Source organism: Podarcis bocagei, assembly GCF_964188305.1.
Source record: "Podarcis bocagei genome assembly, chromosome: 13".
NCBI lineage: Eukaryota > Metazoa > Chordata > Lepidosauria > Squamata > Lacertidae > Podarcis > Podarcis bocagei.
In genome coordinates this window covers 37,400,021-37,626,872 of record NC_138138.1, presented here as the reverse complement: position 1 = coordinate 37,626,872, position 226,852 = coordinate 37,400,021, and the positions used below count along the sequence as shown (strand labels likewise).

The 226,852-nt window shown below is 46.9% G+C and overlaps 7 protein-coding genes and 1 long non-coding RNA gene across 37 annotated transcripts; 5 read left to right on the top strand and 3 right to left on the bottom strand.

Annotated features, from left to right (window-relative positions):
• Nucleotides 1-2,471: 2,471 nt before the first annotated feature.
• Nucleotides 2,472-21,311, bottom strand: KMT5C (lysine methyltransferase 5C). 5 transcript variants are annotated; one of them, XM_081167121.1, is made up of 10 exons: nt 20,711-21,112; nt 12,969-13,226; nt 11,364-11,510; nt 11,040-11,205; nt 10,390-10,499; nt 9,276-9,439; nt 6,780-6,799; nt 5,998-6,134; nt 5,279-5,463; nt 2,472-3,679 (listed from the first exon to the last, which is right to left on the bottom strand). In XM_081167121.1, exons 3-10 carry the CDS (start codon nt 11,471-11,473, stop codon nt 2,838-2,840), a joined length of 1,734 nt encoding a protein of 577 aa, XP_081023247.1. In that variant the 5' UTR covers nt 11,474-11,510; nt 12,969-13,226; nt 20,711-21,112; the 3' UTR covers nt 2,472-2,837. The 5 variants fall into 5 exon arrangements, with proteins under 5 accessions (XP_081023247.1, XP_081023248.1, XP_081023250.1 ...); XM_081167122.1 differs by having other exon boundaries at nt 12,969-13,074; XM_081167124.1 differs by lacking the exons at nt 12,969-13,226; nt 20,711-21,112 and adding an exon at nt 21,119-21,311.
• A 10-nt stretch (nt 21,312-21,321) lies between these two features.
• Nucleotides 21,322-38,926, top strand: TMEM150B (transmembrane protein 150B). Of its 3 annotated transcripts, none has more exons than XM_081167158.1 (8): nt 21,322-23,838; nt 28,985-29,108; nt 31,035-31,112; nt 33,487-33,546; nt 34,209-34,276; nt 35,627-35,754; nt 36,095-36,272; nt 37,395-38,926. In XM_081167158.1, exons 2-8 carry the CDS (start codon nt 28,993-28,995, stop codon nt 37,592-37,594), a joined length of 828 nt encoding a protein of 275 aa, XP_081023284.1. In that variant the 5' UTR covers nt 21,322-23,838; nt 28,985-28,992; the 3' UTR covers nt 37,595-38,926. The 3 variants fall into 3 exon arrangements, with proteins under 3 accessions (XP_081023284.1, XP_081023285.1, XP_081023286.1); XM_081167159.1 differs by lacking the exon at nt 21,322-23,838 and adding an exon at nt 28,473-28,532; XM_081167160.1 differs by lacking the exons at nt 21,322-23,838; nt 28,985-29,108 and adding an exon at nt 30,261-30,372.
• Nucleotides 38,927-40,354: 1,428 nt separating this feature from the next.
• BRSK1 (BR serine/threonine kinase 1) lies at nt 40,355-98,179 on the bottom strand. Of its 11 annotated transcripts, none has more exons than XM_081167098.1 (21): nt 97,962-98,179; nt 95,061-95,185; nt 91,120-91,626; nt 76,455-76,549; nt 73,819-73,904; nt 66,866-67,006; nt 65,307-65,423; nt 62,844-62,877; nt 60,093-60,161; nt 59,263-59,409; nt 57,870-57,901; nt 56,937-57,101; nt 55,491-55,588; nt 54,475-54,625; nt 53,779-53,839; nt 51,019-51,442; nt 49,849-49,897; nt 48,633-48,756; nt 47,816-47,996; nt 44,455-44,544; nt 40,355-43,199 (listed from the first exon to the last, which is right to left on the bottom strand). In XM_081167098.1, exons 3-21 carry the CDS (start codon nt 91,235-91,237, stop codon nt 43,015-43,017), a joined length of 2,367 nt encoding a protein of 788 aa, XP_081023224.1. In that variant the 5' UTR covers nt 91,238-91,626; nt 95,061-95,185; nt 97,962-98,179; the 3' UTR covers nt 40,355-43,014. The 11 variants fall into 11 exon arrangements, with proteins under 11 accessions (XP_081023224.1, XP_081023229.1, XP_081023227.1 ...); XM_081167103.1 differs by having other exon boundaries at nt 51,019-51,226; nt 97,962-98,177; XM_081167101.1 differs by lacking the exon at nt 95,061-95,185.
• Nucleotides 98,180-101,763: 3,584 nt separating this feature from the next.
• On the top strand, nt 101,764-115,827 carry HSPBP1 (HSPA (Hsp70) binding protein 1). 2 transcript variants are annotated; one of them, XM_081167150.1, is made up of 8 exons: nt 101,764-101,896; nt 104,114-104,283; nt 105,632-105,848; nt 106,841-107,065; nt 107,728-107,883; nt 108,595-108,691; nt 109,696-109,807; nt 114,951-115,827. In XM_081167150.1, the coding sequence occupies exons 2-8, from the start codon at nt 104,155-104,157 to the stop codon at nt 115,026-115,028; spliced, it is 1,014 nt and encodes a 337-aa protein (XP_081023276.1). In that variant the 5' UTR covers nt 101,764-101,896; nt 104,114-104,154; the 3' UTR covers nt 115,029-115,827. The 2 variants fall into 2 exon arrangements, with proteins under 2 accessions (XP_081023276.1, XP_081023275.1); XM_081167149.1 differs by having other exon boundaries at nt 101,768-101,887.
• On the bottom strand, nt 114,903-117,576 carry LOC308571565. Its single transcript, XR_014001522.1, has 2 exons — nt 116,272-117,576; nt 114,903-115,175 (listed from the first exon to the last, which is right to left on the bottom strand). It is a non-coding gene; the product is annotated as an uncharacterized lncRNA (long non-coding RNA).
• A 2,712-nt stretch (nt 117,577-120,288) lies between these two features.
• On the top strand, nt 120,289-169,592 carry PPP6R1 (protein phosphatase 6 regulatory subunit 1; the record flags this gene model as incomplete). 10 transcript variants are annotated; one of them, XM_081167090.1, is made up of 25 exons in its annotated part: nt 120,338-120,442; nt 140,544-140,609; nt 141,571-141,803; nt 143,382-143,568; nt 145,322-145,459; nt 146,300-146,365; nt 147,840-147,952; nt 148,696-148,809; nt 149,402-149,567; nt 150,037-150,189; nt 150,791-150,934; nt 151,408-151,472; nt 152,270-152,385; nt 154,362-154,447; nt 154,964-155,053; nt 155,723-155,820; nt 157,010-157,033; nt 157,919-157,976; nt 158,074-158,222; nt 160,632-160,783; nt 161,419-161,593; nt 162,604-162,686; nt 164,271-164,367; nt 166,437-166,562; nt 166,921-169,592. In XM_081167090.1, exons 3-25 carry the CDS (start codon nt 141,577-141,579, stop codon nt 166,922-166,924), a joined length of 2,631 nt encoding a protein of 876 aa, XP_081023216.1. In that variant the 5' UTR covers nt 120,338-120,442; nt 140,544-140,609; nt 141,571-141,576. The 10 variants fall into 10 exon arrangements, with proteins under 10 accessions (XP_081023220.1, XP_081023218.1, XP_081023219.1 ...); XM_081167094.1 differs by lacking the exon at nt 140,544-140,609 and having other exon boundaries at nt 120,289-120,442; nt 147,843-147,952; XM_081167092.1 differs by lacking the exon at nt 140,544-140,609 and having other exon boundaries at nt 120,289-120,442; nt 160,635-160,783.
• A 973-nt stretch (nt 169,593-170,565) lies between these two features.
• Nucleotides 170,566-176,557, top strand: TMEM86B (transmembrane protein 86B). Of its 2 annotated transcripts, none has more exons than XM_081168735.1 (3): nt 170,566-170,682; nt 173,306-173,553; nt 175,673-176,557. In XM_081168735.1, exons 1-3 carry the CDS (start codon nt 170,651-170,653, stop codon nt 176,071-176,073), a joined length of 681 nt encoding a protein of 226 aa, XP_081024861.1. In that variant the 5' UTR covers nt 170,566-170,650; the 3' UTR covers nt 176,074-176,557. The 2 variants fall into 2 exon arrangements, with proteins under 2 accessions (XP_081024861.1, XP_081024860.1); XM_081168734.1 differs by having other exon boundaries at nt 173,301-173,553.
• Nucleotides 176,558-177,663: 1,106 nt separating this feature from the next.
• On the top strand, nt 177,664-209,597 carry PTPRH (protein tyrosine phosphatase receptor type H). Of its 3 annotated transcripts, none has more exons than XM_081168299.1 (19): nt 177,664-178,570; nt 184,361-184,397; nt 185,819-185,869; nt 187,952-188,164; nt 189,360-189,608; nt 192,620-192,871; nt 193,714-193,992; nt 195,035-195,310; nt 196,855-197,118; nt 198,344-198,425; nt 200,057-200,104; nt 200,285-200,375; nt 201,905-201,995; nt 202,780-202,856; nt 204,003-204,137; nt 205,205-205,327; nt 207,065-207,225; nt 207,577-207,712; nt 208,349-209,597. In XM_081168299.1, exons 1-19 carry the CDS (start codon nt 178,520-178,522, stop codon nt 208,484-208,486), a joined length of 2,754 nt encoding a protein of 917 aa, XP_081024425.1. In that variant the 5' UTR covers nt 177,664-178,519; the 3' UTR covers nt 208,487-209,597. The 3 variants fall into 3 exon arrangements, with proteins under 3 accessions (XP_081024425.1, XP_081024427.1, XP_081024426.1); XM_081168301.1 differs by having other exon boundaries at nt 207,582-207,712; nt 208,349-208,487; XM_081168300.1 differs by lacking the exon at nt 200,057-200,104.
• Nucleotides 209,598-226,852: the final 17,255 nt, after the last annotated feature.

The following is a 226,852-nucleotide window of genomic DNA, read 5'->3' as shown; positions in this document are numbered from 1 at the left end:
GGTAGTATGTTCTGATGAAGCATACACTTTCTCCAAACAAGAGGATTACTATCTTTGGGTCAAGACTATTGGCACAGAATCACATATCAGCACAAAATGAGCACCATAAACCACATAACTTGCACCACAAGTCACTGTACCTAAACAATTAAAGATAAGGGTAAGGATAATGATAATAATTTATTAGCTGCCCATCTGACTGAGTTGCCTTCAGATGTCTCCTAAAAGTCAGATAGTTGTTTATTTCCTTGACATGTAACAGGAGGGCGTTCCACAGGGTGGGCGTGACTACTGAGAAGGCAGGTAGTTACTGGGATTGTTTGTCCACAACAAACAAAACTGGTATTAAACAACTAAAGAAGTAATGGGGGGAAATGTCTGAAATATGTATTCACATACATAAAGTAGAACTGAAGAGAGCAGGAAAAGATGTGCAATTTCAGCTGTATATCAACTGTTTTAATGAGCAACACACTATTAGTGTGCTTTGACAGACCGACACTTTTCAGCTCTACTTTGTATATACATATGTGAAGTTCAAGTTGAGTGGAATAGAGAATGTGCACAAAGGCAACTTTGCAGATTAATATGAATGATGGTGGAAACAGATCAAATTACCAGCATAAAGGGGATATATGAAAGAAAGTGTTGTTTATGTTACCTAGTTGTGCAAGTTTCTCTTATGTTTTTGTTTATTTAACAAAATTATCATGCCTTCACATGAATATGCAGTTGCAAGTATCTACCAACATTCTCCACAACACAGATAATGGACTCCCTCTCAGATCCATTAATGAAAATGCTCATGACTGAAGGTCTGTGGATTTTCAGCCTTTTTGTTGTGAAGGAAAATACCCTTCTCCACAGCTAAGTCCTCACACTCACACAACCAAGTTCAAAATATTATCCCTGCACTATAAATACAATTTCCTTATTGTGACAGAATGAGCAGCTACAGCTCCTTCTAGCTGCAGTTGTGCTTTTGAAACTCTTACCTACAAATGCCTAAATATCACTTTTTTAAAAAAAATCAGTACTGGTACTTGGCAGAACTATTAAAAACAGAAGGTCTGGATTATAATATATATCCAACACAGATACCAAGCAAAACTCAAGAAGCAGCTCTAAAAACAGATTTCTCTGTTTCAGAACTCAAAAACTCATCCAGAAGACAGATGCTATCCACAGTTAGAAGGAACTCTCACCAAATTAAAAGGATTTACTCCCAAGTGTGCATAGAATTGCAGCCTTAAACAGCAGTGGCTCACAGATGCACACCTGTCTCTTTCAGAAGCTATATGGAGAAGGCATTAAGACTGAAATGCACCAAATTGAAAACAAAACTGACGAAGAAGGGAGAAAAGAGAAAGTTAAAGCAGGTCCTGCTGATTCCTGGCTATGGATTTTTCCAAAGTCAACACCACAAATCTCGCTATGAAAATGGCTGCAAAATGAAGCAAGCATTCTCCGAAAAAGACTGGCTGCAATACAGCCCACCTGTTGGCTTCTCATCTTCAGCTAATCTTCAACTAGATTTCTAAGTACCCCGCTGAATGTTGCTCAGAAAGAGGCTGGAAATCCCAAGAACTGCCAGACAGGGCCACAGGTCAAAAATACAGATGATCTATTTACTGTACTGCAATGACATTTGAACTGAACCCAGCCACTACTACATGAGTAAGAACCATTTATCCAGTCCAAGCCAGCACCTCACAGAAGGAAGGTCCTTTATCACAATGCCCCTGAGCCAAGGAATCCTCTGATCGGAGCTAGGAAAGTTCAATTATTTCATTCTCTACCATTTGACTACAGTGTGAAATATTTGCATAAAATTATCAAACTCACTGGTATTCTAAAAAACCATTTAACCTCAGCCATATCTAAGTATAAAAACATGAAATACCTTAAAGGTCAGTAACAGTGTAAAAAGCCCCAGTACACATTCATTGAAAAGCCCCAGCAGGGAGGAGAGACAAGACAGACCTAATACAAAAGCAGCTTTAAAAACTAGAAAAGTGGATGTATTGTAACAGTAGGCACCTAAAAAGCAGTTTGTGGGAGGGGGTAGAAAGTGAGAAAGAGGAGAGAAGAAAGAGTAATTCCCTAGATAAACTTGTTTAAGCAAACAGCAGTCATCAGGCTAAATGGGCTGAATAGGCATGGGTTGCATGCGCATGTGCACTTCTGGTTGCTGGTTTTCTTACAAAGAATTAAAGAGGCTTCCCTGATCAGATGTAGGCTTCCTTTACCCACCAGTCATTTCACTCTCACCAGCCTCACAACCTCCTTAGGGGCAACAAAAGCAAAAGCACCATGTGTGTCTGTAGTTCCATGATTGAACTGCTACAAACTAGAGCATTGGGATACTTGGAGTCAAAAGGTGAAAGGAGCCTGGGAGAAAGCAAGCGGAGTTCCACGGTAAGATGACAGGAACAGTCAATCCCAGACATCCATGCAGCCTGCTATATGGCTTAAGTTTCAGGGGTAATGGATCAAGGTTTGGCCTGGTTGTGGAGGGTGCTTCTAAAAAGGAAAGTGAGAGTACAAGTGTGATGGAGGGAGCACCCCGGAAAGAGGAAAAACGGAAAGTAAATCTGCTTTAGAACGAGAGGAAATGGAACACAGGATGGTGTTGTTAGCACAGATATATCCTTGAGCCCTTTGTGAGCATCACAACAGAACAAAAGCGATGGTTTCTCACCCCCATACAAGGTGATTGGGACAAAGATGAAAAAGTCAACAGATGCTTTCAGGCAAATTCTGGTTGGTGGGTTTTGCCCTGGCTTATCAAGGATCAAGCTTCCGCAAGCAGCTGAGGGAGCTGGAGACCAGCCAGATCAAGATAACTCCTCACAGGAGTTGGAGGCCACTTCAAGGTTGATGGAGCCGTGGCTTACGACCAGTCGAAACCGCTTGGGTGGCACAAAAGGGGGAAAGGAAACAATTTGCTTTGGGGGATGCTGCTCCTCTGTCGGCTCCTCCTTCCCCTTGTCTGGTGGGGGCTGCTGCCAGTACTGCCTGCCTCTAAAGAGGGGGGTCTCCAAGCGGACATGAGCATACTGGGAAAGTTTGGGGTCTACTGCTGATAGTGAGACTTGGGGTTTGGGCAAATCCCAAGTTTGGCGTCGGGTCATGCTCCTTGTTCTGCATAAGACCTGGCCGGAGGAGGAAGAGCCTGTAGAGCCAAGGATCTCTTGGTACCCTGAGTATAGTTCCCCAGATCCTGATCCATGAGACCCCATGATCTCAGCGGGGTTCTTCACATCTCCTGTGTAGTGCTCCTCAGCCCCCTGGCTAAGCTCCCCGTTGCTGCTATGTGGTTCTCTCTCACCAATCCCACGCACCGCTTCTCTGCGCGAGCCTTCCCAGTGCAAGGGAACTCTCTTGCCAAGATTCACCACCAAGTCGCTCTGGTCTGCCCAGCTCGGGCTCTCAGGTCTATTGTACGTCCTTGTGAAGAAGAAGCTTTGCTGGGTCTCAAAGTGGCTGCTCTTCCTGCGCGAAGAGCGGCGGAGATGTGATGCAGGGAACATGGAAGGAGGGCAGCGTTGCAGATGCACCAGTGGCTGCTTACTGAGCTTGCAGCTACGTGCTGTGCAGCCCAAGCAGTTGTGCAGGGGGATACATAAAGGCTTTAGTATCCTCAGGTACCAACGAAAGGCGGATCTGCGGAGAGCAGCTGGAGGAAGAGAAGGGAGGTCAGCCCTAAGAGCAATGCTCCCCACCACACCATCCATCCCAAGCTGTAACCTATTTAAGCAGTGGTACCACTGGACCCTTTGCCTGAAAAGTACCTTTAAGAGTTAAATTGGACACCTCAGTAGAGGTGATGCTGCAAGTCATATGCACAGTACATGGGTTTGGGCAATACGATACCATCAGCTATCATTACAATAGGGGCCCCCTCTGGAAATGTGACCACTAATTAAAACTAGCTGAAGAGTGAGTGTCACCACTTGTCTCTGCAAAACAAAATCCATGAATTGCAGTTGCTCTGGAACTCTTGTTTTTGAGGGTATATAAACTCTAGGCTTCACATATACTTCTGGTACTACACGGTCACCTTGACTTGCTGAAATCACTCTTGCTGCCTGCACAGAACCCAGGGTCTGACTGTTATCTCCCCATGCTTTTCGTTTGCTGCCTCCCAGGTTCCCTATTTGGTGCAGCTGCTCAATGCTTTTTCAAGTCTCTCCTGGTTCCTGCTTCTCTGGATCCCTGTTTGCTGAAGTAGAGATTCTGGTGCCAGCTGCTCAGAAGTCCCTTTTCAGGGTTCTGGCTTGTCTGTTTGTCCCTTTATTTCCTACCTAATCCAGGAGCTATATGCCCCAGTTCCACTTCTTCAGGATCGTCTACCAAGGCTAGGAAATTTATTTCTTGCTACATATACTATAATCTGGAGATCTTTCCTCTACAAAATGTAGCCTCCACATTTGCTCCCTCTTCCTATCTACAGTGCTGTGTGTGACTGTTTTAGAAGCCACCTCCTGGTACTCCCTGCCCAGTTATGCATTACTGAGACCTGCTCTGACAAGTGGGCCCAGAGAGAAAGAGCAGGCTAGTGCACCTCCAGTTTCTCACTCCTCCTCTTACACCCTGTATCCTTGCTCCTTCTTGTATGTATGTGTGTTAGCTTAGTCATGAATACTTAGCTAATTCTCCCAAACCAAAAAAACTGTGTATATTGTTGCTGAGCTATTCCCCACTGCCAAAATATACACATCATTAGCTGTTCCCCATTGAAGTGTTGCAACTGTATATTTTGATTCTCCGTGTGTGTGTGTGTGTGTGTGTGTGTGTGTGTGTGTGTGTATATATATATATATATATATATATATATATATATATATATATATATATCTCCACACACACACACACACACACACACAATAAGCACCCCATTTAAAAAACCTGTGTGAATGTTTAGTTGCTGGGTAAATCTACTAAGATGCAGTATTGCCACTGTCTAAAGGCCCTAATTCATGAGACTCACAGAACGTGTGGATGTGAAACATGTGTCTACCAAAAAAGATTTATTAACACCACTTCAACTCAGGGGAAAGCGCTACTCTTTTTCCTCACCACACAGATCACTGTAATAGCACTAATTTTTCTTGTGCTGAATTTGATGAGGCATGGGAGGGAGAAAATGGGTGCAAACTAGCAGGCTCATCTCTTTTGCAAGGCTACATTGAGCAGATGCTCAAGCCACATGTTACCTTACAGAACTGCAACCCACAAAATCTTGTTTCAGCAAGTCAACCCTTATACATCTCACCATGTATTTTTGCTTTCCTGCGCCGGGCGTTGCATCCCACTTTCACACTGAGTCGGGCCAGCTTGTATGACGGACGTTTCCACCGCTGTAGACGGCCATCTGTCTCTCTGAGCAGATAGTTATCATTGATTGAGGTAGATTGTGGAGGTGTTTGATTCAGGAGGCGGTAGGCTCCTTCCCCCTTCCTGAAAGAGGAAACAGTTGATAATTGGGTGAGGTGTGTAACTGCACAATAATGGAGCTCTGCATTTACTAAGCAGTTCACTCTGGCTTGTATGTATGTGTATAAATGTACACCCACACCCACACCCTTGAAGCCTGGTTTTACAAGATAACCAACAATAAGAGAAAATCAAGACATAGCAACCATTATAGACTTTTATGGAAGGAGGAAGGAAAAAGGGAAAGGGGACAAATGAGATCATTCACTCCGGATCTCCTGTGGAAGAGTATGTATAATATCCTCCCCCAATCCTTAGGTGCTGCTGTTGCTCTTTAAAAGGTTATGTGACGGCCCAGGAGGAAATAGCTGCCATCCAAACTGTGCTACCTAGCAACCAACCCCAGGAGCGCTCCTATCCCTTGAGGATGGAGCTTCTCTGTACCTGAGCAGTTGGACAGTCTGCAACTCACAGGCACGGTAATAGTATCAAACCACTAGAAATACCACCCATTCCCCAGCTGAGATTCCTTAAGACTTCACTGCCCACAGCCTTCACCTTTCACAAGTGTAGCATTCGCACAACTCATTGTCCTCTCCAAAGAAGCCGTCTCCATAGAAGCATGTGATCTCATCATCTGGCTCAATGTCCCGCAGCACCTTGACGCAGGCAGTGTTCCCATCCATTGGGACAAACTGCAGTACAGAGACAAACAATGTACAAGGGGAAGGAACAGCAGGAAACAGGGAAAAAACCCAGAAATGTAGAGGTTCAGGATGCTCTCCGGGGGTGTGTGGAGGGAGACAACAAGCAGACTCCTCCTCTTTCCTCCCTCTCAGAAATCCCAAGTGACCCAGCTCTTATTTTCACAAGACTCTATTTGCAGACACAGAAATTCCTGACACTGGGCTTCTAGGCACTTCTCAGAAACAGCATGCTAGTATGAAAAGAGGCAAAGAAATTTATTTTTTTCTAGACCTGAACTATGGGGAATGAGGGTCATGCTTCTAGCCTTTATGATGCTGAAGCAATGGCTGAAACTCAGCATCCTGAGAAGCAGTAGAAGAGAAACTGGGTGGGAGAAGCAGTAGGAGAGAAACTGCCAGGACTCAGCAGGGGGAACTTTTGTAAGTCATACAGCTTCCTTCCTCTCCCAAATATTTACAAGGTATTACTTGCTTCCTTTTTCAACCTCTTCCAACATATCCTACACCCAAAGCAAACGCCACAATAATAAATGATTTCTAGGAATGAGTTTGTGTGGCTTGTACCAAATGCGAAGCCTCAGAATTTTAAACAAGGAGTGCCACCTCTACTAGCAATAAGCCAAAATGACTTACCTTACAATTGGGCCTGCAGTCTGAGAGGTTCCACGGTGAGGGACAAATTATATGGGGTGGGGGATAGGCAGTAGTGGAGAGATATTTTCAAAAAAAGCAGAGACAAGTTATAAAGATAGTCCACTTGTTCAGACACTATTTACATTTCAGCAACGGGCTAGAAGAGAAAAAGTATGCTGCTGCTTTTCAACAATGCATCCTGCTTTCTCTCAAAGCAATTACAAGTTGGGGTAAATTATCATTTCACTAATAACCTAACTTCCTTCCAGCCTTCCATCAAGAAATAACATGGCAGCATTCATTAGGTTCCCAGCCAGACACCAATCCATGTACCATTCACACTGAAAGCTGCTTCGCTTCAGGAGGGTGACTGCATCGTGCGCCCTCAAATCATGCCCTGGTAGGTGTGGGGTCTAAACATAGTACCCCAATAAGCGCTCTCACTTTTTTCTGAAGGCAAGCTTCTAAGCTTTCTAGCCTTCTAAGGTTGTGAAGACTAGCTTGATGCTCCTGCTGAAATCCCAAAGCCTCTGGGGAATGGGGAGCTGAACAAAACAGTGTGCTTCAGAGAGGGAGGAGACTTTCAACTGCACTGTGTAGGATTTTTCTTGCCTTCTACAGAGAACTAAATCCAGTTTCAGTGATCACATGATCTTAGTTACCTGAAGTCCAGAAAAGGGTAGGCTTTTCAGCCATTAATAACTCTTGGGGAGGGGAAAGAAGTTTCCATTCAAGGTCACATAAATGGGGTGCTAAAATAAGCAATCTAAAAAACTAATTCTTACTGGCCTTTTCATGAAGGGACCCAACATAGCTCAGTGAAAGTTCCAGGTTCCCTCCCTGGTACCTCCAGCTGGAAGGACCAGGTAGTAGTAGATGGTGGGAAGAACTCTGGAGAACTGTTGTCAGAGTAGACAATGCTGGGACCAATGATCAAATAGTCTGACTGCTATAAGTCAGTTTCCTATGGAATGTACCAACTGATTGCACCCTAGACTTCACTGGAATGACCAATTCCTTCACTTTTCAATTAATTCCAACAAAAAGCCTACCAACTTGAAAGCTAGTTAAAAATACATATAACATCTTAAGCAAACCTGTTCCTACACCCCACTTATCTTAATACTCATTCCCAATCCTCCTTACATTCTTCCTGTACTTGCCAAAATAGACAGAATCCTTAGGAAGTGTATACTAAAAATCAAATTATGAACCAGATTTAGAAAAGGAACCTTTTACAAGCAGCTTGGAATGAGTACTGGAAACTTTATTCGATCCTCTCTATTATGGATTGGTTTCTGGTGGGTCCCACAAGCTGCTAAGATTGAAGTTATTGGTTTTTTTGTTTGCCTTTACAAACTTTATTGAAAAATTTAAAAACAATTATGAAACAAAAAGTGTTGTCGTCCAAGACAAACACATGGAAGCTTGATAAACTCAACTGAAGGAATTGAATATCTGTTCTTTCTGATTTAGGCAGTTAAACGGACACCTTTGAATTCAATATTTTAATTTGCACTATAATGAGATACTCTATGGACATACAGTGGTGCCCCGCAAGACGAATGCCTCGCAAGACGGAAAACCGGCTAGACGAAAGGGTTTTCCGTTTTTGAGCTGCTTCGCAAGACAATTTTACCTATGGGCTTGCTTTGCAAGATGAAAACGTCTTGCGAGTGTTCCGATTTTTTTCCGCTTCCCCCCCTTTTTCTAAGCCGCTAATAGCCTTTTAGCCGCTAATCCACTAAGCCTTTAATAGCCGCTAAGCCTTTAATCGCCGCTAAACTGCTAATAGCGTTAATAGCGCTAATCCGCTAATAGGGTTGCTTCGCAAGACGAAAAAACCGCTAGACGAAGAGACTCGCGGAACTGATTAATTTCTGTACATTGGTTTAATTGTTTTCTTCAGTAAAAGTATTTTTAAAGAACAATTTGTTGCAATTTCATTCCATACTGAAAGGGACTTTCTGGTGTTAATCTGAGACCTGCTATACCTGCACATAAATCACATCCAGCAGTTATGGTATGTTTCATGCATACAAGAAAGCAACTATGATGGATCTAAATGGATGACACTACACCATGTCTGGATTTCTTCCGTAGAAGCTACTTGGACCTTTGCACATTTATTTACTGCTTTCAATAACACTCATGGAGACCTTGGTATTATAATTAGAGTAGCAGAAAAGCAGCCATGTTGCCTAAACAAAATGTAAATCAGCACTGGATGTGTGCAAAAGTTCCCCAAGTAGGGAACTGCTAATACGGCAGGGGTCCTGGTTCCTCATTCCCCCACCCACATCAGATAAGATTATGGTAATTCATAGTCTACATTGTATGCCCACATGAACAGTAAAATTTATGGAAAAACAAAATGCAGAGATGGAGTCAAAGGGCTGTAGGGCACTACATCTCTGGGAGATGCAGAAGTTATGAGAAGATCTATGGAACAACGATTCAGAGGCAGAGCCAGGACCAGCTGCACATTTCACATACCATGATTAATGAAGGCTGCAGGCCCCAGCCATAGCTGGGCACACTGTTTGCGTGTGGAATACATGATGCTGAAGTCATTTTCACCAGTCCGCAGGAGACTCTCGTCTGGCTCTGTTAGCTCTGTAATATAACCCTCCAGGAGCTCCAGTTTGTCATTCTTTTTCCTTATAGGCAGGGAGAAAGACACAAGCATCATAGATTAGCTGTCATGCTCCCCATAAGTGTACAGTAGGTGAGAATGGTGGGCAAATTTAAGTTCACTTTACTGAATATTAGTTCCCTCCCTGCATTATAGATTGGGAATACAGTGGTACCTCTGGTTGCATACTTAATTCGTTCCGGAGGTCCGTTCTTAACCTGAAACTCTTCTTAACCTGAAGCACCACTTTAGCTAATGGGGCCTCCCGCTGCCACACGATTTCTGTTCTCAACCTGAAGCAAAGTTCTTAACCTGAGCTACTATTTCTGGGTTAGCGGAGTCTGTAACCTGAAGCGTATGTAACCTGAAGCATATGTAACCCGAGGTACCACTGTAGGGCCTTTTTGAGAACTTTTTCCCAGAGAATCAACAGCTCATTGAGCCTCCAGAACACCAACAACTTCTGTCCAAGGGGGAGATAGTCATACATGTTACCAACAGTGCAAAACACTGGAAAGTTTCTACAGCCCTGCTTGCATTCTACCTGCATTTTTGTTGTTGTTGCTCTATTTAGTTTACTAAGAGTTTAGGATTTCATTGGATGGAGTGGGGTGCCCCTGGGCTCCTTGCGCTGCACATCTGCTTAAGTCACTTTGACACTTTGTCAGCTGGAGCAACTGCTAGCCAAAAAGATCTTCCTGGTGGTTTTTGGTGCCAGCAGGAAAGCTTTTTATTTTCCCAGGACTTAAAAAAAATGTTTTAATTTAAACTTTTAGAACTGCGTTAAAATACTATTGATATTGCTTGAGGATTTGAGATGGTTTTTATTTTCTGTTGCATTGTTTGTTCTTGTTTTTATGATTTATAAATTGCATTTCAATGTTTTCATCATTACTGTAAGCCATATAAGGTTACATAATACTAGCAAGTAGAAGGGTGTTACATAGAAAGGGTGTCAAACCACCACCACCCTACCATGATTTTGTAGCGACCACACGGGCACCATTTATTTCCAGGGAATACCGGGTACAGCGCTTGATGGCAAAACCACTCTCAGGAAGGAAGATGCGAAGGTAACGAAATATCTGTAGAAAAGAGATAAACAATTGGCTCCTAGTTAGTAATTCTGGCTCCCTGCTTACCCCCTCATCAGAAGTCTAGCCAATGCTTCTCCTAAGAACCAAGGAGTTATCATAGTCTTCCTATCCATCAGCCGGAGCAAAAAAAGGATCTGATGGGGAGTGGGGCATTAGAGAAAGTGCTTCAGAGAAGAACAGACAGCCAAAACTGCCACTCATGTTATTTTTTTAAAATCCACATTTAAAAGGGAAACTGCAACATAAAACTGCTGGAGGGATACATCAAGAATTTCAATGTTATCGCTTGTGGAATGTCTGGACTAATTGACCTAGCAGTGTCAGCAGGTATGTGTCATGAAGAACTATTTTGAGGGTTAGCATTGCTAATTAATGACCTCTGTTGGTGTAAAGGTTCCTGTGAAATACGACCCAAGGGCTCTTTCACATATCTGAAGCAAAAACAATCCCTCCCATGCTCACTTTCAGATTTTGACATCTTTCTCACCCTCCCTCTCCCGAAATAGCAAAGAGGTAAAAGAGTTGTACATGAGTCTTGAAGGCAGCCTCCTGCTGACGGCTTCGCTTCGCAAAGTACTGGCAGGCCCATCCACCTTGCATCAAGGCCTGATATGCCATGTCTAGGTCCTTGCGCTTCCGGAAAGCTTCTACTGCTTCCCGCAAATGGTGCTTTCTTCTGATGCCTGGGAGTGGGCTGAAGGGATAAGAAAGAGAGAGGAGTTGGGTTTGCTTTGAAACATACTGCTTTCCTTATCCCCCTCAATCCCAAGCTTCACCACTCCCCCTCAATTTCTATTTTGCCCTGTGTTGCAAGTGGAATCTTCTTGGGTCTTTGAGACCTTAGGCCCTCACCTTACGTTCATCTTATGGGTCTTAAAGCCGAGGTAGGAGTCGAGAATTAGTGTTGTAGCTAGATCATCAATTTCACATAGCTCCTTGGCAGTCACACGAGTAGAACCCATCTTCCTTCCAGAACCATGCTGTACTCAGCCGTGCTACCTGCAAGAGAGGGGGACAGAGTCAAAGATGCACACACACACAGGAAAGTTGGGGTCAGTGCGTAATTCCCACCCCTAGTTACCAAAATTCAGATTAAAGGTAATGAATTATGTAGAAGCATGTTTTGACCCTAAACCGCATCTGCATTCTCTGAAATCTTTGGTTTCCCTATGCATGTGCATGCAGATCTGCCCACAGGTTTATTTAAATTCACATTATTCTTTTTCCAATATGCTCATGACATTAATATAACATTCTCAGTAACCACTTTTTTTGCTAGGTACTGTAAACTGTAATCATTATAACTGAACTACAAGCTCAGCAAGACTTTATTTACATTTGTAATAAACCACAAAATCAGATTGCGTTTGGCTAATCTTTATTCAACAAAGTGATTAACGAAAACATGTTTTTAATGGACTGGTCTTACTGCAATCATAGTATTTTTTTTACAGAAAAGTCTGCATGTGACACTTATTAAAGCCACCCTATTTAAGTGGGAACTCATATAAGAGACTTGATTAAATCCACCATGCCAGGAATTCTGTCTCCAATCTATTCGATCCAACCTCATATCTCTGTTACCTCCTCACCCCCAAAATCAGCTTTAAAACCTCCTACTCAAATATTTTTACTTTAGAAAGGTTATATTTCTACACAGCCCCTCTTGTAAACACTGAATACTTAACTTTTTCCAATTAAAAAAGCCGACAAAACCATACTACAATAAAATCTATCACCCCAAAAAACCCTGAAATCACTAAACCTCACATACTCTCAAGATACACAAAATGGTTGTATACTACAGTCAACTCTAGAACATCAGTTGTCCAGAACTTTCTGTGGGAATATGCTCCTCATAGCAAGGGTCACTAAATGTATTTAGCCAACATCAATCCAACCTCACAAGAAGGAATATCCAATGGATCTCCCTGGAAAGAGGCATTGTTCACCAGGGGCCTACAGATATTAGCTTGATTTACTAGCCTGACTCATTCCTACCCCAAATCCTCTGGCACATGCAGAGGGCTTAAAGAAGGGAAAGAATTTCCCTCATTTGTGCTTGGGCACAGAGAAATTAGGAAGCTGTGACAGAGTACAGCTGTTTCTTGCTTTCTTGAAACCAGAGCACATTGGATTACTTACAGAAAGGGATGCAAGCTGTTGGGTATCATTCTCTCCAGAGGGCCAGGGACACTGATAAAGGAACACTTGTTCCCAAAGAACAAGAGACCAAAAGAGAAGGGGTTGAACAATGACTGCTAGCTAGGAACTGATGTCAACGTTTTTTCAGCCAACAATTCTGCACAGTTGCTATGTGCCAATATAAAATGCTACTTTTCCATTTAGGATTTTTCCACCAAGGGAACATGCATTGATGCCTTTGTGGGACACTTAACTTCTTTATGTATAAGAAATTTTTCAAACAAAAATAACATGTGAGTTTAAGTCAATCACTAGCTTCCTGGTTGTACATGTGGATCTCCAGAATACAGCTCAGAAAGGAACCTGAGGTCATCTCATTGACTGCCCACTACATGTCGTTTCAGACAGCAGTCATGACCTACATTTAGAAATAGACTATAATCACTTCATTGCTTTGTTCAGGGATACAACTCTCTGCCTTTGAAGAGGCAACTCCCAGGCAGGTCAATGCTGAGCAAAGGTCGGCCAGAGCTACAGTAGAATAGCTACCAAGTCCCATTTGTAGATTTTCTGGAGAGAGAAAATGAGTTAGGTTAATTTGCATCAGAGAATTTCCTGATGCCTTCAAGAATGATCTAATTCAGAATGTTTATTTGCATTTAATAAACAAACTAAAAACTTTAAAATTGGACTTTAATTGTATGGTATTTGCAACTGACATCCATTCATTGTTACTAATGTATACTAATGGGAATTTTTCTGCAATAATAATAATATCAACAACAAAACACTGGAAATTTTTCAGCCCCTCATCACGGATCTCTAAAAAAAGAAAACTTGGACTACCAGATTTATTCTCTCTCTCTCTCTCTCTCTCTCACACACACACATATTTAAGTAAGTACACAAAGATTGATACATTCTAGGAACACATTCCATGTTGTTGTTTAGTTGTTTAGTCGTGTCCGACTCTTCGTGACCCCATGGACCAGAGCACGCCAGGCACTTCTGTCTTCCACTGCCTCCCGCAGTTTAGACAAACTCATGCTGGTAGCTTCGAGAACACTATCCAACCATCTCGTCCTCTGTCGTCCCCTTCTCCTTGTGCCCTCCATCTTTCCCATCATCAGAGTCTTTTCCAGGGAGTCTTCTCTTCTCATGAGGTGGCCAAAGTATTGGAGCCTCAGCTTCAGGATCTGTCCTTCCAGTGAGCACTCAGGGCTGATTTCCTTAAGAATGGATAGGTTTGATCTTCTTGCAGTCCATGGGACTCTCAAGAGTCTCCTCCAGCACCATAATTCAAAAGCATCAATTCTTCGGCGATCAGCCTTCTTTATGGTCCAGCTTTCACTTCCACACATCACTACTGGGAAAACCATGGCTTTAACTATACGGACCTTTGTTGGTAAGGTGATGTCTCTGCTTTTTAGTATGCTGTCTAGGTTTGCCATCGCCTTTCTCCCAAGGAGCAGGCGTCTTTTAATTTTGTGACTGCTGTCACCATCTGCAGTGATCATGGAGCCTAAGAAGGTAAAATCTCTCACTGCCTCCATTTCTTCCCCTTCTATTTGCCAGGAGGTGATGGGACCAGTGGCCATGATCTTCGTTTTTTTGATGTTGAGCTTCAGACCATGTTTTGCGCTCTCCTCTTTCACCCTCAATAAAAGGTTCTTTAATTCCTCCTCACTTTCTGCCATCAAGGTTGTGTCATCTGCATATCTGAGGTTGTTGATATTTCTTCCGGCAATCTTAATTCTGGCTAGGGATTCATCCAGCCCAGCCTTTCGCATGATGAATTCTGCATATAAGTTAAATAAGCTTGGAGATAATATACAGCCTTGTCGTACTCCTTTCCCAATTTTGAACCAATCAGTTGTTCCATATCCAGTTCTAACTGTAGCTTCTTGTCCCACATAGAGATTTCTCAGCAGACAGATGAGGTGATCAGGCACTCCCATTTCCTTAAGAACTTGCCATAGTTTGCTGTGGTCGACACAGTCAAAGGCTTTTGCATAGTCAATGAAGCAGAAGTAGATGTCTTTCTGGAACTCTCTAGCTTTCTCCATAATCCAGGGCATGTTTGCAATTTGGTCTCTGGTTCCTCTGCCTCTTCTAAATCCAGCTTGCACTTCTGGGAGTTCTCGGTCCACATACTGCTTGAGCCTTCCTTGTAGAATTTTAAGCATAACCTTGCTAGCGTGTGAAATGAGTGCAATTGTCCGGTAGTTGGAGCATTCTTTGGCACTGCCCTTCTTTGGGATTGGGATGTAGACTGATCTTCTCCAATCCTCTGGCCACTGCTGAGTTTTCAAATTTGCTGGCATACTGAGTGTAGCACCTTAACAGCATCATCTTTTAAAATTTTAAATAGTTCAGCTGGAATACCATCACTTCCACTGGCCTTGTTATTTGCAGTGCTTTCTAAGGCCCATTTGACTTCACTCTCCAGGATGTCTGGCTCAAGGTCAGCAGCCACACTACCTCGGGTGTACAAGACATCCATATCTTTCTGGTATAATTCCTCTGTGTATTCTTGCCACCTCTTCTTGATGTCTTCTGCTTCTCTTAGGTCCTTACCACTTTTGTCCTTTATTATGGTAATCTTTGTACGAAATGTTCCTTTCATATCTCCAATTTTCTTGAACAGATCTCTGGTTCTTCCCATTCTGTTGTTTTCCTCTATTTCTTTGCATTGCTCGTTTAAGAAGGCCTTCTTGTCTCTCCTTGCTATTTTTTGGAAATCTGCATTCAATTTCCTGTATCTTTCACTATCTCCCTCGCATTTTGCTTGCCTTCTCTCCCCCGCTATTTGTAAGGCCTCGTTGGACAGCCACTTTGCTTTCTTGCATTTCCTTTTCATTGGGATGGTTTTCGTTGCTGCTTCCTGTATAATGTTGCGAGCCTCCATCCATAGTTCTTCAGGCACTCTGTCCACCAGATCTAAATCCTTAAACCTGTTCCTCACTTCCACTGTGTATTCATAAGGGATTTGGTTTAGATTGTATCTTACCGGCCCAGTGGTTTTTCCTACTTTCTTCAGTTTAAGCTTGAATTTTGCTATAAGAAGCTGATGATCTGAGCCACAGTCAGCTCCTGGTCTTGTTTTTGCTGACTGTATAGAGCTTCTCCATCTTTGGCTGCAGAGAATATAGTCAATCTGATTTCGATGCTGCCCATCTGGTGATGTCCATGTGTAGTCGTCTCTTGTGTTGTTGGAAAAGCGTGTTTGTGATGACCAGCTTGTTCTCTTGACAGAACTCTATTAGCCTTTGCCCTGCTTCGTTTTGATCTCCAAGGCCAAACTTGCCAGTTGTTCCTTTTATCTCTTGATTCCCTACTTTAGCATACCAGTCCCCTATAATGAGAAGAACATCCTTCTTTGGTGTCACTTCTATAAGGTCTTGTAAGTCTTCATAGAATTGGTCAATTTCAGTTTCTTCAGCACCAGTAGTTGGTGCATAAACTTGGATTACTGTGATGTTAAAAGGTCTGCCTTGGATTCGTATCGAGATCATTCTATCATTTTTGAGATTACATCCCGGTACAGCTTTCACCACTCTTTTGTTGACTATGAGGGCCACTCCTTTTCTTTTACGGGTTTCTTGCCCACAGTAATAGATATGATAGCCATCTGAACTGAATTCGCCCATTCCTGTCCATTTTAGTTCACTGATGCCCAGGATGTCAATATTTATTCTTGCCATCTCATTTTTGACCACATCCAACTTACCCTGGTTCATGGTTCTTACATTCCAAGTTCCTATGCAATATTTTTCTTTACAGCATTGGACTTTCCTTTCGCTTCCAGGCATATCCACAACTGAGCGTCCTTTCGGCTTTGGCCCAGCCGCTTCATCAGCTCTGGATCTACTTGTACTTGTCCTCCGCTCTTCCCCAGTAGCATGTTGGACGCCTTCCGACCTGAGGGGCTCATCTTCCAGCGTCATAACTTTTATATGCCTGTTGTCTTTGTCCATGGAGTTTTCTTGGCAGGGATACTGGAGTGGCTTGCCGGTTCCTCCTCCAGGTGGATCACGTTTGGTCCAAACTCTCCACTATGACCTGTTCATCTTGGGTGCCCTGCTCGGCATAGTTCATAGCTTCTCTGAGTTATTCAAGCCCCTTCGCCACGGCAAGGCAGTGATCCATGAAGGGGACACATTCCATAGGACATTAAAATTTCTACAATGTAAGAGACACTTCATTCTTGACTCAGGTATTGTACTGTCTCCCAGTGCTTCAGAAAGGTATCCAAAGCAAGAGACGACTATCTGGAAAGCAGGCTTGGAGCTCCATCAACCATGGAATCTAGCTCATAACAGAGGTGAAGGATTGCTCTCAAAGCGCCAAGCAAGCAACTAACAGAGGGTTTCTGAGGTATCCAAGCTTCATCCACCAATCATCTTCTTCTGTGGCGATCACTTGCAGCCAAGTAGGATTGTCTTCCATAAACACGGTTTTAACAATGAGTCCATAAGTGACTGTGGAGGCCAATTCTGGATCCACACGTCCTTCCACAGTGGGGACATTGGTTTCCGGGCAGGAGTTGATCATGGTGTGGATTTGCCAAGCGTGCCTTCCTCTTAGCATGTATCTCCCTTGCATCCTGAGTTTGAGTGTCTTCAAAGCCCATGACACTTTGGGTAAAGGCTGTTCTCCAATTGGAGTGCTCGCAGGAAAGTGTTTCCCAATTGTTGGTGTTTGTACTACATTTTTAAAAATTTGCCTTGAGAGAGTCTTTAAACATGTTTGTTGACCACCAGCATTATGCTTTCCATTTTAAAGTTTGGAATACAGTAGTTGCTTTGGATGATAATCAGGCACCCACACAACATGATCAGTCCAACGAAGTTGATGTTGAAGAATCATTGCTTCAACACTGGTGATCTTTGCTTCTTCCAGTACACTGGTGTTAGTTCGCCTGTCTTCGCAAGTGATGTGTAAAATTTTTCGGACACCACTGATGGAATCTTTCAAGTTGGAGATGGCGTTTATAAGTGGTCCATGTTTCACAAGCATACAGTAAGGTTGGTAGTACAATAGCTTTGTAAACAAGCATTTTGGTTTCCCTGTGAATGTCCCGGTCCTCAAACACTCTGCACTTCAGTAGGGAGAAAGCCACACTCGCAGAGCTCAGGCGATGCTGGATTTCGGCATCAATGTCAGCCCTCGTGGAAAGATAACTGGCTAGGTAGGAGAAGTGATTGACATTTTCCAATGTTACACCATTGAGTTGGATTTGTGGCACTGCAGAGGGGTTATTTTGTACTTGTTGGTGCAGCACTTTGGTTTTTTGGATGTTGAGCGATAGGCCAAGCTTTTCATAAGCTTCTGCGAAGATATTTAGGATGGTTTGGAGGTCATCATCTGAGCATGCACACACTACATTGTCATCAGAATACTAAAGCTCTATGACGGAAGTTACAGTAACCTTACTCTTTGCTTTCAGCCTGCTCAGATTAAAGAGCTTTCCATCTGTTTGATATATGATTTCTACTCCGGTGGGGAGTTTCCCTTCGACTAAGTGTAAGATCATGGCAATGAAAATAATGAACAGAGTTGGGGCGATAACACAACCGTTTAACACCTGATCCCACTGTGAATGGTTCACTTTGAGAGCCATTGTTATCTGTGATTGTTGCTGTCATATTATCATGGAGGAGCTGAATGATGTTCACAAATTTATCTGGGCAGCCAATTTTCAGAAGGACAGTCCACAGGGCATTACGATTTAGTGTCAAAAGCCTTTAGTCAGGTCAATAAACCCCATATACAGGGCTTGGTTTTGCTCTCTGCATTTTTCTTGAAGCTGTCGAGCGGTTAAAATCATGTCCATTGTCCCCATAGAAGGCCGAAAACCATTTTGGGACTCAGGAAGGGTCACCTTGGATATTGTTAAGAGATGGTTTGCTAAGATCCTTGGAAGAATTTTTCCAGCTGCAGCTAATAGAGAGGAGCCTCAATAGTTTCCGCAATCAGTTCTGTCACCTTTTTTAAAGAGATTGATGATTTTGGCATCCCTAAATTCTGCTGGGATCTCTTCTCTCTCCCAGATTTTTTTGATGAGCTTGTGAAGTTGTTGTGCAAGTTCAATTCTACCCATTTTGAAGACTTTGGCAGGTATCCCATCAGGTCACCCACAATTTATTTAACTAAAACTCTAACATTATGGCATATGTATCCATGTTTGTTAACTGATGTGGTTAAACATTTTTTTAAAAAAACAACAACAACCTTAGACTGAGTTTTAGCACACATGAAAAAACTTAAAACAATTCTTATTTCCTGATGAATGGTCTTTGCACTATAAGGTAACTTAAATAGAAAACTATCTTTAGAAAATATTATCCTTCAAAAGCATTTTATTTTAAAAATCCAATTTAAATTTTTTAAAAGCCGATAAAAAAAGATTAGTAACCTAAGTGTCCCCTCATGTGGCTAACCACATAAGCGTATTTACCACACTGATAGGCCCATTCACCTGTAGAGTTAGCACAACAGTACTTCACTGGCTCAGGGCAGTCACTGTGGGCATGACAACTCAAAAAGCCAACAGGCTGCCACACATGGTAACTTTACACACAGAAAGAAGCACCTTGCGCAGACCACTTACATGGGCAGTCAGTGCTAGCATCATGTGTTCTGGCCCCGAAGCCTGATGGGTTGAGGCCAGGTAATTGCCTTGAACTAGGCCAGACAATTTGTCTAACTCAGGGGTCGGCAAGGTTTACCTCGCCTGGGCCGGTTCACTCCAGCGGAGATCCCAGCCTCCGCATTTCCAGCCTCTGCATCTGCGCAGACATGATTTCCGGTGTCTACTTCTGCACAGGTGCAATTTTTGGCGTCTGAGCATGCGTAGACGCGATTTCCGGCACCGCAGAAGCGAGTCCACGCGCCATGCTGGTTTAGCGCAGCGCGCAGGGACTTGCCAAGAAGATGGCTTGGTTCATGGGAGGCTCGTGGGCCAGTTAAATGACCCCCGTGGGCCGCTTGTGGCCCATGGGCGTTAGGTTGCCTACCCCTGGTCTAACTAATACAGCAGAGCTTTCCAAACTGTGTGTTATGACACGTTAAGTGTGTCAGCTGCAGTGTGTAGGTGTGTTGTGCGAACGCTCCCCATCCTCTTCCAGGGGCTGGAAAGGGGTTAGTTTAACCTCTGGTTTGCTAGTAAAACTGAATTGCTGTGTCACAAAATGATGCATGTCTGAAATGTGTGTCACCAACATGAGAAGTGCAGAAAGCTCTGTAATACAGCATTTGTTTATATTTTTAGTCCTCCTTTCAGATTGTAGTTGGCAGGAGAGGAAAAAAGAAGGTGAGTGTCCTAGATATGTGTGAGAAGGCAGGAAAGTAATTAGGGCTGGAAATGGGGAGAGAAAAGGTGTCACAATACAGGGCAAAAGGCAGGGAAATGTGGGGAAGAGGGGTTTCTTCTCAGTGTTTCAGGGAGACTGAAGAAATAAAAAGGAAATAGGGAGCCGAGGATGCTCTCCAGTGTTTCGGTATTCTTAGTTTTTCCTGACAGTGTGTGTGTGTGGCATTTTAGGATGAAAGAGGAGAGGGCACGTGGGGGGGAGGGCATTTTCGTCTCTTTCAGGGAAAAGACTTTTTTTTTTTAAAAAAAAGGAAGACTGGAACTTGGGACAAGACAAGCGTTGGGGCGAGTCCTTTTCGTGCGAGTCTTTGTTTGGGGGGGCCTGTTAAGATTTAGGATTAAAAAGTGAGGTGAGAGAAGGCGAGGCGAGTGCCCGCCCTGACTGCGAGGGAAAAGCCCTCGCTTTTACCTCAGCTTCCCCTCTCCTCACAACCACCTTATCCCCACGCAAAAGGACCCCCCCACCCCACATATTGGGAGGGAATAGGGCTGGGGAGACTCTTTTCCCTCCTCTCACCTCACAGAACCGCCCCCCCCCGGGACGCGCGCGCATCCCTCCCCTTCCAACCGAAGCCCGCGCGCGCGCCAGGCCTCCCCCCAACGGACATTCCTTTCTCTCTCCCCTCCCCCCCCCCCACCGCCGCTCTGATCCCTTTCATTCTTTCTTCCGCTCACCTACCTGCTCGCGCGCTCCTGTTTCTCACTCTCGGCGGCTATCGCTACCGCGACCGCATCACGCCGTGCGCCCTCCCCTTTCCCCGCGCCATTTGCCCCTTTGAAAGCCTGTCACTCCCAGGCCCGGTTCCCGCGACGCGCCGTTGGGCAGCCGGGGCCGTCAATCAAAGCTAGCTCCCGCCTCCCTCCCGTTGTGCGTCCATTGTGCCCCTCGAGCGAAGCCTTGCCTGCCCCGCTTTCCCACCCGCATGTTCAGGGCTTGATTGGCTTAGAGGGAAGTGCCTCTCAAAATCCCTCCCGGGCTCCTATTGGATCGACTAGGCCGGGAAGACTCCCGCCTTTCACGGGAGGGGGCTCGCCCCTCAGCCGATTGGGCGAAGCTGGTATCTGTTAAATGTTGCTCCCGTCTTACAGAGTCGAATGAGGACGCGGCCCGGTTCCCCAGCCCCCTATTGGGAGAATTTGGTGTCTGTCAAATTTTCGTATGTTCCTCCTTCAGTCGCGCCCTTTTGGAAGAACCGCTGCCCAACTCAATGGCCGCTGGAATTCCAGAAACATCTTGCCTTTCCCATTGGATAACTGGATGTCAAATAACTATTGCCGCCCACACCTCACCTGTCTTGTCATTGGCCAAATAAGACGCTTATCAATGCTTCATGCACATTTCCGGCATCCATTGGGCCATTCACTGCTCTTCGCCAGCAATTCTCTGCTTCCTCAGTTTCTATTGGATCTTCGTCACACCAGGGGCAACGGTGCCAGTCGCTGTTTTATTTCGTTTTAATAGCTGCTGGGGAGCGGGGGCACCATGGACTAATGTTCCCTCTACCGTCTCTTATTAAGTATCCTGACATTTGAAATTTCCCGCCAAAATGCTAGCGCTTTCTATTGGTCCGCCTGATCTATTTGCCGTTTTCCCTGTCGAATAGCAAATATTAGTGGTCCGCTTTGCTGTCACTCAGACAACTTCCTCCCAACACGATCGGATCCGTAAAGTTCCGCCTACCCACGGAAGAGAGGCGTACAGAAGAGCTTCCGGTTGCCATGATTTTTTTTGTGCTTTAGCGTGAAGAGGGAGCTCCCCATAGAAATTAATAGAGAAGCCCAGAATTTTTGCACACTGATAAAGTCAAATTCTTGGGATGCACTATACTTAAAGCGTTTTCCCAACTTCCTCCTGCGGATTCCTGAATCGGTCAGGTTCAAGCAGTACACACACAGCCAAGCAAATATAGAAATAAACAGCAGCCAGGAGGCCTGATCTTTATTTGTCTCAACAAAGGTTCAAACCCTCAAAGCATGCAGAGAGAAGAACAAGAACCATGAAGCTTTCAAGTTTTCTAAAGTTTCCCATAAAATATTTAACAGCGTCATAAGAACATCACCAACATGCCATAGAAAGGGGGTGGTGTTAGGCATCTGTGATTTCTGACATGCCCCTGTCAATCATGCATGGTTCAAGTATTCACCTTCACACAAGTCAATGATAATATCTACATACCCTTTTGTCAGGAAGACATCCCTTGACACCTTTGTTCAGGCAGGGTTGCATTCCACATTGGAGATGGGTTTTGTGTCTGGAGTATTGTGTTTCAGGTAACACCTTCCTGGTATCTGTGGCAGGACAGGTGATGTCAGGTTTGGCACCTTAGAGGGGTGCTTGGTGTGTGTGGTGGCTCAGTTGAAGGATTATGGAACGATTTAAGTACTTAACCTGAGGTACCACTGTAGTACCTAGGGTTAAGAACTTTGCTTCAGGATGAGAACAGAAATCGCATAGCAGAAGCAGCGGGAGGCCCCATTAGCTAAAGTGGTACCTCAGGTTAAGAACACTTTCAGGTTAAGAATGGACCTCCAGAACGAATTAAGTTCTTAACCCGAGGTACCACTGTACTGTGTATTACCAGTTCTGGAGTGACTTTCTTCCTGCCGAAATGCATGTATCACACACACATCTAGGTATAACTCACTTCTGCACAGTGCTGCACACCTTCCGGCATTTCACTCTAACAATCTTTAAATAAGGCCTTTAAATAAGACTGTGGGACAAAGATGGAACCAGTGTCAAAAAAAGGGTGGTGAGGGGGAGCGCAGAGCATTCTCCATGATGGTCATGTCCCCTACTCTCCATAGGACAGCCCTTTATTTAGAGGCTGGTCTGGTCCAAGTCTGATTTAAAGGTAAAGAGACACAAGCAGGGAGACCACCTTGAGAGCAGACTAAGCAGGAGCATAGATCACCTGGACCAGTCTTCTCAACTATGGTGTGACATACCTGTTTCAATTGTAGTTCTCTCTTCTAAATCTGCATCTAAATCGGGTCAGCAAACTTTTTCAGCAGGGGGCCGGTCCGCTGTCCCTCAGACCTTGTGGGGGGCCGGACTATATTGGGGAGGGGGATGAACAAATTCCTATGCCCCACAAATAAAACCCAGAGATGCATTTTAAATAAAAGGACACATTCTACTCATGTAAAAACATGTTGATTCCTGGACTGTCCGCGGGTCGGATTTAGAATGCGATTGGGCTGGATCTGGCCCATGGGCCTTAGTTTGCCTACCCATGATCTAAATATACAAATTAACCCACCCCGCTCTCTGAGTGTTAGATGACTCCCCTTTGGGCAATATGTAAGAGGGCAGCCCAACACAGTTCCCTTTGTAGCTTTTCCGGCTCTATGTACAAAGCAGCTGCTATCTGGCAACTTGTATTTAACCACTCAGCTGGTGACAAAGAACTCCATGCATCCTCTTGCAAAGCTAGTTCCCAGAATTCCCTAGGAAGGTGGTTAAACTCCTCTGGGAACTGTAGTTCTTTGAAAGAAATAGGGGGCTCCTGGCGATTTTAGTACCCTGAACAAACCACAGTTCCCATGTTTTTTTTTTTGGGGGGGGGAGAGCCAAGACTGTTTGAAGTCCACCAATCAGTGGTGGCTGGAGCCTGCTGAGACTGGTAGGTCAGAAGGTGGAGAGGTTAACAGCAGGTGGAGCCAGAACCAATAGCAGAAAGGCCCAAGTAATTATAGTTTTGCCTCCAAAACCTCCTTCCTGCTGAATTCTATGAAGGCAGCACTGAGGAGGAGGAAGCTGGAAAGCAGTACCACTCCCTGGGCTGGATGGAAGTAAGAACACAGGTGAGTAGGTGCTGGCCAAGGGCAATTGCCCAAATGGAGAAGCCTCCACTGACTCTGGCCAGGGTAATGCAATGGCAAAATACAATGCATTTCTGGGACATTTTACGCTTGTTTCCAGAAGTAAACAAGAAATGGTAACTGACTAAAGTTTGGGGGTGTTATGGAGACGACAATTTGTAACCATGTTCTAGAAGGGCTACCCTGTAGGTTTACTTATGTGTAATCTGTACCATGAAAAATGCACTTGGGGTAAGTGTCTTACCCCAGAAAACTGGATGAAGGTTTGGCGGTTCAGAAATGCTTTTAACGAAACAAATGACAACTCAGAAGGAAGCCCTGTTGAAATCTGTGGGGCTTACTCAAAGGTAAGTGAATATAACATTTCTGGAAAGGGGACTCATTTGCGAGGAGCTTGCCTTGGCCACAAAAACCTGATCCAGCCACTGCCAGAGACAGCTTTATTAGGAGGATTTTACAGAGCAGTGTTCGGGGGAGAATTAAAAGCTGATGTAAATCAAGGTTACCAGATTTTTTTCAATGAATCCGGGGACACTTTTCAACTTCAATTGATTTTGTATGGGGAAATGGGGACGTCTGGTAACCTTAATGTAAATACAATTTCCAGAGGGCTAGGTGTGTTAGTCTCTTATAGCAAAAGCAACGAAGACTTCAGGCACAAAGCAACAAATTCATTATGGCATCAGCTTTCTTTGACGGCAGTCTACAAAATCAGATGGACAGCCATAGCCTAGCATTTGCTTTTGCATACATAAGGTCCCAGTTTTCAGTATTTGGTATCTCCAAACAGGCCTGGAAATATCTCTGGTTAGATCCTGACCTAGATGGACTCAATATAAGGCAGTTTTCTCCTTTCCTAAAAAAATAGAAAATGTGAGTCTTTTAAGATGCCAAAAGGTGGTTGTTGCTTTAACATAAATACAGTTGCAGACCCCTGACCCCAGGTTATACAGCCATTTGCTTCCTGGGCCATAAAATGCACCGTTCTAGCGATTTGGACTTCTGGTGTGTTGAATGGGGGCAAATGCTCCAGGCCTCAGACATGGAGGGGCCCGCACCTTGAGAAAAACAACACTCTCAAATGAAAGGGGGTCCTCAGCTGACCATTTAGTCCCTAGGCTTCACTCAGTCTTAAAATAAGTCCTGCCCGTGGGTCATAAAATGGGTAATAAAACCAGTTGGCTACAGGCAGTCTTAGACCTGGGCAGTGTCTCAGCAGTACGTGCTGACCTAGTGACTCCAAATTCCTGAAGTGAGGATTCTCAGCAAACGGCTCACCCCCAGGCCCACCCGGACCAGAAGCAATCAGAAAGGTTATACAGTGGTACCTCAGGTTACATACGCTTCAGGTTACAGACGCTTCAGGTTACACACTCCGCTAACCCAGAAATAGTGCTTCAGGTTAAGAACTTTGCTTCAGGATGAGAACAGAAATCGTGCTCCGGCGGCAGCAGGAGGCCCCATTAGCTAAAGTGGTGCTTCAGGTTAAGAACGGACCTCCGGAGCGAATGAAGTACTTTACTCAAGGTACCACTGTACTGCTCAATGGTCCCAGTGGATCCACACCACACATTTAAAGTGCATTCTATGCACACGAAATCTCCCCAAAGAAAGCTGGGAATTGTAGTTTCCTCCTCGCGGGCCAAAAATTCCCAGTACCCTTAAAAAGTAAAGGGACCCCTGACCATTAGGTCCAGTCGTGGCCAACTCTGGGGCTGTGGCGCGCATCTTGCTTTACTGGCTGAGGGAGCCGGCGTACAGCTTCCGGGTCATGTGGCCAGCATGACTAAGCCGCTTCTGGCAAACCAGAGCACCGCACAGAAACGCCGTTTACCTTCCCGCTGGAGCGGTACCTATTTATCTACTTGCACTTTGCTGTGCTTTTGAACTGCTAGGTTGGCAGGAGCAGGGACCGAGCAAGGGGAGCTCACCCCGTTGTGGGGATTTGAACCACCGACCTTCTGATCAGCAAGCCCTAGGCTCTGTGGTTTAGACCACAGCACCACCCGCGTCCCATCCCAGTACCCTTAATGAACCATAATTTTTTTTGGGGGGGGGGGGAGGTCACGATCTTTGAGTGTCCACTGGGTGTACCTTAAATATTGCAGGGTGACATGTTGGTATTAGAACACAAGGCACGTTGCTCTTGCTTTTGCCCTGTTCTTGCTCAAGCAGCAAGGACAGCAAAATGTAGCCCAAAACTCTTTTAAACCAGCCTTTTCCCATCCTGGTGCACTTCAGTAGTCCTTGGATGACATAAGAGCATAAGAAGGGCCTTTGGGAACAGGCGAATGGTCCATATCCTGTCCTCACAGTAGCCTTTGATAGCCCTCTCCTCCGTGATTTTGTCCAATCCTCTCTTAAAGCTATCCAAGTTAGTAGTTATCGCTGCCTCCTGTGGAAGTGAGTTCCATAGTTTAATTATGCGCTGTGTGAAGGTGAAGTGCTTCTCTTCTGCTGCTGCAGGTGAAATGGGGTGTTGGGACTGAGCTCAATGAGGTCAGTGCGCATCTGTGAGATGTGCCCTTCAAGCATTCACACTAAGCGGGGGGGGGGGGGTGGATTCCCACCCGCCCAGCTAATTATTCACTGTGTGAAGAAGTTGGACAATAATAATTTTAATAATAATAATTTATTATTTATATCCCGCCCATCTGGCTGAGTTTTCCCAGCCACTCTGGGCTGCTAGTTCATGATCATTGACCATAGCTGGCAGGGACTGATGGAATTCAAAACATCTCATTCCCTCAATGTTTTTTAAGCAACCTTTTTTTTGGGGGGTGGGGTGGCATTTTAGCTGTTGCTATTGTCAAGACAACTGGGAACCAGAAGGCAGGATGATCTACTGCAAATAATCTCAGTGTATCCCCTGCCTGACCCTGCCTTACACAGCTGTTTGGAGAGGAACATATCGCCTCCTCCAACTGGAACCAGAATTGTGTAGATGTTGCAACTGTCAGATCTTTCTGGCAGAGATGCCCTTTTGCAAGCCTTATTTTTTTATTAAATCGGTGCTCTATGAACCAAGCATTTGTGATCAAAAGTATTTGGTGGTAGGTGCTTCCATCGAGTGGTGAAAGAATGAGCTGCACCTTTACAAATATTACGCCTTTTCTAACAGGAAGGCTACACTGTCTGCTCAACTCTCCGTTTTAGATTTTAAGCTAGTAGAAAGAATTTCCTCCTGGATTTTAAAGTGATTTCTGCCCCCCAAAACTTAAAAGTGTACTTCTTCTCTTGAGAAAACAAAAAGTGGTGTGTTCCTGCTTAAACACAACTTTCACCAGTGTCTGCTATATATCTTTTTCTCCTGTTAAACCTCTTGACGCTAAATTTTACCTGTAAGCCACCTTGAGTCCCTGTCAGGGGAAAAGGCAGGATACACACAAACACATTTAATCTAGAGGACACCAAATTGCCAAAGATTAGGATAAAGTATAGAAACGACCATTTTTACTGTGCTCTTAATTAAGGAGAAATGAGTCTAATCCTGAATAATGTAGCATTAGTGGGGAAGAACTGACAAAAGACACCTCCTAACTCCCAATACAACTTAGAAAAAAACCATTTGCTTCCCTGTTTCGATCGATTCCGCTCCAAACTCTACCCATTTCACAGATTGTTCTTTTGGGCTACAATTGGTGAAACGTCCATAAGTAAACAAACATAGCAAGGCCGGGGTGCGGGGGTGGGGAGTTATCCAGATTCCTTTGTTGCCTTTAGCTTCTTGTCTCTGTCGCTCTCAGCCTCTGTTAACAGAAACTACGTTTGCAATTTTGTCAATTTGCTCAGTGACTCATCTACCCACCTTCTCCGACAACAAAGCAAAAAATGCCCACGTACAGAATCATTCGGCGCATCTTCCATCTCGGCATCGATCCTTGCAAAGGCAGCCTCCCCTGCTGTGTGTCTCTGTTAGGTCTCTCCAACTATTATCTTTCTTTCAGAGGAATCAATCTATACAATTATTATTGTCTTGAGCTAAACATTCAAACTTTCAGTTGGGGGCTGGGGGGGAGAAAACTGCAATCCTTTCCTTCTTCGCTTTGTCTGCCATCATTGAGTTTTTAGTATTTCCACAACTCCAGGAGTACCTTTTTTCAGGCCCGTCTTGTAAATGCCCTTCCCAGAAGGACAGGCAAAAAGTGAGCAGAGAAATGGAGGAAACGCTTACCTTTGTGTAACTGTTCACGTTCCGGCTCTGCTAGTCGTCCCTCCATTCTCAGAGTGGTTTAACAGTCAATTAATCAGTCAATTTACAGGGGCTCTGGGAATGGTAGCTCTGTATGGGGAACAAGGGTCTCCTAACAACTCTCAGCAGCACCCTTAACAAAATTTATTTCCCAGGATGCTTTGGGTGAGGAAGCCATGACTATTTAAAGGGGTATCATAGTGCTTTAAATGTGTGGTGTAAATGTGGCCCAAACCGGGCGTCCTGCTTTCATGGTGGCCAATCAGATGCCTACGAGAGTCATGTGGGCGGGACATGAGCAACTCTCCCACACATGAATCCCAGTGCTGGAGGAATCACATCTAGCCATATGGGTTTTCTGCGGACTGCCATTCAGCAGTAAAACGTGGATATTCCTGCGTTAAAGCGCCAGGACAACAACAACAACAAACCAGGACATGGATCTGGAAAATGCGGACTTGTGCCTAGAAACTGCAAAGCAAATGTAAGTATGGATGAGCCCTTTGCAGATGGCACCAAACTGGGATGGGTAGCTAATGCCACAGAAGACAGAATCTGGATTCAAGATGATCTTAACGGATTGGAGAACTGGGATCCAAACAAGCAAAATGAATTTCAATAGGGAGCTTCTGCATCTAGGCAGAAAGAACTACCTGTCATGGATGCTTGAGATGAGATTCCTGCGTTGCAGAGGGTTGGACTACATGACCCTTGGGGTCCCTTCCAACTCTACAATTCCAATCCCCTTTTAACACTGTCCGGTTCAGCAGCCACCCCTACACCTTACAATAGCAGATTCCACCACTTTTGCATGCAAGGGAACCCTCCCCATGGTGTCACACAAATCACTGTAGCCCACTGTTCACAGGCTAAACAGAGGTTCACTTCACAGGTTATAAAATAGGGCAACCGGCAACTTTTTCTTTTCATCCTCAGGTCATAAAATGCCTTGCGATACCTGCGTGCCCTGGACAGCCTGCCAAGGACTTCCACGAGCCCTCTTCCAGCTTCGTCAGGTCAAGGTCCCTAGAAACTTGCCAAAGAACTTCTCGCAACTCAGGTAAGCTACATCGGCAACAGGTGAACTTACCTTGCAGCCGGCAGACTAATATTAGACACAGCTGCGTTGGTGGCAGCAGAACTTATGCTGCTGCAGCAATAGGTACATCCCAAAACTTTTTACTGCCAGAGGTACAGAACGTGATGCTCTCTTCTCTTATTTCAAGACACCACTTCCAGAATGTTACTCTGGATATGCTGACCTATTCCGGCTCCTGGTAACCTCGCCATAACCCAGCAGTCTTCCTTCCTGGTTCCCACAAATTCACTCCTCTAATCCTATACAGTGGTACCTCAGGTTACATACGCTTCAGGTTACATACGCTTCAGGTTACAGACTCCGCTAACCCAGAAATAGTACCTCGAGTTAAGAACTTTGCTTCAGGATGAGAACAGAAATTGTGCGGTGGCAGTGGGAGGCCCCATTAGCTAAAGTGGTACCTCAGGTTAAGAACAGTTTCAAGTTAAGAACGGACCTCCGGAACAAATTAAGTTCTTAACCCAAGGTACCACTGTACTCCCAGATCTCCTTTCCCTCCCTCTCCCTGCCTGACTACCTTTTTTTTACTGTGCATCCATGATAATTTGTGTTCAGCATGGCAGTTATGCATGATACTGCTTTCAATAATACTTGCACTCGCAGAAGTTTCAGGGAGGGCATACTGCTTCACTTCCTAGCAGCACGCATCCCATAACTTCCTGTTGAAATCCTGCAGCCTTTCAAGACCAATGCAAATGTTCCGCAGTTCTCGTTCTCTCACTTTTGTGGCGCTATAGTGCAAGAGCGTCTCTGCAGGTGGCAATAAATGTGGTAACATTGATGGAGCATCACAACTGATACGGTGGAGCCGTGTGTGTGTGGACAGTCCAGTATTATTCCACCATTGATGCACTATTATTGTGTCACTGGCATGCTTCCAAAGAGATCCACGCCGAAAAATGCCAGTCTGGAGCGATCCCTCGTAAGGAACCCAGTAACAGTCGTTCTCCATTAGAAAAGCACATGTTGCACTGATAAACTGCGTCACGCCGCAGAGTGGTCCCTCTTTCTCCAAGTGCCATCTGTGTGGCAGCAGAATGGCACGCCTTGGGGACAAAAGTCACAGGCAGATAGCGCCCTCACAGTGCCCTTTGCCCCGTCCCAGAGATGGAGTTGGGACAGGTTTATTGGAAGGATCGCTGGCACACTAACCTTGCTACCTGCTAGGGAGAAAGACGTGCTCCTGAGCGAAGAAAAAAGGACGCAGCTAGCAGATAATTTCTGGGTAAGGAATCCCGCGATATTCCTGAAGACTCAGAAGGGAAACAGAAACAAAAAACCTTGATTTTCAAACTCCCTGCTCGGAAGCCCCACAAGGAAGCCCCTGGTTGCTGCTGCGCAGTATAATTTGCAGCAAGGGCTATGCCAGTCTCCAAGTGATGATGTAGCTAGGGTGTTGCTCTGATTTCAGGACATTTCCCCAACTTCCCATGGACTTTTGCTTTAAAATCTTTTGCTTTGATTACTGGCAGGAGCTCAGCCCTGCTGGGTGGTGGCTGAGTGAGGGGCGTGGCGGGGGAAGTTTATTAGTATACCATTAGCAGAAGTCTTTCTAGTGTTGTTGTTTGTTTTAATTCCTGTAGCGCAGAGCAAGGCAGTGAGGAGCAATAAGGCCCCTTGGACGTAGCAGAGTTTTCCAGTTATCAAGGGCTTAGCCAGAGAACCCAGGAATCCTGGCTTGCTGTGACCTAACCTACTTCCCAAACCCCCGAAATTTTAGGATTCAGCCTTGCTGCTCTTTCAAGCCCACCAAGTCACAATGGGTCCCTAGAGTCCAGGGATTTGGTCTCCTCCCCAGGCTTCCTTCAGCTTTATCCCACCTTGTTCCCAAAGAACCCAAGAATCTCAGGCTGTTCTTGATGGTTTCCTTATATTTTTTGCCTTTAGGTCTTCCGCCACCATGTGGCTCTGGGCTCTCCTTCCTGTACTCCTAGCTGTAGGAGGTATTGTCGGCTTCTGGGTTGTGTGAGTAACAATAAGCAAAGCGGAGTGGGTTGACTCTCAGGTGGGATGTGGGGTGTGAGTGTATTTGTGTGCTTGCTTTAAGCCCAGCAGTGATAGAGCTGGATTTTGGGAAATGGGATCATGTCAACTCCAATCTGGTATAGGGAGAGCGTGGCTCAATGGTAAAACATCTGAATTTAAGAAGCTGCCTTATACAGTGGTACCTTGGGTTACATACGCTTCAGGTTACAGACTCCGCTAACCCAGAAATAGTGCTTCAGATTAAGAACTTTGCTTCAGGATGAGAATAGAAATTGTGTTCTGGCGGCGCGGCGGCAGCAGGAGGCCCCATTAGTTAAAGTGGTGCTTCAGGTTAAGAACAGTTTCAGGTTAAGAATGGACCTCCAGAACGATTTAAGTACTTAACCCGAGGTACCACTGTACTGAGTCCATCCAGTGCAGGATTGTCTGCAGTGACTAGCAGTGCTTCTTAAATGTCACCGATGGAGGATCTCTCCCAGCCCTACCTGGAGGCACCGGGGATTGAACCTGGGAACTTCTGCATACGAGGCAGTAGCTTTGTCCCTGAGCTAGGCTTCAGTGTTCCGTCGCTGGCGGGTCCAGGTGAAAGGATCAGGTCACAGGTGATAGAAACGGCCTCTCTTTGAGATCCTGGAGATTTGCCGTCAGTATCTAATACAGATGACGGATAAATAGTTGGGCCTGACGCAAGACAGTTTTCTTGCGTTCTTTTTTGCAATACGAGATAATTACAACCCAGCAAAGTTTTCCCCTGCCTGCAGGTCAAATTCCTAGTGGAAAAGGGGACTTTGTTCAAACAGAGCAGGGTGCCAACGTGGAACTCACCCCTTTAACAGCATTTTGATCTGCAGCAATTGGCAGCGGATTGCAGCTCACCGCAAAGGCGCTTCGCTTGCTGAGATCTGCACGCCAAATACCTATTTTAAAGGGACAAGGGCTTTCTCTTTCCTCTTCTTTTGCAAGCTGGCAACCGTACAGTGACACACACACCTAGCTCGCTAACCTTTCGTGAGCCAGCTTGGTCACCGTATGCAAAGGATCTGGACCTCTGTGGTGGTGCTGTTTTTAAAGTCCTCTATTCGTAACAAATGCCTGCCAACTAGGTTAGCTGGCTCAATTTCATCTGGTGTGCAGGTGTTGCTAAGATCATATGACGAGCCAGTGGTCCATTTAGTCCAACATCCTGTTTTCCCAGGGGCCAAGCAGATGCCCATGGGAAGCAGGGCATCTAGCAGGAGCTGAGCACAAAAACCCTCTCCCCTCCTGTGGCTTCCAGCAGCTGGTATTCAGAAGCATTACTGCCTCTGGCCACAGAGACAGAGCAGAGCTGCCATGGCTAGTAGCCATTGATTTGGCAGCACTTGTACTTTGTGCCACAGGACAAAATGTGCAGAGGTGTAGTTAGGGTGGGCAGCCTTTAATTTCTATTGCGGCACTGCCAGGTCTACTGCTTCCCTCTACTCCCAGGTGCTTGAAGGCTAGCTCCGTAGCTGTCTCTCTCCCTCTGTTTTGCACACTAAAACAGCAACCACCCACAAGCCTCCAGGATTCTCTCTTTGCAAGGAAACTGCCCCATGAACTCTGGGGCACTTTCAGGTGAACTGGGCGTTCGCTCTGATTTGTTTGCAGGGAGATGAGAGGATGTTGGCTATTTAACAAGCACTCATTTGGAGGTTAGATGATGTTGCTTCAAAGGAAGGGACCTCACCCACTTTCCTTATTGCAAAAAGGCCCATCTTTGGGGGGTAGTGGAGCAGGTTTGTTGTGTGACTATAATTGTGCAACCAGAATTTGCCACTTTGGATGAAATCCCACCTTAAAGCAGAGACAGTCTGGAGGCACCGTGTGTGTGTGTGTGTGTGTGTGTGTGTGTGTGTGTGTGTAGTGAGCAATTGTGTAAGCTTTATCATTAAGATAGTTTACCAGGTTTCCCTAACCAATCAGTTATAGTAGAGAAATGCAATACATAATAATAAAGGAAGGAAATTTATTGAGAGGTGGGCTTTGTTTTTACATGTTTGGAATGACAATGTACATGTTTATATTTTAATCTATTCACTGTACAGTACTTTAGAGATTTGTTGTTGTTTTGCTGTCCCTTTTCTCCTTCATATGCCATTTCCCTGCTCCCCCCCCCCCACTTTTCTTTTTTTTTTCTTGACAGGCAAGTTTGTTTGATGAAGAACAATCTTGGCTACAAAGTGTAGTGATATAATATTATTCAAAAATAAAAAAACAGGGACTAAGTGTGTGACAGAGTATACTTTAAACTTATTGGGAAGAATTTGAAAAACAAGCGTTAGTCTGGCAAATCCATCCAATTAATGAGATTCCACCCCCACCCCCTTTTCAGGTATGCCATGGCTGTTGCAAATGGATCTGTAAACATCACAGAAGCTTTTCCATATATCAGGTATGGCTTGACTGGGTTTCTGAGAAAGTCTTCCAACCCCCCCCCCCTCAAAAAAACCCACCCTTCTCTAGCTTCCATCTTTTCAGGAAGTCAAGTTACCGTATTCTCTGTATTGAAGAGAACCCTTTTGAGTGACAGCCTCAAGCCTTGTGGAACAGGCGGGCCATAGCCAACATGATGTTCTCCAGATCTTCCGGTCTACGACTTCCATCAGACCCATCCAAAATGGCTTTGGGGTGTGTGATGGGGAGGATGTGCCACTGTGTCCTTCACTTCAGGCAGCAAGAGGGCCTGGACCAGCCTAGAGAAGAAGGATGGAATATTGCCCCATCCAGGCCTAACTAGACTACCCAGCAATCGGTGTGCATCATTTTCAGCCCTAGGACTCCCCTTTACCCCAAACACACACCTGGAGACCAATTTCTCTCTCTTTTATTTTATACTCTATCCTGTATATGGATGGTAGCAGTGCAGCTGCGCTGTGACCCACTTTGGATGAGGCTGCAATCCAGTTGTGGGTCCCACCACACTAGCTGAGGAGGACAAATGAACTAGGGCTGTTTCTGTGTGCTGAATTGCTTCTATTGGGGGGAGTCTAAGGGGCCAACTTCTAAACTCAGCTGCAATCTGTATGAATTCCCCCCCCCCTTGTCTTCCTCCAGCACATGTGGCTCCTCCCCACCCCAGAGCTGTGTCTTTGGTCAAGTTCTTAATCTAGGAGCTTTTCTAGGTAAGCCCTATCTCTCTTGGTCTCTTTCCTTTTGCTACCATGTGCCTTCAGTGGTCCATATTTAATCAGGGATAGCCCTCACCTTTTAGTTCAGGGGCAGGGAACATTTTCCTGGTCAAGGGCCACATGCCTTTCTGGGCAACCTTCCAGGGGCCACTTGCCAGTGGTGTGTGGGGCCAGGGGCAAAAGTGGGTGGAGCAACTAATGCAAATTTTACCTTTGGTACAGTAGGCTGGTTTCTACAGAGATTCACACACACACGCCTCTCTATGCTCCATCCAAGAGGCATTGTCGGAGTGCAAGGATGCCTCCTAGCAAAAGCACTCAAGGAAGATGCAAAGCCAAGCCTGTGAGGGGCTGGGGAGGGAGTGTGGCCTGAGGAGACTCTTGAGAGTCAGATAGAGATGAGGAGGGTCACGTTTGTCCCCTGAGCCTGAGGTTCATTCCTCTCCCATTTTAATTCTTAGCTCTGGTCAATAACTGTCCATATTTCTGTCTGTGGAGGATGCCCAGTTAGGATGGTGTCGGTGCAGCAGGTGCATGTGTGGAGGGGAACGAATGCCGTGTTAGGGATTCATTGGGGAAGGAGTTGAAAAGAAAACCACCAGGCCTGTAAGCACTTTCAACAAATCTGTGCTGCAACGACACTTCGGAAGATGCACCTTAAACAGGATATTGTAGTCCTGGCAAAGGAGCCAGGTGTTATGTAGTGGTTAAGAGCGGTAGTCTTGCAATCTGGGGAACTGGGTTCGTGTCTCCGCTCCTCCACATGCAGCTGCTGGGTGACCTTGGGCCAGTCACACTTCTTTGAAGTCTCTCAGCCCCACTCACCTCACAGAGTGTTTGTTGTGGGGGAGGAAGGGAAAGGAGAATGTGACGGGTAGTGATAAAGCCAGATATCAAATCCAAACTCTTCTTCTACGATCAAAATAACAGTGGGATTGGAGCAACTGAATCATGAGGAAAGGTTGAGACTTTTTAGTCTAGAAGAAAGGCAAGCGTGGTGGATATGATACAGGTGTACAGAATTATTATCATTGGAAAAAGCGGATTGAGAGATGCTTTCTTCCCTCTCCCAAAGGGTTTTTGAGGATTCAGGGCAGATGAAAGAAAATAAGGTAACTTCTCTCCCAGCACATAGTTGAAATATGAAATTTGCTACCGCAGTATGTAATAATAGGACACCAGTTTGAATGGCTTTAAAAGAATATTAGGCAAATTTATGGAGGGAAAGGCTGTATTCTACTCTAGAGTCTGCCTCTCAGTGACATGTATGGACCATGTGGTGGCTCTGGGACAGCAAATGAAAGGATGGATCTTATCAGCCTCAATAACTGACATCTCTTCCAGGCGCGGTGATCTGCTTTCTGAAATACCAACAGGTGCGGGATTATGGCTGTCGTTCCCGTTTAAATCTAGTTGGGCTCATTTTCGGCCTACTCTGTGCCCTCGGGTCGTCTATTGTGGGCAATTTCCAGGTAAGCTGCTGCAGATGGGGAGGGGGGTTGACAAGCCTTACCAAAAATGAAGAGGAGGAGGTCTCAGTAGGGATGGTCCTTAAATGACAGGGGTGGTCAGAAGAGGCCCACCCATCTCACCTTTGCTGGGGATGCAGAAGATTGTGGGGTATTTGGGGGGGGGTCTAGGATGTTTCCCAAACATCTCTACACACTTTAAAAAGGCGATGGGGACGTGGTTTGTCTTAAAATTGGGGCTTGTGAATTTCATTGAAAAGGATTTCGACGAACTAGAACATGAAATGGCCTTGGTGGGGTGGGATTTTCTCTGTTGATTTTCTCTGTTCTCTTTCCCCTACAGGAAAAAAACCAGATAGAAACCCATTTAGTTGGAGCCTTCTTGGCTTTTGTGGTGGGCATCCTTTATTTCTGGGTCCAAACATTCCTGACCAACCGAGTGAAGCCGAGGCACGGAGGATGGTGGATCGGGCCCCTCAGATTCTCCCTCAGCTTCTGTGGTTCTGCCTTTCTCATTGCCAGTATCCTGAACTAGAGCGTTGTCTTTAAAGATGCAGGAGGGGAAATTGCGGAGTACGCGGAGGGCTTTTATAAGGATCCATAGATCAGCGGCAGAGCATCTGCTTTGCATGCAAAAGGTCCCGGGTTCAAGTCTCTCAGCATCTCCAGGTAGGGCTGGGAGAGATTCCCTGCCTAAAATCCTGGAGAGCTGCTGCCAGACTGTGTAGACATTACTAGCTTGGATGGACCATTGGTCTGACTCAGAATAAGGCAACTTCCTGTGTTCTAAGGGAAGAGGCAGGTATTATCTACATTATTATCAACATGAAGCAGCTTGGGGTTAGTTGATAGATAGTGTGATTGGGAGGTTGAAGGGCACAGTTTCACATCTATTATCTCTTGCACCAAGTTGTTGTTTGGCCTCAAATGGATTTTCTTTGATGTGCTATACAGAACTGGAAACACACTCACTCGTATCCTTAGGGACTGGCTTCAAGTGGTCCCGAAGAATTTATTTTAAAAATGTTCTTAGTATTCATTAGGAGCCCAGGCAGCCCAGAACCTGGGACTTTTCTGAGGCCCGTGCCAGGAGTTGGCATGGCCAGGCAAATGCCCTTAGCCTGGCATGAGGGGACGGAGCAGACACCACTGGCAGCAGTTTGCTAGCTCTGTTGTTGCCTGTTTGTTTGCTCACCCACCCACTGGCCCAAGGGGGACGGCCAAATTGGAAGCAGCAACATCTCCTGCTGTTGTCACTGCTTGCTTGCCAGTTTTCCCTCTCGAGCTGGTAACAGTGGCCGTTAAGGAGGCTGCGGCCTACCAAATGCATCTTGTGAAAGAGTCCTGCCCCACATCCAAAAACAAAGTGGAACTAGGTCTGGCCTCTCCTCAGTCTTGCCTAGGGCTGCATATACACCGTGCATTTAAAGCACATTCTACCCCTTAATAATAATAATAAAAGACCTGGGAACTGTAGTTTAAGGGTGTTGGGAATTGTGGCTCTGTGAAGGGTAAACTATTGTTCCCAGGATTCTGTGGAGGAAGCTACATGCTTTAAATGCATGGTGTGTGTGTGCAACCTATATCTCTTTTGGGAATAACAGATGCACCGGCTCATTTCTCCTTGACTCCTTTAATCCCAGCGATTGTGCTCTTTTTCCTGAAGCTGCATTCTGAGTCGGCCTACTGCGAATGGGCCCTGGCCATGGTCCTCTTCCTTCTCTTTGGGCTCTTTGCCGTGGATTTCTGGCACATGGGGACCTGCTCAGTTCACGTCTATCACCAGCGGGCAGACCAAGCAGCTCAAGACATGCAGACATCAACGCAGACTCTCCCTCTCTGATACCTCCTATGGACATGGGGGGAAGAAGGGGTCTCTGCAAAACTTTCCACACAGTTGGAGTCCTTTTCCAGTGGACCGGATTATGCCCTGCCATGTCCTCTGATGGCGAGTGAAGTAGTTCCCAGCTTTTCTGCTGGGGTGTGGGACTCCCTTGTGGGACTGCCTACAGTCAGGGTTTCTTGGCCATTTTGGAGAGTCTCCCTGACTTGTCACTCATCTCAGACAAATCTCCTTGGTGCTCTTCGTAACATTTAGCCACCGCCTTCTGCTGAGTAGGGGCAGGTCTTTGCCTCCCCTCGCAAAAGGACCCACCAACCATCTCCTTTGCAAACCAGTATTTTAAAAGTGTCCTGTTTTATTTTCTGCATCCTCCCACTGGTGGCTGCAAAATCCCTGCCACTGCCAGTTCTTCATCTTACCCATCTCCACACCGCTGTATATGAAAACCAGTGATCTAGAAGGGTCCTAGGCCCATCTTTGTGTCACGCACACATCAGCACCCGCCATTGGCTGATGTGCCCAGGCCTTGTTTTCTCTGTCGCGTGGATGGGCCTAGTAACTCTTTGCAGCACAGATGGCTGTGAGGAGCCGTTTTCTCCTATGCTTCCCTCCACAGTAATATATGGGAGGGGAAGACAGCGAGACCAAAAAAACCCCCAACTACCTCCTCCACAGCCTGCTTTGGTGCAACGAATCTTGCTGCCACAGTCAACGGTCTGGTCAAACTGTGTGAGTTGCTTAGGCACATATTCTTACACCAGTTTAAACAGTATCCCGACACGGTGGTTGTGTCTTTCAACCACAGCCTCTACACACACACAGATGAATTGTTCGTTTCCGAAGCTGTTGGGTGGGTGGATAAGATGATATTGTGCCAGAAAGACTAGGTCCAGCTCCTTAAAGCTCTCACACACCTCTCCAGTCACTCATGTGTGTGGATCCAGGTTTTTTCATCATGCTCTGGCAGTATCAACAACTGTGTGTGTCCTTCCTCTGATGGAAAAGTGGGCACCTTTGCTCTCCTGTTAGGAAAGGTGTTGTATTATCCTATTATACAGATGAATACTGAAGTCTTGCCTTCCTTTTTTATGTTCCCAATGGAGCATTGCTCAATCCATTCTTCCACAACTGGAAAAGTAGGTCCTTCTAACCTAATGTGAGAAACTCTTTTTAAACAAAAGCAAAAAAACTATTCTTCTTTATCCCTTGCTAGACTCCTGCCTTGAGGTTAAAGTGAACGTTATCCCTACTTTATAGCTACAAACTGAACCTCCAGTCTAATTTCTTTCCTTTCCTAAGAAAGGACAGTTAATAAAGTGGAAGTTCTGGGTAGATAGCCATGGAAGCGCTTATTTATTTGCCCTAAAATCAGAGCTGGCGTGGCAGGCTTAATACAATTCCAGCCAATTTATGTGCGGTGTTTAAATGAGCTGAAGACCACTGGCAAGATTCCTCAGAAGGCTAATGGGACTTGGGGTTGAAAGGGTAGGATTTCTAGATTTGATCTAAAGACACATAGCAGATTCTTGTACTCAAGATGTGCCACAATGGAAGAGAAGACTTGTGTTTCATTGGGAAGCAGCTCAAAATCCAAGGGGAGCTGGAAAAGTGCAAAATTGCCATTTTCTCTCATACACGTGCTCCTACACTCCCATTTTCTCATGCACCATGGTCCACCTGCACGGGCAGCACCCAGTCTGCTGGCCCCTCCTATTGGCTTCAATAAGCATGGCCCAATGGACAGAGAGAAGTCATTCAACAATCCCACCCCTGCTATACATGGGATACACAAAGCCCGTTTGCTCTGGGAACTCTTTCTGATGTTTTCTTTCTGTGTTGCTTCCTGTGCTAGGATTGCCCTTCCCTGAGAACCTTTGCATAGCCTGGGGGCTCCTTTACTTGCATGTTACCAGAACCAAATGGAAGCACCCCCTGCCACTTTGCAGTAACACATGAATCAGGTGCTCCCCTCTCTCCGCCCTGTTTGCACGTAGGTTCATACACACTGACCACCATCTAGCCACTTTTTGGCATACTGTGCGCTAAGCATCCATTCTCTGCCAAATGGACAGCACCTATCCTCGTGTTCCCCACCAGCCACACTTCTGTCCGCATTTATTCACACAACCGGCATGCTCTCATTTATGCAGAGCTCTCATCCCACACTCGCATACCCACAGAGTCCTGAGCCCACTCACAAAACACACTGCAGGCATCATTTCCAGGAGCCACAGTCTCTGTTTACACAACCAGCATCTCCATGCCAATGCGTAAACAGCCAATGTGGAAACCCATCTGATTTGAATAGGCCTGCTGATGGCCCCAGGGATGGCTTCGGCTGTTTACGCATCATTCGTTTAAAGCACATGACTTCCCCCAAAGAATTCTAGGAACTGTCGTTATGGGTGCTGGGAACAGCAGCTCAGGGGGGCAAACTATAGCCCCCAGGATTCTTCGAAGGGAAGCCATGTGATGTAAATGTTTGGTGTTTCACCAACTCTTAACCTCCCTTTTGGGGGATATGTGCGTGTGCAAAGGCCACCTTACCCTTGCACCATCCAGTATCATTCCACATGTGAAAGCCCTGTGAAGATGCACCCTTGACCTAACCAGAGCCATCACCCCTAAAAAACAACAATGGATCCCTTTCTCTTCCCTCTCACAACCCCACCTCATCACCTTCCAGCTGGAAGCCAAAAGGGCCGCAATCCCCCGGAAGCTTGGGCAGAAATAACACGTGGTAAGTCTCAGCAGCAGGGAAACATTTGAGTGACTGTTTGTATTTTTTTCTTCTGAGCAATAATTAGACCCCCAGAGATGAAAGGCTTGGGTGGGGGTGTTGAACAGCCAGAGAGAAGGGTGGGGAGAAGATGGGCTGTGGGGTTGTTGTGTGTGCGCGAAAGATAAGGTTGGATTCACAAAAGGAGAGAGGATGGGCAGATACGGAGGAGGGTGGCGGGGGGAGGTTACATAGTTGTCTCCTGCCCATTTGCACGCCCGCATGCGCCATCACCCACATTCCCCCCCCCCCCAGCTGAGAGGAGAGAGCCGCCCAGAGCAGGATGGGGGGGATGGAGGAGGAATGGATAGGAGCAGGACTGCTTTTTTCAAAATCCACCATCACCACCCTATTGCACTGTCACCCAACCTGGACTCCCTTCGCCCTATCGATGGATGCCCATTGACTCCCAATGTTGCAGCTCCCACCCTCCGCACTCTTGCGAATGCCATTCATGGTCCAGAAAGGAATCCTGCCTCTTGACGCCACTCCAGTTGACGTCCGTATGCCTCCATTAAGGTCCTTGGCCTGTTGACTCTGGGGTCCCTCTGTCTTCTGTCAAGACCGCAGCATGTTCTGAAAGCCTCTCCCCTCCGTCTGCCCCCCCTCCTCATAGTGCCTTGTGCATATGGGTGCCCAGCTTTAGGGAAAAGGAGCGGGGGGGGGGGAGTCATGTACCCACCCGGAGTTCTGGCAGGGTTGCTAAAATTACACGAGACAGAAGCTAGGCCTCAATTATATCCTTGGAAATTTTATAGATGAGCTTTTGAAAATACTGAAAGGGGAGCCTAATGTAGGGTGATAAGCAAAGCAGGAAGAGATAGTAGAGGGTATTCTTTACTCATCTGTGCCCCTCTTTTTTTCTTTTTAGAAACACAGGAGTAGCCCAAATGGCTTTGATAAAATTTCCTGCATAAAACAAGAACATGTATTTGAAAGGAGTGAGAGACATCTATTCAAATCTGATCCTGGTTTGTTCTAGACACCTTTTTCTATTTCGAGCTATGATATTTCTAACGTTGGAAACTGAAGGCTTTCTGGTAGTGTTTGTTTTTTAAGCTAACAAAGTCAGTGCCGCTGCCTATTCCATTCTCTCCTCTGCAGCTCTTGCTGAAGCCTGCTCTCATACTGCGCTGTCTATGAAGGAATCATGAAGATCCTTCCAGCAGTGACTGTAATGAGTGGTTGCATAAGTCTGATACTTTTGTCACTTAGTCGGAATAAAAAGTTAGGGATGGGAATGGAAAATGCAAGCAGTCACACTGTGCCGTAAGCTGTGCTCTGACTTCTTCAGGGGGTACTCGGGGGTATGCAGTACCAGTGCCTCTTTTTGTTATTGTTAAAAAGTGTGGCACTTAATATAACAACTCATGCTGAGTACTGGCACCTATTTTTCTAGAAACAAAGCCCTGGCTATATTTTAAAAACACGAAGAATGGTAATTTGGGAATGTTGACTATTCCTGGTGGGTGAGCAAACACCCCTTTTTTTTAAAAAAGTAGCAATTTGTTAAAAATGGATTGCTGACATTGTCAGAGCTTTCAAAGTTATTTTTGGCTTTAAATGCATTTTTCAAATTGCTCCTTTGTGTAAATTTGCAAAGTTCTCAGTAAACTGCTTTAATAGTTACAACCACACCCACCCACTCCAAAAAATCTTATATATATTCAAAAATTCAGATTTGGGGCGGGGGGGGCATTTTTCAAACTTTGTTTTTTGAACATTGTTTCAATGAATGTTTAAGCTTTACGCCAACTGGCGATAATGCTTTCCTTACTTTAGCGTAATTAAGTTTCTCAGAGAAGGAAAACTAAAAGAGAAGTTGGAACAGAAGGGAAACGTTTTTGACTTTCTCTCCTGCGACAACCAATTTTATTTATCCATTTCATAAAATGTATATTCCGCTTGATTGTTAAAAAACAAACAAACCAACAACCAAAATTCTGCTACTAGTTCTGTCTCCTGATTTTAGTCACTGTCGCCATGAACCTGTGAATACGGGGGGAGGGGGCGTGTACTATTTCTGAGGCCACAGAAGGAAAAGCAGGAGAAAGAGAATGTCTTGTGGAAAGAACCAAAACAGAAATCAGGAGGGAGTCTGTGAAAAGGGCTCAAGTAAATAAAGACACCCAAATTCCCTCCCACTCCCACCCCCAACCAAAAGGATAGGATTAAACCCCCACCCCAAACCCCACCGGCTCCTGCCCGGTTTGCTCCACCTCTTCTTTCCCCCCTCTGTTTGTTTTCTTTTCTTTTTTTCCAGTCCACCATCCTTTCTTTTTGTCTCCATAATTTGTTCTTTTCTTTCCCTTCGGTTCTTTTGTAGATTTGTTTTCTGTTGTTGTTGTTGTTGTTGTTAACTATTTACAAGTTCACAGTATGGGCCGCTCCCAAGATGGCGACTTTCCGCCCCAGGGGGTGGGGTGAGACGGAGTTGTTAAAACTTGGACCAAACCCCCGCCCCGCCCTGCCCCGCCCCTGCCTGCGTCTCTGGTGCAGGGCCTTTTACCCATCCGTCCAGGTTCGTTGGCTCCTCCTGTCCATCTGGAGCGGCTGCCAGCTATTTCCAGGGGCGTGGAGTGGGCTTCCTTTGGCTGCTCTTCCCCCTAGCCGCCCTCAGGCTGCCCCCCTGCCCCAGACGTCACGGCTGCTGTGGAGACGGGGGTGGTGGTTGCTGGACTTGAGTCCCGTTGGACGAGACGAGCTTCTTGTCCTTGGAGCCGCGTCGATGGTGTTCGGACGAGACGTCGGATTCGGAGCGCCGAGACGGTTGGCAGCTGCGGGTTGGAGTGCCTGGCAAGCGGGACTGCTGCCCATTCTTCTCATCTGGAAGCGGAGAGAAGCAAAATCAGGGGAATTTCACAAGCAGACACACACACACACCCTTTGGTCAACTGCTCTGAACAACCAAGATCCAACAGCACCTTTTCTCCTGCTTTCTGTCTCATAGTCACTATGGGCCCCTCCAGACCAGTGCTTAAATATAGGTGTGTTCTGCAACAGGTTCTTTACATAATAATACAGTGGTGCCCCGCAAGACGAATGCCTCGCAAGACGAAAAACCCGCTAGACGAAAGGGTTTTCCGTTTTTCAATGCGCTTCGCAAGACGAATTTCCCTATGGGCTTGCTTCGCAAGACGAAAACGTCTTGCGAGTCTTGTGATTTTTTTTGCTCCTCCCCCTTTTTCTAAGCCGCTAAGCTGCTAATAGCCTTTTAGCCGCTAATCCGCTAAGCCTTTAATAGCCGCTAAACTGCTAATAGCGCTAATCCGCTAATAGGGTTGCTTCGCAAGACGAAAAAACCGCTAGACGAAGAGAATCGCGGAACGGATTATTTTCGTCTTGCGAGGCACCACTGTAGTGCATTAGAGGTGGGTTTCATCTGCTTTAGTTTGCTCTACAAAGCTTAAGAACAGGCATAGGCAAATTCGGCCCTCCAGATGTTTTGAGACTACAACTCCCATCATCCCTGACCGCTGGTCCTGTGAGCTAGGAATGATGGGAGTTGTAGTTCCAAAACATCTGGAGGGCCGAGTTTACCTATGCCTGCTTAAGAATATAGGAAGCAGCTTTAAATCAAGTCACACCACTGCTCAGATCTCCAAGGTTTCAGGCAGGATTCTCTCCCTGGAAATTGAACTTGGGACTTCATGCATGCAAGGCAGATGCTCTAGGGCTGAGCTATGGCCCTTCCCTAATGCTACCATGTCAGTGCTGTCTGGAGGGGCACAAAAATAAACCAGAACGTTTGTGGTATAAAGCGTTATGGGCTTCCAGCAGGAAGTTACCGGAGGTGCTCTAAGTGGAAATGAAGCAGTGTGACCACACCAAAAGTTTTGCAGATACAAGATGCCCCATTCCAAAGAAGTAGCCTTGTTAATGTGCTGCAGCAAACGGTCTAGAGATAAGAGAACAAGATGGGATGCCATGCAGCAGCTGCACCACCAGGACAGGTAATATTTGCACAGGTACAGAAAATGCCTCTTGACAAAAACCAGCATGGGCAAGAGCAGTGGCTAGCACACTGCTCATTGCTAGACTGCATCCATCTAAGATCGAGCAAACCCATTCAAGCACCTACCAGCAAGGGCTTGCACAGAAGGCTGGTCGTGTGTGCTGAGCAGTTGCGCCTGGATTGTTTCCACAACTCGCTTAAACCGGCGGCTAGGACCTAAGAATGAGACATAGGCTATCAGGGTCAGGAAGGAACAGGGGCTCCTCCAAAAGACAAGATTCCAGGAGCAGGACACTGCTAGGGCTACATGATGGGAAGATGCACTCATAAGCAGTGCAGATCCTAAAACCAAGCTCATGCTGAACTCTGTATGGGTGGGTTTAAGACTGTATTAATATTAAAGATATTAAGGCTTTAACGTCTCTGTTTTGTTAGACACCGTACTCAATATATAGTTTTAGAACAAACTGCTTATTTCTGGGATCCAGAACAAACTTGTCTGAAGTGCTATGTGCTGTTTTAAAAACCATTCTCTCTCACACCATCACACACCCCTATCTATAAATACATTAAACACACACACTCATAGTCTACTTGCTTCAGCACTGCAGTATGCCAGTAACAACTGTGAAATAAATGAATTTAGATTCCCAAGTCAGACGCTGGTGCCTTTTTAGACTCTGGGGTAGGTGTTATGTTGTCTCTGGAGAGGTTGGTGTTTGAAGTTCCTGTAAATGAACTCTGATCTTCCCTCCAAGGGAGCTGGGATCCCCTTTCCCACTGTGGGCGTATCTACAGACTCTGAGCTAGTTTAAAAGGTAGCTGTTTCCTGCAAGGCGCTAGTGATCTCTATACTGATACGGAAGGGGGGGCATGTCTTCTTCACCTCCTTCGCTACAATATATCCATTTATTTCCAATTGTCTATGTCAAAAGGGACTAAAATCTATAAAATTCAAAGGAAATCAACGTGCCAATTTGCTCAATTTCTCTAGGACTCCATGACACCTACCCTGTCCTCCATAATCCCTCAAGCAAGGTGTCAAGACCCTAATCCTGTCAAATCACTCTGCCAAGCCTTTCCTCCAGGCAATGCCAGATGGCAGACCATGCATACATGGACCATTGTCTTCTCATCACCGGTACTCAGGATGTGCTTATCTGCGCATATCTCCAGCTCTGCATATTCCCCCCTCCCTCCTCCATATGTTAATCCTGTGTAACCCAACCTCTTCTTAATGTATTCATGATGTAATCTGTGTAACACAACCTCTTCTTAATGTATTCATGATGTAACTGGGATGTATTTTGCACTGTATTCTGGGACATGGAGGGAAGTTTCAAAAGTTCATGTCACCCCTTTCTCACTGTTTAATCTCGCCTTGAACCTGTTGCGCAATAAACTTGGATCTTCTGCAGTTTGCTCCTGTCTCTGGCTGAGCTCATTTTCCTCCGCAGGGACCCGCGGACTTAGTCCGGCGAGCTGGGTGGCAGAGCAGCCTCGCACCCAGATTTTACCATAACAATACAGAGCCCTTTGCCCTCTGGGGTCTGATCTGTCGAGAAGGGTTAAAAACATTGTCAAGTGGGAGCTACCACGAGCAAGAGACATTGTCAAGTTGGAGTTACCACGAGCAGGGGATAAGGGAAATTACAGTTATAAATATGAAGAAGAGCCACGGAAGGGCCATGGAAGTGACTTGAGGGTCTCGGACATAAGGCTACCAGGTTAATGGGCTAGTCTGATGAGAATAAGGACTGACAAAACCTGGAACCAGGAGGAAGGGACGTTGGAAAAAAATTGGATTTGTTTGTACCTTTTTTTATTATTACTAGAATGTTTTATAAAGTTGATGAATGATAGAAAAAATGTTGGAAGAAATTACCTGGCTTTAGCAAAGATGCTTAAAGAGTTATGAAAGAATATTATGATTATAAGAAGCTGGCAAGGTTAAGACTTAAGACTTAAGTTTTAAATTTTAAGGTTTATTCTATTATAGAAAGATAGGATCAAAGTAGTCTAGGGTAATGTAATGACAGAATTTTATGAAACATGGAATGGAAAGGATTTGCTGGGATAATTAATAACTAGGATACAAAGGAAGGGAGGAGGAGGAAGTCTAAGAAAGAAGGCTATGACAGTTAAGGGTCTGAAAACAATGAATTTGTTTTTAAATGTTTTTAAAGGTTAGGGTTTTTTGTATTTTTGCCACCTTTTCGTTTTCTTTTTATTGAACTTTTTTTTCTTTTCTCTTCTTTTTTATACGGTGGGAAGGGGTTTGCTTTTTTCTTTTTCTTTTTACTTTGTTAATTATTTTTCTTTTTTTGTATTTCCTTTTGATTTTACTTTTTGTTTTTTCTTTTGTAATATAGTGAAAACTTTAATAAATATCTTATAAAAAAAAATGAAACTATGAATTCTGCAGGACTCTTTGGGAGAAACCATAAAACTGGTGAAAGCTGATGTAAAATAGTAAGATACTTATGCCCCATGTGAGAATCCCCCATGCATTGTTCATAACCCACTACCAAACATTAAAAACAAAACAAAACCCCACTAGCTCTGTGGGACATCCCTAGAATTCAGCAGCACCATCTCTTGCTTCTGTTGTCAACCCCCAGGAACTGCAAATAAGCAACTGGGAATCAGCTTTAGCTGAATCTTGAAGGCAGAGTTGGCAGCCTCAAAGAAGGGAGGTATCATGTGGAAAGGTAAGTTACAGGGCCCAAAATAATAGCCATTCAGGAGACTTTGCTCATACATTTAAAGCCATGTGTTTGCAATGATAATGGATGTAAGCTGCTTTTCTTAAAACAGTTCTTTCCTGGGGGTCCCAGGGAATCCCGGGAAATGTAAGCCTGTGAGGGGTATGGCCTATCTCTTCTACTAAAACAAGCTGGAAACATCATTTTTCTTTCAATGAATCTAGTGGCTACTATTAAACTTACTCCCAAGTAAATAAAAAAATGTACACATTTCCAAGAGACTGAAAGGTGATTAGGTTTTTGTATCAGAGAGGGAGAAAACTCTCCGCTGCCCCACAAATATCTATTTTTATCAATACTTGTCCAAAGATATACAGAAGCTCATACCCAATACAAAGTATATTTTTATAATACACCAGAATAAAAGAAATGCTTTTGAAACCTAATCTAAAAAAGGAATGGAAGCAAAAAGAAGAAGAAAAAGGAAAAGAAAGTGATAGAGAAGAGAGACAGAGAGGAGAGAGAAGAACTTCTGGTTCTCTATCCTGCAGTTAAATATAGAATTCACTCAAAAACATCCAACTATTCTATTTTCTATAAACCAATTTTTTCCCTATCTTCATATCCAGATATTACAAGTTCATTTTCTCTTTCACACAAAAAGCCAGTAAGAAGTTTTCAGTCCTTAATAAATGCCAATAGTGATTTTTCTCTCATTAAAGGTGTCCAGTAAACACAATTAATCCCCAAGGCCACTCAAAGGAGGATCCTAGGGCACTCACCTGAGATGAGGGTGAAGGTGACCGAGTAGATCCCGCTGTCCTTGTGCGCCTCCCCACCCTCGGAGTAGCTGATGTCGACTTGGAACTTGACGGGTTTCTGGAAGACAGAGGGGCCACCCGACGACTTATATTCGGCCCGGAAGCTTGTTTGGGATACAACGCTGTGACTCAGGCTGGGGATCTGTGAATGTGGTGGAACACAGGAGATGTCAGCTCACAGGCAGCATTGGGCAAAACGGTCCATTTCTATCAAGTTCTCATTTTTCTAGTCTTCACATTTCCACATTGACTTGTGATCATTTTTTATTTTTTTTAAAGTCCTTACGAAAATTCACCAGCATTTTAGTCTGAATTCTTTCTAATATACACCTGCTCATTTCAAATTTTAGCCTAGCATGCACAGTTCTGCAGAGCAACTTCCCCTATTCCCCCCCCCCGTTCTTTTCAATAATGTCTGCATTCCCGCCTTAACACTGTACCCTAAAATATATGCATTTTTGTACACCTTACTTGGTTGGAGAATGGCATTTCAAAATTCGGAGAAGTGTGAATTTTGAAAGTTGACCATGATTTGGTTCACGTATCGATTTGGAAAGTGTGGATTTTGTAAGGCTGCCTTTATAGGCGAATGGAATCTCTAATTTCTCCCCCATCTTTACCCACAAACCACGGATGGAACTCATCCCTTCCCAGGGTCCTGCTAATTCCACTGTGGTTGTCAGTACCCAGTAGGCCTGTCTTACTTGCCTCCATATCCTATTCTTCACAGTCTCCCCAAACTCACACATTCTTCCCTTCCTGGGCCTTCAGCACTCACCGAGAGGAAGGCGTGTACGATATCAGCCTTGATGGAGCTCAGGGGTTTGTCTTTGATGACCACGAAAATTTGTTCCTCTTTGTCTAGGTTGATAAAATTCCCAAACCAGGATTTCTTGGCTAGTCTGAAAGGGGCAAAAGCAGTACAGGAAGGCTGTGACAGCCTGCAAATAAGCACGGCAAAGAAGGAGAGGTGGGAGAGGTGACCACTTGTTGCCACTGAAGCCTGAGCCTGTGGCAACTGCACAACCACAGAAGCACATGTCAGGGACTGGCTGGACGAAGAGGAGAGGTGGGAGGCACCAGCTGGGGAACCCCAAGGGAAACTCCGGAAGAGGAAAACTCAGAGCACAGGGATTGGCGGTGGGACACTGAGGAGAGGCCAGAGGAACAGGATTGGGAGTAGGTGCTGGATGCTGATGGGGCAGCAGGGTTTAGTGAGCAGGAAGAGCCTGTGACAGAGAGCAGTTCAGACTCTGAGGCTGAAGCAGAGGAGGGGAGGGGGCAAGGGGCTGATGAAGAATCCAGGGAGTCTCCCTCTCCTGCTGCAAAAACATGCAGAATAATGAGGAGAGCAGAACAGAGGCCAGACACAGTTTGAGACTGCTTGGGAAACATCCGGGAGAGGAGGAGCCTTAGAAAGGGTGGAAGGCAGGGACCTTCAGTCCTGGCAACTGCTCCAAAGGGACAGACTTTCTGGGAAGTGTTGCTGTGTTCTATGCAGTTTCCTTGAATAAAGAGTTAACGTCACTGGCCACGGAGACCTGCATTCTCCGTGCTGGCCTGTGTCTGACTCCGATGAGTCCACTTGGTGCAGGTGGAGGGTGGGGAGATTTGGATCTCCCCATGCCAACAACCACCCATTTACTGTGGAATTGAATTGCCATCTAGTCAGAAGCTCCCTTGTGCTCTTGGCAAGGAGATGTATCGATTCCCCTGTCCCTTTGCCAGTGGAACCTGCGTGCCTTGCCTGGCTGCCCTGAGCAGTGGAGGAGTGGCCCAGGGAGCATGCACGCTCCCAGCCACTCTAAGCCAGAGTACAGAAGCACCATTTTTGCACACATACCCTGGATCTGGGCCCTTGGCAGGGGCCAAGCTTGCCAACTCCTAGGTACAACCCTACATCCAGTAAGGAACAAAGTTAAAGAACAAGGAGGGAGGGGAAATGAAAGGAAATTTCGTCTCCTTCCTTATTGCCACTGCCTTCTGATACTCACTCAGGGGATGATTCTGGAGTAAGACTGGACATTTCTTCTGGCGTAGGAACTGCAGGGCGAGGAGGAGAAACATGAAATGTAAAACAGGAGTGTGCGTGACCTCCTTCCCACCCACTCCAGTGCTTCAAAGCAAAGCTGCACTTGCTGCTGGATGTTGAGGACAAAAGCAGGGATGGCTAGGCCTTCCACACAGTCTTGCTTGGGCAAGAGCCATAGCTCAGTGGTAGAGCATCTGCTTTGCATGCAGGAGGTCCTGGGTTCAATCCCTGGAATCTCCAGGGAGGGCCAGGAGAGTCTCCCTGCCCAAAATCCTGGAGAGATACTGCCAGTCAGTGTGGGCAGTAAAGCTAGGGGGAATAGTGTTCTGAGTCAGTATGAGGCAGCTTCCCAGGTTCCTATTTCGCATGTTTCCATCCCTCTCTTACATTTGTCTGACATATAATTTATACCATGGATAGAAAATCTCCACCCTACAGGCCAACCTTGGCCTGCCATGGGTTCCAATTTAGCCCAAGAGGCTGTTTCCCTCAAAAAACTGCACCCACCTATCAATCAGGTGACATCATCCCAAGAGGCAGATGACATCAGCTGATGGTTGGGGACTTCATCCTGCCTGGTTCTGTTGCTCAAGCTAGCTTCCCCTGGAATCATAGATCCCTGACTTCGTTATGACATCTGTGGTCCTGCCCGCCTGTCAAAGTTGGCCCATTGGGTGGAGAGATAAAGATCTGGTTTGCTGGACCACAGAGGTTCAGCTTCATGTAAACAATTTGTTGCACAACGGCATTATGCAAACTCCCGCTTCATTCATACGTGGTCGCCCTTTTATTGCTCTCTGAGCTTTTTCCCTTTCATTCTCGATCATCCCCAGTCATAGGCACACATCGGTCCTGATGCAGCTGTGCCCTCTGAAGGCTCCTCTGCCTGCCAGAATTCACTGCTCTTGCACACGCGCAGGAAAGTGCTTTAGATGCTCACTCAGAACATCTCACCCACCGCCTTACAGGGGGCAAAGTTGCCATGCGTTAAGGATGGGTCGCTCACAATCCCTCTTTCAACCCTGCTTTTATATCATGGGTGGCTTGATTTGTCTTTGGCACACACAACCGCTACACCTGCATGCACCTGCGCACACACCCTCCCCAGCAGGGGGCGGGACTGCCCACTCACCTTGTAGTTTCCGGCGGTGAAAGCGCGGGGAGCCCAGGAAGCTGTTCTTGATGGAGTTCAGGCGGGTCTTCCAGGCCACGCCCGCCACGCCCGGGCTGCTGGGCGGCGTCCCTCCGGGGGTGCCGCTGGGGCTCTCTTTGGGCGTGTGCACAGGGGTGCCGAGCGGAGTGGGGAGGGGGCTTCCCCGAGGGGAGGGGTGGGGGGTGACCTGCAGCACAGATTTGGGTGGGGGTTTAGTAGAAGGGAAAAAGCAGCGGGGAGAGGAGGGCGGGTGAGGGGGCGGAGAGTTGGGGGGCAAGGGGAAAGGGGCGGAGCGCCGGCTCTGCAGGGCCCGCTCCCCTGCCGGGCTGCCCTTGGCCGGAAGCGTCTGAGTCTTCGCAGGGGCCGGGGGAGGCGATGGGAGGGAGAAGCTGAAGATGGGGCTCTGGGTGTGGGGAGAAGTGGGGGGGAGGAAGAAAGGTGAGGAGGGGAGAGCCGTGAGATGGGGGGTGAGTAATGGCAGGTGACAGCCCTACAAGCCTGCTCCCAAAGAGAGTCTCGCTCTGTGGCCCAGACAGAACTCGGTGGCGTGACAAATGGCCTGATTTCGTAAGGATCTGCCTGCTCCACGGCAAGCCTACCCTGCATTCTTGGGGAGATATCTATGGCGCCCGAAGACTATGTGTCTCCCTCCAGCCAGCCTGCGCTGCAGCAAACCTGACATCCACTACTCCACCTCCCCTCCATCGCTTCTCCACGGGGCTTTTTTGATGTTATGTCCTCCTCTGCCTGTCTGCCTCCCGGGGAGACCAGCCCTCTGCTTCCTCCTCCCGCAAACAGCCACCCTTTCCTACAGAGCAGCTGCTCCAAGCCCGAAAGTGGCCTTCCACAACCTGGTGCCCTCCAGGTGTTGTTGAACTCCAGCTTCCATCATCCCTGACCACTGGCCAAGCTGGCTGGGACTGATGAGAGAGCCAGAGCTGGCCTGCATCATCATCAACCTTCATTTTCATTTATTTATATGCTGCTTAAGACCCAGGCGGCTCCTAAGCAGCTAACAAAACATATATAACCCCATTTGCACAATGGTTAGAATGCAGCATAATTTTTAAAACACACAAGTAAAATACAGCATAGAACAATCCCATTAAAACATTAAAATATGAATGTGCATGATTGTTTTAACAGAGGAAGACCTTTAAAACAGCCTGGCAGTTGAAACAGGAGGCCCAAGAGATCAAGGGAATGTCTGCATCAGCTGGAAGGCACCAGGGGAAGGCTGCCCTGCCCCTTTCTCACAGGGAACCTGCCCTTCACCCTAGAGGCAGTCAAACCCTAAACAGCCAGCCTACTGCAATTATAAGCTTCCTCTTCTAAGGGTTTCTTCCCCCATTTGCTTCTGTGCACCTTTACTAACTTTGTGGCAGGCTGCAGTTCAAGGGCTGAGGTCTTCGCTGGCATGGAGGTGTCGTGCTGATCAAAGCTGCACCAGCTGGATTTCTGCCTTCTGTGCAGCTAGTAGCAACAAAGAACCTGCCTCCAAACAATAAAGGGCTTTGCCTACTTCCACAACAGCCAACATGCTGCACTGCCAATGCTACCTAGCCTACAGCTTGCTGCTACTTTTAGCCAAACCAACCATGGCATGAAGCACACACAGCAGAACCTCTTACGAATGCCTCCGTTTACTAAATTTCAGGCACAGAGCTCCCTGCCCTGCTCTTCTGGGGCTGCTGTTTGTTACCCCAGGAGAAAAACTGCAATTAGCAGCAAAGGCAAATAATAGCTGCATGCAGGGGAGCGGGGAGATTTAGATCAGGGCTGTGGGGGGAGCAAAGAGTTAAATCCCTTCTTTCCCATACCATGATCCCGATCTCGATTCCGCCCCCCCCCCAGCTGCTATTTAGAAACCAAGCACACACATGGGCAGATCATGTGCTTAATGCCATGCCTAGTTTGGTCCTTTGCCTTCCCTTTGATCACTTCAAACTGGTTTCTCCCCTTGCCTCCAACTTTCCAGATCTAGCTGTGGACCTGCCCACATTTTCAAGGCACCCCACCTCAAACTCTTGTTCCCACAGAACCTTGAGCCCTGTCCCTTTCACCGAACCCTCCCTGCATATACACCATACATTTAAAGCACATAGCTCCCCTCCCCCCCCCAAATCCTGGGAACTGTAACTTACTCCTCGCAGAGCTACGATTTTCAGCACCCTTAATGGACTGTGGTTTCCAAGATTCTGGAAGGGTGTGTGGGTGTGGGTGTGCTTTAAATGTGTGGTGTGTACACAGCCTCAGACCTCTCTCTCTGACATCCCTCATCAAGTCTACACACGTCTTCTCTCCTTTCCTCTTTAAGGTCATTACTATCTTTCACTGACAGAGGCCAGGCATGTTTGAAAGCTAGGTACCAGGTGGCAATTCAACAGGTCCAGCTTTCTCCTGGCATGGGGATGCAACAAGGGGGGAGAGGGGTGCATGGGGGAGTGATATGCACTTGGCTAATTTTCTGCCTGCCATGTATGCAAGCCCCACTGTCAGGAGAACCAGCAATTGACTGAGCACCTCTTCCCTCCCCTCACCAACTTGAACTGAGTGCAAGATGAGATGTGAATGAGGCTGCTGGATCTGCAGATCTGTTTCCAAATCCCAGTCCCTCCAAAACCCACCCCCTCCCTTCCCTATGCCCCACAACATCTTTGCCCACCACCCAATCTTCTGCCCCTAATGTTTGTTTCCCTTCCCCAACACTGTAATTTCTCCAATATCTCAGGTACTCACCCTGGGGCTACTGAGGGGACTGGAGGATAAGCCAGTGGAGGCACCACTTACAGATCGAGACCTGTTGGTTGGGGAGAAATCCATATTGAGGGTTAGTACCGTCTTGGGGGTCAGATGAGACACACAGGAAAAAAGCAGGAGGAGATACACAAAACTGTTTTTGCAGAAACAGCAGTAAGGGGAGCAATGCACGGTGTTTCTGTGCAACACAACCAGCAGGGGCAGCAAAGATCAACAATGCACAAGGGCAATTCTAACAACTGAAGAATGGGACATGAAAGTGTTAATTCTAGATTTTAGAATGTTTTATCGTTTTACTGTTGTTAGCCGCTCTGAGCCCGGCTTTGGCTGGGGAGGGCGGGATATAAATAAAAAAATTTATGATGATGATGATGATGATGATGATGATTATACAAACTCTGTGTTTGCCTCCTTGGCAGAAACTATGTATTAAAAATGAAATGTTAACACAAAGAGCCAAAATAACTGCTCTACATGCAACTACCAGCAAGAGACAGCAAAGTTTTGTTTGTCCAGTAAACATACATTGAATTCCTCCTGCAGCCACTGGATGGCAACCAAACGTTAAAATATTTGCACTTCCCAGTTCCAGGAGCAGAGGAAGCACACACAAAAAAGGTAATGGCGCCCCCTAATGCCAGGCTGCAGAAGTGTCACTGCTAAACACGTACTCACCGCTGGCTATGTTGTGCCATCTCTATGGCCCGCCGGGCCGGAACAGGAGAACCGCCATCGGTGACGCTCAGAACTTCCATGGACTTCCGCTCAGGTCGGCGCTTCCCGTGTCGGTTCAGCATGGGTGAGTCGACTCGCTTCCGAGGAGGGTCTAGAATAAATGGGGGGGGGGGGGAGAGACAGTACTTCAGTACTCGAGAGGAAGAGAGCCACATTTCCAAATACTCTGATGCCACCTCTCTCTTAGAATCATACAACTGTGGAGTTGTAAGGGACCCCAGGGGTCATCCAGTCCAACCCCCTGCAATGCAGGGATCTCAACTCAAGCACCCATGGCAGGTGGCCATCCAATCTCTGCTTTTTCAAACACACACACTGCTTTCACTCGGCCAGGGTCAGAAATTTTTTGGGCGAGGGGGTAATGGTGACGAGAAATGCAGTTCTCAGGGCACCAACAGAAGTCTGCAATGCATTCGGTGACGGGATGCACAAAAATCCAGCTCTCGCTTAGATGTGGTGGCAACAGTGGGATACTTGGGGGAGAATGTCTTCAAGGACTGTGCCCTAGAGTAGTTTAGAGCAGGTGTCGGGAACCTTTGGCCAACCAGATGTTGCTGGACTACAGCTCCCATCAGCCTGAGCAAGCAGGGCCAATGGGTAGGGAGGTGGGAGTTGTAGGTCAGCACCAAAGCCGGAGGGCCAAAGTTTCCTCACACCCAGTTGCATAGGTGACAACACCTGTTCATTGCCTTTCAGATCTTTCCAGGTTCCCCAACACAGACGAAATCCCCAAATGAGACATGGAAAGAGGGAGGGAGTCCTTGGAGGTTGCCTATCAACCCAACAGCATTTTCTCAAGGGCCGTTGTTAAGAAGGGGGCTCCAGGGTGTTCCGAAAATGTCTTTTGGATCCTCCGGCAGAACTGTGTCTGTTGGCATCTCCCTGGGATTCCTGGGAACAAGCCTCCCACTCCCGCACCCTGACAGGTGTTGGGAACGGGCTCCCTGACATCTCACCAACATCGTTGCGCGGAGGCAGATCCTCATCCTCGCAGCTGGGATATCTCTCTTTGCGGTCAAGGAGCAGATAGTAGATCATTTTCTCCTGGTTCTCCCTGAAGTGGAGAGGGGGACAAATTGAGGGAACAGGGTCAGGATGCAGGCAGCAGCTTCCTCCCCACAAACCCAAATATTTATGCTTAACACCCCCCTCCCTGCTGCTTCCTGATTCTTCTGTTTTTCATCAATGCTTTTGCCAAGAACCAAACCTCAGCCCTCCTTCACCTCTCGTAGAACACACCCATGCCACAAACCTATGGGCAGTTTGAGCCAGTGTGCAAAAGCTGTTGCAACTTCTCTCAAAGGACTATGGGAACTGTAGTTTTGCAGGAGTGCTGAGACTTCTCTGTGAGAACAATCCTAGCTTCAGGAACTTCCAGGAAACCTATTCATTCAGCATTCACCCTGATTTGTTTGCAGGGAGGTTAGATAACGTTGCATCAAAGCAAGTGGTGCTCCACCTTTATTGTTTATGTTTGATAAAAAAGTTCTACAGCACCAGTAAACTATGCGTTAGGAAAGCAAGTGTTACTCCACATTGTCTAATGCCTTTTCCTGTCACTTTCCTTCTTGCAGAAAGTCCGATCTCTGTGGGAAGTGGGTTTGTTGCTCAGAACGTCCCAATCAACTATAAACCTGAATTTGCCTGCAAATGATGGAATCTCACCCTCAAACAGCAGCTGTCTGGAAGCCCCCTTCCTCCTATAGCTCCCAATTCCTAGCGGGAAACCTAAGCTGCCTACAACCATTTTACACACCAGTCATAAGCTCTGAAGCACATGAGACCACCATCTTGGTGAGGCAAAGCAGGTCTGGCTTTTGGTCAGTGCCTGGATGGCTGACTCCCTGGGAAACACACGTATCTTACCTTGGGTTCCAAGGAGGAAAGAAAGGTGAGATTCAATAAAATAAATATATAACCTCCCCCAAAGCATTCCTCCACTAGTTCAGTGCTGTTATGTACTGAGTTGAATAGGATCCAAACTGCAGCAGCCTGATTGGTCCTAGAACAATAGGATCCAAATTGAAGCAGTCTGATTGGTCCTAGAACAATAGGATTCAGAATGCAGCAGCCTGATTGGTCCAAGAACAATGCAGCAGTATGATTGGTTGGCAGGAACCACCCAATCATGCTCCAGATATAAGTGAATCCACAACCTGATTGGCTTACAGTAGAATTCCAGAATTAACCAATCATGTACAGCCCATTGTGTAAATAATGTATATAAAGCAGATACTTTGAGGGGACATTCATTCATTCCTCCTCACCACTATGAGCTGAATAAAGAGCATGAAATCACTTTGCGACTCTGAGTATATTTCAAGTGCATCCCCACAGTGCAATGTGCAAAACGTTAGACAGGCTCTCCTTCCCCATTCCTGCCACGTGCCCCAATCTCTCACCCCTCGGTCTGCAGCTCCTGCTTCAACTTATTCTTGTCGCGGAAACAGCCAAGGGAGTGCATGCTCTCCAGCACGTCGGGGTCCAGCTCGCTGACTGACTGAATCCGCCGGATGGCCACCTTCCTAGGAATTGGCTGCTCTGGCTCTGGTTCATTCTTACCTCCCCTGGGAGAAAAGAAGCACAGATCACGTAAGAGGAAAGTAAGGGTGGCTAAAGGCGACTATCAACTTCAGGTTGGCATATGCTAGCCAGCCTGGCTTTATATTTTCATGTCAAATTTTGAGGTTGGGTTTAGGGTTGTCGCTTTTCTTCCCCCCATGCAATTTTTTTTACAATTAATTGTATGTATAACAATTAATACTGTACGTATAACAAGGCACGGCTTTTGTCATGATCCAGGGTCCAGAAAAGAACCTATTTATTACGTATCTATGGAAATACTGTTTCAGGATTCTATTTTGCATCAGCATTTTAGTATTGTTGTAACAGCTTATAGCCAAAAATAAATAAAACAAACGCACTATAATGAATATGACTTTCACTATTCTGGCGCTCATGGATACAAAGCTATGTCTGGACACATTTAAGCTGGAAGCTCAGACATCAATGAGATGGATCCAGGGCAGGGTTCCCCAAACTTGGGTCTCCAGCTGTTTCTGGACTAAAATCCCCATCATCCCTGACTAGCTAGGGATGGTGGGAGTTGTAGTCTGAAAACAGCTGCAGACCCAAGTTTGGAAACCCCTGATCTGGAGGAAGGGTCACAGTTGCCAGGGATGTATTTGACTGAGGAACTATTTATACTCTGCCTATTTCCTGGGTTCAGTTTCTCCATGTGCCCTCCCACCTCACACACACATATCTCCACCCAGCAAAGCCAGAAAATATTGGGACTTGGTGGGAATCAAAGAGAAGGATCTGGAGGTACTCACAAGAACCATGGGTGCTTCTGGATCTGTTCCAGCTAAAGTCGCCACATGGAGGGGGGGAAACAACAACATTAGAAACTTTTTCTCCCTAAATCATCTATAAATGCAATCCTCTACAAGTCTACTCAAAAGAAAGCCTCACTGAGGTTGGCGAGGCTTAGTCCCAGGAAAGTGGATGTCGGAACTGAAGAGCTCCCCATCCAAAACTATGTCATTGCTTCACTTCCAACTAAGGGTGGGCAAATCTACCAGTTTTTGGTTTCTGATTTGTCCAGTCTTAAGTCCACTCCCCACATTTCTGCATCACTTTGCAGGGAGGGGGCAATTTAAAAGCCCTCATGAAAACTCATCATGATGTTAATGGGTGGATGGGAGGTTGCCTGCTCTTGGGAGTCGCACTCCCTCTGAAGGAGCAGGAATGCAGCCTGGGCGTACGCCTAGATCCTTTGCTGTTGCTCGAGACTCAGGTGGCCTCAGTAGCACAGAGTGCCTTCCATCAGCTTCAGGTGGTGGCCCAGCTGTGTCCCTATCTGGACAGGGATAACCTACCTTCTGTCATCTATGCTCTGGTAACCTCCAGGTTAGATTACTGCAGAGCGTTATCTGTAGGGCTTAGAAACTTCAGCTGGTGCAGAATTTGGCCACCAGGTTGCTCACCGTGGCAACATAGTTTAAGCATATAACACCAATCCTAGCCCAACTGCACTGGCTGCCAATTAGTTTCCAGTTCTTATTTTTATTATGTATTATTTTCTCATGTTGTGAACCGCCCTATGATCTTTGGACGAAGTGGGTATACAATTTTGATTAATAATAATAATAATTTATCCTAATATCTACATTTTTGCAAAGCATATTTTCTCTAGTACTTATATTTTCCCTAATATAATGCAATTTGTATGTCACACACACACACACACACACACACACACACACACACACACACACGGATAGTTATACCTCTATATGTCTACTTCTTTTTGTTTCGTTTTGTCTCCATTGTTTTCTGTGTAATTTGTTTGCACAAATGTGTAATTCTGTGAAATTTGTTTGCAAAAATTGAAGTAATGTGTACAAGAATACATGAAAAGTGTGCCTTAGAAAAAGCATTTTTTGGTAAATATTTTTTCAACTACAATTCTGTAAATTTTAAATATATTTGTAAATGTTTATATACACCTTACATTAATATATGCATTTTCCAAATACATTACTCAGCTGCATGAGTGCACTGAAAAATTCAGAGAATTGCGAATTTCAAAAAGATGGCTGTCTCTTGGTTCATACATTGTTTTGGAAAATGCAGATCAGGTGAATTCGCCTTTAAAGGAAAAACGAATCGAATGTCTTCCCCTAACCCTACTTTAACAGCGTTTGCACCGCCGGGATTACTCACACTGAGTCTTTTCTCAGGCTCCACCTCAATCATGCCCCGCAGGAGGTTCTGGCAGTCGGGCGGGATGAAGTGGGGCATATGGAAGATCCCCCGCTTCACCTTCTCAAGCAGCTGGCGTAGGTTGTCGTCGTCAAAGGGTAGCGCTCCCTGCAGGACGAAGGGCGAGAGAACCGACCCCAAAATGAAAGCTCACACAGATTTTTCAGTATTGAGATTTCAAATGCAGAATGGGTTTGTTTTGTTTTGTGCATTTAAATTCAAGTTCTAGATGTTGGGCACTTAGTGCCACCTGTCCCTTCCAGGAGAGGTTCATCAGGCACCCTCGCTTTTGACTTGAAGATCTTGATCTTTTTACACTGGCAAGCCTTTGTAACCATTTCATTTTTATTTTTTGGAATAGTTAATGGTTATCTGTATTGTTTTCAATTGTTGTTTTATGTTTCAGTGTTGTGCTCCACCCCAATACTTTGTGATGTGGCAGCACAGAAATGTGTTTGTAAATAAATAAAGCACATGCAACTCAGAGATGGGAGACCTGTGGCTTTCCGGATGTTGTTGGACTACAACTCCCATCATCTCTGACCATCGGTCGTGCCAGCTGGGGCTGATGGGAGATGAAGTCCAACAATACCTGGAGGTATTCACATCAGTGAATATGTCCATTAGTTTCAACAGGTCTGCTCTGAGTAGGACCAGCATTGGACATAGGTTGCTCTGAGCACAGCGTTGGGCATAGGTTGCTCTTTGTCTCTGCCACAGCGAGGACAACATGGTGGGGGGCAGGCAGGGGGTGTTAAATAGCCTGACAATTTACTGGGGAGCAGCCTTACCACCAGCAGGGCAAAGAGGATGACTCCGCAACTCCACATGTCAGCGCGACGTCCATCGTACTTCTCCCCCTAAGGAGTGAAGAGCAGAGAGATTTGGTGGGGTTGGCAACTCGGGAGGGCAAGGGAAGGACAGGGAAAGCTTGGCTGGGAATGAATGACAGACAATAAAGAAATCAGAGTGGAGAGTGGAAGGCTCGCCCAAGTGTTAAGAACAGGCGGGAAGGGGATATATCTCCATAAGGATGAGAGAACCTTGTCTCTCGCCACCTGCCCCAACTCCTCCTGCCCTCGCTTGGTCCATTACTCAGCAAGCTCTATTGTCTCCTGGCTCCAGTCTATGGCCATCAAGAAGGGATCAAAATTTCCCCATCTTCCAGGACCAGTTGATGTTCCCCTTCCCCAATACCCTCCACAAGCAGTAGTGCCTGCTGCAGTGGAGCAGAGCCACCCTCTCAACATTGGCTTTGCTGCAGCTTATGCAGACAGGGCTGGCATGAGCTGGTGGCACAGCTGGGCTGTGTGAATGACACGCCGAAACAGCCAATCGGGCACTCGCACCAGTGTCTCCCTGCAGCCCTGACCTTGCAGCCGCCCTGACCCAGCCTTGTCCAGGTGAGCTGCACCAGGAGGGTGACTCTGCCCCCCCCCCATAGCCATCTGCCACTGTTCACAAGTGGGTGGTGCTTCTTCCCAGCATCAAAAACATCTTATTTCTGGGGGAAGGAATTCAGTAGATATCCTCCAGGTCACTGAATTTAAATTTCAGATCTAGCAGCTCTGGAATGAAGATTATGCTGCTTTAAGACAGTTGAAGTTTTTCTGAAGAAGCTACCATATTGTACAGAGCAAGGCCTTACTAAAGCAGGGATGGGGAATCTATGGACCTCTATCGTGGGACTACAACTCCCATCAGCCCTGGTCAGCTGGAGAGGGCTGATGGGAGTTGGAGTCCAACCGTGCCTGGAGGCAGGTCGCAGGTTCCCCTTCCCAGCATAAAGGGTGTGAGGGATGAGAGACAAGCAACTACCAGTCACCTCCAATAACACCTGCCCCTGTCCAACCCCACATATAATTAGAGCAGTTGCCAAGTTAAAAAAGGAAAGGTAAATTTATCATATGAATTGTAGGTGATTAATCAATTAATTACTCACTTAAATCTACACAAATGTGAATATAAGTGGGGGGAATCGTTCTACAAAATGGCATACTTTACTCCGTTATTAAATTACACAAGCCTGCATTGTACCAAGCACCATCCTGGATACATGACCTTTCACATATAGGAAGGGGTGTCTCTTTTAAAATGCTGCTTGCTATCTGCAGTTTGTTACATCCTTATAGGAAGAAAAATTGAACTGGGTCCACGCAAATGCTACAACCCTATATACCTTTTTTTCCAACCCGAGGATCGCCTTTCCTTCTTGGCGACCTTCTGGGGGCCACATGCCAGGGCTGGGCAGGGCCAGAGGCAAAAGTGGGCAGACCGAGACATGTGAAATTTGCCTTTCTGCAGAAAGCTATTTTCCACACCCACCTCCCTACCCTCCATCTAGACCAGGGGTCTGCAACCCGCGGCTCCGGAGCCGCATGTGGCTCTTTTACACCTTTGCCGCGGCTCCAGGGCGGATACTAGCGAGGGGAGGAGGCGCATTGTGCGCCCCGACACTCCCCACTGTGGTGGGCGCTGTACTGGCTGTGACGTCGCATGGGGGCGGTGCGTGCGTTAGTCACGCACCGCCCCGACATCACTTTCCCGCCCGCCCGCCCGCTACATTGTAAGGGGCATGTACGGTGGTCACTGCATTGAAAGGGGGCATGTACGCTGGTCACTGTTTTGAAGGGGAGTGAAGAACACACACACACAAAAAGGTAACTTGTTAATTTAACATTTATTTCTATGAGGAGGAGTAATTCTAAGGGGTCAAACAAAGAAATAATAAAAAGTGACAAAAAAGTTATTTTTATAATGACGAGTTTTGCGGCTCCAGTTGTTTTTTCTTCGGAAACGGGTCCAAGTGGCTCTTTTTGTCTTAAAGGTTGCAGACCCCTGATCTAGACAAACAGGAAGCATGACCAGAGCCCAAGGTCAAATTCCAGCCAGGCAAAAACACTTGAGGAGGGTATGGATCATGTCTGGTGAAGGCTGTGGCTCTGGATGGACTGTGGCCTGGGGAGAGCCCTGAGGGCCAGGCAGAGAGGCCTGGAGGGCCACAATTGACCCCCGTCCCTGCTATAAGCTGTGAAGAACTCCCATTCAACTTGATGGGACTTAACCTCTGAGTTGACAAACATAGGATTGTACTGTGAGTTAGTTGCCCATAAGTCCCACTGGAATCAATGGGTGTTAAGTCAATCACCAATACCTTTTCACATTCATTTAAATGGGATGTAAGCGCAACTAGTTTGGTTTGAATTCGACCCACTTCTGAAATCCATTGACTGATTCAACAGAGTCTCCTTTTAAGTCAACCAAAACTGCTCCCCACTTTCTTGTTTTAACGAATTAAGCAACCAACCGTTCAATCCTATACATGCCTACTCAGAAATCAGCCCCACCCAGATCCATGGGGCTTATTCCATGGCAAATGGGTAGAAGATGATGACATACGACTGAGAAGCCGTTACCCCAACCCAAGTGAAGCCTAGGGCCAGGCTTGACAGACCCCCTGTTTTGATCGGCGGGCAAGAGGGAAGGGAAGGAGATGCCATCAAGGCAGGGGAGGGGTGTGGGCACTAGGCCTGAGTCCTTACCTTGATCACCTCAGGACATGCATAGTGAGGAGAACTGCAGCCCAGCATTGGGGGCAGAAAAGAGAAAGACAGAGAGACAGAGGAAGAGTGAAACGCAGGAGAAAGCAAGACCCCCCCCAGGGCCTCGGGTTCAAACAGGCATGTGAAGAGGAACCTGCGGGACTTCTTCCCACCCACCCACAAGCACACTGCCCCCCAAACCTAAGATGTTTTTGTGGAGGGAAAATGCCCCCCCCTTCATTCTTGTCCCACAAGTGCTGGGAGGTTTCAGTTGCCAGGTCCAGGAAGCTGGCCATGAGGAGGCAAGAAGAGAGACTGAGGCAGCGAAGGAGCCTGCACATACATTTAAAGCGCATTTAGCACACATTTGGTAAGGTAAAGGTAAAGGACCCCTGGACAGTTAAGTCCAGTCAAAGGCGACTGTGGGGTTGCGAAGCTCATCTTGCTTTCAGGCCGAGGGAACTGGCGTTTGTCCACAGACAGCTTTCCGGGTCATGTGGCCAGCATGACTAAACCGCTTCTGGCGCAACAGGACACAGTGACGGAAACCAGAGTGCACAGAAATGCTGTTTACCTTCCCGCTGCAGCGGTACCTATTTATATAGGTTTCGAACTGCTAGGTTGGCAGGAGCTGGGACAGAGCAACAGGAGCTCACCCTGTCGCGGGGATTTGAACCGCCGACCTTCTGATCAGCAAGCCCAAAAGGCTCAGTGGTTTAGACCACAGTGTCACACGCATCTCTCTAGTATACATTTAAAGCACGTGAACTAGCACACGTGAAGCACATGGAACAACTCCTCAGCCTTCCTTGGCACTGCCCTCCATTTTCTTCTGGGGAGTGTCATCACATTGACACCATACATTTAATGCTCATTTAAAGCACACAGCTCGCCCCCAAAGAATCCTGGGAACTGTAGTTTGTTAAGAGTGCTAGGAATTGTTGCTCTGTGAAGGGTAAGGAACAGTTCCCAGGATTCTCTGGAGGAGGTCATGTATTTTAAAATTATGGCAGGTATGTAGCCATAGGTGTGCTTTAAATGTGTGCTAAAAGTGCTTTGAATGCATGGTGTTGATGCTGTGATGGTGGAAGTGCTTTGGCTGTGAGAGGGTGGTTTTCTTGGGGAGGGGGGACTGCCTATACATCACACCTGCATTTACAGCAGCTTACAAAAAAGGAAAAAGCAACTTAAAAAAATAAATAATTCAAATAAAATACAGATTATAAACATTCAAAAAACAACTGCAAATTTTATAAAGGGTGTGCAGTCATGTGGCTGCAACTAGGCAATCTCAAAGCATTTCCTCCACTTCCTCCCAGAACGAAATATGTCCCAGCTTTGAGGCTAAAGAGCTGGCAAGCGGAGTTCACTTTTGGGCCAAAAAACCAATCGTGGTATTATTCATGCTATCAGTAGTTACGTGATTTTAAAAAACAACAAAACAAAGCATATTTCAGCTGGGGGAAGTAAATTCAGATTTAGACCGTGACATGAAGACAGCGGGGCCTTAACCACAGCCCCCATCTGGATCAGGCTTTCCCACAGCTGCTATTTGTCCCAAAAGAGATGTTGCCATTGTCACCAAATAGAAGCCAGAGAGGTGCGAGGGCTGATCAGAACTGGAACAGGGTCAGGGCACAGTGTTAAAGCCCCGCTCCCCTGACACCACAGTCCCGACCTGGATCGGGGGTGGGAAGGCAAGCACACAGTGGCTGCTATTTCCTTTTTTAAAAAAAACAACAATTCACAAAATTACAAATTGTGTGACTGACATTACGTTCAGTTTGGACAGTGCTGAACTTGAGAAGCTGCAGTGTGAAAAACCAGAGCCCACATCTGTCTTCTTTTGCTAGCATTTTTTTTTTTTTTTCCAGATTGGCGGCCTTAATGGGAGAGTGACTGGTAGGGCTACCAATCGGGTTTGGGAATCCCAGAGCAGGGGGTGGAGCAAGGGAGAGCTGTAGTGGTGTGGGCCAGACAAAGTGGTGAATTACTATACCTAGGTTCCCTGGGAAGGGTATAAGAGCACAGCACAGGGATAGGTGGGAGGGTCGACCTATGGCAACACAGCCAAGGTGGCACAGCTCATGTCATTCCTTGGATGAGCCCCTTGTGCCACTCTATTATAGGGCTGGCAAATCCCCCAAAAATCCACCCCTCTGCAGGGGTGATTCACATACTATACAGCAGATGTTTCTGATTTCTGGATACTCCAGTGAACCCCGTCATGTGTGAAAAGGAAGCACATTTCTTAAAAAGACACGCACCAGCTTCTCTGGGTTTGCAGACATGTGCTTCCTTCCCACTTCACGTTTTATGGTATTCCCTGCAGGAAACACCTGCGGTGCTTTTGGTGTTCCTGCCAAACAAGGATCAACTGATGCCTGACTCCTCATCCTCGTCTCTTTCGTGGTGTTGTGTGCAACCCTCCAATCAGCCCTCCACACGTAGAGGTTGGCTCACCCACAACTTGTTTCCAGCAGGCTATCTCCGACCTGCAGGGAGGCCATGCCGAAATCTGCAATCCGGATATTGTTCTTCTCATCCAGCAACAAGTTCTCCGGCTTCAAGTCTCGGTGGCTGGGGAGGTCCAAACAAAATGAACGGAGACTGGTCAGCGGGAGACACAAAAGGCACATGCACTCGAAACATCCCTTGCAGTCAAGTAGCTACATCTGGGATTATCCCAGTGAAGGAAATGCGATCAGAATGGACTTGCTTTTCCCCGCCCCTTGAGCAGGTTTTTTAAACACAGGTGTGGCCCAGTGGCCAGGGAATGTGCTGGATTTCAGAGAACCCAAGCTTTCTTTTTGAAACAGGAACAAGTTTCTAGTTGCCATGGCTATGGAAATGGCATTGGGGCTTGCTTGCTTGCTCGCTCAGAATACGAAGTAGCTATCCCAGAGTTGCTACCCTGAGAAATCATCCAAAACACACAATGAACAGCAGGGTGTTTCAGCTAGCCCTCCTTGCTGACTCTCCTGGGTTATTCACAATTCACCATGTTACCCTACTACAGAAACTGTCCTGAGTACTAAGATCAGGGCAAAGTAAGTCAAGAGCTCCTGAAGTGGCCTGAGATTTTTTGTACTTTGCTCACTTCAGCCTCTCCTCAGTGAATCTGAAACTGAAGCTGCAAATTTCAATCAACCTAAGCCTACAATTGTTGCGACGAGAGTTGCCAACTTATCACTGTCTTTGGACCCCTGAACAGCAGCTCAATATGCGAAACAGAGTAGGTAATGGCTTTTCCTTGGTCTGGTTGGGCTGTGCAGAAGGGAAGAGAAACCTAAGGCCCTTCAGGCCTCACTATCTGACCCCTAAGACTCTCTCAGAACCCCACCCCCCTTTCCAGGCTATACCCATCACTGGCCTCTGCTTCATGCCTTTCTCACAAGCTCCTTGAGCTTTGCTAATGCCTCTTGTTTGCCTTGGAGGAAAGACGGAGAGAGAAGTGTAGGCAGAGAGAGAAACCTCTGGCTTTTGAACAGCTGGGACATAACCTACTGGACAAAGGCTAAGACTGGAGTCACAGCCAATGCTCCACCCACTTTTGCCTTTAGCCGCAACCACAACCGGCACAGGGCCCCCAGAAAAGTTGCCCACAAGGCAATGTGGTCCTTAGACTGAAAGAGGTTCCTCACTCTGGTTGTACAGCCACAAAGCACATTTCAGTGGTCCATAAGGTAGTGGAAGATCCAAACACAGTCTCAGCGACTCAGGGATGGGACAGCATGATGGTTATGATGATGATTAAATAAATAGACAGGTAAGCTATTATTTTGATAGCTCAAAGTGGCTTACAAAATGAGGACTTTGAAATAAAGCATCATAGACAGAATACAACACAATCAATACTTACACAATACCAAGGGAACAAAATGCTATGGCAGCAGAAGAAAAATAAACCATAAGAAAAATCATTTCCCCTCTTTCCTGCTGGGAAAAAAAAGAGCTACCTAGCAATATGTGATAACAGCAACAGGCAATGAGCAGCCGAGGAGAAGAGGGAAGATACTCACCATATAGAATAGCTATGGCAGAAATCCAAAGCTGAGACAATTTGTCGGAAAAACTTCCTGGCTTCCTTGGGTGTGAGGCGTCCCTTCTTCACCAAGTAGTCAAAGAGTTCCCCTCCTGAGACATGTTCCAAGACAAGGTATCTGACGCGGAAGGAGGCAGAGGGACCGAGAAGCAGAGAAAATCGGGAAAGAGGTCATGAGAATCCATCGGGCCCCTGTGGAGAACAACCTCACCGAATTCCTTCTAAGCTGGAGCAACTGCAAAGCAGGCTGGGAGAAAAGAAAGCTGAATGCTTTGCCACAGAAGGTGGATGGGAAACCTGGTGCCTTCCAGATGTTGTTGGACTACAACTCACATCACCCCAGACCTTTGGCAATGCCGGCTGCGGCTGATGGGAGTTGGAGTGCCAACATCAAGATGGCGATAGGTTGCCCATCCCTGCTATAGAATGAGCAGTTCAATGTCTCTTCAAGTCACTTTTGGGTAAGATGAATTACCGGCTGTTATGCAATCCCAAAACACTGTGCAGACACCAGCTGTTGTAGCTGTAGAACCCAAAGGAGAGAAGCCACAGCTGTTGCAAACATGACAAAATTGCCTCATGGAAAGCACTTCTCTGAAATAAAAACTGGGCAATGTACAAGTCATGGGTGGTAGCAGCGGCTTCACACTTTGCTTAGTTGCATCTGCACTGAGGAAAGTGTAACCAGCCCCAGGTTCCCAGCCGGCATACTGTGTACAACACCACATGCAGCTAAATACACATGTGTGCAATCTCACACAGGACTGTTGACATTACATTAAGCATGCCATATATTAAACATATGAGTCTCGTTCAGCCCGGACACTGAGGTCCAGCTTCAAGGGCCTTCTGGCGGTTCCCTCCCTGTGAGAAGTGAGGTTACAGGGAACCAGGCAGAGGGCCTTCCCATCAGATGTCAAGGAAATAAACAACTATCTGACTTTTAGAAGACATCTGCAGGCAGAGCTGTTTAGGGAAGCTTTTAATGTTTGATGTTTTATTGTGTTTTTAATAGTCTGTTGGGAGCAGCCAGATGGGTGGGGTATAAATAGTAAATTGTTATTATTATTGTTATTATTATTATAAGTGCTTTCCACGCCATGTCTAAAGTGGTCTTTGGCTCTCAGGACATTACAGCAGTTTGCAACAGCATGAACCTAGGCATTTCTGCTTGGAAGTAAGTCCCTGCAGTGTTCAATGATTCTCACTCTCAATTTTACATCATATGGCGCTCCTAGGCATAATTATTCAGCAATAAGGTCCCATCAGTTCAATGACCTGGTTTGCACAGTATGCCAAACCATGGATTGTTTAGCCTAACTAAGGTTTCTCTGAATATGTCAACCTGGCCCAACAGACTAACCACGTGAAACCATAGTTTATGGTTGACTTTTGGAATCGTGGCTTTTTAAAACTATGGTTTGCTGTTATGTCCAGCCTTCTTAATTGGACTTTGTTTGGCCACCCCGTCCCAGATCCACACCAAGCTCCAAAGGCATTGCTTGGCAAAAAGCAGCTGGAAAACAAACCAAGCTCTGGAGAAACAAGCTATGGTTTGTTTGGCCGTCTGTGAGGCAACTTACAGTTTGTTGAACATGATTAAAACAAACCACGGTTTAGCATTATGTTGGAACTCAGTCCTGAGTAGATGCATTCAAGATTGCCCTGCACCACCACCACTAATATTGCTATTGTTATTAATATTTCTATAACACCATTCACCTGAGTATCACAAGGCAGTATACAATATAAAAACACAAAAATTAATAACAAAAACAATACCCCCCACAATTTAAAAGGCCATAGATTTATTATTATACCTCCCGTCTCCCTACCAAGTAAATTACAGTACATTTCAAGTCCACGTCAACCTAATTCTCAAAGGTTGTAACGGGGAAGCCTAAGGGTACACTGGACAGAAGTGATTTAAAAAACAACAACCAAAAATCTATCTTGAGAGAGCTTGGAAGTTTCTTTACTCTTTCCCCACTTCACACACACAAAATAGTTTTTGCCAATAAAGAAGACCTCTTATTCAGGCACAGATTAAAGTACCGTATTTTGCGCCCCATAAGACGCTCCGGCCCATAAGACGCACCTAGTTTTTTTGGGGGGAAATAAAGGGAAAAAATTATTTTCCCCCCAGGCGCGGGGCTGGGGCAGCCCGAGCTTCCCCCGACCCCAGCCCCCAAACAGGCAGCTCTCTGCAAGCCGTGGGAGCCCAGCGGTGGTTCCCGCTGCTTGAGGAGAGATCCGCGAAGCCTGCACGTGCTGGGATCAGCGCTTGCAGGCTTCGGGATGCCTGCAACTCTCCCCAAGCAGTGGGAACGTTCCCGCTGCTTGGGGAGAGATCCGCGAAGCCTGCACGTGCTGGGATCAGCGCGGGCAGGCTTCGGGATGCCTGCAACTCTCCCCAAGCAGTGGGAACGTTCCCGCTGCTTGGGGAGAGATCCGCGAAGCCTGCGCGTGCTGGGATCAGCGCGCGCAGGCTTCGGGATGCCTGCGACTCTCCCCAAGCAGTGGGAACGTTCCCGCTGCTTGGGGAGAGATCCGCGAAGCCTGCGCGTGCTGGGATCAGCGCTTGCAGGCTTCGGGATGCCGGCAACTCTCCCCAAGCAGTGGGAACGTTCCCGCTGCTTGGGGAGAGATCCGCGAAGCCTGCGCGTGCTGGGATCAGCGCGCGCAGGCTTCGGGATGCCTGCAACTCTCCCCAAGCAGTGGGAACGTTCCCGCTGCTTGGGGAGAGATCCGCGAAGCCTGCACGTGCTGGGATCAGCGCTTGCAGGCTTCGGGATGCCTGCAACTCTCCCCAAGCAGTGGGAACGTTCCCGCTGCTTGGGGAAAGATCCGCGAAGCCTGCACGTGCTGGGATCAGCGCTTGCAGGCTTCGGGATGCCTGCAACTCTCCCCAAGCAGTGGGAACGTTCCCGCTGCTTGGGGAGAGATCCGCGAAGCCTGCACGTGCTGGGATCAGCGCTTGCAGGCTTCGGGATGCCTGCAACTCTCCCCAAGCAGTGGGAACGTTCCCGCTGCTTGGGGAGAGATCCGCGAAGCCTGCACGTGCTGGGATCAGCGCTTGCAGGCTTCGGGATGCCTGCAACTCTCCCCAAGCAGTGGGAACGTTCCCGCTGCTTGGGGAGAGATCCGCGAAGCCTGCGCGTGCTGGGATCAGCGCGCGCAGGCTTCGGGATGCCTGCAACTCTCCCCAAGCAGTGGGAACGTTCCCGCTGCTTGGGGAGAGATCCGCGAAGCCTGCACGTGCTGGGATCAGCGCTTGCAGGCTTCGGGATGCCTGCAACTCTCCCCAAGCAGTGGGAACGTTCCCGCTGCTTGGGGAGAGATCCGTGAAGCCTGCACGTGCTGGGATCAGCGCTTGCAGGCTTCGGGATGCCTGCAACTCTCCCCAAGCAGTGGGAACGTTCCCGCTGCTTGGGGAGAGATCCGCGAAGCCTGCACGTGCTGGGATCAGCGCTTGCAGGCTTCGGGATGCCGGCAACTCTCCCCAAGCAGTGGGAACGTTCCCGCTGCTTGGGGAGAGATCCGCGAAGCCTGCACGTGCTGGGATCAGCGCTTGCAGGCTTCGGGATGCCTGCAACTCTCCCCAAGCAGTGGGAACGTTCCCGCTGCTTGGGGAGAGATCCGCGAAGCCTGCACGTGCTGGGATCAGCGCTTGCAGGCTTCGGGATGCCGGCAACTCTCCCCAAGCAGTGGGAACGTTCCCGCTGCTTGGGGAGAGATCCGCGAAGCCTGCACGTGCTGGGATCAGCGCGCGCAGGCTTCGGGATGCCTGCAACTCTCCCCAAGCAGTGGGAACGTTCCCGCTGCTTGGGGAGAGATCCGCGAAGCCTGCACGTGCTGGGATCAGCGCTTGCAGGCTTCGGGATGCCGGCAACTCTCCCCAAGCAGTGGGAACGTTCCCGCTGCTTGAGGAGAGGTCCGCGAAGCCTGGAGAGCGAGAGGGGTCGGTGCGCACCTACCGCTCTCGCTCTCCAGGCTTCAGCGAAAGCCTGCATTCGCCCCATAAGACGCACCCACATTTCCCCTTCATTTTTGGAGGGGAAAAAGTGCGTCTTATAGGGCGAAAAATACGGTAGTTGCAGGCCCCAAGCACTCTCATAATTGTAGCCCTCCAACACAGACCAAGTGATAGATATTTATGTTATATAGGTCCCATAATCTCTATAAACAAGAGAACACTGCAAGGCTGTCTTTGCTTGCACTACTCTCCATTGAGAATGAGCTTTTGCAAAATAATTAAAAATTAAAAAATGAAAGTCACCTGTGATTTTGCCAGCGAAAGCAGCCTCAAAATTAATATTTAATTTACATTTACTTAAGACGTAATATACCTGTATGTCGAGGAATGATTTCATAAACTGCTAAACCAAACAACCTGCTTTAATTGGATTTTTTGTAGGCCTCAAACTTTTCCATAGGCCCTTGGGAGTTTCGTAGGCCCCAGGCACTGAGGTCTATTTTCCCTAACGGAAAATACCCTACCTATAGGTAAGACACAAAGGGGTTGGAGGGAGGAAGAAGCTGCCCGGAGGAAACATTTTGAATTTCATTTCAAATGGTTCTACAATGCAAAATTATTTCCTCAAGGCAGCAGCCTCTTCCTCCAACCTTTCTCTCTCTCACTCACACAAACACCTCCTCCCATTGTGTCAGCGGGAGGAGGATGACAAAGAGAGCTTATGTGTGGGGATTGCCAGTTGTCTGGCACTGCCTGGTATTCTGGACGGCCCTCTCGCACACGACACACACACACACACACACACACACACACACACACACACACATGTTCACAGAGGCTCTGCCGCTCTGGCGATCTTCACACGCATGCAGCAACACAGCTATCTCCTACCTAGGAAACCACCCCACGGTGCCAAGAATTTCAGAAGCAGATGGGATCGCCAAACACTTTTCTTTTTTAAAAAACGTGTTATTTTACGGATCCCGTCCCTCTGCCTTTAACAGCAGACTTGACACGCAGAAACCAGGCGTCTACTCTCACCTGATCTCCGCAAATAAATGTTTCGGCAGCTAATATTTCTGTCGCACTGAACGTTAAACACACACAAAAATAGTTGGTTTGCTCAGCCTGTGGCTCCCGCCGTGTGTACACACAACATGAAACACAAACCCACGCCTAACCAGCACCTGCCTTGTCGTTTCTTAGCAAACGATGTCGTTTCGATGTGGCTTTCCTCCCCCACCCCCCTGAACCAGCTTCAAATCCAAATGGAGAAAAAGAAGCACCTAGCTGCCAGCAATGCGTCTGTGCAAAAGGGAGTAGTGGGTTTTGTGGAGATGTGAAGGGGGGAGAGGACTGGCGGTGCTTTGGGTTTGAGCGCAGAGAAAGGAGGAGACCAGCTCTGAGCATGACAGAAGCACGAACCGGCTCCACAACCGCACAGGCTATTATTTATCACATGATGGCATCCTGGCTTCCAGTGGCCATATGTATGGCCTGGCGAGCGCACCAAAGTAGGCCCAAAGCCAGAAACGCAGTTGCAGCAAGGGAGGGGAAATCATTGCAGAACAGCCAGAAACATAGACGCCAGCCGCCTAACCACGTTTAAAATTACTTCTCAGGGTCAGACTTCGCATTATTATATTAAGCACGCTCCTTTTAAGAAGTGATTAAGGCCCAGCAGCCCCCTTTCTTAACAACAATGAAAAAAGCTGCTATTTGTCCCTGAAGATGCTATTATGGAGGGGATTTTTGGCAAGGAAGCAGCACAAGGTCAAAGAATTAAGTTCCCTTCCCTGCACCAATGCCCCAATCCTGCTCAGGACCTCTTGCGGCTGCTTTTTTTATTAAGAGAGAGTCGTGGAAGGTCGTAACTGTTTGTTTTTTAAGTTGTTCAACGTTAACATGGCCTCTAGGGAGCAATTCAGTATAACTCTGCCAGCATGCTTTTTCCTCATCTCTCCACAGGTAAAAGGGAAGGAGGCTAAGCATGCAAACACATTTAAAATATGTGACTTCTCCCAAAGATTCCTGGGAACCATAGTTTGATGAGGGTGCTGGGAGCTGTAGTTATGTGAGGGGGGTACTCTACAGTTCCCAGGATTATTTGGGGGAAACCAGTGCTTTTTTCCTTAAAAAAAAATGTTTAGTGGTACTCTCAATTTCCTACTCATATTGAAATACTGCCCCCTCAATGAGGCCAAACTTAGATTCATAAAATATTTAGGGCAGGGGTCAACAAACTTTTTCCACAGAGGGCTGGTCCACTGTCCCTCAGACCTTGGGGGGGGGGGGGCGGACTCTATTTTGAAGGGAAAAAATGAACGAATTCCTATGCCCCACAAATAACCCAGAGGTGCATTTTAAATAAAAGGACACATTCTACTCATGTAAAAACATGCTGACTCCCGGACCGTCTGCAGACCGGATTGAGAAGGCGACTGGGCCAGATCCGGCCCCCAGGCCTTAGTTTGCCCACCCATGGTTTAGGGGTATGCATCCCCCTGCACCCCGCCCCCAGAAAAAAAGCACTGGGGGAAATAATGATCATAACAGCAGCAGCAGCAACCACCACCACTATCCCACTTACCTGGGAGTAAGGCCCATCTAAATCAACCAGGCTTACTCCCAGATTAGGTGTGGTTAGGACTGCAGATTTAGCATGCTTTGTTTTGCTTTTAAGGAAGCAGAATGTTCAGGGAAGAAGTTTAGAATATCCCTGAGGTGGACCAGGATCCCCTGTGGCTGCAACCCTGACTAGAAGGGATCCCCAGAATTTGTCCTGGAAAGAGGATCCTCAGCAGATATATCAACAAAGTACACTACCCACCCACCCCCCATTCAAGCTATGAAGTGACTTGCTCATAGGAAGCTCGGCTCCACTCTGATGGGGACATGTGAACATGGGGGGGGGCTGGGGGGGAGAGGGAGGCCATCTGCAAATAAATACCTACAAATATTTTTTGTTCTCGTAGACATCATGGAGTTTGAGCACATGGGGGTGTTCAATCAGCTTCAGAATGGCAATTTCCCGCTCCACCTAGAAGGGAAGAGGGAGAGAATGCATGTGTGGTTATATACAGGGGGTAAAGAGCAACCTCTTTTGAGCACTGCCCATGTCCTAGCATCTACAGAAGAGGAGCTTCCTCCTGGGTTCTCCGTGAAAGAAGAGAGTTTGAAATAATTTATGAGGTATTATTTGTGCAAGATGCCTGGAGTGGGTTTCCAGCCAGCAGGAGGTCTCAATAAAACAAAATAAAAAATGGACAGTGGTGGATGTGACTCAATAGAAAGTAGAAAGACAAGCCAGGTTGGCTATGTCTAAAGCTCTGTCAGGAACTGTGGGTTATATCCACATCATATGCACATTTAAAGCACATAGGCAGAATTGACATCCGGGGGGAATTTCCAGAAGGCGGAGCTTTGTCCTGGATCTTAGGCAAGTCAATCGAAAAATTGCGTTTTTTAGGCATTGGGGGGGGGGGGGAAGCTCCACAACTTTGGGGTCTGTCTGGTTTTTTCTTTTTGAAATATAGCAACCGTATGGGTGCTGGGAGTTGTAACTCTGTGAGGGGTGAACTACAGTTCCCAGTATTTCTTTTGGGAGGGGGAGCAATGTGCCTTAAATTTATGGCATGGATTCTACAACTTTTGATGTTCAGCACTACAAATATTGACCCAGGAGTCCTTTAAACCAGGCAGTGGCTCACATGGCCACCAAGGCTGCTAGTCTAAGAGAACACCACCCCAAGACCTTTTGATAAAGGGCGGTATATTGAATTGAATAAATAAATAAGTACAGGCCCCTCCAGCCAGGAGTTTGCCATGACAGCCTATGATCCTTCAAGCCTAGGAAGTCAGATGCTGCTGCTGGGCCAACCTGATGCTACTGAGGGATATTTAAGGTGCCTATAGATTGTATTTGCAGGAGGAAGTCAAACATTTTGGGAAATTTATTGTTGTTTAGTCGTTTAGTCGTGTCCGACTCTTCGTGACCCCAAACCTAAATTGGGAAATTTATGTTTGTGCAATCAAAGAGCTCTGTCACCCTGGTGCAACAAATCCACTTAAAATATAATCAGCCTCTTTGCAGTTAGCGAAATGATGCAGAAAGGTATTTATAAGTGTAGAATGAACAAATGATTCATGGGAAGTATAAATGCCCCACAAGCAAGTCAGAATGAATGCTCATTGTCATGTAACCTCTCCACAACCAAATCAGAATAAATGCTAGATTATAATCTAAACTCCACATAAACTTTGTGCAAGCAAATCAAGGCAAATGCTCCATAAATAGGTCAATTGAAGCAGCCTAAAGGCTTGCAGACCTGCTGATTTCTTTCAGCCTGGCAATGTCTTGCAGAGGGAGGCCACCTGGTCCCCCATTTTTACCTCCAGATTTCGGCTCCTAGCCTGTCTGTCTCCAGCTTGCCAGCCTGCCTCTGCTGGGGCACCACCTGATGTTGCCAAACACAGCGCTTCCAATCTTGCATATGCCTCCGAGTGTGCAAAGCCTCCCCTCCCCACCCCACCTGTATATCAGAAGGAGACATGGGACTGTGCCAGCTGCTGAATGTTTCGTTCTGGCCTTGGTGAGTGGCAAGTGAGGGCATACTGAGAAACATCTTCACTGTTCATTTCAAAGCTTCAAGCTCCTTTTCTCCTGCGGTCTGACAAATGGACAGGGGTTTTTCTCCCACGGTCAGACAAGTGGACAGGGGTTTTTGTGTGTGTTCTTTACATATTACAGCCTCCACAGAAAAATTGCTCAAAACTGCTCCATAACATAGCTAATATCACATGGCATGTGGAGCATTTCATCATTCAGGGATTTTCTCCATGTCAGCACAAACTTCAGGAAAGAGGGGGAGAAATCACACCAGCGCGAGGGGGAAATGCTCCAACTAAGCTGATCCGCACCATGTGATTAAACTGCTGCCATGTGGACTAAGTCAAAGTCCTGGACTGAGGCCTAGTATACTGATGAAGGCTGGCGATGCCATCAGCTCATGCTAAACCTTGCAAAGGATGCTGGTCCAGAAACAAGGCAGGCCTTCTGTATCATGTGACATCTGGCAAGATAAGTCTGGAATACGGGAACCGCGTGAGCTCGCCCATTTTTAATCTTGCTTTATTTTCTGTGCTTTCTCAGTTCTCATTTTCAGCCAAGGAATTTAGAGGGTCAATCCTTCAACAGGAGGTACCACTCTGATGACATCCAAATCAAACAAACAACAAACAAGCCCGGCATTTTTTACTAGTTTCTGCATCTTCTTCCTGCTTTCTAACTCACCAATGTCTGCATTTGGCGAGGGTCTGATAGTGTTTTGCACTTCTCTCTGCAGTGAGGTACCTGCTAGTAAATTCATTCCAAGCCATGCTGTGTAGGCTGTGAATGTGTCTGACCACATCTGGCAAGGCAACCTGGGTTGAAATTTCTGTAAAGATGAAGTGCAGGGCCAGAGACTGAGACTCAGCAGGTATTTTATATTTATGTATCTCTCTGGTTTGCACATTCATCTCCACCTGCTTCCATTTTCATTTTTCGCTGCCCTTACACCATTCCCAACAAACAAACCCACATGCTCACCTTCATCAGTACTGACTCCGAAAGCTTTTCCCGGTTCACAATCTTAATCGCCACTTTCTGCCCTGTGATGCAGTGTACGCCCAGCTTCACCAGACCTACGGAAACGAAAAGAAGCGCCAGAGAAGATCTGTCACAATGCAGAATATCGTAACAATGCGAAGAAGGTTAATAATGATATAAGTCAAATTTCCTTCCCACCAAACGTATCCCCTTTAAAGGTGCAAAATATACTTCCTCTGTACAGAGATGGGGGGAACCTGTAGCCCTCAAGGTGTTGCTGGACTACAGTTTCCATCATCCCTGCCCACTGGCCATGTTTGCTGAGGCTGATGGGAGTTGTAGCAACATCTGGAGGGTCACGTATTCCCCACCTCTTGTACAGTGTATCGGGTTATTTTGATCATACACCGTAGGCAGCTTAAGGGCTGCAACGGGGTGGTCCTTTACCTTTTTTTTTAGTGCTTTGGAGTGATTAATGACATGACTAGAGGCTTGCACATACGGACGTGACAGAGGGACCTAAGGCACACTTTCTGTGCACACTTACTGAACACAGTGAGCTTTGTTTACACCTCTGATCTCCCAGCACATTTGCAAACAATGTAAATATTAGAAAGAGACCTTTATGCCACAATCCTAGGTCTGACTGCCTGAAAGTAAGCCTCACTGTGTTCAACTTAAAAGGTAAAGGTAAAGGACTCCGACAGTTACGTCCTGTTGCGAACGACTCTGGGGTTGCGGCGGTCATCTTGCTTTACTGGCTAAGGGAGCCGGTGTTTGTCCGCAGACAGTTTTCCCGGGTCATGTGGCCAGCATGACTAAGTCGCTCCTAGCGAACCAGAGCAGCACACGGAAATGCCATTTACCTTCCCACCGGAGCAGTACCTATTTATCTACTTGCACTTTTTGGCATGCTTTTAAACTGCTAGGTTGGCAGGAGCTGGGACAAAGCAACAGGAGCTCACCCTGTTGCAGGGATTCGAACCGCCGACCTTCCGATCAGCAAGCCCAAGGCTCAGTGGTTTACACCACAGCGCCACTTCCAGGCAAATGCCATATAGGATTACAGCCAAACTCTTCTGCGATCTTATCCAAAGGAAATCAGTGCTTCCCCTGATGGCAGGGAGTGTGTCACAATATCTGTTGCTGATTTGCAAGGAAATGCTGAAATTCTGGTGTCGATGTGTTTCAAGAATACTTTGGAAGACATCGTGCTCCCAATTCACATGGAAGGGACCATGTTCATTATGCTGCTTTCTGTACTCCCCGCTTTCTCAAGGGGTAGCAGGGTTCAGCAGAAGCTCATACAGAGTCAGTTTGCCCTTGCAGGAAACAGAGCTGGACCTTTCTCTGCCCATCAGGCACTCTGACTGTGAAGTATATTCTAAGGATGGGGAGGGGGGGTAATGAATCCACCTGGATCATGGAGAAAGGGGCCATAGCTCAGTGGCAGAGCCACGCTTCACGTACAGGACATCCCAGGTTCAATTCCTGGTATCACCAGTTAAAAAGAACTGGTAGCATTTGCATCATCTCTCTCTCTCTCTCTATTTTGTACAGTATAGTAATATTTTATTATTTTTCCAGAGCGAAAGTTACATTTGTTACTCAACAGTTATATTTCAGCTCAACATTCAACAGACAGCATAAACTCTGGACTATGCTACTAAATACTTATTTTGCAGGAGTTGGGGATATTTTTGTTTTTCTCATTTTTAATTAAATATGCCTGGCAGTGCGCCCTATACATGATGGCAACTATAGAACAGTACCTTTCACCACACAAAAGAGAGACTGAATACCGTCACTATTTCTCAGGTTCCCAGACATAATGAATGGATCCCCAATTAATTCAGATTCCCTGCCTATTCCCTGCCCTTGCAAAAGATGAATCACTGTAAGGACTTCTAAAGAGTGGAGTTCTCAAATAAATCCTATGAATTAGAAGCAGCTGCCCCAAAATTATCCCAGATCAGTGCCTGTCCTACGGCTCCAAAAGACACCTTATGTCTGAAAGGGGCATTGAATGTAATGAGATTACTAAAACTGCTAAAAAATTATTTCACAGACTGGAATCAGTCCACAAGCTGTTGGATAACAGGCTCTGATCTAGCCCACCATTGTGCCCTAACAAAGGATACGCTATACCAGCCTTCCAAATTAGCTCATCAAAATTATTAGCTCACAATAATTTGGCCTAACCCATAAGGTTAGTACAACTTTTTCCCACCTGACTCCCCTCAGATGTTTGGGACTATGTATTCTTCCAGATGATTTATTTATTGAGCATTCACCCTGATTTGCTTGCACCAAGTTTATGTGGAGATTAGATTATAATCCAGTCTTTACTAAGCATTTGTCCCAATCTACTGGCGACATTGTTATACAACAATGAGCACTCATCCTGATTTGCTTGTGTAGAGTTTATATGTCTTCCCATTAGTCATTTGTTCATTCAACATTTCCCCATCACTTTCCTACCTGCAAAAAGTTGGCTACTTTTTAAAAGTGGACTTGTTCTAGGGCAACAGAGTGCTTTAATCTACTTTAATTATGCAAAGCCAACAATTTATTGGTGGGCGCTTGAATCCCTTCTGCAAAATATTGACAGTCTGGAGGCATCCTACGACTGCCATCAACCCCAGTCAGCACAGCTGAAGAAGGCTGGGTTAGGACGGTTTGTTCCCCTTCTAAACAAGACAAATCCCTTTTCAAAGTCAAGTGTCAAAGCAGTCCCTTTCGATAAAATGGATGGCATATACGAGATAAACAAGTGATCATTACAGGGGATTCCATTTAAAAATGCTGCCATCATCCTGCTTCACTTTTGCCCATACTGCCCTGTCCCACAGGAGAAGGAATATGGTGAATTTGAGGAGGGGTAATTTATCCTGGACGACCCTTGTCCATTGCTCAAGGATTACCTCCTGTTTAGCTTGAGCCTGGCATCAGCAACAAGTTCAGTCAATAACGGGCCTTGTAGGGACTTTTTAGACACCTCACCTGGGATCGGCAGATCCCTGAGATAAAGGCCAATGATCGCATGGGTAATTCTGGAGAAAGCAAAATTTTAACTGCCAGCCAAGAGGACTGGTGGTGAGTTTCAAATGGCCCCTGCCCCAGAAGGCCACTTATATACCCACCCCTCTCCCACCTAGGAAATAGGGCTGGATAGAAACACAGGCTGTGTGCCCATTACCTGCTTGAAATGCAGCTCAGTTTGGATTGAAGCTGGTTTTGGGGGAGGATGCATCAAATACAATATTTCAGAAGAAATGACAGGATAGATTTGCATTGTGGCTAACACTGTGTGTACACCACTTCGCAAGACAGCACTGGGAGTGGACTGCATGCAGAATACAGTGGTACCTCGCAAGACGAATGCCTCGCAAGACAAAAAACTCGCTAGACGAAAGGGTTTTTAGTTTTTTGAGCTGCTTCGCAAGACGAATTTCCCTATGGGCTTGCTTCGCAAGACGGAAACGTCTTGCAAGTTTGTTTCCTTTTTCTTAACACCGTTAATACAGTTGCGACTTGACTTCGAGGAGCAACTCATAGAATACGGTGTGGTAGCCTTTTTTGAGGTTTTTAAAGACTTTGGTGATTTTTGAAGCTTTTCCAAAACTTTCCCGACACCGTGCTTCGCAAGACGAAAAAAATCGCAAGACAACAAAACTCGCGGAACGAATTAATTTTGTCTTGCGAGGCACCACTGTATACAGGAGCATGCACAAAACATTGTAAGGCAAGACTCTTCCTCCATTCCCTGCTTCTCTCAGCCCAGGGTCTTAGATCTTGGGGCCAAACTTTGTGTGCTGGGCAAACGCATGTGAAATACATGCTTGCCCTCTTCATAAAGCAAGCAGGAATTGAGGAGGGAGGGAGGCTGCATGCCTGACACAGAAAGAAAGAAGGGAGCAAAAATTCCATCATGCTTCCCTGCCTTACCTTGACACACTCTGCTGCTTTTAAGCATAAGGACATAGAAAGCTGCCTTATACCAAGGGCACTTCTAGACTGTCACTCTTCCTGGGTGGAATTCAATTACCTACCAGCCAATTCAGGCTGCACAATTAAGAGTTGACTGGGAGGTCTTGTGCCAACTAACCCACTTCCCCACAAAAGGACCAGACTTTCTGCCATAAGGAGAGTGACTGGAAAGCATGGGGCGTCATCTAACCACTCCGCAAACAAATAAAAATGCCCATCAGATTGTCAGCAACGTCTGATCTCCCCGCAAACACATCAGGCTGAGTGAAAGGATTTGAGTCGGACGCTTGGTCCACCTCCTGTAGCTCAGTATCGTCTATGTTCACTAGCAAAGGCTCTCCAGAGTTTGAAGCAGGGGACATTCCTAGCGCTTCCTGGAGATGCTGCTGGCATGAATTCCATATTCATAAATATTTTGGGGCCCTTCTGCATGCAGAGTGGATGGTCTAACACCAAGTTTCAGCTGTTCCCTGAACAGCAGTTGTCCCCGTCCGCCCCGCCAGCCCCAGTACCAGAAGTGAGCCAAGCAAGTGAGGGAAGGCTGGAGAGGAAACGGGTTTCTCTGCTCCCTCAGGTGCTCCTTTATGGCATAAAACATAGATCTCACTCCCACCTTATACAGTGGTACCTCAGGTTAAGTACTTAATTCGTTCTGGAGGTCCGTACTTAACCTGAAACTGTTCTTAACCTGAAGCACCACTTTAGCTAATGGGGCCTCCTGCTGCTGCCGCGCCGCCAGAGCCCAATTTCTGTTCTTATCCTGAAGCAAAGTTCTTAACCTGAAGCACTATTTCTGGGTTAGCGGAGTCTGTAACCTGAAGCGTATGTAACCTGAAGTGTATGTAACCCGAGGTACCACTGTATGTGAACAATTCAAAATGCAGTTGACATACACGATTGCCCAGCAAATCTAACTGGGCTCTGGGAGCCAATGGTACCCGTTGTTAGGCCCATACCGCATCACCTTGAGTTCTTTCTTTATTCGTGCCAAAACCTGAGGCCATACATTTGCTCTCTGGTATCAAGAAGTTCAGAGGCCTGGGCAGAATCCTCTATGAATGCTGAATATTTGTAGCAGGCTAAGCTCAGCGGCAGAGAATCGGCTTCAAGTGCATAATGTGTGGAATCCCTGGCATCTCCAGCTAGGGCTGCGAATGTCCCCTGCCTGAAACCTTCGAGAGGTGCTGCCAGTCAGTGTAGACTTGGTATATGCTCCTATGTTAACACCTCTAGAACCCAGGGATTGTGGGCCCCTATGTCAAGAATGAGGACCCTCAGGCCCAGGTGCCAAATGCAGCTCTACAGGCCTGCCCAGGTCACACGCCCCCAATTCTACTTTGCCTCCTCCTTCAGTGTTTTTGCCTGGCTGGAATGCGTCTGTGGACTCTGACAATGCCTCTTGCTTTCCTGGATGGAGGTGATGGGGTCAGGTGTGTCCGTGTGTGTCAGCATCGATTGCTCCACCCACTTTGCCTTTGGCCCCGCCCACCACTGGCCCTCAGCTCTCTCATGACGGCCCTGAACAGAATGCAGCCCTTGGGCTAGGAGAGGTTCCCCTTCTCTGCCATAAGGGCTTTCCCTAGGTGCCGCCCTGCCATGGGGCAGTGTGTGTGCATGTCAGGGAATATATGGGTCAGGCACCTCAGGGGCCAGAGAGCAGAACAGCATGATAAGCAGCCCAGGAATGTGTGGTTTAGGCTTCAGTGCCCTCTTCAGGCCTGACCAGCAAAAAAGGCATACAAATAATAGCCTCCATTTGGCAGGCCACCATGGCCTCAACTACCTCAAAGTGTTGGTGCTGACCTTTAAAGCCCTAAACGGCCTCGGTCCTGTATACCTGAAGGAGCGTCTCCACCTCCACCGTTCTGCCCAGACACCGAGGTCCAGCTCCAAGGGCCTTCTAGCGGTTCCCTCCCTGCAAGAAGTGAGGTTACAGGGAACCAGGCAGAGGGCCTTCTCGGTAGTGGCACCCACCCGGTGGAACGCCCTCCCATCAGATATCAAGGAAATAAACAACTATCTGACTTTTAGAAGACATCTGAAGGCACCCCTGTTTAGGGAAGTTCTTAATGTTTGATGTTTTATTGTGTTTTTAATATTCTTTTGGAAGTTGCGCAGAGTGGCTAGGGAGGCCTGGCCAGATGGGTGGGGTATAAGTAATAAATTATTATTATTATTATTATTATTATTATTATTATTATTATTACCAGGGTTGTACGTCTGTGGCAGCTTCTGGCAAGATCTCGTGAGCTCTTGCAGAGCTCTTGCGAGTTCTGAGAGATCTTGCCAGTAGCCGCCACTGTACAACTAGTGGCGGGCAGGGCACCCCGAAAGAGGACGCCCTGTAGGGTTCCTCTGCTTCAGTCAGCCTCATGGGCGGGGCTGGCCCTGCAGAGGTAGAATCATAGAGTTGGAAGGGACACGAGGGCAATCTCCCTGTAATGCAGGAATCTTTTGCCCAACGTGGGGCTCGATCCCACAACCCCAAGATTCAGAGTCTCATGCTCTACTGCCTGAGGAGCCATCACAGAAGTAAAATATCATCCCCTGCTAATTGCTGTGGATTATGCCACTTAAGAAGGGACACGGGTGGCGCTGTGGGTTAAACCACAGAGCCTAGGACTTGCCAATCAGAAGGTTGGCGGTTCGAATCCCTGCGACGGGGTGAGCTCCCGTGGCTCGGTCCCTGCTCCTGCCAACCTAGCAGTTCAAAAGCACGTCAAAGTACAAGTAGATAAATAGGTACCGCTCTGGCGGGAAGGTAAATGGCGTTTCCGTGCGCTGCTCTGGTTCGCCAGAAGCGGCTTGGTCATGCTGGCCACATGACCCGAAAGCTGTACGCCGGCTCCCTCGGCCAATAAAGGGAGATGAGCGCCGCAACCCCAGAGTCGGCCATGACTGGACCTCATGGTCAGGGGTCCCTTTACCTTTACCTATGCCACTTACAGCAACTGCATGTGGCAGCGTGAGAGTCAGTGTGGTGCAATGGACAGTGTGCTGGATTTAGAACTCAGAAATCCCATGTTCCATGTTCAGCCATGATGAAATTCCCTGGGTGATCCTGGGTCTCTCGCAGGGTGGTTGTGGGGATAAGATAGGTGTGTGAGTGAGGTGGAACTCTGTAGTCTACCCTGAGATCCTTTGAAGTAGGGTGGGATGAAAATATAATAAATATAATACCGTGCCAAACCCACAGCTGCAGAGCCAGCTGGAAAAGTTGGCAACCTGAGCTGAACGCCACTCATTGACTCTACAACAGCTTGCCATCCATTGGTTCTTTGAGTGTATTAGTAAAAGGGACATAACTGCTTCCTGTTTTTTAAGTCCCACTTACTAACAAGGTTGAAAGAAAGCAAAGGCATCCTAAAAAAAACACATTATCATCACCACTGTACCCCCTTCAAAGGCAAAATAGGGACAGTGGTTTACCAGGAGCAAATGTCATAAAAAACACACCATTTTTGGTAAATAAGCTATGGAAGCCTCACAACGATGGCAGGGTCTGTGTGTTTAAAATACAAACTTCCAAAAGGTGCTCTTTCTCTCTCTCTCTCTGACCTTGAAACTCAGCTTCACATTGTGAGAATACAAACTGAGTCATGGAAAAAAAAGAAAGTTAAACCCTCTCACACCCAAATACATTTTTTCAGCCTGTCAGAAAATAAAAAAGAAAATAAAAAAGACACGCACTCTATCTAAGTCGCTAGATCTGGTGTCATAGTGGTGTGGTGCGGCTGTCAAAATAAGCAGACCAGACAAATCACATGCAAGAAGGCTGAAGGAAGAGATTGTCTTTAGCCTAGAGCAGGGCTGGGTGATTTGCGGCCCACCAAGCAGAATGCAGCCCACCAGCCACTGATGGTGGCCTTCTAGGACCTTGATGTCTGCACCCTCCCAACCCCCCATAGCCAGAAGCCAAAAGAATCCTTGCAAATCATCCAGAGTACAGATATGGGTGGTCTGATATGCTCTAAGTTATTTCATTATATCGAACATTATTTACATTTAATTAAACAACAACAACAAGTGCCACGGGCTTGCCTGTTTTTACCCTGCTTGCCTTTGCGCTCTTTGGCCCTGACACTGGAAGGCAGGAGCAAGTTTACTTCTTTCTGGGTAAAACTGGGTAGAATTCTGCCTGCCTGCTTTTCCTTACACCTTCGTAAGTAAAAGGTCTAACTTAAAAAAAGAAAAGAAAGGTGAAAATTCAGGGAGGGAGCTTGGAATATCCCATTGGGGTCAGGCAATCAGGGTTTCACAGCACAGCGGTCAGAGTGTTTGACTAGGACTTGGGGGACCAGGGTTCAAATCCTTAGTGAGCTATGAAGTTCACTGAGTGAACTTGGACCAGTCACTGCCTCTCAGCCTAGCCTACCTCACAGGGTTGTTGTGGAGATCAGGAGAGGGAGAACCATACATGCCATCTTGAGCTCTTTGGAGAAGAAAAGTGTGGTTTGAATGCAATAAGTACATAATAAATAAATAAAATTCTGAGAGACAAAAACAAGGGCATCCTTGCAATGCTCTTGTTTTCAGTTGGTGTGGTACTACTCTGTTCTCTTCCGGTAAGGTTGGCATTTAAGCATTGCCCCAAAAAAGATAGAAAAGCTTGTTATATTATGATCCACAATGGCGGCGGGGGGGGAGGGAAGTCAAAGGGGATTATATGTTTATGTTTTTATTTCACTTGTATATGTAAAATAGAAAATGCAAAAATAAAAATGGTTTTTTAAAAAGGAAAGGAAAAGCATTCTCTGGGAAAAATAGGTCACAAGAGGACACCAATTTGCATATCAAAGATGCAAATATAGAAATGATAACTACAACTTAAATAGAAAAAGAATATCTCAATAACATAACATTAAAAACTGGGCAGGGATGGAAGAGACTGAGTAGCGGGAAGAGAGAAAAAACTACTTGTCTCTGTGAAGAGTTGTGGGTTACATGCACACCATACGTAACTTCCTCCAAAGAATCCCGGGAATTGTAGGGTGCTGGGAATTGCAGTTCTGGAAAGGGGGAAACTACAGTTTCCAGGATTCCTGCAATACTGTGGGCGTGCCTAGTCGGCTGAACAGGTAGCAACGGTTGCTGGAGAAACCTGGTGGCCTGCCCTGCTCTCCCTTCTTATGGCTCTTTCTCTTTAAACCAGCCTTGGACCAGTCAGGCCTTCAAATAGAGGCCTGTCGCCTGAAAGTTCTTCAAACAAAGGAGGGCCTTCTGTAGCGCAGGACACAAGGCCACCCTACGCTTTGGTCAGACCTCACCACTGTGTGGTGTACATTTCTGGGCACCACAGTCTAATGAAGATATGAACAAACTGGAGTGTGTCCAGACCGAGGCCTGGAGATCAAGTCCTATAAGGAACAGGCAATGTAGCTGGGTCTGTTTAGCCTGGAGAAGGGACAACACAGAGCAGGTAGGACAGCCATCTTCAAAGATGTGAAGGATTATCACACAGAGCCAGTGTGGTGTAGTGGTTAGAGTGTCAAACTAAGACCAGGGAGACCAGGGTTCAAATCCCCACTCAGCCATGAAGCTAACTGGGTGACCTCGGATCAGCTACTCCCTCTCAGCCTAACCTACCTCAGAGGGTTGTTGTGAAAATAAAATGGGGTGGAAGAGCCACCTTGGAGAAAAGGCAGAATATGAATGTAATAATTTTAAAAACGAGGCAATAGAACACAGGGCAGGACCCAGATTCAAATTACAAGGAGGGGAGGTTTAATCTATACACTGAAGACGAAAGTATGCACATTAATGCTGTTAACTGTTGGACAGTAGATACCTTTCTTAGAATGGTTTTTAGGCAGAGACGGGGTGGTCGCCTTACAGAGATGCTGAAGCAGCAGGTTTCTTACATTGTCAGGGGTTGGACTAGATAGCCTTTGGGATACCTCCTGGCTCTATGATCCTACCAAAGCTCACTTTGGAAGCCCCAGTCCATCCACGATTACACAGTGCTGAGCTCTTTTCATCGCCAGTGTTATGATGTGCCCATTTATTCTGCAATAGCCCGTCCCTCACTGATTTCAAAGACAAGGAGGATGGTTTAAACTTGACACACTAGGAAGAAAAACCTACTTCACTATGCAGTCAATACTTTGAAATACCTTAGAACTGCAGTGTGAGAAATGGCATTACGTGTGCTCTCTGCGTGAGCCTTTAGTGTGCATGCGCCTGCATTTTTATGCATGCACACTAGAATCACCCACCCCAGAGATTTCATGTCTAGGGACTCACATGACAATTCCTGAAATATGCTAGCAAAATTTGAAAAAGGCACTCACAAAAAGGCAAAAATGTGGACATTAATTTACCTGGGGGGTGGGGATACACAAAAATGACAGCCCCTTGTGAATTGGAATATATGCCGCAAGCTAACCTGCCCCTACATTCTCTGATTCTCCCCCATACGCACCCTGGCCATGCCTTGCTTTGCAGCCCAGCAGAAAAGCCAGAAAATGGACCAAGTCCCACCTCGCTTCCCCCAAATGGGGGGCTATGTTTATTTTACTGGATCACAAGTTGGACAGGCTGAGAAAAGGCAATTGGGCAGGAACAGGTGAGGATATGCAGACCGTTTCTAAATATCTAAGGATGTAAATAGAAGCAGGAGGGGGAAACAATCACCATGTGCACATGATACAACCAAGGTCCCCAATGTGGTGCCCGTGGGCACCATAGCGCCCATAGACAACTCCTCTCGGCACCCACTGTGGCCTGCCTCCTGACCCTCACAATTTTTATTTTGAAAAGTGTTGGGCGGTGGGACGGAGTTTTTCTTTGGTTGGAGGTCTTCTCTCTTTGGAAGGACGGCCTGCTTCCCCCCCCCCCATTTGTTCTTTATCTGGGAGGAAGGGACTTTTAGCATACCCGCCAACATTTCCCAGATGAAAACAGGGACACCTCAAAGCTAATCCTGTTCCGGCCGCCCCAACACATGCATGCTATGACACACTGCTGAAGGCTCCACTCACCCTGCCACATGCTGTGTCTGTGTATTTTGCGGTAGATGCTTATTTAAAAGCCAAAAAAGGTGTTGTTCTTTTGGCTGGAAGTATGTTTGACAAACACGATCGCCTGCAATATGTCATAACAGTTCCAAACATACTTCGGAGGCAGTGAAATGTCACTGGATAGTGCCACCATGTGCGTGTGTGTGCATATACACACACCTGTGCACTATAGACAAGATGCGTCCATAATAAGAACGCAAGAAGAGGCTGCTGGATCAGGCCAATGGCCCGTCGAGTCCAGCATCCTGTTCTGACAGTAGCCAATCAGATGCCACAGGGGAAAAGTGGGACCCGAGCGCAAAGAGTCTTCCCTCCTGTGGTTTCCAGCAAGTGGTACCCAAAAGCCTTACTGCCTCCAAACCATGGGGACAAAGCGTAGCCATCATTGCTGGTGACCACTGATAGCCTTGTCTTCCACCACAAGGAAGAAGTCCACCCATTCACCGTTAACTTCTAGATCTAACACGGCAGCTCAAATCTGAAAAATGAACAATTAACTCAAGCAACACGCACTAACAAAATTCTAACACACTGCCTCCGAAGAAGCAAGAAATTGAACAAGGGCTCATACCAGAAAATATGAGTTGTCTCTAGTAAATAAAGAGAGTTTGATCGTATGGGTTAGTACAACGTTTTGTGCGCTTAGCAACACTGACGGGAGCATTTGCAAATCTGCCACAGAGCGTCATGGTTTAGGACAGAACAGTAGACTGGTCAACTGGGAATCCATAGGGTGGATCCGGCAATTTTATCTGACCTCCGGTGACCCTGTTAAATTGAATCAGAGCTTGGGGTGGGGATTCCCCATGTTTCAATCCTAAATTACAGATATTCCACACGTTAAGAGTTTACATCTCTCTTTGGGTTTGGTTTTGTATCTATAAACTCCAATTCTGCGAACGAAAAGATATATAAAGGGCACCCTTGACCTCTTCTGTAGTACTGTAAGTATACCTAGACCTGACAAGATACATGGGAGGTGAGTCCCACAGCCTTTTAAAAGGTGGGAAGCATAAGGAAAGCAAAAGAGTGAGTAAAGTGATGAGGTTTCCCTCCCCCCATGTCTGTTGATATGTATATGTTTTTATATATTTTTCAACACTCAGTTCTACTTCTTAAGAATAGTAAATAAGCCAAGATTGACATACTTGCCCAAGGCACTCCAGGGCAATGGATCTAGGCAGCTTCAGCCCCACTGAAATCAATAGGACAAGTTAATCTTGGCTAACTTAAGTCCCGTTCATTTAGTCAATGAGACTAAAGTTTAACATCCTGGATCCAACCCACCAGCATCTCAGATTGTTGAGACTATGGACTGACGCGCGGGGAGACAAGCCTACTCTAATTATTCCAGTTGCAGAATTTAAGGTCTCTGATCACTGCTAGTGCAGAATTCTTGCATGACCTGTCCTGTGGGAGAACACTGTTAAGTTGGCCATGGTTATTATCATTTCGCTACTCAGCATCTTCAGGTCTGGGAAACCAAAACTGAACAGGATAGCCAAGGAGGAACAGTTTTTGATTTCTATCTCTGCCACCAACATCCCTTAGATGACCTTGGGCATGTCACTGCTGGTGCCTGGACTTCCGCTGTTTCCTGCCAACTGAGGATTCACATAACCATAATAACACTCCTTCAGAGAAGGAGGAAACGAGATTGCTAGAAATACGGCGGCAAGCAAAATTAGAAGAGCAAGAAAACTCTCGCCTGCCGTAGGAGGCGTCCATTTGTCCTATTGCTCCTGGTCTCCCCTCCTTCTGGGGTCTGGGATGCAGCCAGGCCTCATCCCATCCACCCCCAGCAAGACTCCATCCACCTACCCATTCAGCCTGCGATTCCTGAAATGTCTTTGCGTGAACTGCCTGCCGCCACGGTGCAGAAATGATTATTCAGCAAAATCCCGCCCTCCCTTATCCCCTGCCGCCTCTTCTGTCTCTTTCACCCACCTGCTCCAGATATTTATTATTGTTATGATTCCTTAAAACAACCCCCCCCAAAAAAAACCCACCTCCCAAACATGCACGCACACACACACACAAGCATAGCCCGGCTCCTTCTCTCCCCCCCCCCGTCACCGTGTCTTTTTCTGCCACTGCAGTAATCTTCCCCCTTTCCAAGCCACAATACTCATTCTACACACAGACACACACAAATTGAGAGAGAGAGAGAGGAGAGAAGAGAGAAGAGAGAGGCCTTGTGGTTTGGGTTTTCCTGCATCACTGCAGAGAGATGGATGGTTCTCTCCCCCCCCCCCGCCACCCTGCACTCCTCGCTTCCCATCCTCATCCTTCCATCCAACAACTGACTGCTGCCGAAAAAGAGGAGAAGGAAGCCAAGGAGACGGTTTTTCATATTACCCAGCCTTTAGGCATTTATTCAAGCAATCTCTCTCATAACCAAGCCCCATAATCTAAACCGCACAATCGAATCGGCATCCCTGCAGAGAGTAAAAAAAAAAACAACCACCACTCTTCCATTCATCCAGAGTGCTGCAGCAGGAGAAGATTGGTGTATTGGGGGGGGGGGAGAAATCTATAGGCCTCTCCTATAGATTGCCCCCTCATAAATACAGAGCTTTGGCAAAATAGAGATGGAGCGGGGGAGACAGAGACGGGTGTCTCTCCACTGACCAGACAGGGATTTTTTTTTCGGGAGGGGGGAATTGGAGGTAGGGAATCTGTATGGAATAAATCTGGAGCAGTTGGTTCTTCTTGCTTTCCTCCCTCCCCAGCCAACTTTGGCCATTGCAGCATTATTATTTTTAAGCTACTGCTTCATCCCAAACAGAACTGCTTCAGGCCCCAACCACCAGGGCACAGGCACCTGGGCAGAGGTACTGAAACTAACCCATCCAGAAAATATGGTCGATCCATCGCTGCCCTCGCTGCGTTCCCCTTTCCAAGCTCCATCTGGGCATTTAATGTGCGTTAAAACACACAAACACACCTACCTATCAACTACCACAAAAGCACTGTGATCCTAAGAACCCAACTATCCCCAAACAGCACTTGCTGCTAAGTACAGGGATGGTCACAACCCCTTTCAAAACCTGCCCCTATTTGTTGTTGTTTTTTAAATTTTCACTTCCTTTTCTCCCTTCTTCTATCTGCTACCTCTGTAAAGCAAACTATTTCCCTGCCATGCACAGGGACCCCAAATAAAGTCCAGCAGGGTAAACATTAATGCACTCCTTTGAACTCTTAAAAGACACCTTTTGCCTTCTGGTAGTCTCCAACATTTACTCTCCACTCCCAAATAAAACAGTGTGTAAGAGAGAGAGAGAGAGAGAGAGAGAGAGAGGTGCCCGAACACCCAAAGTGTTGCCCCCTTCTCCTGACAACCTACTAAACCTAGATGCCATTGGCCCCAAACAAGACTCCCCATTTGCTCTCCTCAAATAAACTCCAGGACAGGAAAGAATTCAGCTTTCGCCAACCACCACCACCACTGCGGCCAATTTATTTTCCCCAACAGGAAATGCATCTGCCTTCCCTTTTTCGGATCTCTTTCCCCACCCTTATTCTGCAATGGGACAAACACTTCTGGTCCACACGCGACGCTCTGGGCTCTCCCATCGCACCCATTTCTGTGGCGTTGGGGTTGCCCCTCCTACCCCACCCCCACCTCCAGGAGCAGCAGGGTGCCAAGTACTCACCAGTCTGCCCTTTCCCCAGTGTCTTCTCCAGCCGGTAGGGCCCCACATACTGAGCATGCTGCTGGCTCTGTTGTGGCTGGTAGGGGTGGACCCCACCTGCCTCTTTGCCACCGGACATGGCTTTTGTCTGTCACCCTTCTGAGCAACAATAAGAGACGGGGGATTTGGGGTGGGGTGGGGAGGGGAGGGGAGAGGCACGGCAAGGCAAGGCCCCCCTGATATCCCCCTATAGGGACAATACCGGGGCCGGCATCCTGAAGGATTTAGGGGGAGGGGGATGCTCGCGGCATCAGGGAGGGAAAGGGAGGCGAGAGAAGGATGAAGGATGCTACAGTCCGGGTACCAGCATCATCCAGCTGGTCCAGCCAAGGATGCTGCTGTTGGTGCTGCTGTTGCCGTGGATGAAAGATGCTGGTGGAGAGGCTCTTCTGCTCTGGTCCTTCGCCTCCTCTCACTGCAATCTGAAGGGATCTCTCGAGCTCTCCCCTTACATCAGCATCCGGGCAACTGGGTGACAGACACAATCTGGGTTAACCCTTGGCGGAACAAAGGCAGCGCCTCCTCCCCAGGCAGGAGAAAGGGGTGGGGATTTGGGGGCGGGGTGCGGTGGGGGGAGAAGGGGTCAGCGGGGAGGGGTGCAGCAGCTGGGTGGGAGGGGTTAACTGGGGATAGGACCTCTGTGGCAAGAGGGAAATTGTGTCATTTATCTGCGAGGTTTAGAGGAGGTAGTTTTTCATTTGCTGATGGTGTGTGGCTGCGGTGGGGATATGTTATCTGTGCAAGGTTTTTACACGGTGTGTGTGCGTGCGGGAAGAGGATGCAACTGCGGTTTTGCAGGAGAGAGATGTATGCGATTGAGAGATTATGTGATTTTGGGAGGAAGGTGTGTAAATGCGTGTGTGTGTGTACGAGCGCGCGTGTGCATGAGCAAAGAGGCTTGCACTGTATTAAAAAGGGATCAGGTGTGGCCACATAGGAGAGAGGGAGATAGATTTCCCTCCTTTCTCTTCCTACCTCCAAACAATGAGTATGAGCTCTGACAGCCTGAAAATGCATACCTGTAACTCTGCTCTTGTGAGAGAGTGGTGTAGTTCTAAGCGTGCAGGACACAGAACCTTAGTTTTACCAAAAAAATAATAATTGTGCTTTGTAGCCCCATTTCTCTGGATGGGCATCTGTCTATACCTGTGCAAACAGGCCATGCAATCTCAGGTGGTAGGCCTCTGCTGAGACTTGCTTGTTGGTAATGTCTCCAGGTTTGTGTCTAGAGAGTCCAGCAGCTTTAATATGATGGAGCACACACACACAAACAAACAAACAAACAAACAAACAAACATACAATACTGTAGCAAAACACCTAACGGGAGGGCTCATTGTTCCTGAGACGGAAAAGCTCTCGAGACAGGAGGTGGAACTTTCCTCCCTTTCATGGCAAAGACACAGGTCGTGTGCACAGCATACACTGAAGGCACATGGCTCCCCACAAAGAATACTGGGAACTGTAGTTTGCTAAGGGTGCTGGGCATTGTAGGTCTGTGACAATTCCGAGGATCCTTTAGGGGAAGTCATATGCTTTAAATGCATGGCAGCTATGTAGCCATAGGTGGCTCAAATAGTCTCTAAAAGAGGACACCCCCTCATGGAATCTGAAGCGGTGACTGCCTCACTCTAAACTTTGCCATCGGTGCGCTAATGTGGTGTAATGATAGGGGCGTTGGACCAGGACCTGGGAAACAAGGGTTTGAGACCCATTCAGCTATTGAGTCCCAGTCACTGTGTCTCAGCCTATCCTACCTCACAGGGTTGCTGTGAGGATAAAATGGGGAGAGGAGAATCATGTATGCCACCTCAAGTTCTTTAGAGAAAAAAGGTGGTGTGTGTGTGTGTATTAATTAAAAGTTTAAAATAAAATAAACCCTGATCTGAGCAGAGCTACTGTCTTGATTCAAATTTGCCTGTAATTGGTTTTAAGTGAAGTTTCAGGTGTCTTGTTTTGTCCCTCTTTCAAATGACTGGGCTGGATTAGCACCTCCATCCACAGATCTTTACACACATCAAAGGATCTCTTCTTGCTCTCCTATGGAAGAAATGCTTGATACAGGGATGCAGAGAGTAGATTCAGTAAAGTCTTCAAAGAATAGAATAAGGCTGTGATCCTACACAGCATTACACAAGAGTAAGCTCCACTGAAAACCTTACTTTGGAGTGAACAGTGCACAGCATCTTTGGCGATCACTTGTAGCCGAGTAAGACTGTCTTCCATAAACACGGTTTTAACAATGAGTCCGTAAGTGACTGTGGAGGCCGATTCTGGATCCACACGTCCTTCCACAGTGGGGACATTGGTTTCCGGGCAGGAATTGACCACAGTGTGGATTTGCCAAGCGTGCCTTCCTCTTAGCACGTTTCTCCCTTGCATCCTGAGTTTGAGTGTCTTCAAAGCCCACAACACCTTTGGTACAGGCTGTTCTCCAATTGGAGTGCTCGCAGGAAAGTGTTTCCCAATTGTTGGTGTTTGTATTACATTTTTTAAAATTTGCCTTGAGACAGTCTTTAAACATCTTTTGTTGACCACCAGCATTACGCTTTCCCTTTTAAAGTTTGGAATACAGTAGTTGCTTTGGAAGATGATAATCAGGCATCCGCACAACATCATCAGTCCAACAAAGTTGATGTTGAAGAATCATTGCTTCAACACTGGTGATCTTTGCTTCTTCCAGTACACTGGTGTTAGTTCGCCTGTCTTCCCAAGTGATGTGTAAATTTTTTCGGAGACACCGTTGATGAAATCTTTCAAGTTGGAGATCGCGTTTATAAGTGGTCCATGTTTCACAAGCATACAGTAAGGTTGGTAGTACAATAGCTTTGTAAACAAGCATTTTGGTTTCCCTGCAAATGTCCCGGTCCTCAAACACTCTGCACTTCAGTAGGGAGAAAGTCGCACTCGCAGAGCTCAGGCGATGCTGGATTTTGGCATCAGTGTTGGCCCTTGTGGAAAGATAACTACCCAGATAGGAGAAGTGATTGACATTTTCCAATTTTCCAACATTACACCACTGAGTTGGATTTGTAGCACTGAAGAGGGGTTATTTTGTACTTATTGGTGAAGCACTATGGTTTTTTGGATGTTGGGCGATAGGCCAAGCTTTTCCTAAGCTTCTGCAAAGATACGTAAGCTTCTCCACTGAAAAGCTTACTTCGGAGTGAACAGTGCACAGCATCACACTGTTTGCTTGTTTATATATTAATATGAATGTCCCTTTGCAGTAAGGGTGGAGAGCCTTTTGCAGTCTGAGGGCCACATTCCCTTCTTGGTCACTTTCCAGGGGCCACATGGCAGAGGTGGGTGGGGCCAGGGGCAAAAGCTGGCAGGGCAATGGATGTGAATTTTTCCTTTGTGCAGTAAGCTAGTTTCTACACACAATCCTCTCTTTCTCTGTGTCCAATCATGCAAGAGGCATTATCAGAGTTCAAGAAGCAAGACAATAGGTGGGTGGCTGTCCCTACTAGGGAGACTGAGGCTAGCTTCCTCCAGCAGCTAATTTTAGATGTTGCAAAAAGGCTGCAAATAGTTAGTCATTAAATTTATTGTATTGTCACTTGGGTGGGGCCAAAATTAACTTGGCCAGCCTCAGATAAGATGCATCTCTCGACTTGCAGGGGATGGGGCAGCAGAGAAGTAATTGCTGGCCCCCCCTGCTGCCGCCAAGAAGCAACATTTATTCCGCTGGCTCTGGGTCACAGGTCTCTGCCTTGAGGAGCTTACATTCAATAGTTTGGCACAGCAAAGGAGGAGGTGAGGATAAACAGGGCAAGGATATGCATTCGGTCAAGGGTCAGACTGGAAGTGACCCTCAAGGAATCCTGATAAACCATACCTGCGTGCATTTAATTACAAGCAGACACAGGGAAGAGTGAATGTAGGAACACAGGACACTTACAAATCAGATCACTGATCCATCTTGGACTTCTGCAGACCTTGGGGTTTCTCCAGATCCGCTGGTCCCTTCTTCTTATGTGTGGGGATGCTGCCATTTTGGTTTCATCAGGATCTACCTTTGGAGAACTGATGATTTAGAATTACTTTATATACATCGTTAAGCACCAGGGAAAATATTACTTTTCTACCGAGCCTTTGGGTTTTAATTAACTGTGCCCTCCTTCAGTGGGTGGGGTGTTTTAGTCCTGCCCTTTAAAAATATGATTGAGTTTTAGATTTAGATATGCTGGTTTAAATGTATGCTATTTATTTATTACTGTAAATCGCTGTGAGTGACTTTTGTTCTACTGCATTTTTTAATTAAAAAGTACACAGTGGTACATTAAAACAGAATGATACAAAGCAATATATGGTATGGTGGGGGCAGGGACACCATCTTAAAAAAATCCCATCCCCAAATAACATGGGTATTCTGTGCATATTTTACTGAGTCTTACTCCCAAGCAAATGTGCATAGGATTGCACTAAAACATGTAGCACCAAATAGCAATTTAAAGCAGCATCAGGGTGAAGAGCAAAATAAAGACCCTCAAAAGTCCCATTTAAATAAAGGTGTGGGAGGGAAGAAACAAAAGGGGGAGAAATGATTTATGCCTTTTCAGCAGGCATAAACTGATGTTATGCGTTTGTGGGTGTCAGACACTTATAATCCTAGCAAGTGTTAAAAGCTAATCAAGCCAGGCTAGCTTCCTGATGAGGCGACTGACTGGGTGATGGGCCATTAAGAGAACAAAGGAAAGGGGCTCTGTGCCAGATGACAAATGGATGTGGCCCCTCCTGCGGCTCTTACAATAGTTAGAGGGACAAATCTGAAGTTTTAGGGCAGAGTTTACTGTGATGTGACCTAGAGGAAAAAGCTGATAGCTGGAAAGGCAGAGAGAGAGGGATCCATGCCTGATTTCTGCTAGAATCCAAGGCTGTAGCTATGGGAGAAGCAAGACTGTCTTGGGGTGCTAAATGCTGTGAACCCCTCCATCGCAGGCTCAGATTGTATGTATGTGTAAATAAACCATGCATCATGAAGACACCACAGTCTGCTGTGCCTCATTTCCAAAAGGAAACACAGACCTTGGGTAAATGCCTGGAACCCCTGGAATCTCACAGTGCTCAGAGACTGGGGTGGCCTGCAACCTTGACTTTGTATTTCTGCGCCACTGACATTTTTGTTCCCTTGTTGTTGTTGCTGCTGCTGTTGTGCTGTGATCCAGTTTGCAGTGTTATTTCTTTTAATGGGATATTCTGCCTCCTTTGTTTTCTTTTTATTGCCCGTAACAGGAGTCACCCTGAAGGTCTCCAGACCACGAGGCAGGGCAAAAATGAGTGCAAGGAGGATTGGGATGGAGGGGAAAGCGCAGGGGGTGGCGGCGATACACTCCCATCACTTCTGCATCTCACCTGACCATTGCAATGCTGCCGTTTCAAGCTTAGGAACAAAAGTAGGTGAGGGACGGAAAGATATCGCCAGCAGGACAGGAAGGCAGCGGCTGACATTTCGAAAGAAGATATGATGAACTTTCAAGTTGTCTGCAAGGCAGAAATAATCCTTGCGCGAGCTCTCTGTCTCTCTCTCTCTGCCTCTTTCCTTAGTTGTTCAGTTTGTTTGATTAAATCCAAGTCAGAAATCTAGGCCAGTTTATTTTTATTGGGCGATGTAGGAAGAAGGAACCCCATCCTCTCCCTTGCGTGCAGACGTGAGCATTCCCACACGTTTTCTACAAAACCCAAAAACAGGGTTGTTGTTGCCGCCGGTCCTTGGAATATTTTGGGACCCAAGAAGTAGGGCAGTACCCAATGATGGCTGGTGAATGTGGGCAGGGGTGGGGAGGCAGGACTCTCAGACAAAAGCTCCCTTCCAGCACAGCTATTGTGTGTTGTCAGTCAGTCTTGATTATTACAGCTGCAGATCACTACGATCACAGATCAGCAACACGTGTGCTGTTTTAAATCTGCTGCCTCCAAGCTATGCTATCCACGTTATGTCAGGGTCCCACAAGTCAACCTAACACAACCCTGCAGTCAGAAAGCACAACCTAGGAAACACTGGTTCCATTTCACAGCTGGGGGACATCAAGGCCGGCAGATGATATTTGTTTTCTGTGGTTTAATGATAATCATTTTATTTCTGAATATTGGTAATTTTTTAATAATTTTGTGGATTTCCTTATGTTTTACCTACAGTTTTATTACACGCACCTCTTAGAAAGCTCTTTGATTCTCTCTTTATCTCAAAACCTTGCAAAGAAAAGCCCTGTGAAGAAATTCTAAAGGAGAAAGGAAGTGTAAAGATTATCAGTAAGTATAATTATTGAGCTGTCTTAAGCCTCTTATGTCAATACTCACCCTCTCTGCATCTGTTTCGTTATGTTTTATCGTTAATTTGTGTTTTCAAAAAAGTTAAATAAAGAAATATACGGAAGGAAGCTCCTTGGTTAAGCAGTTTGTATATCTTTCTAAATAATTGTAATTATAGTTATTACTATTCAAGCATGAGATTCTCAGGGTAGGTGGGCAGGCCCAGCTGCAGATTTTGGAGGGCCCAGTGCAGGCTGTCTTCATTCCCCTACCCCTCATTCCCCTACCCCTGACTAATGCCTGCCTCCCCACTTGTAGCAATGGCACTACAACAGCTCCACAGCTCACCTGGCCGCAGCAGCAACAAGATGGCCACTTTATGCACATGAAGGAGGAAATCTATCATCGCCAAGAGAAAAGGACCAACTAGGATAAATATTTGTAGAAAAAATGTACATGTTGACATATGCATAGATGCAAATTTAGAATACACACACACACACACACACACACACACACACACACACAATTAAATAGAAATACAACTCACCATAATGGGGAAGACTGACCCCGTGACTTGTGTTCCAGCTCAGTCTTCTCAGAAGTGATGGTCAACTTCAAGGCTGCTCCTCTCTGTTCTTATCCTTCTTCCTCTTCAAACCAGATTTGGGATTGCGTGGCCCTTCAAGCAGAGCACTCCCCGCTGACTGCCCTTCAAATACAGAACTGCACCCGGAAGAGTAGGACACCTGGTCACCCTAAGAACATGAGATGAGCTTTGCTGGATCTGTCTCAAGGCCCGTCTAGTCCAGAATTCTCTCTTCATGGTGGGATCTATGAGAAGCCCACAAGCGGCGCATAAAGACCTCTCCCACTCTCTCTCTAGGCAGTAAGCGCCACAGTAGACTGGAAGCTAAACGCCTGCTTAGTTCTGACTGGGGCCTGGTGACCGCAAAATCTTATTTCCTACAACGTCGTGCAAAATGGAATACGGTGGCCGCCATTGCGAGCTCACCATGAGAACACTGGCTGCCGCACTGCCAGGACCAACAGCATTCACACCACTGAGGGTCTTGAGCAGTGCCTGAGGATGATGGTGAGGACCCAAGCAAGGCATCAGCCCTGGTGGGCTCTGACAGGATATGTGGTCCCCAATGAGGCAGCAGTATGCTGGGCTTCTGGATGAGGCCCTCTTCCAAATGCTCCTCCAAGAGAGGTTTGGAGGGTAGCGAGAAGAGCCTTTGTGGTCAGGACGTGACCCCTCCATTTTTTTAAATGCTCTCCCCAATGAGGCCCACCTGGCGCCCATCTTACTATGTTTATAGCTCCAGGTAAGACTGTACAGTACAGTGATACCTCAGGTTAAGTACTTAATTTGTTCTGGAGGTCCGTTCTTAACCTGAAACTGTTCTTAACCTGAAGCACCACTTTAGCTAATGGGGCCTCCTGCTGCCGCCCTGCCACCGGAGCATGATTTCTGTTCTCATCCTGAAGCAAAGTTCTTAACCCAAGGTACTATTTCTGGGTTAGCGGAGTCTGTAACCTGAAGTGTATGTAACCCAAGGTACCACTGTATTCTACTCCCAGACAATATCATTATCATTTTTTGCTTTAAATGGCCACTGCAATGCTTTCTGGTTTTCATGGGATGGTGTGGGTTTTACTACTGTAAGCTTCACTGGTTGCTATGGTTATGTTTAAAATTGTGTACAGTGGTACCTTGGTTTACGAACTTAATCCATTCTGGAAGTCCGTTCTTAAACCAAAGTGTTCTTAAACCAAGGCATGCTTTCCCATAGCAGCGGGGGGACTCAATTTACAAATGGAACACACTCAACAGGAAGCGAAACATGTTCTGATTCCAAGGCAAAGTTCACAAACCAAAACACCTACTTCAGCGTTTGCAATGTTCTTAATCCAAGTTGTTCATATACAAAGCTGTTCTTAAACCAAGGTACCACTGTATGCTCCCTACTGCTTGTAAGTCACCTAGATTTATTTGTTTATTTTCTAGAAGGTGTCTAAGAAATTGAGATGATGATGAAGATCTGAATTTTAGTTTGGAGATCTCAGTTGGATAGGATAATGTGCCTATTCTCTATTATTAATGTGCCTATGGGTAACTTACCTCAGTTTCAGGTAAAATAACCTGAAAACCCAGCTAGTTTCTACAGAAGGCTTTACTGTTACAGAGTAATGTATGTCTGCCCTGAGAAACCAAAGGAAAGCAATTCAACCACATCCTTTACTACAGGATCAGAGGTGCCATCTGAGGCAGGATGAGCAGGAGGGTAACACAGCAAAGCTGTCTTACAGTATTTGGAAGAAGCTAAGTCATACACATGGCCTATTGGAAGAGTCAGGGTAAAGTACTACTTTCCCACACAATGCAGTTAAAACTATGGAACTCACTCCCACAAGATGTAGTGACGCCAGCTGTGTACAGTTCATAGCAGAATTGCCTTTACAGTGGTAGCTTGGTTCTCAAACTTAATTCGTTCCGGAAGTCCGTTCTAAAACAAAAGCGTTCCAAAACCAAGGCATGCTTTCACATAGAAAGTAATGCAAAACAGATTAATCCGTTCCAGACTTTTAAAAACAACCCCTAAAACAGCAATTTAACATGAATTTTACTATCTAACAAGACCTTTGATCCATAAAATGAAAGCAATAATCAATGTACTGTACTATAAAATAAGTAAGACAGTACTGTAGATGATACAAATTAAAATTAAATTATAGTCATTGTTTGGGTGGGGAGCTTTTATCCATTTCCGCAGTCACACAATCAATCAGTCCTGAACTGGGTTTCACACAGTCACAAAAATGCAAAAAAAAAAGCAAAAGAAAAAACGCCAAACTTAATCCGTTTGACTTCCGAAATGTTCGAAAACCAAGGCGCAGTTTCTGATTGGAGCAGGCGCCCCAGAAACAATAGCCAACAGCCGCATCGGACGTTCAGCTTCCAAAAAACATTCGGAAACCAGAACACTTACTTCCGGGTTTTTGGCATTTAAGTACCAAGTCGTTTGAGAACCAAGGTACCACTGTATAGCAGAATTGAAACCTATTCTTTCCCTCAAAGAATTATGGGCCCTATAGTTGACTACCCACAGAATTACAATTCCCAGCTGCCCTTAAAAAAAAACTACAGCACCCATAATTATTTGAGGCGGGGAAACGTGCTTTGAATGTGCTTTAAAGCTATCGCATGTAAGCGGCCTTGGGGTGGCTTGAAAGGAGGATTAGGCAAATTCAGAGAGGATAAATTTACTAATGGCTGCTAACCATGATTGGCTACGTTCCATCTCTACTATCGGAGATAGTAAGCCTCTAAATCCCAGATGCTGGGAATCACAAGTGGGGAGAACACACTTTTGCACGCATGTTTCCCTTGTGGGCTTGGCAACTGTGAGAACTGGATGCTGGACTAAATGGGCCTTTGACCTGAACAAGCAGGGCTCTTAAGTCAGCTCCAGATTTAGGGTGGTGCAGGCAGTTCTGCCACACAGGGTGTCAAGCCAAGGGGCTGCAAAATCGAGATCCACAATTGAGAAGATCCATGCTGGAACTCACCACAAATGGCTGCCATGTTCTCTTCTGATGGAAATGGGGCCCACCTGAGAGATGCTAGAACCGAGTTCCAGCGAGGGAAAAAAAGCCCTGGAGAAGATCCACTCGGGGTTGCCAGAGTTTGGTCTTCCTTAGGGCACTGTATTACAGAAGATCCAAAATCACTTCAGGATTTTTTTTTGGGGGGGCAGGCCTTTTATTAGGGGGGCAGAACCTCAGTTTGCTATGTATCTTTATTGATGGGGGGGCAGCTGCCCCTCCCTTCAAAACTTCTGGCTTTCCTGAGCTGATGCTGTATTATTCTAAATCACATGACTGGTCCTCATCCTCCCATTACTTAATATGTCCGAAGAACTGTTGCCTTTTCGGTGGGAGGCCAAGTTAGCTGGGGGCGTGACTGAAAACCCCGGGGGCAACCCCCCCAAAACCCCCCTGGCTAGCCCCCGCGTTTTTGAACAGGCGCGCGTGCACATTTGGGGACCCGCTCTCAGAAAGCGCTTTGCCCATCCATAGTTGTCCAGGTTTCCCTTTTTTAAGGGGAAATCCCCTTATTCCGAATAGGATTCCTCGCAAGAAAAGGGAAAAGTTGGCAGCTATGTGCCTATCCTTTCTCGTTTTTAGGGCGCACAAATTCCCCCGCAGTCGTTTTATGCCGGGGGGGGGGCGGGCAAAAAGCAACAACCCGCCGAGCGACTGACGCTTCGCATCACCGGCGAAAAGCGCTTCCGAGCATTTGAGAGCCGGTTGCGGGATCTCTTCCTCGCGCGATCCCCTCGCTCGGCCGCCAGGGGCCGCCTCGCTTCCCCGGTTCAGAGGACGCTGCTCTCCTCCCTTTCCTCTCCACGTGGTCGCAGATGGCCGCTTCCAGAAGCTGAGCCTGGATCCGCCGCCGCTACCTGCGGGGTGAGAGGGGTGGCGGGGGAAGGGGCGCCTCGGAGGGCAGCGCCAGGGGGCGAAGGGGCGAGCAGGGGGCGGGAGGGAGCAGTTTTGGCTAGAGGAGGGAATGGGCCGCCCTTTGCGGTGGGTGAGGCTTGGAGGAGGGGAGGCAAAAGGGAGGGCGGGGGAGAAGTTTACCGGGGGGGGGGGGAAATGGGGAGATTCTCCCCCTCGCCCCAGACACCTGATTTATTTTTTTTAGAAAAATGAAAAGCAGCTTGGTTACGTGTGGGGAGAAGGTGAGACAAAGACAATAGAGACTTTTAAAAAGACTGGGAACCATGTATGCTGTGTTTACAGAAAGAAGTGGACTCACTAGCAGGGTTTGAGTAAACAATTACAACCAGCAACATAGAAATCAAGCTGTAAAAACTGGAAAATAACAAAGTGGAAGAGGAAATATGAAAACAAGTATGGTATAAAAATGTTAATATAATAACATTCAAGTTTAAGATTGCAATATTAAGAATAAAATAAGCAGGGGAAGCAAACACTCAAAGTACCAGAAAAGGAAGTTGAGGGAAGTCGGGGGGGGGGGAGCCGGGGGCATTTATATTCTATTTTGTTTTTGAGATAATGTTGATTGTGATGATGATAAAATTGTAAAACTTAATTCAAAACTTTTTTTAAAAAAAAAGTGTGGGGAGAAGGTAGGATGGAAACTCTGGGACTGGGCTAGCGGCTTTTGAGCCTTGGCGAGTGGGCTTGCTGGAAGGGGAAGAAGGGTCTGCCAAGGTTCAATCCCTGGATTCTCCTGGCAGGGTTGGGAGAAAGACCCGTGTCTGAAATCCTGGAGGTCTGCTGCCAGTCAGTGTAGACATTGCTGAGTTAGATGGACCGGTGGCCTGACCACTGATACTATACAGTTTCCTGTGTTCCTATGGAAGCATCTGGCTGGTGGAGTAGAGTGACCATCCTTAAGGAAGAGCCCTGTTGGGTCAGGCCAAGGCCCCAACTACACAATACATTTATAGAAGTGTTACATCGCTTTAAAGAGGCTTTGTTTTCTCCAAAAGAATCAAGGGAACTGTACTTTGTTAAGGATGCCGTGAATTGTTAAGAGATCCCCAACCACCTCACAGAACCAACAATTCCTAAAGTGGTCTATCAATCGATTCTTCTTCTATTCTTCTGAGATTCGTTGCTCTGTGAGGGGACTCTGGATGCTAGATATATTCTGTTTTTGGCCTCTCCCAGACCATCTCCCAAGTGATGCAAATGAGCTAGCATCCAGTGGGAGAAAGGTGGTGCGCTATAAACAGTGGGAAATGGAAAGGTGGGGTTATCCCCCCTTGGTATCTTGATGTGGCGTTTACCCTTGCCTCCATCTTTCTCCCTCTGTCTTGACTTTTAGGCTGTGCTTTGAAGGTATTCTGTAAATAAATTCAGAACTGTTTGATTTTTGGCGTGGTCTCGATAACCAAGCCAAAAGTTGTGGCTACCTCTGCCCTTGTTGTGAATCCACCCTTTCTTTTGGGAAAGGATGGCAGGGTACTTGACAGTTTATTGCTGCATGGCCAAATTGCTCCAGGTTCCTTGGCAGACCAGTTTCCAAGCAAGCCCCAGCCTTCTTCAATCTTGGAGCTGGGGAAAGAGAACCCCACAAAACCTCCAGGGCATTATCCAGCCACTTCTGCATTTTCAGGTTTAAATGGAAACCTGGAACTGGAGGGTAGCAGCAGAATTCCCAATGTGAGTCTGGAAATGTGGAAGCCTAAATCCTGTATGTACTAACAGTATGCTCATTCTCCAAGTCTGGATCTTTAGGTGGCCAAAATGGTCCTCTGGGAGGAAGGGCAAGATAGAAATTTAAATAATAACAGACATTAACAGATTTGGAGAAACCCCAAACAAATTTTGGGGTGGGGGGAGGAACCCTAAGTGTGGGGAAACCTCAAAAGCAGCCCATTGAGAGGACTGAACATGCTTAGTGCCATGAAATGCTGGCTGATTTTTGGGTGCGTAGGGACTGAATGGCGTACCCTGGCTGGAACCCTGAACGGGAGCACTCCACGCTGCAAAACTTCGTTGCAGGTCCCATTTATCAGTATAGTAATGGTGTTTGCAAAAAAGTAGAGCTGGAGCCAAGACATACCTGGTAAGTGTCTTGGCAGGATGAACTTGGGCAGGTAGGCTGACCCCCTGCTTTCTCAGGCATGCTTGTTTCTCATTCTCTCTCCTTTTTCTTTAAAGCTTTGTGAATTGCCTACTGACTGGAACGGCATTCCCCAACCATGGCTGAAGGAGGTGCCGGTGGGAACCAGCCACCTCGCGAACCGCCCCGCAACCTCCAGGGCTTGCTGCAGATGGCGGTCACTGCAGGGAACGCTGAACCTGCCCCGATGGAGCCCATGTCTGATGAGGTGTGTGGCTTGGCTTTTATAGGAGGGGTGGTGGTGAGGTCAAATGGTTGTTAGATCTGGGGAGTGAGTTTGAGGAAGGTGCTGTCCTGCGATCCTGGTGCGTTACAGCTAGTGTTGATTGTGGAAGCTAATACCAAGATTATCTAGCAAGGTGCAGAGCAGGTTGGATCAGAAGCAGCCTAGGAGCTATTATCCAAATATTTTCCCTGCATTGCCATTGCATTACTAAGTTCCTGCAACTAATGCTTTGAAGCTAGAAATAAAAACCATACAAATCTCAAATATGTATAATAATATATATATAGTAAAGGTAAAGGCCATGAGGTCCAGTCGTGACCGACTCCGGGGTTGCGGTGCTCATCTCACTTTATAGGCCGAGGGAGCCAGCGTACAGCTTCCGGGTCACATGGCCAGCATGACTAAGCCGCTTCTGGCGAACCAGAGCAGCACACGGAAACTCTGTTTACCTTCCTGCTGGAGCGGTACCTATTTATCTACTTGCACTTTGACGTGCTTTTGAACTGCTAGGTGGGCAGGAGCAGAGACCGAGCAATGGGAGCTCACCCCGTCGCGGGGATTCGAACCGCCGACCTTCTGATCAGCAAGTCCTAGGCTCTGTGGTTTAACCCACAGCGCCCCCGCATCCCTATATATATATATATATAATATAATTTGCAAAAAGTGTTTGTGTATTCATACATAGACACACTGTCCATTCCTGGCCTTAACCATTGCACCATGCAACATGGAATTAGCTTGGGGCTAGGAAAAAAAGATCTCAAGCTGGCCTGCTCCTGGCCTCTAACAGCAGCGCTTAGCATTCACAAATCACCAGCTGACGTTTGGAGGGGCATGGAGATAAGACAGCATTGCCTGCCTGTCAAAGCGCTGTTGAAACCAGTTTGAGGAACCAGGAGCCCTGTCAGCTATTGCTGTATAATAGCTTCCAACATCTGTGCCCATTGGCTATGCCAGCTGGGGCTGATGGGAATTGGAGTCCATCAATGTCTGGAGGGTCACAGGGTCACTGTAGAGATACAGTTTGGCTCCTATCTAAAGTTGGCAGCTCCAAGAGGAGTTGATAACAGTGGCGAGGACCCAAAAGCCAATTTTCTAAGCACAATTTTCCCTAACTCAGTGGTGTATGCAGGGAACTAGACTGGCAGGTGCTGAAAAGCAAGACTCTTCTAGGAGAGAGGTTGTGTCTAATATGGGGGCTAGGAGATAAAATTTAGGTTATTTCTGGGGGAAGGAGTGAGCTTTTGGCAGGAAGAGGAAGGCCACATGTGTATGAAATTCCCAATATGTTTCCTATTCATTCACCTCTGTTCCCTATGCCACTCTGCAGCGGAGACAGTGGTTGCAGGAGGCGATGGTCGAGGCCTTCCGGGGGCAAGTGGACGAGGTGGAACAGATGAAGGAATGTCTGAGGCTGCTGGAGCCATCAACCCCCGGAGCAGAACGTGGAGGGGAGAGTTCAGAGGAAGCGCATTCAGACCTTGAGAACAGAGAAAGTGCCTTGGACCTTCTGGCAGAGCTGTGTGAAAACTTGGACAATGCTGCAGGTATAGAAAAGGCCCCATTCCTCTGTGTGTGTGTGTGTGTGTGTGTGTGTGCGCGCGCGCACACACAAGGGAGAAAGAGAGAGTGCAAGAGAGTGGGGAAGAGGGTACCTTGAGTAATTTGGCGTGGAAACACTAGGAAATTGAGATTCAGCTAAGATCTAAGAAGTGAAAAATGTCCTTCGGGGCATATTAGAGGTGGCAAGATTATTCTCTTAATTTCCAAGGCTCTTAACAACATGGGTCCAGGATACGTTAAGGATCTGATTCACTGAGGGCTTCAGGAGGGTCACGGTTTGAGGGTCCCTCGTGGCTGGGATGCCAGAAACCATGCATTAATATTGCAGGCCCCATTCTGTAGAGAGTCAGTTGAGATCAGACAGGCCTGTTCTTCCTTGACTATCCAGCACCCGGCAAATATCTTTTTATTTCAGCAGGGCTTTTAAGTAAACATTCTGATTTTTAAAATATAAACAGATTTTATCTTTACTGTATCTTTCTAAACTCTTACTGTACACTGCCTAGAGATTAATAATAATACTAATATTTATACCCTTACCATCTGGCTGTGCTTCCCCAGTCACCCTGGGTGGCTTCCAGCAAAATACAAAAGCGTAATAAAACGCAAAACATGAAAAATTCCTGATACAGGGCTGCCTTTAGATGTCTTCTAAAAGTTGTATAGTTCTTTATCTCCTTGTCATCTGTTGGGAGGGTGTCCCACAGGGAGGGCACCACTATTTATGATTATGGTGTTAAGCGGTATATATAAATGGTTGAAAGAAATAAAATTAAAGAGTAAATTTCACCCAGCGGTTCCTAATGTGGTGGGTGTTCTACACAGAAAACCCAAGATTATACGGTGGAAAGTAGTTACCCTTTGTAACCCCAGTGAGCCACAGCTAAGTCATAGTGCTGGGTGGGTGGGTTTGCAAGATATCCTACCATTCTGTTGGGCTGCCTGCTTTCCGTTGACCCCTTTGCTGTCCTTCCAGACTTCTGCAAACTGGAGGGCATGCGGCTGTTAGCACACCGGTACCTGGAGCACGAGGAGCAGGAGCTGCGTTGGCGGGCTGCTCACCTGGTGGGCACCTGTGCCCAGAACGTGCCCAAGGTGCAGGAGCAGGCCCTGGCGCTGGGTTGCATGAGGAAGCTGCTGAAGCTGCTGGACCACGATCCCAGCGAGGCCGTCCGGATCAAGGCGCTGTTTGCCATCTCCTGTAAGTGCGGGGATGTTCTGACCTGTTGGAAAGGGTGAATTGATTAGTCCTGCAGCAATACAACTGCCTGCATTTTCTGTTCAGCTGAGTAAACTGTGGTTTGAATTTTCCATTCAGGGTAAACCGTGGTTTGAGTGACCAAGCATTGAGGTGGGAGGATTAAATGCACACTCCCCTCAAATGGTTCGTCTGGTCAGATACAGGACCTTCCCACCCCATATGATAGCTTTCCCCTTGGGAAAGACAAATGCAGTTTGTCCATCTCACTTCTGATCCAGCCGTCTGAGATAGCAAAGCCCTTACATTAGCAATGTGCTCAGCGTTTTATTATGTTACCAGATAAATGAGCCAAAGCAGCGGAGGGAAGCTCTGGCCCTTCAGACTACAGTTCCCATCAGTCCTCACTGTTGGCCATGCTGTCTGTGGCTCATGGGAGATGGAGTCAGGGGGACAAGGAGGCAGCTTCCTCACCTCTGAGTCAAGCCACCATTTCAGGCTTGGGAGCTTAATGAGCTGAGGGTTTCCCCACATGTGAATGGAAATCATATTAATGGGGCCTCACTGACTTTTGTGAACTGCATTTTGCTAATGAACCCAATCTCTCTCTCTCTCTCCCTCCCTCTCTCCCCCCCCCTTCTCTCTGCCCCTTGTTGCATTGCCAGGTTTGGTAAGAGCCCAGGAAGCGGGCCTTCAGCAGTTCCTACGTCTTGATGGCTTCTCAGTCCTCATGAGGGCCATGCAAAGCAATGTGCAGAAGCTGAAGGTGAAATCTGCCTTTCTCCTACAGAACCTCCTCATAAACCACCCAGAGCAGAAAGGTAATAATATAATACAATCATATAATCATAATCATAATTCATTATTTATACCCCATCCATATGGCTGGGTTTCCCTAGCCACTCTGAGCGGCTTACAGCATTTCTAAAAACATAATAAAAACATCAAGCATTAAAAACCTCCCAATACAGGATTGCCTTCAGATGTCTTCTAAAAGTCAGATAGTTGCTTATTTCCTTGACATCTGATAGGAGGGCGTTCCACAGGGCGGGCGCCACTACCGAGAAGGCCCTCTGCCTGGTTCCCTGTAACCTCACTTCTCGCAAGGAACTGCCAGAAGGCCCTCGGAGCTGGACCTCAGTGTCCGGGCTGAACGATGGCGGTGGAGACACTCCTTCAGGTATACTGGGCCAAGGCTGTTTAGGGCTTTAAAGGTCAGCACCAACACTTTGAATTGTGCTCAGAAACGTCGTGAGGAGAACTTTAGAAGGATGGCTTGAAGAGCTGTTGCTTGGTTTGTGAAATGGTTGTGGCTGCACGCAGTGGACATGCCCATCTCCCACCAATCTTGGGCTGTCCCCAAAGTAGGCCTTCATCAAGCCCACTTGGCTGAAGGAGGCTGACAATGATGCATTTCAGAAGCCCCACATTGGCAGGGACTGTGATACTGCCCACCTAGGTAGTATGGTGTCAGCATGTTCCTGCAAGTAGACGTATCTCTCCTCAGCTTTTCCACCCCTTTCTCTCCACAGAGGCTCTCTGTTCCATGGGGATGGTCCAGCAGCTGGTGGCCCTGATCCGGTCTGAACACAGCACTTTCCATGAACACGTCTTGGGAGCCTTGTGCAGGTATCGAGGGGACTGGGCTGCAGAGAATGAGAGCCAGGATCTGGGGGGGATTTCTGACTGATCTATTGAGGGCTACTGGCATGCTTGGCACTGGTGTCATTGAGTTATTTGGGAAGGAGAGCTTTGTTTCTTGTTATAGGCTAGAGGTATGAAGTGAGTTGGGGACAAGGGTGGTGCTGTGGGTAAAACCTCAGCGCCTAGGACTTGCCGATCGCATGGTCGGCAGTTCGAATCCCCGCGGCGGGGTGCGCTCCCGTCGTTCGGTCCCAGCGCCTGCCAACCTAGCAGTTCGAAAGCACCCTCGGGTGCAAGTAGATAAATAGGTACTGCTTTCTAGCGGGAAGGTAAATGGCGTTTCCGTGTGCTGCGCTGGTGCTGGCTCGCCAGAGCAGCTTTGTCATGCTGACCACGTGACCCGGAAGTGTCTCCGGACAGCCTATAGAGTGAGATGAGCGCACAAACCTAGAGTCTGTCATGACTGGCCCGTACGGGCAGGGGTACCTTTACCTTTACCTTTATGAAGTGAGTTATACAAGCCTGAGCGTTCTCCAGTCTAGTTCTTATAGAGGGTGTAGACGTGAGCTTAGGCTGAACTGCTTCAGACTACAGGACTTTCCCTGTCACTCCTTCTGTTGGCGGACTCAAACCAGTGCGTGCCGGCAGCGGCACAGCCAAAAGTGGGTCTACTAAGAAACAAGTGGGGAAGCATCAGCATGCTGGGGGAAGCATGTGAGATTTGCAGAAATTAAAAGAGGAGGAAAACCTTTGAAGAAATGAAACTTAATAGGGCAAAGAAACAGCAGCAAAACAGTCTAATCAGGACTGAGCATGCTCAGTAGCTATGAGATGTTGGGTGTCACTTGGAAAGGAAAAGTGTGGGGGATGAAATGGAGTGGCCTGATGGAGGGGCTGGCAGGCAGGCAGGCAGGATATGTGAAGAGGAATCCACAACATTCACAGGTCTCACTTGCTCACCTCTAATCTCCCATTCCTTCCCTTTCAAGCCTGGTAACAGATTTTCCTCAGGGTGTGCGGGAGTGTCAAGAGCCGGATTTGGCCCTCGAGGAGCTCTTAAAGGAGCGGTGCCAGCTACTGAAGGATCAGGAGGAGTTCCAGGTAGGCAGAAATAAATGGGTTCCTTTCCCTCCCTTTCCCACCAATCTGTGGCATGAACTTGGTGCGAATGTCTGGACTGCCAGTGAGTTTTTCCAACGGGGAAACTCGAATTCCCTGTTTAAAATAAATGATTCTGCTGCCACAGTTTTCCAGCTTCCTGAATATGTTTTATGGGGTGAAGAAGGGCAGGGCTGAGCATGATAGCTGTTTCAAGCTTTATTCTTCCAACATTGGTTAGGAACTCCCAGCCAAAGGCTCTGATCAGGCCCTGCAGGGGTCCTAATTTGGCCCACAAGGCTGTTCCTCCACAAACAACCACCAGCTGTGGGTCAGGTACAGACATGGCTGCAAAAATGGGAGCTTAAAATCATACTCCTGATTGTTTCTTGGCAAACGAACCTTGCTGATCAGCACTGACAAACCGCCACTTTGGAGTTTTATTCATACACAGGTGTGGCCACAATTCAAAAAGTGCCTGCAAACTGACCTTTTCTCTCTGCAAACTGCCTTCCTGGTCTGTATAAGAAAAACGTTGGTTTGTAGGCATCCAAACCACACCTGCAAATAAGTGGGAGGTGGGAGCCAGCACCCGTTGAAGTTGTCACCTGCCGTAATAACGATGACAGGTGAGCAATCGCCCGTGAGGGGTGAGGATTTGGCCCGCCAGCCAGATCCAGGCCCTCATCCTGACACTGCAGCAATGGAGGCTGGAACATTTACTTTAAAGTGGGTGGGGAAGGAAGGCTGAGAAAGGAAAAGCCAGGTTTTTGCAAAGTGAAATTCCACAATAGCCTGGAATTATGAAACCCTATGACGGGTCAGCAAGCTTTTTCAGGGTCCACCATCCCTCAGACCATGTGGGGGGGCCAGACTATATTTTCTGGGGGGGAAATGAATGAATTCCTGTGCCCCACAAATAACTCAGAGATGCATTTTAAATAAAAGCATACATTCTACTCCTGCAACAACATGCTGATTCCCGGACCATCCGCGGGCTGGATTGAGAAGGCAATTGGGCCAGATTTGGCCCCCGGGCCTTAGGTTGCCTACCCCTGCCCTATGCATTCCCGCCACCTCCTTTGCCTAGGTGGCAGTGTGTCGCTCTCTTCGCTCTACTTTGCTGGGCACTAGAGGGCACTAGGCATCTTTTTTAAAAGGCCAACTTTCTGAAGCTTGCAGTGCGGCTATTCCCATTTAAGTGCATTTCTGGAGACGGTTTGCAGCACGTAGAGCTTATAATAATAATAATTTATTATTTATACCCTGCCCGTCTGGGTGGGTTTCCCCAGCTTCACCCAATAATAGCACAATGCAGAAACAGCTTAAGAAGGAAGTTTGGGGTTCTCTGCCGTTCGGGGCCCCAGAATCCAGCCATCGCTGCCCCAACCCATCTGCGAGAGAGTAAGCCAACTGAGGCTGGCCCTGTGATATATAAGAGGCATGTTTGCTCCCAGCCCCCCCCCCCCAGTGGTGAGAGGAAGAAGCAGCCTCCTATTGCTGAAGCGGCAGATTTATTTAGAGGTTGGGGTAAAGTCCCATTTCTGTTCATTTCTGTTCTTTCTGGTACTAAATCAGCCTCGTGTTTAATAACCCAGCCAGGTGGGTGAGGTATAAATAATCATTGTTTTTATTAATATTAGCACTAGCACTGCAGCCAGAAGAATTTACTTGCTTATTTTATTTATTTTTATCAGCTTGCCCAGTGCCCAGGAAGCAGTTTACAACACATCCATTAAGCAGCATTAAAGCGCTTGACATCTGACAGTGACACACAGAAATGGGAGCTTGAGCTACACGTCAGAAAAGGCCTCTGTAAGGAGGGTCTTAAGGAAGTGTGGTTGCACAGTAGCAAAAAAGCAAGGCGTTCCACAACTGAAGAACACACACACACACACACACACACACACACACACACACACACACATATTCTTTTCCTTTATTTTTTTATTTTTAGTTTCAAAGTTTAAGAAAGAAAAAAGAGTTTTTTATATACAAACACACACACACTTATTTTCACAAAACCATAGTCCATGTCAGTACCTTTATGGGGTTCCCTTCACCCCTCTCTTGGCTTCCAAAATTCATCTTCCTTTTTTAACTGCATCTGATTACATTGATCCAAATTATTATACTTCATTTTTATCCTTTGTTATTTTAAATTACAAGTTCTATGTCAATCCTGCTAACGTTTTTAGATTCGTACAGTGTTCTTTAATATATTCTATAAAGTTATGCCATTCTCTATTAAATTTGTTATCTTCTTGGTGCCTGATGTTCCCGGTCAGCCTTGCCATCTCTGCATAGTCCATCATTTTCATTATCCGTTCTTCTTTCGATGGGGCTCTCTCTTCTTTCCATCCCTCGGCATATAATATTCTTGCTGCTCTCGTCGCATACATAAACAGTACTTTCTTACCCTTCGGTAATTCTTCTCCTATTATATCTAATAAAAAGGCCTCTGTTTTTTTTTATAAGTTATTTTAAGCATTTTCTTAGTTCATTATAAATCATTTCCCAGTAGGCCTTGCCTGTTTTTACAAGTCCGCAACATATGGTGAAATGTACCTTCTTTAACTTTACACTTCCAACATATGTTGGTTGTATTCTTATACATTTTCGCTAGTCTTGTAGGAGTCAAATACCATCTATACATCATTTTCATATAATTATAATAATTTATTATTTATACCCCGTCCATCTGGCTGAGTTCGCCCAGTACAGCATTAAATATTAAAAACTTCCCTAAACAGGGCTGCCTTCAGATGTCTTTTAAAGATAGGATAGCGCTTATTTCCTTCACATCTGAAGGGAGGGTGTTCCACAGGGTGGGCGCCACTCCCGAGAAGGCCCTCTTTCTGGTTCCCTGTAACCTCACTTCTCGCAATGAGGGAACCGCCAGAAGGCCCTCGGTGCTGGATCTCAGTGTCCGGGATGAACGGTGGGGATGGAGACGCTCCTTCAGGTATAAAAGGACCGAGGCCGTTTAGGGCTTTAAAGGTCAGCACCAAAACTTTGAATTGTGCTCGGAAACATACTGGGAGCCAATGCAGATCTCTCAGGACCGGTGTTATGTGGTCCCCGCGGCCACTCCCAGTCACCAGTCTAGCTGCCGCATTCTGGATTAATTGCAGTTTCCGGGTCACCTTCAAAGGTAGAATTCTCTTTTAACGTACAGCAAGCTGTAACACACACTCTTCCAGTGCAAGCAGTATGGAACTTTTACCATAGAGATACCAAGGATAGAGTGACGTCACTTGGCCCCCATTGAGAATCGCGGGCGGATGGTGGCTTTCTATTTGAATACAGGCTGCACATGGAAGACTCTAGGCTGTCTCTGAGGTTCTCTGTCTGCTGCTCAAGGAAGTGGGGAGAGGGGCGGAACTTGAGTTGGCTTCCTTGCCACAGATCCTGGAACCGTGCCATTCATTTCCGAGTGCGGTTGTGTCACAACGCCATCTCCCCCGCCCCCAAGTCCTCTTCTTTAGCTTGATTTGAGGGTGGGGGTCGGACGGACATCTTGCTTCTGTTTCATGTCGTCTTGTGTTTATTCTCAACAGACAAGTTCCCACCCCTGCTGTTAGCCAGCGACAGTTTTCCCTGAACGTAGCAATTAGGCTGTGCCGAGCTTGATAATTAAACAATTGGCATAATGGAGTAAGTGTTGGGGATGGGGAACAACCTCACTGTGCCATTAAATTATTTTTAAAATAATAATAAAAAAATCCTAACACCTGCCCCCCCCCTTTTCCCTGTTCAGCTCCAAAAAAAAATCTCCATGTTGAGGTGAGAAAGCTTTGAGACTGAGAATACATTCCTATCCACAGGAAGCTGTATGGGCTGTAGTCTCAAGCCAAGGAAGATGGTTTTGGTGGCCCATAAGCAAGGCTGAGCAGAAGCATGAGCCGCAATAAGCCCCGTTAATTGTAGGCAGAATGGTCAACATACATCATTTTATTTGCATGTCGCCTTTCAGTAGTTAAGGCCTTGCTCAAGGCGGCTTACGTCGTGAACAAATTCTCTAAAATAGTCACAAACAATAAAACCCTTCAAAAAGTACACAGCCAAATGGAACAACTTCCTCGTTAAATCATAAGATCTAAAAAATAAAGATACAAAAAAAATCAGTAACAGCAACAAAGGACCCCAATGGAAAAAAACATCAACCCTAAACAATACCCCGACCCAAGAGTTTGTTCTGCAGCCTCAACCTTTGCAGCTGGAGTCAGTCCAGGTCCTGCCTTCCCAGGCCAGGTGGAAAGTGGCCTGCAAGGCAAAGGAGCAGGTCTTCCAGGACTCACAGCCAAGATGGTCCAGCTCCTATTTAGCCGTACCATTTCAGACTGGGGGTAGGGCTGTGTGTTGTTGCCTATTAGAATAGTCCCTTATAAAATAAGATGCGGGGGGGGGGGAGTAAAAATATTCACCCTGCACTTGGCATTTATTTACTTATTTATATGTTGGCTGTGTTTATTTCCTGCCTTTCTTCTCCAATGAGTTCAAGATGTGGTAGTTCTGCCTTCCATTTCATCTTCTCAACAGCCCTGTGGTGTTGGTTAGGCTGAGAAAAATTGACTAGCCCGAGGTCACCCAGTGAGATTCATGGCTGAGTGGGCATTTGGACCCCTCGGTCTCTAGGTCCTTGTCTGACACTCTAACCAGCGGTAGGCAACCTAAGGCCCATGGGCCACAAGCAGCCCACGGGGGTCATTTAACCGGCTCACGAGCCGCCCCCAAACCGAGCCGCTCGTTCAGGGAGCCCCCCGTGCGCTATGCTAAACTGCTGTGGGGAGTCACTTCCGCAGCACCCGAAATTGTGTCCACACAGACACCGGAAATCGCGGGCACGCGTGCTCAAGTGCACACACAATCCGGCCCACGGAGGGATCTCCGCTGGAGTGAACCAGCCCAGACGAGGTAAACCTTGCCGACCCCTGCAGTCTAACCACTACACCACACTGTCAAGGAGAAAGCCAGCTGTGTCGTGATTTCATTGCCACCACACGCTTTATTTGCAGTTGGTCAGACTTTCCACTGCCCGCCCAAGTTCAAGGCAAACACTTAAAGAACCGAAAGCCCGTTAAAGAAGGAGCAGAGCTTGCCTCTCTTCCCTTCCTTTATTTTTTATTTCATTTTGTTTTTAAAGGAGGAGCTGGATTTCTGTGAGGCCCTGCTGCGCCTTTGCTTCCACGGTCAGCCTGATGATAACAGCATGGACCGGTAACTTGGCTTCCCAGAAGAACCCTTGACGCTGTTGGATGTTCATGCTTGCACTTGGAAGCTGTCTCAATTGGAGAGGCTTGGTGGAAACGCCTGTGTTTATCCTCCCATTCACTGATCCGGCAACAGGCTCCAGTAACAGAAGATCTCTCTGAAATGAGATACATGGCTTGTTAAGCCTCACGATCAGCAGGAAGACACTTTCATAAGCCGTTGCTGCGTAACTTCCTCTCCGTAGTTCTGCAGAAGCATTCATCTGCTAATCTACCTTCCCAGCCACACCCAGGCAGTTCTACCTTCATTAGCCATAGTTTTGAGATGGCTCTTGAGATCTCCTTTTTAATTGAGGGAAAACTAATCCCATTTCCTGTTCTCCGCTGCTTGTTATTAGGGAAAAGATGCTTAGTCAGGCGAGAAGGCTTGAGTGCCTTTTGGAAAGTAGATGATCAAGAATTGCCTTCTTTCTTCCGCAGCATATGGGAACTGGCTATTCTACAAACCTACTCTGGGTTGCATATTTGGGGAGCATTTGTTCAAAAGGGGCGGTGGTTTTGGTGTATCTGGCTGCAAAGGACCTGTAACTCTACCCATTTTTTAAAAGTTGCTGATAAAGATGGGAAAAGCTTGTCCCAGCTGAAGAATTTCTCGGGGGTGATTGTGGGGGGAGCTTTAAAAAAAATGCTTGTGACAACTCGAAATGTATTGCAAACAGCTTGAATCTCCCACAACTCTGCTGTTGCTGTGTTCACTATTCAGCATTTTTTTATTTAAAAAAAAAAACAAGTTTCTGTTTCGGGTGCTAAGACTGTCACGTTTTTGTTTTTCCTACTAGCAAATGCCTTTAAAAAGTTGAAAATGATGTCTCCATTTCAAAGAAGAAGAAAAGGTGGCAGATCTTTCAGTTTAGGGGTTAACAACAAGAAGCCCCTTACTCAAAATTGGCCTTCTGAATATCACCAGCTTGTTCCCCACCTCCAGCTGTAATCACAGGAGCAGGAAAGATATTGAATTTGCCTCAATATGAGCCACCCCAAATATTGGCTGCACCCCTAAAATGCAATATATTAAGTCACAGCTTCTCATAAGAGAATAATATTATAGGCTGCACTCTGGTTTTTAATACCAGCAGGTGGGGGGGAAGCATAGCCTAAATAAATACACCACTAGTACAGCATGTACGTAGATGGGATACAGGAGTGGGAAAGCTTAGCAGTCTTACTTTATAAATGGGGAAGGAACTAACCTACCATTCTCCTTAAAGCTGCCCTCCCACAAAGCTAGGTACCAACTAGGTTCTTGCGAGTGACAGGATTATGAAGAGCTGCAAAAGAGTGGCCAGGATCCAAAGGGTGTCCTCAGTGTCTTTCCCCCATTATTATTTGCAATGCTAGTTGGTTGTGCCATGTCACAAATAGCTTACAGGACTCTCCTTGTCTCCTCGGTTGCCGGCAACTGTGATAGCTCAAGTCAGTAGAGCACGAGACGTTTAATCTCAGGGTCCCATGTTGGGCAAAAGATTTCTGTACCAAGTGGGTTTGACTAGGTGACTCTTATGGTCCCTTCTAACTCTACAATTCTGTTATTCTAAGATTACACGGGAACGGGCTGTAATCCACATAACTAGTCCCCGGCATATCCAGGTAGGGCTGAGAAAGATCCCTGCCTGAAATCTATAAGTAGATGGGTCAGATGGTCTGACTTGATATAAGGCAGCTCCCTACTTCCTAATTTCTAACAGAGCAATGTGCTTATTTCCACACCAGTCCTCTGCAAAAGTACATGGTTAGCATTTTACAAAGGGCAGACTGAGAATGGGGGCAGGTATAAGCCTAGCCACACTTACCAAACCTATGGCTAAAATGGCACTTGAGCTCTGGGCTGAGATTGAAACTGGGCTGATATAAGATAAATGTGGTGTATTAATTTATTTGAACACATCTTTACTTTGAAATCAGTCCCATGGATTTGTACTTCAAAGTGGTATCATATACGCCATGTCCACATGCTATTATTATTTAGTTAGGTTGCTGGTGGTTTAATACAAAAAAAAAAAAGTCTACAAGTGACGTTAAGAGGCGTAGCATTATAAACAGGTGATGATGATACATTAAGATAAACCCTTGCAAAACTCATTAAAGAGATCCAGCTGTGATCCTATGTACTGAGAGCTAACTCCATTCTCTTGAGAGTGAATCCTTAGGTAGTCAAAATGGTATTGTCTATGCACAAGTCTGGGAGGAGTATTAGCAGGCTTGGAGGAACCGCAAGTTTTGCAGAAGTACAGCAAATACTTTAAAAGGGGAAACCCCTAGGCTAAGAGCGTGGGAGCCCCAAAGCCACTCAGTGAGGACTCTGCCGGGAATGTTAGCTGATGGAGCAGATGGAAAACCACGTGAGAGAGGGAATGGAATGAAGTATCCTGTTAGAAGATCTGTTTGGCTGGCGCCCTGAGCAGCAGTTCTTCACACTGAAACATCCTTACAGGTGGAACAGCTGGTTTATAAAAATAATTTATGCCCTGATTTAAAAGGACTTCCCAAGGTGGCTTGCAGTCATTGAAAGAATACAACTACCTTTAAAACAGATACAAACAAACAGGAGAGACCCGAACCAAATGCTTAAAGGTAAAGGTACCCCTGCCCGTACGGGCCAGTCGTGTCCGACTCTAGGGTTGTGCGCTCATCTCACTTAAGAGGCCGGGAGCCAGCGCTGTCCGCAGACACTTCCGGGTCACGTGGCCAGCGTGACGAAGCTGCTCTGGCGAGCCGGCACCAGCGCAGCACACGGAAACGCCATTTACCTTCCCACTATAAAGCGGTACCTATTTATCTACTTGCACTTAGGGGTGCTTTCGAACTGCTAGGTGGGCAGGAGCTGGGACCAAAGGATGGGAGCTCACCCCACCATGGGGATTCGAACCGCCGACCATACGATCGGCAAGTCCTAGGCACTGAGGTTTTACCCACAGCGCCACCCACAAACAGGAGAGACCCGAACCAAATGCTTAGCAAATTTTAAAAGTTAATTCACTTGAAAAGTATAGCTGAAGGAGCCAACTGGGTCTTTCTAGTTGAGTGCTTCCACTGAGGACGCCGTGCCCTGTGTTTCACTTCCAAAGACAACAGGACACAGTGAAGAATGGGATAATGAACACAGCCTGTTGATGTACACTTGTATGCCATTAGGCATGCCATCAGGTATCCTGGTCTCAAACCACTTAGGACAGCAATGGGCAACCTGTGGCCCTCAATGTGTTATTGGACCACAACTCCCACCCTGGGACTTTAGGGTGAAGTGTGTGTGATAAATTGCCATCGTCGCCATCTCCCAACATCCCTGACCATTGGCCTTGCTGGCTGGGGCAGGTGGGAGTTGGGAGTCCATAGCTTCTGGGAGGCCACAGATTCCCCATCCCTTTATCAGCAGCAACAAGCTCACTCTAACTGAGCCAGTACTTGTTCACACAGCACATAATTAGAACGATGGAATTCACTTCCCACAGGATGTAGTTAGGCCACCAATTCGAAAGGCTTTAAATGATGATTAGACAAATTGATGGAGGATTAGGCTTGCAGTGGCTACTAGCCCCAGTGGCCACATCCTACCTTTGCTGTCAGAGACAGGATGCTACTGAAAGCCAGCTGCTGGCAATTGGAAGGGGGGGGGGGAATTGCTGTTGTGCTCTGGTCCTTTTTGTAAATGGCTTCCCACAGGCATTGGGTTGGCCACCGTGAGAACAGAGTGCCGGACTAGATGCCCCTTTGGTCTGATCCAGCAGAGCTCCAATGTTTGCTTATGTTCCCAGCTGAAATCGCCCAAATGTCTCAACAATAGCAAATCCTGAGGAATGACACCCTAACCTCGACAGTTCACAACACCCAGCCCCCCCATGCAATTTAGGATAATACTCATAGCTGTCAACTTACAGATTTGAAAATAAGGGACCAGCAGCCTTGGAAAATAAGGGACCGGCAGCCTTGAAAATAAGGGACCAGCAGCCTTGAAAATAAGGGACCTGCAGCCTCACCTGTTCCAGGCACTCCAGTCTTCCCGTCCTCCTGCAGTCTGGTCAAACTCATGCTGGGTAGCTTCGAGAACACCAGAGGTTCAACTGAATAGAATCTGAATCACATGCACCACAAGGCCTATGCAGCCTCAACTTAAGATGGCTCCCTGGCCTGGCTTTGCACTGCAAAGTTTGCAGCAGCACGTGCAACAAAATGGCGTCCAGCATTCAAAAAACTCCTCAGCTTGCATTAACTAGCCACACACAAGGCATGCAAGCTCCACCCCCCAGTCGTTCTTAGACTTCTTATTGGGTGAGCAACACAGCCAAGCAACTCAGTTGGAGCCTCCCTCCTCCCTGGCCGGCAGGGAGGGAGGGAGAGGAGCTGCTTCCTTTGAAATTTAAGGGACGTCCTTCAATAAGGGACAGCAGCGGGACATGGCACTGGAATAAGGGACTGTCCCTTCAAATAAGGGACACTTGACAGCTATGATAATACTTTGCAGCATAAAACAATAGAAATACTTAACTGACTAGTCATGGCGGTTCTGCCGCCGCCTCCCCTAACAAAAGTCCTGCCCCCCTCTAACAAAATTCCTGGCTGCTGCTTCTTTGGCGATCACTTGTAGCCGAGTAAGATTGTCTTCCATAAACACGGTTTTATCAATGAGTCCGTAAGTGACTGTGGAGAGCAATTCTGGATCCACACGTCCTTCCACAGTGGGGCATTGGTTTCCGGGCGGGAGCTGATAATCCAGAGAAGTGTATGCCATAATAATTGTGAGGGTCACAATTATTATGGTGCCACAAACCAGCTGATTTGTCTGCAAGAATCTGAAAGTGTGCCTACAAAACGTTTCAACGAAAATTCCAGTACAAAATCGTTGAGAAGAAACAAAATGAACAGGGGGGGGGATACACAGAAGGGGCAGGAAGTAAAATAGAGGCCAGCAAGAGTAAGGTGGCAATTTCACTTGGGGAACAGAAGTATCGAAAGGAGCAGGACAACTGTCGTAAGTAAATGAGGCGAGGGAGCGTGACGCATGCGCAGGTGCGCCTCCCTCTTCCCTCCATTGACAAACGGGAGGGGCGGGGGAGCCCGAAGGAGGAGGAGGAGCTTAAGTTGGAGGACAGGGGCGGAGCTACAGAGCTCGCGGAGGAGGATCGGCAAGAGAACGCCGAGTTGAGGAGAGGGGAGGGGCTAAGCGGAAGGAGGAGGAAACAGCAGGTCGGCCGCTGGAGGCGCGCGCGGGGGATTGTGGGATTGCGGCGGTGAAGGCAAAAAAAAAAAAAAAAAAAAACACAGAAAGAAAAAAAAGAAAAGAAAAGAAAGTGAAGAGCGGCTGAAGCGAGCAAAAGAGGCTCCTCTCCCGCGGGCGAAAAAGGAGCAGGAAGGAGGGGGCTCGAGCCCGGTGAGAGCGGTTGACGGAGGGGCGGGGGAGAAAAACGGGGGGGGGGGGAGGCGGAGAGAGACGGCGGGGGCGGGAGTGTGCTATATATATATAGGTATGTATATACATATACATAAATATATATGTGTCTGTACTGTCTGTGTGTGAGGGAGAAGGGAGCGGTGTGGGAAGGAAGCTGCCGCCATTTTAGAGCTCCCTAAGGGAGACCCTCCCCCTGTTATACTTCACACCCACTCCGTGTTCCCCCTCGCACGCCCATAGTTGATTTTTTAATCCTTTCCTCTGCCCCTCGTATTTCCTCCCGAGGCCCACCTCTTTCTCCGTGTCAGGTAACGAGCCTCCTTCCCTCCCTCCTTCCTTCCTTCCCACCCCGCCTCCCTCCCTCCGACTCGGCGGCTTCATCTCTGTCTCCCCCCGTCTCCCCCCGCAGCCTCTTCTCTACACTCCCATCCTCTTAAAAGTCTATTTACTGTCTTTGGAAACAGCAGCAGCGAGACAGTTTATCTGCTATAGTTGCTATTCAAGAGGAGAGAAGGCTCTCTCTCAGCTGCCCCCCAAAAAACATAACAAACACGTTTTGTTGCAACCTGCAAAAGTTCAGGGAAGCCAACCTTTCAAAACCCGTTTGATGGGAACTGGGAACCCAGAAAACTGAAGTGGAAGTGCTTTTCTTTTGTAAAAACTTGAGTCATGTTTGCTAGCTGGTCAGACTGATAAACAGGTGTTTTATCTCCTTCTTGAAAGGTGCAGGCCCTGGTTTTTCTTGCCTTTCTTGAGGACAGAGAATTGTATGCAGCTGGGTTAGTGATTTTTCTAAGGCGTGTTAGTGATGGTGCACAAATGCACACACAGTTTTCTTTATTTTGACTTGCTATTCTTTCTTGCTATTCAGGGTTTGATTAGCTTGGAGGGAAAGAATTCAGGGCCCTAGGTTTTCAGTCCTCACCCCAGGTGTGCTTTTCTCACAATACCTAACTCCTTCTATCCACTTCTCCCTCGTCACCCCACTAGCTATAAACCATGTCTTTTATTTAATACTGAAACGTCCACAGGTACTATGTTTGTTTATTTCTTCTAATGCTATACAAAATAATTGCTACTCTGTACTTCACTCCTCATGATTGCTGACATGAATTAGAAATGCTACATGTTCTTAAATTGCAAACAGAAGCTTCACCCTTGTTATATAACACTCGGTAACCTTCCTGCTGTGTACAGAAGGGTGGTTAAAGTGTGTTAATGGATAAACTTAGTTCTGATAACTGAGTACACATGGACCACTAACGCCTCCCTGCTGACATTGAATGGCCCTAAGGGCTATGACCCTAGGTTCCCTTTTACAGAGATGTCCTGGAAAAGCTTGATCTCTCAACCTCTTTCCATCCACAATTGTGTGACTGTTTCGTACTGTTCACTGAGGGCTCCTGATTGTTTCCCCACACTGTATTCCCTTCTTTGCCAAGCTTTTATTTTCCTGGTAAGCTGTAAAAACATGGCTTGTCATTTTTGCTGTGTTTCTGTGGTTTGTAATCTGGTGCTGTGTTTGGTGAGTCAGAGGAATAATGGTTCCACATCTCTCTTGAAGGCAGGAGCTGACCTCTCTGATGGTCTTGGGATTCTGTGACTCCCTTCACAGTAACTTTCATTTTGTGCAGGATAGGGAACTGGCTGTCTTTGAATATGTTTGCTACTTTAGGTGGGAGTTGCCTCATGTTTTTCAGGTCTGTGGAGAAAATGCATTGTTGGTTTAATTTACTGCATTAACCTTTAGATGGCTTCACCTGGAGATGTGGAGCATGTTAACAAGTTGAAAAAGCAGATGAACTTTATTTTATGTTAAAATACTGGCTGAGTGGCATTTGGGGGATCAATAAATTTGATTCTGGCTTTCCTTTCACATAGCTGTTTTCCTTGTTGAGCCTTCTGGATATGTGAATCCTGTTTAGAAAGGTTCCCTATTTATTTGGAGGAAAATCCATATATTTTTTGTTACTTTAAATGTGGGCAGGTGCCTACTTCTTGGGACCTTTCTAAACAGGAAACTGGAATGGGCTCCACTTTCTCTTCTGACTTATTTTTGTCTTTTAATTCATGGTCCTTGTCACAGTTTCTGTGGACCTGATATTCTCTTGGTCTCTGTTCATTCTGTCAATAAAATAAATGAAACTATAAAGTGCTGATTCATGAAAGTGAGCTTGCAAGACTGCTGGTGTATTGACCAAGGAAAGACTGCTAAGTGAATTACAGTCATTGCAGCATCATGTCTGTGCATCTGTCCATATCCTAAAGTAAATGAAAGACACTCAGCTTGGTTCTGGAATGGGGTGGTTGCTCACTGGGAAATGATGTGAAGTTAGAATTGTGGAGAGAGGAGGAGTTATACTTGGGTAACTGTAGAAAAGGCCTCATAGTTTGTGAATAGTGAATATTGGTTTGAATTGTTGGAGATGCAGCTCAGGCAAGTAAGAACTGGGACAGAATGCTTCAGAACCTACAGCCATTTCCACTGCTACTGTGGCATCAGGATTAAATAGCAAGGAAATGTGATGGCATTGTTATGTGCTTATCTTACCTTGACTTTTGAGTGGTGGTGGAGAAAAGGATTGTGATCAAATGGCATTTTTGCATTACCCCACCAGCGGTAGCCCCATCAGTTTCTTAGTCAAGCAAATGCACCAGCTGTCAGAAACTCTGTTACTGAAAACCAATGTGGTGTAGTGGTTAAAGTGTTGGACTAAGACCTGGGAGAGCACTCAGCCATGAAGCTCACTGGGTGGCGAGTCACTGTCTCTCAGCCTAACTCAGGCATAGGCAAACTTGGCCCTCCAGATGTTTTGGGACTACAGTTCGCATCATCTCTGACCACTGGTTCTGTTAGCTAGGGATGATGGGAGTTGTAGTTCCAAAACCTCTGGAGGGCTTAGTTTGCCTATGCCTGGCCTAACCTATCTCACAGGGTTGTTATGAGGATAAACTGGGAAGATGTATGCCACCATGAGCTTGGGGGGAGTTGGCATATAAATGTAGTTATAATAGTTATTATTATAATAATAAAAATTGCTATTGTAGTAAGTCATTGCAGCAGCGCATAATCCGAAAAGTAGAGATGCTAGTTTAATCTTGTGGCAATATAGAGCTGAAATGGTAAGCAGGTTAAGCATGCGTAGAATCAACTCCAGGTATTGGGGAGACGTGTGACTTTTGCCTACTGTGTTATGTGATGTGCATGCATTGTTGAATCTAGTCTTACAGTACAACCCTGTACATGTTTACTCAGAAGTGAATCTAATTGTGTTCAGTGGTGTTTTCCTGCATGTAGGATTTCAGCATAAATTAGTTGAACTTAGCTGTCCTTGAAATCAGTCGTCAAGTCAGTAATAATTTAAGTTCCACAAAAATAAATAAATGGAACTGAAGTATGGTTAAATTAGCCTGGATACTACCCACTGGATATAGAGTATAGCCTTTCACATGAATTTGCACATTGTCATTATGTTGGATTTTCTTTTTTGTTAAAATACATATGTTTAACTGACTTAATGATTGCACCTATTTTGGGATACTCCTGAGCTGAAAGTTTGCATTTCTAATGCACAGAACAGGATCACTTAATTGGGAAGTGCATCCAAGGAGTCTGGTGGGGGGTGCTGTGAAGCAAGGGGAACCTTTATAGCTTGTATGGTGTTTGGATCTGACTTCAACTAAAAGTTACACTATGAAGTGTTGGGTGAGTAATAATATTTTGCTTTCACCTTGTACCTTGCTCTCATCCTCTGGCTGTTTCCCTACTTTAGGGCAGAGTCTGGAAGGATTGGTCAGGTGTGTATGTATTTGTGTGTTTTGTTTCATTTCTCTGTTTTTATTTGGCTGCTGTCCATTCATAAGATCAAAATATGCAGAAGGTCTATGACAGTGGTGTCCCCTTTCCATTGATCTGTCTGCTATTAAAGGCAAAAGGGGATTCCACCCATCTGTCTCTGTGCCTTGGTTAAACTTGGGAACACGTCAACCTTTTTCTTACTTTACCTGGGGGAGTTCAATATCTCAGAGCTGCTGGTGGTTGTTTTTTAAGCCTACCACAAGAGATCAAAATCCACAGCTAGGCATGGTTAAATGTAGGAGATGTACAGCTGCAGCTTGTCTTGACAGCTTTGGCAGAAGAGATATAAAGCTAATCCTGCTGCTACAATCAGCACATAAGGAAGTAATTGAAATAAGAGACTTCAAATTCGAACAAAGCGTTTCTTTTAGTACCTTTTGACAGACAGCCTGGGATTTGAAATCCTTATTTATTTCCCACAGCAGGACTGATCTGGGGCAGGAGTAATGTATACTTCTATGCTCAGTCAGCAGTAGGGACCAAGGCTTGTTGCACACAGGCCAGATATGAGAGATTGTGCCACAGTAAATTAGCTGTTGTTTTGACAAATGCCACCTTTTGCTAAGCTTTGATGGAGTTGTGGTGTAAGGAGGTGCCCATTCAATATACACCCCCCCCCGATCATTGCGAGAAAAGTTCTGTGGATCTCTTTAGGACAGTGGGAATGGGTTGACTTGGGTCTTGTTTATACAATCAATATACCATGGATGTTATCCTAGGGTGGTTCTCCTGAGATATATACCCTGCCTACACAAGTAAGGGATCTTGGGTCTTTCAGGAACATACCTTCACTAAATATTTTGGACCACCCATGGGGCACTGCGGTCCTCTTTGACATTTTTTTTATGGTCACCTTAAAAAGTGATGGATAACTGTGACATGACAAATGTGTGTCATACAGGAGCACTCAATGAGAAGCCACAGTTGTTTTGCTTGGTGGAAAAACAGGGTTTGCCCTGCTTAATTTTGGTATCTTCCCACAATGAAATAACAGTGTAGTTCACTTGTACGATGGTGACCCGCCCTTCACCCTAAGGTCCCAGAGTGGATTACAACATTTATAAAATTAAGAACAACTTAATGACCACAAAAATAAGGTGAGTCCTGAAACTATACTCCTCAAGTGTCAAAAGCCAGGGTATAGAGGTGTATCTTCAGCCATCACTGGAAACTCTGTAATGAAGGTGCCACCTATGTGGGAAGGGAGTTCTACAACTTAGGGGCTGCCACAGATGATGCAATTAGCTCTTCCCTACCAAAGAACCACTGTGCTATGGCAGCTAGAATTCTTGCTTCTCTGTCTGACTTCTGGCAGCAGTAGCACTACACTTCGTATCATTGGTGGTGGGAATGCAGTACAGATCTGGCTATAAAGCATGGGTTGTTATGCCTGTGGCCCTCCAGACATTGCTGAAAACAGTCAAATACCCACCAACCCCAGCCAACATGGCCCAATGGTCAAGAACAATAGGAGTTGTAGTCCAACAACATCTGGATTGCCACAGGTTCCCCAGCCCTGCTGTAAAGGATAGGATTGTAGGAGGAAGGAAGGGAAGGCAGGGATTGAGAGGTGGGCCATTCCGTTTTGCGCTTCATCTAGTTGCCCAAGGTAAAATGGTCAACAGTTTTACTACTATCACTGTTGCCGATACTACTACTGTACTACAAATATAATCATGATATTTATTAGACTGGTCAGTTGCTTGCTACTCCAGTGTCTCCAGCTGATGTACAACACATTAAAAAACTAAATAGAAATGAATAGAGAAATGCATAACGCCATAAAAAACAAAGCAAACAAATACTTAAGAGATGATCCTATTAAATGAAAAACCTCTCTTCAGGTTGCATAAGAATTAGGAATTTGGAAAGAACTTGGAGGATGACTTCAAAATGGGCAATGAAAGAATCTACATAATTTTTAAATGATCAGAAGGCCTTGATGTGTTGAGAATGAGTGTTTGTGCGTGTATATGTACAGCCTGTAATTGAACAGATATCAATACTTGCATTTTACCAGAAATATACTGTGCTAAAATGTAATAGCTGAGGTTCATAATAACTGGAGAGTAAATACTCCAATTGCAAATAATCACAGCAACCCGGGGGAAGCTTAAGAACTGCCTCCATACAACCAGGCAGGGGAATATTTTAAAAATTGGTGTAGAACCAGTTCTCATATTTTGAGGCCACCCACATCCACAAAAGGTTAACATAGGCATGAGTATGCAGTATAAATTTGTGGGCTAGACACTTTAACCTTGTTTCAAAGGCTATCTTGCTTCCTCCTGAGTGTAGTTTTCAGGTTTCTTGATTGCTAGTTCGGGGGCAAGTAATGGTCAATAAATTTCTGTAGTTAGCTTTCTCAGCACCATTGGTCGTTCCTGACAGCATGCATTGCATAGTATGTGTTGCGTATTCTTGGTTAATTCAGAGGTGACTCCCATCAAGTAGGTGTCTTAGAACAGATCCTAGAGTGCTCCGCACCAGGCCGATGATTTTGTGGAAAATGCACAAGAATTTCTTGGAAGGCTAGTTGATGTGGAAAGGTTTCTCAAAGATAGGAAGTTTGAAAGCTGTTGCTCTAGCACAGGAGTAGCCAGTGTGGTGCTCTTTGAATGTTTCATCAGCCCCAGTCAGTATGGACAATGATAAGAGGTGGTGGGGTTTGGAGACATCAGCATCTGGAGGGTACCACATCGACTATCCTCTGCATCTGCTTGGTACTGTGGACAGCTCTGTAGGTGGAAAAGTGGGGCAGAGACCAGACAGGGCTGTCTTAAGCATATCTGGCACCATGGTGCAAAGCTCCCTCCGGCGGCCCCCCCCCCATTTCCCAGAGTTTTGTAGGGAGGACGGCGCTGCTGGCAGGGCTGGAGGAGGCGGGCAGAGGCTGGACATGGCACCTCCCAGCTCAGCTGGCTGCTTTGTGCCGCGGTGGCCATGGTAGACGGAGGCTCCGGGCACGGTGCTGCTTCATCGCACCATGGCAGAGGTGGGCAAGGGCAGTGAGCTGATGCAGGGAGGCGCCGCGTCCGGCCTCCGTCTCTTCCCTGGTGCCCTCCAGAACTTGGCGCCCTGGTGCCTCACACCACTAGCCTCTATAGCAGCCTTTCTCAACTTGTGGGTCCCCAGATGCTGTTGAACTACAACTCCCATCACCCCTAGCTAGCAAGGCCAGAGACACCCTGAGACCAGAACAGGTTCTGTGTCCTTGTATTGTATATACTGTGGTGAAAGTAGCTCTTCCAAATCGAGTTTACAATATGGCAGTAGTTAGCTGAACCTAGTGTTTCCCTAAGTAGGGGATCCTGACCTGGGTTCAGTGAGCCAGTTGCTTATGGAATCAAAAGAACCTTGGCTTCAGTTTTGACTAGCTTCAGTTGGCTAGCAGATTTTTAGACCTTGTGATTAAATGGTTTCAGTGCAACACCATTTCTTGGTGTGGGCCTTATCATTTCAGAAGCCTCTTCTTTTTGTGGATTTTGCCTTAACAGCTCCCTTATATCACTTTGGACTCTTAACATCTTTTTTTAAAAAAAGTTTCTGGCCTGGATAAATTGGTAGAAATCATGATTAAAGCTGGAATTATTAAACATGTAAAAGAACAAGACATGCTGAGGGATTTCTGCAAAGGAAAGTTCTGCCGTGTCAACTTTCTGGAGTTCTTTGAGTGTCAGTAAGCATGTAGACAGGGATAATTTGGTGCCTACATGTTCTGCTTTTGGATCTCTTGAAAGGATCTAGTTTGCTACTGTTGTCCTGGACCTGGATGAATACCGGGTCTGATACAGCATCGCTTCTCTTATGTCCTCAAGATATATTTTTAATTAGGCTCTTTATTAAAAAATGGCCCTACTCTTGTTTCCTTCTCACATGGAGCTCCAAATCCGACTTGTCCTTCCCAACCCACCATGCCATCTTGTGCTCACCAGCCCATGCCAACATTCCTTTATAGCTTACTGGTTCTCAGAAGGGATCCCAACATAGAATCATAGAAATGTAGAGTTGGAAGGGAGCCAAAAGGTAATCCAGTTCAAACCCCTGCAATGTCAGAATCTGAAGGAAGCATTTATTCTTACTCATTCACTTATTTTATATATATGTGCCATCACTGCAAATGAAGAAAAGCCTAAAAATGTAAGAGGTAGGTCTACCAAAAGACTTGGAAAACAGAAAGAAATAATTTGTGTTTGCTTCCTTTTGTCCAGGAGGTAGGGCATGTCTCTGTAACCTTAATTACTTTTCTTCCCCCTGCCCCACATACAGAAATTGCACTTCTCTTTTCACTGTTGCTGTGAGACACTCCAATTATTGCCAAACCCAGTACTTGACAATCTGAATCAGAAAATCTAACCTGGATCTCTCCCCTACTCACCTAGTCATAAATTTAGAATGTGGAATTCAGGTTTTCTGATTATGGAATTTGGCAAGCATGTTGAGTTTTTATCGGTTTTTTAAGGCAGTTTGTGGTCTTGGGTCTAGTGCTGTATACATATTTCAACATGCTTGTGCATGCATACAGTTTGAGTAAGAGTGTGTGGCATAGCCGGACTGAAACGGATAGGGTGTGCTGGGGAGGACACACTAAAAAAAGCACTGCAGCATTTCAGAGTTCCTGACTGACAATGGCTATACAGTTGTACCTTGGAAGTCAAACGGAATCCGTTCCGGAAGTCCGTTTGACTTCCAAAACATTTCCGAAACCAAAGCGCGGCTTCAGATTGGCTGCAGGAAGCTCCTGCAGCCAATCGGAGGCCACACTGGATGTTTGGCTTCCAAAAATTGTTCAAAAACCAAAACACTTCCAGGAGTTGATTTGTTCAGGAGCCAAGGTGTTTGAGATCCAAGGTACGACTGTAGTGGCATGATAAAGCTGTCTTGGGTCTCCTGCGTGGGTGTTCAATGCAGTCTTTCAAAAACACACCCATCCCTTCTCTCAGCAAGTTTCCCATTGGCTCTGGGTATCCTTCCCTCTAGGAAAGCCTTAACTATAACTGCTGGGGGGCAAGAGTTCCTGCTGGGGGTGGCTATATCTATCACACTCCAGAGTGTAGGTTCTCTGGAGTTGACAGGCGTTTGTTCATACTGAAGTTCATAAATCAAGACTAGGTAATAGAGTGGGTTTAGGATGGGTAATGTAATAACAGGCGGGTGGGGTTCAACCAGGGATTGAGGGTCATCTCTCGGCTAGTGAATGATGATGAGCAAAATAGTCTCCATGACTGTGGAAATGATCTGAGGTATTGTGAGGTGACTGCTAGCAGAGAGCAAGACCTCTTGATCCTAGTAGAGGAAGCACATGGCCTAACGCTTTGCCAATAGTGAAACTGGAGGCTTGTAAAAGAGACCACCTTCTGCTATACTGTGACACGGGTCATGTGTGTTGAAAAATGTTGCCCTGTATACTTTTAACAGGCAGTCCTGCCCAACCTTACTTTTTTGTGAGTATTTAAATTCTGCCTTGTTTGCAAATGCCTCAATAAGGCTAACAAAATAAAGATAAAGCATAATAACAGAAGTGGAAGATTAGAGAAAGATAATAATAAAAGCAATAATTCATTTAAAACAGTCAAGCAACCAAAGGAGGCTCAATTATCTTAAACAGCAATCAAATACAATTAAAAGCTTGGGAGAATAGGGTGGACTTCGCTTGGCCCCTAAGAGGTGGTAAAGAAGGAGCTAGGTGAATATTCTTAGGGAGGGAGTTCCATAATTTGCTACTGAGAAGGCCTTCTTTCAGTTGCCACATTGTGTGGCATAATTGGGCCAGCTTACTCTTTCATAACCAGTGGAGTTCTGCCTATTTGAAATACTCTTGGTTCTCATAAATTTTTACTTCCCTCTCAATCCATTAGTAGAGAGTAGTCTCTGCATGCACAGGTTATCCCTTTTGGCTCCTTTAGGCTGAATACTTTCTTTAGTATTTGCCCTTTCTCCCATTTCCCCTGAAGTTCTGGTCAGCATCTCCTGTGTCTTTTAAATCACAGGCCCAAGCTGTAATCCAGGGCTGTGGGATCTCTGGCCCACCAGACAACAACACACACCCCACCTGCCCCATCAGCTCCAGGCAGCATGACCAATGATCAGAGATGATGGGAGTGATCTGGAGAACCACGTATTCCCCACTTGTGCTCTAGCCCTCTATCCATGGTTAGGCATTAGACACTGACTAAGCCTTGCAATTTGCCCAACTCTGTGTTGTCTTTTTCAATTTCCTAGCACACCTATCTACTGTCCCTATTCATTCTGCGCAAGCCCTAATTCTTGGCATGCTTTAGCGATGATCGTTAACTGCTTGTGACACCGTGGCTGATGCTTGCTTGAGTTTCTGGTGAATTTGAGACCCAACACAAGCCTCTCTTCCACCTCAGCTGAACCCTGATGACTCTGCTTCTATGGCCATTCAAGCTGGCTTTTTAGCCTGCCACTTACAAAGGTTTACAAAGGGCTCATTAAGGAATTGTGACCAGTTGGCCAAGCGTTAGTGGAGTTGTGCAAGTGACCTTGGCTGATCCCGCTAACTGAGGGTGGGGCCAGAAAATCATCTAGGCTGAACTCTGGCGCAATGAGCAAGTTTGAGAATGAGAAAGTAAATAAGTGTCCTGGAAATATTAATGCCATTTTTGTGTACATCATAGGGCATGTGCCAGTGCACAAATGAGAAATGCAAGAAACGGTTTTGGAGTATAACGGAAGAAAAAAATTAAGAAATTTGAATCACTGAGCTGTGGGTGTGTATATGTGTAGTGTGAATGCGCTAAATTAAAACCTGTATAACAAATAGTTCCTTGCTGAAAGCCATAATCTTCTTGTTTCCCATCAGTAAGATAGGGCTCTTTGTCTTCTGGTATTCATATAACCTGATTTTGGTAGCGATTCCTGGCAATTTCAGCCTTTTTATTTTAATAAAGCGGTTTCTAGTCCTAATGGCCAGGGAAGACTTTTGACAACACGCAGGGGATGTGATCCTCTCTGTTGTTTGGCAGATAGTTTATTCCTGTGTGGCTGTGTCCCCTCCCATGGCCTCCAGTCAGATTTCCCCTCCCATGCCACTCCTCATACCACTTACTACTGCTCTTCATTTAAAAACAAAATATTAGGTTCAGAATAAAGCATACAAATGGAGCACTGTGAGCTAACTTGGCAAAGAAGTTATTTTTAAAAAAATTGTGTGTGCAACTTACTTTTGATTCTAGTAAGTAAGTAAGTAAGTAAGTATTTTTTTATTTATACCCCGCCCTCCCCAGCCAAGACCGGGCTAACATCAAATACATTAAAACACAATCAAACAATTGATTAAAATATAGCTTAAAAATTAGAATCAGGATAAAATTAAATGATTGCCCATGAATTACAACCATAGTGGTCGGGAACTTCAAGTATTCATCAGGGCCAGCTATCCAGGTTGGTCCCACATGAGCCAATAAAAGGGCCAAAGAGGTAACTTACAGGGTCCCATAGAGGGGGGGGGGTCAAACTGGGCCCGGATAGAAGGCCAGGCAGAACAACTCCGTTTTGCAGTCCCTGCGGAAAGATGTCCCGCAGGGCCCTGGTCTCCTGCGATAGCGTGTTCCACCAGGCTGGGGCCAAAGCCGAAAAGGCCTTGGCCCTGGCTGAGGCCAGTTTAACCACCTTGAGGCCCGGGACCTCCAAGATATTATTATTTGCGGACCATACTACCAGTTGGGATAGTTGTGTACCTGGTATGAGCAGTCCTAACAGCAGCAATCACACTCTTCGGGTGGTTGTACTGATGAGAAGAGAACTATAAGGAATGCCCTTGCCCTGCCTTTTAATGATATAGCCAGGTAGATAAATCTAAACACATGCTGTAATGTGGTGGTTTTCTTTTTAAAAATGGGAAGTTAGAATGTGGGTTTGACAAATCTCATCACTTGGCCCAGGAACCTGTCATGTGGGGTTAGAATCCCTTTTGATCAAACCCTGAGTTTGCTCCCCAATAAGTTGCCTGGAAAATTAGCAGCAGGTTGTTCTTGGCAACCAAATCTTTAGCCAAGTGTCTTTGTTTGAAGTATTGCTACCAAATACCACAAAGACCTGTTTGTTAACTGTAATCTACTTATATCAGTACCATACGGGCCTTCTGCCAAGGTTGGTCTCAAGAAGCAAGTGTATTTTGTGGAATCGCAGCAACCTTCTGGAGAGGAAGAGATGCCACCTTCAATTTTATTAATGGTTTTGTGGTGATTGTAACACGTTTGCAAGTCATCTCAGAAATTATGCATTGCAAGGTGAAATGTAAAATATTTTAAATAGCCAGTTTTCTCTTACCTTGATATTGGTAAGCTGAATAAGGACAGGGATGAATTGTGGACATATAAACATCTTTAGGCAAGTGTCATTATCTGTTTAATTATCATCAGAAGCTCAAAAAAAAAGCAGGGATATGAAAATGCCTCTCAAGAATTGTTCCTCCTGTTGAAATCTAGTCCTTAATGTTTATCTTTACGAACTCTCTAGCCTGTTACCCTGCAAAAAAATGTAGCACTTGGAACAGGGGCATGAATGTGGAGTGACTGAGCCTTTATTTAGAATCATACAGAGCACAGCTTAGGTATTACTTAACTGAAAAATGCCAGTAGAACAAACAGTGCTTCTGTGCCACTATGGGAGAAGACTTTGTGTCGTAGTTCACCGCATTTTTCTTTGTTGTCAGAACCAGGGGGGGGGGGGATAATTTTTAACCTGTTCCAAGGCACGTCCAGTTTCAAGGATCAAGTTAAAATCGTATTTCTGTTGTTCAACCAAGCTGAAGTTCTGACAGAGCTGCACATATTTGCAGTGGCCACTCAGAACTTTGGGGTGGGGTGGGGTGGGATTGCTGTGGTTTTAATCTGGTAAACTGTGGTACGATATACAAAGAATAGTTTATACCGTTCTTATAAATTTGAAAGGGAAAGCTTCTTGATTCAGTATTCTGAATTCTGCAGCTCTGGCCCTGAGCCACATGCAACTTGCTCATATACCCCACAACAGTTAGGCCTGAAAACAGTCTCTCCCATCAGTTCCAACGGAAAGCTGTTTTCAAGCCTAATTGCAATATATGTGGGAGTTACATCTAGGGAGGGAAGGAACAACCCTTCCTGTGTGCTGAGTCCCATTAGCTCCAGCAGGAGGCTGTTTTCAGACCTAAGTACCAAATCAGGAAGTGATCTTCAAAACTTTTTTGGGGGGGTTGAGAATGTTGGGGTGTCCCCTCCCTGAGTATTTTGCATTGGCCCTGCCCATCACTGGCCCCTGGAAGGCTAGCTATGAGGGGGATAGTTCCCCACCCCTGTTGTAAAAGTTACACATACTGTTCCTTATCTTACTGCTGCTGATTTGTTTTATTATACTGATAAGTTAAATAGTATTTTGCAGTCATCATGGTTAAGAGATTTTTATTTAAAAGACCACCATTACTAAAATAAAACAAAATGTCCAGGGCTGTATAAAAAAAGCGTAGAGACATTAAAAGATAAGGATCAGTTTTTGAAATAAAGCTTTAATAGTCAGCGAAAACAAAACAAAAAAACCACCACCCCAAAATCTCTTTGGATACAGCCTTGGAATCGACTTGTTCCAGTCCACCAAGAAGATGGCTGTTAGCTTGTTTTAATTTGAAATCTGGTAAAGTTACTGGGATGGCTGTCTCAAGAGTTCCATTCCTCTTTTATTGGTCTCTCACAAAAAGGTACAGTTGCTGAATCTAACCTTGCATGCCTGACCTGATTTGGTTTCTCAAGGTTTGGCACAGCTACTAAAGGTATAGAGCCAGTTATTCCTTAATCTTGCAGCACTGTCTGGTTCTTGCTACTCTATTCCTGAGCATGACAAGCTGAAGTGTGTTTCCATACCCTGAGGGTGGGATTGTTTTTCCATTTTTCAGCACAAGAGAATGCAGGATTAAATGGACTGCTTCAGGGAGATTTTAAAACCAGAAAACAAAATGCAGAAAAGGACTGAATTGCTTCCCTGTATTGGTTACGAACTTTCAATGTTTGTGTGTGGAGGGGGGGGGGATAAGCCCTTCCTCCCATCGCTTCCCATTACATTATGTCATAATCTAAACAAGGTAGATAGTGGGTTGGATCCAGACTGCTAGCTGCAGCTGGATCCCATTGAGGTCAGTAGGAACCAAGGTACACATGGCTAATTTTTTCACATTGATTCAAATGGAACTTTAGTATGACTTGCTTTAGTTGGGATACAGCCCCATGGTAAAGCAGTAGTCTAAGTAAGAGCACAGGTTTACAAGTCCATAATAATGTTGGCCAATACACCGTCTCACATATATTTCAGGCTACTGATTTGCCATGAACTATAAAAATGTTGGTTGCAAGGAAAAAGTATAGGTATATAAGGAGAATTTCTGGACTCCAAGATCCAGGTTTGGAGTAGGTACTTTTTGGTGAAAGAACCCCAGCTGAGATTTAAAATCACAAAATATGCAGCAGCAAAGCATGGAAATATAGCCTGTTAACCTTTAAAATATGATCTTGTGTGTTCCAAAACTTCCCTCTTCCCCAGCATAGAAAAAGACCACACATTTGGTAAGTTAAAAATTGTTTACTTACAAATTCTCTAAAGGACAGATTAATGTGCTTCTCCATACAGCATTCAGAAAAATTACACTGACCGTAAAGCTTGATTTCATTCCAAAGTGGTTAAAGTTCCTTAATTATTGGTATAGTAACTCAAAAGTGGTTTGTGAGAGCCATGCGGTCTGAACTGGAACAACCAGCTCAGACCTCATATGCTGAGTTCATCAGTTGGACTGAAGGGGAGCAAAGGCTTGATTACCTAGTTCCTCCCAAGGTGAGCTAAGCCTGACAGGCCAGCTTACTCTATGGTCAATCCATTCATGCATGAATTAGACTTAAGCATGTTGGTTATATAGGGCTGTGCTATCTCTGGTATTGGAAGACATTCTCTGCTGCCAGTCTTAGTAGATAGTAGTGGGCTGGAAGACATTGCTAGATATCCTTATATATTCCAGCATGGTTCTGAATTCCTTATTGGCTTTTGCTTTGTCCTCTCAGCATTCAGCTATGGTTCAGCTTCCTTAACTATGGTTTGTCAAGATGCCTGAATTCAGTAAGAAGCATGGATCATGTACACCTAATTCCTATTCTTAATAGCTGGCTTCTGATATTGGGATTTCTCAGGTGTAATGACTGAATGGCCAAATCATTCCATATGAGCTTTGTATTTACATGGTCCCCTTTTCCCTTCACTACCCCCCATCACATGTGTGGGTTCTTTCCCTGACTACTTGGTTCATGCAAACTGTAGCTTGCAAAACATTTCCACTGAATGGGCAAACTATGGTTCACCACAAACTATGGTTCACCACCTTCAAACCACAAATATGAACCAGGATTTTGTGGTGAGTGGGGAGAATCAGAATGTGTGAGGAGGACAGGATAAAGGAGGCATCTGGCCCCAAGGCTGAGAACTGGTAGCTAAACTGACTTTGTTTCTACCTCTGAACCATCCCAGTGTGAGAAACAAGCTGGTAGGAACAGGGTTTAAGCATGTCTTCTCCTTGCTTCTGGCTCAATTCAGACATGGTGCCAAATCAGAGTGTATAAGGGGAGGAAGCAGTTTACAATCCTAAGGACGGCCAAGCCGTGGCTTGGTGTTACATGAGAACTGGCTCATTGTTGTCTTAAAAAACACACACACAACCCTGACTTTTGTACCTGATCAAGTTCTCCTGCAAATAATCCCAGCTGTGTCCTCTCCTGCTGGGAATTTTCAGGACAGACCATCCCTTTGTTTTCAGAGGTCCATCTAAGACAGTAATATATTTGGCCAGTAAAGACAAATATGCAAGTCTAAGATAACCCAGAAAAGTGCAGGTTTTTTTCTTAAAGCAAAATCTTTTCTCTGGCCAATTTCTTTCTTCTATTCATGCTGCTGCAGAGGTCTTCCTTGCTACACTTGTGTGTGTGTTTAAGAATAGTGGAAGAAAACTGCCCCCAGTCTTCCAGATTTTTGTTCTCCTTCCCTCATTTGCCACAGCTGAGAGGAAGATGAGAGAACCTCCCCACCAACCTGAACTTCTAAACGCAGGACCTTAAATGCTGCTCACAAGTAGCAAAGTCTTTTTCATGCCTTGTTAAACAGGTACTGTGTTAATTGGATTACAAATTGACTGACCTTATTGGAGGAATGGGCCTATAAATGTGCAAGCAGCATAGCCGTCAACGTTTCCCGATTTTTAATGGATATTCCCTTATTCCGAATAGGATTCCTCGCAAGAAAACGGAAAAGTTGACAGCTATGGCAAGCAGCCAAAGTAAGAGGGGAAAATCATCAAGATGTAAGAATATTTTCAGCCTGGAGATATAAAGGAAGGTAGATTGGAAGGAGCCATGCCATCTTCAATAACATCTTTGCAGAACCTATTACAGGAGGCAATGCAACATTAGCAGAGCTTGGAGATACTTAGCAAGTTTTCAAAGTTAAAAAGTCAATTTGGGTCAAGGTTGATGGTTCCGTGGGCAGACCCAATTATGCTAGTACTTTACTAGTACCCTAGTAAAGTAGCAAAAGTGATTCTGCAACAGGTGTCCGGGGGTGGGGAAGTTTTCTCTCTCATAATCGCTTGAGACCTGAATTGCATAAAATGTAGCTTAATCTTTTGCTCTTCTGTTAAGCACATGCTTTTAATCTTCTCTCTTGGCTTGGCTCAGAGGAGATTTCTCTTGCAAATCACTAGGGATTTTCCAAAATAGTTAAATCTTTTTTCTTTCTTTCTTTCTTTCTTTCTTTTGCACAAAGATGTGGGGTTTTGTTTTTGTTTTTTTACTTTTTCTTCAGTTTTCAAGCAAGTCTGATGAAGAGAGGAATTAAGAGGGCAAATCTCCTGTTTGTTAAATTACAACAAGGCTGACGTACAAGCTGCTTTCCCCTTGTGTTTAGGGGAGCCTCTTTGCTATTTCCCTGAGCGAGTGGAGTCAGGCTGCGCCTTCTGGAGCTATTGCATGACAGATAGTGGGAGATTCCCTTTCATTCAAGGCCCTGGGCAATTGCATTAAAGGCGCTTCTCAAACTGCCTGATTAGGCACCGCTGGAGCAAAGAGCTGCTTGGCAACATAAAGAGCACTGTTGAATCAGACCAAAGGCCTAACTTGTTCCAGCCTCCTGGGTGTCATGGTTTGTGTATGTGCATCTCCCCCGCCTTTGATAATAAGAAAGAAAATAGCTAATGTATCGAAGCCTGGGGTCCTAAAAACTCGATGCTGGTGCCTAGTTATTGAAAATACTTGCATGTGGTGCGTGCCTCCCACTTGAGACAGGGCTCGTTTCTTCAAATTCAGTGCTGAATGCCAAGAACCTGAAATGATTCCCCCCCCCCCTCCATTCTTGCCTTCCACTCTAAACAGGATTGGGAAAATTCCAGGTGCTTACATGTTGGGACAGATGCTTAAAATATGTGGCAGGGCTTGCCCACCCATGCCCTTCACAGCCAGCCTTGCTATATGGACAATAGGCATATAGTTAAGCTGAGGGCTACGCTTCACAAATGCGTATGGCAGTTGTGAGGGGGATGCGCCTGCATTGGTTGGTGCATGTCCCTTAAAATGTTTGACATCAGTGGCCTAATCCAGGGGGTCAGCAAGGTTTACCTCACCTGGGCCGGTTCAATCCAGTGGAGATCCCTCTGTGGGCTACATTGCGCAAGCATATGCACCTGTGATTTCCGGCATCTGCGCAGACGCGATTTCTGGTGCCGCAGAAGCGAGTCACTGCGCTGCGCCGGTTTAGTGGAGCACGTGGGGACTCGCCAAGCAGGCGGCTCGGCTCGGGGGCCTGTTAAATGACCTCCGTGAGCCGCTTGTGGCCCATGGGCCTTAGGTTGCAGACCTCTGGCCTAATCTTTTCCTGGTGTCACGGTCCGGTTCATGGGCAATCAAAGTACCGGCAGGGGATGTCAGGACCGGGGGCAAGATGGTGGGGTGGGAGCAGGAATGGGGGTCCAGGAGTCCGAGGGTCAGAAAGCCAGGAATCAAGAAGCCAGGGGTCTGAGGATCAAGAAGCAAGGCAAGGAACGTGTTGCTGTGGCAAAGAGCCAAAGGGAAAATGCTGTCCTTATATCCCTTCCTGGCTCTTGCCACCAGGTGTTGTGAATTACTAATCGGCCTCGCCTTGCCTCTTCAGAACAAACTTAGGAAGGCCCCAGTCCTGCAAAGTCCTATTTGTCTCAGGGCCTGGCTCCTGCATGCACACCTGACACCTGGGCTAAAGGTGGCATTTGTCAAAGAATGGCTGGGATCTGATAGGTTTGAATAAGAAGTGCTAAAGTTCTGTCAGCTCTAGCACTCTCTTAGCTGGTAAGCTCACAAGCAAGGCAAGGTGGTAACAGTGCTATCCCTTGTGAGGGGTTGTCCTCCTCAGACACTGTGAGAACTAGGAATTTGCTTTTTTGAAGGAGAGAGCTGGAACCAGAGACTGGGTCTTGTTTGAAATGCCACATGCTGTACAGCGCTGTGACTTGAATGTAACCGATAACACAAATGGTGTGGAGCGAACCATGGGGACTGAACTCTGGTTTAATGGTTGGTGGGTTGCTTTGGGAACTTAATTGAGTCTTGTGTTATTGTGTCTTGTGTATATTTATAAAAACACCTAAAATCTCCCAAGTGTTTTTATATTCTGTTGGAGATTGTGTGCATATATGCGCACAATCTGCCTTGGAATTCTGATACAAGGGGTTACATAAATGTGTTAAACAAATAACCAACCTACCTCACATGGTTGTTGCAAGGGTAAATGAGTTGTGGGTAGTTAAGTCAATTCACAGACTTTTTTGTGACCTGCTTCTGAGCCTAGGTTTTGTAAAATAAAGGGCTGAACCTCACAACGCCTGCCTCCACCTTTCTCCTCTCTTTGCCCCCTCCCTCTCCGCCCATGTGTGTTGGCAGCTTGTGCGGAACACCAGTCTCTCTGAGTTGATCTGAGGACTGCGGTCAGAGCCAGGCAGCCTGTGCTGCTATATTGCAAAAGCCTTGTGTCAAGGTTGCTTGGAAACCGACTGAAAACTTTTGGCCTTTGCAGTTGTGGTGGCAACAGGGTTGAAAAGGGAAGCGGGGCGTCTCCAAGTTACTATTTGTTTCTCTCTGGTTTTTCCCCTCCCTCGCTGATGATACAGAGAATCTTTTTGCCGCTTTGGATTGCAGCTGTAGTTAGGGAAACCTGCAAAACATGCATGAGAAACGATGGCACTGAAGATAGTGTCATTTGTGCGCTCATGAGATCATTATTGCTGTTCTTGTATGTTAGTTACTTCACAATATGACTACTACCCTTTTGGCTTTTGCTTGTAATCCATATTTGGCCGAAAGCATGTATTGAAAAGGGGTGGTGAAACCAGCCCATCTGCTTCTCTTCAGTCACTCTGTCATGCTCCCAGTCATCATGGGTTTGAAGCAGAAATTCTCCAACTACAGGACAGGTTGAAGTTCCAGTCAGAGCTAGGATGCTGAGGAAGGTAGTGCCTTCCTCCTTATCAGTCAAGACCTTGTTAGATTTTTGGCACCTGTAAAATCCCATGATGGCTGGTTAAGAATGGGTTTCAGAAAGAGTTTCTGCTTTCTTCATCAGACTCCAGAAAGAGTCTGAGAGAGCCTGTTTAATTTTTCTTCCACTGCCAGCAAAGAGCTAGCTACCCCAATCTACTGATTTCTGCATGTTCACTTGTAGAGCATACCCAAAGCAAAAACAATAAGGAATGCAGCAGATGCAAGAGACCAGTTTGTTAGTCCTAGTATAAATTCTGATTCAATTAGTCTTCAACGGGAGATTGAAAAAATAAAAGGAATACCTCTTATTTCTTGGAGCTTCTGAGGTGTTAGGCTCTCAGGAGCCACCAACTGGTCAGCTGTAGTTGGACTCAGAAGATCATTGGCTCTTTTTAGAGCTGGTCCGCTAAGAAATGGCAATAGGCATGAGTTATTTCTTTTTCTTTGGGTCTCCTGGTGAACAGTGAATTGCCTGACATATTTACAGTATTATGCTACTTGCATGAATACATTTGTCACATTCACCTGTAGAAGAGATGATTTCCTGGGGGAGGGAAGTTTGCATAAATTTAGAAGGGGTGTCCAGAAAGCTCATAGTTAAGGAATAGTTAGTCTGCTCTGAATGACCAACACCAGCCACACTCAAGTTCTTCCCCCTTGTTTTGTTATTTTGCTAATTGTTTTCTAGATCACCACCCTTCCCACCAGACTTGGCCTTACTGGACACTTAGCATCTTAGCTGGGAAATGCTCAGGTTACAACTCCCTCTGCATCTGCTATTCCTTTTTTCTTCTCACTGGCACACCCACAGTCACACAAAGCTCCAGCTTAATTTGTGGCCTCAATGGAGTCCTCTACATTCCTCCATTCCTACTCGGCTTGCCTTTAATGAATTCTGTTGGATGGCTTATCAGCTCTTAGATCTTGGCCGTTTTGCTTTACCTTCCTCTGAACTCATTTCTATTAGTACTTATTTCAACATCTGCTTTTCCTTTTGTAGTGAGGTGTGCTAGTTTGAGCCAAATGTTCTCACCCCTAAATTGGCGGTGGCCAACATGGTGCCCCCCCAGATGCTCCCACTATCCTTGGCAATTGGCCATGCTGACTTGAGCTGCTAGGAGTTGGACTCCCAAAAGCATGGATGGCACTACTACGCTGACATGCTCAACCTGGCTGAACCTCAGGATGTGCTGGCTCCACCCCAGTCCACCTTCTTCCTTGTTTCTCTTGTATCTAGCACAAGTCAAGTCTGCAGCCTTTATCACTGAGCCACCCAGTCTACCTTGTTCTGTTTATACCTGTCCCATTGATTTTCCCATGATGTCCTTATCCTCTCAGTTATTGCTGTTCCCTTCCTGCGAATAATGGCTGTCTCTGTGAGTTTTCAGTTGGAAACAGTTTTATGCTAGGCTCTGATCCACACCTTTTGTGCAAGGATTGTTTCGAATTAAGAAGATGCAGTTGCAGGGCCTTTTTTCCAGCAGGAACTTGCTGAAACTCTGGTGGGCACCATTGTCATTATAAGAGAAAAAGGGAGGTGTCCGTGGTGAGTTCCAGCACAACTTTTTTTAGAAAAATAGTACGGGACAGTTGTATGCATGATTACTTTAGGAGACTTGCACTTGCTAGCTTGGGATGCATGTGCTTATCTCCCATCCCATTGTTGGTTGGTTGGTTTTCAATTGGCCCCTCTGTTCATTTTCCATCCTCCGCAGCAAGCCATGTTCTGGAAGTTTGACCTCCACACGACCTCTCATATTGACACCCTCTTGGAGCGTGGCAACGTGACCCTTTTTGAACTTCTGGATGAAGAGGATGTGCTACAGGAATGCAAGGTGGTCAACCGCAAGCTGGTGGACTTCCTGGTTCAGCCTGAGCACATGGAAGCGCTGGTCACCTGCGTGACAGAGGAGCCCCCTGGGGATGTGGATGAGAGAGTACGATACAAGTAAGTTGTTTTGGAAGGGGGAACTGGATGAAAATGGAGCTTCTCTTATTTGTTTGTTTGATATGTCCAGAACAAAGAAGAAATGTGCCATGTTCATTTTTCCTCTCTTGGTTCTTTATTGATTCAGCTGCCCATGGGAGCGGGGTGGTAGAAAACTGCATGGTTGCTGCTTTTTAATTTTTTTAAAATGGGAAAAGTCAAGGCATCAGCTTTATTGAGATACCATGCTAAACTATAAATCCAAGGGATATCTGAATTGACAAACCACAATTTGCAGCAAGTTGGGAAACCATGATTGGAAACCATAGTTTCTTCTAACTGTGGTTTGGTGTGATTTAACAAAGTGTAGTTACAAGCTGCTGCTCCATCTCCAAAGGCCACGGCATGGTGAGTTGTGAGTTGTGAGCATATGGGAAATTGGAGCAGAGGAGCAGCTCTGAATGATGGATTGCCTGTGCATTCTGAAGCACAAACTATGGTTTGGCATTGGGTGGGCATATAACTCCAGGCTTCATAAACCATGGTTTCTCGTGCCAGAAGCAAGCATAGGGCCTGGGCACTAGCTCTGGCTTGGAGTTCCTGCTTAGCGTTGAGCCACAGTTCCTATTCTGAACATGAGGGAGAATTCTGTTTTAAAACAAATTGGGCTCTCTGCACTGAAGCTGACCTACAAGGCGTCTGGCAAGCGAGGAGTGTGCAGACTTTATGTTTGTTCCTAGATTAATAAACCATTGCTTATAAAGCCTGGAATGTTGTTGCCTCCAAGCTGGCCCAGTACCTTCACTAATAGCAATATAGTTGTTCTATATTTAGACCATCTTGGGAATGAATGAAACCTGGTTGCTGTCAGAAGAAAGCGTTATGCATCAACTGAAAGGAAACTTAATAACTTAAACTTGAAAAGTTCTCTAGTGTATTTGTGCATTAAGCCATAGATGTCACTGCATCATAAATCTTCTAGGGTTGTAGCCAACTAAGTCTTTGAGTAGGAGTTAGAGAGGGAGGGTAGGTAGGCCTGTTGATCTGATAACAAAGCTGTGCATATATTCCATGATTGCTGTACGAGCTCTGAATTTTGATGATGTGTGCAGAATTTGGCAGTTTGAAAACCTGCTTCGATTAAAACAAACATGGAGCAGAATGAAAATAATATTGAAAGTACATGGTCAGTGCCTGCTAAAATTTCAGTAACCAAAGAAGGGAATTGACACCTTTTCAGTGATTGATGGGCCAAAGCCCTGTGTTCACCCTGGTCCTCTCTCTCTGACTTGAATAAATAGAATAAAGTATGTGGAATAAGGAAATCTTCCTGACCTCCTGACATATTGCATACAGATTGTAAGAGCTGGCTTTTCATGGGGCTGAATTTGGGATTATCTTGCTGTAGAACATTATTTTGCCCTAAGCTAAAACACAAATATGGTAGGTATCTCTTGTTTTGGAGATACTGATAGCTCTTGCCAGGCAGGTGGGCCAGCACAGCCACACAACGTTCACTCAAAAGGAAGAGGCTGGTGGAGATGATTATGCAGCAGGTCTGGTTGTGTATTTGCTTTTTTAAAACTCTCTCTCTTATAGGTATCCAAGTGTGTCGTGTGAGATCCTGACATCAGACGTCACCCAGATAAACGACGCATTGGGGGAGGACGAGTCTCTCTTGCGGCGCCTCTATGGCTTCCTGCAGACTGGCGGTATCCTCAACCCGCTGCTGGCTAGCTTCTTCAGCAAGGTCATGGGGATCCTTATCAACCGCAAGACTGATCAGGTATCTTTGCACGTGCTCATCTCAGTTGGGCGCTATGCCAGTTTTAACTCTTCCATGTTTTTAAAAGATTGCTAATACTACTGCCTTAAAGTTGCAGTGTGAATTTTTAAATGATGCTCTAGCAAAAGGCAGCCTTTAAATATTTTGATTAAATGTCCCTGTCCCCTAAATGGCTTCATGTGGCTCAGGGAACTTACTCCTGAGAATGCTCATTAGGTCCTCCCGAACAACTTACAGAAGCCCGAGCAAGTGAGCTCATTAGGAAATACGTGGTAAATATTTTCTAACTGCTACATCCTCATGTGGCAACACTTGATGTAGTCCACATGGGGGAGCCTATTGACTCTCAAGCATTTATTCGGAATCCCTGATGTGCTAAATACTAGCTGTCGCCATACAAAGATGCACCCTGAATTAGTATTGACTATGTGAAAATGATGCCGCAAAATAATCTCATGGTGACTTGAAGCATGTCAGAAATAAGTATCAATATTGGGCTTTTCAAGCTAGTGAATTTCGAGATGCATCTGGTTGATCAGCTTGTGAAATAGGATCCTGGACTGCATGGGCCATCAGTCTGATTCAGCTGGGCTGCTCCTCTGTTCTTAATAGTTTTGGTATACATTCATTAAAAACCATTTATATACTCTATGCTGCCTTCCTCAGAGAATCTCAGGGTAGCATACATGGTGTGTGTTCCTTTCTATCTTCATGGCCTTCTCATGATTTATGTTGGGTGAGTTACTATCCCATGGTCACCCACCAAGTTCTGTAGCCAAGCAAGTTTTTTTTTAATCCTTATGATGTCAAAAGTATGTGCTCAGATTGTTTTATTTTTAAAAAATAAACAGACTTGACCTTCCTTTCTCTTTCTGAAGAAACTCAAATTGGCTGACAGTATTTCTGTATTTATTGTTTTTGTATCTTGCTCTTCTTACAAGGAGTTTAAGATTGCACATGTACTTTTTCTGTCTTCCCCTCTCCCCATTTGTCCTCAATACAACCCTGTAAGTTAAGTCAGGCTGACAGTGAGTGACCCAAGATCCTCTAGTGAGTTTTACTGCTGAGTGGGAACTTGAACTCCCTCCCCAGTCCTAGTCAGACGCTTTGACCCAGGAACAGCCTAACTCAGGGATAGCTAATAACCATGCCATCCAGCAACACCTGGACTACAACTCCCATCATCTTTGACTGTCTGGCTTTGTTGACTGGGGCTGATAGGAGTTGTAGTCTAACAAAATCTGCAATGCACCATGTTGCCTACCCCTACTCTAACCGTTGCACCACGACAATCTTGCAAAAATTCAAAACCTAATGATGAGACAGATATTCAGTACGGCCTTTACCTATTTAAGGAACTTGAACCCAATTGTAGACTGGCTCATAAGAAATGTATACCACATCTCCTTTCTGTTCCAATGTTTGATTCCAGAGTCACCACAACACTGTGCAAGCTTACTTGAGATGACTCTCCTCTCCTTTCCTTTCCTTTCCTTTCCTTTCCTTTCCTTTCCTTTCCTTTCCTTTCCTTTCCTTTCCTTTCCTTTCCTTTCCTTTCCTTTCCTTTCCTTTCCTTCCCTTCCCTTCCCTTCCCTTCCCTTCCCTTCCCTTCCCTTCCCTTCCCTTCCCTTCCCTTCCCTTCCCTCCCCTTTCCTTCCCTTCCCTTCCCTTCCCTTCCCTTCCCTTCCCTTCCCTTCCCTTCCCTTCACGTCTCATCCCTTCCACCCCACTCACTTGCTCTGCTGTCTTCCAGATAGTTGCCTTCCTGCGCAAGAAGGACGATTTTGTCAACCTGCTGCTATGTCACATCGGTACCTCGGCCATCATGGACCTCCTGTTGCGGCTCCTCACCTGTGTGGAGCAGCCACAACTCAGACAAGATGTGTTCAATGTAAGGGTCCTCCTGCAGGCACTCCTAACTGTCTCACCTTCCTTCCTCTTTCTTGAAATGGAAAGCAGCACAATTTCACATTCAGTCCTCAATTGTTGTGTTTGAACCTTTCATCATTCACAGAATGAAAGGTTTTGGAAACATATTTGCCCTATTCACTGGAACAATTAGAAGGGAAAGATCTGCAGTTCAGTAGGCTTAGCTGGAGAATATCTTCATTATTTCCCCAAATGCCCCTGATGTGAATCTTAGGAATGCTGGTGTTTGTGGCGCATTCAGTTTATTGTTCTTGTGGGTTGTAGTTTGCTTATCTGGAGAAGCAGTGTAAGAGAAACAGCTACCCAAATAGAGGTTTGCCCTTTTTTGTTGAAAGGTAATAAAGCAAATTTAGTCCATGTTTCTTTATTGAACATCTGTTCTGGAATTCGAGGTGCCACCCTTCAAAATGACTCCCTGCTCTATACCTCTGCACTGACCTCTGGTGTTCTCATAGGGGCTATGTGGATACATACCTGATTTCAGAATACTCTTGTTCTGTAGAATAGCCAACCCTAAGTTGGGAAGCTTGTCTCTCACAGCAGCATCCTTTGAAGGTCTTGTGTTTTGAGGGCTTCCAAAGTCCAAATTGCATGGCATTTACCAATAAGATTTCAAGGATACTGGTTGAACCTTTAGAGAAACAATGGGGCACAGAGGTCAGCACTGTAAGATAAAATTGAATGCATATGAGTGCAATCTTCTGTCCCTGGGAGGTTTTGGTTGGTAACTGGAACAGGAGTGAAATATACTTGCTTAACCTTTCCATTCATGTTCATTTCACCCCCTCCCCTCAATCAAAAGTGGCTTAATGAGGAGAAGATTGTGCAGAGGCTCATTGGGATGATCGACCCTTCAAAAGATGACAATGTAAGTATTAAATGTGTCCTGGGGCTCTTCTGCCTTCCATTGGAAAGAATGTATGTTTTTGTGTGGGATAGGTGGGTGGTCAGGGCTTTGAACTTCTTTCTGTTAGCTGATCGCAGTAGGAGCCAAACATGCTAGACTGCTTGTGGTGGAATTAAACAGGTGTATTTCATGCAGCCTAATCCCATGCATATTTCCTCCCATTGCATTCAAGGGGATTTTTCTCCCAAACAAATGTATCTAAGATTGCAGCCTTAGTGTCCACAAGATTATTTTGTGATGATGATCATTTTGAAGTCGAGCTTAGTGAAACCAAACCCGACTGGTATTCAAAATCAAGCAGACCAGTGCCACTTATGCATGCCTTGGTCGTATCGTATTCTAAACATGGTATCTGGAGATTTTATAGCATTTAAGCTATTAAAGAAGGAGCATGATGCCATCCTCTGTGAGGATTCAGGAGCAGTCTATCCAATTGTGCAGAAAGGTGAAGCATCCCTTCTGCAGGTGGGAGAAGGATGGTCTACAATCATGCTATAAACCTTCAAATGTCCTTTTGCTATGTAAATAAACTGCTCAGAAACATAAGCTGGTCCATAATACAGTAGCAAGGTGACTAACGTGAGCCTTCCACAGTTTGTTTTTTAAAAAACAACATCTAAATTCTATTTGGAAGCACAATGGGAAATAAGGTACAAGCTTTGGCCTATAATGCCATAAACAGCTTGGCACCAGATTATCTGTAGAATGTGCTCATTAGATTTAGCTTATAGTTGGAGGGCCCCTCCATCAGACCTTAGACAGGTATCAACAAAGATGCAGAGTCTTTTCCGTGCTGGCACCCTATCTTTGGAGTGCTCTTCCTAGAAAGGTTCATTTGGCTCCTATTCGCTTTACTTTTCGGTGCCAGGCAAGAACTATTTTATTCTCTCAAGACCTTCCTGCTGATGACAGTTCCTTGCTAGGCCTGCTCTTTGTTTTGAGGTGTCTGGTGTTGATTAGGTTTCCATTGTTTGCTGTCCTTAATACATCTGCCATGTGGTTTATATTGTGAGCTGTATTGGAACTGTAAGGCGGGATAGGAAATGTTTTCAGCAAATAAAATTACTGAAGTTTGAGCACCTTCCAATGATTATTCTCAGACTGCAAGTAAGACAAGGTGGCATGTAACCCTGGGCTTTAAGGCGATGGAGGGCAGCTAAATAGACTGCATACCTGTCTTTAGTTTCAAGGGTAATCCTGTGGGAGGACAGCATCCAAAGGGAAAGTGTGATCGGTTAAATATGGGGTTGTATCCAATTAGGGTGTACTCAGTGTAAACCAACTGATGTTAATGAACCTTAGTTAGTCAGGTTTAATGGGTCTACTCTGAGTAGGTGGAGCATTTGATACAACTCATAGTCTCCAAGTGTGTCAAAGTATTGCTTCCTCTAGAGCAGGTCTTAATTTGTTTTCTCTCCTTATCCCTGCTACACAGCAGCATTCCAATGCTTCACAGTCCTTGTGTGACATTATCCGGCTGAGCCGTGAGCAGATGATCCCAATCCAGGACAGTCCTGAGCCCGACCAGCTACTGGCTACACTGGAGAAGTGAGTACCAAGCCAGTAGCAGCACTGGCAGTAGGGAATAAGAGAGACCCTTAGGCCAGGCATAAGGGTTGTCCCAACTAACGCCGATAAAAATTTAGAAAAGGGGGGGAATGTAACTCTCATCTGCTTGTCAAGATCCTTCTGATATTGAATTCCTGACTGCATTTCCAGTTAGAAATGTTTTTTATATTTATTTTGGTGGGCATGTGGACTGAAACTAACCCACATGGAGTAAAACCTTTGTATTTCGGAGGTTTTCAATTTTTGAGGTTTGTTTTATTATTTAGATTTTGTATAATGTGTATTTTTATCTTTGGAAACCACTTTGACACCTAGATGGTGAAAAGTGGGGTGTAGTTCTTTTTAAATAAAAATAATTAATTAATGGAATGTTGTTTAAATTTATTCAGCAAGACTATTACAGTCAGCATTCAATAATTTACCTCTTTAAACCGGCCCAGCCTTGCTTCTGGACCCTGCTTGCTATACAGCAATGCCTCACCTGGTGCTGAGGTGCAGCAGTCCGCTTATCACAAACTGAGGGGCCCCTGCCTCTGACAAGGGATGTGGCTGTAAATATCAGATGGGTCTCACCTCCCTCCAAGTTATTGTTAGTTGCTATTACATTTTTCTTTTTTATCATATACTTGTGCTGTTGCTAAGTTTTAAAAAAAGAAGCAGAAGCAGCGTCTGAGAGTGTCAGGCCATTTTAATAACCAGTTTCAATTCTTGTTCGTGTCAAGGCAGGAGACGATTGAGCAGCTGCTAAGCAATATGCTGGATGGAGAACAGAGTGAGTCTGTCATTGTCAATGGGATCCAGGTCTTGCTGACCCTGTTGGAGCCGCGCAGACCCAGGTGTGTTGGGTGGGTCTTATACACGCACAGACAGAGGTTGTAATGCAACAGGTGCATCCTGTTTGCAGTACAGCAATGTTGCATCCTGATATCCACTTTTCCCCTTTAAAAACAAAAACACCTAAGCCCCTGAAGGTTGTGGTCAAAACAGATATGCCAGGTCTTTTAAAAAATCTCCAGTAAATCTGGATGCAGCTGTGTAGGGAGGTCAGGGCTTCAGGATCTGTCGCCTAGCTTTTGGCTTTGGAAATGATTTCCTGATCCTGTTGGCCATCGGGCTCCAGCATCCATATATTTCACTAAACGCGTTTTCCCTTTTGCTACTCCCAAGTCTTAAAATAAACGCAACCTTTCCCCCTCAAGTAGTCCCAGCCCCCTCCAACAACATGAATCCAGGAAGCAAAATGGATTGCGCCAAAGGAGGAGAAAAGGATTCAAAGCTTAATGCACGACACCTGACTTGATTGGCATAATTTATTCAAACAATTTGAATTTCCTTGGCATAGAATTGAGGTAGCTGAGGTTTGTCCTTTGCGGAAGCCCTTAGATCTGGATGTTGAGACACGCTGGTTGCTCTTGTTCTTCTTTGCAGGACAGAGCTGGGCGGCATGGGGGGCTTTTACTGCAACCTGGAGGGGCAGATGGAGATGACCGGGCCCAACTGTGAAGTGGCTTCAAGCCAAGCCAGTCTGGGCACTCTGCTTGCCATCAAACAGCGTCTCAGGGAGCTTCACCAGCTGCTGCTTGACCCACCAAAGGTTGGTTTGTGTGTGCACTTGCTTCGGTGGCATGGAAACGCTGGGGGGATTCCAGCAGCATGCTTGGCCCTGAGGCCACTTCAAGAGTTAATAGTATTCTATGGGTGCAAAGGGTCCAAACCCCTCTGTCTGGTGTGGGATCCTCAAGACAGTGTCCTCAAACAGCCTCCCCCAGCCTGATGCCCCCCAGATGGTTATGTACTAAAACTCCCATCAGCTCCAGCCAGCACAGCTGGGGGGTTTGCAACCCATGACTACCTGAAGGGCACCAGGTTGGGCTCATTATAGGCAAGGGGGCAGAATCTAAAAATTCCATGGTTATAGTTTATCCTGAATTTATCCTCTCTTGGTGGTTGGAGTCCCTTCTCTGGCACAGCCCAGCAGTGAGGTGGGAAGGGAGTGTGGAGGTGTAATAGGGGCTTGTGATGGACCTGGAATGCTCTCTCTTCTTGCCCTCTCCCTCTGGCAGAAAGAGTCCCTGCAGACGACGTGGGGGATCTTGGACCCTCCGTTGGGCAACACGCGCCTGCACGTGGTGAAGCTGCTGGCCAGCTCATTGGGCACCAACAATGCAGCACTGCAGGATGAGATTATAGAGCTCGGGGCCCTCGACACAATGTTGGTGAGTAGCAGCACGGCACCCGCTGGCTGTTGCCTCAGACCCTGCTCTCCCAGGGTAATATATGCATATGTTTCTAGGAGCTTGAAAAGTTTGTTAGGTTCTTTTGTTTTTCAGGGGTGGGGAGGAAGAACAATACTTCTGGAAAGCTTGTTGTCTTTGCGGTATTTGTTTGATGGACAATACCAAGCCCTAGCATTAAAAAAAAGACTTGTCCTGAAATGACCATGTAAATAACAACAAATTTGCATTTTAGAAAGAAGCTGCTGCAAAAAATTCTAGAGAGATTGCCTAATTTAAGTATTCTGAGTTGACAGATTCAAAGTCATAGTACAAGAAATAAAAACAAATCTTCCCAGTTAATTGTGGGAGGGGGTTTCTTTTCTTACTGATGAAAATATTTTTAACTGATTTAATGTTGCTGGTGGTTTAACATTTTCAAGTTTACAACACTGGTTTTTTTGTGTGACAGTGGTATTTCAAAGAGTGGCCAATTCTTAATTTGGGTGAATGTAATCAGTTGTACAATTTAGACACTATAAAGTGCTGATTGACTATATTTATTTAATTATTCATTCATTCTCCTTCTCTCTCTTTCTGCCAGGACCTCTACTTCAAGTACACATATAACAACTTCTTGCACGCTCAGGTGGAGGCCTGCCTTAGCAATGTCTTCAGTTCCCATGCTGGGGATGAGACCATTGAGAACCACTCGGAGCCCCTCCCAGAGAACCCTGTCATCCAGCATGTAGGTTTTAGTTGTGGGGTACCTGTGGTTTCAAGCTCTTTGTATGGGTTGGGGCGTGAATTGTTGAAGAAAGGAGCAGAAGGTTGTGATCCCATATGAAAAGTGGGAGATGAGAATTGAGGATCAAAGCAGTTCTCAGGGCTAAGAAAACTACAGTGAGTAGAATAGGGTTGAAAGTGGTTGTCTGGGCTTAGTTGACAATCACTGGATTGCAACCCACCTTGGGAATGGACTAGCTGGGAGAGGCTCCCACTGTTTGGCATCCAGAATCTTCTGTCTGCAGTTTTCTTCAGTTTTAGCAGAAACACTTGTCTAGATTTTACTATACGCCAGTGAGGACCAGAAAGCTTTTAAACTGCAAGCTTGAAACCTTTTGGGTTCTTGTTAAGAAACTGGAATCCTCCTTAGTGAAATGTGGTGTTGCTGTTCCGGCATCCCTTATGTGATGAGCCCCTTTGTGCTCCTCCCTGCAGTTGCTGCAGAAGTGTCGCTTAATCCAAAGAATCTTGTCTGCCTGGGAAGAAAATGAGCTATCACAGTGAGTACCTGGGTGTCTTCGTTGGATTTTCCTCTCCCCATCTTCCCTGGTCTTGAACCCTCTCCCCTGGAACAAACCCAGTGCCCTGGGCAGACCCAGACGTCAATGGCAATCTAAGATTCCAGAATACAGCATCTCCAAACCATGGCATTCAGCAATTTTAGGAGTGCATTATAATGTCACATAACACTGGGGTGGGCGGACCCACTCTTTCTGTGCCCCCTTTTTCCTGGAGTTCTTTCTGCTCATTCCCTAATGCAGCCTTCCCCAGCCTGGTACCCTCCAACCCCACTCCCTATCAGCCCAAGTCAGCATGGCCAGTGGTAAGGGGTGATGGGAATTGTAGTTCAAAATATCTGGTTCGGGTAGTCTGTCCTTCAAGGCTCTTTTGGCTCATAGTGTTTCATGAGGTGCTTGCTAGTGCCTTCCATTCCCTAAGGTCCTGACCTCCTGCTCAGGATACTTATACTCCTCCATGCACCTGGAATATTCCTGCTACTTCTTGTTTTAAAAAGTGTGTGTTTGTGCGTGCTGCTGTAACTCCTTCCAACAACCTCTAGTCTTCTGTGAGAGTGTGCTGAGATCAATCCATTCTACAGTTCAGGGCAATAGTCTGACTGTTCCTTCTGGTCATCCCTTATGCAAAATCAAGCCAGTTTGTCCAGCATCAACCTACAAAGGCCATACAGATTCTAAAGCCTCCCATTCCTCTGTCATTCCACCTGTGCCTTTCATTTCCTAAGGGACATGGCCTGCAGGAACCATGAGTCTCCATCCTCTCCCATCTTCTGTTGCAGGTCTGATGGGGGAAGACGCAAGGGCTACATGGGGCACCTTACCCGCATTGCCAATGCCTTAGCTCAAGCCTCAGAGAAGTGGCCCCACTCCACCCTTATCAAGCAGCTCTTGAAAGGTAATGGGTTTGGCAGCTCCAGGGGGGTCAGGGTCATGTGCCCTGCATAGGATCCGCTCAAATGATTCTTGAAGGGCTTTGTTCCTGAAGCGTAAGCTCTTTGGCTCATGGAAGCATTCTGGGAATTCCACTCCTCGCCTTTTCCAGTGGGAGAAATAGGGGGCTCATCTCTGTGCTGGAATGCCGCTGAGTCTGCGGTAGGATGTGATGTTTATATAGGGAGTTTCCATCTGAGCAGGAGCTGGAGATCACTGCCTTTCTAGGTCTATTCTTCAGCCTTAAGAACCCAAGTTAAAGAAAACTGGGTTTATATAGTTCTGCAAATGTGCATACCATGGGTGTGTATTTGTTTAGGTTTGGAAATCTGCATTCATATTCATTGGAGACTGGGAAATTAGGGTTTTTGAGGGGGGCAGGGAGAAAGTCAGGGATATCACATCAATTGTGTGCAAGTTCTGCTAAATGAACCTTGTGGGGCAGCTTATTTGTTCATATGGCTGGAAACCCAAGTTGGAAATGGTTGCTACATTTTTATCCAAGGAGTTGAAGGCAGTGTATGTGGTGCCTGCCCCCAGCCCCATGTTATCCTTATAGCATCCCTGGGCGGTAGGTTAGACTGAGAGAGTGGCTGGTCTAAGTTCTGCCAACAAGCTTCATGGCTGAAAGGGAACTTGAAGCTGAATCTCTGCAGAATTAGAGTCCAGTGCTCAACACGCTACCTGATCATGTCTTCATGGCTCAGTAGTTGTAACAAAGTCCTTTTATCGTTTTGGGCCCATAAGAGGCATTCATGTCAAAATCATGAAAAACTGATGGGCTCTCCTTTTTCTGTTGACACCACTTGATTGTGTCTGTATTGGGAAGATGGGGAGGGCAGACAGAAGGCCTGATGACTTGCTCTGTTATTTTTACCTCATGGAAGAATGTAAATTCCCCCCCCCAATAGTTCCTAGTAGGCAATTGCTGATCTCATACCACCCATACTTATAAAAGAGGCTTGTGGCATTTTGAAGACTAAACAAATCTATCATGCCATAAGCTTTTCTGCATCAGAGTCCACTTCATCCGTTGCAATATACATTGCAAGCATTTCTCCTAGACAGATATTTGGTCTGATCCTAGATGACTTTAAAAGGGAATTGTTAGACTGATCCATGAAGTAGAGCTCTGTCAATGGCTGCTAGCCATGGTAGCTTATATATAGAAACTTTATGTTCAAAGGCAGTAGCAGTTTGGGGGAGGGGGGCTTTCTGGAAAAAACATCTCATAAACCATTTCATAAACTGTTGCCACCTTCTTCAATCTGATGCCCCCAACAGCCCCAGCCAGCACAACCTGACCCTATTATTTCAGGAGTGGGGTTGAGCTTCCATTTCAAAGACATGAAATCCTGTTCCTCTCCCCTTATACCTTCTCTTGGAACAGGGAGTAATGTTAAACAAAATTTCATGTGCTTGGAATGGATTCGGGCAGCTCACACATGGTGAATGAGCTTGACCTCACTCAGTGACAGCTACTGCTTTGCACACATTTGGAAGAGATCAAGCCAACCTGTGGTGGAACATTCAAGTGAGCATCCTGAATAGAATTTGTCAAATGAAGCAAATGTAATTGGCTAAAGTAATGTTTAACTGCTTGCATAATTCCACTTTCTGCGAGCTTTCATAATGATATATTAACTTATTGGATCTAGAGGGTGGTTTATTTTTATACTGCTTTTCATCCCAAATTCCCCCAAACTAGGGTAGCTAAGGTCCTCTGCTGATCTTGGTCTTGGTAAGAAGAGAAAAAGGGAACTGATGGGTGACAGCTGGGGAAAGGGAATGCAGATTTCTTCTGGTTGACGGGAAGCTATCATTCGTGTGTGGCCGCTCCCTCTTGTATTTTGCCATCTCCACTTGCTACCACAATGTGTATCATAAAGTAAGGTCCTTCTGCCATCTCACCCACCTGAGCTGACGTGTTCCACTTTGCAGAGCTGCCTGAGGAGGAACAGGAGCAGTGGGAGAAGTTTGTCTCAGGGCCCTTGTCGGAGACTAACAAGAAGAACACTGTGGATCTTGTGAGTCCCCTCTCTTTGTGTCTTACGCTCCAGCCACTCCTGATTATAAAATGGTTGGCAGGGTTCTGGAAAAGGTACTACAAGAGAATGGGAAAACGGTCCCCTTTCTTTCTGCATCCATCGGAGCGCTCTCTGTTACTGTCACATGCCACATGTACTAGGTCTTACCACTGCCATTGGAAAAATGAGCTTTGTGGCTCCAGAGTTAAGCACTTGGTTTTTTGGTTAAAGGGCTGCTTTTCCAGCTGGCCAGAGTCTGCCAAAATGCTTAGCTTGCGGCGGCGGAATTGATAGAACAACTACAACTCCCATCAGCCCTCTGGCCAATGGTCAGGGGTGAGTTGGTCCGTCAACATCTGGAGGGTCACAGGTTCCCCACCATTTCTGTGAGGAATAGTAGGTTCTATTAGCTGATTCTCTGGGGCTTGGCCACTCAATCTTTGCCTTGTGTTTTATTTTGTTTTATTTCCGTCAGAAGACTCACCTAATGGATTCCTTCATTTTCCTTTCCTTCAGGTTAACATGCACAATCTCCACTCGTCAAGTGATGATGATGAGAACGACCTCAAGGAGTTCAGCTTCCCTCAGGAGGCTGTCCTGCAGCAGGCAAGTGCGGCAGCTTCCAGTTGTGCACCATACCTTGCCCCCTTGTCTTGCCAGGGCTGGAACCACTCCCACCTGTGTGCTTGCTTAGAAACCTAGAACAATTTCCCCATCCCTAAGCAGGCGCAGGGTCTAAAATTCTTAGGCCTGCTTTGGGCACTTCCCCTGATTTTCTTCTTTCTTCTCCACAAACTTTAATTTGTATCCTGCCAGTCCCATTCCTCACCCCTTCACCACAACTACATGTGGAATCCTGGCATTCTGTTCTCCTAGTTGCCACTTTTCAGTACCTTTTTGTTGTCTTCATGAGTTGCTTTGTACACAGCTTTGTATCTCTTACCCAAAAAAGTGGGTTACAAAGTGATACAATATGAAACAGCTAAACGAAATGCTGGTCAGATGCCTCTTGTCATCAAGCAAATGATATTTGGGATGAGCTCCTTCCTGTAAGCTGAGTTCAAATAGGGTTCACTTGGCAGATTTGGATTAGGAGCTGTTTGGGGAGGGGGGGAATGACTGTTGTATTCATGTGTTCTCATACGGCATTTAGGTAGATCCATTGGGCCTAGTAAGTTTCTCTTCCTCTCTCTTCATATACCCTTCCCCCCCATATTTCCATTTGAACTGTAATTCACATTTACCCTCATTTCCTTTTCCTCCTCCACTTTATAGGCCTTTGTAGATTACCAGCTGCAGCAGATGACTTCGGCGTTCATTGACCACTTTGGCTTTAACGATGAGGAATTTGGCGAGCAAGAAGAGAACGTCAAGTTAGTGACACGGTTCACGGCCTCCCCTTTCCTCTCCCCTTTGCCGTGCTTGTGTGTCATCGTCTTGTTTTTTACTTGCTCTGTGCTCTTTTGGCTGAGAATAAGCATAGCCTCCAGTGGGAACAATAGCACGCAGCATCGGGGGGGTTTCTGCGTAGTTCCGGCAAGGAAGCATGCTTGTCCTGAGGGGCTCACAGTCAGAACTCTGGATGGGGTGACGTGTCCATAACCCCACATGGGATTGCACCTGCTCGGGCTGGCAGTGCGTGGAGACACCTGGCCTCATTTGTACTTGCCAACAAGAAGGAGATTATTCATTGGCCTGCCGCAAAATCTGGGGCGCATGTAATTTGCATGCACTTGGACACGGCACTTGGTGCTGGGCATTTTGTCCTGGAGTAAGAAAGATGCACAACGTAGACCTGGGAAGGGACATGTGGTCTGTGGCCTCTTGTCCTGAAGTTCTGCCTATAGGAGATGTTAGAGGCTCATCCTGAGCAAGGGGCTGAGGTCTGTAAGCCAGTGTTGCTTGTCTTCTCTTGAGAAGGCAGGTGGAGGGCCCAGGAAGCAAGGGGAGACATTTCCAGCCTGGTCTTGAGCCCCTGTTCTTTTGAGCATTGAAAAAAAAAAAGGATCATGAAAAGAGCCCTAGTGGGTCAAACCAAAGGCTGTTCTTGTCCAGCATCCTGCATCCCTTTCTGGCCATTGAGATGCTTCTGAGAAGCCCACAAGCAGCGCAGGATAGGTTCCGTCAGCCATTTGGAATGGAAGGGTGATCAGGTTCCTGAGGAGGAAGAATGAGATTTCTTCCAGACCCAGCTACCACCTGAGTCTCTGGCTCCAAACGTGCTTTGCTCAATTCACTAACTAGATCATCTTGCCTGGTAAGGAGGAAGGTGCCTTGGATTCCTGGGTCCTGTTACCATCTAAATATTTAATGTTCTCAGCAAAGATTGCCCAAGAGTTTGTCCTCTGCCTCCCCTCCCCCCCTTTTGGCAACAGCTTCAGCATGAATCCCATCTTTCCAAAGGGCTGAAATAGCGCAATAGAGGGAGTCTAGGGTGACATGGAGAATTCGCTCACCCCACCCCAGGGCAGTCTTTCTTTTCCCAGCCCCCCTGATTTCATGTGTCTGCCTCTCTCTCTCTTTCTCTCCCTCTCTCCCTCTCTCTGCCTATCTGCCCTGCAGTGCTCACTTCCGACAGCTGAAAAGGTAATGCCTAACACGCTGCTATGCTCCTCTCCAGCCACAGGCGGGGGTGTAGGGCTACATCCGTCCCCCACATCTGTGCAGTTCCACCTACCTCTTCCCCAGTTAAGGGTGCACCACCCAAGCAGATCAGACTAGAAGTGAAAGCCCAGGTGTATTCTGCATGCGCACATATTGAGCTTCCCTCTTGTATGTGTGTTTTAAAGTATATCTTTGTGCCCTGAACCCTTTGGAAATAAGATGGACAAAACAACAAGGGCATGGGAAAAAACACTGGTAGCTCGGTTGGTAGAGCACGAGACTCCTAATCTCTAGGTCATGGGTTTGATCCCCACATTGTGCAAAAGGTTCCTAGATTCTACAGTTCTATGGCTGGTAGATGGCCTGGGTGGCTTCTCCTCTCCTGATAGCAACTCAAGGGAGTTTTAGTTCTGGCTGCCACTATGGCTGTTCCTGCCATTATGTAGATAATACCGGGAACAGAAAAGGGATCTGAAGCTAATTCTTCTTATGGGAAGTGTTCAGAGGCAAAGCGCACGCTAGCTTGGGGATCCTGTCCATTTGGGAGAGGCGGATCTGTGAAAATGCTCATGTGAGGAGAAGTCACCTCTCTATATCAACTAAGATGTCCTTAGGCAATCTGCTGTCTCTGTCTCATGCCACCACCCCCAATCTCCAATCTCCAATCTCTTGAGGTAAGAGCAACTTAATTTGCATGGCCCCGCCTAGTGGAGCAAGTGGGAGGGGCAATCCCTTCTCCCGCCAGAAAACAAAGCTTTGCGGTAGGTTCAGTGCTACGTTCTTTCCCAAACTTAGGCTTTGGTCCTTTCCCGTGCCTACATGCAGTCACGTTCCGACCTTCATCTCGGTCTTCTTGTTTTCTTCCAGTGCTCCCTTTGACAAGACGGCCAACATCACCTTCTCCTTGAATGCTGACGACGACAGCGTAAGAGCCGCTCCTCTAGAGCTTTACTCCTCTTTGCCTCCCCTCTGCACCCGGCCTGGGCTCTGATCCATCTCTCTCCTCCACCCCTTTCTCACAGCCCAACTCCAACCTCTTTGACATCTGCTACAAAGAGCGCATCCAGCAGTTTGACGATGACGACGAGGCTGACGGTTCCGACGGGGAGGACATCTGGCAGGAGAAGGAGGCTGCTGTCTCTTCTGGTATGGCACAGCCTGCCACAGTCAGGTAGGAGAAGATCCCCTGCCCAAAGACCTCCTGGCACTCTCGGGGTGTGCCAAATGGGCTTTGGACTAAGGGTGCCTTCATGTTCATCGTGATCACTTTGATTTTCATAAACTTCTTCCAAGCACACTTCATGCATTTAATATTTGTAAAAAATATTTATATACCACCTGGTACAATCTGCCTTAAGGTGGTGTACATGAATATAAAGTGTGCTAAAACAATCAGAACAGTGAATAAGATGCAGCTGGTAAAGTGCAACATTGACTGACTCCCCAACAGTAAATACCAGAGCACAGGCCTTTTTCTTTCCCCTAATTTTATTTATTTATTTATTGAATTTATATGCCGCCCTATACCCAGGGGTCTCAGGGCAGTTTACAGAATAAAATCAAGATATAAAACCACAAAATGCATAATAAAAATAAAAAACAACAACCCAATAGCCCCCCCCCCAAACCACATTTTAAAAGGGCATAGGATGTCAATCAGATCATCCAAAGGCCTAGTTAAAAAGGAACGTTTTTGCCTGGCCTAAAGGTGTATAATGAAGGCGCCAGGCGAACTTCCCTGGGGAGAGCATTCCACAGACAGGGAGCCGCTGCAGAGAAGGCCCATCCTATGTACTAATATCAATGAATTCATATTTCTCCTGCTTTGACTCCTATAAAATTAGCTTTCATTGTCTTGTTACGTCCTGTGTAAAGCACACTTTTCTCAGTTGTTGTCATCCTGTTCTTTCCCCTCCCTTTTTGTGTCCTGTCTTTAAATCAGCCTTCGGCCATGCTGGCTGGGACTGATGGGAGTTGTAGTCCCCAAACATCTAGGGGGCACCAGGTTGGTGAAGACTGCTTTAGTTGGACTCTTTAGACTTGCTGCGATAGGGCTTTCTGCTCATAGGGAAGAGGGCATCCTCTCCCACCCGCTTGCCTAGGCAGGACTTCTAGAAGCTGCTTTCTCTTTCCTTCGCAGGTCTGCTTTATTAACTAGTTTTAAGTCGTTCGGTCAAGGAATAAGGCTTTCCTAAGCCCACAAGGGCTTCATTTCTACAAAGCCTTTTCTCCTTCTGCCAGGGCCTAGCTGGTTTCTAATTTGTAATTTGTACAGTACTCAGCACAGCCTAAATTGCTTAATAATTCATAGCGCTATTATTAGTAGTAATGAAATCCCGTACTGCGATGAATTGGTGTACAGTATCTGCCTCCCTCTTATAAACGTACGTGGCCAGTCTTTTAAGTCTGCTTCTCCCCACTCCTATTTCCCAGCCGTTATTTGTCCCCCTGAAGATGGTCTCTATTTTATGCCAATTATATGTTTCTTTGGGGGATCTGCTGTTTCCCCCCGCTTACCTAGTCTAATAACTCTAATACTGAAGGCCGGGTTTTACAGTCTCTTTTGGTTTCATTCTTTTTCTCTTTTTTGCAACAAGTGGGAATTTTCTCACTGAACGAGAGACCCTGTTTTGTTGCCTACATCTTATAAAAGCCCTGTGGAGCTCCTGCTTTCTGTCTCTCTCTCTCTCTCTCTGTGTGTACTTTAGCTTGCTGGGAACCTATTGGAGGGGTAGGCAACGGATTTTCCTACGGATGTGGTAAACTATAACTGCCATCAGCACCAGCTAGCGTGGCCAATGGTATAATGGATGATGGGAGCTGCTGTCCTAAACAGCTGGGCCAGCCACTGCTTTACACCCCTTCTCCATTAGCATTTCCAAATGCAGTGGCCTTTTTGAGGCCAGTCTTGTCATTGCCAGAAATTAACTTCCTGAACTTTATTCTTGAATTTTCTACCATTGCCAGTTCATTGGGATTTTGCTAGCTAGATCTAGGAATTTTCCTTTTTATAGCTCCATCTAGGAATTTCTCTTAATAGCCTGCCACCCAAATTACTTTACCCTATTGGATTGTTTTCTTTCCATTCACTTGTGAAGAAAAGAACTGTTCTCCTTCACAGCCCTGGTCTCTTTCATTCCTCTCTCCTCCTGGCATTTCAGCTAGTGCTTGAAGGGTGTCTGGCAGCATGCAGGTTGCACAGCAAGGACCCAGGCTGAATCCTCAGAACCTCCAGTGCAGCGGTTCTCAACCTGTGGGTCCCCAGATGTTGTTGGACTACAACTCCCATCATCCCTAGCTTGCTAGCTAGGGGGGCTCACAGGTTGAGAAAGGCTGCTGCAGGGGAAAGTACCTTGCGTAGCAGGGGTTGGAGCCCAGGACCTGCTGCCAGGTGGATATTGGGTTAGAGGGACTCAGTAGTCCATCTTCATATGAGGCAGCTTCATGTGTTTCTGGTGCAGAGAGAGGGGTAGCATCTCCCATTTGTCCAACAGGGTTGGGATGGAGAAACGTGCCTGCTGTGCGCATGATCTGAAATATCTCTCTTCCTTTCTTCCCCTCCTCCCCTTTTCGTTTTAAGCAGGAGCCTTGGCAGCACAGATAGTGAGGACAGTGAAGACTCAGAAGAGGGAGAAGGAGGCGAGGAGGAAGATCCCGGTGGGGGAGATGGAGATGCCACACATGTCAGCAACGGTTGCGGTGAACAGACGGAGGTGGAGAGAACGTTAGGAGGTCAGGGCTCCAGAGAGACCCATGTGGTCCGAGGGAGGGATTTGGTAGAGGGTGAAAGGGAGGCTTGTCACATCTGCTTGTTGACTTGGGGATGCTCTGCTACAAATAAGGAACAGCAGAATCCAACACAGACAAGCTTTGGGAGTGGGAGGGAGCTAGCAGCATACCAGTTCTTAGCCACATGGGGAAATACCGTATTTTTTGCTCCATAAGACTCACTTTTTCCCTCCTAAAAAGTAAGGGAAATGTGTGTACGCAGCGATCCCTCTTGCTGTTCTGGCTTCTGAGATTCAGAATATTTTTTTTTCTTGTTTTCCTCCTCCAAAAACTAGGTGCATCTTATGGTCTGGTGCGTTTTATAGAGCGAAAAATACGGTAATTTATCTGAAACTGGAGGATTTTGTAATTCAAGAAGGAGAGTGATAGATTTTGCCTTGGTCTTCCTGCCATTTTCCTTGTGATCTCTCTCTCTCTCTCTCTCTCTCTCTCTCTCTCTCTCTCTCACACACACACACACACACACACACACACCCCACATTTATGTGATCATCAGTATCTGGGGAAGGTAGAGATTTCAGGGCCTGGATTGTATTACTGGTTAGATCTGACCTCCTTTTCTAATCTGTTCTTCCCAGATCCTGACTGGGCAGATAGCCCCTCTGATTCTTCCTCGGAATCTATGGTGTCCTCGCAGCCTGTGGCAGCTGACACAGGAGCAGCGGTGTGGGATCGTCCCAACTCAGATGCCTCCTGCCCCACCACAGATAAGAATTGGGCCTCATTTGCAGAACCCCATATACAGCAAGAGAGGTGAGGCCTTGGAAGGCTTAACCTGTTTAAGACCAGCTGGATGTTCAGAGCAGGAGACTATTTGGGCGTCGGAGGGAGATAATGAACCGGCCGAGCCGTTGGAAGTCACTGGGGAGGCTGGTACTGAGGGAGATGGGTTTGAGGCATCAACACCTGAACAACTCTTGCTAAAGCATGTCTGACTGCCCATATGTTACTTGGCCAAGTTGAAGCTACAAAGCCCTGGACAAGTTGGGTTCAGGATATCTTAAGGGCTGCCTGAGCCCTTATAGGCCAGCTTGTTCACCAAGATCATCTGAAGGAGCACTGTTAGTTGACCCTGCATTACAGAGGCCTACTGGCTTCAGTTGGAACTTGGGTTCCCAAACTGTGCTCCATGATCCACTAGCGTCCTGGGAGCCTCATTCGGGTGGTGCTGCAGCATGGCTGTGAATTTGTGGTTGAAGACAGGAGATGGCACATTCATTGCATTACATATTCATATTGATTTTTCATTGTATTTTTATTGCTTTCTTTTAGTCCTTACATTGCATTACAATTTGAATTCTGTGGAATTTAAATCATTAATACAATAAAATATAATCTGTAAGAAATAAAAGAAACTACGAAAATACAGTGAAAAATCAGCCGACATCTAGCATGGCACATTACAGTTGCTACAACAGGCAGAAAAATCATTAAGTGGCCATTTTCAAATGGTCCGTGGGAGGAAAAAAAATGGGAACCGGGAATCAGTTCATTAATGTTTCCAGCCCCATGCTGTGGGACCCTCTTCCAGCAGAGATTAGGTAGGCATTCACCTTGTTGAATTTTCAGGTATGCAGCTATTTCAGCTTCCTTGGTTAGACAGTCATTTTAGTGATTATTTTGCATTTTTTCCTATGTTATTTTGTTTCCTTGTACTTGCATATATTGTGCACAGCCTTGATATTTTACGAGTTGGAGGCATACAACTAAATTGAAATTAAAGACCCGACCCCACCTTCTGATTTTATCCTTTTGGCTTCCAGGCCCCCCAAAGCACTTGTGGACCCTGCTTCCCCTGCTGCCCCCCCTCAGGAAGTGACGCAAAGCAATGTATCCACAGCAGGAGGTGAGTGGCGACCTACATCTTCAGAAACGGGATGGCCTCCAGAATGTGAGGCGTTGCTTCTTCTCTCCCCTCCCACACAGCTATTCTTCTCCACACTCCTTGGCACCTGCTGGTTTGCGTACTGTGAAATGGTTTCCCTTACTGTTGCAAACATGCGAGCGCTCGAGCAACACATTTTCTAAGTTGCTCGCCCAAACGTCTCAGTCTCTCACCTCTGCCAAGTGATCTGCCCCCTTTGGAGGGGAAAGACATTTGGATTGTGCTTTAGGCAAACAGTTGGCCAGCCGGTCCTTTCCATAGGCTGGTAGCACTGGGACCCGGCTGCTGGCAGGTGGACTTCTGTGACCTAAATAAAATCTGTAGTTGGCTGCTCTTGCTCTGCCTTAATAGAAGTGGCTGCTCTAACCTAGGGCATGGCCCAGATGATGCCATGAACCTAAAGGACATTTCCTTCCTAGCTACCTCAAATTGAAAAAATAAAGTTCTGGTGACCACAGCAGCCACCTCGTGGTTATAGGGCCCCAATTGGCTGGAAAACTTCAGGGACGGGAGAGCAGGGGTCCTGGAGGAGGTGTAGTTCCCATGGTCCTTGTTAGGTGGCCAACTACCCATTCCTTCAGGCTTCTCCTTCCTCTCTCTTCCCCTCCCCTTTGTCAACGAGGGACTTCTGTCCTTCTCCACAAATGACTATAAGGCAACAGTAGCACTATAAACATAGAATAGCCCAGCGGTAGAGAGGGGGCAGTTCGGAGTAATGGACCCTTCCCTTAGCATCTCAGCAGTTGGTTAGGATGACAGAGCAACTTGCCCGTTTCTTTCCAGTGAGCTTCATACCTTGAGCAGGGAGGGTTTTGGACCTGGGCTTCCCACATCAGAGCCAATCTTTCTAACCTTTGCACCACTCCCTCTCCACCCTAAGCCACTTCCCCTCATGACCAGCCCACTGGAAGTCCAGGAGTTTTTACAGCACATTCTTTTACAGCACATGGCGGTTCGAATTCCCGCGATGGGGTGAGCTCCCGTTACTCGGTCCCAGCTCCTGCCAACCTAGCAGTTTGAAAGCACGTCAAAGTGCAAGTAGATAAATAGGTACCACTCCGACGGGAAGGTAAACGGCGTTTCCATGCGCTGCTGTGGTTCTCCAGAAGCGGCTTAGTCATGCTGGCCACATGACCCGGAAGCTGTACGCTGGCTCCCTCGGCCTATAGAGCGAGATGAGCGCCGCAACCCCAGAGTCGGTCACAACTGGACCTGATGGTCAGGGGTCCCTTTACCTTTAGTCGTGTGAGCTTCCTTAAACACCCCATGACTGTCGTGCCTTCTGCTTCCCTACTGTGTGTCTCTAGTACATATGAATGCGAGAACCCTGGGGAGGGGGGGAGAATATAGGCGGCTTATGCCTGGAAGCTCAGAAGTAGCATCTCCGTAGAGGTGAGGTTTACAGCAGTTGAGAGGGGCTTGGCTTTCATACATAACCCTTTCTGAGGCTGTTTGCTGCCTCTGGACGTGATACACCCATCACCATTTTATCCACTTACTATTGAACTTCTTTCCCTCTTTTTCTCCCCAACCCCACCCCTGCAGAAACCTCTAGTGTTCAACAGGAACCTCCCACTCCAGACACAGGCCCCCCAGAAGGGGGTGACCCACCAAATCCCGTCACCATGACAACAGTAGCCAGGTAAGATGGTTAGGTGTGATCCATGATACAGATGGCTCTTGGTTCCCCTGAAAAGTTGCTAAGAAGAAGAGGAGGAGTCTGGATTTGATATCCTGCTCTATCGCTACCTGAAGGAGTCTCAAAGCGGCTAACATTCTCCTTTCCCTTCCTCCCCCACAACAAGCACTCTGTGAGGTGAGTGGGGCTGAGAGACTTCAGAGAAGTGTGACTGGCCCAAGGTCACCCAGCAGCTGCATGTGGAGGAGCGGAGACGCGAACCCGGTTCACCAGATTACGAGTCTACCGCTCTTAACCACTACACCACACTGGCACCCAATTTTTAAGATGAATAAGTACACTAATATCAACAAAATGCTCCAAAAGTCACCAGGTATATTGGAAGAGTATTAATATATATATATCCGTGTGTAGACACGTGTGTAAAAACACACACACACAGTCTAGTTGGTGGAGTTAAAACATTTTTTAAAATAACCAACCTTTGACATTGATGGTCACCGTGGTAAATGTTACTCTGCGCTCTAGCAAGCAGAACACATGGATCTCGTAGTGATCCTACTTCTGAAAAACAAAAGAGAAAGGAACCACAACCCCAGGCTTGGTTGGCATGGCAAACCAGGCCACTTTTTTTCCAGCAGCATGGCAGGGGATTTCAGCAACAGGCACCAGCCTGCTGCTCATTCACATTAAACCATAGATTGCTGTAACATGTGAACCACCAGACTGTTACAGATCTGGGAGCTTGACCCTTTTAAAGCGGGTGATTTTGAAGCTTTCCTTTTCAGTCAGGCTTTTCGTGACTAGGACTTAGGGAAGAAGAGAGAAGGAATTGTCTTGTTATGCTGGCTCTGATTTTTATCTGGTCCTTTTTTGTTGCGTTATCTACACTGTTGAATTTGAACTGTATTCCACTGGGAGAATTATTTGTGATTTGAAAAGCAGGTTAAGATGGACCTAGGGAATTAAATACATCACATATTAGAGGGCTGCAACCTTGAAAGGCTGGTATGAAGGAAAAGTTGCCTCTTAATCTGGCTTGAGGGGATAGGGCAGAGGTTATTGACACCTTGTCAGTATCCTTTTGCAGGTCTTTATTCCCTTTCAGTAGTATTCCCAGGGAACCAGGGTGGATTCGATTTAAATCAAATTGATTAAAATCAGAATTTAAATCACTAGTCAGTAAGACTTGATTTAAATCATTTTTTTACAGAAAGACTCATTCTTGCTGGTATAATCTTAATATTTACAACCAGGTGAAGGTTTTATTTTTGGAATAATAAATTTTCAGAGTAGTTTTTACAGTGATATGAAAAATTACTGGTTTGGTTATACTATTAGAAATACATAGACAGATAATTATGAAATTATTGTGAGATTTAATAAGATAACGGTTTATATTTGGACAACTTTTCTGCTGTACTTTATTGGAAGGAGGAAAATAATCATTTCCTTAGTAACAATTGAACTAAAACAATAACATTATAGTATATGTATCCATGTTTGTTAACTGATGTTGTTAAACATTTATTTCTTTAAACAGACTGAGTTTTAGCACACATGAAAAACTTAAAACAAATCCTTATTTCCTGATGAATAGCCTTTGGACTATAATGTAACTTAAATAGAAAGCTATCTTTAGGAAGATTTTTCCTCCAAAAGCATTTTATTTTAAAAATCCAATTTAAATCAAAAACATTTGATTTAATATTTTTTTTAAATCATTTTTTTAAAAAATCAAAAAAGTCATTGATTTTTATCCACCCTGCTGGAAACCATTAATTTCTGCAGGAGAAACACAGCAACAAAACAGATATAGAGGCCATATTCCTTATGTGATGATCTCTCTCTCACACACACTCCACATTTACGTGATCTTCAGTATCTGGGAACGGTAGAGATTTCAAGACCTGGATTGTATCACTGGTTAGATCTGACCTGCTTTTCTAATCTGATTGTGAGAACAGTGTGTGTCATGTGAAATTTGACACTCCTTTCCAACATGTGCGTGGTGTGACCAGGCCACGGCTTCACTCCTACTCTGCCACCAGTTCCCTCTTGTCTTTCCTCAGCAGCACAGTAGAGCCTCCCCCAACTACCTCTGATTCCGCCCAGCCGCTCCAGGAGACAACAGAGACTCCACAACCCCAGCACAGCAGCTCCCAACAGACAGAAGAGCAGCAGCAGCCGGCAGCCAGGTGAGGAGGGACTGTAGGTAAGAGGAGATGAGCCTGCAAACTGCTCTGCTCTGCCTGCCAGGATGTAGGAAGGATGGCATCTGGGAACCAGGATATGGGTTGGGAGTCCTTGGCTCATGGAAGAGGGTGGGATTCCCCTACAGAACCTCTCTTCTGCTTCAGACGTCGTGAGAACGAGAAGCTCGTTCTTGCTTTTTAATACTGAAAGAAGATGCTGAATTCCGCACGTGATGTAAAACTCCTGGATTGCGCAGCTAGCTGCTCCTTCCCTCCTGCGGGAATACCCTCATTCCTCTGTGTATAAGCTGTAGACGAAATAGTTAATATGCACTCACACCCCGTCCTTGTCTTTCCCCAGATAAAGCCTCTCCGTGGGTCTCGTCACTGGGGAAGGCCCACAGCTGCTTGCTCGAACAAGTCCATTTTGCCAGGGACTGTCCCCAGTCCTTCCGGTGCCTTCACCCCTGTGGGCAGGTGGGAGAGGGGGCAGAAGAGAAAGCAGCAAGGGGCAGCGAAAGAGCCCAGCCTCTCCCCCTATCCCACCCCGAGCAATCACTGAAGAAACCAGGACCTGGTACCGACGAGCACCTGCGAGAGAAACAGATGTGCGTCCCAAGCGCAAAAGCATCTTCCTCCTCCTGGCCCGTTGGTTGGCACAGCCCAGCAAGAGTGCCTCTCCCCCAGGAATTCTGCAGGGCGGGGGGGTGGATCCGTCTCTCCTCCTTTGGCCTCTTTCCCCTACGAACCCCCCCCTCGCCCCGCCCTCCCAGTATGCATACGTACACACTGCTGCACTGAGCAAAACCTGTCTGTTTTGATGCAATTAAATTTTATGCTTATATCGTACCAGAGGTCTTCTGATGGGGGGGTAACACTGAACAGGGCGGGGAGAAAAAACCCCATCAAGCAACAATCTCGCCACTGTTTTGAGGGCTCTTCCTCTACCTGACAGCCACACCTGCAAGCACAAGTCTGCCACAGCTCCTCTCTCCGCAGCCCCCGTCTCCAAATTTGCCCACAGGGTGGCAGGTCAGATTAGCATGGCAGAATTATCTCACAGGGTAAAGAAGGATCAGGAGGTTGCCTAAAGCGGCTTCTCTGAAGACCACTGCCTCAAGGTAGGGTTAGGAAGTGCAATGAGGGGGGTGAGGTCGTGTGAGAGCTGTCCTTTCCTCGCTGGGATGAAATCGTGATATTTCTGCCCTCGTGACACTTGTTTGAAGCTAATATCCAAGAGGAAGCAATGGGTGGCCAAGGAGAGGGAGGCAGAGCCAGCCTTCCCTGTCTCCTGACTGAAAATAGTTGCTTCCATTCCCTGCCTGCCTCCCCAAACATCGCCATCATTTAGGGTTCCTCAACCAGTGTACTCAGTGAAAAGAATTTTTAGGAGAGATGTGTGCATACAACCATGTGAAATCTGGATTGACCCTAAAGTTTCCATCATTTTGTTTCTCCCGCTGTCAGCATACGTCCACCAGCTCACTGAGATTTAAGCTGGACCTCCTCCCAGTGGATTTTGCCTTCCCCACTCACTTTCCTTCCAGCATTGGTTTGTTTCCTCACTATTAAAGAGCTCCACAGGAAGTCCACAGTCTCTCCCGCATATCCAAGCAGCAGCATGGTCGGGAGGGGAAGCGCAATACCCTGTCATAGCATCTTCCCTCCCATGGCAGTGGTTGTTGAAAAAAGACATGGGGGGGGGGGAATGATACCCATGCCAGCAGCACGTGTTCTATAGTTGGTTTTGGAAATGATCCTTAGCCCTAAGCAGCCCCATTGTGATTTCAGAAACCCCACCAGTCTCCAACAGGGAGTTTGTCCATGAATATTGGCTTGTCCTTCAGCTTCATTGTGGCTGATTGACAGACACCAGCTGCACATTAACAGATAAAAGAGTTGGTGGCTGCATTTTGGCCCACGTCCTCGCTGCTCCTAACTGCAGCAACCAAATATGGATCCAAATATTGCAATCTTTTCCCTCGGGAGTCATCAGAAACGGAGAGGGTTTCGTTCTCTGGGGTTATGCGGTGGGATTCACCTTGCAGAACTACAGCAAGTACATTGTAGAAAAGTAACTTTAGACCCCCAGTTTATTCCCCCTGCATCCCTGAATCTGTTTGGGTTGTGTGGGTGGGGTTTTCTGCCCCTCTCCACCTACTTAAAACCAAATTCTCCTGCCTCTTTGAGAGTTCTGGCTCAAAGTCCTGCACTTAACAACACAAAAGACCAAAATGACCCTGGTAGAATGCCCTAGGGACCTATCCTGCAGCCTCCCCTTCTCCATAATCCTTGTTCCAAAGAGAAGTGCCCCCCTGCTTCCCAGTTACACTCCCTTGAAGGCCAAGGAGCTCTTATTCTTACCCCAACCAAATCCTGCTCCTCTTCTCTTGGGGCTCCTAGAAACAGGATTTTCCACCAAAGGCCTCAGAATTACTGCTTTTTTCCTCTCTCTTCTGGCCTCCCATCCAGCTGTTGACGTGCTTTGGACTTTTCTGTAGCTCCTTTTTATAGTGTTTAAAGGAAAATGAAATCTCACTGCCTCACCCTTGCCTCTGACTACAGAATTGGGACAAGAGCATTGCAAAAAAGTTCAGCCAAGAACACCTTGAGATTTGGAAGGGTACATAACGCCAGTGCCCGTGGGGCTTGGTGTATGTGTGGAGGTGGCAAGAAGATCTAATATCAAGGTTTGTAGAGGTCTGATTCGGGACATTGAGCGTGGTAGGAAGCGAAGTCACGGTGGAGGGACCTTTCCCTTGCGCAAGCACTAAGCACCCTTCACCCCACCTCTTTACTTCCAGGTGGTCAGTAAACTTGTACCCCTTCCCCATCTCTCCCTTTCCTCTTTCTCCCACCCCCATATAAGTGGCAATATTTCTTGAAGCTCTTAAACCACAAAGGACAGAAGTGGCCTTTCGCGTTGTCTGCGTCATGCCATGTTCATGCCATGTCAGTAATTTCTTTTTTTCTTTTTCCCTGTGTGTGTGTATGTGTGTGTTCTATTTGAATAAAGAGATTCTATGGCTGTAATAGACTTGGCTCTCTGTGTTTTTCTACGAAACAATAGTTCCTTAGCTGCCTCCTCCCGCTCCGTGTGTCACACCGCCCCCCCCCCAAGACACCAGTGTTAAGAGTCCTGATGTTACAGAATGGACTATACTATCAATATAGGAAGCCACCTTGGAAGGAGTTATTTTACTTATTACCACCTTTTTCTTCCAAGGTGCTCAAAGTGGTGTATGTGGCACTCCTCCTCATTTCATTCTCACAACAAACTTGCGAGGTAGGTTAGGCTCAGAGATGCTGACTGGCCCAGGAGGCTGCCTCAGAATCTCGCTGGCTCAGTCACACCCGAACTCACAGCACAGAGCCGCCCGCAGCAGAAGAGCCCACCATGGTGCTCCAACAGACAGGCGGGTTCTTCCCCGGACTCAACTCTCGGGCCCTGGACTCTCAGCCTGGTGCCCCTGAGAGCCTGGCGCCCGGGTGCCCCGCACCCCTAGCTCCTATGGGTAAGATGGCCCCGTGTGCACATGTGATTAGCCAGGATCTTTCATGACCCACCTCTGCAGCCCCTCACGCCAACTATTTAATAAATGGCTTCAGCCCTTCAGAGCACTAAGAAGAAGAAAGATGCTGCCAATCCTTTTGTTCCTTCTGGCCTGCCTATGTGAGCAGGGGAGTATTGATCAGCTTGTGCTTGGTAATGGTTTCTTTTAAACAGAACTTGAGGGTCTAGAGCAGGGGTGGGGCAAAGCCTTTATTATTATTCTCTGTTTAGGTAAGTTTTTAATGTCTGGTGTTTTACTGTATTTTTAATATTTTGTTGTAAGCCGCCCAGAGTGGCTGGGGAAACCCGCCAGATGGGCGGGGTATAAATAATAAAAGTATTATTATTATTATTACTACTACTACTCTGGTACCAAGCAGAGACAGTGTGACAGGTCTTATCAGTTGGCCCCTTGTACCCTGAGGGAGTTGAAAGTCCACTTTGCTGCAAGGTGCAAGCATAACTGGCACCCGCTTCAAGATCAGGCAGCTTCTGTTACCACCAGCGCTAGGAGTGGCCATGGATATCCTGGAGCTAGATGCCCACTACAGGAAAAAGGCAGCGGCCAACGTAAGAGTCTGTATATCTGCTACAAAGGGTGGTTGGAAGGAGACAGGAGAGGCACTGGTGGGAGATGGGGCTCCCTGGGAGATTTCTTGACCTGGGGAGGGGTCCATAGCTCAGTGCTTTGCTTGTCGACGAGCCAAGGTTCCATTCTTGGCATTGTCTGGTAGGGCTGGGAAACAACCTTGCCTGGAAAGAGCTGCTGTCAGGGTGGACAATGCTGAGATAGATCAGTGAGCTAGATCAGTGGCTCCCTGGCGGGCAGTGGGATTTCTGGGGGTGGGGGGTACTGGAGTTGTAAATGACTTTTTTTCATATCACTGGATCAAGTTCATCCTTTTTGTCGAAGTCAGCTAGATAGCTTTTATTGGATTTTAAACAAATGTGCAATTAATTGTTACTGTTTTGAATTTCATTGTGTCATCATCATGCGAAGATCCTGAATAATGCTTTTTATAAAGGTCAGGGGTCACTGGGGGTGAGTTTATGGAACCAAGGGGGTGCTGGTCTCAAAAAGTTTGGGAACTACTAAGCCCAACCCACTAACTGTCAGAAGCAGCTTAAGGAAATGTCTTCCTCTGATAAACCTGTTGATGCCTCAAATAAGACGCCTGGATTTTTGCTTTCTTTTGCTGCACGCCTCTCCTTCATGGAGAACTCGGGAATCCTGGCTCCCTTTGCGTTGCTTCCTATTAAAACAAACACTGCACAAAATTCCCTGGTGCACTAAAACCCTACCTTTGAACCCAGTTGAACCCAGGTTTCCTCCAATGTCCAAGTCCTTAAGTAATCCAGATATTCGAGTGAAGCCCCCCCCCCCAGCTCTGCCAGCCCCTCCTGGGCCAGGAGTCCTTCCATTCATCTCCCCTTTGGATCACTAAAAGGATGGAGCGGGTGGTTGGGTGGAGCAAGTGGAAAGTTTCTTCCAAAGCCCTCCTGTGTGCAAAAGAAGCCGGGGCCCATTCCATGAACCTGAACCGTGGGAGATCTCAGGACAGTGCATAAGTAAACTATAGAATTAATTGCATAGGTAAACTATGGAGTTTGCTTCCACATGATGTAGTGATCGCCACCAAAGCGGACAGCTTTAAAAGGCGATGAAGCAAATTCATGGAAAATAACTCAAGGGCGACTAATATTATGAAGGTTGCCGGTTACCTCCAGTGTCAAGGCTTGTATGCCTGCAAATACAAGTTGCTGGGGATCATGGACCAAGGAGTGCTGTTGCACTCATGTCCTGCTTGTGGACTTCTCAGAGGTGTCTGGCTGACCACTGTGAACACAGGATGCTGGACTAGAGAAATCTGACCCAGCAGGACCCCTCTTACGTTCTAAAGATGGCACCTTCACTATCATGAGTGTTCAGAGTCCATAAAATTCTGTCAACAAGACAACTGGAACACTCCAGTTTAATGGCAGGGAGAAAACTGGCGTCTCATTTGGATTTTGGTCCCACGATTTTTATTCCTAGTTTTGGTGTTTATACTAGCAATGTCTTTTCTTTCTTTCTTTCTTTCTTTCTTTCTTTCTTTCTTTCTTTCTTTCTTTCTTTCTTTCTCTCTCTCTCTCTCTCTCTCTCTCTCTCTCTCTCTCTCTCTCTCTCTCTCTCTCACACACACACACACACACACACACACACACACTTACTTGGTGGGAGGTGGGGAACAAGCTTTGCAATGGATCCAGAGCTCTCTTTTTTGGTCTGGGTAACTATTGTACTGGGAAACTGCAATCTATATTACTTGGCCAATCATCAAAATAATGAACAGCAAAAGCTTTGGGGTTGGCAAAGGCTGCATCCACGATTTGTGTTCCCCACTGTACGATGAAAGAGTGAGGACAAGGAATTTGCATTCTCTGTCAAACTTTGGCTTCGGAGTGTACAAGTTCATGTGTTTGCATATTACAGTTCTTGGATATTTGACTAGGTGTTGAAGAAACCTGATATAACCTGCGTGTCAGTTCAGCCCAAGCACAGCACACAATGCTGTTTGAAATCAAATGGGGAAACTGGAAACCGCAGCATAGCATGGGTTGCCAGCACCCAGGGTAGGGCAAACCTTGTGCCCCCCCCCCCGGTGGATTGGGCAGCTGGAGTGGGGTGGGGTGCGCCAGGAAGGCACTCAAGGAGGGTGAACAGAGCCCGCCTCCAACAGACTCCTTGCCCGCTGCATCCATCCACCTCCCCACTAGCAGAAGTAATTAAAAGACACAGAAAACAACAGGACCAACACTATTAAAACAGACTGATCAGTGTTAATTGCTGCCACTGCCCGGGCAAGCTAGCCTGGCATCCTTAAGAAATAATAATGGTGGTGGTGCCTGGCCAGATTGCCTGAGTGAGGAATCCTACTGTTAAAAGCATAAAAACAACTTAAAACAGCCACCATCTAACGTAATACACAGTTAAAATGATAAACTACCTATTCAGCTGAAAGCAGATTGGAATAGTCAAGTCTGTAAGGAGCTTTGGAAAACAACCAATGGAGGAACAAAACACACCCTGCAGAGGAGGCGGGATTCCACAAGGAAGGGGCCACCACAGAAAAAGCCCTGTGAGATGGGGGGGGGCTAAACGGAGGGGGGAATCACTGAAGAACTCTCTTTTCATGTCGCATCCTTAGAAAAGGAGTTTGCTGTATAAGCTGCTGCCTTTCGCCATCTCCTGCACGTCGTACTTCATCCTCTGGCTTCCTGAGAACAGTGTGCAGAGCGCCATCGTCAAATGCCTCCCCGTCCTTTCCTTGGCGTTCTTTGTGGCTTCCCACGCCTACAGTATGGCTGTTTTCACACCATATGCCCGCCACATTTTCCGAGGCCTGCTGTTCTCAGCGGTAGGGGACATCTGTTTGGTGTGGTCAGAACTTTTCCTTCCAGGTATGAGGTTAGAGGGATCTGTGGGGAGGAGCCCTGCTGTATTCTGTTAACCACCAGTTTGCACTTTACGAGGTTTGCGCTGTGGGGATTCAGTGAGGAGGGGGAGAACCATGTCCACTGCCTTGAGCTCCCTGCAGAAAAGATGGGATAGAAATGCAGTTATATATGTAAGTGCCGGTTTTGACCTATAAAGCCTTAAACATCTCAGGACTGCAGTACCTCAAGGACCACTTCTTTCCATATGAACCTACCCGGACCCGGAGATCATCTTCTGAGGCCTTTCTTCAGGTGCCTCCTCCTCCAGAGGTCTGGAGTGTGGCAACACAAGAATGGGGCCTTCTCTGCAGTGGCTCCCCATCTGTGGAATGCCCTCCCCAGGGAAGTTCACCTGGCACCTTCATTATACACCTTTAGGTGCCAGGCAAAAACGTTCCTTTTTAATCATGCCTTTGCTTTGATTGATGACCTATGCCCTTTGTTTTGGTTTTTTTTTTTGTTTTTGGAGGGAGGAGTTATTAAGTTGCTGTTTTTATTTTGATTATATATTTTGTGGTTTTTATATTCTGATTTTGTTCTGTGAACCGCCCTGAGACCTCCGGGTATAGGGCGGAATATCAAACAAACAAACAAACAAATAAAAACAAAGCAGCTAAATGCAGCAAAAAAACTGCCCAAAACAACACCAGCAGGAATCTAGGCAACCTAGTAAAAGAGGGCCCAAATAAGACGGAAAAAATGAATGTTTATCAGCACTTCGTACGTTAGCTACAGCAGATGTGTGCAAATGCTTGATGTTTTTAATTATGCTTTTAGATATGCTGTAAGCTGCCCAGAGTGGCTGGGGAAACTGAGCCAGATGGGCAGGATTGATTGATTGATTGATTGATTGATTGATTGATTGATTTAAAATGAGACTTGTCCAGTCTGCAAATCTGAATTCATCCATCCACAAATACTATCTCTCGCCACATGGGGGCACCAGCAATACACATATAATGCCTGACGGGATGATTTCCTAGAAAGATCAGGAAGAACATCCCCATTGGAAAGATCTGGGGATATTTTTTCCTCTGGGACCTGCGCTGGCTGATGGCAACATCCATCCAACGGATGTCAAAATCTAATTCGCAACCTAGATAAACGGGTGCATCAGACCTTAGTAAAATCTAAGGATTAATGTGAAGGGTGGAGTCAGTCGTGGATGACATGATGGGGCTGAGTCTCTTTGCTTCCCTCTGGCCAAAGGGCTGCCCCATGCCAGGGTGAGGAGAGATGAGGCAGCAGCAAGACTGTCTGTGCCACAGGGCCTGCCTTGGCCATTTAAAGCAGTCTCATGCCACTTCAGGTGGTCATGGCTTCGTTTGTTAAGGGTCCTGAGAGTTGCTAGGAGACCCCTATTCCCCTCCCAGAGCTATAATTCCCAGGCTGGTTTAAATGACAATCCCTCTATTCAGGGAATTAGTCGTAAAATGTAGGTAAGGCCTTTGTTTCTCGTTTTTCCAATTGTAAATCCAGTTCCCCATTTCTATGTTGGTTTGTGATTTTTTTCTTTTTAAGTCCTCACAAAAACTCCCCATCATTTTAGTGCAAATGTCTCCTAATACACAGCTCTGCTTTGTTTACGGCTTCTGCAAAGTGGTTTTCCCCAGAATCTAATACAGTCGTACCTTGGTTGTTGAACGCCCTGGAACTCGTACGTTTTGGCTCCCGAACGCCTCAAACCCGGAAGTAAGTGTTCCGGTTTGCGAACATTCTTTTGGAACCCGAATGTTCGACAGGGCTTCCGTGGCTTCTGATTGGCTGCAGTAGCTTCCTGCAGCCAATCAGAAGCCGCAATTGGGTTTTTGAACATTTTGGAAGTCGAATGGACTTCCGGAATGGATTCCGTTCGACTTCCAAGGTACGACTGTATATTTTTGTGTGTGTGTGTTTCCACCAGTGCAGGCATATTTATACACACTGAATTTATTGCAAAATTCTGCGAAGTGCAAATTTTGAAGGCTGTGTTTCGGTCTGCATATTTGTTTCAGAAAATGAGAGCTAGGTAGATTAGCCTTTAAGTGCAAACTGATTCGAATTTCTCTCTGTGTGTGTTTTTCTCCATTTTCTCTCCTCGTAGGGACGGCTGCTTTTGCCGCGTGCCACGTGTCCTACATCTTAGCCTTTGGCCTGGGCCCCTTTCGGCCCCTCACCTTCCTGGTGGTTCTGGGGTTGGTGGCCACGTCGTATGTCATCCTCATCTTCCCCTGCCTTCAGGGTGTCTTTGCCTACGCCGGGCCAGCCTATGCGGCCATCATCGGCACCATGTGCTGGCGTGCTCTGTCCCGCACGGAAGCCCAGCTGAGCACCTCGCTTGGCAGCGTGATCTTCATCGTGTCCGACCTGTTTGTCGCCCTCCATCACTTCTGCTCCTCCTCGCTGCCTCATGCCCGCTTCCTGATAATGAGCACCTACTTCACAGCCCAGGCTTTGATTGCGGTGTCTGTGTCCTCCCGGAAGGTTTCTCAGAAGGAGAACTGAGTGCAGGACTTGGACTGCTGTCGAGTTTCAACCATTTTGTGTGCAGGAGAAAGGACTGCAGGCATCCGACCTCCTGACTCCTCCCGAGTTCAGCTATAACTTTCTAGGCTCTGTCCTTCCTCTCAGGAGCTCAAGTCTCTCCCCTTCCCCCAAATCAATTTTGCTTTCTCATCTCTTCCCTCCATGCACTTTCTCCAAAGCAGTGGAAAGTAGTTTGTTTACGGTAAAGCAATAAGCTTTCACACTATAATGCAGGGTGTTTGCAGATCTACAAGTACATTCAATATCAACAGCTTAGCATGAAAAGCAAAAGCAAGATTGTGGCGGGGGGGCGGGGAAACAGTGGTACCTCGGGTTAAGAACTTAATTCGTTCTGGAGGTCCGTTCTTAACCTGAAACTGTTCTTAACCTGAGGTACCAGTTTAGCTAATGGGGCCTCCCGCTTCTGCCGTGCCGGCCGCATGCAATTTCTGTTCTCATCCTGAGGTACTATTTCTGGGTTAGCGGAGTCTGTAACCTGAAGCGTCTGTAACCCGAGGTATGACTGTAAAGGGAAATGAACCCAGATAATACCTGCTCTCTCCATCTCACAATCTGCTACTCTCAGGGCCAAAAATCATGTATGAGGGGTGGTGTCATTTGGCAAGTTGCAGACCCATGGAAATCAGTTAGGTCCGCTAATTTCAGTGGGTCTGTACTGAGTAGAACTAATCCCAGATAGCTTCTCAGTTCTCTTGTCTCATCTTCACTTTAGATGACGAGCAAAACAACGTTGGGGGAAGGTTAAGGGAAACGGACAGAGCTTGTCATGATTCTGAAAGCCATACTGAAGACTTCTCTATCCAGCTTTGCTTCTCCACCAACACCCTGCGGCCTCTTTTTTAGTGTGAAGAAGAGTTATTGAAAACACAGAAGCTTGCTCACTCTTTCAGACGATTCTAATAAAGGCATTGCCCTACCTACTGTGTCTCAATGTAGATCAGGGGTATGTTCACATGACCTTTTACTCTGCATCCAGTGAGTTCCTACTGCTAGATTTTGAAGTCATATTCACATGACGTTCGCCATATTGATCCTGTACTTTATTAAAAAAAATACTGCTGTTTGATGCATATTTCCTCCTTCAAACCAGTTTCAATTCAACTACAAAACTGGATGTGGAGTAAGCAGTGAATGTACCCTATCGGGGAGAGCCAATGTGGTGTAGTGGTTAAGAGCGGTAGTCTTGCAATCTGGGGAACCGGGTTCACGTCTCCGCTCCTCCACATGCAGCTGCTGGGTGACCTTGGGCTAGTCACACTTCTCTGAAGTCTCTCAGCCCCACTCACCTCACAGAGTGTTTGTTGTGGGGGAGGAAGGGAAAGGAGATTGTTAGCCGCTTTGAGACTCCTTAGGGTAGTGATAAAGCGGGATATCAAATCCAAACTCTTCTTCTTCTTCTTCTATCATGCCAGCTTCATGAATACAAGTTATGGGGGTTGTGCGGTTGTGGGGCAGGGAAACCAAAAAGGTCACGTGTGGAGGATGATGACACCTCTGCCCCTTCTCTGATGTGAGCAATAACATGCAAATGCCGCTTGAAATGCAGCAGGGGGGAACTGACCTTGCTGTGATTTTGGCCTCTAATGCGAACAGACTCCACATCTGCCTAACCGGCAGCCACCCAGATGTTATTGGACTACAACCCCTATCCTCCCCAATGCTTGCCCATGCTGGCTAGGTCTGATGGAAGTTGCCATCCACAACATCTGGAGAGCCACAGGGCAGCCCACCCCCCACCCCCCGGTTTAGGTGTTGAAACAGCAACCTGGGCTACTTTTAAAAACCAACATATTTATCCACATTATTTTAAGGGGAGCCTGTGGTACTCCAGATCATAGAACTGTAGACTTGAAAGGAACCATGGGGGTCATCTAGTCCAACCCCATGCGAGGAATCTTTTTGCCCAACCTGGGACTCGAACCCACAACCTTGAGATGAAGAGTCTCGTGCTCTTACCAATTGAGCTATCCCATCCCAGATATTGTTGAACGCCAGGGTTTCTGGCAGGGAATCTAAAGATGTCAGGGATTTGAATTGGCAGCCTTCTCTGTGCAAACCAGATACTCTGCCACCAAGCTATGAAACACACACAGAGAGAGACTTTAAACCGCCCCCCCCCAAAAACCCCCCACCAACTCTCTTCAAGTATGGGCAAAATAATGGGGAGCTGTTTCCCCAGTGGGTTGCTGCTGGTTGTTTTGCCACTGGCTGATTCACTTCCTCCTGAGTTGCGGGCGTGGAAGGAGGAGGGGACAAAGCCGTCTGCCCAGCCAAAAGGGAACAGGTGCCACAGCAGGTAGAAAGGAAGATCAGGAAGAGAGTGGCCAAAGGCGCATGGTGTCGGGATGCTTACTCCCTTCTGGGGGAGCTGGGCATCGTTTTCAACCCTGGGGCCTGTTGGCTGATGGCATCTTGCATGCTACGCCCAAGAGGAGGTTGGCTGCCCTTGCTGCTGGTAAGTGGATTTAAAATAAAAATAAAAACAAAAGCAAACCCAAACCCAAACCCACTCCCCCTACTCAGCTGTTTCTTTGGCATAAAGAGCTGTTCCCTCATCCCTAGGGTTGGTTGTGCCTCTCCGGTAAAGGAAGGATCCCTGGATATAGACCCACTGCATACCAGAAGTGGCTGCAGCAGTGTTGTGTAGTGGTTAGAGCGAAAGGCTAGTATCTGGGAGACCAGATTCAAATTCCCACTCAGCAGTGAAACTCACTGGGTGGCCCTAAGCCAGTCACTGCCTCTCAGCCTAACCTACCTCACAGGGTTGTTGTGGAGACTAAATGAGGAGGGGGGTAACCATATACACCACCTCCTCCTTGGAGGAAAAGGTGGGATATTAATGCAACAAACAAACAAACACAGGAATCTGCCTTATACTGGGTCAGACCATTGTTCATCTAAGCAGTGTGCACACCAGATAACAGCACCTTTCTAAGGTTTCAGACAGGGTTCTCTGGTGGCCTTATCAGTGCAGATGCTGAACCCGGGACCCTTTGCATGCAAAGCAGGTGCTGTACAGCTGAGCTAGAGCTCTACCCCAATCTAAAGCTGGCGTAGGCATCATCTTGCCCACACCCAGCAAGACACAGCACAAAAGGAAAATGCATTTGGGAGGGAGGAGGAAATACTCAGCCACTAGTTCTTAGTCTTGTTTTTGAATGTGGGGCCACCGAAGCAGCTAGTTTAAGAGCCAAACTAGATGTGACATTTGATTGTGTAAATGCTGTTAATGCAGTTACTTGGCTGGAGAACTGGATTGTAAAAATGGAGTGATGTGAATTTTGGAGGATGGCTGCGTTTCAGTTCATGTATTGTTCTGGAAAGCACAAATTCGGTAGTTTGTGCCTTTAAATGCAAACTGAATCTCATTTCTTCCCTATCCCTAGACTCTCAACATTTTAACTTCTGTTCTGTAGCTGAGAACAGAACTGGAATATTGGCAGGGCAGGGGCAGGAGGCAGTTAGGGATGGCACACAAAGAGGAGTGGGTATGTTAGAGGAAAATTAACATAATGGGAAAGTTATTATTTGCAATTCAAAAAAATGACAGGACAGAGTCCATTAGCACCGCAAAGTGATTGACTGATGCACATATACAAATATCCACATTTTTCCAAAACCATCTTCAAAAATGCATTTTTGTATGTCATTTTCACAAATATATACACGATAAAATATATGGGATTTTAAAATCTTGCAGCATTCCAAGTTCCAGTGTGTTTCAAAGGTATCTGTTCGTCAGAAGGAATTTCAAATACAGTAATATCCTTAGATTCAATCCTTGCATAGTAAAACTAAGAGAGAAGCATTTTCCACACAGCTGTTTGTGTAAAAATGGCAAGATGTTTTAAAGGGCATGTTTCATTATTATTATTTAACCCAGCCAAGGTTTTACTTTTTAATCTAAATCTGATGAATTATTGCATAGACCACTATACTATTACTGTAGATATATTTTAGATTGGTTGGGGAATCAGTTGTGTTAGTTAATCCAAGACAGAGATGGCATTTCTGGCGAAATGTTTGACTTTACATTATCCTGCTATGGGCTAAGAGTATTTGCGTGAGTTTGTTGGTGAAACAGACTGGGGGAGACTGAGGGACATTGAAGATTTCTGATTGTCTTGCACGTATGACTTTGTACTACCAACCTTCACACTGTCATTTGGGATTTAATTGTTTTTATTGCAAACACCACCTATTCACCAAACCACCAGATGCTCAAATACACCTGTACAGCAGGTTACAGGTGTGCATCTGTGTACTGGCTGTGAGGTGTATGTTACATGACAGGAATGGCAGAAGGGGACTCTAAGGGAGTTGTTACGTTGCTCAGCCCTGAAGAGCACATCGTCTTGATTAACATTAAGCCCCCATCTAGCAAACTATCTTAAAGTTCTACATAATGCCAAACACCGTTGGGCATTTACCAGGGCCCGCTTTAACGCTCTCCCTTCAGCTCTTCTAGAGGGAAGATACAACAAAATACCGATCGAACAAAGATTATGTCCCTGTAACAGCAACGAAATAGAAACCATCGGGCATGTCATCTTATATTGCCCATTATATCGAGACTCAAGAAAAGAGCTGATCGAGCCGATTCTGAGGAAAATACCTTGTAGTACAGATGACACCTATATCAGACATCTCTTAGCTGACAAAGACCCCGAAATCAACAGGCCTGTGGAGAAGTACTGTTACATTGCAACAAGAATAAGACGAGCAATGATGACAGCAACAGAGTTCAAATTGCAAACATCGAAGGAACGATAATAAACAGTAATGACATTTGAATTGAATTCTCAAAACCTTAAAAGTCGAAACCTGGTCATAAACATAAGTACCAATTTTGTGATTTGGCCATATCTCCACTGTTATCTGTAGTACAATAGTACTCATATTGCCAATTTTATTTTATTTATCAATTGCTTGTTGGTCATTGACCGTATTAAAGATATTTGATTTTGATTAACATTAATTAATGAGGGCTAGAAACCTGTGTTTTGTTTTCAGCAGGCACAGTGTGTCTCCCAAAGCCACATTCAAGCTCTTTAGCCCTGCTGAGGTGTTACTTTTCTGCAGTTAGTGGAAAGTGGAATGAAAATGGAAATTTTCCAGATAGCAGATCATGTACCGTGATATTATCCAGCAATGCTCTGTGACCAAGACCTGTCTATAACGTTTTCTTAAAAAGAAAACAAGGGCCATTCAGCAAAAGTCCCTGGGCAGCTTCAGTTAGAGGTTTGCTGCAGGCTGAACAATTGCTAGAGACATGTATTTGGCATTCTTGCTAAAAAAAACCCTAAAGGCTGAAGGCAGCAAAGAAGTGATATAATTGGCACCTTCGCATATTGGAAGAGCTGCCTTGCTGATGATGTGCCCAATTAATTTTCTCTTGTGCCACACTAGGGATGATGGGGAAGCTCTGATCGATGTGTCAGATCTGACCTGCCAGGCCTCCCCAATGGCCCAGAAGTCACCTGCCCCACACCATTTGTGATGTCAGGTGTGGGGGAATTAGAGATGCAGTTCATCCCTGCAGAAGGCAGGACTGAACTCCCGCTGTACCACCAAGCTACGCCCTTTCCCCTTACGCAGGAATGCCCACAGTCTCAGCTCACAGGCTGGAGTTTAGAAAGCAGCCATTGCTGGGCTCCTGATCCTGACTCAGACCACAAGATTTGGGTTTTGTGAAAGGCACCCAGGTCACCACCAGCTGCTCATGCCCTCCAACTTGCACGCTTTGGGGATATATTCCAGCACAGGAGGTACAGTGAGCTGGCTTTTTGCTCTCTCCTTTAAGCAGAAACCAGCTGAAACACTGGTGGAGGGTCTTTATTGCAGACCTAAAGCTGCAATCCTAAGCACCATTACTTGGAAGTAAGTCCCATTGAACCAATGGGGCATGCTCCTGAGAAAACATATTCCGGGTGCCAGACATTGCAGGGTGTTATGTACTGAGTTGAATAGGATCCAAAATGCAGCAGTCTGATTGGTCCTAGAACAATAGGATTCAGAATGCAGCAGTCTGATTGGTCCACAGGAGCCACCCAATCCAACTCCAGGTGGAAGTGAATCCGCAACCTGATTGGCCTATAGGAGAATCCCGGAATTAGCCAATCACGTGGGGCCCATTGTGTAAATAATATATATAAAGCAGATGTTTCGGGGGAACTGGCATTCCTCACTACTATGATCCACACTTGACTCCGAGTATATTTCATAGGATCTATTTATTTATTAGATTTCTATCCCCCCTTTTCCTCCAAGGACCTCAAGGTGCTGTACGTCTCTCCCCCCCCCCCCCCATTTTCTCCTCACAACAACCCTGTGAGGTAGGTTAGGCTGAGAGACAGTGGCTCAAGGTCACCCAGCGAACTTCGTATCTGGGTGGGGATTTGAATCTTGAGCTCCCAGGTCACAGTCCAACACGCTAACCACCATAACACACTGGTTTTGACATCTAATCCCATTCAAAGTACACAGCGAACTACACTTTATCTTTGCTTGGGAAAAGATAACATTTTAAAAAAATAATAATGATGATGCAAGCTTTTGTGCTACACAGGACTATTCCTCGGGATGGATATTTAGAGTGGGGAAGAGTGAAAGGGGAAGAAAACAGTCCATAGTGTTTACTCAACTATAGCAATATAATCTTTACCCAGACTTCTTTGTCGCCATAGGGCCCCTGGACAAAGCAGTAAATGCAAATATTCCCCTTGGAAATGCAGAACAGTTTTTGAACAAACCCTAGTGTGTTTAGCGCAACCTGGGCTTCACAGATCACGTGGAAGGTGCAGTGTGTTTGTGTATCAGTTAGGATCAGGGAGCGAAAAATATTTTAGGGCCTCCACAGGCGAGTTTGGATTTTTGACTGAGTGCAGAAGGTGCCACTCTATCTGGGTAAATTTCCTCCCCTGGATCAGCCCCTGCTCACTCTCCAAGAGACAGAAAGCCTGCACATCAAGACTTCCCTTTTCCCAATGGCTCTGGGTAAAGGTTGGATCGCGCAGAATGGATCTGAGCCTTGAAAAGTACACAGACAGAGCTGAACGAGGAAGTGGGGAAAGAGCACAACTCTTCCAACTTCCTCCTCCAGCTCTATGGGCTATTCAAAAAAGAAGGAACCCAGCCTCGTCATGACCAAGGGGGCAGTGAGGCAGGGGCCCTAGAATGCTTATGGAAGTGAGAGCTGGACCATAAAGAAGGCTGATCGCCAAAGAATTGATGCTTCTGAATTATGGTGCAGGAGGAGACTCTTGAGAGTCCCATGGACTGCAAGAAGAACAAACCTATCCATTCTTAAGGAAATCAGCCCTGAGTGCTCACTGGAAGGACAGATCGTGAAGCCGAGGCTCCAATACTTTGGTCACCTCATGAGAAGAGAAGATTCCCTGGAAAAGACCCTGATGTTGGGAAAGATGGAGGGCACAAGGAGAAGGGGACAATAGAGGAGGAGATGGTTGGACAGTGTTCTCAAAGCTACCAACATGGGGAGGCAATGGAAGACAGGAGTGCCTGGTGTGCTCTGGTCCAGGGGGTCACGAAGTGTCGGACATGACTAAACGACTAAACAACAACAACCAGGGGAAGACCCGCTCCTCCCCAGAGTACCATTGCACCCATGGGTGGCATGTTGGCAACTCCAACTATAGGAAAACATTGGACTCTGAGGCTGTGTACACACCATGCATTAAAAGCACACGGCTTCCCCAGAGAATGCTGGGAAATGTAGTTTACTGCTCACAGAACTACAACTCCCAGCACCCTTAACAAACAACTGTTCTCAGGATTCCAGATCGGGGTGGCGACGGATGTGCTTTAAATACACGGCGCCTTAGAAAGATGGAGATAATGTTGAAAACCCATGAGGTGGAGACAGGGAACCAGGGGACCCGAAGCCGCAACATAGCTCAGTCAGTAAAGCATGAGGCTCTGAATCTCAGAGTTGTGGGTTTGAGCCCCACCTTGGGCAAAAGATTCTTGCATCGCAGGGGGTTGGACTAGATGACGCTCATGGTCCCTTCCATCTCTGATGATTCTATGAAAGTCCAGCCTGATGGGGTTTTTGATGACGTTGCTCAGAAATGCATGAGGAATAACTTGTACAGGCATCCTACCGATAACATGAGCCAGGTTAAACGGTGTTCATGGGAATCACAGTGCCAACATCTGTGAGCAAGGCCTTCTGGGAATTAAAAAAAAGCCTACGTCTTTCACATTACGCCTTTCCCCCTGCCAGGTGCTGCTGCTGCTGCTCCTTCAGCCTGGACAACACAGTGAGTTGCTTCTATGATGATAGCCAACGTTTTTATGTCGGTTTTGTGTGTGTCTTTAGCTTTGCAAGGAAATTCAGCAGGTGCAACTTTCTCCAACGTGGAGATGCAGCAATGGGGAGGGGTGCACCTGTTGAAATATTGCCTGCCTGAAAGCTGATGTAAAGGTACTGAGGCGATTACAGGAAAGCATTTTACTGCATGACTACATTTGACGAGTGCTAAAGTCCTCTTCACTGCAAGGCAGGGCGATGTGGAAGAGTAGCTACCTCTGAACTCACCAGAGGTCAGTGTTCAACCAGCCCTAAATATATTTTTTTGGACTACAACTCCCATCATCCCTGACTAAACTGGCCAAGGATGATGGGAGTTGTAGTCCAACAGCACCTGTGGACTCAAAGTCAAAGAACACTGGTTTAGATGGACCCTGAAGGGCAAACAGTGCCTTACGTAGAAGTTCATATAAAGGTGGCTCAACAGCCATTTTCCATGTTGAGAACCCCGATTTGAGAGGAGGGGAATTTGAGAGGGCACTTAACCCTTTCACTGCCAGTTGTTTCCCCAGCTCCAATATGCCCCTACCCCATGGTTTCCCACCATAGGGCTTCCAGACTGTTTGGAGGAATGAGAACCTAGTGTGAGAAGGGACAAGTGGGGGAACAAAAGAAGTAAGGGCAAGTTAGTCCCAGCATCCTAGTGACTAAACTACAAGATGGCCATTAGCAAAGATGGCTTTTGGAAAGGATCAGATAAATTCACGGAGGAATATAGGAATTTTGCCTTATATTGAATCAGACCATGGGTCCATCTTCCTTAGAATCGTCTTCAGTGACCAGCAGTGACTCTCTTAAGATTTCAGACTTTTGCAGGCTTACTTGGAGATGCCTGGAAGTGAACCTTCCTGCTGAACTGCAGCCTCATTCACAAGCAGAGGATCAGTCTATCAACGCCCACCAGCCAGGGTAGACAGAATAGAGCCTCCATGTTCAAAGGCAGTGTGCTGTTGACTAATACCAGTTTCTGGGAACAAACATAAAGAAGGTTGCTGTTGCCTTTGTGCCTGGACAGTGTGGGTTTCCTTGAGGTTTCCAGCTGGCCCCAGCTATAAATAGGATTCTGGGAGACTAATCCAATCCAGCAGGGCTCTTTTTGCTTTATTAAAAGTATTTTGATTTTGAAGAAACGGCCTCCTTCCTTGGGTTTAAAGAGAGTCATTTTGGCACAGCTTGCTACCAATTTGTTTCTATGCCTGCTTGGTTTCATCTCTTGCACTTTCTGGAGAAACTGTGTCTTTTTGTGCATGAGGATCTTTTAGTTTCAGATGCAATTCTGTATATTTTATTCACAAACTGAATAATCCATAGTGGAGATTCAACTTTCCTCATACATGTCTCTTCCCCCTGTGTCTCGCATCTCCAAAACAGGCAAAAATAAAGAATCCATAACTACTACAAAGCCGTCCACAACAAGTGCAGGTAAGTAGAATAACAACCTTTCTCTGGGCTTCTGATGTTGCCTCTTCCTAGTGTGGCTTAATCTGATATTAACTCAATATCTTCTGAAGCAAGAAGACGAGGAGCTGGTTAATGCCGAATCAGATCCATCTAGCTCATGGGTAGGCAAACTAAGGCCCAGGGGCCGGATCCGGCCCAATCGCCTTCTAAATCCGGCCCGGGGACAGTCCGGGAATCAGTGTGTTTTTACATGAGTAGAACATGTCCTTTGATTTAAAATGCATCTCTGGGCTATTTGTGGGGCCTGCCTGGTGTTTTACATGAGTAGAATGTGTGCTTTTATTTAAAATGCATCTCTGGATTATTTGTGGGGCATAGGGATTCGTTCATATTTTTTTCCAAAATATAGTCTGCCCCCCACCCCAAGGTCTGAGGGACAGTGGACCAGCCCATAGCTGTCAACTTTCCATTTTCTTGCGAGGAATCCTATTCAGAATAAGGGGATTTCCCTTTAAAAAAGGGAAATGATGACAGCTATAGACCACCCCCCTGCTGAAAAAGTTTGCTGACCCCTGAAATTTCTAGCTCATTAGTATTGAAACTGGTTGGCAGCCGCTCTGTTCCGGGGTTTCACGCAATGTACTTCCTCTATACAGAACAGGAGAGAAACCTGTGGCCCTCCAGATATTGGGAAACTACTGCTCACATTATCCCTGGCCATTGGCCATGCTTGCTGGGGCTGATGGGAGCTATAGTTCACCAACATCTGGAGGGCTGAAGGTTCCCAGCACCTTGTTTACAGGGACTGGCAGTTCTCCAGGACTTTAGACAGGCACCTCTCCCTCTGAAGCCTACCTGGAGATGTCAGGGATTGAACCTGAATCCTTCTGCATGCCTAGCAGGTGCTCTACCCATGAGCTATGACATTTCCCCTAAATTCTGGCCTGAATCGAGGAGTGGATCTGCCACAAACATTAGAAGCTCAATGTTGGAGCTGGTTCAGCTGCAGGTCAGAATAGAGACTCAAAGACGAGTGGTAAAGTTGATTCTTTATTCGTGGAATCAGAATACAAACAGAGAAACCTACGGGCAAGACTGGCCTCAGTAAAGCAGATGCCAGAACTGATGATATGGGTCTCTCACTTTCCCCTAAGTCTCCTCCCCAGCCAGCTGTTTCCCCAGCAGTCTTAAGCTCCATCGGGGAGGGCCTCCCTGTGTTCTTTGCTCTGCAACTTGCAAAGCCCTCCATGCCCTTGGAGGCAAGAGAGAAGAGTTCAAGGAGGCAGGAGAGGATATATTGTTTATTAATATCCTTCCTAACTTGCGCTAGCAAGTTCTATAACTTAGCAGAGTTTTACATTCCCCTTTTAAATGCACAGCAGATAGCTGGTTGCAGGCTGGTTTAAGCCTCTCAATATTAGATTCCTGGTAAGTTCCCTTATATCCCTCTTCAAAGAATAAACATGCCACAATCTTGTGTAAAGTATATAAAAGAAGTTTACTCACATTATCAGTTCACAGTTGGATCCCTGAAGGCAGACTTAGTTACAAAGTATATATATACATGTGGATCTATCCCATATGGAGATAATCCCAGTGTTCTCTGTTGGCTGAGAGCCAACAGATCAATTCTAGCTAAAAGCTGCTCCAACGACGGAGGAGGTCAAAGAGAGAGGACATGCTGTGTGACTTGCCCTTTTGTTACCTGGACAGGTAAGGTCACGCCCACCTCTAGTCACATGCAAAAGGAAGTATGTCCCAGCCTGGAGGAAACCAGAAGTTTTTGACTGGCTGGACTAAACATTCCCCTGCATGTCCACTCTAGGAAAACAAGGAATGTTGTACTTGACTGCTACTTATGTCTCACATCCCACAAGAAGCAGAGCTGAATACAGTAGGACTAGGCGGGGCTAACACCCTAAACTAGCTCCCCAACTGCCTTGGTATCCTCCAGATTCTGTTGTTGGACTCCAGTTCCTATCAGCCCCAGCCTGCTCAGCTATTGGTCAGGGTCGATGGGACTTGCAGCCAACAAGTGTCTGGTGGACACCACACTGGGGAAAGGCTTCTCTAACCCCTGCCTTCATTTCGTTGCCACCACAGATCCCTGCAAATACCCCGGGGAAGTCAGTGGAAACTTTGTCATTGTGTACTGTCCCTTGGATAATGCAAATGTCACAGAAGTTTTCAGAAGACCAGAGGTGATGGACCAGGATCCAGGCTGCATCAACAGCACCAGCCTTCCCACTCAGTGCCAACAGCATGTGATCCTGGATAAAAACTGTTCCTCACTCACTGACTGCCTTGAGTGCGGAGGTAAGGGCAGAAATCCACACTCCACAGTCTGCGTCAAGACGGAACCCGGGTTCTGCATGCCGAAGGCCATTTGCAAAGCAAATAAGACTGATGAAAGGACCCTCCTTTAAAATAAATAAATAAATAAATTTAAACATATCAGTGTAGTATAGTATCAAAATATTTTCTTTCACTTGAAGAATATGTAGCTGCATTGTTTTATACTTTCTGGGTGTCCAATGTTCATAAAAAGGTAAAGGGACCCCTGACCATTAGGTCCAGTCATGGCCGACTCTGGGGTTGCGGCGCTCATCTCGCTTTACTGGCCGAGGGAGCCGGCGTACAGCTTCCGGGTCATGTGGCCAGCATGACTAAGCCGCTTCTGGCGAACCAGAGCAGCGCACGGAAACGCCGATTACCTTCCCGCCGGAGCAGTACCTATTTATCTACTTGCACTTTGACGTGCTTTCGAACTGCTAGGTTGGCAGGAGCAGGGACCGAGCAATGGGAGCTCACCCCGTCACGGGGATTTGAACCGCTGACCTTCTGATCGGCAAGTCCTAGGCTCTGTGGTTTAACCCACAGCGCCACCCGCGTCACTGTCCTATGTTCATATTACGAAGTAAAATCATAGAATCATAGGATCATCATTCTAGTCCAACCCCCCTGCAATGCAGGAATGTTTTTGCCCAACTTAGACTCGATTAAGAGTCTAATGCTCTACCAACTGAGCTATTCCATCTTAAGTCATAAATCAAGCACTGCTGCAAGTTGTTTCCTTTTGTTTTCCAGTGTATTTTTTGTCAACAAAAAAAATCTGTATGGCACGAGCAAATATATATTCTCAAAGTGTGGGCCGGGGATGGGGGGTGGGAAGAGTTTGAGAGCCACTGACTTAGAATCCCCTGGACCCACCATTTCTTCTTTCTCCACATCCATCACTTTCCAAACTGCAGACACCCCATTTCTTCTTTTTTCTTTTAAGTGGATTTGTTGTGCTAGGGCAACGGAGTGCTTCAATCTACTTTCTTTCCGCAAACCAAAAGTTTGAGGCTGCGTTTGTGTCCCTCCTGCAAAATAGCAGCAGTCCAAAGGCCCCCTAGAGCAGGCCCCAGTGTTAGGTGCAATGAATTTGGGCCTGGTCTCCCTATAAGGAGTGGTCTGTGGGGCTGAAGTGCTCATTGATTGCTCATTCTCTGCTTCTGCTTCTGAACAGAGCCATGCCCTGTGCAAAAACTCACCCAAAGGGACCAGACCAACCATTCTGTAACTCTTCACTGGCAAATCTCCAACGACTGCTGCTACAAGGCGCACAGAGGCAGCGCTACGACAGTCCTTAAAGCCAGCATCAGTAACTGCATAGCCAACATCCCAAAACTGTCGCCTGGGCAGAACTACAACATGACAGTGTTCAGAAAACTGGATGGACGGTGCAGCAAGGAATCATCCATCACTGCCTTCACCTGTGAGTCTCGCCATTACCTTCTACTTATGGGAAATTGCAGTCAAACACAGCAAGCAAGCTTAGGGCTAGTTAATGCATGAAGGGGTTAAAACCACAGAATTGTACTCCTAGACTCAGCCAGGTCACACCCCCCTCAGCTCTTAGAAGAAAGTTAAGTTTCCTCCTTTCTTTGGTCTTTTTCACCATGTGAGATAGGAGGCACCTGAGCTTGCTCGCTACAAGCTCAGACCACATGCTTAGAGCCAAAATTTCTGCCTGTGTTTAATTTTGCTGCTGCATGGATAAATGCATGAAACTTTGGAACTTTGTAAGCAAAGCATTTTTAAACTTACTAAGGTGCAAGGTCTGTTCAGTGCTAAGAGGGGTAGAAATGGGAAGCTCTGGTAGCAGACTAAACAGGATATTAAAAGGTTTAACAGCCTAAATCCCTACGCTGCACTGCTGCTTGCTTTCGTAACTTTCTAAAACACTGCTGGGGGCTCTCTCTTGCTGGAGAATGTGTTTAGCTCTGCACTTTGGATCTAGGGATCCAGCCAATTCTTTTATTAATTACCCCACACAGCTGATCTATATCTATTTTCCCCCACTCTGCGAGCAGCAGCTGAAACCAGGTCTTTGGACAGCAGGGTGGGCAACCCCCAGACCTCCATTCGTTGTTGGACTATAGATCCTATCATCCCTGCCTATTGGCCATGCTGGCTGGGGCTGATGGGTGCTGGAGTCTTGATGGGCTATGGGTTTCCCCTCCCTTCTCCTCAAGGCACTGTATGTTAGCCGAGGTGTGTGTGGCGATGTCTGGAGCACTGACAAATAGAGAACAAGTTGTTATCTTGTGTTCTGATAGTGTAGCCTGCTTAGATTTTATCATAACTACCATATTTTGCAGCCCTTAGGACACACCGGCCCATAGGACGCACCTAGTTTTTTGGGGGGGAAATAAAGGGAAAAAAATTTATTCCCCCCCCAGGTGCGGGGCTGGAAGAACTAGGTCAGGGAATAGTGGGAAGGCGCGCTCCGCCTCCCCGCTGTCCCCCGAGCTTGTGGGGCTGGCGATGGGGAGAGGTGCGCTGAGCCCGGGACTGGAGGCAGCTCTGCGCAGCCATCGGGAGCCGGGCGGGACTTCGCGCCCCGCTCCCGATGGCCGCTGAGCCCGGGACTGCAGGCAGCTCTGCGCAGCCATCGGGAGCCGGGCGGCACTTCGTGCCCCGCTCCCGATGGCCGCTGAGCCCGGGACTGCAGGCAGCTCTGCGCAGCCATGGGAGCCGGGCGGGACTTCGTGCCCCGCTCCCGATGGCCTCTGAGCCCGGGACTGCAGGCAGCTCTGCGCAGCCATCAGGAGCCGGGTGGGACTCATGCCCCGCTCCCGATGGCCGCTGAGCCCAGGACTGCAGGCAGCTCTGCGCAGCCATCGGGAGCCGGGCGGGACTTCGTGCCCCGCTCCCGATGGTCGCGCAGAGCTGCACTGAGCCGGGGACTGCAGGCAGCTCTGCGCAGCCATCGGGAACTGGGCGGGACTTCGCGCCCCGCTCCCGATGGCCACGCAGAGCTGCGCTGAGCCCGGGACTGCAGGCAGCTCTGTGCAGCCATCGCGAGCCAGGCGGGACTTCGTGCCCTGCTCCCGATGGCCGCTGAGCCCGGGACTGCAGGGAGCTCTGCGCAGCCATGGGAGCCCAGCGGGACTTCGCGCCCTGCTCCCGATGGACGCTGAGCCCGGGACTGCAGGCAGCTCTGCGCAGCCATCGGGAGCCGGGCGGGACTTCATGCCCCGCTCCCGATGGCCGCTGAGCCCGGGACTGCTGGCAGCTCTGCGCAGCCATCGGGAGCCGGGCGGGACTTCGCGCTCCGCTCCCGATGGCCGTGCAGAGCTGCACTGAGCCCGGAACTGCAGGCAGCTCTGCGCAGCCACCGGGAGCCGCACCCGGCTCCCGATGGCCGCACAGAGCTGCGCTGAGCCCGGGACTGCAGGCAGCTCTGCGCAACCCTCGGAGCCGGTCTCCCGAGGATTGCGCAGAGCTTCCTGAAGCCTGCATTCGCCCCATTGGACACACACACATTTCCCCTTCATTTTTGGAGGGGAAAATGTGCATCCTATAGGGCGAAAAATACGGTAGCTTGGCTGTGTGTATGCTCATATTGATCCATAAATGTGTGCGTGTGTGGTTAGATATGCAGCATATTTCATTTTATTTAAGCTATGCCCTGCCTTCCCGTTCATCAGGATCCGCAGGGCAACTTAGCAGCGATATAAAAGCAAGCTTTTAGATGTAATTAAACGGCAGTCAGTATTTCAGCACAGCAGCAGTAAACCAGCAGAGTTGGTTAATTGAAGGTAAGTACAGTGGTACCTCAGGATAAAAACGTAATTCGTTTTGGAGGTCTGTACTTGACCTGAAACTGTTCTTAACCTGAAGCACCACTTTAGCTAATGGGGCCTCCTGCTGCTACCACACCGCCGGAGCACAATTTCTGTTCTCATCCTGAAGCAAAGTTCTTAACCCGAGGTAATATTTCTGGGTTAGCAGTCTGCAACCTGAAGTGTCTGTAACCCAAGGTACTACTGTAGTTGAGCTCTTATCCCAAGCGTTACTTGCTACATGAACTCCAGCAGCGGAAAGAACTGTGAGCCTCCTTCAGAAGAAAGTCCATAAACTAGGTAGGCACTGCTGCCAGGGTGCCCCTGTTGTATATAGCCAGTGTCGCATAACACAACAAATAGCAGAGGCTCTGCTCAGGTAGCCATGGAATGATGCTACTGCCATTTCAGTAGCCAAGGGCAGATGATTCACAGGTGTGGAGGCAAGGAGTTGGGAAACTGGAAGGTAGGGTGTGTGTGTGTGTGTGTGTGTGTGTGTGTGTGTGTGTGTGTGTGTAGTATCATGGAAATGATGTGGCATGTGGGAGCCCTGGACAGGAGCTCTCCACACTGTGTCATTTTCTTACAGCACCAGCTTATGCCTGTAGGTCTGCTTGTATCAAAGAGCCTAGAGGGTCCTTCTGTTTCTCCAATCCAGGCCCTTCACCTGTCCCGTACATCAATATACAGAATCAAACGGTGGACGCGCTGCAGATTGAATGGGCGGCACCCAAGGACCCTCATGCCAGCCTCTATAGATACAAGGTCTGCTTGCCAGGGTGCCACAACACTTCCGGAACCTTGCTTTGGGTGCACAACCTGACAGCAGGCAAAACGTACAACGTTGAGGTCTTTGCCGTTTCTGCCAACAACGTCTCCAGCATCGGGAGCACCAAACAAGCCACCACAGGTAGGCTGAGGCCAGGGGAGAAAGGGAAGCAGCAGCCAGGACCCTGAGAACTTTCCCCTGCCCCTAGTAGATTGAGTCACATAGAAATCACTCCCAAGCTCCCATATCAGCACCACAGATCTCAGCGAGCATGCGGTGGCTTGCGGAAGGGGGAGGGGAAACCTGTAGCCCCTCAAGACTCCAACTCCCATCAGCCATGAGCACACCATCCCATACCCTCCAACATTTCTCCAATGAAAATAGGGACATCCTATTCCATTATTATTATTATTATTATTATTATTATTATTATTATTATTATTATTATTGATACCGCACCCATCTGACTGGGTTGCCTCAGCCACTCTGGGTGGCTTCCAACTTATATAAAAGCATAATTAAACATTATTATTATTTTTAACTTCCCTATACAGGGGTACCTTCAGGTGTCTTCTAAAGGTTGTATAGTTACTTATCTCCTTGGCTTGGAGGTTGCATAACTCCATTGCCCTCCAACACCTCTCCAATGAAAACAGGGACATCCTAAGGAAATGCAGGACATTCTGGGATCAAATCAGAAACTGGGACAGCTTCTGTTAATCTTGTGGGGATACAAGACCCAGACCCAGTCATTCAGTGGTCAAACCACTAGTCAAAGGGGCAGGGATCAGGATTGGGCCCAGCTGGGGTGCCAGTGTCCTAGCAGCTACCTGAGGGTGCCCCCATTTTGAGACGAGGTGAGAGTATCGTAGGCTTTGGCTTGGAGGGATGTGCTGCTCGGATTAAGGACGCTGGGCTCCCAACATCCTCAAGGCCAGCAGGGGTTGCAGTGGTGTGTTAAGTGAGCCTGCTCTTTCCCTCAGCTCCAAATGCTCCCGAGAATATAAGCGTGTCGCAGTGCGAGACCAACAGCATCCCTGTTTCCTGGGATCGGCCTAAAGACCGCAATGCCGCACACTATTCGTACAGGGTGAGCTGGCACGGCGGAAAAGGCGCAAACCTGTCGGGGAGCGAATCGGTTGGAGTCAATTGCCTCAGCTACAACATCACACGACTCCTGCCGGGGATCCTGTACTCAGTGAAGCTGGCCTCGCAGATCAGCGGGGTTAAGAGCAAAGAAGCCAGCAAATGGGCTCTGACATGTGAGTGCAACTGTCATGGTCCGGCGGGGGGGGGGAGAAATGGCAATGTGACTTGGACTTTGGGCAGTGTGGTGTAGTGGTTGGAGGGTTGGACTAGGGGTGGGGAGAACCAGGTTCAGATCTCCACTCAGCCATGAAACTCACTGGGAGACGTTGAGCTAGGCATGGCCACTCCACCTAGCTTTACCTTTCAGGCAAGGGTGGATCAGCTCAGTTCCTTAGAGCCTGGTGGTGATAAGGCCAAGGTTCCAGGTTCGATCCCTGTGTGGGACAGCTGCATATTCCTGCATTCCAGGGGGTTGGAATAGATGACCCTCAGGGTCCCTTCCAACTCTACAATTCTGTGATTTCCTATGAAACTAGCAAAGCTTAAGCTTCAGGGCCCGTAATCCTATAGGCGCCCCAGAAGCGACTTTAGTTCACAGTGCTTAAAACATTTTGGGGTCTAGAACACCCAGTTTGAGTTGCATGACTCTATTTGATTAATTTTTTTGTTGAATATATTTCAACAACCCCAAAGATCAAGAGACGGTAGCACAGATGTTGTGGTGTGGCAATCTGCTGTGGAACAGCCCCATTGAGTGGTTACCTAGACGTTGTTGCGAGGGGCCCCCATGACAGTTCAGTCCGCCATGGCTTACAAGGTTGTTGTCAGTGCCTTTTTTCTTCACATTTTAAAGAAATTCTACACTTAGTGTAGAAGCAGCTGGAGAAAAGAAGTCCCAGGTCCACAGAGAGGAGAGTGGCATTTTATGAGCTTACATTAAGGGATAAGCTGCGTCTAGTCTTTGAAAGACACCTCTGTAAATGGGGGGCGTGGGGTGGCTGCTGTTGGGCAATGTCTTTATAAGGACCAACCCAAATGTCAGAAAACAGTGTAAGCTTTTGAGTTCAACAGAACTCTTCATTAGGCTGGATGAAGCAGGGGTGGCATTGCCTAACTGTGGGTGGGGGGCAGTTCTCCCGTCTTGTAGACTAACACAACAACCTCTGCTTTCTTTGTGACTTGGCTCTCTTGACAAATCTTGCCTCCTCCTTTCAGGCCCCTTGCCCCCTACAGATTTCAGGGTCCGCAATAGCAGCCAGACAGAAATTGAATTATCCTGGAGGAAGCCGAGCTCAGCTTTCACCAGCTTTCTGCTCCGGTGGAAGAACCAGAACGAGTCCAACGACAAAGAAATGCGTCTTGGCACTTCCACTGAGATGACTTTGAGAGGTCTCACTCCAAGCTCCAACTACACCTTCACTTTGCTGAGCGTAGCAGAAGGAGAAAACAAGACCGCGTACAGCGTTGGCGTTCTGCAAGAAGGGGCTACAAGTACTTACAGTTTTCTTGGGGGGGGGGCAGAAAATGGGTGGTCCCATCCTCTCTCAAAAGCGGGGCTTGGCATGCAAGAAAGCATCGACTTTCATGGCAGGAGTTCCACAGGCAGCGGGGCTCAACGGGGAGCTACACACACACACACAAACACACACACTGTGAAATGATTGAGTGGCCTATGCTACAAATTAGTAGAGGGAAGGTCTAACCAGCCACACACAGGTGTTGAGCCTCACTGCCCCCCACCCCCGGTCGGTTGTTGCTGAATCAGGCTATTGGCCCATCTTACCCAATAATGGTGGCTGGTGCTCACTAGTGGGCAGAAGGCAGGGAGCCCAACACCAGGGGGCGCCAGAGAGGAGGTGGAGGGGGACCAAACTAGGATTCATTGCCTCTACCTCTCTCTGGCTCTCTGGCTTCTGCCTCTGCTTCTGCTTCTGCACCTGCCACTATTCCTCTGCATCCAACCAGTCCGTGACATACAGTTCCTAGAGCAGTTTAGCAATCACTACCTCCATCCAGTTGTGTGAATGTCACCTGATGTCAGGCTTTGGGGAATAGGATCCCCAAGATCAAAAGAAAGAGCACCTTACCAATTAGTTTCTTTAATAATCACACTGAGAGACAAAGGAATGCATATTTCTCTAAAAATATGGCAGTGCTCCCAGTAAGGATTCACTCCTTCCGTCCCCATTAATCGACATCACTACTACATCGGGTAATCTGAGCTTGTTGCCGCTGAGCGCTCTGTTCTATCACTCTCAAATCCCATCTAAGGGGGGGGGCAGGAATGCTTTCCAAGGACACTGAATCGACCAGCTCTCTCTCTCTCTCTCTCTCTCTCTCTCTCTCTCTCTCTCTCTCTCTCGCTCTCTCCTGGTGTTTCCTCTTCTAGTTGTGCCTCACCCAGTGTTTCCCAGCTTTCCCCCTTTGAACTATGCCTCTCTGCCAACCACTGTTCTAAATCTATTCTGTCCTCCTGCCCATGGGAAGGTTCAGGAGAAGGGCGTCCAGTCCCTGACACCTGAAGTAGAGGAAGCTAACAGGCACTGCCATCCCCTAGACTGGTGGTAAACAGGTGATTCATTCCTTGGCGTCTGGATCTGCTGACCCTGCAGGTCCCGCTGCCCAGGGTCAGCATAACAACATCAACAACAATTATCATCCTATATTTAAATGGGTACCTACTGAGAAGATCTATAAAAAAGCAACTGTACCAAAAAGAATTACTGTGAAAATATGAAATATTCAAGGGAGGCGGCTCACCAGCCTTTATCCTTGCCCAGGGCACCATATTATCAAAGTCTGCCCCTGCCAAGGTGGTTGCCTCATTTTGTCTCATGGGTGGCCTGCCCTGTCTTTGGCAGATGTGGCCGGGGAAACCTAGCCAGAGGGGCGGGGTATAAAGAATAAAATTGGGAACTTCATCCATTTCACTGAGAGGTCCTATTGAAAAAAGGATGGGATTCACATGTTTGTGGGCATGCAATATATTTAAAAAACAACAACACCACAGTACTCTCTGCTTCCCACCTGCACAGAGCCAGACCATGTGAATAATTTGAAGTGTGATTCCTCCATGTGGGGCGACCGTCTGGTATTGTCCTGGACGTGCCCAGCCAGCAAGGTCAGTAAATTGCAGGTCTACCTGTCAGACCAGCTTGTCCAGGAATGGACCATCTGCAAAGAGGAGACGGAGATTGACGACCTGCAACCCGCCTGGAGCTACTTGGTCCAAGTGCAGACGTTCTGGTATGAGCAGGAGGCAGCGTCCGCCCAGAAGATGTGCACCACCAGCAACGCAGGTGAGACACATCTGAGCAAGCCTTTCAGTAGGCAGGCTGGGGGCGAAGCGTGCTGTTTAAAAACGCTTCTCTTTCTGAAGGACGGCACCCTTGGCGAACAAGTAACCAAACAATTAAACCCCTGTGTTGCAAACAATTGTCAGTAATATCCAAGGCAACACAATGACCAAGTACAACAATGCAATATCAATATAAACACTTTATAAAATCTATACAGAACATTGAACAATATGAAATATATGAAACTCTCTGCAAAACCAAATAAACAGAAATCTTATAAATCTCTGAAAGTCCCAAAATGTGCACTCTTGGTGGATTCTCTTGAAAACATAGAACCATTGCATTGTTATACTTGGTCATCGTGTTGCCTTGGATATTACTGACCCTTGGCGAACAGGCACAGAGCAGCCTGGCGTGAGTGAGGGGTGCGGGCTGTTCTATGCAAAATGCATGAAAAGGCTTGGGAGGGCTCAAAGCCGTCTTAACACCAGGGACCAGCGGCTTGTCTAGTCTGGCATTGTCAGGGTTCCGGATGCTGTGGACTCCAGTTCCCATCAGCCCCAGCAGTCACTACCAGCCACAGAAGCGATGATGCTCTGTCTCTGTGGCCAGAGGCAGCAATGCTCCTGAATCCCGGTTGCTTGAAAGCCCCACAGGAGGGGAGGCTGTTTTTGTGCTCAGATTCTGCCTGCAGGTTCCCACAGCCACCTGGCTGGCCCCTGTGAGAATGGGGCGCTGGTCTAGATGGGCCAACAACATCAGCCCTACCAGCAAAGCCTTTTCTGGGTCTGTCCCATTGCCTGCGACTTGATCCTTTTAAAATAACACAGTGGTACCTCAGAAATGCCGTTTACCTTCCCACCGGAGTGGTACCTATTTATCTACTTGCACTTTGACGTGCTTTCGAACTGCCAGGCTGGCAGGAGCAGGGACTGAGCAATGGGAGCTCACCCCGTTGCGGGGATTCGAACCACTGACCTTCTGATCAGCAAGTCCTAGGCCCTGTGGTTTAACCCACAGCACCACCCGCGCCCCTTTTATACCCTGCTTAGAATCATAGATTTTAAGAATGAGAAGGGACCACAGGGTAACAGATTCCTGCACTGGTCACTTCCAACTCTACAATTCTCTGATTCTATGAACGCAGGGAGGACCACGAGTTTCCCATCCCTGACTTAGACACACACACAAACTTTGTAGCAGCATTTTCTTTCTTTGTCTTTAGGGGTCATCCTTGAAACTCTGCTCCCTGTGCTGCTTTTCTCAGGCCTCCTCAGCCTGCTGCTGTTCTATTTCTGGAGGAAAAGGTGAGCAAGCTCAGTATTGCAGGCTTCCGCTGCACAGCATTATTGACCCCAGCGGGGGGGGGGGAGCATCAGGGCCGCAGTAACCTGAATCCAGAGGCACAAAGGAAAAGAAAACAAGCTGCGTTTATCGGCTTGTATTTCCCCCTGGCGCATTTCCTCTGCAGGGGCGGGGGGCCAAAGGGACAGGCAGTGCACTGAAGTCTTCTCTCCAGCTACAGAAAATCATAAAAGTGCAAGAACAGCCCTCCTGGATCCAGCCAGTGGTCCATCAGTCCAGCATCCTGTTCCCACTGTAATGAACAAAACCTGCCCTTATTCCCTTATGGGGGACACAAGAGCCCTTATAGAGTCCTTTGTAGGTTCTCCATCGGTAGGAGAAAATAACAGAGGCCAACCAGAGAATATTGAGAAGCAAAGCAGCTCGTAAGCCTGATCTTTATTGAACTGTTGCAACAGGGTGCTCCCCTCACACGCAGGAAAGGAGGAGGATCCAGAACCAAGGTGTGCCTGCCCTTATATAGACATTTTAAATTCCCTGCCCTGGAGCTCAAGACCACCCCCCACAAACATCACAGAAAAGGTGGTCTACAACAGAAATTTGAATGTTGTTTTTTCTGTACCAGGTTATCTGATAATGCCTTATCTGATTGCCTTTCCTGGTAGTCTGGCCATTCCTTTGAGATGGTGATTTCCCAATTCCTGAGACAATGTTCTAGTTCTAGTGTCATGAGAGAGGAGACCAATTTCTCTCTGTGTGGATTTCTCACAGGCCCTTGGGCGACGCAGTAATTTCCAAATCACACAGCTCTGCTTATGGACTGGCACAAAGGGCCTTTGGTCTAGTGCCGTGGCTCCCCCAGTGGGAGTTTCGGGTACTGCAGGCTCCAGTTTTATAGTGCCCTGTTCGGCGTTCTGATTAGAGATTATTAGTTTTGGAAGGGGGGAGACCACTAGGGTCGCCATGTTTTGAAGAACAAAAACGAAGACGCTATGACAACTCTCATTTTAAATACTAAATGTAGGTTATAGAAGCTGTGACATATTACTGAGGGGGCCGGGCCAGATTTAGGTTTGATGATGCCCTAAGCTCCTGAAGGTAATGGGGCCCTTTATATGTCCAGCTGTCCTTTGTCAACAACAATGTGTCGCTGTTTTGTGTGTTGAATATATGCTATATGGTAATTTATGGACCTAACAGATATCTAAAGCCTTTTGCATATAACAAAATATGTACATCACAGGAGCCTACACAACACAAAACACTGTTGCTGTATGTAGGTTTTTTGTTGTTGTTGTTTATCTTCTATTTTGGAAATGTACATCCAGGTTTTTTTTTCCTTTACATTTTTTGGGGGCCCCCAATAGAGTGGGGCCCTAAGCTACAGCTTGTTTAGCTTATACAGAACCTAAATCTGGCACGGGGGGGGGGGGGCGGAGAAGAGAAGAGGTAAGCAAATCTTCAGCCACCAGTTATGTCTATGTCTCATCCAGAAAGACATTTTGGCAAATTTTACAAAAATCCACCCGGACAGAAATTTTACCCCTGAAAAAGAGGACGTGTCCTGGGAAAAGAGGACAGATGGCAACCCTGCCACTGACAGACGTTGCTTAGTTTTCTGTCTCCTTTGCAGGACGAAGAATGTCTTGGAGAAACAGAAAGCAGATATGGGACTGCCTGGGTGAGGATGAAGGGGTATGGGGTACATGGACGTAGCCAGGATTTATTTTAGGGGGGGCAGGCTTTATTGGCAGGGGCAGAACAGAGTTATCTGCGACACAATTGCTCAGTTATTTACGTATTGCCTGCTTAAACTTTGAGATTTAAAGAGAGAACTGTTCCATCTTTTGCTCCCCTGCAGAGCCCTGGACTCTGTGCCTGTGTTGGCTTTCCCAGCTTACTGCCACGAGCGCTTCTCCAACAGTGGCTTTGGTTTTGCAGAGGAATACCAGGTACAAGGTTGCTGTGGCATCTGTAGCTCGGTGGGCAGAGCGCCCGCTTTGCATGCGCAAGGTCCTGGGTTTGATCCCCGGCGTCGCCAGGCAGGGCTGGGAAAGAAAGGCCCTTGTCCCAAGCCCTGAAGAGCTGCTGCCAGCCAGTGTATACATTACTGAGCTAGGTGGACCAGTGGTCTGATTGAGTATAAGCCATTTACATTCCTATGATACGTCTATTTAAAATTAAATTGCAGCGAAAATACTCTGCCATCCTTGTTTTAGACTGAAAAGGGTATTCCAGAAATTAAGAATAAAGCCCAGTTTAAAGTACCTACCAAAGTAGCATTAAGCGTCTTTCAGACAGTGCTCTTTTTTGTATTTCTATTATTGTTATTGAATCTATTTGTTGATTTGCTTCAAGAAGATCTTTAAAAACGGAATATAAATCGCAGCTTTCATAACAAACATTACTCTTGTGTGTCCTTTCCCTCTTGTTTCTTTTACTAATTAAATGAGAGCTGTTGCCAGATATAAGAGATTCCAGATCCTATTCAGTTACTCTTTTAAATATTTCGGCCGTCATTCTGTTTTAAATACTTTACATATCCACTATTTATCGTATTTTTCGCTCTATAGGACGCACAGGACCATAGGACGCACCGGACCACAGGAGGGGGAGAACAGAAAAAAAATTATTTTTTTCTTGTTCTGCCCCTCTAAAAAAACGTGCGTTCAAGGTGCGTTCAAGAGCAGGTCGGAGAACAGCGCAAAGGCTGTTTGCAGCCTTGCCGCTGCCCCCCGAGTTTGTGGGGCTGGCAGTGAGGGGAAGCGCTGCTTTCCCCCACCGCCAGCCTCAAAGATCCCTGAAGCCTTTGGAGCGCAGCTGCACTCTAAAGGCTTGAGGCTTCGGGGACATCCTTTGTAGCCTCCGCAGGGCAGCGGGGTGAAGGCACCCCGCTGACCTGCGGAGGCTTTGCGCAGCCATCCCGAAGCTAGAACAGCTTCGGGCTGCTGCCTGCTATCTGCAAGCCTTGGAAGCCCGGCGGAAACTCCGGGCTCCGAAGGCTTGCGGATAGCTGCCCAAAGCTGTGTGCGCAGCGCCACGCTCCCCGGGCTTCAGGCTGCAGGCTGCTATCTGCAAGCCTTCGGAGCCCGGCGGGCACTCCCACCGCTCTCCCAAGGCTTGCAGATAGCTTCCTGAAGCCTGGAGAGCAAGGGGGGTGGGTGCGCACCGACCCCTCTCGCTCTCCAGGCTTCAGCGAAAGCCTGCATTCGCTCCATAGGACGCACACACATTTCCCCTTCATTTTTGGAGGGGGAAAAGTGCGTCCTATAGAGCGAAAAATATGGTAAATACTTTTCATATCCACTATTTTAAATACTTGGGCTGTATTCTTTTTTTCTTTTTTGTCAGAATTTTTATATACTGCTTAACATTTTGAGAAACAGAGAAGAACCGCTGGGTTTGTGCTTTGCTGAAGGAGTCGCCTTGTTTCGTAGCTCTCTGCGCCTCTTGTTTCACCATTTCTCTTTTCACATAACAGCAGCTGCAGGACGTGGGGACACGACAACCCCAGAGTGTGGCAGAGCGGCCTGAAAATCAAGCCAAGAATCGCTACAGCAACGTTCTGCCATGTCAGTTTCGTTCCCCCTGCCTTGTTTTTTCCTTTGTCGCTTGCGCTTAACAAAAGGAGTCTGCTTTAATTTTGAGCATCTCACTATGGAGTGGTGGTTTCAGATATAACCTCAAAAGACCAGAGATTCAAGCAGGAGGAGGCGGGAGGGGTCTGACCCAGAATTCTCGGCTAAGGCAGACTTTGGCTCAGATCAATGAACTTCTTTGGAAAACTTCTAGCCTCATTCCCCACTACTAAAGATATTTTTTTTCTGGCATAGGGAGGAATGTGCATTGACCCTCGAGGTCTGGATTTTAATTAATTGTTTTGTGATTTTATGTAAATTGTGTTACTTTTATTGTTGTTAGCCGCTCTGAGCCCTGGGGAGGGCGGGATATAAATTATTTTTTTTTTTTTTATTATTATTATTATTATTATTATTATTATTATTATTATTATTATTATTATCATTATTATTATTATTCCTGCGTCTGCCACTTTCTGACCCCCATTTGATATAAAAATTATTTGGCATACATAACTTTCCCCCCATTTTTTTCTTCACAACAACCCTGTGAGGTAGGGTAGGCCCAGAGAAAGGGAGCTTTTTGACTGAGTGGGGATTTGAACCCTAGTCTGACGCTCTGACCACCACACCGCACTGCCTCTGCTGCTCAACTTTATTCCTGCCACTTTTCAGTTATGTAAATCCATATTTGGTGCTGCTTTACTTTCAGTTTTATCCATTTTTCAACTCACCCTCTCTGCTTTTACTTTTAACCCCTTTGGTTCCTTCTCTGCAGATGACCACTCGCGAGTTCAGCTCACCGTCAAATCTGGAGACCCCAACTCAGATTACATCAATGCAAGCTACATGCCTGTGAGTCTTGTCCGCCCCCCCCCCCCCGGCTGCATTTTTGTGTGAGATGTGGTTTGGGACCCTTTGTGATTCACCCTTGACAAAAACTTTATAACTTAGGTTAAGCTTGGCATAGATTTGGGATTCTACTTTAGCACGGTATATTCTCAGCCCCCAATATATAATGCCAACTAGTCTCTAGTTTTCTCCCAGGGTTCATTAACCTCCCATTAATGAGCAACAATCTCATGGTTAGAGAGAGTCTGCTTTGACTTTGCACATCTCACTACAGAGTAACTTTTGAGTACACTTATTCTCTCTTTTCATAGCTTGCTTTTAGACAAGCAATGGAAACTTTTTTGTTTCAGCTAGCTTTTGTGGGTCGCCATCCTTGTTTTGGCTCTTACTGCTTTCTCTGTCATTTTAAGAGCTGGTTTCATTTTTTAATGACACGTTATTGCTATTATAGTAGGGGCTGCACACTTGTTTTCTTTGCCAGCCAGTCCCATCTACCCCCACCCAACCCCAACCACCCTTTGCCAAAGCCACGCAGCACCCACTTTCACCAAAAACAGCACCCCCTCCTCTCCTAAAGCTCACCAAACCTCTGCGTCCTGCCTTAGCTGCCTGCTCACTTGTCAGGGCTGTCTACCTGCCTGTCTCTAGTTCTGGTTCTGGTTCTGGTTCTCTCCTCTTCACCCTCTGACATTGCTGTGAGGCCCAACAGCTCTGGGAACCCAGTTTCTCTTGTCTGTGGCAAAGCAAAGTGCAGCGTGACAACATTCTTGAATTGTTATTATATGTACAGATACTGCTTTATTTTTGGTTAGCAGCCACCTTGAATAAATATATGGAAAGGCAAGGCATACAAATGACATAAATCTGGGCAACACTTCTATTAGGACAGCTGAGGGCAGACTGAGCAGGAGCTGGAAGGGGTGGTATCCCAGCGTATGTGATAACTGGTGAATATTAGTGGCATGTGAATGTGTGTGTGTGAACCACAGCCACTGTTGAAATGTGGCCTCCTTCAGCTTTCCACCACATAAAGCGGCTCTCAGTCTAAACAAGTTTTGCCACTCTTCGTTGTGACTTCATTGGATTTCCCATTGATTCTGTACTAACGCAAAGCGCTCCCTCTCTCTCCTTCCTCATTACTCGCTCCAGGGCTTCAAGAGGGAAAAGGAGTTCATAGCAGCCCAAGGACCACTGCCTGGGACACTGTACGACTTCTGGCGCATGATATGGGAGCAGCAGATCGTGACCGTGGTCATGCTCACTAACTGTGCCGAGAACGGACGGGTGAGAACTGTGTTGTTTAGCTGGGAGTCAGGAAACTGCTTGAACAATGTTCTGCCTCTTGGGGGGTGCCCATTGGGGGATGCGGGTGGTGCTGTGGTGTAAAGCACTGAGCCTCTTGGGCTTGCCGATCGGAAGGTTGGTGGTTCGAATCCCCACAATGGGGTAAGCTTCCATTGCTCTGTCCCAGCTCCTGCCAACCTAGCAGTTTGAAAGGACACCAGTGCAAGTAGAGAAATAGGTACTGCTGTGGCGGGAAGGTAGACAGCGTTTCCGTGCACTCTGGTTTCTGTCATGGTGTCCCGTTGCGCCAGAAGCGGTTTAGTCATGCTGGCCACATGATCCAGAAAGCTGTCTGTGGACAAACAGTGGCTCCCTTGGCCTGAAAGCAAGATGAGTGCACACCCCATAGTCACCTTTGACTAGACTTAACCATCTAGGGGTCCTTTACCGTTTACCTTTACTTGCCCATTCAAAAGGGGCAAGCCATCTAGGGCTGTACAAAATATTACCTACTTTTTTTGGGGGGGGGTTGTTCAAAACTAGTTTTTTCAGTGGGATAGAAATCCCCCTCCCCAATACCTGTGAGATTGATCACTTCTTCTTCCTTAATCCTCTTCAGTGCCATCCTTTCCCCTGTTTCCTTTCTCCTTTATGAATTAGTTGCAGGCGTGATCCCACCCCTTCAGGATGAGGCCATGATGCTAAGCAGCCAATTCGATGGTAGGTTGTCGTTTGAGGGCAACTTACACAAATAAGCAAATCTTTCTTCTTTTCTCTTCTCTAGAAGTGGTGGAAATTTGTCTGGACATTTTTCTATGTTTGTAAAAGGCAGCAGATAGTATCAGGCAGGGAGCAAAAGTGTGCAGCTCGTTCCAAAGAGCTTGCGACTCCCCAGATTCTGTGAGGAGGGTGTAGATGTAGACCTGGTCTTCAGAGCCCTTGATCTGCAACAGCCCAACCAAAACCTGACCAAAGTTTGACAGTTGCTCCGCTCTTCCACAAGGCCAGTCCTTCCACTAATGTTCTTGGCTCTCCCCTTGTCTCTTCCCCAACCTTCTTCTGGTCAGGTGAAATGTGAACGCTACTGGCCTCTGGACTACACACCGTGCACCTACGACAACATCACAGTGTCCGTCGTCACAGAGACAATCCTCCCTGATTGGACCATCCGGGATTTCACTATCAAGCAGGTGACGGAGCGGGGATCAGGACCGCCCCCCCGGCGTTCCATCCAAATGGTTTCTGCCAGAATAACTGCCCTGTGAAGCGATATTTATCCAGATGCTTTATCATTGCAACTGAGGCTGTTGCCAATTCCGCAGTCTCTTTTCTCCAGCTTTTGACACCTGAGTGGTAGATTTTTGAGATCCACTCTGCTCTTGTTTTCTTAGTTTTCTGTTCTTTAGTGTTGTATTTTAAATTGCTGGGGCACATCCTGGGACCTTAGGGTGACGATTGGGAAGTGAATCAAATTGTTATTGTTTAATAATAACGATGATGATGATGATAAATAATAATGGTGACGATAATCGTGATGATAATAATGGTACTGGTTGTCATAATTTTAATTAAAGATATCCCTTTAGAAATGATAATAATGGAATCATCCTTCTAATTGTGAACTCAACAAAATAAAAGGGAGTCACTGAGAGACAAGAGGGAAGTAATCAGTGGCGGAGCTCCAAGCTCCGACGGGGGGGGGGCAGAGAGTAGGCAGGGGCGTGGCTGGTGTGCGTCCTTGGGGGCATGGCGCATGTCCTGGGGGCATAGCACACCTCTTGCAGGGGTGTGGTGCGTGTCCTGGGGGCGTGGCGCAACACCCACAGGGGCGTAGGGCACCGCCTGCGGGGGCGTGGCACCCAGGGCTGGAGGGGGCAGCCACAATAGCACCCCACTGGGATTGTGCCGCAGTGTGCTCCCCCCGCACTCCTGTTCCTCCGCCAGTGGAAGTAATCCCAAGGCGTGCATAAGCCAAAAATACCCTTTAAAACACTGGGGGGTGGGCAGCCTTATAAAACCCAAACAATTTCTAGTTGAAAAACAGTAATAGTAATAATAATAATAATAATAATAATAATAATAATAATAATAATAATAATAATAATATACCAACCTACATCCAAAGATCTCAGAGTGGTTTACAAGATAAAAATACAGAAAAAAGCCGGAAATTGAGGGCAAGTGGGAGAAGAAGGGGCGCTTGAGCCCCTTGCAAGGAACCCATGACTGACTTGCTGGAACCCTGAGTGAGAGCACTGCTATTAGGAAGTGTCACGAGCCACTGGGATGTGTGGACAACTGTTACCTTGTGTGGTGCAGGTGGCAGGTTCTGTGCCCTCAGGGACCCCAGGCTGACTCTGCCCACCTAGATGGGTTATATGGTGTTTCTGGGCAGGATATGAGAGAGGCTTCCTGATCTTGAGCCACAAGATCTTCCTGAATTCTGCTGTGCCTCCTGTATATTGGGTTGTTTTTGGCCCTGATCCCAGCTTGATCCTAGATCCTGCTTCCTGAAGTTCATCCTCCGGTTGTAGTTTACTCTTCTATCTCAACCACTGGCTCGTCCCACAGAACCTGATTTCCACCTCCTGGCCCAGCCCTGACAGCGGGCGAGGAAGGTATGCTGCAACATTTTGTTGCAGGTCCCACTTTGTTATCTCAGACACTATGCTCAAGTGGTTGGGTTTGGGAGCGGAACAGAGCCACTTCAAAATAAACTACAAACACCCTCGGTATACAGAATCATAGAAGTTTGGAAATAAAAACAAACGAAAACTCTTCCCCCCCCCCCATCACCACATGGCGTGACAAGGACCTGAGAGCTTCCACGGCTTTCAGGATGTTGAGGTGCCAATTGGAAAGAAACGGAGGTGAAACCCAGGGGTGGTTCTGAAGAAAGCGCTTGAATTGTGTGTGTGTCCCAACAGGTGAACCTATCCGAGGTCCACCTGGCCAGGCATTACCACTACACGTCGTGGCCAGACCATGGAGTGCCCAAAATCACAAGCACCATACTTCACTTCCGAGACCTCGTGAGGGCCCACATAGAGGAGCACAGAGGCGCTGGGCCAGCTCTGGTACACTGCAGGTAAACCCCAGAGGAGGGGAAGGGAGGATCGGGGCAGGGGAGAGCCAGGGAGAAATGTAAGCCACAGGTTCTGTGGACTGAGGCTGCAGAGGGACCACAAACGGCAGAGACACTTCAACCCAAAGTGGCTTAACTATCCATAACGCCTCTTCCCAGGGAATTCTGGGAATTGTGGCTCTGGGAGGGGAATAGGGAGTCTCCTAACAACTCCCAGCACCCTTAACGAACTACAGCTCCCAGAATTCTTTGGGGGCAGCCGTGACTCTTTGAAGTGGCATCATAGAGCTATAAATGTGTAGCGTGAATGTGGCCTTGGTTTCGGTTGACACTGTCCTCTCCTTCCCTCTCCAGCGCAGGTGTTGGCCGGACGGGGACGTTCATCTCCCTGGACTCCCTGCTGCGCCAAGCCCAGGTCACAGGGGAGCTTGGAGTCTTCTCATTCGTTCGGAAGCTGAGGATGAACCGTCCACTCATGATTCAGACTGAGGTGAGAGGCTCGGAATATGTCGTTACGTGAAGCAGATCTCTCTTGAACAAGCAGTTCAAAAGCACACCAGTGCAAGTAAATAAATAGGTACCACTGCGGTGGGAAGGTAAACGGCGTTTCCATGCACTCTGGTTTCCATCACGGTGTCCCGTTGTGCCAGAAGTGGTTTAGTCATGTTGGCCACATGACCTGAAAAGCTGTCTGTGGACAAACGCCGGCTCCCCCAGCCTGAAAAGCGAGATGAGCGGCGCAACCCCAGAGTCACCTTTGACTGGACTTAACCTTTTCCCTTTAGTTACTAAACAGCTTCCCTCTGGCTCTCTTTGGAGACTTCAGTTCTCTGTTAAATGACTTAAGAGGAGGCAGGCAAACATCTGGGCCATCCATCACATCTGTAAAGAGGAGCACGACCTATTGACTGGGGGCCTCTGGTTGACCCCTGTGATGTCAGGATGTGGGACTAGATGGGCCATGGGCCTCATCCAGCAGGGCTCTTTTTGACATAAGAAGTGCTCAAAGCTGCCCTGGCAGAGAGCTGAATCTTCCTGAGCTATATATGTGACAAAGCAAGTTGAAATTCTGTCCTCCTGGCAGTGCTCTAATCCCACACAGCCTTAACACCATTTTTCTCCGCAGTCCCAGTTCGTCTTTCTTCACCAATGTCTCCTGGACGCCCTCCAGCCTCCTCCACAGAGCGACAGTGAGAAGACAGAGCACACGGCAGTGTATGAAAACACCTGGGCCCTGCAAGGCTACGAGGTCTCCCGGGTGTGACAGCCGGTCTTCTTTGGTCTTCTTTTCCCGGCAAGCGCCAAGGAGGCCCATGTGCCCAAGGGCCTGAAGACCACAGCAGACTTTGGGATGTGCTTCCCTAGGGAGGGAGACGCTGGTTCCTAGAGGAGATGCAAATTCACTTGGAATCCCTTCCCCAGCCCGGTTTTGACATGATTGTGCCAGCCAGCTAAGGAAGTGATGAGGTGTGTGTGTGTGTGTGTGTGTGTGTGTGTGTGTGTGTGTGTCCCTGCCCCCTTCTCTCTTTGTGGGTTGGAAGTTAAATTGCACGCGTTGTATCTGTCGGGAACATACGAAATGGAAAGGTGGAGCTTAGGACTGAGAAGCTGAGAGGAGCCTAAATGGACAGATTTGCTCTTGCAGCGACCTGTCCTTTGGCTTTATGGGTGAAAGGCAGGTACAGAATTTTACAAATAAAATGAAATAACCGATCAGCACGCATATATCTGAGGATACGACTGTGGTAGCTCTTCTGTAGCAGCTCTGGAGGCAAATGGTAGCTTCAAGTGTGAGAGGGGGGTGAATTTTGGTGGGGGAACATAATGGGAGACTGAGACAAGCCCCCCATTTCCCCACTGCACCGCTCTAACAACCTATCACAGGCTTCCCAAGGTAAGGAGAAGTAGAGGAGGATTCCAAGGTGTGCTTAATGTCACCTCTGGATTGACCAGGGGTTAAAGTGGGTGGGGGAGAGCGAAAGAAGATGCATCTAGCAAATGAAATTAGCAGGATCTATCATGAAGAAACTTATAATAAGCTTAATCAAAAGCAGGGAAGCCTCCAGTAGCGTAGAGAGCAAACGATGGGCGATGATTGGCAACCGCTTGTCCTATCTATAAGAAGGCAAACCCACTTAGCTCAGTTGGTTAGAGCATGGCGCTGATAATGCCAAGGTTGCAGGTTCAATCCCTGTAAGGGCCAGCTGCATATTCCCGCGTTGTGGAGGGGTGGACTAGATGATCCCTAGGGTCCCTTCAAATTCTATTATTCACCCCAAGAAGAAATGAATTCAACTTTGTCTATAAGTCCACAGCACTGGACTTGAGAGCCAGTGTGGTGGAGGGGTTACTATGACCTGGGAAACCAGGCTTCAAATCTCCACTCACTGGGTGGCCTTGGGCTGCCTCTCAGCCTAACCTGCCTCACATGGTTGTTGGGAGGATGAAATGGGGAGGAAGGAAACCATGTACTCCACCTTGAGCTCCTTGGAGGAAAAGCGAAAAATGAATGCAATAAATAAATAAAAGATAAAATTGACTAAACCTCAAGCAGATTAAGTGGCCCGCATGTTTGTTGCATATTGACGGTATGGTGATGAAATCCACTGTAGTGTTTACAGGAAGAATCTTTGGCTCAGGAGCCTTTGCTTCAGCCATGAAGCTCACTGGGCCTGCGCCATCTCATGCCCACTGTTTTGTCCAAGCTGAACCTACGTACCTCCCAGGGTTGTTGTGAAGTAGGCGGGTGGGAATGCCATTCACAAAGTAATGAAACAAAAGCAGAAAAGTAATGAACAAAAGCAGAAGGAATTGGAGAGGATGAAATTCTTTCCCTGTTTTCAAAAGATTTCTTGTATCATCCCAGAGAGGCGGTTCTCATTTGCCGTAGGAGTGCAGATTCACACAAGCCCTGTGCAGAAATCCCCACAACAACCAGAGCCAAGATGAGGATGGCAACAGCTTGCCCACATGATTTTCAAGGACAGGTCATACAAAGGGTCTTGGTGCAAATTCAGTATGAAAATCCTCAGTAGATAAAACCTCCTCATGGCTTCTGGTATTCCAGATGCCTCGTCTTCTCAGGTTCATGCCTTGAAACCCTGTCAGTTTCCCTCCCATCACAAATGTCAACAGCCTCTCTCTCTTGCTGGACTTACAAGTCATTGTTTATACAAATTAGGGCTGTCGCCAAACCGAAGAAATTTTACAAATGGACACCCCACTGATTGTAGACTTCACTGGAGGTGTAGGGTTGCAGCCACAGCTGGATCACTGCGTGCATTTGGGTCAGCTAATCAGTTGATTAAATCTACATTGATTTGCGTATGAGTAAGCCAATACCAAGGGGGGAGCATAATTCTGATTTATTTTGGGTTTTTTAGATGGTTTATCTGAATCCACTTATGAATCACTTCCCATAAAAGATCTCAAAACAATTTCACAGCAAAAACAATCTGCAATGAAAAACAATTCCATATGTAAAAACAAAAAGGATGGATGGATGGAGTATAATTTATTATACAGTTAAAAATGAGCATACTCTATTTAATACAACCAATACTAATGTGGATAAAATAGAGAGAAATAAAATGGTAGGTAAACAAAACTGAAGATTTAATAACTTGAAAAAGAGATAGAAAGTCAAGAATGTAGGCAAGAATGACTGATGTATTTCGTACGTTGTCGTGTAAAATTTCGCAACTCATGCTGTAATCTTTGGTTTTCCGTCTTCTAGAAGTAAACTGGACAGCTCCAAACTAGAACTTCTGGGCATTCTTCTAAGAAATGGGGCAATGGTCTTGTACGAGCATCTTGGTAATTTTTGTTGTTGTTTAGTCGTTTAGTCGTGTCCGGCTCTTTGTGACCCCATGGACCAGAGCACGCCAGGCACTCCTGACTTCCACTGCCTCCCGCAGTTTGGTCAAACTCATGCTGGTAGCTTTGAGAACACTGTCCAACCATCTCATCCTCTGTCGTCCCCTTCTCCTTGTGCCCTCCATCTTTCCCAACATCATGGTCTTTTACATAGAGTCTTCTCTTCTCAAGAGGTGGCCAAAGTATTGGAGCCTCAGCTTCAGGACCTGTCCTTCCAGTGAGCGCTCAGGGCTGATTTCCTTCAGAATGGATAGGTCTGATCTTCTTGCAGTCCATGGGACTCTCAAGAGTCTCCTCCAGCACCATAATTCAAAAGCATCAATTCTTTGGCGATGGGGAATCATAAAAGGACATGGTCTGTGGTCTCTATCTCTCCATCATTACAAGGGAAGGGCTGTAAAAGGCTTGTTGGGAAAGGAAGGCCTTCAACGGGTGCCAAAAGGGCAATAGGGGCAGCGTGCCTGCCTGGTGCATCATGGGAGGGACTTCCAAAGGGTGGGTACCACCAAGCTAGAAGCCCAGTTCTGCTGGGCTGCTCCCCATAGAGAAAGACTACCTTTGTGAATGTGAGAGAGAAAGGGCAGCTCTTATCCTAAAACGGATGGAGAACCTTTTTGGTCCTGGGGGGCAGATCATTCTCAGGCCCCATCCCTTGGGCCAGCTTAGGCAGACAGGTGCAACCGACATGACGCTGCGTGATGGATAGGCGGGCCATGATGCCCACCTGTCAAAATTCATTGCACAGGGTTCCCAGGCACCCAATAGCCAGCTAGATAGGGGCATTGCCAGCACAAGGGGCATTGCCAGCCCTATGGTTGGTGCTATGGGAAATGCTGAGCATAGGGCTGGCAAAGCACTTCTTTTTCCCCCTTCCCATGTGGGGAAATAAGGGAAAGGAGGCTACATTTTACAGGCAGGGCTAGGTGAAGGAGAAGTCGTAGATATCTTTTGCTCAGTCGATGTCTTTTTATTATTGATTGATTCATTGATTGGAGCTGCTTGCTTCGACTGCAACTCTTTGTTGCCTGCAGGGAACAGGCGCACACAGCCAAACTGAGACGGATTTAATCTCCCACCTCGATCATCAACTGTCAAGCAATGAGAGAGAGCTGGGGTTAAGTCCTGCTGCTTCGACTGCATGTGCCTGTTCCCTGTAGGCAACAAACAGCTGCGTCCAAAGCAAGCAGCCTCCCAGCCGGCACAGAAAGGAACCTTGAACTGCCACAAGATGGTGGGCAAGCAACTGCAGTTGGGGGGAAATAGCCCCAGGGACAAATCTGGATCCCCTTTCAGGTCAGGTGGGCTAAGGGTTCCCACTCCTGTTCTGAAACAATGACTTCCACCTACTATTCCTCTTATGCCAGTGAGGTGTAGTGGTTAAGAGCGGTGGACTCGTAATCTGGTGAACCGGGTTCGCGTCTCCGCTTCTCCACATGCAGCTGCTGGGTGACCTTGGGCCAGTCACACTTCTTTGAAGTCTCTCAGCCCCATTCATCTCACAGAGTGTTTGTTGTGGGGAAGGAAGGGAAAGGAGATTGTTAGCCACTTTGAGACTCCTTCGGGTAGTGATAAAGCGGGATATCAAATCCAAACTCTTCTTCTTCTTCATTGATTTTATTTTTTTGAAAAATCACATGCAATCCAATTAACCAGCGAATCTGTTTTAGTCTATTATAATATTTTTATTAATCTAACCCATTAGATGACACAGCTCTAAAATAGAAAACATGCTGGTACATTTGTGTGTGTTTATGTGTGCGTGTTTGTGTGCACATAGATAGCTGTTTTGTGCTGCAGCAGACTAGCACTGTTACCCTTCCCGCATATATTAAGACACAACAAGTTACAGAGTTTAAACAAACACATTAGGCAGCATGTGAGTCAATGACGGATGGGGCATGAATTACTTACTTTCAGTGGGTTGTGCGAGAAGCAGTGAAAACATAATTTCCCATGCTGCCAGCAAGCCCAGGTGCTTGATGTATACAGAAAGCTGGTCTTAATTTCTCTCCCCAAACACTCCTCTCCCTGCTCTCTGCCCCCCCCCCCCGCTGCGGGGACTGAGGTACCTGGGGAATCTCCTAAAGCCCCTCTTCACCCAGTTAGACTGTGGGCATTTTAAAAACATCTCTCTTACCGAAAGATAAATTGGTTGAATCATCCCCCTCCCCTTTCATGGAAAGGACAGAGAATTATTTGGTTGCTGAGGCAACCTAAGTGTCAGCTCCCAAATGTTGCCATGGTGCTGTCAGATCTTTCCTCACTATTTATTTTATTTTATTTTTTACACATCAGGTCATGGCTCTTTGCAAATGACCACATCTGACTCTGGGCTGTAGCACGGCTAAAGGGATATGGGGAGGAGGCCAGCCAGGTGTCCAAGGGGCTCTCTCTAGGATGGTTGCTGGATGAAGTGCGGTGGTGCCCGGCCAAGGATGCTGAGTTCCTTTGGGATGGAGGGTGAGGTCTAGGGACCCTGATGACTTGGGATGCTGAGGGTGAGAACTTAGAGTGGTGGTGAGGGTTAGAACTCATAGATGCAATTAGGCCCCAGAAGGTGCTGGAAGTCAGGATTCTTAGATAGGATAGGGGGGTGCTGGAAGCATGAATCCTGAATTCTTTAGGAGGAGAATGAGACACTAGGCCCCTCTACACTGGTGTGGTGGTGTGGTTTTTGTGGTTGTACTCTGCAACATTATACTTTTGTTTTTTTAATGTATACTGTTTATATACCAAAGTGTCTTTGACACAATAACGCACCTTAGTGGTGGATTGACACTGGACCATCCACACACTATTCTGCTTTGTTAGCATTGGGGAAACATTTCTTCTGCAATGTTTACCAATTTTACCATGATGGCATCATGGCCATCAAGGGGCGCGCTCTCTCTCTCTCTCTCTCTCTCTCTCTCTCTCTCTCTCTCTCTATATATATATATATATATATATATACACACACATACGCGCGCGCACACACACACACGCACACAAACAAAAGTGGGATATAAAATGAACTGCAACACATTTGTGGTATGAAAAGTTGCATGTTTTTAGAATGAAGCTATGGGGTGTTCACTGATTGGAAATGATCCAGGACGTTTGCCCTGAAGCTTTCGCAGAGGTAAATGGTGTGGCAAGACCTCCCGAAAGGAAAACCTTGCTTCAAGCGTGAAGGATCCGAGGATGCCTTGCACGAGGGACAGGGGGAATGTGCAGGTGGGTTTTCGGTGCGGGGATCCAGACAGAGAGTGATTACCTGGCAGCCTAGAAGCTTGGAGGCGTCCTCGCTTTGGATTCCCCCAGAGCGCACAGAGTCTGGTGGCTGCTTCCCAGCAGGGGACTCTTGGCCACCAGGGACGCGCGCGCGTCGCGCTGGTGGCACAGTAAGTAGCAGAACTCGCTCTCTCCACAGGAGGGCACTCATGTCTCTCCTCTCTCACACGCACAATCTCACACAACCTCCCACACTGTGTCCACCCTCCAAACCATGCACACGCCTCTTCCATCTTCCTCTCCTTCATACAAGCGGCGCGCCCCTCCTTCTGTCGCCAAGAGCAACGCCGTCCTTCCTCTCCGTCTCCTCCTGCCTTTACCAACCAGCTCTCGGAAGGTCCTTTTCTGTATACCCTGTGCTATAGTCACATTAAGAAATATGCTCCTTTCTCCCTCGCAGATGTGAATGACAAACCTCTTCACTTTGCCGAGAGCTCCGCGCACCCGCAACACTGACCCCCACCATAAGCCCATCATTCTACAACACACACGCACCTCAATATTTCTCTTTCTACACACACATACACATCCTCGTTAACTGACATTAATTCACAATTCTCCGGACATTATTTCACCGGACATTAATTCACCTGTGTATCTGATGCGTCCCAAACAGAATCCTAACCCTCCCCTGGCTCAACAGATTAGATTCCAGCCTACAATATAAACAATTTCCGGAGGCAATCACCCTCTGGGTGTTGCTGAATCTTCCAGGATGAGGTGACTTTCGCCGTGCAGTGCTTAGCAGCTCAAAATCTCTGCACCATTTGGTGAAGGGGGTGGGCATAGACCGACCCCCTCCCCCAACTAGCCTGTTTAACCTACCTGGTGGTTGCTATGGCATGGTGGGGAAAGGGTGGCTTATAGGCGATCTTATAGCTCTCTGTCTCATGCACATATAGGAAAACTGCCTTATACTGAGATCCACTGGTTCATCCAGCGGGAGTATCCGTCACAGTGACTTGCAGCGGCTCTGCCGGGTTTCAGGCAGGGAGTTTTTCCCAGCCCTACCTTGAACCCGAGACCTTCTGCATGCAAGGCAGATGCTCTCGCATCGAACTAGGGCCCTCCCCACATGCCGAGATGCACACAAACACACCTCTCGCATACGGACCGTATAGTGGCCGTATCTGCACCTCCTGCAACTTAAATCGCTTGCATGTTCCTCGCAAGGATCCCTTTTATCTGTGTGTTTAGGAGAGTATCCAGTGGATTTTTAAGCAGATCCCTGTTGCATTTGTTGAAGGGCGGCGCAAAGTGGAAGGAGGAGGCCATATTTTCTCTTGTTTGAAACTGGTTGAAGTTTGCGGGTATAATATGGCTATATCTATAAATCTCTGGGTTTGCTCTCCCCCCCCCCCCCCATGGCAGACTGACAGCTCACTCCGGCTCGGTCCTTTTCTCACAAAGACCTAAACAGTAGGGTGGGTCTCCACCTGCTAATGCTAGTTCCGCCCCCGCCCCCGCCATCTTCCTATCATCACTTTCAAAAGATTCCCTCCGGCGTTAGACCCACAAACACCTGAACGCTTCTAAGAACTGATCTGGCTTTGTTTTCAATTCGCCATTTCGAAGATCTCTTCTCCGCCCCGCCCCCCGCCACACACACACACACACACACACACACACACACACACACACACACACACACACACACCTCGACCCCTCCTTTCTTCACTTTTCTAGTTAACCCCACCTCTTCCTTCCCGGCCCCACCCCGCAGCCAGCAACGTTTCAGCACCACGGAAAGCGGACAGCTCCTTTGCGCTCTCGCTCTCCCCAAACACACAAGCACGAAACGCTACCAGCCTGCGCTCTTCCTCGCTCGCGCTGCTCCTTTTCAAAAGAAGAACTGTTTTGATTTGCCTCCGTCCGATCTTTGCCTTTGATCTGCCCAGCAAACCTCACTTCTTCTGCCGAGAAAGCGGGAAGAGAAAAGGGTAAGATGCGTCCCTTTGGGACTTCGGTTTTCTAGCCAGAAGTGCTGTGCGAGAGAGGGAGGCTCCGCACCCAAGAGATTATGAGTTGTGCTGAATTTCTCTTTCTTCCTTTTGCCTGACAGGATATATCTTTCTCTCTCTAGCCATCAAGGAGAGAGGATGGGATGGGCAGGATGGGCTCTTGAGAACAGAGGGGGGAACCCCTTCCCCCGGAAGGGGGCCGCTTTCCCCAGAGCTTGGGGGACAAAGGCAGGTGGCTTACCTGTGTCCAGGACGAACAGGGAGACGTGACCGGTGAGCTTTGCACAGCGGATGGAACCAGGTGGGAGGTGGAAGCAGAGGAGGACGCTCGCTTGTTTTTCTTACCCAAGCGATGCCAGGTGGAGACTGAGGCCCAGGGGGGCGTTAATGCCCAGGCAAGACCCGCTTGGCATCGAAAAGGGTGAGCGGGTGGAGAAATGGTCAACAGAAAGCGCAATTGTGATTTTGAAGAATTGAGTGCTGAGTACGAACTTAAAAGAATCATGGCATCCTCCGCCACCTTCCCACGGCAGCTCAATGGGGCATGGCCAGTTGACCCCCACCAACACACACACTCGCATGGCTGCAAATATGACACCCCACCCCTTTTAAACCCATCTAAATAAGTGAACTCCATCTATAAGGCTTGAGCGCACAGGAAGCCAGCAACCCCTGACGGGGATGGGAGAGGGAGGGTGCGTGTCGAGGGGAAGATGTGGGTCTCCCGACCCCCAAACGTGCAGGAGATGTGTGGATTGCTTGGCTGGAGAGAGGGAGGGGGCGTTTAAAGGAAACAGCCACTGCTTGGGGGAAAGCGGGACTCATCCAACTGCCCTCTCCTTGGGGAGATAGACTTCGACAGGGAGCCTGGGATCCCGGGTGGCTCGGCTATCCTCCGGGAAGGCAGGAGGCGAAAGAGGCTCATTTGGCAATAACGTCCTCAGTCTGGCGTCTGAGCCGATGGGAGTTGCTATAGTACCATCCACAATTCACGGCGAGGCAAGCTGCGGTCTGTTGTCTCCAGGGCGGGGCGGAACTTTAACACAGCTCGCGGAGGTGAACGGAGGCGTCGTCCAGCTCGACACGCGTCAGGGCAGGCTAAGCCCTCCTCTCAGTAATAGGCCTTGGCTTTGTAGCATAGGAAGTAATGCTAAGAGTGCTTCTGAGCACGTTAAGAGAGCATCTCATCACTGAGTGAATTGCGGGGAGTGGGGGCAGGCAGTCATTAGTCTTCCACTCTTTCTCCAAAGAGTTCCAAGTGTTGTCCATTGTGGCTTCCTCCTTAATTTATGCTGGGAGCTACCTCAACAGGTAGGTTTAGGATGGAGACTGCGCAAAGGCCACCCAGCTAAATCCATGGCCAAACGCAGAGATTTAAACCCAGGCCTCCCCAGGGCCCTCTGGCCCCCTAACCACTATGCTAGACTGGCTGAGGGTGGAGGGGGCGTTTCAGGGTGTCCAGGCAGGATTGGCCCCTGTTAAGAAACACTAAATCTCCTGCTTTGCCAACTTCTCCCTCTCCTACCCATACACATGCATGCTCTGTATGGGGAAGGCCAATATCACACTGGATCATAGAATCATAGAATGGTAGAGCTGGAAGGGACCCAGGGGTCATCTAGTCTGACCCCCTGCAATGCAGGGATCTTTTGCCCAACGTGGGGCTCGAACCCACGACCCAGAGATTAAGAGTATCATGTTCTAACAACTGCTGTTAGCTCAGCTCAGTGACAGTGATTAAAAGGGATTAATTTCGATTTGGGCTCACCAGGATTAATTGGAAACATGTTGCCAGAGTAGCTGTTGAGTACCAATCACCCCCCCCCGCTCCCCCGCCCAACCTGTAATTAGCAAGGGAAATACATTCTTGGAAGAAAGGAGTGCTAAATTTCAACGTCTGCTTTGGCTTCTCACCTTTGTTCATGGCAGGGCTGTTTAACCCCTCTTTGACAGGCAAGTAATTCAACAGGTGAAGCTTTCTCCTCATTGCATCCTTATGTTAGCTGGGTGTGGGGCCACGCATTAACTTTGTGTCTGTGGTTCAACTGTTAGAAGCACAGCAATCCAGCCATCAAAAAGAAGGCAACACAATACAACAAACCTCACGCCCGTTAGGATTGCTGCTTTGAAACAAGCAAAACAACTGGCTTGGTTCTTTGAGAGCATGATATGCAGAAATTAAGCAGACAGAGAGAGCTCTTCCAGGCATTGAGATAAAGCCTCTCAGGCAGAGAAAGATCTGGAGAGCCTTTTAACCGAGGGATGGGCTATCGTCCCTCCCACTTATTAGGAGGTGAGTTGGCTTTTAAGGACAGCAATTGCAGTCAGGACTTCATTTTTGGGTGTGAAAACTGGAGTGACACAATGGGTAGAAAATAGGGAGGCGGGGAACCAGCTATTGAGTCTTTGGACAAGTCACTTAGTCCCTCATCTGTAAAATGGGAACATTCTGCCATGGCACAGCTAAGCTTTAAGGCCACGCAGTGCTTCGAGAATTATTAAGCGTCTGACCCATTAACATGGATAACATTTCAGCATGCTTCTATTCCCGTAGGGCTGTGAGCCAAGGGCTCCTAGATTTGTGACATGCGGCTTCTGAAAGGATGGGAGATGCCCCCACCACACCTCTTTCTTTTCACTCTTAAGCACTCTGTGCATGCTCTACTCTTGGAAGCAGGTGGAAGGGAGGGCTGCAGACCTTGCTTGTGCAAAGGGCGTGTTGCGCTTCGTGTGCGTGTGTGTCCCTGCAGATGGCTCCAAGAGGAGGCTTGCATTTGGTTGCCATAGTTTTCCTAAGGAGATGGAGAGAGTTGCTGTGAATGCTCCCATATCACCAAGCCAGCCACCCCAGTCCTCTGCCAGGCATTTACCGTATTTTTCCGTGTATAAGATTATTATTTTTAACCAAAAAATTAGGTTTCAAATTGGGGCTCGTCTTATACATGGTTAGTGCTGAGGGGTGTTTTCTTAATTTGGAGTCTTATACATGGGGGTGTCTTATACACAGAAAATACGGTACATTGTGTGTGTGCATGAATGAAACTACATCTCTGCTCCTTTGGTGACTCTCTCTCTCTCTCTCTCTCTCTCTCTCTCTCTCTCTCTCTCTCTCATTCTGTGCTTGGAGTCTCTGCTTGGACTCTCAGCAGGTCTCCACTGTGCAATGGTTTTCTTTGAGCTCAGAGCTTGCAGTAAAATCTGAGGAGTGAGCCCCTGAAACTAGCTTCAACAGGAGTGAATTAGAGCAGGTGAGGTGAAGAGGGGCACTCAGCTTCCTAATTCAGTGGAGGCTGCTCTATTAGGACAAATGGGGCATTGCCCACCAATCTCAGTTTGCCCTCAGTCTGTCTCCACCTGCCTGCCTTCTTACTTAAAGGGGGGGAGGCAGGAGCTGGCTGTCAGCTTCCACCACTTCCTTAGGAAGAGAAGTCAGCAGGGGAGAGGGGGACACAAAGCTAAACCAGTGTTTCCCAAACGTTTTTGGGCAACGGCACACCTGTTAGCCGGAAAAAAATCTCGCGGCACACCACCATTAAAGCCCCGCCCCGTGACGTCAGCGCGCAGCGTCACGCCGGGAGGGACGCACAAAAGCGAAAGTTTTTTCCCTCCCCCTTGCCGGGGTGGGAGGAGGCAGCAGAGCGAGGGCAGCTGAGGCGGCGGCGGCTGTTGTGGTGGTGGCGGCGATAGCGGGCGGAGGAGGGGGCGGCGGCGGGAGTTGCTGCTGCTGTTGTTGCTGCTGCTGCCCGGACATGCCGGCCTCCTCCTCCTCCGCTGTCTCGCGATCCTCCCTTTTGCGCGCGCTGCCCCGCCGCTCGGCACCACCACCGCGGAGCCGCCCCCGGCTCGACGCGGATCCTCGCCGCCGCCGCCGCCTCTCACCGCCCGACTCGCCCGCCTTCCTCCCACGGCACACCAGCCGATGTCTCACGGCACACTAGTGTGCCGCGGAACACCGGTTGGGAAACACTGAGCTAAACTTTATTGGTCCTTCCTCTCATTGGCTCTCTAGCTCCACCTACTGTTTGGGCCTCCTGCCTTCTACCTTGCCACTCCCAAAGGGCAGTGTCCACCACTGTCCTGATTCCTCTGGAAGACTGGAAGGATCCGGTTGGTTTTATTGGGCTTAATTTGAGCCAGCTTTTAGGACTTTAAGCTCATGCCACCAGTCCAGTATCTCCTGAGGCAATTGATCTGGGCTTTGTAGTGGACACCTGGCCAGAACTCGCTTTCCGTGCCTAGCAAGGTTGGAGTGGCGAGAAAGAGCATTCCGAGCCATGTGCAGAGTGCTCCCCCCCCAGTGTCTTGCCAGTAAACGAACAGCCAGATACATTGCGCCTGTGATTCAAAGGAAGGCCTCTGGTGATGTCCCAGCGTCCCTTGATTTAAAATACATAAAGAAATCCAGTGGGTGAGAGGTTTGGGAGGAAGCCAGGTCTCTTGAGTCTTCTGAGAGGTGAGGGAGCAAGTTAGAGCTGGAAAGAGAGTTAAGGTCGAACACACCTCCAGTGTCGTTTTTGTGATGCAGGGAGTGGGGGGGGGATGGGCTGAGGGTTAACTGGAAAGAGCTTAGCGACCAACAACGCTGTTATTCTCAAGCTGGACATCTTTTGGGATTACATATTTAATCATGTTCCAAACCTAATCATATGTATTATGTATAGTGGTATAGTCTCTCTCTCCCTCTCTCTCCCTCTCTCTGTCACACACACACACACACACACACACACACACACACACACACACACACACACTTTGAACACAAACACTTAAAATCATCAGAGACATGTGGTGCCTTAAAGCAGGAATGGGAAAACCTGTTCTCCCCAAATGTTACTAGACTCCAGCTCCCATCAGTCCCAGGCAGCATGGTCAGTGGTCATGACTGATGGAAGTTGTAGTCCAACAACATCCAGAAGGTTCTCCCTGCCTTAGAGACTGGCAAACTTAGGCCTCTCTGGCATGATACATTTGAAGCACCGTGATTCCTCTTTAAACCTCAGTGGCTCCCCTTCCCTCAAGAAATTGAACCCTGGGAACTGTAGTTTGTTAAGGGTGCCGAGAAGAATTGACAATTAGATCGCTTTGTGAACGGTAGCTCTGTGAGGAGAATAGGAGTATCCTAAGAACTCTCAGGAACCCTTAACAAACTACAGTTCCCAGGATTCTTTGGGGGAAGCCATATGACTGTTTTAAGCGATACGATACTGCTTTGAATGTATAGAAGAAGAGAAGAAGAAGAGTTTGGATTTGATATCCCACTTTATCACTACCCTAAGGAGTCTTAAAGAGGCTAACATTCTCCTTTCCTTTCCTCCCCCACAACAAACATTCTGTGAGGTGAGTGGGGCTGAGAGACTTCAGAGAAGTGTGACTGGCCCAAGGTCACCCAGCAGCTGCATGTGGAGGAGCGGGGAAGCGAACCCAGTTCACCAGATTACGAGTCTACTGCTCTTAACCACTACACCACACTGTATAGCAGAGATGGGACACATTATTGTGGTATAAGCTCACCTTGTTCTCCTGTTTTTGCTGCAAGAAGGCTGCTACCCCTTGGGAAGTTGCTAGAAACTCCTAAAGCAGCCCAGTGACTCACAGAGCAACCTTATGAACACTTATTTGGGACTCGAGCCCGTTGGAGCAGAGGCACTGTTCTTGGGTCAAAGATTGGGGGTCCCCAGGGGCACAGCATGTGTGCGTGTCGTCGGGAGGAGGCCTTGCCCAGTGCTGCGCGGCTTCAATAGTGGCAGCACCTCCTCTCATGTTCTTAGGAGGAACCTGCCTTTGATACTACACCACACTCAGCTGGGCATTTCGGTCTCCTCCACCCCCTCAATATTGGGGTGTGTGTGTCCTGAGCTGCCTGCTAATTAATATTGAGGGGGCTAACACCCCCTAGAGTTGGCATGTCTGCATTAAAGGCAATGGGACTTAGAAGGAAGCAGACAAAGAGAGGATTGCCCTGTGAGACGTTGAGCCAGGGAGTTCAAAGCACTGGTTTTACTATCACAAGAGAATAGTTTGAAGTCAGCCTACCTGTCCCTTCGTAGCTGGAGCTCCAGAATGTTCCTGCAGGCTCAATTTATTCAACAGGAACTCTGGGCTCCTCCAGGTGACCTATTTATTATTGAGCACTCATCCTGATTTGCTTGCACAAAGCTTAGGCTGTGGCTACGTCCAGTCTTTGTGGAGCATTTGTTCAGATCTGTTTACAGGGCTGTCATGATGCAACTGTGAACCTCCTGCCTGCATTCCTCCTGATTTTACACGTTTCTCATTGGTGATTCACCCACCCCACACATTTCAATGCATGTCCCCATCGCTTTCCAAATTGCAAAAGGTCCGTTGTTGACTTATAATTGGATCTGTCTCACTGGGACAACAACTGGGTGCTTTAATCCACTTTGAATGCAAACCGCAAAGTTTTGTTATGTTCCTGAATCCGTCCCTCAAAAATCATGACCGTGCATTGGAACCTTCTGCATTTTCCGGGATATGTTTCCATCCCATCCCATCTATATTCCATCTCTCTTTCATGATGAAACTGAAAGCAGCATGGATGTCTTTGCCTGGATAATTGCCTGGATAATTGCCTAAGCAGGCACTTACAAGATCCAGACCTCCTTAGCTTCAGCAAGATGCCTGCTGACCAAGCCTGGGGTGCAGATTTCAGGCAGGGGTGGGATTCAGCAGGGGCAGACTCTGGTCTTTCAAATTTCAGTGATGTCCTGTGTGAGGCCACAATTCGGTGCCCTCTCACCTTCTGTGCTGCTCAAATCACTCTGCCATAGTTGTCATGCCCTGCGCTGTCCCCTAGGCTCAGTGCCCGGTGCGATGGAACAGCTTGCAGTGCGCTAAATCTGCCTCTGGATTCTGTGCCTCCTGCAGAAAGACTGCAAAGTAAGCTCCATTCCATCCAGGAGGAATGACTTCTTTGTAGACCTGTATAAGATCCTTGCTGTGCCGTGTGGTTTGGGAAGCCAGTCCTGCACTGAACCCAGCAATGACATTAGCTTTGGCTCTGCTCACAAAATAACATTTCCAAGAATGGATCCCACCATAGAACGCTGCATAAATTGTTCTTAAATTCCAAGAGCTTTCCTGGAACATTTTGAACCGTTAGCTTATTTGCAGCCATTTGGATGCCAACTTTCTGATCTGTTGCATACAGGCAGAAGGTCTAATTACTGATTTGTTTTATAATACGGATCTTGAGTATTCCTGCCACTTATTTTCCTTTCCCATCTCACATCTCACTAGGTGGTGGTAGGCCAGGGCTCAGCAGAAAGGCCTCGGCCATGTTCTAACTCATTACTCGACTGGCTACCAGTTGTTTGGGGGGTTTATTTGGCAGCCTGAAATGTTTGTCTGTGTTAATTTCTTTGAATAGAATGGCTGGCATGGCCATTGTGATGCAATTATGGCACTCTCTCTGCTGTCTCCGCTTGGATGAGCTCTGTGCTGATGCCACACAATATTGCCTTACTTGTAAAGTTATGGCACAGTCTTCGTTGGGATGCTGAGACCTTGTCTGAGTCTGTCCTACTTGCTGCCCCCAGAGGGAAAATGTCGCCAAAATAAGCCTTCAAAGCAGCCTGTCCACGAGTTCGACAAACTAACAGGCTGATTTTGTGATGTAGACTGAACATCCTGATTTGTGAACCTGCTCTGGGATTTCCTAAATAAGGAGTTGCCAGTGTGGTACCTGTTAGTGGCATGGCACCCTTGAGGTCTTCGCTTGGCTCCCGCAAGGATGGATACCTTTTTCTCCCTTGAAAAACACATAGAGATGAAGGAGGAAGTGGAAAGAGTGGTGCTCTTTCCCACTTCCTGTTTCAGCTCTATGTGCTTTTCATGGTGGCTCAGTTGAATTCCGCCAGATCCAACTTTTACACAGATCCCTTGGGAAAGTGAAGTGTGTTTCTGAGTACACACATGTGTATTTTCTGTCTCTTTGGGTGGAAGAATGGCAAGCAAGAAGAGACCAGAATGGATTGTGCTCATGGTACTTAAAAAAAAAAAAGGCCCTAAAAACTGTTGGTGACCCCCCCTGGTCTAAATTAAGAGCAGTATATAAACAACCCTAGTAAAAACAAGCGTGGTTCACTTACCTTTATCCTATTTTGAAAAATCAACTTACAGAATTCATTGCCATGTGGTGGTGGTGATTCCTGGTTTAGGTGGCTTTAAAGCCCTGTTTGTCCACCAGAGCTAAATAGGCTTCCATATTCAAAGATAATATAACCTCTGAGGATTAGCCAAGCAGCTAGGGCAGGTTGTTGCCTTTGGGTTCTGCTTGTTTGCTTCCTGGAGGCATCTGCTTAGCCACTGCGGAAAAACAGGATATTGGATGTGTTGTTTGAGTTCTAGCTGATGAACTGAAGACAACTGCAATTTATTACATCTGTATAAATGCACCTGTGAATAAATAATATTGCTGAAGGGGGAAAGATACATACTTCACTGGCTGTGCTCATACGGTCATAAGAAGGCCCACTTCATATGCCCGTCACGTCCAAAATCCTGTTCTCACATTGGCCAACCAGAGGCCTTTGGCAGGACCTGAGCAATTTTCCCTACCTGTGATTCTGAGCAAGTGGCATTTAGAGTCATACCACTTCCAGTGCTGGACATAGTACCCAGACATCATGACTCATGTTGCACAGCCATTGCCATCTTAGAGCACGAATCCCCTAAAATGGAGAGGCTGGCTTTTTTTTCAAGTTTGTGCATTTTTTAAAAAATATATATAATTAATGCAGTTGCATTTTTATTCGAAACAGGGTAGTTTGAACTGATTGATCTAATCACCATCAACAACAATAATTTTATTATTTGTACCATGCCCATCTGACTGGGTTGACCCTACAAACATTACAAACGTAGTACGTGCACTGCTCTGGTTCGCCAGAAGTGGCTTAGTCATGCTGGCCACATGACCCAGAAGCTGTTTGCTGGCTCCCTAGACCAATAAAGCGAGATGAGCATCACAACCCCAGAGTCGGCCACGACTGGACCTAATGGTCAGGGGTCCCTTTACCTTTTTAGTGTGAGGGAAAGATCATCTAATGAACTACCAGGCAATTGATAAATTGTTCTTCTTCAGTGGCACCCTACAATCTGCCTCCTGGAATAGGCTGGTGCACCCTGTCTCACAGTAGGGCCGGCCGTGCAAGACTGACTGAGTCCAAAGATCTGTGGGGTAAGAAGGTGAACCTTTGCTGGAACAACCACCAGCTCAACAAGGAAATGCTCTTCTCTGTCTTACTCCCCCCCCCCCAAAAAATCTATTCCTTGACACTTCACAATGTGTGATGTGAGTGAGTGTGAGCCACCCACAAGGCAAGAGACTGAAACTGCTAATCTGGTAAGACATCTGCTCTTGGAGGGGGAAGAGGGAGAGAGGGGAAAATGAATCTGGGCCTTTGCCATCCACTCTGGCTATTACGTTCCTTGCTGTTTACAACATTAAGAGAAAGGTTTTAATGCTTTGTTCCTCTGTTCGAAGACAGTGTTCCCGACTTCCTCCTCCTCTCAATGGATGAGATGTTCAGAGTAGTGCTGTTGAGACAAGAGTCAGGAGCCAGGAGTCACAAACCAAGGAGTCACAAAACAAGCACAGGCAATGTTGATGATTAGGGGGTGGGGTGGGGCCTATGATCCACCAGAGGTTGTATGACACAGGCTCCCATCAGCCCTACTCATCATGGCCAACAGACAGGCCAACAACATCCAGATGACCGCAGGTTCTTCTCCACCCCTGCTGAAGATACCCAAGTAATGTGCTGCTGCTGCTACCTTCACACACAATGTGTGAAGCCTCAGCGGGTGAGATGGCAAGCTGTTCAGTGCTGGGAGCCTTAATGTTAATGCACAGGAATTTACATGCACGTTCTCTGGAGATGAGAAACACTCACTGACTTGCTCAGTGTTAATTGGGAAGGAGGTGGCTGAATCTCAAAGCATGACTGCTCTTGCGACTAGCCCTGGCAACAAATGGTAAAAGTCCTTACCCCAAAAGGGGGGGGGGAATTACAGAAACAGTATTTCAATAGGGGTTGTGATTAGGAAATGGGAACTGTCCCTTGTAAATAGGGATAGCTAAAGTGTTTGTACTGGAGCAGGCTAGGGATTGAAAGCAAGGACCCTGCGGGTCAAGGGCTGCATGTAACCCTCAGCCTTGTTGTTGTTGTTGTTTAGTCGTTTAGTCGTGTCCGACTCTTCGTGACCCCATGGACCAGAGCATGCCAGGCACTCCTGTCTTCCACTGCCTCCCGCAGTTTAGTCAAACTCATGTTGGTAGCTTCAAGAACACTGTCCAACCATCTCATCCTCTGTCGTCCCCTTCTCCTTGTGCCCTCCATCTTTCCCAACATCAGGGTCTTTTCCAGGGAGTCTTCTCTTCTCATGAGGTGGCCAAAGTATTGGAGCCTCAGCTTCACGATCTGTCCTTCCAGTGAGCATTCAGGGCTGATTTCCTTAAGAATGGATAGGTTTGTTCTTCTTGCAGTCCATGGGACTCT

Coding starts and splice junctions, on each gene's coding strand:
- KMT5C (XM_081167124.1), bottom strand. CDS start 11,473: ATGGGTTCTACTCGTGTGACTGCCAAGGAGCTATGTGAAATTGATGAT. Junction 11,206..11,363: donor ACCCATAAGATGAACGTAAG/GTGAGGGCCTAA, acceptor TTATCCCTTCAG/CCCACTCCCAGGCATCAGAA. Junction 10,500..11,039: donor AGGCTGCCTTCAAGACTCAT/GTACAACTCTTT, acceptor TCTTTTCTACAG/ATATTTCGTTACCTTCGCAT.
- PTPRH (XM_081168299.1), top strand. CDS start 178,520: ATGGCATCTTGCATGCTACGCCCAAGAGGAGGTTGGCTGCCCTTGCTG. Junction 178,571..184,360: donor GTTGGCTGCCCTTGCTGCTG/GTAAGTGGATTT, acceptor TCCCCCTGCCAG/GTGCTGCTGCTGCTGCTCCT. Junction 197,119..198,343: donor GTGCACCACCAGCAACGCAG/GTGAGACACATC, acceptor CTTTGTCTTTAG/GGGTCATCCTTGAAACTCTG.
- TMEM86B (XM_081168734.1), top strand. CDS start 170,632: ATGGATATCCTGGAGCTAGATGCCCACTACAGGAAAAAGGCAGCGGCC. Junction 170,683..173,300: donor GGAAAAAGGCAGCGGCCAAC/GTAAGAGTCTGT, acceptor TCGCATCCTTAG/AAAAGGAGTTTGCTGTATAA. Junction 173,554..175,672: donor GTCAGAACTTTTCCTTCCAG/GTATGAGGTTAG, acceptor CTCTCCTCGTAG/GGACGGCTGCTTTTGCCGCG.
- HSPBP1 (XM_081167150.1), top strand. CDS start 104,155: ATGGCTGAAGGAGGTGCCGGTGGGAACCAGCCACCTCGCGAACCGCCC. Junction 104,284..105,631: donor TGGAGCCCATGTCTGATGAG/GTGTGTGGCTTG, acceptor GCCACTCTGCAG/CGGAGACAGTGGTTGCAGGA. Junction 109,808..114,950: donor AGGATCAGGAGGAGTTCCAG/GTAGGCAGAAAT, acceptor TTGTTTTTAAAG/GAGGAGCTGGATTTCTGTGA.
- BRSK1 (XM_081167098.1), bottom strand. CDS start 91,237: ATGTCCGGTGGCAAAGAGGCAGGTGGGGTCCACCCCTACCAGCCACAA. Junction 76,550..91,119: donor ACTGGGGAAAGGGCAGACTG/GTGAGTACTTGG, acceptor TCGTTTCCGTAG/GTCTGGTGAAGCTGGGCGTA. Junction 67,007..73,818: donor TACGAGAACAAAAAATATTT/GTAGGTATTTAT, acceptor CTTCCGCGTCAG/ATACCTTGTCTTGGAACATG.
- TMEM150B (XM_081167158.1), top strand. CDS start 28,993: ATGCCTTGCGATACCTGCGTGCCCTGGACAGCCTGCCAAGGACTTCCA. Junction 34,277..35,626: donor TAATCTAGGAGCTTTTCTAG/GTAAGCCCTATC, acceptor CATCTCTTCCAG/GCGCGGTGATCTGCTTTCTG. Junction 35,755..36,094: donor CTATTGTGGGCAATTTCCAG/GTAAGCTGCTGC, acceptor TTTCCCCTACAG/GAAAAAAACCAGATAGAAAC.